At 41.8% G+C, this 288358-nt stretch overlaps 3 protein-coding genes across 7 annotated transcripts in view; 1 reads left to right on the top strand and 2 right to left on the bottom strand.

The window, feature by feature from the left end:
• POLA1 (DNA polymerase alpha 1, catalytic subunit) overlaps positions 1-21667 on the bottom strand; it is a 296255-nt gene extending 274588 nt beyond the window's left edge. The window contains exons 1-10 of one of the 2 annotated variants that reach the window (XM_082610580.1): positions 21493-21667; positions 16473-16597; positions 13959-14055; positions 12431-12511; positions 5216-5331; positions 4150-4212; positions 3180-3272; positions 2660-2747; positions 2165-2366; positions 1897-2075 (exon numbers count right to left, since the gene is read on the bottom strand). In XM_082610580.1, coding sequence (XP_082466706.1) covers positions 1897-2075; positions 2165-2366; positions 2660-2747; positions 3180-3272; positions 4150-4212; positions 5216-5331; positions 12431-12511; positions 13959-14055; positions 16473-16597; positions 21493-21535 — 1087 coding nt within the window. In that variant the 5' untranslated portion in view covers positions 21536-21667. The remainder of the gene's footprint in view (positions 1-1896; positions 2076-2164; positions 2367-2659; positions 2748-3179; positions 3273-4149; positions 4213-5215; positions 5332-12430; positions 12512-13958; positions 14056-16472; positions 16598-21492) is intronic. The other variant, XM_082610579.1, reaches the window with a different exon arrangement.
• A 37572-nt stretch (positions 21668-59239) lies between these two features.
• On the top strand, positions 59240-184569 carry PCYT1B (phosphate cytidylyltransferase 1B, choline). Of its 4 annotated transcripts, none has more exons than XM_082610588.1 (8): positions 59240-59557; positions 93762-93861; positions 106495-106611; positions 134640-134791; positions 138012-138090; positions 150332-150474; positions 153145-153333; positions 166721-166989. In XM_082610588.1, exons 1-8 carry the CDS (start codon positions 59441-59443, stop codon positions 166823-166825), a joined length of 1002 nt encoding a protein of 333 aa, XP_082466714.1. In that variant the 5' UTR covers positions 59240-59440; the 3' UTR covers positions 166826-166989. The 4 variants fall into 4 exon arrangements, with proteins under 4 accessions (XP_082466714.1, XP_082466715.1, XP_082466712.1 ...); XM_082610589.1 differs by having other exon boundaries at positions 166713-166805; XM_082610586.1 differs by lacking the exon at positions 166721-166989 and adding an exon at positions 184319-184569 and having other exon boundaries at positions 59241-59557.
• A 17681-nt stretch (positions 184570-202250) lies between these two features.
• Positions 202251-276439, bottom strand: PDK3 (pyruvate dehydrogenase kinase 3). The gene is made up of 12 exons (XM_082610585.1): positions 276072-276439; positions 253302-253443; positions 249250-249321; positions 241727-241911; positions 239919-240008; positions 225534-225611; positions 216288-216364; positions 214907-215008; positions 214389-214499; positions 212135-212248; positions 210710-210849; positions 202251-206161 (listed from the first exon to the last, which is right to left on the bottom strand). The coding sequence occupies exons 1-12, from the start codon at positions 276175-276177 to the stop codon at positions 206131-206133; spliced, it is 1248 nt and encodes a 415-aa protein (XP_082466711.1). The 5' UTR covers positions 276178-276439; the 3' UTR covers positions 202251-206130.
• Positions 276440-288358: the final 11919 nt, after the last annotated feature.

Raw genomic sequence — 288358 nt, 5'->3', positions numbered from 1 at the left:
AAGGGTGGGAGTTGCGAGGAGAGAGAGAAGACAGCTTGTCTAGTTTAGAAGGAGAAAACTAATAAGACTTGGTGAGGGAAGTGAGGAAAGGGGGGACTCAAGGCCGGCTCCCAGGTTTCTGGTTTTCATGGGACCATTAATCAAGTCAGGGAATAAAAGCCAGCCTGGAGCAGATACAGCAAAGCACAGGGAGTGGCACTAGAATGGGCAGGCCCAGCACGTCACCCAAGTCCAGTGAGCACCAGCCGTGTTGCCGTGCTGGGAGGTCACACGACACACACGTGAAAATGGTGTCCCCTGAAGCTGTACGACGGGGCTGCCCTGGGTTTAATTTGCAAAGCCTCATGAGATCACACTTGCTGGCCCACCTTGCACCAGCGAGTTACAAGGCAGGCAAAGAGGCGAGAGGGTCTAACCAGATCATCTTGCCCTAGCTCAGGTAGATGAGATACCATTTCTAAGACTGCTTACATCTTTACCTCAGCAATGAACCCATGGCAGTCTGCTACTCAAGCGGCTCCGCAGGAGTTTCAACTCTTTGATAAGCGGAGCGTATTAACGCTGCTGCCCCCGCTCTGATGGTTAATACTCAGACTCCAGGAAATCACTCTGAAAAAATTCAGTTTGTATCTACCCTTACATCCAGAAACGGATCTGAATAAAGGCAACTGTTTAAGGGTGTATACTGTATTTTTTATGAATCTGACATGCCCTATCCTGCCCAGCCCCATAGCGAAGAAGTGCTCAAAGGAGCACAGAAGGAAACGAGAGCATCCTGGCTCTTTGTGAGTCAGAATTCGTAGTATCAGCTCATTCGGAGGAGGACCTGGGAATTAGCCTGGATCCCTCCTTTCCGTTAACCCCCCACATCCATCCATCCATCCATCCGCCAACGAGTTCATGTCAAAGTACATGTTACAGGCATTCACTCCTCTCCTTCTCCACAGCCGCCACTAGTGCAAGTAACTAGCACACCTGCCATGGACGGACTGATCTCCAGGGCTTCCACACTCCCCGACTCCAGCCCTGGGCGCGCGCGCGCACACACACACAGACTTTTCTCCGCACAAACCAGAGGGTTCCTGTTAAAATGTAAACCCAACCATGGGTCCACTCAACCCCCTCACCCCTGCACCCCGCACTGAAAATCCTCCACTGCTCTTAGAGTAAGACCTCAACTCCTTAATACGGCTTTTAAGGTCCTTTATCATCCGGCCTTTGCCTTCTCTCCGACCTGACTTTCAGCCAGTCTTTTCGCTTGATTACTCTGCTACAACCATGCAGGCCTCCTCCTTTCTCTCCCCAGGCCTCTGCACTTACGGGTTCCTCAGGCTGAAATACTCTCTCCTCGGCTCTGAATGTGCCTCAAATCTCAGCCCAACGGCCATTTCCTCAGACAGGCCTTCCCTGGCCATCCCCCAACTAACTGCCTTTACACCATTCATTAACTTACCTTATTTATTGCCTATCTCTCCCACCCCACTAGAACGTTAGCTCCACCAGGACAGGGAATTTGCCCAGCTTGTTCACCCCATCTTAGTGGCCGGCACAGGACAGGTGTTCAAATTGCTGAAGGAACAAATTAAAGACTGATTCCACTTTAAGTAAAGTGCATTCCAATACGTTCAGATACATCGACGGTGAACTATAATACAAGCACACACTGCAAAACCACATATAACTGGTTTTCAGGATAAGCGCCTGTAAGGACTATTCACACCACAACTCCTCTCCATCCAGGTGGCTCACCCACTTTACAGTGAGTGAGTGTTGCTCTCTTACTATGTACGTACATGAGGGCAGAGCCTGTTCCAATTACAATCACTAAAACACTTCAGGGAAAGGCGCTATTCCATATTAAAGACATCCACGTACCGTATGTAACTGTATGATTACCTGGTTGGCTGTACGGATCTTCATAAGCATCCAGCCAATAAAACTGAAATACTTGTTCCTCATCTGCCCCTTTTACCAGTGGGAGGTGACTGGAATCCACTTGAACTTCCAGGGCTGAGAAGCTGCTGTCATCTTCCTGATCAATGTCCCAGGAAGAGACATCTGGGAGAAAACTTGCTCTGCAAAAATCACATTTTCAAAATCCTTTCAAACTCCAATGGGATAATTGTTAGCACTGCTTGTCAGAAAAGTCATAAAATGCTCTTACGAGTAGGATATGGTCCCTTTCCCAGGATCTGCCTCATGTTTCGTCCCCTCTGCTGGCTCTCTCTCTTGGTCGGAGGTCTTGGCACCCACAGGCTCCACAACCACCTCCTCCGTTTCCATGGGCTCATCAAAGTCGCCATCTTCAAAATCCATTGCCCCTGACTCCTCCTTGTCAACTGTACACAACGCCGGCTCCGGCTCTCCTGAGGGCAGCATTCACACAATCCCATCATGTGCCACTGCCAGGGGGCACAAAAGCTTCCCCTACGCTGCAACGGCAGCCTACCCCTTGCCCACATGCTATTTGCATTTCGCTTCAATCTCCAAATTGGATGTTTTCAACTTTTCCGGCTATGAATTCAAACCTTTCACGCTGAAACTGGCTATTGCAAGCCCTTCAAATTCCCCCCACTTCCTCCTTCACGGGGCCTCCATCTTTTGACAGCACTTTGCAACTGCTTTACACCCTTGCAATTCTGCTTGACAGCAGACTTACCAGCAAATCCAGCACATTTAAGAGGAGCAGGGGTTAATGAAGGCTGCTTCCTTGAGGCCGGGGAAGTGGTTTTTCCTGAAGGAGCTGCCTGTCAATGTTTTTAAATGTTTAGTCAGTTAGACCTGCATACTAAAAATATGCATCTGTCCTACCCTGACCAGAGATAATGACAGTTTCCACTTATAAAACGATTTTGTTTTATTAATGTAACATCTTCAATTATTTTACTGTTACCTAGGTTTACAAGAAAACACACTTGTTTCCAGAAGGAAAATTATTGCATTTAGCACAGCTGTAATACCTATAATAAACACATACTAGTTACTACAAAATTTACTATGAAAAAAACAGGCACATGCTATTTTTAAAATATATGAAACTATATAATATGAAACAGGAGTCCTAATTTAAAACAAAAGCAAGAACAAATTCAAAGGCATTTCGCTCAAACAGAAAAGCAACAAAATAAGTTTTAAGCAATAATATAAATCAAGATTGAAGGTATTTCCACACACTATACCTTGGGGGTGTGTACAGAGAAAGGATTCAGTGAAGCTCCACTGGATCCTTTCTTCTTCGGTATTATTACAGGTGGTGGAGTTATTTGAGGTGTCTAAAAGGAGGGGAAAGACAGACATTCACTGCCATGCTTGGTTTACCATAAGACACAAAAAGTACGTTTCTTCCCCCAGTGAAGCCCAATGAGCAAAGCACTTTTTTCCTTCCCTGCTCCCCCCACAGATCTATGTTCATGCAGTGAGGTTACTATAGCAACAATACCACAGACTCACTAGAAAACCAGAATAGATATTGAATCCACCCCTCATCAATTTTTTCTCTTTAAAACTTAACATACTTCTCCCTTACCCTTCCAGAATATTACATTTAAAAACTGTCAAGCTCAAACTACACAGTGTAGGTGTAAGTCATTTTAATCAAGGGTCACTTAGAAAGAAGCACATCTCTAAATGAGAGCTTAGTCTTGCTGTGAAACAGCCCAGTTGCAAATTCCAGTACAGATGAACCTGTCTGAGTTCTATCAGGGACAGCTCACTGACTCTTCCCTCAACCCCACTCGGAATTCAAGACGAGGATCTCACGCCTGACTGTGCAGACTGACAGGCTTCAATCCATTTTGGGAACATACACGGCAGAAACTGAGCGCAAGCAGTGTGCCTTCCCAGAACTGACTCGTGTGGATTCTTACTACTTCAAACACAGCCCCACACAGCCCAATCTACACAATCACAGAGCCTAGAGTAGCTAGAAACTACTCACCTAAAATGGTGAAAAGAAACCAATTTGAAGGGCTTTGTTTTGGTTTTGGGGTTTGTTTGTTTTCTTTTGTTTTGTTTTGTTTTTTGGTGGTGGTGTTGTCACTGAATTTTCTGTTTTTTGCATTCTAGCAATAGTCTGTTTTGTAAAATTACTGAATTGTTTCTTCAGCCCATGTCTCCTGAATATTTGACAACTCCTGGAGATTCACTTACCTCAGTGTTCAAATCCTGTAGAATATCACCTAGCAGATCATCCTTGGACAAGTCAACAGCTTTCTGCAAATTATAAAGGCAGGGAGAATGAGAAAGCCCTGCCCTTCATATTTCCACCCAGACCCCATGTCAGTGGAAGGAAGAACCCAGCCAGTCAGTCCTTGTCTCTTCTAACTCTGAGGGCTCCTCTACTATTCACAGATCTTAACCACCACGGGCCTAAACATAACTCCTACACCCCGAGCCCCCGCCCTCAATTTTCAGCTTCATTCCATAATCCTCCTGCTAATCACCAAAATAAACACACTCACTGTCAGTGCAGCTTTCTGGTTTAGTTTTCTCTTCTATCTCCAAGCCACAACCACTGAGGTGCCTCAATTCACCTAGAAATCTACATCCAGCTTAGTGACTGAGATTGGGAAAACATTACTCAAATATTTGAGTTCAAACATATTGGGACTTCCCTGGCAGTCCGGTGGTTAGGACTCAGCACTTTCACTGCCGTGGGTCCGGGTTCAATCCCTGGTCAGGGAACAAAGATCCCACAAGCCACGTGGCATGGCCAAAAAAATTAAAAAATAAAATAAAGTAAAAATAAAAGCAACATTTAAAAAAAACATACTGACCACCTATTAACTGTATAATCAAACATTAAATATAATCAAAGATCAAAGCCCAAGCTCAGGGCTTCCCTGGTGGCGCAGTGGTTGAGAGTCCGCCTGCCGATGCAGGGGACGCGGGCTCGTGCCCCAGTCTGGGAAGATTCCACATGCCGCAGAACAGCTGGGCCCGTGGGCCGTGGCCGCTGGGTCTGCGCGTCCGGAGCCTGTGCTCCGCAACGGGAGAGGCTACAACAGTGAGAGGCCCGCGTACTGCAAAAAAAAAAAAAAAAAAAAAAAAAAAAAAAAAGACCAACTCATCTAGAACCAGGGGATTAGCCTAGCAGCCTTCATAAGATCATCTGTTTAGAGCTATGGGGAATCTGACAGGAAAGGTGAACTATGAAGAAACAGGACTCTTTGCTTCACAAAGGAAGAGGCAAATATAAGAAAACCATGAGACGCACATCTGCGGTTTTCCTCCCAGCACTGGCAATGAACATTGACTTGATATTTTTCGGTTTTGTCACCATGGCCTTCTTGACATTCCTCTTGTCTTTGCTGCATGCTTTATCATTTTTTCCTGTTGGAAGAAAATTTCTTTAGAAACACGCACCAGCAAAAATCAAAATGGAAAACCAAAAGCCCAGTCACCTGCCCTCTCTATATGAGACTGTGACAAGAAAAATGTTAAAAATTCAAAATACAAAACTATGAGACTTTATGCAAGGTACACAGGAAAGAATCTTTAAAATGAGCTGAATTCAGGACAACTTGACTAAATGTTATTACAGAAACTGATGAAATGCCAGCCAAATATCACGATGAGTTAAGTGGGACTGTTTAATTGCTACTGTTAATGTAAATAAAAAGCTTTTTAAAAGGTGGGTGGGTTTTTTCTTTCCCCATAGAAATAAAAAGATCAAGCTCATCTGGTACCAGGGGATTAGGCTTTCAGTCTTCATGAGATCATTTTAGTGTGATACTGACTCTGACAGGAAAACTGAACTACGAAAAAACAAGATCACCAGTTACGATAATGTAGCATCCTAGTTTCCATTTTATGAGGAACGCATGTCCTAGCAACACTAAACAGCACGGAGACATTTGTTCCATAAAGAACAACTTGTGCCATATGTTTTCTCTTCCAGGCATGTGGAAACCACCTGCAAACTCCTCTACTACTGTCAATTTTACTCTCGCCTTCTGACTCATCCCAGAGCAGCCTCCACCTACAAAAGACCTAGAATGAATAGTTAACATAGTGTGGTAGTGGCATATGAATACACAGATCAGATGAAACAGAATATGGAGTCTAGATAAAGACCAAATTACTTATGGAAATTTAGCATAAAACAAAGGTAACATCTCATATTACTGGGGAAAAGATGGACTTTTTAATAATTAGTGTTGGCTACCCATTTGTAAAGAAGTAAATCAGTATAAACACCAAGCAGATCACAGGTCAAAATTTTAAAAATGAAATTATACAAATACTTTAATAAAAAAGGCAAATTCCTTGTAACCTGGATGTGGGGAAAGTCTTTCTATCTATGATTCAAAATCCATCTGCAAGAAAAAAAAAAAGGATCGATAGATGCAATTATATCAGAAACAGGTATAAAGACAAAACAGAAGAAAAATTTTGCAATATGTTTTGCAGAGAAAAAACCAATTTCACTGATATTAAAAAAAAAGGCCAGTGGAATTCCCTGGCAGTCCATCGGTTAGGACTCCACGTTTCCACTGCAGGGACCCAGGTTCGATCCCCTGGTCAGGGAACTTAAGATCCCACAAACCGCATGCTATGGCCAGAAAAAAAAAGGCCAAAAACCCAAAGGGAATGTGGGCAATAAATACTAACATATGGTTCACATTAAAAAAATATATAGGGCTTCTCTGGTGGTGCAGTGGTTAAGAATCTGCCTGACAATGCAGGGGACTCGGGTTTGAGCCCTGGTCTAGGAAGATCCCACATGCCGTGGAGCAACTAAGCCCGTGCACCACAACTACTGAGCCTATGCTCTGGAGCCCGCATGCCACAACTACTGAAGCCTGCGCGCCTAGAGCCCGTGCTACACAAAAAGAGAAGCCACTGCAATGAGAAGCCCACGCACTGCAATGAAGAGTAGCCCCCGCTCGCTGCAACTAGAGAACAGCCCGCGTGCAGCAACGAAGACCCAACGCAGCCAAAAAAATAAAATAAAATATATAAACAGCTATTAAGTTTTATGAAAAGATACCCAACTTCATACGTAAAAGAAATGCAGATGAAAACCACACGAAGATGTCATTTCTTGCATATCAGAGTGGCAAAAATTCGAAAGCTTGACAACACATTCTCACCACATTCTGTTGGTGAGGCCATGGTGTCCAAATGGACACTCAAATGTTGTTCATGGGAGAGTAAAATGGGACAACTCCAATGGAGAAGAATTTGGCAATATCTCATGAAACTTCATGTGCATGTACTCTCTGAGCCAGCAATCCCACCTCTAGGAATTTTCCCTGAGGAAAATACCATATGCACAGTTATTCAATGTGGTATTATCTGCAAGAGCTCATTACTGAAAATCTAAATGTTCATTCAAGAAAACCACATGAATAAACCCTGGTACATCCATACAATGGAATACTATGCAGCTATATAGAAACGAGCAAGAAAGAAAGCCCTCGATGTGCTGGTATGCAGTGATTTTCAGGCTATCTTTTTTTTTTTTTTTAACATTTCAGAATTTTCATTTTTTTCTGCATTATCAATACAGTTTTATTTCTTTTTTGTTTTCCTTTTTTAATTGAAGTATGGTTGATTTAGGATATCTTCTTAAGTGAAAAAATGCCAAGTACAAAAGTGTCTATAGAAAATATCCTTTGTGTAAGAAAGGAAATAAAAATACATACACATAATTCCATTCCTCGGCATATGCCCAAAAGAATTAAAAACAAGCGTTCAAACAAAAACTGGTACACAAAAGTTCATAGCAGCACTGGTCACAATAACCAAAAGATGGAAACAACCCAAATGCACTACAACTAATAAGTGAATAAACAAAATGTGGTCTATCCTTGCAATCTAATAGTATTCAGCCCTAAAAAGGAATGAAGTACTGATTCATGCTACAACATGAACGAACCTTGAAAACACTATGCTAAATGAAACAGGTCAGACACAAATGTTCACATAATTGCATGATTCCAACTGTATGAAATATTCAAAATAGGAAATCGAGACAGAAAGCGATTAGCAGTTGCCAGGGGCTGAGGGAAGGAAGACTGGGGAATGACTGCTTAATGGGTTTCCATCTGGGGTGAAAGGATGTTCTGCAACTAGATAATGGTCATGGCTGCAAACACCGTTAATGCACTAAATGTCACAGATGATAAATTTTCTGTTATGTACTTTTCATGTGCCTAAGACTATGAAAAGATTTGTAGCACATTTGTGAAAAACATAAGACAGGGGAATTTAATTTTTTAAAGAGATCATTTGGAGCAGTTTGAAAAGAGAATATAGGCAATGGTCAAAATGTTTAGTAAACAAAATTCAGGTCCTAATAAAGGGTATCAAAAGAGAACGTCAACAGAGGTTTGACTAGCAAGGAAGGCTTCACTAAGGGGCTTTAATCTCACCACTGTAGGTTAGCAGGAATTAGATAGGACAGCAGGAAACAGAGAAAGAACAGGAGTCAACATTTGAGATGAAATTCTTCCACAATTTTAGGGCTTCTGTTTTGTTTTTTTTTCTTTCTTTCCGTTTTGGCCACGCCACGCAACATGCGGGATCTTAGTTCCCCGAGTAGGGATCGAACCCATGCCCCCTGAAATGGAAGCATGGAGTCTTAACTGGACCGCCAGGGAAGTCCCCAATTTGATTTGTTTTATTCGTTTTCCCACTGATTTTTCTTCATTGGGATTTAGTTGATGTTTTTCTGTCTCTGTTTGAAAACAACATGCCAGGGACTGGATCTACACCAAAAAGAGTTAACCTTTTACTCCCAGGCAAAACTCTATGATTTCTTCTAAGTGTTTAAAGTGGATGCGGAATTCCATTTCCATTCTGAAGACCTTGGGACCTTACTGGGCTCCTTGGGAAGGACACTGAAACAGCAGCGACTTGTAGGTAAATGGTGACAAAGCATGGAATAGATTTCTAAGACTAGTTCTCCTTCAGAATGTCAAGTCATTCTCTCCACTGACGTATTAGTGGGAAACGATAACATAATGATTACAGATACAGAGATGGTTCATTTATTCAATAAATGCTGCACATTTTCTTTGCACTTGCTATTGTGATCAGCACTGAGATGATCAGGACGTGGGTCCTTTCCTCGAGAACCTCCCTGTCCAGTCCAATCTCCTAATTTACAGCTGACAAAACAAATGTCCAGATAGGTGATGGGACTCATTCAAGATGATATAATTAACAACAACGCCAGAAACTAACACAAACCTCCTCACTTCAGGGAGGTGAAAAATCACATGGGCTCACTTCATCCTCTTCTTCATGGACTCATAAAAAGTAGGAATAACACAATTAGCCACACTACTATCTAATGGTCGGTACCAGTGTGTAGCGTTCCTACATGACACAGGTTGGCAGAAACCAGGAAGATGATCCACATAATTTAACTAATGAATGAACAAATAACATCCCACATGAAAAAAACATATACAACCTTATTTTTTTGTAAAAGGGAACACAGGAAGGATAATTAGAAACTAATAAAAATGGTTACCTATGGAGACGGGAAGAAATAAAGTAGAAAGCAGAGGTGAGAGTAAAAGTTATCTAGTCTATTTCTTGAATATCATTTTGATTTTTAAGCCATAAAAATGCTTTACAATAGTCAAAAACTAAAATTAAAACAAAAGGGAAAAAAAGGATATTTTTAAAAGCCTAAATTCAAATAAAATCAAAAACAAATGAACCTGTGTAGTAAACTGATACTACAGCGCACAGAAAAAAATTACTTCGTACAGCTTCTAAACACAATACCGTCACCATACACCCTCAGTAGGATATATGCCAAGAACAAATAAAACTGCAAAGAGGACTTCCCTGGTGGTCCAGTGGTTAAGACTCTGTGACTCCACTGCAGGGGGCACGGGTTCAATCCCTGGTGGGGGAAGTTCCCCATACCATGCAGTGTGGCAAAAAAAAAAATTTAAAAACTGCAAAGAAATTATAAACTTTACTTAGAAGGGTTGTTGCTAGAGGTATGGGTTTAGTACTTCTAAAATTCCCAAAATTATTCTGAGTATATTTTAGAAGACAAGGTTTTCCCTGAGGGTGAAGCTAAATACAACTATAGATTGGGAAAATGAAGTACCCTGTGGTTTTACACTTGAATCGAATGTATCAGTATGAATTCACAGCATACATGTATATATAATCTCCTAGCTCTGTTCACTGAAAGGGCCTAGAAACCATTACATCCCAGTAGCAATGAGCACATCCCTCCCCCAGATCTGCTACCATTCTCTACTAAAAGGAACCATGATTCTTGGGAGAAATGGTTGATTCCAGGTCTAGGACAGGAATCACCCAAGGAGAACCTGGAACATCTTGTTGGCCCAGAAAGCAAGGAAATGCTCAAAGACTGATGAGACCATGTCCAAAGGACAGAAGAGCCAGCTCAAAGGGTCTCCCACTGCCAAATTTGTGGTAATTTCCACATCAAACAGGAAAACGATGATAATGGATACTGAACTGTAACAGCACTTTTATTTAAATCCATGAGTTTGAAATGCTAATTTAAAAAAGGAGAGTAAGGGGAATTCCCTGGCAGTCCAGTGGTTAGGACTCGGCGCTCTCACTGCCGGGCCGGGTTCAATCACTGGTTGGGAAACTAAGATCCCACAAGCTGCACAGCATGGCCAAAAAAAAAAAAAACGGGTAAGGATCATCAGTAAAGGCTGAAAGCACTGGGTAAAAGTTGGTGGGAAAAAGGGATATACACACACTGTTTCAAATTATCACTCCTATTTCCATTAATTACAAAGGTGGAAAGGTAGCTTCACAAGGAAGAGATCTGACAAACATTATCTTAAACCAAGAGATCAAACTTCTTTTCACCAGTAATGGGACAAACTGACGTTATGTGTCCCTGATATGAGTGGCAAGGACACAAGTTCAACTAAATTTTATTTTTGTCAAAATATTTAACCTGACTCTAAGCACAAAAAAACAATCAGGCAAATCCCAGGTTGTGGGACATTCAACAAAACAACCAGCCTGGTCTTTTTTTTTGGCCACACAACACGGCTTGCCAGGATCTTAGTTCCCCGACCAGGGATCGAACCCACACCCTCGGCAGTGAAAGCACGGAGTCCTAACCACTGGACCCCCAGGGAATTCCCCGGTCCCTTTAAAAATGTCCATGTCATGAAAGACACTGGGCCAGAGGGGGAGGAAGGAGGGATGGTGCTCCTCTACATTAAATGAGACTAAAGAGACATGAAAAGCCAAGTGGACACTGCATTTTTCAAAACAGTTATAAAAGACATTATTGGGCTAACTGGGGAAATCTTAATATGGACAAAATCTTAGATAATATCCTGAGAATGGTACTGTGACTAAAAAGACAAGAACCCTTGTTCTTAGGAGATCACCACTGAAGCATGTCTACAACTTACCTTCAATAAATTCACCAAAAACAAAGTCTGCATGTATGTGTCTGGGAAAGGGGAAGACGGACAAAGTAAACAAATGTCGTAAAATGTTAATAATCTACAAATTAAGATGCAGACTTTCTGAAAAGGGTAAAGAGAGCACAGATTTTAGGCTTTGTGGCCACACACGTCTCTTAAGCTGTTGCATATTCTTCTTTGAATTTTTCTTTTCTTTTTTTACACACACTTTAAAAATGTAAAAGCCATTCTTAGCTTGAGAGCTATATAGTAACAGGTATGATTTCCTTCTGGGGTAATGAAATTGATTGTGGTGATGGCTGTACTACTGTAACCATACTGAAAGCCACTGAAATGTTCACTTTAAATAGGGGAATTGTATGGTATGTTAATTATGTCTCAATAAAGCTGTTCAAAAATAAACCGGCCGTAAGTGGGCCATAAACAAACTGGCCGTAAGTGGGCCACAGAGTGCTGACCAGTGATCTACCACTTGGTGGTAATAATGAACTAAACCAAAAAAACAAATACTGAAGGGAATTTTCCCCTCTCATTTTACAGGAACTAAATCAGGCTTGTTTACTCAAAAAAATTTTTTTGCCAATGACTGTGTAGCTAAGAAAATATGACACATACATTCATATCATTTTAAATTTCAATTAAACAAAGCAAGTTGACAGAAGTTCTAAACCTTGTTATTGTACTGTACTTCTATCAAAGAGCTAAAATTCTAAGTATGTCACTTCAGTAGGAATGAAAAGACATCAATTCTTGCAGCCCTCAAAATTAGCAAGTCTAAAATGACCACCGGGCTAAAAGTTCCAAAATAAGTAAGACTAAACTCTTTGGATAACAGAGACATGACACCTCATTTCCTGGTTGTTTACGCTTTTTGCATTTAATTTTCTACATAACTACACTTCTTTCAACATTAGAACATTTTCTATACTGAAAAACAATTGTGGTAGGTCCTTCGTCCTTAAAGAAACTGTGTCAAAGTACCAAGTCATCTGAAATTTTAGACAATTCTGTGTATCTCAAAATGCAGATACCTTTCTCATGGGAATCAAGGGCATGATCTTCAAGGTCATCATCAAAAATCTCTCGGCCATCCTCCACATAGCCAATACCATCTGCAGGAACAAAATTTAATATCGGGATCAAATTTCTAAAATTGGCCAATAATATTTTAGCCATGACAAAAAGATTTTTAAAAACCCTTTTATACCCACTCAGAGGTTCTCCTGGCCCAGGCCATTTTTAAATGCAGCAGAATCCTGTTCAACCAGAAGTCAGATGAAACACAGCACCCACACAGGTTTTCTGAGTCAAAACCAAAGGATATACAGTTGACCCTTGAACAACCTGGGGGTTAATCCACACATAACTTACAGTCAGCCATCAGTATCCACAGTTCTTCCAAATCTGCGGATTCAACCAACCACGGACCATGTAGTACTGTAGTATTTACTACTGAAAAATATCCACATACAAGTGGACCCAAGCAGTTCAAACCCATATTGTTGAAGGATCAACTGTATACTATGCCTATTTAGGTGAACTAAGGTAATCATTTGGCCCATAGGATCAAAGTTTGCCACAGGGCTTCCCTGGTGGCACAGTGGTGGAGAGTCCGCCTGCCGATGCAGGGGACACGGGTTCGTGCCCCGGTCCGGGAGGATCCCACGTGCCGCGGAGCGGCTGGGCCCGTGAGCCGTGGCCGCTGAGCCTGCGCATCCGGAGCCTGTGCTACGCAACGAGAGAGGCCACAGCAGTGAGAGGCCCACGTACCGGAAAAAAAAAAAAAGTTTGCCACAATAGGATGCTTTACAGTACTTCTACTCTACCAGAAGAATAAAGAGTAAAAGAATCAAGATCACCAGAAGTCGGGCTTCCCTGGTGGTGCAGTGGTTAAGAATCCGCCTGCCAACGCAGGAGACACGAGTTCGATCCCTGGTGTGGGAAGATCCCACGTGCCGCAGAGCAACTAAGCCCGTGCGCCACAACTACTGAGCCTGGAACGCTGGCAATATAGCTGAGTTCCATTACAGAAGTAGGAACAAAAATATAGTGGCAGGCACGGTCTACACCCCCCCTCCCTCCGCTCCGCGGTCAGCACTGACACGCCCAAGAAGTCAAGTCCCACAAACAGGAACCATCGTGCTTTCCACAAGGGCTGTAAGAACATGGGGACCAGCCTCTGCCCGGGGCCCCTGCCGAAGCTACTCTTCACAAGTACAGTCTCCTGTAATCCTCACAGCCATTCTGTGAGATAGAGTTTTCCTACGCCCCATCACATGGGGATAGCCCACAGGTTCCTTCCAATTCCTACAGTCATTTCCTGGAGGATTTATACTATAGCCTGAGGTATGTGCCTGGCTTCTCCAAAATGTCCCTCAATAAACTTCCTATTGTTCTGATTCCACACCCTCAAATCATGCATTTGAGGAAAACCCAAACCAAAGGTATGACCTTAAGTTAGCGCCTTACATGTGCACAAGCAAAGCAGCAACTCCACCGAGTGAGAAGCTACGAAAAACAAATGATACAGTGCCTGGCAGGCGGTTTCTTCCCACATACCATCATCCACGATCCAGTCGTCATCCTGGCGGGCCTGGACCAGCTTCGAGTACTGTTCCTCATCAACTTCTTCATAAACACTTGTGAAGTCCTCTACCTGCCATCGTACAAGTTTGAGAAAGCTTCAAGTGGAGTGAAAGTGTTAAACAATCCTGATGAAACAATTGTCAAATTCAAAGTGGAATGGCAGCCTGAAGGAGTAGCTACAACCAAATCTGAGTTCTGACATTCAACACCACTGCAGGAGTTTCCTTAAATAGACATCGATTAACTTAGTATTCCGTTTAGGTGGGTGTTAACATAAGATATTAAATGATTCCATTAGCATAATACACTTGTCACACCAGCAATTACTCATCCACTTCATAAAAAACAAACTGAAGTATAGCCAATTCTTCATTAGCTACTTTGGGGATTAGTCACTTGTAATTTTGAGACTGGTTTCTCCTGTACTTGGCAAACCTGTAAGACATGCCACCTCCCTCTCCACTAGCTGATGGTGCCCCACAAATAGACAATAATCTTAATAACTGTTCAACCAACCAAATGTAATTCAAAAGGAAAATCTTCCCGATCCATCCCCCTCCAAAAATCAGCAAAACACACACTATATTCTACGGGTACACTAGGAATGGTTTTTGAGTGATCCCTATTTGTATTACCACTGATTCCCCACCATTTTCAGGTCTTAAAAACTGAGGGCAAGTGCAGAGAGAATGGCAAGGCCTGCAATCACACGGGCTGCCTGACCGCCAGAAGGCCAGAACACCACAAACTACTGGCCTGAACAGAGCAGACCACCTCAGCACAGTTAAAGCAACAGACAGCATAGATGCACACCACTGCAGTGAGAATCTGGCGGGCTCCCATCTCCCAGATGAGAATTTGGTGGGCTGGTTAGCAAGAACTTAAAGATACCTCATTAAAAACTCCCCCTTCTCTTGAGAGTTCTGCCTTTTCAAGTGGGGACTGGAGGAAACGACCAACTCCATCTGAAGAGCTAAGACTCTAGGAAAAAACACCTGGACACAGAGCTTTGAGAGCCTGATGGGTAGAGTTGACTGGATTTCTGCCACACCTACCGGGCTTACAGTAATTACAGGATTAAGCTTAGTTTTTACCTCCGGTTTAATCTACTGGACAGGGATCACTGGCAAACACTGATCTGGCCTTCGATCATTTGGTGACAGAAATTACCTGCCCTACCAAATTAAGTTTTTTGACAACCCAAACACAAACTAGTCTAATTAAAATGACTGTACTGACCAACTTTCCTTTTGAGGGGAGAGGGAACTGGCAAGGTTAGCTTTGTTGGCTTAAGTCTATTACGCATGCTGTGTCTCTCGTTTAAGCAACTCATTTATATACTATCAAAAGACACCGGAAAACTATTTTTAAAAACCATTTTGAGTTAAAAAGTCATTTTGACTCAATCTCTAAAAACACTGCTACTGCTCAGCTTGAACTCTTAGAGCCATGCCATTAACATCAGTGATTAACGGGAAATCAGTCACATTGTGTCAACGTCTGAAATGCCCCACAGAACTCCTTTATAGAAGGACCTACATTAAAAATGCTTTACTCTTGCTTTACCGTAATCCTTTTAGCAACCCTTTATGATCTGGTTGACTTCCTTAACTTGAATGAATGGTGCCAAATGACAAAAATCCTCTTCTACTTGCTTACTAGCCCAATACAGAATAGGCCATGGCTAAACAGGCACATTCTGAAGCCAGGCTGCCTGTGTTCCAATCACGGCTCTGCCACTGTGACCTCAGATACCTCCCATGCGAAATGCTGTTACTCACATATCTAACTGTATACGGTACTGGAAGGATTAAATAAATGAACATATTTGTAAAAGCACTTGGAACAGCGTTAGCTGAAAAACTGCATTAGTTGCTATTGTTGTTATTATTATTTTCTCATATTAATCACTTTCCAGCCCTGAGGCAGTTAAGATCCTCAGGGAGTGCCCTCAATGTGAAGCCAGACAATGTTGTGCAGATGGCAGCCACTCTGCTTTTCTACCTGCAGGGCATCGACAGTGGGTAGAGGAAAAGAGCCAAAAGGGCATCACATTCAACCCTACACGCAGGACACAGCAGAGGGAAGGTCTAAGTCCCTACCGCGCTCCCCGTGCATATGAGACTAGGAACAACAATTCTCTCCAAGGAGCAGCAGTGCTCGGCTAGACTGCTCAATGCCTTATGAGTAAAGTAAAAGCATCTCTAAGTTTCCTCAACGAAGCCATGGAACTTAGCACAGATGCAGTGTGCTTACTAATTTTAAAAGCATCTGTAAGGTGCCTCATAGGAACTTTAAGAGTTGAGTAGTCTCCCATAACCTGTAAATCTACCTCATGCCCATATGTTTGATATTAAGAAATTACTATTATAGGAAGCTTGAAATATATGCATATTTCTAATCAGTGACAAGGGTGACGTAAAATTATCTGCAGGCTATGAATTAGATGAAGCACAGGAGCAAAAGCCCATAAAAATGGTTACTTACTTCATATTTATACTTCTCACCAGCTTTAGCCCTTTTCAGTCTTTCCAGAGCTTCCTGTCGCCCTTTCTTTGATTTCTTCTCTCTCCGGGATCGGGAAGCTACAAAACTCCCTGAATCTGACACAGCTGAAAAGAAGCCAAATTTACATGAGATGTACAAAATTGTCAGCCATCTTCCCTCAAAAACAAAGCAACAGTTTTTAGCCAATAGTAATATACAAGTTTAATGTTATACAAATGGATTCTTTTTATAATGGAAATAATTCATAAGCTCAGGGCTGAATCTGCAGCTACTGTGGCTCTTCAGAAATTTCCAGCTGAAGCAACTGTTATTTTTTTCCTCCAAAAAAAGAAAAATTCCAAATTCAACTGATATCCCCTGGAGACACTAAAGGGAGATCAGCCGTTAGTCCACAACCTTTCCCAGGGAAATGGCAGGCCGTTAAAGTGGTTATAAAAGGGACAATTCATTTTGTATTCTGTTAATCAACATTTGAAAGGATTTGAGGAGCACCTGCTCTTTGCAAAGTACCAGGCGCTCTGAGAGACACAAAGATAAGAAAGACAGGGCCCACAGACACAGAATTTACAATCTGACCTGGGAGGTACCTGGCAGACCTCGGAGATACTGTGGGTTCAGTTCCAGACCAAGACCCATAAAGTGAATATCGCAATAAAGTTAGTCACACGAATTTTGTTTTTTTGGTTTCCCAGGGCATATAAGGGTTATGTTTACACTATACGGTAGTCTATTAAGTATGCAAAAGCATTACGTCTTTAAAAATACTTTACTGGTAAAAACGCTAACCATCATCTGAGCCTTCGGTGAGTTGTAGTAACATCCAAGATCCCTGATTACAGATCACCATAACAAATATAATAATGAAAAATTTGAAATGTGAGAATTACCAAAATAATGTTAACACAGGGACATGAAGTAATAAGCAAAGGCTGTTGGGAAAATGGCGCCAACAGACTTGCCCGATGCAGGGATGCCACAATCTTCAATTTGTAAAAAAAAAAAAAAAAAATGCAGTATCTGTGAAGCACAATAAAGTGAGATATGCCTGTAAGTAGCAACTAACTCTAAAACAATTTTTAGAAGTAACACATGCCCTAACAGAGGTACAGATAAAGTGTCTGGAATTCCAAAGGAAGGATAAATTGGGGGTTGGGAGAATTTAACAAAGGTGGCTCTGAGGAGATTCTTGATTCCACCAATGATTTCCAGGCCTCATGCAGTTGGTTACGACATTAGAGGATGAGGTGAAAGATTACAAAGATTAAAATGTGTTTTGTGGAAAATTACTGAAGTACCAGAGAGCCTCAGTGGTCAGTCATTCAACTTTTGAATTACTCACACTTTGGGTCATCATAAACTGACCACCTCACACACGTACTGAAAAGATTTCATCCACAGAAGGAAGACTTTCATATACCAGCTGATGAATACCCAAGCCAAGCAAGACAGTGCCGCCTGCCAGCGATGAGTTGAGGCTCAGCACGACTGCCACCTATGTCTGTGAAATTGAGTACTGTATTGTATTTGGTGCTAATTATTTTATAAAAAGTAGTAAGCACAGAAAAGGAGAAGTATTGATAACAGGCATCCTAAAAGCTCCAACCCCCCGGAACATTCATAACAACATTCAGCTGTTTGACTAAGTGTGTGAAATAGAAGATGCAATTTACAGAACATGTACCAAGTGCTGGCAATAAACTTGAAAACTGTATCTTAAAGGTGAGGCATAATTAGAGAATTTTTTTTCTAGCTTTCTGGAAATGGAATCTCTCTTTATAACATCTCAGCCTATTGTGTGACTTTCATATTTGACTTTTAAATCCATTTTCAGAAAGGCATTAAGGAATGCAGGTACTTAATGATGACAGCCACAAAATCTTGGGTGTCACTCAAATGATTTCAAAAAATCGTGAGCAGGCCTACACGAAAAGGTTTTGGAGATTATGGAACATGACCACTGAGAGTGAAAAGGTGGCCTCAGTGTATTCCCTTCAAGACTCCCTTGACTCCTTTGTCAGATTATCCTGACAAAATCCATAGGTTTTCAAAAAGACGTATTCCACAGGCAACGATGTGCCACTCTAAGGGTTTGGGGTACAATTACAAATAGGACAGAGTTGTCGGTCCTCAAGGGGCTCCCAGTCAAGGAAAGCAAAAAGACCTGAGGCTCCCACCATCATATAAAGATGGTGCCATATTAGAGGTAGGAAGCCAGTATTGAGGAAATGTAGAAAAGAGAGCCATTAATTTTGCCTGGGAAATCAGAGAAGGCTTCACAGGGGAGGTTTCCAACACAGAAAGAGTAGAATTTCACTATCAGAGTACAGGGTAACAAGGGGGCACAAGCAAAGGAAAAGGCATGAGCCAAATTACAAAGGGATGAAAATGCAAGGTGTATTCAGAAACCGAGAGGAAGTCAAGGTGGAAGGTAAGCTGGACATGAGAGCATAGAGTGAGTGGGAGAACAGGAGATTAGGAAGAAGCGGCACAACCAGGCTCTGCCACTTACTGGGTGACATGAGACAACCAGTTAACCTCTCTGAGCTACAGTGACCAGGTGTCTTGTTGTTTTTTAAGCTGCCCAGCATCAGAATCTGTGAAGTCCCCCCTCCCTTATGCCCTTGCAGCTAGGGCATGGGCATATAAAATAGACCCTCCAATTATGAACACCTGCTCAGACTTTAAATCACAAGCTAGTGTGACAAGGAAAGGGGGACGGCTAATGGAAGATTCGAGAAGTAGCAACAGCTACAGGAGGATTGAGTACCTGGAACAACAGTGCCAGCAATGTTCCAAGGTACTTGAAGGCTCTAACTTCAAGTACTTGACCATGGTTGGCAACAAGCTCCTCAATGGACCAGTTTTGTGGCATGATTTTAACCACTGTTCCTAGCTAAGCTGCCCCCCGACTGGCTCTCCGGAGTTTGTGAACACCACAATATCCTTCAGATAAATTCCTTTTCGGTTTAAATCAACTAGAGTTAGTTCCTGTAGCCTACACCTAAGGACTCTAATGCAGAGCCTCAGGGTCCTCATATGTGAAATGGGGATAATCATGTCTGCTTCATAAAGTTGTTAAGGATTAAATGAAGATGCTTGGCTTACTTTGTACTCAGCAATACAGGAGCTCACTTAATATGCGTGTGTGTGTGTGTACAGATGCAGGGTAGTCACACACATATGCCAACACCCCACACTTAGCACTAACATGGTCTAGCTTCTAGAAAACAAAAATAAAGCAAAGCCGTTTTCTCAGGGAAGCCCCAATATAGCACTGCATATAATTACATGTTTACCATCTCAACTCCATGAAGACAAAAACCATGTCCAGCTTACCTACCACTGTAACACCAGAGCCTGATAGAATGCCTATACCTCGTAGGTACATAATGAATATTTGCTGAATGAACCACTGTACCTGCTTTTTTTAATCATTAAACTCTCCCCTATCCATTTCCATATACAGTAACAGCTATAGACCTTTCAACTTTTCACAGCCACCCCATCTTCTAATACTTAAGGAGAAAAAAGGCCTAAATTTTCCTTTATGGAATATGTCTCCAATGCTTCAAGTAGGTAGGTTAGCAAAAAAAAAAAAAAAAAAAAAAGAAAGAAAAAAGAATAAGCCTGAAAAAAATCCAGTTACCAAAGTTTAAATATTTGGTTCAAAATTACCATCTGGAGTACCCCCCCCTCAAGGCAGACACACACAAGCCTGCAACAGTCTTTCAGGTAACAATCTTTCCAAGTCGGCTGCAAAGGAAAAATTCCAGTCACAAGTCCCCAGCCACTCATCAACACCATGACTTAAGAGGGATCTCAAGATTGCACGATGTCCTCCAAAGAGTGATTTCTTGGTGTTCACAGAGAACGTAGTTTTTAGGGTGAAGAAAGGGCTTAGCGACATATCACTGATGGAGGGCTGCAAAGACTGTTCACATACTCACATCCCACATCCCATCTGTAATTCAGGCTAGTTGGCTCTCCAAAACAAATTGTCTTAAAAAGCGAAAGGCTAGAAGAACAAATTGAAATCTGTGATTCACGACTAGGTGAATGCAAAGGAAGCTGGTTAGGAAGCAAGTTCTCATTAATGGTGATGTATTTGAGTGACAGGAGATGTGATGCTTGAGCTGAGACAGTGAAGCACCTAATCTGAAGTTGGAAGTTCACTGAAGTGAAGTCACACTTTAGTTGCACACTGCTCAAAACTCAGAAATCAGACAAATCCATTTGCATTTTTGTATTCTATTTTTGGAAATAGAATATTACCACTGAAAATGGAATAATATACAAGGCATCCGAAATGCTGCTGAACTGATACTTTTTTTTAGAAGCTTCACCTGAGATGACTAGATTGTGAACACTATTTCTGTGCGGTACCTGAAGAACTTTCCATAGAATTTGAAAAAAAAACTGTTAATGCATAAAGTAGAAACCTATTACCTACAAAGACAAAACGCGTTTGTATCTTCAGGTGATAGCACTTAGAGCTTTCTTTCCTGCTTAGGTACAATGTGTAACAATCTTCCCAGCAGTTTCTATCACGGGAAAGGCGCACATCCGTTCCGTCCCAGCCCTCAAGCGGACACCTGGGGCGGGAGCAATGAAATACTTTCGGCCAATACTGTGCCCCACCGGGGCCAGTCTTATGAAGGTGTGCCCAGCACGTGGGATGAGATTCACCAAAAGAAATAAAAAGAAAGGCAGCCAAGTGCGGAGACCCGCAGTGACAGAGGTGAGGCAGCCTCCCAAACGAAAAGCCCCGCAGGGGGTTGCTCGGGTTTGCCAGGACCCAACAGCCCTGCAAAGAAGACCTGTCCGAGGCCTCACAGGTTCCAGTCCTGGACGTCCGAGGTCCGCGCCCAAACAGACCCGCGGGTCAACCCGGGCGTGCGCCTACCTAAGAAAAAAATAAAACAGAGCCCCCACCACCCGAAATCATGCCACAGTCTCCGCACTCCCAACTGGGGACCCCGCGCGCGGGGTCATCTCTCACCGCTCGCCCCCAGCTCGCAGTCATCGCCGTACACGGACGCCATGGTCCCGGAGTCTTCCGATTCCGCGCCAACCAGCCCGAAACTGGCGCGGAGGCCGACACAGGCGCCACCCAGAGAGCCAATCAGCAGCTCCGGAGGCTGCGGACTTCCGCCCGGAAGGCCACTGACGTGCCGCGCCGCGCCGCGCAGCGCCGCGCAGCGCCCCGCCCCCGGCCTTCCCGCGGGCGCGCGTTTGGCGCCCCGTGATGACCCCTGAGGGAAAAGAGCGAGCGGCGGGGGAGGCCGTGGAGAGCAGAAAAAGAAAGCGGTCGGGCGCTGGAAAAGAGCCTCCTGGAGACTCGCTGCGCAGGCGCACCCATGCTGATGGGAAAAGATTTGGGCCCCTTGGAGTAGGAGCTTTCTGGTTCTGAGAGTTGATTTTCCGAGAAAAGAGGCGCGGGAGGCAGGAGGGTGGGCGTGATTGAACGGGTTTCCCAGGAGCCTGGGAAAACGACTGCCTCCTGCTGCGCACTCGGAGTCTTGCCTGATACTTTGCTTCTCTGAGTACGAATACAGTCGCTGTGTGATATATGGTATTGCAATATATGCACCAAGTTAACCAAAAGGTCAAAAATACCATCACCAATACGGGGCCTCCCGATGTGGTGCACTTGGAAAAAAGGAACAATATCACCTATATAGTCTTCTTGCAAATAATGTTTAACCTGAATCTAACCATGAAGAAACAATCAGATGTGTTCAAAACGTAGAACAATCTATAAAACATCTGGCCTGGACTCCTGCAAAATGTCAATGTTATGAAAGATAAAAAGGGCATTAGATTATTGTGTTTGGTACAATGCATGCAATGTATGCACCTCATATATTGTTTTTTTTTTCATTTATTGTTTAATAGTAAAACCAGAGACTTCTACATGTATATCTTAACTAGAGAGCACTATTTAAACCAAGAACTTAGAATGAGAATTAACCATCTATGGTTAATTCTTTCTACAATTTGTGTAGAATTTAACCATTGAGGCCAATACATCTGAACACTTTTCTCAAACCCACTAGTCACAAGGCTCTTGGGCCCCCCCACCCCCTCCCCTCCACCCCCTCCCCCACTACCCCATCCAGAACAAAGTTAGATCCATGCCCTCAAGTGATTCAACATGAATTATTGACCAATGGACAAATCTTTTGTGATAATTGAGCCCTGGCTCATAGCATAAACTTGCAATGTCATCGTGAATAAAACCTGCCCCCAAAGACAAATAGCTGTACTAACGCTTCAGAATCTTCTAAACCAGCTGCATGAACTAATACTTGGGGATGAAACCAGAATTCTTCTGGGAATTATTAAAGGTATTGGAGCAATTAAGAAAGCATTATGAGTTAGAACATTGATGGTATAGTCAGTCAACAGTGAATTTTAGATTAATCCTTTGTCTGGTGATTCATTTGTAAATATTTTCTCCCATTCTGAGGGTTGTTTTTCATCCTGTTTGTAGTTTCCTTTGTTTTGAAAAATCTTATATGTTTCATTAGGTCCCATTTGTTTATTTTTCTTTTTATTTCCATTACTCTAGGAGGTGGATCAAAAATGATCTTGCTGTGATTTATGTCAGAGTGTTCTTCCTATGTTTTCCTCTAAGAGTTTTATAGTGTCCGGTCGTACATTTAGGTCTCTAATCTATTTTGAGTTCATTTTTCTGTATGGTGTTAGGGAGTGCTATAATTTCATTCTTTTACATTTAGCTGTCCAGTTTCCCCAGCACCACTTATTGAAGAGGCTGTCTTTTCTCCATTGTATATCCTTGCCTCCTTTGTCATAGATTAGTTGACCATAGGTGCATGGGTTTATCTCTGGGCTTTCTATCCTGTTCCATTGATCTATATTTCTGTTTTTGTGCCAGTACCATACTGTCTTGATTACTGTAGCTTTGTAGTGTAGTCTGAAGTCAGAGAGTCTGATTTCTCCAGCTCCATTTTTTCTCCTCAGGACTGCTTTGGCTATTCAGGGTCTTTTTTGTCTCCATACAAATTTTAAGACTTTTTGTTCTAGTTCTGTAAAAAATGCCATTGGTAATTTGACAGGGATTGCATTTAATCTGTAGATTGTTTTGGGTAGTATAGTCACTTTCACAATATTGATTCTTCCAATCCAAGAACATGGTATATCTCTCCATGTGTTTGTAGCATCTTTAATTTCTTTCATCAGTGTCTTATAGTTTTCTGCATACAGGTCTTTTGTCTCCCTAAGTAGGTTTATCCCTAGGTATTTTATTCTTTTTGTTGCAATGATGAATGAGGGTGTTTCCTTAATTCCTCTTTCAGACTTTTCATCATTAGTGTATAGGAATGCAAGAGATTTCTGTGCATTAATTTTGTATCCTACAACTTTACCAAGTTCATTGATTACCTCTAGTAGTTTTCTGGTGGCATCTTTAGGATTCTCTGTGTATAGTATCATGTCATTTGCAAACAGTGACAGTTTTACTTCTTCTTTTCCAATTTGTATTCCTTTTATTCCTTTATTCGTTTGCAAAAATATTTTCAAATGAATCAACGGACACAGGATTAATCTCCAAAATATATAAACAGCTCATGCAGCTCAATATTAAAAAAACAAACAACCCAATCAAAAAACGGGCAGGGGCCTCCCTGGTGGCGCAAGTGGTTGAGAGTCCGCCTGCCGATGCAGGGGATACGGGTTCGTGCCCCGGTCTGGGAGGATCCCATATGCCGCGGAGCGGCTGGGCCCGTGAGCCATGGCCGCTGGGCCTGCGCGTCCGGAGCCTGTGCTCCGCAACGGGGGAGGCCACAACAGTGAGAGGCCCGCATACCGCAAAAAGAAAAAAAAAAAAACGGGCAGAAGACCTAAATAGACATTTCTCCAAAGAAGACATACAGATGGCCAAGAAGCATATGAAAGCTGCTCAACATCACTAATTATTAGAGAAATGCAAATCAAAGCTACAATGAGGTATCGCCTCACACCAGTTAGAATGGGCGTCATCAGAGAATCTACAAGCAACAAATGCTAGAGAGGGTGTGGAGAAAAGGGAACCCTCTTGCTCTGTTGGTGAGAATGTAAATTGATACAGCCACTATGGAGAACAGTATGGAGGTTCCTTCAAAAACTTAAAATAGAATTATCATATGACCCGGCAATCCCACTACTATGCATATACCCAGAGAAAACCATAATTCAAAAAGACACATGCACCCCAGTGTTCATTGCAGCACTGTTTACAATAGCCAGGTCATGGAAGCAACCTAAATGCCCATCGACAGACAAGTGGATAAAGAAGATGTGGTACATATATACAATGGAATATTACTCAACCATAAAAAGGAACAAAATTGGGTCATTTGTCGAGACCTGGTTGGATCTAGAGACTGTCATACAGAGTGAAGTAAGTCACAAAGAGAAAAACAAATATCGTATATTAACGCATATATGTGGAACCTAGAAAAATAGTACAGGTGAACCAGTTTGCAGGGCAGAAATAGAGACACAGATGTAGAGAACAAATGTATGGACACCAAGGGGGAAAAGTGGCAGGGGGTAGGGGTGGTGGTGTGATGAATTGTGAGATTGGGATTGACATGTATACACTAATATGTATAAAATGGATAACTAATAAGAACCTGCTGTATAAAAAAATAAAGTTCCCCCAAAAATAGTGAATTTTAGGAGAGGATGGCAGCATGAGGGTTTCTTAATTTACATATGGCCAGTGTTCTAGAAAGCTTAGAGTAGTGGTTCTCAACTTTAGTTGCAGATTAGAATCATCTGAGCAGTTTTTCAAAGTTCTAACGCCCCCTGGACCTATTAAATCAGAATTTCTGAGGATGGGATTCCAATGTGCAGCCAAAGTTGAAAACAAGTGGTCTAGACTAGGCGTTGCTAAACCTTTTAGAGTCATCAGCAGGATGGCTAACCTGGACATAAATATCCAGTTGAACAATTATGTGATCACACGTGCCTGGACACACCTCTTTCCGTGAGAAAAGAAAGGAAAGCTCATTTCCCACCTGTTCTAAAGAATTTCACTCTTTAAATCTTACAGCATTTAGTGCTGTAACTTCCTATAAATTGAATGATATCTAGGTTACCTAAAACTCTTATGCAAGGCCAGCACTAGCTTTATTAGAAACAGTGTGAAACCACCCCCATCATTAAGCATCGGTCACCAATAGAAACCATAGCCTGACTGTCTCCATGGTTTGGGTTTAGGAAATAGAGAATTATTTTAGTTCAAGCAGTCATCACTTGTTGCTTTATTTTATTACCTTGATGCAGAATCCCGCCTCTGTACACCGACACCGAATTAAATCTCGAAGACAGAGTTTTGGATAAAGTAAAAAAGAATACCTTTATTGCTTTGCCCTGGAAAGGGGGCCACAGTAGGCTAATGCCCTCAAAACTGTGTGTCCCAGAGGGTGTGATCAGCCTGTAGACATTCTTCTGATTGGTTGGTGGTGACTTAAGTGAGAGTCAGCATCATCAACCTTCTGGTTCCAACTGGTCTGCGGTCTAGGTGCTTGTGGGAAACATACCGTTAACTTCTCCCACCTGGTGGGGGCTTCAGTATCTGCAAAACAGCTCAAAGATATTGTTATGTGTATCCCTTGAGGGGGAACCAGGACCCTGCCCCAAGGCTGCACTATTGTTTCTTGACTGCTCATCCCTTGTCTCTGCATCACCTCCCTTCCCTGATTAGCAACTGTTTGAACCTGCCCATTGGAACTCAGGGAAGGTCATGGAGGCTGAATAAAGCCTGTTTCTTGTAATCAAGAAATGGGGGACACAGAAAGACTTTTGTGCCCAGGAACCCCACAGGGTCCTGCTTGGTTTCACCCTCTGTGTTCCTTCCACAGTAAAGACAACTTTCATTTCATTGCCCTTTGTTCTTACCTCTTATTGAATAATTTCTGCCAGTGAGACAAAAGTGCCCAGTCATTAATAGTTCAGGCACAGTCAGTAATTTATTTTATAATCATCCGCTTGAAAAGATCATCCTGGATAAACCTAGAGATTATCATACTAAGTGAAGTAAGTCAGACAGAGAAAGACAAATATTATGATACCACTTATATGAGGAATCTAAAAATTGTACAAATGAACTCATTTACAAAACAGAAACAGACTCACAGACATAGAAAACAAACTTATGGTTACCAAAGGGGAAGGGTGGGGGAGAGATTAAAAAAAAATCATCCTGGAAACACAAAATGTGTTCAAAAGTGGGGGAGGGATATGTCCCCTAGATCAGATGTAAGCAAAGTAAGTCTGCTGAAAAGTTATGTATGTGCATATAAATCTGATGCTTTCCAGAGCTGTATATGTTCTCCTTAGATCAAAAACAAAGATAGTCTTGATGGATTTATTTTCTTTTCCCTCTATTGGCATAATCAATGGTGAGGTACACTTGATGCCTTACTATGTTATATCTATACCTCTTTAATACAATGTTGCTTAAAATTCCTGTCAGTATTTACTTGCTTTTTACATGTTGTAGTCCACCTTACATTTTTTAATTAAATTTTTAATTTTGAGATAGTCATAAATTCACAGGCAGTTATGAGAAATAATACAGAAAAATTCCATATATCCCTTACCCAGTGTCTCCCACTGGTAACATCTTGCAAAACTATATCACAACCAGGATATAGGCATTGATACAGTCAAGATACAGGACATTACCAGCTCTAAGGATCCTTTATGTTGCCCTTATACAGCCATATCTGCTCCCCTCCTGCACGACCTGACCCCCACCCCATCCTTAACCACTGGTAACCAGTAGTCTATTCTCCATTTCTATAATTTTGTTGCAGGTCTTTGTATAGACTTTCATTTCTTTTGGTAAAGACTTAGGAGTGGAACTGCTGAGTCATGTGGTAAGTATATGTTTAACTTTAAAATAAACAGTTTTTCCAAAGTGGCTGTGCTATTTTACATTCCCACCAGCAGTGTATGAGAGATTTAGTTGTTCTACATCCTCAGCAATCACTATCAGTTTTTATTTTAATTTTTGTTCTAGTGATTATGTATTAGTATCTCACTGTGAGTTTTAATTTGCCCTTCCCTGATGACTAATGAGGAGTGCTTCTTGGTTATTTGCAACTGTTTCTCGTGGATGCACTTGTTCTTTGTTTCTCTTTGTTCTTTGTTTCTCTCTTTCCCCCCTTCTCTGGGTTTAATGGAGCATTTTATATGATTCCATTTTATCTCATCTCTTCGTATATCATTTATACTTCTTTTTTTAAGAACTCTTTCAGTGGTTGCCCTAAGGTTTACAACATACATTTTAAAATAATCGAAGTCCACCTCCAAATAACATCATACTGCTCCATGTGTAGTTTAGGTACCTTATAAGTGAGTATTCCCAAATCCTCCCTCCTGTCCCTTATGACACCCTGCTGGTGTCCAGGAATTGTTTGTTAGTGTAGGAAAATGCCCCACCCACACATTGGAAATTGGGTCTCAGAACACTTATTATCTGGTTTCTGATGAGAAGCCCACTGTAATTCTCATCCCTATTCTTCTATAAGTAAAGTTTCCCACCCTCCACCCCTCACCTCTGGCTTCCTTCAAGATTTTCACCTTGTCCTTTGTGTTTTGTTTGTTTGTTTGTTTGGTTAGTTTCTGGGTTTTCTTCTTTTTTAATAAATTTATTTATTTATTTATTTTTGGCTTCGTTGGGTCTTCATTGCTTGGCTCGGACTTTCTTTAGTTGTGGCGAGCGGGGGCTACTCTTCGTTGCGGTGCACGGGCGTCTCATTGTGGTGGCTTCTCTTGTTGTGGAGCATGGGCTCTAGGTGCATGGGCTTCAGTAGTTGTGGCACACAGGCTTTAGTAGTTGTGGCCCACGGGCTCTAGAGCACAGGCTAAGTAGTTGTGGTGCACAGGCTTAGTTGCTCTGCGGCATACGGGATCTTCCCAGATCAGGGCTCAAACCCGTGTCCCCTGCATTGACAGGTGGATCCTCAACCACTGCGCCACCAGGGGAGCCCTTTTTTTTTTTTTTTTTTTGCTTGTTTGGTTTTGGGTCGGGGTTTTTGGGGGCAGGGGTTGTTTGTTGCAATTTGAATATGATGTTCCTCGGTATGGGGTTTTTTAAATTTGTTTGTTTGCTTTGGTATTTATCCTGCTTGCTGTTTTCTGAGCTTTCTGGGTCTGGTTGTGTTTGTCATATTAATGATACATTATTTGGAAAGTTCTTGGCCACTATTACTTCAGATATTTCTTCTGCTCTATTTTCTCTTTCTTCCCCTACTGGTATTTTGATATTGTTCCCATACTCCTTTCTCTGACTGCAACAGTTGCAATCTATTTCCTCCAAGTCTTGTCCCCTGTTGACTATGATTATTTTTATTCTTCCTCAGGTGAAACAGAAAAGCTGGAGAGAGCTGAAATTCCCTTCCCCAAGCTAGGATAATATTGCAGTATTGCCCTTTGACAAAGTCTTTCCTCTGCAGAGTAGGCCTTTGTGATTGAGAAGATTCTGGAAGGGTTTCCAGTTGGTTACTCTTCCTCTTCCCCTGCCAAAGCCACCAAGGGATTTTTCTCAGGTCCTCAAGCTGAGAATCTGGTGAGGTTCCTGGAGAAAAAAAGCCCACAAAAGTGTGTGGTCCTCCCTCTGATTGCAGCGTACCCCTCAGGAATTTCTTTTCATGCTAGTCCATACTCAGCCTCCAGCAATTCATCAACATTGCCATGTAAGTGTTCCCACCAGATTATGGTTCCAGGTAAGCAGATCTCAGCTGTGATTCCCTGTATGTGCCTATCTCTCCAGATTTGGGGATGACAATTTGCCCTGTTTTCTCAATTCTTTTTGAGAATTTTCTTGTCTAAGCAAAGTCACTGATTTTCAGTTTATCCATATTTTTCTTGATGTAAGAATGGTAGCAACAGTGTCCACACACTTTACATGTAAGAGCAGAAATGAGAAGTCACTTGGCCATCTCTTGTATACATTCTTTGGTGAATTATTTGTTCAAATCTTTTGCCCATTTTTAAAATTTTTAGTTATTTGTCCAATTATTAAGTTACAAGAATTTTTATACATCCTAAATAAAAGTCCTTTTGAGGCAGGAGATAGATGGGCCTCAGGCTGAGCAGCTAGAGTTCATCCCCTGTGGACAAATACTCCAAAATGGCAAGAGGGAGGAGAAGCTGAGCCCTGCCCAGATAAGAGATAAAAGACCACATATTCCTCATTCTCAAAGTCAAGGAGACCTTCCCAACTACACATGCCCAGAAAGGCTCCTTGAAGGTCAAAAAGGGAGGGGGCGCCACCCCATAGTAGGTGATGTCAACCTACCCATAGGCCTCTTTGCTAGAATTCATCTTGGCTAAGAGATGCGTGCGCACACATGGGAGGATGCTGAGATAAACCAAATATGGACTCAGAACCAACCAAAGCAAGATGATTGGCCAAAGGAAGCCCAGAAGAAATGCCCCATAAAAGTGATTCAAACAACCACGAGGGCATGGCTCTCTCTCTAAGCCTGCCCATGTGTCTATCCACATGTACTCTTTTTCCTCCTAATAAGCACTTTACTTGTTTCACTACTTTCCCTCTCTGTGTGGAAATTCAGTTCTACACAGCTGATGGGCCAGGGCCTTGTCACTAGCCACTGGTCCCTTGTGCTCTAGTGGCTAGGATTCAGTGCTCTCACTGCCACGGCCTGACTTCATTCTCTGGCCAGGGAACTGAAATCCTGCTTCAAGCCACTGTAGGCCGAGGCCACCCGAGATCACTTTATAAATATGTGTTTTGCAAATATTTTCTCCCAGTATGTGACTTTTCTTTTTTTGTGTGTGACGTTTTGTTTCATTAACTGTGTCTTTTTTTAAAAAATAAATTTATTTATTTATTTTATTTTTGGCTGCGTTGGGCCTTCGTTGCTGCACGCGGGCTTTCTCTAGTTGTGGCGAGCGGGGGCTACTCTTCATTGTGGTGTGTGGGCTTCTCATTGCAGTGGCTTCTCTTGTTGCGGAGCATGGGCTCTAGGCACGTGGGCTTCAGTAGCTGTGGCACGTGGGCTCCATAGTTGTGGCTCGCAGGCTCTAAAGTGCAGGCTCCGTAGTTGTGGCACACGGGCTTAGTTGCCCTGCAGCATGTAGGATCTTCCCGGACCAGAGTTCGAACCCGTGTCCCCTGCATTGGCAGCCAGATTCTTAACCACTCTGCCACCAGGGAAGCCCAACAATTATTTTCAAAGCAGCTACTATGTACCTAGAACTATGCTAGACAAAGCAAATTATTTCACCTCAGTGCAGAATCTAGCCCTCAGCCACTAGATTCAGAAAATCATACTGTTCATACATTCAGAGGTGATCAGACTTTTGATAACAAATTACTTGTAATTAACTGTAATTAAAATAACCAGAAAATGTGAAATAATTCATTAATTTCTACAGTGATTTAGAATACCTCTAGCTGGGCCTGCTTTACTATTTGTGGGGTCAGGACAAGAATATAAATGGAAGCCCATATATCACATGTCTAAATATTTAAAAGTTTGAAATTAGGCTAGCAGACTGTTTGTTATATGGGGTGGGGGGAGCCAGAGCCAGAACCCCTCCTTTGTACCACAGCACGGGGTGCGGCCAGCCCAGATATCCAGATTCTGTTCACGTTTTCCTGCTGAAAGGTTGACTACCCCTCGTGCTCAGGGATATACCACTCTGCAGTGAGGTTACCCCCAGGAGGGTGGCCTTGAGGAAGAGGCTGCACACGCCCTGGAAACAGGCTAAGAACATTTTGTCAGAGAACTCCAGAGCATTCTAGAAGGGGTTTGGGGGTCCCAAGGCGTGTACCCTGTCCCCATGACCACATGGACTCCTCAGAGGAGGAGAGCCAAAGTAGGGCCCTCTTAAACATGGCACACAAGGCCGTGATCCAGGGCACACCCTGCGTACTGGTGAGGTCCTAGAAAGCCAACAGAAGACTGCTGGGGAATTCGTGCAACAGGAGGGTGATTTCACCAGCTCTGAAGCTGAGGCCTAGTTGATCACCCATGTCTCCCAGCGTAGAACACCTCGTGGGCCATGAGGATACTTGTCCCCCAAATTCAGGTGTGTACTGTGATAGGGCTGACACAGTTTGCTTCCCCAACAATATCCTTTTCTCTGAAGGTCAGGGGCTGCAAAAGCTCCTCACAGAGTGGGAGAATAGGGGCTGAAATCCAGCCATCCCTCTGCTCACCAAATGGGGCTGCTTCTGTCCAGAGGAGCTCCTTTTTCTGATTTACACAAGGTGCCATATAGGGTAGCTGAGACATGTTGCCCACCCATTTCCAATTCTATGGACCTGGGCAACTAGGCTTCACCCACTGACACAACGCTCAGAGCTCTGGAGCGCCCCCGGTGGTAGACAGGGAATTGTTAATAGGACCCTCCCGAGACCATTTCAGTTCAAGAGGCTCTCAAAAGTACAAGAGACCCCAGAAAGCCACCAATAAGTGTTCAGATAATAGACACTTTCATAATCCAATTAAGGGTAATCGGCTTAATTTACTGACCCAACGAGATCTGTGATAAGAATACAGAATACAGTTGTATTGGTAGCCCTCTTTCCATTCTATTTGCTTTACAGTCAGAATTAATCAAGACCTACCCTCTCAACTTTCTCATGCTTATGACAAACAATCACCTTCTCTAAGCAGGAATTAAATGAGGGAATAGATTGACAGTGATTCTTATTTTCGATGTGAGACAAGAAGCTTGGAAATATAATCAAATGCACTGTTATTCTAATAGATGACAACAAGAGGCAATTTCAAAACAAGCCTCTCTTGTGAACCACTGGGCCTTGATGACACAAGAGTGATTTTTCCATTACTGAGAAGAGCAAACCAGTGCAAATAGAAGTGGATGATGTTTTCCTGACAGCTGAACCAAGCTTCAGTTTAGATTTAGAGAAACCTCCTCTTTGAATCAATCTGTGCTCTGTCCAGTTGGGCCATCATTTCCATGGAGCCAGTGAATCACTCTGGAAGAAACAATGTGCGCAGGACTTCCTTCTTTTTTTCCTCTTTTAGTTTACTACCTGGAACCCACCCTGAGAATGTGGCTTACCTCTGATGTCCAACCCCAGCCTCTTTGAGGGGATGATCCATGGAGGATAAGAATTAAGATGAGGGAAAACCTAGGAAGGAAGAAGGAAGAGGTATCTGCAAAAATGCTTGGATCTGAAAGTGTTGCAGGGTGAGGGCTGTGGGGAACTGGGGGGAGAGGTCCAACACGAATATAACATCTATTTCCTTGGGTTCTGCAGTAGCTTCTACACACAAGTTCTATGGGGTTGCCTCCATATTGCCCTCTAAACTTCCCCCATGCTGAGGATTCTCTCCTAACAGTCCTTGTACCATCTGGAAAAATGAGTGTATTTGTCCTAGTTCTCTCAGGGAAGCAGGCCACTGTGTGCCATGGAGGAAGGGATTTGTTATAGGAAATAGACCTGGCCCATTGTGGGAGGGGCTGGGGGTGTGGAGGTCTGGGAGGTTGGAGGATGAGAGAGGCCACCCACCTGGCAGTCGGAAGCCCAGCACATCTAGCTGCCAAAGTGGAGGAGGAAGCCCACGAGAAGCTTTGGGAAGCTCTATGGGGCTGCACACACATCTGATGGTGGGCCTGGGGCTGCTGTTGATCAATAGTGTAGCAGTTGGGAAGAAGATCTGGACACAGAGTGAAGAGAGGGGGGACAGGCTGGGACCCACCGTCACACCCCCCTCTGTTTGTCACCACATCCAACCACCCTCTTCACTCTCTTTGGAAGATTTTGCCTTCCAAATCTTGTGAAAATTCCTCTCTTGGCCAACTCTAACCCAAAGCTAAGGGAATGGGATCCTTGGAAATGTGATTCCAGCTCACCAAGTCAGCACACGAGGACTTCCCTGGCGGTTCAGTGGTTAAGACTCTGCGCTTCCACTGCAGGGGGCACCGGTTTGATCCCTGGTCGGGGAACTAAGACCCTGCAAGCCACGCGGCCAAAAAAAAAAAAAAAAAAAAAAAGTCAGCACACTACATACAACCATGCTAGGAAACAAGCAGCGAATTCACTGACAGAGCTTCACCTGCAACCATACAGCATCAGATCAGAGAAAGTGTGGGATGGATGGATGGATGGACAGACGGAAAGCTTGAAAGGATCCTTCAGCTGATCAGAGCAAGTTTTACCATCCGGCAGATGGAATATGTAAGCAAGCAATTAAGAGTTTTCCTGCCAGGATGGGACATAGGAAATCTTTACATGGCTTAGGTGAATTTAGATAGCAGTTTTTCTGAACTAAGTTATGATACTCATTTTAACAGTCAGCAGCCAAAGTTCCCATAGCACTTTGCTGCAGCCAGATTGAAAAATAATCTTTTTCAGAGAAAGCCCCAAGCACATGCATATTTAAAGAGTTCTTTTAACGTGTAGCATTATCTGAGGGGAAATGACTTTAACACAAATTGTGAAGATTCCACATTGTTAAAATGCACAAATTCACTGCCGATGGTGCTTAAAATAGCTACCTGAAAGAGATAAAATGTTTATTAGAATCAAAGTCCGTTTGAGAGATTTATTTTCTCTATCTTTATTCTCATATTTAACGTAAGTGCTGAGTTGTATGTTAACACTTTAAGGTCTTGACCACTTTTTATGTTGAAAAAAAGAGAGAAAATGTTTGTCATTCCAGGAGCATAATCAGTTGAGCCAGCACACAATGACACTGTTAATTCACCAACGGAATTTGTTGCCATAGCTCCAGTGAGGGGCAGGGTAGATGAAACAATGGCCTTTTTCACCACAACCTGCCTGTCCCCGCGCAACAGGCCATCACTGCGCCCGGCCAGAGCACAGCAACTGTCAATGAACAACAGCCGAAGGGGACAACAGGAGGCTTATGGTAAATAAAGCAAGAGCGCCTGGCAACTTGGATCTCCGCTTATTCAAGCACTGGGACACAACTAGCTCCTCCGAGCTTGTCTTTAAGCTTAACTTTTGGTAAAGTGCTCCCGTAAATCCTCAGAAAGAAAATTTTCACCTTGTGCCTCAAAAGAACTCCAAAGGGAAGAGAGGACTGTAAAAAAGAGGGAAAGCACATCAGGAGCAGACATGGTGGGTCACCAGGATTGCACCATGGAAGAGGACACCAGGGACAATTGCACCCCCCAGTTCTGGCGCAAGGTAATGTACACGCTTTCTTATTGATTTGTGCCTCTTTGATTATCAAGGTAGGTTCAAAAAGTTAAGTCCTATGTATCTGTGATGGACCTGTGATAATTAATAGAATCACACTCAAAAGAGAAATATTGAGAATTCCCTGGTGGTCCAGTGGTTGGCACTCTGTGCTTTCACTGCCGAGGGCCCGGGTTCAGGCCCTGGTTGGGGAACTAGGATTCCACAGCCGTGCGGCGTGGCCAAAAGAGAAAAAAAAAAGAGAGAAATATTAACCCTTCTTAAGAGAAATATTTTCCCTTCTTAAGGTGATAAAAATGGAAAACTGTGGCTAATGATTCTTTATCCCCTGACTGAGGATGCAAGCACCCTGGACAGAGTTAGAAGACAGGAACAAATTCTCTTCCTAAAAAAAAGGTAAAACCGATACACACTACTATATATAAAATAGATAAACAACAAGGACCTACTGTATAGAACAGGGAACTATATTCAATATCTTGTAATAACCTATCAGGGAAAAGAATCTGAAAAAGAATATATATATATATATATATGCGTGTGTATAACTGAATCACTTTGCTGTACATTTGAAACCAGCACAACATTGTAAATCAACTATACTTCAATTAAAAAAATAAAGAAAAAATTTTCAGAAGGTCAAATCAGTATGAGTAAATGTAGGTAGTTCAACGCCAAGAATGATGCTGTAGGAGCCTGAGGGTGCTGGAGAAATATTTTAACAAAATGTTCATTATCCTGTAGAATTAGAAACTTTCCTAGTAGACAAGTCACAAAATCCTGATTAGAACATCCATTTCTGAATTCCTTGCAGTGTAACTATCATATAAGTGATACTACCTTCTATGGTCTTTTATTTGGGGGAGGGGTGCCTAGGGGAATGTGCACTTTAGTGGAGCCTTGTTAAACCTAAGAGTTCTAGACAGAAAAAGTTTAGGTGGTGAGACAAAATAGTAAGCAGGATTCCAGATGATGTGAAGAAGAGATTGATGTAATCTCTCTGCTTCATAGAAAAGCTGTTTTCACAGCACTCCCCAGAGATTGGTTTCTCAGGCCTTAAGACACTTGGCCCTGCTCTTTCCCATCCCAGCACTCCTTCAAAACTTTCCCGTGCCCCTGGGAGTGGCTGGGGATGGCTGGTTAAAGCATCGGATGGCTCAGAAAGGTATCTGGGTCCATATCCACCAGGCACTTGAGCTACATGACTGGTAGACCATTTCCCCCAATCGGTCCCTTCCCTGTTTGCCTCCATATTATCTCAGATTTGGAGAAATTTGTATGTTGAAGACTCATGAGTTTTACCAACTCATTTTATTGAGTTAATGAGGGACTCAGGAGGCATTTTAGTCATTCATTCATTTACTCACTCATTCATGCCTCATTCCAAAAATAGATTTGAAGTGGTATCCAAACAATTAGATTCAGTTCTTGACTGGTCCAAATATGGAAAATTGATTTAATCTTTCTACGTAGAGTTATGTAGAATTCAATCTGCAAATATCACTCTGTACTCCTATACCTTTTGTGAATTGAAAAATAGCCAAAGGCTTCTAATCTCATGGATCTCCTAATAGCGTCACTTATTATCATAATAATAGCTGACATTTTTAGTTCTTAGTAGGTGGCATGCCGTGTCCAAGTACTTTACATGCCTTATTTCATGTGATTGTAACCAATGAAAGTGTTCCAACTGCTAACCACTAGCCTATTCTGCTAATTTGAGCCTCAGTTTCTCCCAGTTAAGTGGAATGGGCTTATTTAACCTCCTTGGGCAAGCATGATGAATTCTATTATTAATTGTAACAATAATAAATGATTGCATTAACATTTTAATCATGCTTTTCAGTTCTCAATGTACTTTTCATACAGAAGCTGACCTCAATTTCTGTAAATTTAATTTTCTGACTGCCAGCCCTTTTGGGCACCATACATTGATACCCTCAAGCTGACACATGACCATTTAAGGCAATTGCTAATGGTGCTGCTTACCAGCTAATAGTTATAAACATTGTCATTAAATATTGTATCTGAACGGTGAGGTTTTGAATTTAATAATACAGTTGACCCTTGAACAGTGCAAGGGTTAGGGGGCCGACCCTCCGTGCAGTTGAAAATCTGAGTATAACTTAGTCTGCCCTCCGTATCCGAGGATGCAACCATCCAGGGATGGTGTAGTACTGTAGTATTTACTGTTGAAAATAGTAAGTGGACCTGCACAGTTCAAACCCGTTGTTCAAGGGTCGACTGTATTTTTAATCTCTCCAAGAATGGAAACTCCCTTTATTTGAAAGAGCTGGTTATTCACTTTCCACATATTTAACTTTAGTACTTGATTGGCACTTATTTTGATAATAGGAGAATGCCTGAACATTATCTCAATTCCTCTTACTCCAAATGCTATGAGGTAGATATGATTTATATTCTCATTTTCAAGTGAAAATTGAGGCTCAAAGAGGTTAAGTAAATTGTCCAATGTAGTTAAGCAGAGGGCTGAAATTCAGATTCTTGGAATCCAGTTTCACTTTTTCTTTCAACCTACACCATCAAATAAGGTAGCCACTAACCACATATGACTGTTTAAATTTAATTTTAATTAATTAAAATGAAATAAAATGTAAAGTTTAGATCCTCACTTGCACTAGCCACATTTCAAGCGCTCAGTAGTCACAGGTGGCTAGTGGCTACCTTATTTGGACACTGCAGATAAGGAATATTCCATCATTGCAGAAAGTTCTATTGGATAATGCTGCTTTAAGCCATATTGTCTCTTTTAGATATGTTGACACATTTCCTCAGAATATATTGCAGTTCTGTCACAAGTTATATGGATTTAAAATTTTACTGTGAAATCTCATTCATGTGAAGTTTCTTCATTTGCATAGCACCAAGTTAACTTTGATCTGCAAATTAATAATATAGATAAGAGTCAAGGAGACATTAAACACACTTCAGAGACCAAAGTTTTTAACCATCAAATAACTCCAGAAGCACTCACTTAGATGTAAGCAATTGATATGATAATTACACATCATTTTTATTTATTCATTAAGACCAGGATCCCCTAAATTGCCCTGGTAGGAAATAATGTGGTTAGCCTAGTTCTTTCTAGCAGCCCTTCTGCTATTCCTAAATTCTATGTAAAATCATTTTATACTATTGACTTACCTTCCTCTCTTCCTTTGGTAAGTCAGTAGCATAAAATACTTTCACGCTGAAAAGTTTTTTTAAATTATACTATGAATTTTAAAATTAATATTTATTTATTTGTCTGTGTCAGGTCTTAGTTGAGGCACATGGGATCTTTGTTGCAGCATGCGGGATCTTTTGTTGCTGCACGCAGGCTCTTCATTGCAGCTCGCAGGCTTCTCTCTAGTTGTGACGCACAGGCTGTAGAGCACGCAGGCTCCGTAGTTGCAGCTTGCAGGCTTAGTTGCTCCATGGCATGTGGGACCTTAGTTCCCTGACCAGGGATCGAACCCATGTACCCTGCATTGGAAGGCAGATTCTTAACCACTGGTCCACCAGGGAAGTCCCTCATGCTGAAATTTTTACTAGCTCAAGATCTAGTTCCAAAGCCCTTGCTTCTTCCACTATATCCCAGGACTCCCTGGCAGGAGTGCTCCTGTGGGCCCCTCACAGAGGCTGGCACATAGTAGGGGTTCCATGAAAATCTGTTGATTGGTAGACAAAGACAGTTCTTTCAGGATGCCACCCATTGGAGTAGACTCTGATTTTCTACAAAGAATTCATGGATTAAAAAGAAAACTCTCTCGTTTCTTCTTTTTCCTTTACCAGTCTTTTCTGCAAAGCCTTCATGATGAGATAAGGGCTTCCTGTTTGTAAGGAAGATGTTTTCTGGGCACTCAGGTGGGAGTGGGGAGTGCTAAAAGAGATGTATCTAAAAGAGATATTATGGAAACTTTCCTGGTGGTCCAGTGGCTAAGACTCCGTGCTCCCAGTGCAGGGGATCTGGGTTCGATCCCTGGTCAGGGAACCAGATACCACATGCTGCAACTAAGAGTTTGCATGCCACAACTAAAGATCCTGCACGTGGCAATGAAGATCCCATGTGCCGCAACTAAGACCCGGTGCAACCAAATAAATAAATAAAATAAAATAAAATAAAATAAAGAGACATTATGGCTTAAAGTAGCGTTATCCAATAGAACTTTCTGCAATGATGGAATATTCTGTATCTGCAGTGTCCAAATAAGGGGTGGGGGTGGGGAGTGCTATCCAGCCTGAGGATTTGGGAACGAAATCTGCCAGCTCCTTCAGAAGGGACAGCTGCCTTCCCACGGCACCAGTCATGGGTTAGGTCCATCAGTCCCTAAATATTATGTTGAGCACTTTTGCCAGGTACAGGTTCTAGGTAACAGGAGAGAGAAGAGAATTTCGATTTCTTTAGAGAAGAATGGCACTTGTATTCCTAAATCTTTAGCTAAGGTGGTTTCTTATAACTTGCTTTGTTTGATCATACCAAACTTCAATGCCTTTTTTAGCAGAAATAAATCTCAATTCCTCAATTTAGCAGTAAGTTTCAAAGAATATGACTTGTCAATTCCTTATGTTCTCTAAAGGAAATTTATAATGCGTAGGCCATAAGAGAAGAAAGAAAAATTAATAGAAACAATATAAGTGTATGTTGACTATTTAGTCTTTATTTGGAGGAAATTAAACAATTAGAACCCTCCAAATTTCTGAAGTTTAGATATCTGAGCATTTTTTTTCCCGCCACTTGTGGGAGCCAATCTCTGGTTCAGGAAAGGCTAGAAAGAGATCTCTTTGTCATGAAGTCTTTGCCAGCTCCTGTATAATATCTGTGGCAGAGTCAGGACCATTTGAAAACTTAACAAACGTGCCAAAAAGAAAACCACCACAACTGTCTGAGCACTTTTTAAAGGCACTTAAAGGGGAAGTAGATATTACATTTTTACTTTTTGTTCCAAAAAGCAATTAGGCCTTTTTCTTCTCATTCCTCTGTAATTCCTGCACATGACTCCTAATATTACAGGAACAGGCATTTATTTGCACAGCCTTCAGCTAACTCAACAGTCTTTGTCTCCTTTGGAAACTGTATGGTAGATTGATCCAAGGTCACATGTCCTCTGAAACCAATTAGCAGGTGTGTCATCACTGCCATAGGCTGCTCTGCTGATTGTTCTTAGTCTGAAAATTGACAGGTGGAGCACATGCTCCATTCCTGATACAACTGAATCCAAGTCTCTAGAAGATACTAATGTCTCTGCCTAAACTGTAGAGCCTCACCCACTGTGGTCCTCTAAAGCAAGCCTTGACCATCAAGCATCTGAGAACTCTCACAGGCTCACAAAAATGGCTCAATTAGCCTGCAGAAAGATGGGAATAAGAGGCTGGACTTGGGAGTGTGTGAAACCTGGGGTTCCCTTGGTCTTTCCAGTGCTGGGAACTATGGGGAGAAAAGGAATCTTACTGGTTTCTCTTATTTTTGTCCTTTATTCTAAGGGACTTGGAGCCAACTCTCAAATACCATGGAGTAAAGAGTATACAAGAACTGGCATAAAATTAATTTTGCCCCATTCTCACAATGAGCCCTCATAATGTGAAAACATACTCTTTATTTCAAACTCACCCCAGGTATTAGGACATTTGAAAAGTTCTCTTTGTCTTTCCATGAACTACAAATCCTCTCTCTCTCTCCCTCTCTTTCTTCCTCTCTCTCTGTCTCTCTCTCTCTCTCTCTCTCTCACACACACACACACACGCAGAAGGAGAAAAGGAATTTTAAAAAATTGGAAAGTATTGGAATGTATGGCCCAGGACAAAAAGGAAAAATACCTGTTTCAAATCTGTTTTCCTCATTCCTTAAGACAGAAATAAAAAGTACAGAAGCATGTAAATAATAATTCTTTTGAAAGCAAAGACCAGTATGATTAGAATTTTTAACAGCACCATCATATTTACAAAAAATTAATCTTTAAGAGTTTGCCCTACATATATATTTTTTTACTCTATATATTCTTTGAGAGTGAAGACTATCGCATTCATCTTAGATACTTGGCTCCTGACATACTGTAGATGCTTAGTAAATGTTCGTTGAATGAGTGAAAGGAGTTTAAATTGCTGTTTATTCTATATCCTCTTTGCCCAGGGAGAGTCCTGAGTTTGTCCATCTAAGGTCATCTCTAAGGTTATCTAGGAGAGTGAATGAGTTCCATCCCAGCCTTTGAGACACAGATCAGTGTTGGGTGAATCAACTTCAATTTGACTCCAAAAGCAGAAACTAACACACCATTGTAAAGCAATTATACTCCAATAAAGATGTTAAAAAAATTTGACTCCAGTCTCTAAATTCATATTATCATTAACACCAGCAACAAAGATGTGATCACTGTTTACAAGGCTCTCCACCTCAAATCCTGCCACACTCCTAGGGTTGCTATAGGTTTGTGATATCTGAAGGTTAGGTGGGACCTGCTTAGAGAGATGGCAGACTCACCCTCTACAATTCTTCCTCAGCTTCCCCAGAGATGGGCAGAGCTGGATCAGCCTCCAAGAGAGATGGGTAAGACTTGAACACAAATCTGTCCCATAAGTTCTTTTCCATGTGACTACCACACTTTTTCTTTTTATGTTTTTTTCAGCTGCGTGCAGCATGCGGTATCTTAGTTCCCCGAACAGAGGTCGAATCCGTGCCCAATGCAGTGGAAGCCCGGAGTCTTAACCACTGGACCACCAGGGAGGCTCCTCATTGCAGTAGCTTCTCTTGTTGCGGAGCACGGGGTCTAGGCGCTCAGGCTTCAGTAGTTGTGGAGCACGGGCTTAGTTGCTCCACGGCACGTAGGACCTTCCCAGACCAGGACCCCGTGTCCCCTGCGTTGGCAGGCGGATTCTTAACCACTGTGCCACCAGGGAAGTCCAATAAGAGTTTTGAAAAAAAAAATAAGAGTTTTGTAGGGCTTTCTCCATTATACAAGGTAGTGGAGAGTTATAATCACCAGGGAGTACAGAATTTTTCTTACCCTACACAATGCAGACCAGTAGGTCAATTCATTGAAAAATAAAATGGTTATAAGGGAGACTTGTTTTAAAAAATGATAAATACATACATTAAACATTATATTTAAAATAAATATTATACTTTGTCAATCCTTTAATTGGTCCACTGATTAGAGTTCTGTGTTTTCTTTTTCATTAGGCATACATATATGCAATGTCTCTGATTTCCAAATTTTGTAATTCTAAATGAAGTGAAAACTCAAGATACTTTCAAAATACTCTGAGTATAGAATCCTAGATTTGGGGGTATTTTGTCCCCTATCTTTTATAGTAGTCTTGTTTGCCCCTAATTCAACAGCAATTTTAAAAAGTCACATGACTGTATCTTTTCTTTCTAAAACAATTTAGTTTCTTTAAGAAAAACTTCGTTTCCCATAATTTTATCAATTTACATAACAGTTAATTAAATTATATTGTTACAATCACAAGTAAAATGGGCATAAACAGATTTGGGGAAAAGTTCAGCTAACTCTTGGAAAACGTATAACTCAACTGGTGGGAGCAAAAGTATCCAGGCATTCCCAAGAGTAGCTTACCTACTTAGTCTGAAGCATTCAGAGTGCTCTTAGGACTCTTAGGGGAAATGGAGAGCATTGATTAATTCTGCAGGTTGCTTAACTTGGAGCTTATTTAAGAGAATAACTACCATTACTTTTTGGGCATAAAATGTTAATATATTAGTAATCAGAGCAGGAAAGAAATCTTTTTGTCTTCCATGCCTCAGGTGTACTGCCTTATGTAATGAGCACCTACTGTGGAGTGGGCACTCTGCAGATTGAAAGACATTCTTTTACAGATATAATTCACATTTTAAAGTATATAAGTCGGGCTTCCCTGGTGGTGCAGTGGTTAAGAATCCGCCTGCCAATGCAGGGGATACAGGGTCGATCCCTGGCCTGGGAAGATCCCACATGCCGCGGAGCAGCTAAGCCCGTGCACCACAATTACTGAGCCTACGCTCTATAGCCCGCGAGCCACAACTACTGAAGCCCACGCGCCTAGAGCCCGTGCTCCGCAACAAGAGAAGCCACCACAGTGAGAAGCCCGTGCACCGCAACAAAGAGTAGACCCCACTCACCACAACTAGAGAAAGCCCGCGCACAGCAACAAAGACCCAACACAGCCAAAAATAAAATAAATAAATAAATAAAAAATAAAGTATATGTCAAGCTGTACACCTGAAACTAACACAACATTTTAAATCAACTATAATAAAATTAAAAAAATAAAGTATATACATCAATTTTTTTAGTATATTCACAGGGTTATGTAAGCATCAACACAATTTAATTTTAGAACACTTTCATCATCCCCCAAAAGAAATTCCGTACTCATTAGCAGTCACTTTCTGTTCCCTCCTAATACCCCCAGCACAAGGCAGCCATTCATCTACTTTCTGTCCTATGGATTTACCTATTCTGGAAATTTCATATAAATGAAATCATACAATATGTGGTTTTTTGTGTGTGTCTGACTTCTTTCACTTAGCATGTTTTCTTTTTTTAAAATTTATTTTATTATATTTTAATTTTGGCTGCGTTGGGTCTTTGTTGATGTGTGCGGCCTTTCTCTAGGTGCGGCGAGCAGGGGCTACTCTTTGCTGCGGTGCGTGGCTTCTCATTGTGGTGGCTTCTCTTGTTGCAGAGCATGGGCTCTAGGCGGGTGGGCTTCAGTAACTGTGGTGCATGGGCTTAGTAGTTGTGGCTCACAGGGTCTAGAGGGCAGGCTCAGTTGTTGTGGTGCCCAGGCTTAGCTGCTCCGTGGCATGTGGGATCTTCCCAGACCAGGGGTCAACCCCATGTCCCCTGCATTGGCAGGTGGATTCTTAACCACTGCACCACCAGGGAAGTCCCATTAGCATGTGTTTTCAAGGTTCAGTCATGTTGTAGCATGTATCGGTATTCCATTCTGTTTTTGTGGCCAAATAATATTCCATTGTTTGGATATACAACCATTTGTTTCTCTATTCATCAGTCAATGGACATTTGGGTTGTTTTCACTTCTTGGTTATTGTGAATAATGCTGCTATGATATTCGTGTACAAGTTTTTTTGTGGACATGTTTTCAATTCTCTTGGGTATATACCTAGGAGTGGAATTGCTAGTTCACACGGTAACTCTACTTTTAACTTTTTGAGGAACTTTCGATCTGTTTTCCAAAGAGGCTGCACCATTTTACATTCCCACCAGCAATGTGTGAGTGTTCCAATTTCTCCATATACTCACCAATACTTGTTATTTTCCATTAAAAAAATTATAGCCATTCTAGTGGGTGTGAAGTGGTATCTCATTGTGGTTTTGATTTGCATTTCCCTATTGGCTAATGATGTTGAGCATTTTTAATGTGCTCATTAGCCATATGCATATCTTCTTTGGAGAAATGTCTACTCAAAGTCTTTGCCCACTTTGAATTGTGCTATATCTCTCAAAGACCCATCTTTGCCTTAAAACAAGGTCTCTCAACTTTGGCATTATTGACATTTGGGGATGGATAATTCTTTGTTGTGTGTGGTTTTCCTGTGCATTGTAGGATGTGTAGCAGCATCCCTGGTCTCTACCCACCAGATGCCAGTAGCACCCTCCAACTTGTGACAATCAAAACAGACACTGAAATATCACCTTGGGGCGGGGGTGCACAAAATCTCTCCTAAGCAAGAACCACTACTGTAAAGGATCCTTCTGTGCATCTAAGAAACACATGGAAACATAATTCAGTTTTAGTGAAGTGGTGGAGGCAGAAGTAGTCTGAGTGGGTTGAGGATGATGTGAGAAAATGGATGGACCCTTGGGATATGAACTGATCTTCCCAAGTCTGGTTGATGAATTAATTGACAAAATGAGAGATAGATATCAAGGTTACAAATGAGGATTAGGTCACATGATGAGATAAATAATAATTCAATATAATAACACAAAATGAGTTATAAGACTGTATATGAAAGTATCAAAAGTGTGGTATATCTAGAACTGCTTATAGGATTTCTGAGACAGGGAATTTACTGGGAGCTGGTCTCTGGGGCCGAGTGTCGTCCCTTGACCCTCCTAGGCATGAAGCTCAAATGACTGTTAAGTGGCCTTTCCCTGTTAGACAGCTGTCAACTTCATTTCTCACGTTAGTCTCATCTCTTGGTGGTGATGTGGACACATCTGTCTCAGACATAGATGGTTGGATTGTAAGGAACATCACCCACTAAGCTAGCTTTTTCAGTAGGGAGGAATGCAAAGGGCTGTTTAATAGAAGCCACAGAAAGCTGAAAAGCAGGCCTTAGCAAGGTCAGAAACTAGGGCAGCTTGAGAAGCTGTCAGGAGGGGTCGTCTGTAGACATACTTATTCTGCTACTCTGCTCACAGTTCAGCTCCTGACCCACTCAGTCTCCACCTTTTTTTTTTTTTTTTTTTTTGGCCACTCAGTGTGGCATGCGGGATCTTAGACCAGGGATTGAACCTGCGCCCCCTGCAGTGGAAGTGCAGAGTCTTAACCACTGGACCACCAGGGAAGTCCCCAGTCTCCACCTCTTAGTTCTAATTCCTGAAAGAGGGAATCTGAGGATCTCAGAAACCACTAAGTAGGCCATGGCTTGGCTCTCTTAATTGGGTGTCCTAACTCAGTTCCCTGGGCTGTGGGGTGGGGCAGTTTTCATAGAACACATGGGGTGGGGTGAGGGAGAAATAAAGAAATAGGAACCACATCATAGATGCTTAAGCCATTCCACCACGTGTACAGATTTTTTCCCCACTTTTTACCTTAATCATTCTTACCCCATTCTTCTCTCCCCACACCCCAACACACAACACATCTCACAGAAACAGCCTTACCATTGTTTGCCAGTTGAATACACAGTTACACCATTTTCCTGACTCTCTCCTTCAGTGCCTGTGGTACTATGGTCTTGACCTCAAGTATTCTGACTTCAGAAGGGATGGAGGGGAGAGAGGAATTACCCATCATGTTTTCTATTTAATAATGACATGCTAGGCAGGTGTCATCTAAACCTAGCTGGGCAATTTTTTTTAATTAATTAATTTTTTAAATTTATTTTATTTTTGGCTGCGTTGGGTCTTCGTTGCTGCGCGTGGGCTTTTCCCTGGTTGCGACAAGCGGGGGCTACTCTTCATTGCAGTGCGCGGGCTTCTCAGTGTGGTGGCTTCTCTTGTTGTGGAGCACAGGCTCTAGGCGCACGGGCTTCAGTAGTTGTGGCACGTGGGCTCAGTAGTTGCGGCTTGCGGGCTCTAGAGCGCAGGCTCAGTACTTGTGGTACACGGGCTTAGTTGCTCCGTGGCATGTGGGGTCTTCCCAGGCCAGGGATCGAACCTGTGTCCCCTGCATTGGCAGGCGATTCTTAACCACTGCACCACCAGGGAAGCCCCCTTAGCTGGGCAATTTTAACAAGAGAAATATATCTGTTTGGGGAGTAGTGTCTGAAACCTCTTCATCCCAATCCTCCCCCATTGGCATAACTGTTCGGAATAAAGACTACCAAGCTGTTGGGAGATGGTACATCCTTCCCACTAGTTAATAAAGTGATGCTCTGCCTTCACAGTGTATTAATTAAAAAGGTAATCAGTGCATGATTCAAGTTTGCTGTTTGAAACTCAACAGCAATAAGCTCAGAACACTACTCAGATTTTTTTTCTCATAAAGAAATGAATAACAAATTAGGGCCACAGAGACAGAGTAATCACATTTTGAATGATTTCTCCTGAGTATGCCTTTAATAACCTGTATGCGTCGGGTAAGAAGAACAAAGAAAGGCAAAGTTAATTATCTAGGAAAAGCTTCATCTAGGAGTTTTAGTCACATTAGCTCAGGGTTTCTCAGTCTTGGTACTACTGGTATTTGGGGCCAGATAATTCTTTATTGTGGGGAGCAATCCTGTGCCTATAGTAGGATATTTAGCAGCATCCCTGGTCTCTAACCAGTAGATGCCAGTAGCACCCCTCTACCCAGGTTGTGACAACCAAAAATGTCTCTAGACGTTGTTAAATCTCCCCTGCGGGGCAAAATCACCCTGGATTGAAAACTACTGAGTTAACTACACACGTTTCTTCTCACCCCTCATTCCCTGGATCCCTCCAGGGTTTGCTGTTTTAAATTCTTGGAACCAAACGTACCAGGCCATCTACATTTTCCAGGGAGTAATATGAAAAGAAGTTGACTGGGTCAAAATTACTTGTCCAGATGACAAGAAGGGCTCCTTGCATTTCTGTATTGAAAAGTAGCAGACAAAAAGAACAAAGGAAGAAAGTCTAAAAAAGTATTTATTTAAGGCACTCAGCTAAACATATTTATTCCCTACAAAATCCTCAGGGACATCATTAGCCTTATTTTATTGGTGAGGAAACTGAGGCCAAAAGATGCTGAGTAATTTGCTGAAGAACACACAGTTTGTAATTTAGCAGTGGAGCTAGAAGTCTGACGGCAAACTTTGTGCATTTATACACATTGCCTCAGTATAGGCATTTAAAGTGCTAGACAGCTAATAAAGCAGTGACCAATTTTTATCTTTTCAAAAATACTTTTATTATGGAGAGATTCAAACACATGCAAAATTAGACAGAACAGTTCCTTCCCATTTGTGCTGTTCATGTACACTTCACCTAGCGTCAACAGTGATCAACTCATGACCAATATTGTTTTATCTAGAGCTTTTCAACATTGCCATTATGGACATTTTGGGCTGGATAATTATTTGTTACATGTGTCCAGTCCACACACAAGACAAAGCAAGACCCTAGCCAACGTCTGACTGATTTGACTGGTAAAAGTACATTGAGTTGCTTTTGGTTTCAGACAGTTTTTTTTTAATTTTTAATTTTTAAATTTTTGGCTGCGTTGGGTTTGTTGCTGCTCGCGGGCTTTCCCTGGTTGCGGTGCACAGGCTTCTCATTGCAGTGGCTTCTCTTGTTGAGGAGCATGGGCTCTAGGTGTGTGAGCTTCAGTAGTTGTAGCACACGGGCTCAGTAGTTGTGGCACAAGAGCTCTAGAGCGCAGGCTCAGTAGTTGTGGTGCACAGACTTAGTTGCTCCGTGGCATGTGAGATCTTCCTGGGCCAGGGTTCGAACCCATGTCCCTGCATTAGCAGGAGGATTCTTAACCACTGTGCCACCAGGGAAGCCCCCAGTTTATTACTTACACAGACGTGAAAGAAATGTAGCCAGCTTCCTGTAGTCCTTGTCCCACATATTGAAAAGGACAACATGGAAACAAAAGAGGCCAGATGACCTCAACTCCCATTGATGAGGAGCCCATTGTAAATGGCAACTAAGTGGTTTTCTACTCTTCAGCTCTACAGTGAGGAGGGCAGGGCAGGAAGCTCCATACTTCAGTAGAACCAAGAAGGCATTAGAAACTCTCAGGACAGCCTCTCAGAGGACGTAGGGAGGGAGTGGGAGATGGGCTCAGAGCGGCTCCTAACAGGCCGCCCATCTCTCATGTTCCAGGAAGATCACAGGGCATTCTGCCAACACTCAGATAAGCTGCAGTTCAAGTCTTTGCCGGTGTGAACTACATGGAGAGGTTCAAGGTCATCAGGGTGCCAGGGCAGAACTATTCCCTCACAGTGGAGGGCTGTTCCTGTGCATTGTCGGATGTTTAGCAGCATTCATGGCCTCCACCCACTACATGCCTGGAGGACCACCCCACACGATGCGACAACCAAAAATGTCTCCAGACATCCTAAATGTACCTTGGGGGGCAAAATTGCACCCAGTTGAGAACTACTCATCTAGAGTCCTATCCACTCCTCACACCCACACGATATATTTCACCTGCAAGTACTCTAGTGTATATTTCTAAAAGTTTTTTAAAACATGAACACAATATCATTTTCATACCTAAACAAATTAATAATAATTCTTTTATAGCATCCAGAAACTATTCAAATTTCTAGTTGTTTCATAAACCTTGTAATTTTTTTACAGTGTTTTGAATTAGGATCCTAATAATATAGTCTATATATTTCAATTGATTGCTGTCTTCTAGATAGTTTCTTTCAATTTTTTTTTTTTTTCCTGCAAAAAGCTTTATTGTTTCCATTTGGTCCAAGGCTTGGGAGAGAGCTCCAGGGTGGTTAAAAAGATGCCTAGTGGCTGCAGAGCGGGGCTTCAGGCAGAAGCCCTGACGCCACAGGGGCTCCTCAAAGGCCGCTGGGCTCCAGAGGCTCCTACTCGTGCTGGAGGGCGAGCCTTTCCACGAGGGACTCGCCCAGCCCCGCCTGGAGACCAGCCGGCCTGCGGAGGTTGGTCACAGGTGGGCGCGCATCTTCTGGATGAGTTTCACCTGCTCATCTAGGCGGCGGCTCTCCCGGAAGTCACGGGGGTGGGGGTCTGCGCGGGCAGAGCCCAGGGCGTGCAGGTCCACAAGGGTCTGGTTCAGGTTCTCCTCCGCGAGCACGACGGCTTCCACAGCGTCCTGGGTTTCACCCCACTCATCCTGAGACGCTTCTGAACGTCCTGGAGGGCGCGGCTGCCGCGCTGCTTTTGCATTTTCAAGAGGCGCTGGGCGCCCTCACGCTTCCCCTCGGGCGCTTCGCGGAAAAAGTGGCCCAGGCCCTCCAGAGCCGCGGCGCGGCGGTGGAAATAGGAGCCCAGAGAGAGGTAGGTGCGGGAGGCCGGCAGATGCCTGTTGACCAGGCGGTTGACGGCGGCCTCCACCTCGGCGGAATCATTCTGACGAATCTGGGAGCTCGTGGGGGATCGGTCATACGGAGTTGAGCTCAAAATACGGTGCTGGCGGTCCCGGTGGCCGAGGCCAGCTGAGCGGCTGGTTCCGAAGGTTGCGAGTGGAACACAGGTTGGAGGTGGTCGGAGGCGGGAGCGAGGGGCGCCCCTGGGTCTGTTCCGTCCAAACACTGTTGTAGCAGGAGACGGAGCCGCGGGAGCACCCAGCGCACTGCCTCTTTCAATTTTTTGATTGTACAAACTGGGTTTGTCCTATAGAGCGTCCCACAATCTGGATTTTGTTGATTGCATCCCTGTGCCGTTAGCGTACTCCTTTATCCCTTCTGTATTTACCGTAAATTGGTCTTGGATCAAGAGGTGTGGTCACAGCCAGGTTCTGTTTACTTGGCAAACTACTTCATAGGTGATGCATGTACCTCTATCAGGAGCATATAACATTTGGGATTGTCTTTTTGTCATGTTAGCAGTTGTTGATGCTCAATGTCTAGATCCAGTCATTCACTTGGCATTATAATATATGGCTAGTCTCATTCATTGCTTTTTTCATTACCTTCTTCATTACTCATTCTACAATGATACACTTCTCCTTCCTTATTATTTGGTCACCCAGAGGTACAGTTTGTAGAGGAAATGTAAGATACATGCTTGATTCTTTCCCTCCAGTTCCCAGTTTTCAAAATAATGCATTTGTTCCCTTGAATTTTCCAATGCAGACAACTGAGGTTTGGGGTTTGTTTGGGATTTTTTTTTTGGTAGTATTAGGAACTCATGGATTTAAACGTATTTGGTGGATTTCAATCCATTGCAGTTCTTACCCTTTGGATGCTTCCCCTTTCATCTTTGGTTGGCAGGAGTCTCTCCAAGTTGGTTCCTGAGTCCTTTCGATAATTTCTATCCTTTTAAAAAAGGATAATAAAACTTACATGTTCACGAGTATTTTTTTAATGATTTTTAAAAATTAATTAACTTATTTTTGGCTGCATTGGGTCTTCATTGTGGTGCACGCGCTTCTTAGTGTGGTGGCTTATCTTGTTTCGGAGCACGGGCTCAAGGTATGTGGGCTTCAGTAGTTGTGGCACACGGGCTCAGTAGTTGTGGCTTGTAGGCTCTAGAGCACAGGCTTAGTTGCTCCGCGGCATGTGAGATCTTCCAGAACCAGGGCTCGAACCCGTATCCTCTGCATTGGCAGGCGGATTCTTAACCACTGTGCCACCAGGAAAGTCCCTCACATGAGTATTTTTATCTTCACAGTTTCACCCTACAACAGTGTTACTTAAAGTGTGGGCATCAGGCAATACCTGTGAGCTGATGGAACGTCAAATTGACTGGCCCTACCCAGGCCTACTGAATTAGTCTCTGGGAATGGGGCCCAGCAAACTGTAGTTTAACAAGTTCTCCAGGTGATTCTTATGCACATTAAAGTTTGAGGACATATGCTGTACAAGAATTGACCTCAGGGTAGGACAGGAATAAAGACAGACTTAGAGAATGGACTTGAGGACATGGGGAGGGGGAAGGGTAAGCTGGGACGAAGTGAGAGAGTGGCATGGACATATATACACTACCAAATGTAAAATAGATAGCTAGTGGGAAGCAGCCGCATAGCACAGGGAGATCAGCTCGGTGCTTTGTGACCACCTAGAGGGGTGGGATAGGGAGGGTGGGAGGGAGATGCAAGAGGGAGGAGATTTGGGGATATATGTATACGTATAGCTGATTCACTTTGTTATACAGCAGAAACTAGCACAACATTGTAAAGCAGTTATACTCCAATAAAGATGTCAAAAAAAAATTGACTTCAGAGCCTAGCTTTGGCTCACCTTCCTCACTTAAGATCCCTAGCCCTTCAGGAATTTTTTGCCAGCGTAGACCACCCCTCTGTTCTTATGGGATATCATCAGAGGGTACAGTCATCACTGAGGGTTATTGATTGATAGTTTGATAGGTGAATGATGAATCTGGTTAATACCTCTTTGGATCCAAACATTCCAATATAATTGCTTTTCATAAGTGGCCTTATAAAGCTGCCACGATGAAAATTTCAAAAGAATTACTCCAAAAATGTTTTGAGCAATGGTGGTATTATATGTGCTAGGGACTGCCATGGTTTAATGCTAATGGTTTTGCTCCTATTAAGTTCTTATGGTTGAATGGTGTGGTGAGGTTATCCAGACTATTTTGCAGAAATAGAGGATTCTTTTTCTTTGAAAGTGCTTATTCCATGCTTGCTTAGTTGCTTACTCAAGAGAATTTCTTCTTGTAGCAAAGATGGGCTTCTGTGGAAGCACACTGACTGTATATAGTTATTCTCAAGCACCATTAGTGAGTCAGTCATTCAACATAGCCTCTCATCTGGCACATAAGTAGACTAGGTTTAAAATGATTGCTTTTAGACATAACGGTTGTCACATAGCCAGCTTCGTGGGACACATACACTAATAGGGCTTATTTCTTTCAATGTAAACAAAATAGAGATTCTTGGAAAAAAGAGAGCCTAATAGCTTTGGGGTCAAGACCCATGTCTTAGTAAAGTCTCTCACCATATCTGCTTCACCATAGTGGTTCTCAACTCTTTTTTTTGGTTTTGTAATTTTAAAAGTTCTGATACTGTTCCCAAGGCCAATTAGGCCAGAATATCTAGAGAGTGGGAATGTAGCATCAGGTGTTTGAAAGGCCCGCCACCGCCAGGTGATTCTAATGTACAACCAAGGCTGAGAAGCTTGTGGAGTGAAGCAGAGACAATGAGAAACTTTATTAAGACATGAACTTATACCCCTAAAGTGTTAGGGTCTCTTTTTTCAAGAATAAGATGTCTGATATACTTGGGGGCCTTTAGAAAGATCAGTTCTCACCAGCACTACCTGATATTATTCAGAGATTTACATTTCACTCACAGAGAAGATAACCTGCTGAGTCTACTTCTGCTTGTATGATGGAGGAAGAGCCCATCTGATGCTACTTTTTGGAGGATTTATTAGAGGATGTGAAGACAACTTGAATGAGTGTTTCAAGATGACATCCTCCATTGGTACCTACTGAATGAGTCAAATATGAGATTTATAGGGGCTTAATAAAAGGTTTTACCTAGCTAGGTTGTATTATTTATGTCAAACTAAATGAAAAGCTTTCAACAAGAAGGCTATCCACAGAGAGCAAGCCAAGCAGGGTATGGGAAATGAGCTGCAGAGGCAACATATGATGAGCAGGGGCTTTGAAGTCCAACAGACCTGAGTTTGAAACTCAGCTCTGCCATTGACTGGCTCCATGACTTTGGGCAAATTACTTAACCTCTCTAATCACGGATTCTTTTCTGAAAACCTGGCATAGTGCCTGTGATTGACACAGAGTAGGGTTTCACAAATTACTAAGTATTAAAATTACAGGGAATGTATTGTTCGAATATCTGGAGATGAGATACAAGGTCCAGCTCATGCTAAGGAAGGTGTGGTATTCAGAATAATGCCCCCACCACATATGTCCACATCCTAATTCCCAGAACCTGGGAAATATGTTACTTTACATGGCAAAAGGGATTTTACAGATGTAATTAGGTTCAAGATCTTGCAATGGGAGTGAGTATCCTGGATTACCCAGGTGGGCCCCGTGTCATCACAAGGGTCTTTTCAAGAGAAAGAGGCAGGCAGGAGAGTTAGAGAAGATATGACTCCTGAAGCAGAGGCTGGAGTGGTGCAATTGCTGTATTTGAGATGGAAGGAAGAGGGTTGTGAGCCAAGTAATGCAGGCAGCTCTAGAAGCTGGAAAAAGCCTCCTCTAGAGGCTCCAGAAGAAAGGCAGTCTTGCTGATACATTGGTTTTAGTCCACTGAGATCCCTTTCAGACTTCTGACCTCCAGAACTTTAAGATAATAAATTTGTGTTATTTTAAGCCACTGCATTTGAGGTAAATTGTTACAGCAGCAATAGGAAACTAATACAGAAGATTAAACCAAATCTCTCTTTGAGCATTCAAAGATACCAAGTACAGATTTTGCAAGATGAAGATTTCACTTTGGAGTCCAGGCCATTCAAATCAATTAGTATAAAGTCCAAGGATTGTAATAATAGTTTACTTGTAAATGAATTTATCTATCCTGGCATCGGATGGTCTTGATTCTTCACTTGCCAGTCAAGCACATTTGTAGCACGTTCAGAAGGCCCCTGGCACAATCCTCAGGACCCTGCAGTATTTGCTGCAGTACTGAGAAACTGCCTGGTGGGAAAGCAAGAAGGAAGAAAACTGGTAATGGCAGATCAATAACCAAGAAAGACAGCTCTTGGGGATTATCAGGAGAAGTGGCGATCTGGTCAACTATTCTGGAGGACAATTTGACAATAGCATCAAAAAAATGTATATAAAGCCTTAAAAAATGCAAGTCCTCTGACTCAGCAATTCTACTTGTAGGAAAATTTATCCTAGGGGAAAAAGCTGGATTAGTATGCATATCATTTACCTGCTTAAAAAATCCTTTCATGGAACACTTGGGGAGACTCAAGGCAGACAGCAGGACATCCACTTACATTGGATAATTAAAAGTGGCAGGTGTTTGTACTGGCCATAGCTTGGTCTACATGTGAATCTGGTTAGATTAACCTCGAAGTTCCCCAAGCCACCTTTGCTACATTTGATCTCTTTTACGAAAATCACTGAAACGGTGATCGTGACTAACAGTTCCAATGTTAAATTGGTGTCTGCCCTTGAATACTTATTATAAACTATCATCCAATTTTGTGACTTAAATAAATTAAAATTTTTATGTCTGTGTAATTGAGCACTTAAGTGTTGAAAATTACCTATATTCTTACCCACTGACATTCAGGTAATATATTTGTCATGCAAAAGCTGTGATTCCAAATTATGCTCAAATCCAAGTGAGGAATCTTTATTCATTTTTTTTTTCTGTTGTGTTATCTGTTTTGGCCGTATGTTTGGACCCAAATTCCATCAAGGAGGGACCAAAATTTATACAACATTCTTGAGTATGATGGCGGCTGCATTTGAAGTTTTGATTAAACTGATTAAACATGTGTGATTATTACTTGTAAACAGATGATTAGATATTAATTAGACAATAAGTGATTGTAAAGCACTTAGAAAATAAAAGTGTTTATAAATACCACCAACTAATAGCAACAGTAATTCTTTACTGACTACACAGCTGCTAATGTCAATAAGAATGATTTATTCTAGCTAAATATGCAAAAAAGCTGCTATCATATCTGTTTTGCTACAGCAAAACAAAATATATCATATTTACAAGTGATTTTACATCAGTGTTTAGATAAATACATCTCATTTTGATAAAAACAACTTATCTCTTTTAGGACCTTCTCAGACACAGGTACAACCATTGTGGCGTGGTGTCTTTGAGTGCTAAGAACTGAAGCTCCTTCCTGCTCATCTCTCTGACTTACGTCAAATATTTATTTCTTTAAAATATAAGATGTAGGGCTTCCCTGGTGGCGCAGTGGTTGAGAGTCCGCCTGCCGATGCAGGGGACACGGGTTTGTGCCCCGGTCCGGGAAGATCCCACATGCCGCGGAGCGGCTGGGCCCGTGAGCCATGGCCACTGAGCCTGCGCGTCCGGAGCCTGTGCTCCGCAACGGGAGAGGCCACGACAGTGAGAGGCCCGCGTACCGCAAAAAAAAAAAAAAAAAATAGAGAAAGCTTAAATGTAATGCGTGCTCTTAAAAAAATAAACAGATATACGATGTTATGACATTTTTATCCACGTGTGATGAGGACATGAAAGGTATTTGCCATAAGACATAGATCATATTAGAACTTTATGATGGGGCACTGAAATGGTATTAGTTGGAGATCCTCCAGATGCAGTTGCAGACCCTGAGACAAGAATTCAAGTTCAAGTTAATTTGGGAGGCGAGTCCAGGAAACACCCACAGGAGTGTGGGCAAGCGAGACAAAGAAAAGAAGGCAGCCAATACAATTTGGGGCGCTCTGTCAAGCCAGCTACCACCATGGGAAATTGAACTTAATCCCACTGGGGAACTCTGGGAGTCAGTGTAGAACAGCGTAGATTCAGTGATCCCATTTGAGGACTGAGGGCAGTGCGGTATTTGTACATTCACTCCTCTCAGTCATTGCTTGAGAGCTCTTGGGGGTGTGAGCTGTGCCTTTTCTGGCCCTTCAGCCCTGTCTCAACGGTATTGTTGGGGAGAGGGGGCAGGACTTTCGGTGGCCTGAGAAAGCCCTCAGGCAGAGATGCAGGTGCTGGCCGTTGGCAGCCAGCGGGCAGGTGCTGACGACAATGGTAAGGCCCGAGGGGATCAGGGAAAGCTCAGTTTCTGCTCTGAGATTATTTTAGTTCTTCCCTGCAGATATTTGGGAAGAGTATTTCCAATAATTTGGTGTTGAAGTGAAGACCGCTTGGGGGAAGAATGATATCATTTGTAGGTCTCTTGCAAGCTGAAGCAAAGGTCCCTATGACTCGGTTTCCTCATCTGATCAGCTGTTGAGGGTGTTACAGGTAGCACACGGTGAGTACCTAGCATAGTGCTCAGAGCGGAAGAGGTACTTGATAAACGGTAGAAAGAAAGATGGTGGTGCTTGTGAGGTGCAGCGCCGATCTAACAAGTTCTCATGAAGCCGTGCCCTACTTGTAGAGGTTACAAGACTCAAGAGCCCTGTCCCCAAAAGTTCCCTGGGGATTTTCTGAGCAGCCTGCCTCCAACACGTTCCCTCTGCTTCTGCTAACCGGAGATAGGACTCCCCCAGTTTCAGCTTTCTTGTTTCCTCCACTGAGCCCCTGCACCTTTCTATTCTCTCCCATGCTAACCTCTGCCTGCCTCATCCCCACCCCGTATCCAGCCCTTGATTCCTTTGGGGAGAAAGGGTAATGTTCATTTCCCCCCCAACTATCGGGGTAGTAGATGCTTATTTTAAAATACTTGTTATAGACCTGAAAATATAAAAAAGAAATCAAAATCCCCCATAATCCCACCGTTTAAAGATGTTACTTAACATCCTGATGTATTTCCCTCCAGTGCTCTTTTCTAGGCATGTACATATCCCATAATCAGGATTATTTTTCAGAATCGTATTCTGTGGCCTGCTTTTCTCACCTGACACAATGTTAACATGTTCCCCTAGCATTAGATTTTCTTCAAAAACATGACTCCTAATGCATGTATAATACTATATGGATGTATTTAATTTTTATTTTAACCACTTCTCCTATTGCTGTAAATTGTACGTTTTTTGTTTTTTTTTTTTTGCTTCTTGTAAATAAGTCTGCATTAGCATCTTTGTATGTAATTATTTGTGAGCTTCTGGTTGTTTCTTTGGGGATAAATTCCCAAGGGAAAGCCCTGGGTCAAAGGGTATGAACTCTAAAGGCTGTAGCATGTACTGACAAATGTCCTCCATGGAGGTTTTTTTTTTTAAAAACAATGTTAAAATTGTGTATAGATTTGTGTAACCATTACCATAATCAGGATACAGAACAATTCCATCACCCCAGTAACCCCTCTTCTCATCCCTTTATAGTCACCCCCCATATAACCCCTAGAGGGTTATTGAATACTTAATTCCATATTGTGTAATTAACTGGTCATTCTTAATCATCTTAATAGCATTACAAAGCCCCCAAGTTTAAATAACCCATTCAGGTATTATTAAGAAGCTCCTGAATCAGGTTGCAGTAGCAGCCAAGACTCTGATCCCCAGAGTGGGTGAATCTGGTAAGGACCCCTCTCAGAGTGGTGCCTGAGAGAGCTTATTTCTCCCCATGAGGACTGTGAGAGTCAGCCCCTGGGCTGTGGGGAGAGGGGGATGAGAAGCCAAGACAAGGCTGGGGTAGGATTAGTGGGAATGGAGTTACTTATAGAGCTGACCCTCAAGGCAGTTAGAGGTCTAAATTTTGAGGTTCAAGGACTTCGGCTGATTATGTGTCAGGTACGACTTGGATTTAGCACATAATGGCACTGATGGTTAAAGGTCTGATTTAGGTGACGCAATAAAGATGCTCAGGCAGAGGCAGCATCTTGTTTTGATGAGACGGGGTTGGGGAGAAGGGGGCATCTGCCCACTTCGACACAGTAAAGGCTGGAGGTGGGGGATAAGGGCACAGTCTAGGCTCTTGGGCAAGAGGGGTTTGCAAGGACCCCACTAGCCATCAGGACGCTGCTAAATAGGAACAGGTGAGCTTCCTATTCTAGAGAGGGAATTAGAGGACCAATTAGGAACCAAGCTGGTAGCTCGGTGGCCCAGAACACAGTGGGGGTTAGGAGGTGAGGTGCTTTCCAACGGATCATGTACAGCCAAAAATAAATAAAATAAGTAAATTTATTTTTTAAAAAAAGAAATGCAAATTCCGGCCCTATCCCAGACCTACTGAGCCAGGTCTTGAGGGATGAATAATTTACATTTCCAACAAGTTCTCGGGTGACCCTGATGTTGGTGTGGCTGGTCCTGGAGCATGCTTGGATGAAAACCACTGCTATAGATTAAAATGAAAGATTTAGAAGCCCCGGGACTTGTCTTAAGAGGATTTCTACCTAGTTGTTTTTTCTGTCACTACACCTGCTGCACCCCCCTGCCCCGCCAAGCCCGCATCCTTCCAATCCCAGCTCCACTGCTTATGAGTTTGAGGCCCTGAGCAATTACTGTAAATTTCAATTTTCTCACCTGTAAGTGGGGATAATGTTAAGATTGACCTCTTTGGGTTGTTATGAAGATTAAACAATATCTAGGTAAAGTACCTAGCACTGTGCCTGTGCTTGATAAATGCTAGCAGTTACCATGATTTTTTTTTTTTTTGGCCAAGCCGCGTGGCTTGTGGGATTTTAGTTCCCCAACCAGGGATGGAAACCGGACCCTCAGCAGTGAGAGCGTGGAGTCCTCACTATGGACTGCCAGGGAATTCCCAAGCCGTGATTTTTATTAATGTTATTTTAAGTGTGATATTTCACTAGAACAAATACCTTTGTGAGTTCTTTTCTTTGGGTGTGTGTCTCCAGAACACCCTCTTACAAATGGTTATTCCTGGACGATTTAGACATTAAGGCACATCATCTTTAATACCCCATCTGTGAGGTTTCTGTGATTGCCATGAGCATTTGGCTGAGAGCAGGGTGCTTAGGAAATGGGAGCACAGGAATAATAGACCAGCATAAGGAACAGTGTATGGAAGCGCAGACAACAGCAAGACCTCATTGAGGAAACTCAAGAGTAGCTGGGGAGGAGGAGGAATGGCCGAGGGAGGAAGTAATTGGGGAGGGCAGTCAGAGGTGGGAGGCAGGTTTTCGAAGACAATCTACCTCCTTCGAAGTTCCTCTCAGGGCAGCCCCGGGGGTGAGCACCTGGGCTACACCAGGCCTCAGAGGATCTGCCATGGCTCTTGTTGCAGTCAAGGGGGTGAACACTCAGGTGCCCTCAATGAATGCCGTGAGAGGCCCTCCGAGGCCAGGTGGCAATTGTGGGCACGGGGAGTTTGGGCTCAAAAGTGGTTTTGTCTTCAGGGTGGCTCCTATTTGGCAAAATTCTGACTACAGCACAGCAAACATGTCAGGGACTTGGTCTTTTTTAGTGGAGGTCTGCTATGTTCTGTCTCGAGGCGCTCTGGGCACGTCAGGACGCGGTTTTTTCTTATCTGGGTAGTGCAGCCGGGGTCCCTGGCCCAGAATGGACCTTTGCAACTGAATTAAACAGGAGAAACAAAAGCAGCAAGTTCGGGCCCCCAGGGCACGGCCCGCCAGCCAATGGGGCCCGGCCGCTCCCCGGCGGAGTGGTACTATTATGACAGTAGCCAACCAGCGCGCTCCATGCAAATGAGGTACTGTATCCCGCACCCGCAGCTCCAGTGTTCTCTGGTTGTTATAGTGATAAACTGAGGCCTTGCCTCTTGGGTTCTTGGAGAAGGAAAGTGCTGGGGGTGGAGGATAACCTCTTTACTTCCCCCTGGGAAGACGGAAAGAAGGGACGAAGAAGGGGGATGGGTGGGGAGGAGAAAAATACGTGACAAAGAAAACATTCTCTGCCTAGGAGGAGACTCTCAGAGGGTGTAGAACTGGAGGCAGCATTCACTGGCCATGCCAGTACTTACCACTGATGCTGAGTCAGAAACAGGTATCCCAAAATCCCTTTCCAATGAGCCTCCCTCAGAAACCATGGAGGAAATCGAGCACACATGCCCACAGCCTCGACTGGTAAGTAAAGACAAAGGATGCAAATGTATGCGTGGCTATGGCACAAAAGAGTTTCAGCGAGGAACTCTTTTATGCGCCCGCAGCCAGCGAGGAAAGCGATGCTTAGAGGATTTTCATGTAAATGAGAATAGAGCTACCGCCTAATCCTTCTCAGCTGTTTATACTTAGCTTCTATACCGAGCGCTGCTCTCAGCTTACAAAGCATTATTGTATTGGCTGGGTAGGAAACGGGCTGCTTGGGCTATGCTGTGTTTTTGTGCCTTGGGAGGAGGGGATGGGCTTTTTTCTTTTAGGTGTATTCTCATCTAAAGATACAGATCCTGTGGTACAATTTTAAAATGGCATTCTCTTCACAAAGCTTGAGACGAGTCCGTTGTTAAGTTCTAAATTCTAGGTAAGGAATGATTCTGCCCTCAACTAATTTTGGTGCCTAATGTCAGTTTTGGAAAGATGAAAACGACATGGAAGCCAAACTTCCCCATTCGTTTGAAAATTTCAAAATAAATAAGTAAAAGGGTCCCTCGGTGATGTGTTTAGAAATAATGTGCATCTTAAATGAATTGTAAACATTTCCGGAGCGTGCTGTGAGGGTTTCTCTTCAGGTAGTGGGAACCTGGAGCAGCTACATTTACTTGGAAAGGGGCTGCCTGCCTTTCATAATGAAAGTGTGGAAACAGGCACTCAGAGCTTCCTTGCATCTCAGTTACTGGTATCCCAAATTTCATCAGCTTCTCCACCACTGGTCATGATTCCTTAAGTAAATGTGGAAGGTGGTTCTCAAACACCTCAACGTGTATCCTCAAGGAATCAAAAACACCAAATGGGTGGTGGATTTTCTGTGTCCTGAAGTCTTCGGGAACTTGGGGAGACCTCTCTTTGGACCCCCAAATCCAAGCGACATACTAGTTAGAGCTACACTCTCTCTAGCGATTTCCCTCGAGTTAAAAGGTGCAATATTTTGATTGGCTGTGGAGTTTGACCCTGGGAAGAGGTTTTTTTAAAAAAGGATTTTGTGATGTAGCATTTTCTGTGACCTCCCAAAATGAGGGCTCACAGATTTCAAGGCCAGTCCATCATGTAACTGTTATTTCTTCAGAAGGGTTAATAAGGGTTCAGAGGGAGACTTAGGACAATTTTGTAAAACATGAAAACCAAGCAAGTTACATTAGAGCACCTAGGGCTTTTGTTCACTGTGTTTCTACTTTTAAAGATATATCTTCTTAGGGAAGTTTGATATTAACTGCTCCCCAGCGCTTAAGCCACTTGCTGAACAACAAACACGATGTAGTACCTGTTTCTGATGGGATACAAACCATCCCCATCCCCTTGGTTTGTTACCAAGGGATTCCTTTGAGCCACTAAAAACTCTTTTTTTTTTTTTTTTTTTTTTTTGCGGTACACGGGCCTCTCACTGTTGTGGCCTCTCCAGTTGTGGAGCACAGGCTCTGGACGTGCAGGCTCAGCGGCCATGGCTCACGGGCCCAGCCGCTCCATGACACGTGGGATCTTCCCGGACCGGGGCACAAACCCATGTCCCCTGCATCGGCAGGCGGACTCTCAACCACTGCGCCACCAGGGAAGCCCCATATTTTTAAAAATAAATTTATTTATTTTTGGCTGCACTAGGTCTTTGTTTCTGTGCAAGGGCTTTCTCTAGTTGCAGTGAGCGGGTGCTTCTCTTGTTGAAGAACACGGGCTCTAGGCAGGCAGGATTCATTAGTTGTGGCACGCAGGCTCAGTAGTTGTGGCTCACCGGCTCTAGAGTGCAGGCTCAGTAGTTGTGGCACACAGCCTTAGTTGCTCTGCATCATGTGGGTTCTTCCTGGACCAGGGCTCGAACCTGTGTCCCCTGCATTGGCAGGCAGATTCTTAACCACTGCGCCACCAGGGAAGTCCATCGCCCACAATATGTTTTTTAAAGTTAAACTGAATTTTCAGATTTGCATCGCACAACTTCCTGACAGGTCAAGGGCAGGGGAGAGGGTGGCATCCGGTTCCTGTTTGTGTATCATTTCAGTCTCTCGTGCCTACTTCTTTTCCTTCCCTTTTTGCCTTTTAGCTATTCTGCTCCTTGGTTGCTTCTGCCTGAGAGGGTGGGCAGAGGAAATCAAGGGAAGGAAGAAAGTTCAAGTACTTTCTACTTTCACTTGTGACAGCTCATCCTGGAGGTTAACTCCCAAGAACCATACAAAGCTGGCAGTGTTACACCTCCACCTCCCTGCCGGTTTAGAAATGAGAACTGAGGTTCAGAGAGGGTAAGCGACTTCTCCAAAGCCACATTGCTTTGAAGGGCTGTAGAGCTGGGATTTGAACACAGAGCTCTATACCTGCAAAGTGGAAGACCTTTCTCCTGCAACACACCTTTAAGTGAGATACATTCTTTTTCCATCTTTTTGGCAGTTCTGGCTTAAAGTGTGTGTGTGTGTGTGAGTGTGTGAAGGATGTACAGAATTTGAACTGTTAAAGTGATTGCTTTGATAAAAATTTCCCATGTTGTCCATCATTATTGTGGTCTATTGAAAATTGGCTCTGTTTAAATAGGGGCTGCAACCAATTTATAAACCACTACTAAGTTTTTTGAAGCACCTTTTCTCTTATCAGCAAATTTGGGTCATTGTGGGGTTATATTCTAAATTTAGATTTACACTTAATAACGAAGGCACATATTAACTACCTAGTAACATAGTTGATGAAGAGAGTGGCAAGTGAAAATATTAAATTAGGATTTCTTTTTATGTTTTTTAGTAGTTTCTGTTGATCTTTAGCTTTGCTAATATCTTCATATTTCAAATTATATAAATTCTGTTTCTCCCATTACCCAAACATATTGCCCCAAGTCAATCGTGGGTCCCTCAGAGCGTGGCTGCTCTGTTGCTTAACTAACTTTGGAAAGTTCATGGAAGACTTGAGAAATTCCCCTCCAGAGGACAGGCTCCTTCCCCCACGTGTAACCAAACTTGGATTCATAAAGTTTAGAGGAAACAGGACTCAATAACAAAACATTATCTTTAAAAAAAGTAGCATTTACCAGAGTGGTTGTGATTGTATTAGCCGAGGCACACACTGGCTCCCCAAACTCACTCTAACTTTACCTAGAGATATGGAAAAGGACATTTCTGGGTAAATAAAGGGCCATAAAGCTTTACTGAAACTCCCAGAATGTGACTTTATGTCACTGAATGTCACCCTCTGTAAATACGAATTTGATTTAAATCTCAGCAATTGTGTAAAATGCCCTTTTTTTTTTTTTTTTTTTTTTGCGGTACTCGGGCCTCTCATTGTTGTGGCCTCTCCCGCTGCGGAGCACAGGCTCTGGACGCGCAGGCTCAGCGGCCATGGCTCATGGGCCTCGCCGCTCCGCGGCATGTGGGATCTTCCCGGACCGGGGCACGAACCCATGTCCCCTGCATCGGCAGGCGGACTCTCAACCACTGCGCCACCAGGGAAGCCCCAAAATGCCCTTTTTTTAATGAACCATGCTCTTGATTTAGCATGGCACTTGAGAAGGTGTGTACAAGTGTCCCCGTCTACATACATTTGTCTATATATTATTTACAGTGAAGGCTGTTTATTGTGACCCAGGTTAGCTCTGCCCACAGTGATTGAGTACCTACTACGTGCTGAGCTCTGAGCCCTGTGGTACTTTGTGATCCAGAGATTCTAGAAGAGGCTGGCACACAAACAGATTGCTTTCATACAGGTTGAGAAGGACACAGTCTGCAGAGGGGTGTGTTCCCAGGTGCAGTGGGGGCAGAAAGGAGAGAGCGGTGAGCTCCTTGACAGCGAGTCCACGTTTGCCAGCGCGATGTAGAGTAGAAACCTGTCTTGTCCTCACCGTATCCCTGGTGTCTAATACAGAGCCTGGCATAGCCCTTTAAGGAAAGGGAGTGGGAAGCTGGCGTACCTAAATACACAGGACTTTAAAGCAATCTATACGTTAGACCCTTGTAAGTAGCAAATTGCTAAGGATATTGAGGATACAATGGAATCGTGTTCAAGGGGGAGCTTTTCTGGAAGGTATACCTGTAGGTTTTCCCCCTGTCTTTTTTTTTGTTGTTGGAAGGAAATATAAGAAAGAGTAAATAGAATTAAATAACACTGATAAAGAAGTTAGAAAAGAAATAGAAAATTACCTAGGTTTTATGATAGAGCCTTGGAAATGAAAAAGGGCTGGTTCGATATGCTACGTTAGCAGGAGTTCATTTTGGACTTTACTTCAAAGTGGAGCAGTGCCAAGAGACTGCTGTCTTGCAGAAGGTGCATTATGTTCATTGGGAGGTAGGGCACTCACCCGCTAGTGCTCAGAAAGATGGCCAGATTTCCAGAGACGTCCTTGGCTTCCTTTACTAGCCTCGCCATCTATTTAGCTACTCACATAGCATACATTTTAAAAGCAAGATACTTACTGTGCTACGTCAGTGAAAATAAACAACCATGAGCTTCCTTGGGCATCTACTGTGGTTGACTGGAATTCTGCCCAAGGTTATTATTAGACATCTTCCTGCCGGTCTTGTTCCAAATGCAACATCCATTTCTTGCAGATTGATAATAGTCGGGCATATTGAACATGGGATCAATGAATTAGTTTCTCCCATTCTTTTAAGTTTATTCTTTCACTATCGCTCCAGTCCTCCTTCCCCAATTTGCTTAATGCTGAACTCCTTATGGAGGATATTAATATAAATCAAATATAAGAAGACAAGTCTGTTCTTTTTTTTTTTTTGGGGGGGGGCTGTGTTGGGTCTTCGTTTCTGTGCGAGGGCTTTCTCTAGTTGTGGCAAGTGGGGCCACTCTTCATCGCAGTGCGCGGGCCTCTCACTATCGCGGCCTCTCTTGTTGCGGAGCACAGGCTCCAGACGCGCAGGCTCAGTAGTTGTGGCTCACGGGCTTAGTTGCTCCGTGGCATGTGGGATCCTCCCAGACCAGGACTCGAACCTGTGTCCCCTGCATTAGCAGGCAGATTCTCAACCACTGCGCCACCAGGGAATCCCCTGTTCTTTGTTTTATTTTGGCATTTGAGCATACAGAAATGGAAAGGGTGTGTCCTCATTCAGGCAGTGAGGGGGATTTAAAGTATTCAGTGAGGCAGGGCTTTAGAAAGGCACTGAAAGAAACCTCAGCCCCTGACCAATGATCCACAGTTAGCCAGCTGCTTAGAAACTTCCACACACAGCAAGGTACCAGGTGCTGTGGAGAGAAATAAAAGAAATAATGCAGAGCCCCTGCCCTTGAATATCGTTTTCATTTAACAGGGGGCAGTAGTTTGGTAGGTGGAAGCATGCCAGGATGCTGAAATCCCTTAAGAGAGCTTTTTTAAAAATAAGTTTGGCTTTAATATATTGGGCTTTCTACAGCATTTAAGCTATATTTTATCCATTGAGCAGAATTACCTCACAGCAGGGGGACTTCCCTGGTGGTCCACTGGGTAAGACTCCGCGTTCCCAATGCAGGGGGCCTCGGCTCGATCCCTGGTTGGGGAACTAGATCCCACATTCATCATGCATGCCGCAACTAGGAGTCCGCATGCTGCAACTGAAAGATCCCGCAACTAAGACCTGGCACAGCCAAAAAAAAAAAAAAATTACATCACAGCAGGGAGTACTGCATTATCCTGATCCCCAAGTTAAGATGAGTCCCTGCATTTGAAGAAAAGAGGCAGCTTGCTGATCCCAAAACATTTTTGGATATGGCAAGGATCAGTCTATTTTTGAGGGGATCTTAAGCCCTCAACTGTGAGTGGCACACTCCAGCTGCTACAGTAACGCTGTCCAGTGGAAATACAACGTAATTTAAATTTTTCTAGTAGCCACAATTTAAAACGTTTTTCTAAAAGGTGAAATTATTTTCAGTAATATATTTAATTTAATCTGATGTATCTCAAATATTATCATTACAAATGTAATCAATATAAAAATAATTAATGAAGTATTTTATATTCTTCATACCAAGTCTGAAATCTGGTGTGTCTATTACACTTAAAACACATCTCAGTTCAGACTAGCCAATTTCAAGTGCTCACTAGCCACATGTGGCTTTAGAGGGAGCTCAGACACCTGCCCAGGCCTGTGGAGGATGAGCTCTGAGAAGCCACAGTGATAAATACATTTCATGTTGCATAGTACACACGTGCATGTATTTACTCAGAACTAAAAAAAAAAATCACCTTCCTTTACTTCATATTTTACATTCACTTTCTCTGCTCTCCTATTCTGTTTTTTTAGTAATCTACGTGAGAATTAATAAGTTTGAAGTTAGGGATGGGGTAGTGGAGAAGGAGAGTCCTGGATGGATGTGGGAGACTTTAAAGGAGGTAAATGCACCAGGATTTGTAATCGAGCCTGAGGGCGGGCAGTATCAGGATGGCTCAGTTTTCTGGCTGCAGTGGGTGGGTGCCACCCCTGAGGTGGGAGCATCTGGGAATAGCAGTTTGTGAGAGTTAATGTTGGGGATACCATGGGGACTTCCATTTGAAGGTGTCTAGTTAATGTTTGGTTTTGGAACTCAGGAGAGAATTCTGAGCTAGAGATGTTGATCTGGGAGACATCAGTATGGAGGAGATGGAAGTGGAATCGAGGTAGTGAAATTGATGCGAGCGAAATTAGTCAGTTTCTGGACCGATGGAAGAAGTGGATGGAAATGGTTAACTAGCAAGAGTGCCTCAGGATAATCCTTCTACGGGGTAATTCTAGAAAATAACTGACCCTGAGCCATCCTATCAGGTTCTTGGAAGGAGTAAAATCGAAGAGCTGTAATTAAAGCTATTAGAAAGCTCCTTATATCTGTCTGTCTCTACATGAAATCTGGTTAAATTAATCTACTTTATCCCAGAATTTTTCCAGGATGTAACCCTGAGGAACACCATTTAAAGAGCCAATAGAGGAAGGATCATGAAAAGAGGACAGACATCTCAAATATCTGGGAGATCAGGGGTACCAAGGGCAGGGTAAGTTCTGGGGAGGGAATATCCGATAGAACCCAATGCAGCAGAGAGATCACATGAGATAATAAGGGAAAGTTTCCTTTGGATTTAGGAAGAAGAGGTCAATCATGATGTTTCAATGAAATGGTGAAAACAGAGACCAGATAGGTTGAAGAGCATTTAGGGGGTGGGGAAGTAGAAGCTTGAATGAGAGGAGAAGCATATAGAGTGTATAGGACCCAAAGGTGGATAAATCAGGGTTTAAGATTGAGAGAAGCTAGCTTTTCTCTCCTCTTCTTTTTTTACTTCCATACTTCCCTCCAGCCTTCTTTCCTTCCATCATCCAGGATGTCAAAGCTTCTGGTTGGCTCATTCTTTTAAGATGGTACCAACTTGCAGTTAAATATGAATGGGAAAGAGCCAGTGGGAGAATGTGAAAATGATGGGGAAAATTGATGAAGGGAATGACCCTTAGACTGGAGATGTTGGGATCCAGTGCACAAGAGGAAGAACTGGCTTCATGTTGGTAAAGAGATACCTCTCCCACTGTCTTGGTAAAGAAGCTGGTAAGGATGTTTTGGTTATAACGGGAAGGGTATAGAAAGTCGAAAGCCTCCCTTATCTGATAGCCTCTGTTTTCTCTGTGAAGGTGGAGGCAAAGTCATAGTGACTTGGTTCTGGTAGGTGCAGAAGTGTAATTATGGGACAACCTGGGAAGTCGGGTCCAACCCCAAAGTATTTCCTGTCCACAGGTCTCCAGGCTGGGGTAGGGGCAGTAGGAGAAGGTGGAAAGGCTGAGTGATTCCTCATGAGAGATGTGGTATTGATGAGCAGAAATGGATCTGTTCCTTTATGGCCTCTGGGGCTCCATACCAACCCCCAAATCAAGGCAGATCCAGATCTGTAGCCCCAGGGGGAACCGGACTGACCTACAGCGAAAGGGCTGGATGCTGGCAAGACAAGTAGGCTGCAGCTTAGTCTCTGCTCGCTGGAACCCACAGTCTCACTTCAACATCAGTTTTGCCATTGAATTAATTATCGTGTGAGCTTCAGCAAATCACTTCTCCTCTCTGGACCTCAATTATGTGGCCCACTGTGGTTCCAGTTTCAAGACTTTTCCAGTTCCAAGACCATGATTCTAGCTTCCATAGCCATGGAACGTGGTTCACCACAGTGTGCTCTGTTTGACCTGATGCTTATATAAAAAATCAGGGCTACCCCACTCCTAACCTCCCTTTGTTTTATCCATTTAGAGTAAAAACAGGTTGAATGATCTTATGGCAAGGCACACTGGCAAAATATGCATAACAATTGTTCACAAAATACTTTGGAACTTTATATTAACGTCGTACAAACCACTTTTGCTTTCTTCCGCTTTCTTCAGATGCTTCTGTGTTGAATCTCTTTTTAATGTGAACAATAGCCTCCTAACTTATCTACTTAATAATACTGAAGTTCAAAATACTGGGTTTTCCACATGGAAAGGTGCTCAACATCACTAATCATTAGAGAAATACAAATCAAAACTACAATGAGGTATCACCTCACACTAGTCAGAATGGTCATCCTCAAAAAATCTAGAAACAATAAGTGCTGGAGAGGGTATGGAGAAAAGGGAACCCTCCTGCACTGTTGGTGGGAATGTAAATTGATACAGCCACTATGGAGAACAGTATGGTGGTTCCTTTAAAAACTAACAATAGAATTACCACATGACCCAGCAATCCCACTACTGGGCATATACCCTGAGAAAACCATAATTCAAAAAGAGACATGTACCACAATGTTCATTGCAGCTCTACTTACAATAGCCAGGACATGGAAGCAACCTAAGTGTCCATCGACAGATGAATGGATAAAGAAGATGTGGCACATATATACAATGGAATATTACTCAGCCATAAAAAGAAACGAAACTGAGTTATTTGTAGTGAGGTGGATGGACCTAGAGTCTGTCATACAGAGTGAAGTAAGTCAGAAAGAGAAATACAAATACAGTATGCTAACACATATATATGGAATCTAAAAAAAGTGGTTCTGAAGAACCTAGGGGCAGGGCAGGAATAAAGACGCAGACGTAGAGAATAGACTTGAGGACACGGGAAGGGGGAAGGGTAAGCTGGGGCAAAGTGAGAGAGTGGCACGGACATATATACACTTCCAAATGTAAAACAGATAGCTAGTGGGAAGCAGCCGCATAGCACAGGGAGATCAGCTCAGTGCTTTGTGACCGCCTGGAAGGGTGGGATAGGGAGGGTGGGAGGGAGGGAGACGCAAGAGGGAAGAGATATGGGAACATATGTATATGTATAGCTGTTTCACTTTGTTGTACAGCAGAAACTAGCACAACATTGTAAAGCAGTTATACTCCAATAAAGATGTAAAAAAAAAATACTGCGTTCTCTGAGGTATAGCAGTATGGCATTGAACTCCGGGGGCCTTCTTTAACTGATGCTGCCCATGTAAGAATCATATTTGGGGTTCAAGACCAACAGTGGGTCAGGCTGTAGTCCTGCGACTCCTGCATCTTTTGCTGGCGCCCATACAAAGCTTCTCAGTGCTCCTTAGTGAAATAAATGTAGAAAGATTTATTCCATCTGGTCACTGGAGGCACGATGAAAAGGAGAAAGCAAGGAAGGTAGAACAAACTAAGTCATTGCAAAATAGGCCTATTTTTTTCCAGTAATTTCCCAGGTAACAGCCCCTGCCTTGCTAGGATCTGATTACGTGTTGCTGGCCTCAGACCATAGCATTATTGTTTTAACATTCCTACCTTCCTCTTTATCCCAGCATGAACCAGGTTGTGTGGGAGGCTGGGGAAGCTGACCCTGCTCGGGGATAAAGAGACAGTTTAGCACTCAGCAGTCTTGAAGACAGACTTGAAAACACAGTGATTAGAAAAGAAAGCAGCAAACCCTTGTAGTGTGCACCTGTGTAATAATGTACGGGGCCAGCCTGTGGATTCATTTTCATATCATCTCCTTCCTGACAAAGTTTTTGACTTGGCGATTTTTGTTTTCCACTCAGTAAAGGTGATTATTTTCTATTGTGCGTAGCATCTATGCATTTCTTAATTTTAAGAAGTCATTAATTGTAAGACACGCTTCCCTTTCAAAGGTGTTAAAGTGTCAGAAAATGGCCAACATGGATTTTAAGTCATTTATTGCAAGACACTTTCTAATCTCAGACATGTTCAAATGGGGGGGGAATGTACATTTTAGAATCAATGCAATGTGGTATTATTTGTAGTACTAAGAGTCTTCCAGCTATTTGAAGTCATGCACACTGAACCTGATGTCAGTGTAAAAGGATGCTGAGGGCTATTTAAACTGGCATTTAAGAAAAAGAACAACAACAATAATAATAGGTTAATAGGAGCATCATGAATGGTGTGTATGGCCCATTGGCAACCAAATGTCAGAAGCTTGCTCCTGGTACTCATGGGCTTCTGTGCTTCATCTCTAGTGGGCCTGAAATTGTAGGCACAGTCACATAATACTAAATTCTGTTACACCTCCAGATGGTTTAGTTATAAGGTCATTGTTCTGTAGTGACTTCGGGGCTAGAGGTCTCACTCACTTATTTTCCTCCATCGGCAAATGAGGGAATGGAACAACTATTTATCATGCACACTGTGTTAGGCGCTGTGCTGGCTGCTTTATATGGGTTGTCTTGGTTAACCAGGCTGCAGACGTGTAAAATAAGAATGACTATTCCCCACCTTATAAATAAGAAAACCAAGCATTAAGTAATTCCCCAAAGATCAAACACTGACTCATAAAGGTGGGATTTAAAATTCAGTTTGTCTGACTTCTAAAGCGTCCTGTTGCCACTACACACAGTTCTCCCACATAAATGAGCAAAGAACCACCTGCTCAAGCTCCCAGGTGATTCAGAAACAAGATGTGTTTGGATGGACTTTGAGAAGTGCTGTATTTAGCTCTGCCATGTTACATTTTCTGCTTTGGCACTACGAGTGGAAACAGATCAGATGTCTAAGCTCTTTGTAGTAAATTTAGAAATTCAAAATAAATATATTTGACCCACCACTTCTACTCATAGGAAGATTGTACATACGACCACCAAAGACTAGTATTAAGATGTTCTTAGCAGCATTATTCATAATAACCCCAAAGTGGAAACTACCCGAATGCCCAGCAGAAGTAGAATAAATAAATCGTAGTATAGTCACACAATGTTATGCTACCCAGCAATGAGAATGAAGAATCTACAACCACCTTCAAAAATAGGGATGAATTTCACAAACATAATATTGAATGAAAGAAGCCAGACATGAAAGAATATACACTACACCATTCCATTTCTATTAAATATTTTAAAAGTAGGCAAACTAATCTATGATGTTAGAAGTCAGGATAGTGGAAGGAGCACAGGATGGATGCTGGCAGTGGTTGGTTACTTGATCTGGATGCTATATGTGTTCAGCTTGTGAAAGTTCACTAAGTCGCACACTTAGGATATGTGCACGTTTCTGTATGTATGTTATTCTTTTTTTTAATTTTTAAATTTTATTTTTTATACAGCAGGTTCATATTAGTTATCTATTTTATACATATTAGTGTATATATGTAAATCCCAATCTCCCAATTCATCCCACCACCACCATGCCCACCGCCACTTTCCCTCCTTGGTGTCCATATGTTTGTTCTCTACATCTGTGTCTCTATTTCTGCCCTGCAAACTGGTTCATCTGTACCATTTTTCTAGGTTCCACATATATGCGTTAATATATGATATTTGTTTTATCTTTCTGACTTACTTCACTCTGTATGACAGTCTCTAGATCCAACCATGTCTCTACAAATGACCCAATTTCATTCCTTTGTATGGCTGAGTAATATTCCATTGTATATATGTACCACATCTTCTTTATCCATTTGTCTGTCAGTGGGCATTTAGGTTGCTTCCGTGACCTGGCTATTGTAAATAGTGCTGTAATGAACATTGGGGTGCATGTGTCTTTTTGAATTGTGGTTTTCTCTGGGTATATGCCCAGGAGTGGGATTGCTGGGTCATATGGTAATTCTCTTTTTAGTTTTTTAAGGAACCTCCATACTGGTCTCCATAGTGGCTGTATCAATGTACATGCCCAGCAACAGTGCAAGAGGGTTCCCTTTTCTCCACACCCTCTCCAGCATTTGTTGTTTGTAGATTTTCTGATGATGCCCATTCTAACTGATGTGAGGCGATACCTCATTGTAGTTTTGATTTGCATTTCTCTAGTAATTAGTGATCTTGGGCAGCTTTTCATGTGCTTCTTGGCCATCTGAATATCTTCCTTGGAGAAATGTCTATTTAGGTCTTCTGCCCATTTTTTGATTGGGTTGTTTGTTTTTTTAATATTGAGCTGCATGATCTGTTTATATATTTGGAGACTAATCCTTTGTCTGTTGATTCATTTGCAAATATTTTCTCCCATTATGAGGGTTGCCTTTTCATCTTGTTTGTAGTTTCCTTTGCTTTGCAAAAGCTTTTAAGTTTCTTTGGGTCCCATTTGTTTATTTTTGTTTTTATTTCCATTACTCTAGGAGGTGGGTCAAAAAAGATCTTGCTGTGATTTTGATCAAAGAGTGTTCTTCCTATGTTTTCCTCTAAGAGTTTTATAGTGTCCAGTCTTACATTTAGGTCTGTAATCCATTTTGAGTTTATTTTTGTGTATGGTGTTAGGGAGTGTTCTGATTTCATTCTTTTACATGTAGCTGTCTAGTTTTCCCAGCACCACTTATTGAAGAGGCTGTCTTTTCTGCATTGTATACTCTTATCTCCTTATCAAAAATAAGGTGACCGTAGGTGCGTGGGTTGGTCTCTTGGCTTTCTATCCTGTTCCGTTGATCTATATTTCTATTTTTCTGCCAGTACCATGCTGTCTTGATTACTGTAGCTTTGTAGTATAGTCTGAAGTCTGTGAGCCTGATTCCTCCAGCTCCGTTTTTCTTTCTCAAGATTGCTTTGGCTATTCAGGGTCTTTCATGTCTCCATGCAAATTTTAAGATTTTTTGTTCTAGTTCTGTAAAAAATGCCAGTAGTAATTTGATAGGGATTGCATTGAATCTGTAGATTGCTTTGGGTAGTAGAGTCATTTTCACAATATTGATTCTTCCAATCTGAGAACATGGTATATCTCTCCATCTGTTTGTGTCATATTTGAATTCTTTCATCAGTGTCTTACAGTTCTCTGAGTACAGGTCTTTTACCTCCTTAGGTAGGTTTATTCCTAGGTATTTTTTTGTTGTTGTTGTTGCAGTGGTGAAAGGGATTGTTTCCTTAATTTTTCTTTCTGATCTTTTGTTGTTAGTGTATAGGAATGCAAGAGATTTTTGTGCATTAATTTTGTATCCTGCAACTTTACCAAATTCATTGATTAGCTCTAGTAGTTTTCTGGTGGCATCTTTAGGATTCTCTATGTATAGTATCATGTCATCTGCAAACAGTGACAGTTTTACTTCTTCTTTTCCAATTTGTATTTCTTTTATTTCTTTTTCTTCTCTGATTGCTGTGGCTAGGACGTCGAAAACTATGTTCAATAATAGTGCTGAGTGTGGACATCCTTGTCTTGTTCCTGATCTTAGAGGAAATGCTTTCAGTTTTTCACCATTGAGAATGATGTTTGCTGTGGGTTTGTCGTATATTGCCTTTATTTTGTTGAAGTAGGTACCCTCATGCCCACTTTCTGGAGAGTTTTTATCATAAATGGGTGTTGAATTTTGTCAAAAGCTTTTTCTGCTTCTTACTGAGATGATCATATGGTTTTTATTGTTCAGCTTGTTAATATGGTGTATGACATTGATTGATTTATGTATATTGAAGAATCCTTGCATCCCTGGGTTAAATCCCACTTGATCTTGGTGTATGATCCTTGTAATGTGTTGTTGGATTTGGTTGCTAGTATTTTGTTGAGGATTTTTGCATCTATATTCATCAGTGATATTGGTCTGTAATTTTCTTTTTCTGTAGTATCTTTGTCTGGTTTTGGTATCAAGGTGATGGTGGCCTCATAGAATGAGTTTGGAGTGTTCCTTCCTCTGCAATTTTTTGGAAGAGTTTGAGAGGAGTGGGTGTTAACTCTTCTCTAAATGTTTGATAGAATTCACCTGTGAAGCCATCTGGTCCTGGACTTTTTGTTTGTTGGCAGATTTTTAATCACAGTTTCAATTTCATTACTTGTGATCAGTCTGTTGATATTTTCTATTTCTTCCTGGTTCAGTCTTGGAAGGTTATACCTTTCTAAGAATTTGTCCATTTCTTCCAGGTTGTCCATTTTATTGGCATAGAGTTGCTTGTAGTAGTCTCTTAGGATGCTTTGTATTTCTGCGGTGTCCGTTGTAACTTCTCCTTTTTCATTTCTAACTTTATTGATTTGCATCCTCTCCCTCTTTTTCTTGATGAGTCTGGCTAAAGGTTTATCAGTGTTGTTTATCTTCTCAAAGAACCAGCTTTTAGTTTTATTGATCTTTGCTATTGTTTTCTTTGTTTCTATTGCATTTATTTCTGCTCTGATCTTTATGATTTCTTTCCTTCTACTAACTTTGGGCTTTGTTTGTTCTTCTTTCTTTAGTTCCTTTAGGTGTAAGGTTAGATTGTTTGAGATTTTTCTTGTTTCTTGAGGTAGGCTTGTATTGCTATAAAATTCCCTCTTAGAATTGTTTTTGTTTCATCCCATAGGTTTTGGATTGCTGTGTTTTTGTTGTCATTTGTCTCTAGGTATTTTTTGAATTCCTGTTTGATTTCTTCAGTGATCTATTGGTTATTTAGTAACGTATTGTTTAGCCTCTATGTGTTTGTGTATTTTTGTTTTTTTCCCTGTAATTGATTTCTAATCTCATAGCATTGTGGTGGAAAAAGATGCTTGATATGATTTCAGTTTTATTAAATCTACCGAGGCTTGATTTGTGACCCAAGATGTGATCTATCCTGGAGAATGTTCTGTGTGCAGTTGAGAAGAAAGTGTAATCTACTGTTTTTGGTTGGAATGTCCTATAAATATCAATTAAATCTATGTAGTCTATTGTGTCATTTAAAGCTTGTGTTTCCTTATTAATTTTCTGTTTGGATGATTTGTCCATTTGTATAAGTGAGGTGTTAAAGTCCCTCACTATTATTGTGTTGCTGTCTATTTCCTCTTTTATAGCTGCTAGAAGTTGCCTTATGGATTGAGGTACTTCTATGTTGGGTGCATATATATTTATAATTGTTATATCTTCTTGGATTGATCCCTTGATCATTATGTAGTGTGCTTCCTTGTCTCTTGTAACATTCTTTATTTTAAAGTCTATTTTATCTGATATGAGAATTGCTACTCCAGCTTTCTTTTGATTTCCATTTGCATGGAATAACTTTTTCCATCCCCTCACTTTCAGTCTGTATGTGTTCCTAGGTCTGAAGTGGGTCTCTTGTAGACAGCATATATATGGGTCTTGTTTTTGTATCCATTCAGCAATCCTGTGTCTTTCGGTTGGACTATTTAATCCATTCACGTTTAAGGTAATTATCAATATGTATGTTCCTATGACCATTTTCTTAATTGTTTTGGGTTTGTTTTTGTAGGTCCTTTTCTTCTCTTGTGTTTCCCACTTAGAGAAGTTCCTTTAACATTTGTTGTAGACCTGGTTTGGTAGTACTGAATTCTCTTAGCTTTTGCTTGTGTGTAACACTTTTGATTTCTCCGTTGAATCTGAATGAGATCCTTGCTGGGTAGAGTAATCTTGGTTGTAGGTTCTTCCCTTTCATCACTTTAAATATATTGTGCCAGAGGGAGGGGGGAAGATGGCGGAAGAGTAAGACAGGTAGATCATTTCTGTTTGTTTGTTCTTTAATTCTTCTAGGTCTTTGTTAAACATTTCTTGCATCCTCTTGATCTTTGCCTCCGTTCTTTTTCTGAGGTCCTGGATCATTTTCACTATCATTATTCTGAATTCTTTTTCTGGAAGGTTGCCTATCTCCACTTCATTTAGTTGTTTTTTGGGGGTTTTATCTTGTTCCTTCATTTGGTACATAGCCCTCTGCCTTTTCATTTTGTCTATCTTTCTGTGAATCTGTATGTATGTTATTATTTAAGATTAAGTTTAAAGATCACTGTAATAGGGAGAGAGTATGCTCCACCACAGATTTCCCATTTGCAAACAATTCTGGTGATCTAATAGGTAAAACTCTAGGGAAGAGTATCAGATCCTACATACAGTTACAGCTCGTGGCTGCTCACAGAGCTTCAATGTGCTCAGTCCTTCCAGGCGTCAGTATACCCAACCCCAAAGAGAATGTAGGTAAGCCCTTGAACTAAACTTGCCTTATTTCTAGGACCAGTCCAGCCCTAGTCAGGCAATCTGTGAATTAAAATCCATGGTACCCAATCTATGTGTGTTATCTAACAGTGGCCTGGCTTCATGGTTTGTAGGCTCAGAAGGAAGTGGATGGAATTGGTTAGCTAGCAAGGGCGCCTCAGGATAATCCTGCAAATTGCAGAAAAGCTGACCCTGAGCCGTCCTACCAGGTTTTTAAAGGGAAGGAAAATGAAGAGCCGTGGTTAAAGCAATTAGAATTCTCCCTATATCTGCCTATCTCCATATGCAATCTGATTAAGTTAATCTACTTTACCCTACAGTCTTCCAGGATGTTACCTCGAAAAACAACATTTAGAGAGTCAATAGAGGAAGGGCCATGGAAAGAAGACAGAGAGGTATTTCTCAAAAAGGTGGGAGATCAGGGTCCTAGAGCAAAGCAATCACCTCGTTGGCAGGTACACTTACACAGGTTTTCCATATATGTATTTTTTTTTAATTAAAGAAGTCATCCAGTTTGCAGAACCAGTCTTCTTTGGAACATCTTTCTTTGGAAAATCTTTCTTCATTGGAAGATCTTTAGTGGCTCAGAAAAAAAGGGTTTTATTATTGAAATAGAATCTAGCAAATACCTCAAGCTGAGACATGTTAGAAATATCTGTACTTCCATCCAACTGTATAGCAAACCTCCCACACTGCATAATTTGTTCTAATGCTTGTTTTTTCCAGTCTTCAGCAATGTTTTCTATATGTCTTCCAAATATATTTGCTGACAAAGGAATGCATTTTTGTTTGACATCAAGTTTTTTCTACACATTAGAGCAGCCAGTTTTACTGTGACTTGAAGAGCAGGTGTTTCTGCAATGAGACTTTTGGTTTTTCTCTATTGAATTGTAGCAACTTGAAAAAGGCTTCTAAACATTTATCATTACATGGAACGTTATTTTGTGAAGTACAGGATTGAGTATCACATCTTGAAATGTTGCTGAAAAAAATCAAAGAGATTTGTCTGCATGTTCTGAATGCTTCATTTTTAAGTATCATGGTAATTACAATAGCTTCATACCATCATTAGCTAATATCTCAAGGTACAATATATGCTCCAGGTGAAGTTTAATGCTAATAGTACATATTTCAAATAGTCTTCTTTGCGATCATTTTCGATTCAGCTGTCTTTTTGTCAAATCTAATGAGGCCGTCATTGCTCACACCTGATAATGTGGCTGGTGCAGAACTTATACAAAGAGTAGAAGGGTCAGCTTGGCCACTTTTTTGGTGTTAGTTTGTGCTTATGGTATCTTTACTTTCCTATTTCATTGCAGGAAATGTTTTAAGCCACCTGCTGATCTTGTGAGCATTGGTTTAGTTAAAACTAGGTAATATAATCCACAAAGGCACTCATATAGGCCCAGGTGAACTGTATTTTACTGCAATAAGCCGAAAGTAAATGAAAATATCAGGGGACCCAGGCCACCCTTCTCTATTGTAACGACTTGCATTCTTCCTTTGGAACACCTTGTAGACTTTATGTTGACAGGGATGGGGCACCAGGGTAATTTTGGAAATTATAGCTGGTTGTTAGTAATCCTTCCTTTCTTGTTTTTTTTTTTTTTTTTTTTTTTTGCGGTATGCGGGCCTCTCAGTGTTGTGGCCTCTCCCGTTGCGGAGCACAGGCTCCGGACGCGCAGGCCCAGCGGCCATGGCTCACAGGCCCAGCCGCTCCGCGGCACGTGGGATCTTCCCGGACCGGGCACAAACCCGTGTTCCCTGCGTCGGCAGGCGGACTCTCAACCACTGCGCCACCAGGGAAGCCCCCTTTCTTGTTTTTTAACATGAAAAAATAAATTTAAACACAAGTGTTGCTCTCTAATGGATTGTTCTGCGCATCCCACGTTAGAAAACCCTGGTCTCCATATTTTAAATCTTGCCCTTGGATCCATCCATGAGTGAGAGAATTGCATTCTCAGACTGCGTGTTTGACCCCTTGTAGAAATGCTTTTTTGAACTGCTTTTTGGTTCTGGGGCTCTGCCTTACAGGGAGGGTGCTACAGAGACAAACATAAAAAACAGGATTGTCTTTATCAGGAGGATGTCATTGAATATGTTGGTGTCGCTATGGCATCACCCAACATGCCCCTTATAAAGGCGCCATGGGAGGAATTTCAATAAAAACTTGGCATCAGGAAATGCTGTGCTTCTCCTCAGTATCTCTTTTGGGTTTTGCCTAAAGAGAATATTAACTTTGTCTTCCTCTTTGCTTTGACTGATGGGAACTTAAAGCCATTTTTGTGCCCTGCCCCCTGAAATGTAGAGGACCATGATAGATATTCCTGTGTGCTCATTTCACCCTGGGCCTTTTTTCAAAGCCCCTGTTTCCATCCTCACCCACACGTTGCAACTATTATTTTAAATGTCCATTATTTTATTTTATTTTTTATTTTTTATGATGGCTTTTATTGTTAAATTATCTTTATCTTTCTTTGTTTCTTTTTTTTAAAAAAAATTTCTTGGCCACACTGCATGGCATGCGGAATCTTAGTTTCCCGACCAGGGATCACATCCACACCCCTGCAGTGGAAGCATGGAGTCTTAACCACTGGACCACCAGGGAAGTCCCAACTTTCATTTTTTTAAAAGTCACCTCAAGTCCTATAAGGAAGGAGATGGAGATGAATAAGAAATAAGATTATTATTGGTACTCATTGTAAACGCCTTGAGCTCAATTACCTAAGAAAAATTGATTTAGTGCATGGAATTTTTATCTCTAGGTAAAGGTGATTATTTTCTATTGTGCGTAGCATCTATGCATTTCTTAATTTTAAGAAGTCATTAATTGTAAGACACGCTTCCCTTTCAAAGGTGTTAATGTGTCAAAAATGGCCAACATGGATTTTAAGTCATTTATTGCAAGACACTTTCTAATCTCAGACATGTTCAAATGGGGGGGAGAATGTACATTTTAGAATCAATGCAATGTGGTATTATTTGTAGTACTAAGAGTCTTCCAGCTATTTGAAATCCACTGCTGTGGGGTTTGGAAGGTGGGCATGTGGGGGGAGTTACGAATTATCGATGATCAGTGTTTTAAGGGTATAATAAAATTCATAATAAAATTCTGATCCCTGATCGCTGGAAGGGCAGTCATTACTAGCCTGACCTAGATGTGGGTGTTTACACATTGTTTTAAAAAATGGAATTCTTGTGAGGAGACTCTAGATAAAGTTGGAAAATGTGTTTTTTTTTAAGATATTTAAGATAGTTTTTAGACTACTATTGTTTTGCTTTTAACTAACTTCAAAATACTTATTCTCGGGGGCTTCCCTGGTGGCGCAGTGGTTGAGAGTCCGCCTGCCGATGCAGGGGACACGGGTCCGTGCCCCGGTCCGGGAGGATCCCACATGCCGCGGAGTGGCTGGGCCCGTGAGCCATGGCCGCTGAGCCTGCACGTCCGGAGCCCGTGCTCCGCAACGGGAGAGGCCACAACAGTGAGAGGCCCGCGTACCGCAAAAAAACAAAAAAAACCCAAAAAAACTTATTCTCAACAATAGAAGAATGAGTAAAGGACAGATTATTCTCAGAGGAAACTACAAATGACTAATAAACATTTGAAAAGTGTTCACTCTTTCTTGTAATCAAAATAATTCAAATTGAAACAGCGTGATGCCATTTTAAAAAAAATTTATTTTTACTTATTTATTTGTGACTGCGTTGGGTGTTTGTTGCTGCGCGCAGGCTTTCTCTAGTTGCGGCAAGCGGGGGCTACTCTTCGTTGCAGTGTACGGGCTTCTCACTGCGGTGGCTTCTCTTGTTGTGGAGCATGGGCTCTAGGCGCACAGGCTTCAATAGTTGTGGCACACGGGCTCAGTAGTTGTGGCTCACGGGCTCTAGAGCACAGGCTCAGTAGTTGTGGCGCACGGGCTTAGTTGCTCCGTGGCATGTGGGATCTTCCCCGACCAGGGCTCAAACCCGTATCCCCTGCATTGGCAGGTGGATTCTTAACCACTGAGCCACCAGGGAAGCCCGTGATGCCATTTTTGATCTATAAAATTGACAAAGATAATACTCAATGCCAGTGATATGGCAGCAAGATAGATGCCTTCATACACTGTTATGTGAGTATAAGTGATGCAGCTTTTGGAGAAGGTAATTTGCCCATATATGTTAAAGTGTTCTTTAAATATTCATCTTTAAAATGTTCATACCCCTGATCTAAGTAATTCAACTCCTATCCTAAGGAAATAATCAGAGGTTCAAAATTATGTCTAGAAAGTTATTTCTGTTAGTAAAATATAAGCAACTTAATATTCAACAACAGAGAAATACTTAAAGAAATTATGGTTTTTCTATTGGTGGAACATTTTATAGCTATTAAAATTAGTGAGAGTTCTATGGGAAATATCTGTACCTTCTGCTCATTTTGCTATGAACCTAAAACTGCTTTCAAAAATAGTCTATTAAAAAAATGAAGTTGAATACTATTTAAATGATATGATAAAATAATCATAATGTATTGAGTGAAAAAAACTGTCCATGCAGTAAGATTCCAAAGTTGTTAAAATGTATATATAACCTATCAGAAAGCTTGAAAAAGAAGTGTAGAAAATGTTAACAATGATTGTATTTGGCAAGCAGAATTCTTACAAGTTTTGCCTTCCTCTCTTTATTTTCTCAAGTTCCTAGTAGTATATATCATGATGATAAGAAAACTTATGGAACATTGATAAGTGTATTTATTTTTTTATTATGTGAGTTTAATCTTTATCAATAATCTTCATCCATAATTATTCTCTCTCTAGTTCTTTTATCAATAATCATTCTCTCTCCAGTGACTTTAAATTCCCCCATTCAACACATATTTATTGAGGACATTTTATACACCAGGTACTGCCTTAGGAAGTAGGGATATAGTAGTGAATAGAGCAGACTTAGACCCTGTTTCTTGGAGTTTCCATAGTAGTTGGGGGAGACAGGCCATAAATATACATTGTTTCCTCATCTGCCCACCAGGACCTCTCTTCAACCTGCACTCACCCCCTTAGCTGAATTAATGAATCTAGTCTAGTGGTTTTAAATAGCGTTTATATTCTGATTGCTTCTTTTTTTTTTTTTTTTTTTTTTTTTTGCGGTACGCGGGCCTCTCACTGTTGTGGCCTCTCCCGTTGCGGAGCACAGGCTCCGGACGCGCAGGCTCAGCGGCCATGGCTCACGGGCCCAGCCACTCCGCAGCACGTGGGATTCTCCCAGACCGGGGCACAAACCCGTGTCCCCTGCATCGGCAGGTGGACTCTCAACCACTGCGCCACCAGGGAAGCCCTCTGATTGCTTCTTAACCTGTATTGCTAGCTTAGTATTCTCTCCCAGACTCCAGACTTTTACAACCAACTGCCTACCTGACATCTCCACTTGGAGATCTAATAGGCATGTCAAATCAAATGTGTGAAATTTTATTTACTTCTTCCAGTTTTACTGAGATATACTTGACATATAGCACTATAAGTTTAAGGTGTACAGCATAATGATTTGACTTACATAAGTTATGAAATGATAATCACAATAGGTTTAGTGAACATTTGTCATCTCCTATAGATAGATACAAAATTAAAGAAATAGAAAAAAATTTTTTCCTTGTGTTGAGAACTCCTAGAATTTACTCTCCTAACTTTCATATATAACATACAGCAGTGTTAATTATATTTATCATGTTGTACATTACATCCCTAATACTTATCTTATAACTGGAAGTTTGTACCTTTTGACTCCCTTCATCCAATTTCCCCCTCCACCACTGCTGGTAACAGCAAATCTGATCTCTTTTTCTATGAGTTTGTTTATTTGTTTTTGAAGGATAATTGACCTACAACACTATGTTCCTGTTACACAATGTAGTGATTTGATATCTCTGTACATTTTAGAATGATCACCACTGTCTAGTTATGATATGTCAACATAGAAAGATATTGCAGTTATTAACTATATTCCCCACACTGTACATTTTATATCCATGACTCATTTATTTTGCAACTGGAAGTTTGTACCTCTTAATCTCCCTCACCTATTTCTTTCCTCCCCTCACACCCATCTCCTTTGGCAACCACCTGTTTGTTCTGTGTATCTATAACTCTGTTTTGTTATGTTTGTTCATTTCTTTTTAAAATTCCATATATAAGTGAAATCATACAGTATTTGTCTTCCCCTGTCTGACTTATTTCACTTAGCATAAAACCTTCTAGATCCATCCATGTTGTCGCAGATGGCGAGATTTCATTCTTTTTTATGACTGAGTAATATTCCATTGTGTACGCACACGTGTGTGTATGTATACACATATATGTGTATATATGTATACACACATATATTTATATTATATATATTTACTTGTATACATACATACCACATCTTCTTTATCCATTCATCTATTGATGGTCCCTTAGGTTGCTTATGTATCTTGGCTATTGTAAATAAGGCTGCAATGAACATAGGGGTCCGTATATCTTTTCTAATTAGTTTTTGTTTTCTTTGAATATATACCCAGAAGTGGACCTGCTGGATCATATAGTAGTTCTATTTTTAATTTTTTGAGGAACCCCCATACTGTTTTCCATAGTGGCTACACCAACTTACATTCCCACCAACAGTGCACAAGCATTCCCTTTTCTCCACATTTTTGCCAACATATGTTATTTCTTTTTCTTTTTGATGATAGCCATTCTGACAAGTGTAAGGTGATGTCTCATTGTGGTTTTGATTTGCATTTCCTTGATGATTAGTGATGTCGAGCATCTTTTTATGTGCCTGTTGACCATCTGAATGTCTTCTTTGGAAAAATGTCTATTCAGATCCTCTGCCCATTTTTTAACTGGGTTGTTTGTTCTCTTGATGTTGAGTTGTATGAGTTCTTTGTGTATTTTGGATATTAACCTCTTATTTGATATATCATTTGCAAATATCTTCTCCCATTCAGTAGGTGATCTTTTCATTTTGTTGATAGTTTCCCTCACTGTGCAAAAGCTGTTTAGTGTGATGTTGTCCCATTTGTTTATTTTTGCTTTTGTTTCCCTTGCCTGAGAAGACATACCCCCCCTCCAAATACTACTAAGATCAATGTCGAAGAGTGTACTGCCTGTGTCTTCTAGTACAAGTCTTATGGTTTCAGGTCTTATATTTAAGATTTTAATCCATTTTGAATTTATTTTTCTGTATGGTATGAGAGAGTAGTCCAGTTTGATTCTTTTGCATGTAGCTGTCCAGTTTTCCCAATACCGTTTATTAAAGATGTTGTCTTTTCCCCATTGTATATTCTTGCCTCATTTGTTGTAGATTAAACAAATCTATATAAACGTGTAGGTTCAAAAATGGAATTGTTGATCTCCCCATCCTGTCCCTCCCACCCTCAAACCTATGCTTCCAGTGTCCTACGCTTCCAGTGTCCTCCGCATCGTAGGGAATGGCAACGCCATCTTTCCAGTTCTGCAGGCCAGTAACTTTGGCGTTATCCTGTCTCCTCTCATTCTTTCACATGCTACATCCAATCAATTCCAAATTTTATTTATTGAGAATCTATCCAGAATCTGACCACTTCTTACCACTTATACTGCCATCCCTCACCCTGGCCCCAGCCTCCATCTACTCTTGCCTGGTTATGATACCAAATGTCTCAGGGGTTTTCTTGCTTTTACCTTTGACGACTTGTAGTTTGTGCTCAATATAGCAGCCAGGTGGTCCTGTTAAAACTAAGTAGATCATATCACTCTCTGTTCAAAATTTGCTAATGGTTCCCATCTCCTCAGAGTGAAAGCCAGTCTTTATAGCATCCTAAAAACCCCACAGCACTGGGTGCCTTCCATTGCCTTCCTTCAGCCTCACCTCTCTGGCTGTATTTCCTACTACTTTTCTTTTTTGCTCACTTCCTCCAGGCATACTGTCCTTGTTATTCCTGGTAGAAGCCAGGCATGCTTCTGCCTCAGGGCGTTTGCACTTGCTGTTTTCTCTACCTGGAGTGTTCTTTTACCACATGGCTCAGTTGATCCTTTATATATTTACACCTATATCAACTTCCTTAACTATCCTATTTACAGTTATACCCCCTAACTCCCTTTCTCCCTTCGTTGCTTTATTTTTTTCCTATAACACTTATCTCCTTTTAACATGCTACACATTTTACAATCTTTTTTTGTTGTTTATCATCTTTAAGCATCACAAGGGCAGGATTTTTTCTTTTCTTTCTTTTTTTTTCTGTTTTGTTCCCGTATGTATCCTCAGAACCTAAAATAATGCCTGGAATACAGCAAGAACTCAAGTAGTGTTTGTTGGAAAAATAAATGATGGGTGGATACTATGAAGACAATTTATTTTTTTATTATTATTTTAAAAATTTATTTATTTTAGGCTGCGCTGGGTCTTCATTGCTGCGTGCCGGCTTTCTCAAGTTGCGGCGAGCGGGGGCTACTCTTCGTTGCAGTGCGCTGGCTTCTCATTGTGATAGCTTCTCTTGTTGCAGAGCGTGGGCTGTAGGCGCGCGGGCTTCAGTAGTTGTGGCACGTGAGCTCAGTAGTTGTGGCTCACGGGCTTAGTTGCTACACAGCGTGTGGGATCTTCCCAGACCAGGGCTCGAACCTGTGTCCCCTGCGTGGCAGGCGGATTCTTAACCACAGTGCCACCAGGGAAGCCTGAAGACAACTTAAATGGTTTTTAAAAGCTCAAATGAGTTTTAAATGTTCCACATACCTGGGAATAATGTCATTTAACAGTGAGTTTATGGATAATACTTGTTATTTTTTAAAGTACTCATTTCCTGTTAAATAGCTTTTCCCCCTTATATTCAAGACACTTGATCCTTGGTTAAATTTCTTGCATCTCTCAATTCACAGGGTAGGAAATATTTCTTTAAATTTATTTTTAAATTAGACACATTGTATGAATGTGTTCTCATGGTAAAATGTAAACAAAATAAGAGATATATACAGAGTAAACAATGAAAACATTCTTTTGTCTTTTCTCATGATGCTATCTTCTTCCCCAGAGGTAACTCCAGTTAAAAATTTGTTGTGTATTTTTCTAGGCCAGTGCTGTCCAACAGAACTTTCTGTGATGATTGGAATGTTCTATATCTGTGATAATACAGTAGCCACTAGCCACACGTGGTTATTGAGCACATATGGTCACCTTATCTTTGATAAAGGAGGCAGGAATGTACAGTGGAGAAAGGACAGTCTCTTCAATAAGTGGTGCTGGGAAAACTGGATAGGGACATGTAAAAGTATGAGATTAGATCACTCCCTAACACCATACACAAAAATAAGCTCAAAATGGATTAAAGACCTAAATGTAAGGCCAGACACTATCAAACTCTTAGAGGAAAACATAGGCAGAACACTCTATGACATAAATCACAGCAAGATCCTTTTTGACCCACCTCCTAGAGAAATGGAAATAAAGACAAAAATAAACACATGGGACCTAATGAAACTTCAAAGCTTTTGCACAGCAAAGGAAACCATAAACAAGACCAAAAGACAACCCTCAGAATGGGAGAAAATATTTGCAAATGAAGCAACTGACAAAGGATTAATCTCCAAAATTTATAAGCAGCTCATGCAGCTCAATAACAAAAAAACAAACAACCCAATCCAAAAATGGGCAGAAGACCTAAATAGACATTTCTCCACAGAAGATATACAGACTGCCAACAAACACCTGAAAGGATGCTCAACATCTTTACTCATTAGAGAAATGCAAATCAAAACTACAATGAGATATCATCTCACACCAGTCAGAATGGCCATCATCAAAAAATCTAGAAACAATAAACGCTGGAGAGGGTGTGGAAAAAAGGGAACACTCTTGCACTGCTGGTGGGAATGTGGAATTGGTACAGCCGCTATGGAGAACGGTATGGAGGTTCCTGAAAAAACTACAAATAGAACTACCATATGACCCAGCAATCCCACTACTGGGCATATACCCTGAGAAAACCATAATTCAAAAAGAGACATGTACCAAAATGTTCATAGCAGCCCTATTTACAATAGCCCGGAGATGGAAACAACCTAAGTGTCCATCATCGGATGAATGGATAAAGAAGATGTGGCACATATATACAATGGAATATTACTTAGCCATAAAAAGAAATGAAATTGAGCTATTTGTAATGAGGTGGATAGACCTAGAGTCTGTCATACAGAGTGAAGTAAGTCAGAAAGAGAAAGACAAATACTGTATGCTAACACATATATATGGAATTTAAGAAAAAAAAATGTCATGAAGAACATAGGGGTAAGACAGGAATAAAGACACAGACCTACTAGAGAATGGACTTGAGGATATGGGGAGGGGGAAGGGTAAGCTGTGACAAAGTGAAAGAGCGGCATGGACATATATACACTACCAAACGTAAGGTAGATAGCTAGTGGGAAGCAGCCGCATAGCACAGGGAGATCAGCTCGGTGCTTTGTGACCGCCTGGAGGGGTGGGATAGGGAGGGTGGGAGGGAGACGCAAAAGGGAGGGGATATGGAAACATATGTATATGTATAACTGATTAAATTTGTTATAAGGCAAAAAATTAAAAAAAAAAAGAAGAAATGTGGCTAGTGGGACTGAGAAACTGACTTGTTTTATATAAATTTAATCAATCATAACTTGAATTTAAATTGCTACATACAGTTAATGCTAGGCATTGGACAGCACAGTTCTAAACTGTTTCTACAAATTGCTACATACAGTTAATGCTAGGCATTGGACAGCACAGTTCTAAACTGTTTCTACACAATTACCTAGTTCTCTCTCTCTTTAACCATAAATGACATCATACTATATAACATGTATACATAGTAGACATATTGTTTTGTGACTTGCTTTTTGCATTGAACAAAATGTCTTCGAAATCGTTCCCTGTCTGTGCAGATGTATCTGTCTTGCTGTTTTTAATGGTGCCTATTACTTCATAATAGGTGCATACCACACTTAGCTAAATGAAAAATGGATATTTCTTGGTGCTGAGCCGTGTACTGGGTCTCCTTTTCCTCTGCTCCACTGGCATCTGTCGAGGCTTTGCACCAGCTGCCTGATCTGAGATTCTGCGTCGTCAATAACACAGTCCAAGACTCCAGTGATTCATATGTGTTGGGCCTCTGGTCAACTCAACTCTAAGATCTACTTTTTCTTTCCTCTCTATTTTCAAAAGACTAATATTCTGATGCCAAATAAAATCAGGCCTTAAAAAAATATATTCAGTGACGGGTAAATACAGACCTGACAGCATGAGACTGAGGGAAGAGTTTTGTGCCATCTTTTTGTGTTTCTGATTTTGCAGTTCTAAAGCTGGCCCGTCCTGAAGCAAAAGCCCTCCATGGGAGAAGTAGATTCTTTCCAAAGTCCTGCTCTTGTCTCTTGCATATCCTGACTAAAATGTTCTGTCGTAAAAGTCTTTCCAACTGGAAGACATTCTTGAGACAGTTATGGCTTTTTTTTTTTTCAGCACTGTATTTTTTTTTTTTTTTGCGGTACGCGGGCCTCTCACTGTTGTGGCCTCTCCCGTTGCGGAGCACAGGCTCCGGACGCGCAGGCTCAGCGGCCATGGCTCACGGGCCCAGCCGCTCCGCGGCATGTGGGATCTTCCCAGACCAGGGCACAAACCTGCGTCCCCTGCATCGGCAGGCAGACTCTCAACCATTGCGCCACCAGGGAAGCCCTGTGGCTTCATTAACCATGGGTAATTCACTTTTCAGTTGATTTCTGTGCTTCTAACATGCCTCATCACCATTTGCTAGCTAAATTTATTGAGCCTGGCATCAGACTATTATAGGTAGTGTATCAGTCAAGTCCTTGTCGAGACATAGACGGCTTTCTCTAAAGGGGAAATTTGAAGAGAGGTTAACAAAGGGACCATTTACAAAGGCATGGGCAGAGTTTAAGGAAACCTCAAGGCATAGTATGGTACCTGAGGCCTAGGGACACTTGGGGGTTGCCACCCCTAGGCATGAAGGGGCGGGGGGAGAATGTGGTTACCAGAACCTCGTGGAGCTGTGGCTTCCTATCAGGGAGGATGCCAGGGAGATGAGTATCCTGAGCTCATTCTTGTCCTATCCTCAAGCGTTTTGCATGCTTCCCATGGACCCAACCCAACTGGAAGCGGGAAGGCAAGGGAACTCATTGGTGCAGTCCATACAGAAAGCCATACAGAGAGGAGTAGAGAAGGGGAGGAAAAAGTAGATTCTGGAGAGGCAGAAGGAAGATATTAATCACACATATGTCATTTCATTTACTCCTCACAGCAGCTTCATGAGATAGATCATTTTATTATCGTCCTTTCATAGATGAGGATACTGAAGGTTAGAGAGGTTAAGAACCAGCAGTTTTCTAAAACTCAAATTTAGAAAATTAAGTGGCTGGAGCTTCCCTGGTGGCACAGTAGTTAAGAATCCGCCTGCCAATGCAGGGGACATGGGTTCCAGCCCTGGTCTGGGAAGATCCCACATGCCACGGAGCAACTAAGCCCATGTGCCACAACTACTGAGCCTGCGCACCTAGAGCCTGTGCTCTGCAACAAGACAAACCACCGCAATGAGAAGGCTGCGCACTGCAACGAAGGGTAGCTCCCACTCGCTGCAACTAGAGAAAGCCTGCACGCAGCAACGAAGACCCAACGTAGCCAAAAACAAATAAGTAAATATTTAAAAAATTATTTAAAAAAATCAAATGGCCATTAATTTATGGAAGTAGGATTTGAACTCAGGCCTGTCTGACTGGAGAGCCTCACTGTAGTTAAAAAGAGCTTAGCTTTGGGGCTTTGCTGGTGGTGCAGTGGTTAAGAATCCTCCTGTCAATGCAGGGGACATGGGTTAGAGCCTGGTCCGGGAGGATCCTACATGCCATGGAGCAACTAAGCCCGTGTGCCACAACTACTGAGCCCATATGCTGTAACTACTGAAGCCCGCATGCCTAGAGCCCATGCTCTGCAACAAGAGAAGCCACCACGATGCAAAGCCCGTGTGCCACAACTAGAGAAAGCCCATGCGCAGCAACAAAGGCCCAACTCAGCCATAAATAAATAAATAACTTAGCTAAAACAAGCAACTCTGCAGTTGGCCTGTCACCATCAGCAGTACTATGCTAAGTTCTGATTGGTTGATTAGCTTGCTGTCTGATTGATGCAGTCGTCAGTCAGGGATGCCTATTGCCTAAGTAGAGGTTCTGCCGACCATTTTTGCACTCAAGTCATGTTTGTATTGTATATTTTATATAGTGCCTAATACCTTTTGTTTTAAGTAAATTTTTGACAATGTCCAGTTGAACATATTCTGCAAATGAAATGCCCAGTATCTAATCTTCCCCCTTTAAAAGCTCAATGGGTATATGGCTTTGGTATGGTACTACCATGTCATTTACATAACCAGAACTTGCGTGACAAATAGGCAACATGTTCACATGCAATGACTGGGAGTTGTGAAATCTTAAATTAGGTAGAAAGAAGTTTTATTGCAGTCCAGCCCCAAGTCTGTGGCCTGGCAAGGGCTTTGTACATGTGAGGTCCAGGGCTCTGGGCCAGGGCTTTTTTTTGGCTGTGCCCTGTAGCATGTGGGATCTTAGTTCCCCAACTAAGGATCGAACCTGTGCCTCCTGCACTGGGAGCGTGGAGTCTTAACCACTGGACCACCAGGGAAGTCCCGGCCAGGGCTTCTTAACCCTTTAAAATCCTCACTCTCTTCTAGTAAACATAAAAATTTCATGGGCCTCTCTATCCCCAAATTTGGAATATGGCTTCCTTGGGGGGCATAATCTATCCTTTGATGGTCTCTACCAGTCAAGAGGCTTAATTTCTATGACTTGTAGGTTGAAAAGGGTAGAGTTTTTTCCCCATATATAAAATTACTAAAAATTGAATATGCCTTTTTAAACTAATACCTCCTCCCATTCTAAACAGGCCACCTTTTCCTTTGAGGATTGCTGCCCCAGAGCCAATTCTGTTTTTCCCTTTCTTATTTCCTTCCCCGATTTATCCACCCTACAAACATCTAGCATCATATGAAACACATAGCATGTGCTGGTAAACACTCGACTATGTGATCTGGTGATTTGGAGTCTTAAGTTGAGGCTTGTTTATATGTAAGTCATCTGACCTACTTCACTAAGTCTGAGTAAAAATATGGTCCCATGCTTTTGTTTTTTCAATTAATTGTTTGCCCCCCTCACTTTTCTAATTAGCAGGAAGTGCAGTATCTGCTTTTTGAGGCCCCTTTATCCTAATTGTCTAGGAATCCTAGCGTGTCCTCAGTTCAAAGGAAGCCAAAAAGGTAGCTGAGTCTGAGGGATCTACCACTGCTGTTGCTTCTTGCTGCCACTTGGTGTCACTATTGAAGACAGGTCCTTTACAGTTCAGTGGAGGCAGTACCTGCCTCGCAGAGTTGTGGTATAAATTAAATGAGCTAATACATTTGATAGCATATAGACGGATACATGGCGCTAAGTAGGCACTTAAAGATTTTTACGTTATGTTATTGGGCCTTAGTTTTATGTCTTATGTAGGGTCTAGATGAGAGGATCCCTGCAACCATTCCAGCTCTGGCAAATGGTGAGGAATAGATGAGGGCCTGGGTCCCCTGCAGGCTGGTATAGAGCCTGGAGGCCAGGTTGGACCAGTGCCTGTCCCTCTCTGGAGCCTCTGGCTCTCTTAATCCCATTGCCCTGAGGTTGGTCTGCCCTTTGTAGGTGGAGGAGACAACTTGGTAGCATAGAATTCCTTCTAAATCAAATGATTTGCTCTGGCTCAGAGGAGGAGGAGTACTGGGATGTTTAGGCTGAAAAAATACTGTCTCTGATCACAGGGCTGGTTGATGGTAGCTGGGCCTTAACCAAAGTCTTCCTGAATGCAGGGCTTGAATCTCAGCTCAGGAAGTATTCTGCCTCATTTGGAAGGCTGTGACTCATTTATTTTTACATTCTCCCCATTTTAAGCACAATGCTTTGTACATAACAAGAAATACCCCTTCTCCATGTCAACTGCTGTTAATGATACAGACTCACAAGGACACTTAGGAATACTCTCTGCTTTCCATGTCTTTGCTTCTCCCATTTTCCTCCTTCTAGGCCACAATAATTAAGAACAAAATGCACAGTGCATATAAACCTTTTTTCACCTTTGAGTAACTACTGTTGCTTTACAACTTTAATTACCAGATTTCACACCCTCTAGAATACAGCTTTCTTGGAAAATGGCAACACCTTATAACTTTAATAAAGTTTGTGACTAGCACATAAAAGATCTCCAGTTAGTAATTTATTTCAGATCATGTGAAAAAGAGTCACTGTCCACATAGATTAAAGGTTAATCAGTCATTAATATAAGCTCACCCCATCTGCCAATTCATTTACCTATTTGGGTTGTGTCCTAAAAGTTCAATCAAGAGTCAGTTTGCTTGTTTCAATGGGGAACTACACAATAGATATAATTATCATAATAGATAGTACTATATATTATGACATATAATAATGAATGCTAATAGAAGCACTAAAAATTGCTCCAAGTCATTGAGTACCGGCTACTTTACATACATGATCCCTATTTTTCCCAACAACCCTACAAGATAGGTACCGATTTTACAGATAAAACTGAGTTTCAACTAAGTTGAGGAGCTTCCTTTCAAGAACACACAAAGTCAGATACATTTCTTGCCCCAAAGGCAGCCCCTGCTAAAGAGGCAGTGACAGGCCACCCATGACCTTCCATGCCACTCCTCCTCCCTTCACCAGCTACAGCCGGTGGGCCCCAGGTGGCACCTGACTCAGTGCCAGCCAATCCTGGTTGTGGCCTGGTTTGAAAAGATGAGCTTGGCCAACCTGATCTTCCTTTAGGAATTTGAATTGGGAAACATGGAAAGAAGCAGAAAGTTGGTAGGAATGAATGAAGCTTGGGAAGGGAGGCTGAGGAAGCTGTAATGGGCCATATTCAAGCCGAAGTTTATCGGGGAGGAGAAGGCAGAGACTTTAACGCAGTAGAGGGACATAGAGTAATCAGAGCGGGAGCAGCCAGGTTGATGCAGAGCGCTCTGGGGCTAATCCGCTGCCCCTTTCCTCCTTTTATCCCCACAGTTTCTTTGCCAGGGTAGCCATAAAATAATCCTTCATCCCTTGAGCTACGTTTAGTATCAGTTCCTTTCTTTTTTAAAAAAAATTATTTATTTTTAAATTTCTTTCTTCTACCTTCTACTTATTTTATTTTATTTTTATTTTTTGGCCATGCCACACAGCATGTGGGATCTTAGTTCCCCAACCAGGGATTGAATCCGTGCCCCCTGCATTGGAAGGGTGGAGTCTTAACCCCTGGACCGCCAGGGAAGTCCCTAGTATCAGTTCCTTTCAACTAGGAGAGCCAAATTAGAAAACACAGTCTTTAAGTGCTGGAAAGAGAATTTGAACCCCCATTTTGTGGCTACAGAGCCTCTCCTCTTCTGACTGCCCCTGCACCCCTTTGCTACATCACAAACACTGCTCTAGCCCATCACGACCCACGAGGTCACCTTACAGTATGTCAAAGAGAACCAATAACAGACTCAAATTTCCAGAATCCATGTCTCAAGTCTTAGTTTGCTTTCAGAGTCCTGAATGGGAGGGCGGGGCTTAAGAAAGTCTCAGGCAACTGGGAGGTCTCCAAAGAACTCTGGGGCAGGACTCCAGCTCCCAGGGTGGAAGATGCTACAGTGGGGAGAGGGTGGGCACAGGGCAGGATGGCTTCTTGGCAGGGCAGAGGAGAATGGGGGCTACTGCAGGATAGGGACTGGTCTTATCCGTGCTTCTATCCCTAGTTCTAAGATAGTGCTTGTCATATATTTGAATGAGTGAATGAGTCAATGAGTAAATGAATGGCAGAAGTGGGCCACAGCCCCCTGTCACATATGTGGATCGTTCTTCAGTCGAGTCTTCCCAAGTTAAGGAACACCTGTGTCTATCTCTAAGAAATAATTCATGCAGCAATACGAGTATGTCTGCAACAGTATGTTCACAGTGACTCGTCACCTTCAGCTTTAAAAATATTAAAGATGATGTAGCGATGACCACGGTAAGGACATGGTTCAAAGACTACAAATAGACTCGGGATTGCATTTGCCCTGTTTACAAAAATACTGCTTGCTTTGTCTTCCTCTGTCTAGAGAGAGTGAGGTTTTCATTTTAAGAGGCTGACTCAAAAATGCAGGGCCACTTCCTGGGCAAGCTTCCAAGTGACTACATCTCCCTGACAGCGCTCCCCAGAGCCCCAGCGCAAGCTGCCTGGGGCGGGGCCTCCAGCCGTTGGTGGCTGTGGGAGCTACCAGAGGAGCAGTTATCTGCAGCCCGCCAGAAATGCTGTGCTTTTAGGCACCCCCCCGCACCCCCCACCGGGCACAGATAACGGCTTTGGCCTTTGCGCTAAAGAGACGTCAGAGTTTGTGATTGGCCAGGCCGCTGTGTGTGAAATACAGATGTCTGCCACACTCCTGACTATGGCATTCCTTCCAGCCGAGTACCCCCGGGTGTGGGTAAGTCTGAATGTTTGAAGTCTGCCCTCGTTGTTGGTGAAATGCTCAAAGCTGAGCATTGTGATTTTCCAGGGGCATGACTTAGCATATTTCTTAATCCTGCTAAGCCTCAGTTTCCTTTTCTGTGATATAGAGATGGTATTATCCTGCACCGTAGAAGGATAGAATGCCTATAGGAGGAGAGCAGTAGCTAGCCATCGTGGGACCTGGGAGAGAGAATGTGTCCAGAGCACCATATCTGGTACCTGGCGGATAGTACACACTGAAGAGCTCTTATTTCTGAAGCATCATTCAAAAAAAAAAAGGTTTCTGTGACAGCGTCCGTTTTTATTTCTAACAGTACAATATTTCTCCAAAAGACTCAGCAGGTATCTTCTACTTAATCACACGTGTGTAGCCAACGGAAATAAAACTTCAGGGGAAGTTAGTGCCAAAGGAAAGTTTGTCAGACTATCTTCCCTTTCTCTTTTTCCCTTCTAGACCCTGACTGCACCTGCCCCATTTGCAGATGAAACCAGCTGCCAGTGCCAAGCACCACATGAGAAACTGACCATTGCTCAGGCCCGCTTAGGAACACCAGGTGAGGCTATACTTCTTGTTCTCCAGACGGGCCCTGTCCTGACTTCTCAAGTGGCAGAAAGGCCATCATTATTTGAGCAGCACTGGCTTTGAATTGGAGAGACGAATTTAGAGATGACCGCAGTGCCAGAAGGGTAAACGCCGACGTTGATAAACTAGACCAAGCAAAGTAGCCAAGGGAAAGCTGCCGCGGGATACGGGAGTTGGAGCCCAAGCGCTGCCATTTAGTCATTCTACTGCCTTGGGCGAGTCATGAGAACAATCTGAATCTGTTTCCTCATGTGCAAACAAGGCCAATGGTACCTGCTTCACAAGCTTTTTGTGATAACTAGATTGCGTTAAAAATACCATAGCATTTTTTTAAAGCTGTGAAGTAGTAGACAAACCTATGCTACTGTAATTATTATCATTCTTAAAAATCTGTGTTTTTTTAAACATCTTTATTGGAGTATAATTGCTTTACAGTGTTGTGTTAGTTTCTGCTGTATAACAAAGTGAGTCAGCTCTATGCATACATATATGCCCATATCCTCTCCCTCTTGTGTCTCCCTCCCACCCTCCCTATCCCACCCCTCTAGGTGGTCGCAAAGCACCGATCTGATCTCCCTTTGCTATGCAGCTGCTTCCCACTAGCTATCTATTTTACATTTGGAAGTGTATATATGTCAGTGCTACTCTCTTACTTTGTCCCAGTTTACCCTTCCCCCTCCCCGTGTCCTCAAGTCCATTCTCTAACGTCTGTGTCTTTATTCCTGTCCTTCCCCTAGGTTCATCAGAACTATTTTTTTTTTTACATTCCATGTATGTGTGTTAGCATACAGTATTTGTTTTTCTCTTACTGACTTACTTCACTCCATACGACAGACTCTAGGTCCACCCACCTCACTACAAATAACTCAATTTCATTTCGTTTTATGGCCGAGTAATACTCCATTGTATATATTTACCACATCTTCTTTATCCATTCATCTGTTGATGGAAATTTCGGATGCTTCCATGTGCTGGCTACTGTAAATAGAGCTGCCATGAACATTGTGCTACATGACTCTTTTTGAATTATGGTTTTCTCAGGGTATATGCCCAGTAGTGGGATTGCTGGGTCATATGGTCGTTCTATTTTTAGTTTTTTTTAAAGAACCTCCATACTGTTCTCCATACTGGATGTATCAATTTACATTCCCACCAACAGTGCAAGAGAGTTCCCTTTTCTCCACACCCTCTCCAGCATTTGTTGTTTGTAGATTTTTTTGATGATGGCCATTGTGACTGGTGTGAGGTGATACCTCATTGTAGTTTTGATTTGCATTTCTCTAATGATTAGTGATGCTGAGCATCTTTTCATGTGTTTGTTGGCCATCTGTATATCTTCTTTAGAGAAATGTCTGTTTAGGTCTTCTGCCCATTTTTGGATTGGGTGGTTTGTTTTTTAGACATTGAGCTACATGAGCTGCTTATATATTTTGGAGATTAATCCTTGGTCAGTTGCTTCATTTGCAAATATTTTCTCCCATTCTGAGGGTTGTCTTTTGGTCTTGTTTATGGTTTCCTTTGCTGTGCAAAAGCTTTGAAGTTTCATTAGGTCCCATGTGTTTATTTTTGTCTTTATTTCCATTTCTCTAGGAGGTGGGTCAAAAAGGATCTTGCTGTGATTTATGTCAAAGAGTGTTCTGCCTATGTTTTCCTCTAAGAGTCTTATAGTGTCTGGCCTTACATTTAGGTCTTTAATCCATTTGAGTTTTTTTTGTTTTGTTTTGTTTTGTTTGCGGTACGCGGGCCTCTCACTGTTGTGGCCTCTCCTGTTGCGGAGCACAGGCTCTGGACGCATAGGCTCAGCGGCCATGGCTCATGGGCCCAGCTGCTCCATGGCATGTGGGATCTTCCCAGACCAGGGCATAAACCCGCGTCCCCTGCATCGGCAGGTGGACTCTCAACCACTGCGCCACCTGGGAAGCCCTGAGTTTATTTTTGTGTATGGTGTTAAGGAGTGTTCTAATTTCATTCTTTTACATTTAGCTGTCTAGTTTTCCCAGCACCACTTATTGAAGAGGCTGTCTTTTCTCCATTGTATACTCTTGTCTCCTTTATCAAAGATAAGGTGACCATGTGTGCGTGGGTTTATCTCTGTGTTTTCTATCTATTCCATTGATCTATATTTCTGATTTTGTGCCAGTACCATACTGTCTTGATTACTGTAGCTTTGTAGTATAGTCTGAAGTCCAAAGTCTGTGTTTTAAAACAGTTTCTCCAAGTGTGCCTTAAATTAAAGTGCCTGGGTTCTGCTCAAGGAATTTATTCGTTCAATCCTTTAACCTATACCAGAGATGGTGAGTGAAGAGATTTAAAGAGAATTATAAGGTACCATCTCTGTTTCCCAAGAGGTTTCACTATAATTAAAGAGACAAGACAGCTAGATAGGAGATAAACACCCACCAGTAGCATGCATGCATGTGCTTAGGGGTTAAATCCTACAGCACAGATGATAACTGACAATTTTAAGAACGGCAGATTCATCTGGCTTTGAGCAGTCAGGCAAAACCTGGTCCCAGACCTGAGCTGATCCTTTTGGGAGAAGTAAGATTTGTACTTTGTGGGCAGAAAATGGAAGGGTATTCTGGGCAAGTGGGACAGGAACAGTGAGGGCACAGAGATAGGGAATAAATGAGTGGCGTTCTGGTCGATTGGGATGGAGTGAAAAATAAGACTAGTCCAGCAGGTAAGCCTTGAGCCATTTAAGATGGCATAATTTGATGGTTTCTACTCACCATTGCAAAAAACGAAACATCCCAAATGTAATAGAGTCCATGGGACAAAGGACAGTTTGCTTAATAATAACAGCAGGTATTTATTAAGTGCTTTCTATGTACTAAGTTCTTTATCTGTATTGTCATTTCACTGTCACAGCTCTACGTGGTTGGTACTTTTAGTATTTTGCAGATGAAGAAATGAAGGCTTTAGAGAAGCTGTGAATCTGCAGAAGATCATTTAGCTAGTAAATGGCAGTGGTTCTCACATTTGAATCTGCCTCAGAATAACCGAGAGGGCTTGTTAAAACACAGGTGGCTGGGCCTTGCCCCCTGATACAGTCCAACTGGGGTGAGGCCCAAGAATTTGCATCTCTAAGAAGTTCCCAGGTGAGGCTGCTGCTGGGGGACCACGCTTTCAGAACTATTGCTAAGTGGTAAAGCTGGGATTTGATCTCAAACCTGTATGTGCTCGAGCTTGATCTGTTGGCCATGACACTCTGCTTCCCCTTTAAGAATAGCTTGGAGGGAGTGAAGAGAGGAGCAGAACAGGCAGAGTTAGTAAGCTTTGTAGAGACCTCTTGTGAGGAAGGCAAGAAGAGGCTTGATGAGGTAGTTGAGAGCAGCCAAACCAGCAAAGAATCACCTGGTAAGTTTGTAAGAAGCAGATGTTTTGCTCGCTCTCCCCCACCCCTAAACCTGGGATGGGGCCCAGGCATCTACATTTTTAACAAATAGCCCAGGTGATTCTGACGTTGGTGGTCTACAGATCATACCCTGAGAAACGGTGACCCAGCAATAAATCTAAAAGATGCAATGAAAGTCCAGGTGGTTATGAAGAGAGCACATTTGACCTCAAGTTAAAGGATGAGCTTTAGACCTGAACAGAAAAGGATCCTACTTTTCCAAGGGAAAGGAAAGGGGATTTGAACTCACTCTCCATCTGCTGGGTGCTATGCCCTGTATGTACTCTATTTAGTCTTTGCAAAAACTGAGTGAGGTGGGTATTTGCCGACAAGGCAAATGGGACTTGGAGAACTGAAAAGTATTTGTCAAATGTCCTAGCTGACTGGGTAGAGCTGGGATTCGATCTCAAGTCCCTTTCACCTCATACCGCTGCTTTGTCCACTACAACGGATTGCCCTGTGGAGCACGTGCCACAGCAGCCCATGGAGCTCAATGAGAACATGCTCAGACTTCGAACCAGAGGGTGGCAGGTGTGTGAACAAGACAGATGGAAGCTGTGATCTTCTGTAGTGGCGGGGCTGTCTGCATGCCCACTGCTGTTTCACCAGCACCTAGAGAAGCACTGTATGCTCAGTAAATACTTTGTGAGTGAATGAATGAATGAACGAATGAATGAATGCAAGTTCGGGACAACAGAAGGAGCTCATCATTTGGAGATAGAATCAGAGAGAGTTTGACCTGATGCAGCCTGCTTGGGTGGGATCGGGCACCTGTAGGCTGTCTAACCGCCACGCGGTTTAAAGCCCGAGAATCTAGCTAGAATAAGATGGTGGTGCATATTGAAATACCTGTGTGGTGGGCTCTGGGAAGCACAGGTCACCACAGGGGGGATGAGATGGAGGAAGGGTGAACTACTCTTCTCAGAAATTCTCCCCTCTTATCTCAGGTGATGACACTGGGAAGTTATCCAGGAGAATTTGGGATGTTGGTGGGCATCTGTCCGAGGGAACTTCTGTTAGAAATTCCTTTATTTAGAACTTCTAACATCAGTGTTAAAATGTGACAAGAAGTTGGTTCTTTGATTACTTACAAGGCACATATTCGTCTTAGACCACACTCTGATAATCTCTGTTTTATTACAGCAGTGGTCCTCCAACTTTAACTTGCTTAGAAGCCCCTGGAGGCCTTGCTAAAACTGAGTGCTGGCCTCCACCCCCAGAGTTTCCGATTCAGTAGGTCTGGGTGGGGCTCAAGCATTTGTATGTCTAACAAGTTCCCAGGTGATGCTGATGCTGCCTGTCCTGGGACCACACTGCAAGAACCACTGCTTAAGAGTAACTGTTGGCTATTGTAAATAGAGCTGCAATGAACATTGTGCTACATGACTCTTTTTGAATTACAGTTTTCTCAGGGTATATGCCCAGTAGTGGGATTGCTGGGTCATATGATAATTTGTAGTTTTTAAAGGAACCTCCATACTGGATGTATCAATTTACATTCCCACCAACAGTGCAAGAGGGTTCCCTTTTCTCCACACCCTCTCCAGCATTTATTGTTTGTACATTTCTTGATGATGGCCATTGTGACTGGTGTGAGGTGATACCTCATTGTAGTTTTGATTTGCATTTCTCAATGATTTGTGGCGTTGAGCATCCTTTCATGTGTTTGTTGGCAATCTGTATATCTTCTTTGGAGAATGGACTTGAGGAAAAGTGGGGGGAGTGGTGGGCTGGGACAAGGTGAGAGAGTGGCACGGACATATATACACTACCAAATGTAGAATGGATGGCTGGTGGGAAGCAGCCACATAGCACAGGGAGATCAGCTCTGTGCTTTGTGACCACCTAGAGGGGTGGGATGGGGAGGGAGGGAGGGAGATGCAAGAGGGAGGGGATATGTGTATACGTATGGCTGATTCACTTTGTTATGCAGCAGAAGCTAATGCACCATTGTAGAGCAATTATACTCCAATAAAGATGTTGAAAAAAAAAGTAACTGTTGGTAGTCGTTGGAGGGAGTGTCTTGGAGATTATCTAAATATAATTGTTGGAGCATTGTACTGTTACTAGAGAAGCTCACAGAGTTTTAAAAATATCTTCCTGTTTGACTATTATTTAAGAAAACAAGAAAAACATCACTACTTTTTTGAAATGTTTGGTAGTTTTCAAGACTAGTAAGCAATTACCTTTCTGTGGCACCGTCTTGAGCATCCCTTCAAAAAGACAAAAGAGACCTGTATTGGGGGCTCATAATGAGCTTCAAGATTATACTTGCAACTGAAGTCTTTCACTAACTCCTTCTCCAGCCCATTTTATGACTTCATACAATTGCCTACATTATGTTTCGCGGTCTTAGGTGCCCAAACAGAATCTGCTGTATAAATTCTAGAAGAGGCAGCTCATAGCTTTTAGCTCCTGGACCTCATCTGTGAGGTCAAAGGGTGATGAACCTCAAGAGAAGGAGCACAGTAGAGCAATTGGAACTGGCACCTTTTTTTTTAAAGTTAATTAATTTATTTATTTTTGGCTGTGTTGGGTCTTCGTTGCTGCGTGTGGGTTTTCTCTAGTTGCGGCGAGCGGGGGCTACTCTTCGTTGCTGTGCACAGGCTTCTCACTGCAGCGGCTTCTCTTGTTGCAGAGCACGGGCTCTAGGCGTGTGGGCTTCGGGAGTTGTGGCACATGGGCTCAGTAGTGGTGGCTCGCGGGCTCTAGAGCGCAGGGTCAGTAGTTGTGGTGCATGGGCTTAGTTGCTCCGCAGCATGTGGGGTCTTCCCGGACCAGGGCTCGAACCCGTGTCCCCTGCACTGGCAATGCGGATGCTTAACCACTGCGCCACCAGAGAAGTCCCGGAACTGTCACCTTTTTAAAAAAAATTTTTTTATTGAAGTATAGTTGATTTACAAGATTGTGTTAATTTCTTCTGTACAGCAAAGTGACTCAGTTATACATATATATTTTCATATTCTTTTCCATTATGGTTTGTCATAGGATACTGAATATAGTTCCCTGTGCTATACAGTACGACCTTGTTGTTTATCCATCCTATATATAATAGTTTGCCTCTGCTAATCCCAAACCCCCATTCCTTCCCTTCCCTACCCCTCCTCCCCCTTGGCAACCACAAGTCTGTTCCCTATATCTGTGAGTCTGTTTCTGTTTCGTAGATGTGTTGATTTGTATTGTATTTTAGATTCCATGTGCACGGTATTTGTCTTTCTCTGTCTGACTTACTTCGCTTAGTGTGATAATCTCTAGGTCCATCCATGTTGCTGCAAATGGCATTATTTCATTCTTTTTGATGGCTGAGTAATATTCCATTGGATATATGTACCACATCTTCTTTATCCATTCATCTGATGGACGTTTAGGTTGCTTCCATGTCTTGGCTCTAGTAAATGGTGCTGCTATGAACATAGGGGTGCATGTATCTTTTTATTTATTTATTTTTTTTTTGCGGTACGTGGGCCTCTCACTGTTGTGGCCTCTCCCGCTGTGGACGCGCACGCTCAGCGGCCATGGCTCACGGGCCCAGCCGCTCTGCGGCATGTGGGATCTTTCCGAACCGGGGCACAAACCCGTGTCCCCTGCATTGGCAGGTGGACTCTCAACCACTGCGCCACCAGGGAAGCCCTGCATGTATCTTTCTGAATTAGAGTTTTGTCTGGGTATATGGCCAGGAGTGGGATTGCAGGATCATATGGCAACTCTATTTTTAGTTTTTTGAGGAAACTCCATACTGTTTTCCATAGTGGCTGCACCAATTTACATTCCTACCAGCAGTGTAGGAGGGTTCCCTTTTCTCTGCACCCTCTCCAGTATTTATTTGTAGACTTTTTAATGATGGCCATTCTGAGTGTGTGAGGTGATACCTCATTGTAGTTTTGATCTGCATTTCTCTGATAATTAGTGATGTTGAGCATCTTTTCATGTACTTTTTGGCCATTTGTATGTTTTCTTTTGGAGAAATGTCTATTTAGGTCTTCTGCCCATTTTTCAGTTGGGTTGTTTGTTTTTTGTTGTTGTTGCATGGAACTGGCACCTTTGATCTTAGGTCAAGTAGTCCAGCTGTGGAGGTATGACCCTCTAAGGTTTAGTATGTATCCTGAGACAGAGAAAATCAGTAATCTGCCTGGAGATAAAGGAAAAACCCAAGTGATTGCTTCATAGGTTCCTTTTCATTAAAGCTGACACTTTTTCTTAAAGGGAAACTCAGTTCTGATTTCCTATTTTCCTTCACAAAAAGGGAATTTGTATTATTCTGTTCACACAGTGATATGTGTAGTTTTCCAAATTCATTTCTCAAGAGCCACCTGAATGAATTTTGCCTTATTTCTGTGCCACCTGTACTGTAATTTACTTAATTTAAAAAAATGTACTCTTTCTTTTTTAACTTAAATTTAATGTATTTTAAAAAGCAAACATCAGGGCTTCCCTGGTGGCGCAGTGGTTGAGAGTCCACCTGCTGATGCAGGGAACACGGGTTCATGCCCCGGTCCGGGAAGATCCCACATGCCGCAGAGTGGCTGGGCCTGTGAGCCATGGCCGCTGAGCCTGCGTGTCCAGAGCCTGTGCTCTGCAACGGGAGAGGCCAGGCCACAACTGTGAGAGGCCCATGTACCACAAAAAAAAAAAAAAAAAAAAAGCGCAAACATCAATCATCATTTATTGAAAAGAGCATCGCTGGCTATAAGTAGAAGGAAATAATGAAGTTTATATAAAACTATGTAAACTTTGTGAGATAGGTAACTATTAGATTTTTAAAGGTTAAATTTTGTGCCACCTCTTTTGCACATCAGCTGTACACAAAAACAATACCAGTTACCATAATTACTGGGAATTCAGTAACAGTCTGTCTTTCTCTCTCTCTCTTTTTAAAAAGACTCCATATGTAGTAGACTCTACTACTACAATGGCATGTAGTTTTCTAGAAGGCATCATGAGTTAGAAGAAAGAGCAGTGGAGTTTGGTTTGCACTCACACTCCATCATAGGTTGGTTGTATGATGCTGGGTAAGGTGCTTAGCTTTGCTGAGCTTCCATTTTCCCCTCTATGAGAGAGGATAGTAAGTCCACTCTCCTCTACCTACCTCACAGAGTTGATGGAAAGATTAAGTGAAATACATGTGCTCTGTAAATCATATGTTCTTTTAAGGCATTGTTAATAAGCTGCATTTTAAGAACCATAATAAAAAATGAATAATCACCCTTTTATTGTTGCCTGAATCTGAAATAATACCAAGAAACACCATAACATGCCCTACAGAAATGTGAATTCAGATGTACTGTAGTTGGTGACTGCCTCCTATCTTGCCGTATGGTATGTGTATGTTTAACTTTTTAACCAACTGCCAAACTGCTTTCCAATGTATTTGTACCATTTACATTCCCAGCAGTGTATGAGAGTTCCAGTTGCTCTATATCCTCATCAGCACTTGGTATGATCAATAGTTTTTAAATTTTTAGTCATTCTAGTGAGTATGAAGTAGTATTTCAGGGTCGCTTTAATTTGTATTTCCCTAGTGACTAATGGTATTGAGGATCTTTTCATGTGCTCATCTGCCATCCATCTATTTATTTTCTTTGGTGAAATGTCTGTTGAAATTTTTTTGCCCTTTTAAAAATGAGTTGTTTATCTTATTATTGAGTTTTGAGGGTTCTTTATATATTCCAGATACAAGTCTTATATCAGATATATATTTTGCAGATAGTTTCTCCCTAAGACTTGCCTTTTCATTTTTGTAAAAATGTCTTTTGAAGAGTAAAGGTTTTAAGTGAGGTTTAATATATAAATTTTTGTTTTATACTGTGTCCTTTTTGGTTCCTATTTAAGAAATTTTTGTCAAATTCAAAGTCACTAAGATTTTCTCCTGTTTTCTTCTAGAAGTTTTGTAGTTTTAGCTTTACGTTTAGATCTATGATCCATTTAGAGTTAATTTTTGTATATGGTGTGAGATGCTATATAACATATTACCACAGACCTAATGGCTTAAAACACTGCACGTTCATTACATCACAGTTTCCATGGATCAGGAGTCCAAGCCTGGCTTAGCTGAGTCCTCTGCTCAGGGTTCACAAGGCTGCATTCAAGGTGTCACCCAGGGCTCACTTCTCATCTGGAAGCTTGACTGGTGGATCTGGTAGATCTGCTTCCGAGCTCACTCAGGTTGTTGGCAGAATTTATTTTCCTTGTAACTCTAAGACCAAGGATCTAGCTTCTTGCTGGTTGTGAGCCAGAGACCACCCTCGGCTCCTAGAGGACACCTGCAGTTCCTTGCCACATGGCCCTCTCAAAATATGGCAGCTTGCTTCTTCAAAGCCACCAAGGAAGAAAGAATGAGTCTGCTAGCAAAATGGAGTCTTATATACTATAACATAATTATGGGAGAGACATCTATCACCTTTGTCATATTCTCCTGGTTAGAAGCAAGGCATGGGTCCCACTCGCACTTCAAAGGGAGGGGATCTCACAAAGGTGTGAACAGCAGGAGATGTGGGGGTCAGTGGGAGCTACCTTAAAGTCTCTCCACCAAGGCCATGGAATAGGTGTGCTCCATCTTTTGATCATTACCAAACCTCTAGCTTCACAGGCCAGTGGTTCCCAGCATAGACCCTCTGGAGAGTCCCCAGATGCCTAAAAGGATGTCCAGAAAAACTTCGAACAAAAGATTAAAACAAATAAACATACCAACTAACTTACAAAGCCACAGTCTATTAAAAAATATTATGGAGAATTTCAAACATTCACAAAAGTAGAACAATATAATGAACCTTCATGTGCCCATCACCCATACCTAACAACCACCATCCTGTAGCCTTCCCTCATCAACTCTCCCCTCTTGAATTATCTGAAACAAAATCCCAGGCTTCCTATTATTTCATCCATAAATACTTCTGTATATATGTCTTAAAAAATAAGAACTCTGGGTTTTTTTAAGGCATAACCACTATATCATTATCTCACCTAAAAAATTAACAGCAATTCTTTAATATCATCAAATATCCAGTGTTCCAATTTCCAGTTACCTTATGTCATCATTTATTTATAGTTTGTTTGAACCCAAATCCAAATAATGTCTATATATTACAATATGTTGAGGTGTTTTTTAAATATCTTTTAATCTCCAAGTCCCCCCCTCTATCTCTTTCCCTCTTCTTTTTTTTCTTGAGGTTTATTTGTTGAAGATATCAGGGATTTTTTTTTTTTGGTCCTGCAGAATTTCCCAGTCTAGAAATTGCTGACACACTATAATTTTTTAAAGTGAGCTTATTGCAAAATCAACTCCACAAATACTCTTCACAAATTTACTAAATGGCCTTTTTTCTCAGTAATTATATCGTCTTTCTTTACTTTTCTTTCCTCCCTGCTTCCTGAATTTATTTATCTTGATCACTTCTGAATCAATAACAAAAAGTTTTGCAAAACTGCCATCTGCTTCCCCCTGGGGTTTATATCTTAAAACAAATTTTCCTCAATTGAATTCAAACTGAATAAGAGCTTTGAAACCAAGGATCCCTCATTAGACAGTTTGTTATTTCAAAGTATTTTCTATTTACCGTGCCTTATTTAGAATACAGTATAATCCTGTGAAGGCAATTCTCTTTGTTCAAAACGGTGTATAATTGGGAATAATTGCAATTCCCTATCTGACACAAAGTCTCTCGAGTTTTTTTTATTAGAGAAATTTAATTTATTAGAAACATTGTACCATCTGAATATATTAATGTAATATTCCTTTCAATTTATGTTCTAAATTAACGAGGTTGTATTACATCAAGAAATAATCACAATTTTAAATCTAAGCCTTAAAGATCATTCAACAGAAGTGTGCATTGATTTCTTTTTTTTTAATTTATAGCATCAATATAATACGTGCATCTAGTTTAAAAAGTTAGTAGGACTCTTAGGCTCGTAAAACAAACAAACAAACAAACCAGCAATCCCTTTCCCTACCTGCCCCACCTCTGATTCTTGTTCTCTGTAGATACTCAGCACTTGACAATCAACTTTCCAAAATGTTGACATCTCTAATCCACTGTCATTGCCTTTCTTGTTTCCTCTGCCCTTGGGGGATTATCCCTTTTTAATTCTTTCTCTGTAGTCTTGTGGTGTTAGAGCGGAAGTGGAGATAAGTGTGTGTGTGTTCAGTTTGCCACGTTTAGTTTGTCATTCGCCATATTTTCATTTTCTAGTTCCTTTGTTGAGAATCCAAAATGGTGTAAAAGTAAAAGTTGACACCCAGCCCCTCTACCTCCCTATGTCTCCCTCTTATTGGAGGGGATGGGTCTTTGGCTTACTCAGCAAAAGTTTCATCCTCCAGTTCCTAGTGCAGTCTCCTGGCTCCCAGGAAGCTCTGGTGAAGTGTGTCCCTCATCCTCAAGAAATGGCACTTTCCAAGCACTGTATGCCACAGTGAGAGTGTCTGTTGTGGCCGATTTGCTCTTCACCCTTCTCCCTAGGAATGACTGTAGTGTGGGTCACTAGCCTCCAACCCTGAGCACCCCCCACGTAACTTTTGCTCCCTGACACTCCTCCCCTTGGGGCATGTACGCCCCGCCCCATGTCTTAGGATACCAAAGAGAATAGGGAGTGACCTTTGTGCAGTGTATGCTGGTAAATGTTTAACAACTGGCCCTCCAGGGGGAAATAAGCCCTGATTTGAGCATTTGCCAATTTCTATGGTGTAAATACTCCTACCAAGGCTGATTTTACGCTGCCACGGTGACTTGGAAGAGGTGCACAGCTGTGTCTTTCTTTGCCTTTGGGAATAGGACTCAGGGGTCTTAGTTCAGGACTGCCAGACTCGAGGATGAAGTCATTTGTCCTTTTCATTGAGCTCCTCAGTCACTCCTACCTTGATATTCCTGCTGGGCTGACTCTGTCAACCCTTTGGTTATGTCTGGTGTGTCTGAATCTGCCAGCTCAGCCACCTGAGACTCTACTCTGGATCAGGAAAGCTCCCCAGTGCTCTGCGGCTAAAAATGTGTGTTCTGGGTCAATCTTAATTTTGTTATGTTTTTACTCTGCTTTGATGTCCTTAGAAGAACCTCTTGGTAAAGTTAATTTCATGCACTAATGTGAAACTGATGGTATATAAACATTGTGTTTTCTCCAGGTAAACCTTATTATAGTGCTGTACTGATGGAAGGATCAGGTGACTGGGATTCCTTATTCTGCAGTTCTGTTGATGATGTTTTCTTTCTTCCACAGTTGACAGACCTGTCAGAGTATATGCAGATGGAATATTTGACCTCTTCCACTCAGGTCATGCAAGGGCACTTATGCAAGCAAAAACACTGTTTCCCAACAGCTACTTGTTGGTAGGAGGTAAGAAGTGCATTTTCTCTTTGTCTAGAAAATTCTTGTATAATGTGCTTCCTGAAAAGGACCCCTTTCAGACTTCCATCATTAACACCTCACATTGTTAATTCTCCCAGTTCAGCCTATATTGCATCAAGTACTTGTTCACTGCGTGAAATTTAAAATGGTATTTTAAAAACCATAGGGGAAATTACATCATCAGATTATAAACCATTGATTCCCAGAGAAAGACGAATAATACCACCAAGGGTAACTGCTTCATGTTCTCCATTTATGCCTTTCTTCTTGTGTTTGAGGCATGATCCAATTTCTGTTTCTGAAATTTCCTAGAGAGTTAGGAGAAAAGCAATATTATTCTTTTTTTTTACAACTTTATTGGAGTATAATTGCTTTACAATGGTGTGCTGGTTTCTGCTTTATAACAAAGTGAATCAGTTATACATATACATCTGTTCCCATATCCCTTCCGTCTTGCGTCTCCCTAGCAATATTATACTGATTTCAAATCTTAGAGACCTGAGGGGATTCAGGATGATTAATGGTAAGTAAGGTCATTGTCTGGTTCCTTGGTGTGACCCACAGTACTTAGGACAATGTTGCGCTAATGGTAGTGGCTTAGAGCAGTTCCAGTTAGTGGAATTTATGTGCTGTGTATTAAAGAAATAGAGATTTATATACCCAGGTAATCTTGGTTTACAATGAAGGAACTGACTGATTTCATAAGCTTGTGGAGAGAGAAGAGCAGTTAGACATAAAATTTTCTTCTTCCAAAAGGCCTACAGATTTCAATTTGGGTAAAAGGGAAAGTTTCTGACCTGCAAGACCTGGGTCTCATCTCTGTAGCTTCTGGAAACAGCATTTCTTTTCACTATAATCATTTTTTGTGGCATTACATGAACTAGACACCATCAACCCTTAGACCTCTACCGTGAGGGAAAAAGGTGATGGTAAGAGAATACATATCTGTTTTAAAAAATATTTTGTTGGGCTTCCCTGGTGGCGCAGTAGTTGAGAGTCTGCCTGCCAATGCAGGGGACACGGGTTTGTGCCCCGGTCCGGGAAGATCGCATATGCCGCGGAGCGGCTAGGCCCGTGAGCCATGGCCGCTGAGCCTGTGCATCCGGAGCCTGTGCTCCGCAACGGGAGAGGCCACAACAGTGAGAGGCCCGTGTACTGCAAAAAAAAAAAAAAAAAAAATTGTTATCTTCCACAAGTTTAAAACTACTTTTTGGATATTTGAGAGGAATCTTTTGCAGATTTTGCCAAGCATGGTGACCATGTGGTTATTGAGTGGAGTTCTTCCCAGAAGGAAGAGGTGATATGAGGTGGTTCATTTCCCTTTATTTTGAGTGGAAAATCATTTCTTGCATGAGCACTGCCACCCAGAGTCTGGTCCTAAGCTGCTGGGGTCCTGGGGAGACCTCTGCAGTGGTTGGGCTTTGGTCATTTTGGCAACCCAAGTTTGGAGGTGGTTAGGTGTAGGCAACACTTAACGGGAACACTGCCCTGGCCCTGGGTTAGCACATCAAAAATAAAGGCAAAGGAAGAATGTGACTTTCAGTACATTCAGGTAAATTGGAGAAAGCAGTAAATTAATATCAGCAGCTGTCCAGGTAACTAGGCAACAGTGGTTTCTCTGATTTACTGAATGATTCCTTCACTTAACAACTATTTATCGAGCTCCTACTATGTGCCAGGCATTCTTCTGTACACTGAGAATGCAGCCATGATCGAAGCAGAGTGTGTCCTCAAGAGAACTTAGAGTCTGAAGGGGAGGCAGACACTGCCCAGTAAACAATCCAGAGTAGGGGTTCTATGAAGAAATGTAAAATAGGGTAAGGGGAAGGAGTGGCTGGTGGGGCAAGGAGGGACTTTTCAGGTATGGAGGTCAGGGGAGGGCCCTCTGGAGTGTTGACACCTGTGCAGAGACTTGAGTGAAGTGAAGAGCACACGAAAGCCAGAGCACAGAAGCTTCCTTGTGTGGTGATCTTCCCACCAGCCTATATGAGAATGTTGGGACAAGTGGAGAAAACGTGGTAGCTACAACTAGATGCGTTATTTTGTTGACTTGTTATGTCTTAAGGAGGCTTTCCATAAAAGCACAGGTGATGTAGTACTCAGAGAAATGAATATGGACAGGAGTTCAGAGCCAAGAATTAAAGCAAAAGGGAAGGAGAACAACTCCCACGAGAAATCCTGAACTTCTTCGCAGCTATGGCAGAAGGAGCCACAGGGTCATTCCATAGCTCTCAGATGTTAGAGCTGATACTGCTCCCCGATGAAGAACCAGCTCCTCCTGCCCTGAGTTCTGAGATGTTTCAGAGGGTTGTTGCCTAAGCAGCATCGAGTAATGCAGTAAACGATGTCCTCCCTCTCTAGCAGATCTACAAAGAAACGTAGCTACCCCCCTCAATGGCTATTACATGGATTCTCCATGGAAGCCAAGGGCATGTTAAACTACTAAGACAACCATGGCGACCATACCTTTTGGTAGGTGACAGGGACTAGTGTATAGATGGGAAATGAAGCAGTGATACATGAAGCTGTAAAAACGTGGTATGTAGCCTTCTGGAGACAGTGACAGAGTAAGAATGAAAACCCCTCACTGTTGTGGCCTCTTCTGTCGCGGGTCACAGGCTCTGGACGCGCAGGCCCAGCGGCCATGGCTCATGGGCCCAGCCGCTCCGCGGCATGTGGGATCTTCCCGGACCAGGGCACGAACCCGTGTTCCCTGCATCGGCAGGCGGACTCTCAACCACTGCGCCACCACGGAAGCCCACTATGAAATATTTTTAACCACCCTATTAATAAAATTCAGTGTAGGGACTTCCCTGGTGGCACAGTGGTTAAGAATCCGCCTGCCGATGCAGGGGACATGGGTTCCAGCCCTGGTCCGGGAAGATCCCACATGCCGCGGAGCAACTAAGCCCGTGCACCACAACTACTGAGCCTGAGCTCTAGAGCCCATGAGCCACAACTACTGAAGCCCGCGTGCCTAGAGCCCGTGCTCCACAATAAGAGAAGCCACTGCAGTGAGAAGCCCGCGCACCGCAATGAAGAGTAGCCCCCGCTTGCCTCAACCAGAGAAAGCCTGCACACAGCAACAAAGGCCCAACACAGCCAAAAATAAAAATAAATAAAACAAATAAAATTTTTAAAAAACTCAGTGTAAGCCTATATTTCATGTGTCTCCACTAATTTAATTGTATTTGATTCCTAGTCTGTTAAACAGAATCTCCAGCCTCCTGTGTGTAGGCAGATTTCTACAGGGGCATGGTAGCTCAAATCCCATGACAAAGAACAATCTTCCTTCGATGTATATAGTAGTTACCTTCCTCTAAAATTCAGCATTTATCACAGCTGTTCCAGAAATACTTTGCAGTTATATGTAAAACGAAATTCGGGGCTAGATTCAAATAATTTAAAATAATTATGCAGAGACATTCAGAAATCTTACAGGATGTTAGAAAATTCTCATGTGGGGCTGCCCCACACATAGCAAGTTGTTTAGGGACTTCCCTGGTGGTCCAGTGGCTAAGACTCCATCCATGCTCCCAATGCAGGGGGCCTGCATTCGATCCCTGGTCAGAGAACTAGATCCCACATGCCGCAACTAAAGACCCCCGCATGCCGCAACGAAGATCCTGCATGCCGCAACTAAGACCCGGTGCAGCTAAATAAATAGATAGATAGATAGATAGATAAATAAAATAAAATAAATACTTTAAAAAAGATGTTTAACATTGTTGGCACCCTGCCCACTAAATGCCAATTGCTGCCTCCAATCATAGTGACAACTAAAGATGCCCTACAAATTTCCAAAAATGCTTCCTAGGGGATGCTGAAGCCTTTGTTGAAAACCATTGTCTTAGACTAAGAGTCTTCACTCTTTGTTCCCCACAATCCCAAAAAGAATTTTGAAAAACTATACACCTTCTTACAGATTTTTAAGCTGACATCTAAAATTTTCCATCCTAAGTTTACATAGTTGTAAAAGATGTAATTTCTGGAATACTGTAAATTTTAACATTTTCAAAAATTAATAAACTTTACTTTTAAGGGAAGTTTTACATTCACAGCAAAACTGAGCAGAAAGTACAAAGATTTCCATTTACGCACTCACGCACAACCTCCCCATTATCAACATCTGCCACCAGGGTAGTACATTTTTTACAGTCCATGAACCTACATTGACACGTTATTATCACCCAAAGTCCATACTTTAATACGTTAGAGTTCACTCTTGGTATTTTACATTCTTTGGGTTTGGACAAATGTATTGTGACATATATCCACCACTGTAGTATCGTACAGAACAGTTGCAGTGCCTTAAAAATCCTCTGTAATCTGCCTATTCATCTATCCCCCACCCAACCCCTGGCAACCACTGATCTTTTTACTGTCTCCATAGTTCTGCCTTTTCCAAAATGTCATGTAATTGGAATCATACAGTATGTTTCTTTTTCAGATTGGCTTCTTTCACTTAGTAATACGTTTAAGTTTACCCCATGGCTTGTTGGCTCATTTCTTTTTAGCACTGGGTAATATTCCATTGTCTGGATGTGCCACAGTTTGTTTATCCTTTCGCCTACTAAAGGACATCTTGGTTGCATTCATGTTTTGGCAATTATGAGTAAAGCTGCTATAAACATCTATGTACAGGTTTTTGTATGGACGTAAGTTTTCAATTCAGTTTGGTAAATATCAAGGAGTGTGATTGCTAGATCATATGTTAAGAGTATGTTTAGCTTTGTTAGAAACTGCCAAACAGTCTTCCAAAGTAGCTGTACCATTTTGCATTCCCACCAGCAATGAATGAGAATTCCTGGTGCTCCAAATCCTCACCAGCATTTGGTGTTGTCAGTGTTTTGTACTTTGGCCATTTTAATTGGGGTATAGTGGTATCTCATTGTTGTTTTATTTTGTAATTTCCTGATGACATGTGATGTAGAACATCTTTTCATATGCTTACTTAACATCTGTATATCTTCTTTGGTGAGGTGTCTATTCAGATCTTTTTTGCATTTCTTAATTAGGTTGTTCATTTTCTTATTGTTGAGTTTTAAGAGTTCTTTGTGTAGTTTGGATGATAGTCCTTTATCAGTTGTCTTTTTCAAATATTTTCTCCCACTCTGTGGTTTTTCTCATTCCATTGACATTGCCTTTTGCAGAGAAGAAATTTTTAATTTTAATGAAGGCCAGTTTATCAGTTGTGTCTTTGATGGTTTGTGTGTTTGGTGTTGTATCTAAAAAGTCACTGCCATACCTAAGGTCATCTAGGTTTTCTCATATATTATCTTCTATGAGTTTTATGCTTTTGTGTTCTACATTTTGATCTATGATCCATTTTGAGCTAATTCTTGTGAAGAGTATAAGATCTGTATTTAGACTCCTTTTTTTGCATGTGGATGTCCAGTTGTTACAGCACCATTTGTTGAAAAGACTATCTTTGTTCATTGTATTACCTTTGCTCCTTTGTCAAAGATCAATTTACTGTATTTATGTGGGTCTATCTCTGGGCTATTTCATTCCATTGATCTGTTTATCCATTTTTTCACCAATACCACACCTTCTTGATTACTGTAGCTTCACAGTAAGTATTGAAATTGAGTAGTGCCAGTCTTCCAACTTTGTTCTTTTCCTCCAATATTGATTTGGCTATTCTGGGTCTTTTCCCTCTCCAAATAAACTTTACTATCAGTTTATCATTTGCCACAAAATAACTTGTTGGTATTTTGGTTGGGATTGCATTGAATCTATAGATCAAGTTGGGAAGAAATGACATCTTGACACTATTGAGCGTTCCTATCCATGAACATGAAATACATTTCCATTTATTTTGTTCTTTGATATTTTTCATCAGGGTTTTGTAGTTTTTCTCACATAGATCTTGTACACATTTTATTAGATTTATACCTAAGTATTTTATTTGTTGGGGCATGCTAATGTAAACAGTAATATGTTTTTCATTTCAAAGTCCACTACTTGTTCATTGCTGGTATATAGGAAATTGATTGACTTTTGCATATTAATTAACCTTGTATTCTGCAATCTTGCTATAATTGCTTATTCTAGGAGGTTTTTTTGGTCAGTTCTTTAAATTTTTCTACATAGATGATTATGTCATCTGTGAAGAAAAACAGTTTTATTTCTTCCTCCCCAATCTGTAAACATTTTTTATGTATCTATTTATGTTTGGCTGCGTTGTGTCTTCATTGCTGTGCATGGGCTTTCTCTAGTTGTGGCGAGTGGGGGCTACTCTTGGTTGCAGTGCACAGGCTTCTCATTGCGGTGGTTTCTCTTGTTGCGGAACACAGGCTCTAGGTGCACAGGCTTCAGTAGTTGTGGCATGTGGGCTCAGTAGTTGTGGCTCGTGGGCTTTCGAGTGCAGGCTCAATAGTTGTGGTGCCCAGGCTTAGTTGCTCTGCGGCATGTGGGATCTTCCCAGACCAGGGCTTGAACCCATGTCCCATGCATTGGCAGGCGGAATCTTAACCACTGTGCCACCAGGGAAGTCCTAATCTGTATACATTTTATTTCCTTTTCTTGTCTTACTGCACTAGCTAGGACTTCCAGTACAATGTTGAAAAGCTATGGTGAGAGGTTACATCCTTGCCTTATTCCTGATCTTAGTGGGAAAACTTCAATTTTCTCACCACTGAGTATGATGTTAGCTGTAGGGTTTTTTTTTTTTTGTGTGTGTGTGTGTGTGTGTGCAGTACGCAGGCCTCTCACTTTTGTGGCATCTCCCATTGCAGAGCACAGGCTCTGGACACGCAGGCTCAGCGGCCATGGCTCATGGGCCCAGCCGCTCCATGGCATGTGGGATCTTCCCGGACCGGGGCATGAACCCATGTCCCCTGCATTGGCAGGTGGACTCTCAACCACTGTGCCACCAGGGAAGCCCAGCTGTAGGGTTTTTGTAGATAGTCTTTATCAAGTTGAGGAAGTTCCCCTCTATTTCTAGTTTGCTAAGAGTTTTTATCATGAATGGGTATTGGATTTTATCAAATGCTTTTTCTACATCTATTAATATGATCATATGATTTTTCTTCTTTTGTCTGTTGATGTGATGGATTACATTAATTGATTTTATTCTATTTTTTTGTTTTTTAAAATTGAAGTATAGTTGATGTATAGTATTATACGTTACAGGTGTACAATATAGTGATTCACAATTTTTAAAGGTTATACTCCATTTATACTTATAAAATATTGGCTATATTCCCTGTGTTGTAAATATATCCTCATAGCTTATTTATTTTATACATAATAGTTTGTATATCTTAATCCCGTACCCCTTACTTGCCCCTCCCTCCTTCCTTCTCTCCATTAGTAACCACTAGTTTGTTTTCTATATCTGTGAGTCTGTTTACCTGGGATAAATCCCACTTGGTTATGGTGTATAATTCTTTTTATACATTGTTGGATTTGAGTTGTTAATATTTTGTTAAAGAGTTCTGCATCTATGTTAATGAGAGATAGTGATCTCTAGTTTTCCTTTCTTATAAGGTGTTTGGTTGTGGTATTAGGGTAATGCTAGCCTCATAGAATGAGTTAGGAAACATTCCCTCTGCTTCTATCTTGTGGAAGAGATTGTAGAGAATTGGTATAGTTTCTTCCTTAAATGTTTGGTAGAATTCACCAGTGAACCTATTCAGGCCTGGTGGTTTCTCTTTTGGAAGGTTATTACATACTGATTGGATTTCTTTAATACATAGAGGCCTATTCAGATTGTCTCTTTCTTCTAGTGTGAATTTTGGCAGCTTCTGTCTTTCAAGGAATTGGTCACTTTCACCTTTGTTATCACATTTGTGGGCATAGAGTTGCTCAAAATACTCCTTCCTTTTAATGTCCGTGAGATCTGTAGTAATGTCCTCTTTTTAATTTCTGATATTAGTCATTTGTATCCTTCTCTTTTTTTTTTGTTAGCTTGGCTAGAGCCTTACCAATTTTATTGATCTTTTCAAAGAACCAGCTCTTGTTTTTGTTGACTTTCTCTATTCATTCCTGTTTTCAGCTTCATTGATTTCTGCTCTAATTTTTATTATTTATTTTCTTTTGCTTACTTTGGGTTGAATTTGCTCTTTTTTCTAGTTTCCTAAGATGGAAGCTTAGATGATTGATTTTAGATTTTTCTTCTTTTCTAATATATATATTCAATGCTTTAAATCTCCTAAACACTTTTCATTGCATCCCACAAATTTTGGTAAGTTGTGTTTTCATTTTAATTTAGTTCAAAATAGTAAAAAATATTTCTTGATTTATTCTTTGACCCATGTGTTATTTAGAAGTGTGCTGTATAATCTCCAATTATTTGGGGATTTTCCAGCTATTTTTCTGTTGCTGATAACTAGTTTAACTCCGCTGAGACCAGACATTGTGTGATTTCTATTCTTTTAAATTTGTTATGGTGTGTTTAATGGCCCAGAATGTGATCTATCTTGGTGAATGCTCCATGTGAACTTCAGAAGGATGTGTATTCTGCTGTGGTTGGATGAAGTCTGTAGATGTCTATTATATACAATTGATTGCTAGTGCTGTTGTGTGCACACCCACACACACCCACACACACATACAATTAAATATATTGTTGCTGTTATTATTTTGAATATACTGTTATCTGTTAGATCAATTAAGAATAAGAAAAATAAAAGTTTTGTTTTATCTTCAGTTATTCTCTAATGTTCTTCCTTTTTAAAACGTATATCTGAATATCTGACCTATGTAATTTTCCTTCTTTCTGAAGAACTTTTAAAAACATTTCTTGCAAGGTGGGTCTACTAGAAAAAATTCCCTCAATTTTTGTTTGTCTGAGAAAGTCTTTATTTCTCCTTCCCTTTTTTTTTTTTAAATATGTGGTCTTATTTATTTATTTATTTTATTTTTGGCTGTGTTGGGTCTTCGTTTCTGTGCGAGGGCTTTCTCTAGTTGCGGCAGGTGGGGGCCACTCTTCATCACGGTGCGCGGGCCTCTCACTATCGCGGCCTCTCTTGTTGCGGAGCAAGGCTCCAGACGCGCAGGCTCAGTAGTTGTGGCTCACGGGCCTAGTTGCTCCGCGGCATGTGGGATCTTCCCAGACCAGGGCTCGAACCTGTGTCCCCTGCATTGGCAGGCAGATTCTCAACCACTGCGCCACCAGGGAAGCCCTCTCCTTCCCTTTTAAAGGATGATTTTGTAGGCTATAGAATTGTAGGTTGGTGGGGTTTTTCTCTCAACACTATAAATATTACACTTCACTCCGTTTTTATTTATTTATTTATTTATTTATTTGGTTTCACCAGGTCTTAGTTGTGGCTTGCTGGCTCCTTAGTTGCAGCAGGCTGGCTCCTTAGTTGCAGCAGGCTGGCTCCTTAGTTGCACCTCATGGGCTTCTTAGTTGTGGCACATGAACTCTTAGTTGCGCCATGTGAACTCTTAGTTGTGGCATGCATGTGGGATCTAACTCTCTGACCAGGGATCAAACCTGGGCCCCCTGCATTTCAAGCATGGAGTCTTATCTACTGTGCTCTCACTCACAGGAGTCCCTGACTCACTTTTTAAAAATTTTTAATTTTATCCTGGACTATAGTTTTTTGTTTTTTCTTTTTTTTCGTTTTTGTGATGTGGAGCATCTTTTCATGTGCCTGTTAGCCATCTGTATGCCTTCGTGGGAAAACTATTCAGGTTCTCTGCCCTTTTTTATTGTACTTTTTCTTGTTTTTTTAATTTTATTTTTTTAAACAGCATGTTATTAGTCATCAGTTTTATACACATCAGTGTATACACGTCAATCCCAATCGCCCAATTCATCACACCACCACCACCACCTCCCCACGGCTTTCTCCCCTTGTTGTCCATACGTTTGTTTTCTACATCTTTATCTCAATTTCTGCCCTGTAAACTGGTTCATCTGTACAGTTCTCCTAGGTTCCACATGTATGCGTTAATATACGATGTTTGTTTTTCTCTTTGTGACTTACTTCACTCTGTATGACAGTCTCTAGATCCATCCACATTTCAACAATTGACCCAATTTCATTCGTTTCTATGGCTGAGTAATATTCCATTGTATATATGTACCACATCTTCTTTATCCATTCATCTGTCGATGGGCATTAGGTTGCTTCCATGACCTGGCTATTGTAAATAGTGCTGCAATGAACATTGGGATGCATGTGTCTTTTTGAATTATGGTTTTCTCTGGGTACATGCCCAGTAGTGGGATTGCTGTATCATATGGTAATTGTATTTTTAGTTTTTTAAGGAACCTCCATACTGTTCTCCATAGTGGCTGTATCAATGTACATTCCCACCAACAGTGCAGGAGAGTTCCCTTTTCTCCACACCCTCTCCAGCATTTGTTGTTTGTAGATTTTCTGATGATGCCCATTCTAACTAGTGTGAGGTGATACCTCATTGTAGTTTTGATTTGCATTTCTCTAATAATTAGTGATGTTGAGTAGCTTTTCATGTGCTTCTTGGCCATCTGTACGTCTTCTTTGGAGAAATGTCTATTTAGGTCTTCTGCCCATTTTTCAGTTGGGTTGTTGGTTTTTTTAATATTGAGCTGCATGAGCTGTTTATATATTTTGGAGATTAATCCTTTGTCCATTCATTCATTTGCAAATATTTTCTCCCATTCTGAGCATTGTCTTTTCATCTTATTTATGGTTTCCTTTGCTGTGCAGAAGCTTGTAAGTTTCATTAGGTCCCATTTGTTTCTTTTTGTTTTTTTTTTCCATTACTCTAGGAAGTGGATCAAAAAAGATCTTGCTGTGATTTATGTCAAAGAGCGTTCTTCCTATGTTTTCCTCTAAGAGTTTTATAGTGTCCAGTCTTACATTTAGGTCTCTAATCCATTTGGAGTTCATTTTTCTGTATGGTGTGAGGGAGTGTTCTAATTTCATTCTTTTACATGCAGCTTTCCAGTTTTCCCAGCACCACTTATTGAAGAGATTGTCTTTTCTCCATTGTATATCCTTGCCTCCTTGGTTATAGACTAGTTGACCATAGGTGTGTGGGTTTATCTCTGGGCTTTCTATCTTGTTCCATTGATCTATGTTTCTGTTTTTGTGCCAGTACCATATTGTCTTGATTACTGTAGCTTTGTAGTATAGTCCAAAGTCAGGGAGTCTGATTCCTCCAGCCCCGTTTTTTCCCCTCAAGACTGCTTTTGCTATTTGGGGTCTTTTGTGTCTCCGTACAAATTTTAAGATTTTTTGTTCTAGTTCTGTAAAAAATGCCATTGGTAATTTCATACGGATTGCATTGAATCTGTAGATTGCTTTGGGTAGTACAGTCATTTTCACAATATTGATTCTTCCAATCCAAGAACATGGTATATCTCTCCATCTGTTGGTATCATCTTTAATTTCTTTCATCAATGTCTTATAGTTTTCTGCATACAGGTCTTTTGTCTCCCTAGGTAGGTTTATTCCTAGGTATTTTATTCTTTTAGTTGCAATGGTAAATGGGAGTGTTTCCTTAATTTCTCTTTCAGATTTTTCATCATTAGTGTATAGGAATGCAAGAGATTTCTGTGCATTAATTTTGTATCCTGCTACTTTACCAACTTCATTGATTACCTCTAGTAGTTTTCTGGTGGCATCTTTAGGATTCTCTATGTATAGTATCATGTCATCTGCAAACAGTGACAGTTTTACTTCCTCTTTTCCAATTTGTATTCCTTTTATTTCTTTTTCTTCTCTGATTGCCATGGCTAGGACTTCCAAAACTATGTTGAATAATAGTGGTGAGAGTGGACATCCTTGTCTTGTTCCTGATCTTAGAAAAATGCTTTCAGTTTTTCACCATTGAGAATGATGTTTGCTGTGGGTTTGTCGTATATGGCCTTTATTATGTTGAGGTATGTTCCCTGTATGCCCACTTTCTGGAGAGCTTTTATCATAAATGGGTGTTGAATTTTGTCAAAAGCTTTTTCTGCATCTATTGAGATGATCATATGGTTTTTCTCCTTCAATTTGTTAATATGGTGTATCACATTGATTGATTTGCATATGTTGAAGAATCCTTGCATCCCTGGATAAATCCCACTTGATCATGGTGTATGATCCTTTTAATGTGTTGTTGGATTCTGTTTGCTAGTATTCTGGTGAGGATTTTTTTTTTTTTTTTTTTTGTGGTACACGGGCCTCTCACTGTTGTGGCCTCTCCCGTTGTGGAGCACAGGCTCCGGACGCGCAGGCTCAGCTGCCATGGTTCACGGACCCAGCCGCTCTGCAGCATGTGGGATCTTCCCGGACCGAGGCATGAACCCGTGTCCCCTGCATTGGCAGGCGGACTCTCAACCACTGCGCCACCAGGGAAGCCCTGTTTGTGTTTTTTACGTTTTTTTTCCCTGTAATTCATTTCTAATCTCATGGCGTTGTGGTCAGAAAAGATGCTTGATATGGTTTCAGTTTTCTTAAATTTACTGAGGCTTGATTTGTGACCCAAGATGTGATCTATCCTGGAGAATGTTCTGTGCACACTTGAGAAGAAAGTGTAATGTGCTGTTTTTGGATGGAATGTCCTATAAATATCAGTTAAATCTATCTGGTCTATTGTGTCATTTAAAGCTTCTGTTTCCTTATTTATTTTCATTTTGGATGATCTGCCCATTGGTGTAAGTGAGGTGTTAAAATCCCCCACTATTATTGTGTTACTGTCGATTTCCTCTTTTATAGCTGTTAGCAGTTGCCTTATGTATTGAGGTCCTCCTATGTCGGGTGCATATATATTTATAATTATTATATCTTCTTCTTGGATTGATCTCTTGCTCATTATGTAGTGTCTTTCTTTATCTCTTGTAATAGTCTTTATTTTAAAGTCTATTTTATCTGATATGAGTATTGATACTCCAGCTTTCTTTTGATTTCCATTTGCTTGGAATACCTTTTTCCATCCACTCACTTTCAGTCTGTATGTGTCCCTAGGTCTGAAGTGGGTCTCTTGTAGACAGCATATATATGGGTCTTGTTTTTGTATCCGTTCAGCAAGCCTGTGTCTTTTGGTTGGAGCATTTAATCCATTCACGTTTAAGGTAATTATCAATATGTATGTTCCTATGACCATTTTCTTAATTGTTTTGGGTTGGTTTTTTTTTTTTTTTTTTTTGCGGTATGCGGGCCTCTCACCGCTGTGGCCTCTCTCGTCGCGGAGCACAGGCTCTGGATGTGCAGGCTCAGCGGCCATGGCTCACGGGCCCAGCCGCTCCGTGGCACGTGTGATCCTCCCGGACCGGGGCACGAACCCATGTCCCCTGCATCGGCAGGCGGACTCTCAACCACTGCACCACCAGGGAAGCCCTTGGGTTGGTTTTTGTAGGGCCTTTTCTTCTCTTGTGTTTCCCACTTAGAGAAGTTCCTTTAGCATTTGTTGTAGAGCTGGTTTGGTGGTGCTGAATTCTCTTAGCTTTTGCTTGTCTCTAAAGCTTTTGATTTCTCCATCGAATCTGAATGAGATCCTTGCTGGGTAGAGTAATCTTGGCTGTAGGTTCTTCCCTTTCATCACTTTAAGTATATTATGCCACTCCCTTCTGGCTTGTTGCGTTTCTGCTGAGAAATCAGCTGTTAATCTTATGGGAGTTCCCTTGTCTGTTATTTGTCATTTTTCCCTTGCTGCTTTCAATAATTTTTCTTTGTCTTTAATTTTTGCCAGTTTGATTACCATGTGTCTTGGTGTGTTTCTCCTTGGGTTTATCCTGTATGGGACTCGCTGCGCTTTCTGGACTTGGGTGGCTATTTCCTTTCCCATGTTAGGAAGTTTTCGACAATAATCTCTTCAGATATTTTCTCTGGTCCTTTCTCTCTCTCTTCTCCTTCTGGTACCCCTATAATGCGAATGTTGTTGCGTTTAATGTCGTCCCAGAGGTCTCTTAGGCTGTCTTCATTTCTTTTCATTCTTTTTTCTTTATTCTGTTCTGCAGCAGTGAATTCCACCATTTTGTCTTCCAGGTCGCTTATCTGTTCTTCTGCCTCAGTTATTCTGCTATTGTTTCCTTGTAGTGCATTTTTCATTTTGGTTATTGTATTGTTCATCTCTGTTTGTTCTTTAATTCTTCTAGGTCTTTGTTAAACATTTCTTGCATCTTCTCGATCTTTGCCTCCATTCTTTTTCCGAGGTCCTGGATCATCTTCACTATCATTATTCTGAATTCTTTTTCTGGAAGGTTGCCTATCTCCACTTCATTTAGTTGTTTTTCTGGGGTTTTATCTTGTTCCTTCATGTGGTACATAGCCCTCTGCCTTTTCATCTTGTGTGTCTTTCTGTGAATGTGGTTTTTGTTCCACAGGCTGCAGGATTATAATTATTCTTCCTTCTGCTGTCTGCTCTCTGGTGGATCTATATTGGAGTATAGTTGATTAACAGTGTTGTGTTAGTTTCAAGTGTACAACAAAATGATTCAGTTATACATATACATGTATCTATTCTTTTTCAAATATTTTTCCCATTTAGGTTGTTACAGAATATTGAGCAGAGTTCCATGTGCTGTATAGCAGGTCCTTGTTGGTTTTTTAATTTTAAATATAGCAGTGTGTACATATCAATACGAAAGTCCCAATCTATCCCTCCCTGCAACCGTTTCCCCCAATAACCATAAGTTCCTTCTCTAAGTCTGTGAGTCTGTTTCTGTTTTGTAAATAAGTTCATTTGTATCATTTTTTTAAGATTCCACATATAGGCAGTATCATATGATATTTGTCTTTCTTTGTCTGACTTATTTCACTTAGTATGATAATCCCCAAGTCCATCCATGTTGCTGCAAATGGCATTATTTCACTGTTTTTGATGGCTGAGTAATATTCCATTATATACATGTACCACATTTTCTTTATCCATTCATCTGTCAGTGGACATTTAGATTGCTTCTGCAATGAACATTGGGGTACATGTATTCTTTCAAGCCGTGTTTTTCTCTAGATATATGCCCAGGAGTGGGATTGCTGGACCATATGGTAACTCTGTTTTTAGTTTCTTAAGGAACCTCCATACTGTTCTCCATAGTGACTCTACCAATTTACATTCCCACCAACAGTGTAGGAGGGTTCCCTTTTCTCTATATCCTCTCCAGCATTTGTTATTTGTAGACTTTTTAGTGATGGCCATTCTCACTGGTGTGAGGTGCTATGTCATTGTAGTTTTAATGTGCATTTCTCTAATAATTAGTGACGTTGAGCATCTTTTCATGTGCCTCTTGGCTATCTGTATGTCTTATTTGGAGAGATGTCTTTTTACATCTTCTGCCCATTTTTTGATTGAGTTGTTTGTTTTTTTTTGATATTGACCCACATAAACTGTAAATTTTGGAGACCAATCCCTTGTTGGTCACATTGTTTGCAAATATTTTCTCCCATTCTGTGGGTTGTCTCTTCATTTTGTGTATGGTTTCCTTTGCTGTGCAAAAGCTTTTTAGTATAATTAGGTTCCATTTTAAAAATAATTAATTAATTAATTTATGTTTGGGTGCGTTGGGTCTTTATTGCTGCATGAGGGCTTTCTCTAGTTACGGCAAGCAGGGGCTACTCTTCGTTGTGGTGCATGGACTTCTCATTGCAGTGGCTTCTCTTGTTGCAGAGCATGGGCTCTAGAGTGCAGGCTCAGTAGTTGTGGCACACGGGCTTAGTTGCTCTGCAGCATGTGGGATCTTCCTGGACCAGGGATGGAACATGTGTCCCTTGCATTGGCAGGCGGATTCTTAACCACTGCGTCACCAGGGAAGTCCAAGGCCCCATTTGTTTATTTTTGTTTTTATTTCCATTACTCTAAGAGATGGTTTGAAAAAGATATTGCTGCGATTTATGTCAAAGAGTGATCTGCCTATGTTTTCCTCTCAGAGTTTTATAGTATCCAGCCATACATTTAGGTCTTTAATCCATGAGTTTATTTCTGTGTATGGTGTAGGGAGTGTCCTAATTTCATTCTTTTACATGTAGCTGTCCAGTTTTCCCCAGGCCATTTATTGAAGAGACTGTCTTTCCTTCATTGTATAGTCTTGCCTTCTTTGTTGTAGATTAATTGACCATAGGTGCGTGGCTTTATTTCTGGACTTTCTATCCTGTTCCATCGATGTATATTTCTGTTTTTGTGCTAGTACCATACTGTTTTGGTGACTGTAGCTTTGTAGTATAGTCTGAAGTCAGGCAGCCTGATTCCTCCAGCTCCATTTTTCTTTCTCAAGATGCTTTGGCTATTCAGGGTCTTTTGTGTCTCTGTACAAATTTTAAGAATTTTTTGTTCTAGTTCTGTGAAAAATGCCATTGGTAATTTTTTTAAAGGCTACTGGATGACTTTATTTTTTTTTAAAATGTATTAATTTGGCTGTGCTGGGTCTTAGTTTCAGCATGTGGCATCTTCTTTGTGGCATGTTGGATCTTTTTAAGTTGCGGCATGCAGGATCTTTTAGTTGCAGCATATGGGATCTTAGTTGCAGCATGCGGGATCTAATTCCCTGACCAGGGATCAAATCCAGGCTCCCTGCATTGAGAGCATGCAGTCTTAACCACTGGACCACCAGGGAAGTCCTGCCATTGGTAATTTGATAGGGATTGCGTTAAATCTGTAGATTGCCTTGGGTAGTATAGTCACTTTGACAATATTGATTCTTCTAATCCAAGAACATCTGATCTTTTGTTGTCAGTGTGTAGAAATGCAACAGATTTCTGTGTATTAATTTTGTATCCTGCAACTTTATTGAATTCATTGATGAGCTCTAGTAGTTCTCTGGTAGTATCTTTAGGATCTTCTACGTATAGTATCATGTCATCTGCAAACAGTGACATTTTACTTCTTCTTTTCCAATTTGCATTCCTTGTATTTCTTTTTCTTCTCTGATTGCCGTGGCTAGGACTTTCAAAACTATGTTGAATAAAACTGGTGAGAGTGTACATCCTTGTCTTGTTTCTGATCTTAAAGGAAATGCTTTCAGTTTTTCACTGTTGAGTATGATGTTAATTGTAGGTTTGTCATATATGGCCTTTATTATGTTGAGGTATGTTCCCTGTATGCCCACTTTCTGGAGAGTTTTTATCATAAATTGGTGTTGAATTTTGTCAGAAGCTCTTTCTGCATCTATTGAGATGATTATATGGTTTTTATTCTTCAATTTGTTGATGTGGTGTGTCACATTGATTGATTTGAGCATATTGAAGGATCCTTGCATCCCTGGGATAAATCCCACTTGATCATGGTGTATGATCATTTTAATGTATTGCTGGATTTGGATTGCAGTATTTTGTTGACGATTTTTGCATCTGTGTTCATCAGTGATATTGGCCTATAATTTTTTTTTTGTGGTATCTTTGTCTGGTTTTGGTATCAGGATGATGGTGGCCTCATAGAATGAGTTTGGGAGTATTCCTTCCTCTGCTATTTTTTGGAATAGTTTTAAAAGGATAGGTGTTAACTTGTCTCTAAATGTATGATAGAATTCACCTGTGAAGCCATCTGGTCCTGGACTTTTGTTTGTTGGGAGTTTTTTAATCATAGTTTAAATTTAGTACTTGTGATTGGTTTATATTTTCTGTTTCTTCCTGGTTCAGTCTTGGGAGATTGTACCTTTCTAAGAATTTGTCCATTTCTTCCAGTTTGTCCATTTTATTAATGTATAGTAGCTTGTAGTAGTCTCTTGTGATCCTTTGTATTTCTGTGGTGTCCATTGTAACTTCTCCTTTTTCACTTCTAATTTTATTGATTTGAGCCCTCTCCTTTTTTCTTGATGAGTCTGGCTAAAGGTTTATAAATTTTGTTTATCTTTTCAAAGAGCCATCTTTTAATTTCATCAACCTTTTTTATTGTTTTCTTCATTTCTATTTCATTTATTTCTGCTCTGATATTTATGGTTTCATTGTTTCTGGTAACTTTGTGTTTTGTTTGTTCTTTCTCTAGTTGCTTTAGGTGTAAGGTTAGGTTGTTTATTTGTGATTTTTCTTGTTTCCTGTGATAAGATTGTATTGCTATAAAGTTCCCTCTTAGGACTGCTTTTGCTGCATCCCATAGGTTTTGGATCGTCGTGTTTCATTGTTATTTGTTTCTAGGTATTTTTTTATTTCCTCTTTGATTTCTTCAGTGATCTCTTGGTTATTTAGTAGCGTATTGTTTAGCCTCCATGTGTTTGTATTTTTTACAGTTTTTTTTCTTGTAGTTGATTTCTAATCTCATTGCATTGTAGTCAGAAAAGATGCTTGATATGATTTCAATATTCTTAATTTTGCCAAGTTCGCCTTGTGGCCCAACATGTGATTAATCCTGGAGAATGTTCCATGTGCACTTGAGAAGAACATGTATTCTGTTGCTTTTGGATAGAATGCTCTATAAATAGCAATTAAGTCTATCTGGTCTGATTTGTCATTTAAGGCCTGTGTTTCCTTATTGATTTTCTCCCTGGATGATCTGTCCATTGATAAAAGTGGGGTGCTAAAGTCCCCCACTATTATTGTGTTACTGTCGATTTCTTCTTTTATGGCTGTTAGTATTTGCCTTATATATTGAGGTGCTCCTATGTTGGGTGCATATATATTTACGATTGTTAAATCTTCTTCTTGGATTAATCCCTTGATGATTATGGTAGTGTCTTTCTTTGTCTCTTGTAACAGTCTTTAAAGTCTATTTTGTCTGAGATGAGTATTGCTACTCCAGCTTCCTTCTGATTTCCATTTGTATGGAATACCTTTTTCCATCCTCTCAGTTTCAGTCTGTATGTGTCCCTAGATCTGAAGTGGGTCTCTTGTATACAGTATGTATACAGGTCTTGTTTTTTGTATCCATTTAGCCATCTGTGTCTTTTGGTTAGAGCATTTAAGCTGTTTATGTTTAAGATAATTATTGTTATATATGTTCTTATTACCATTTTGTTAACTGTTTTGGATTTGTTTTTGTAGGTCTTTTTTCTTCCCTTCCTGTTTTGTTCCCTCCTCTTGTGATTTGATGACTAACTTTAGTGTTGTGTTTAGATTCCTTTTTCTTCTTTGTATGTAAATTGTAGATTTTCAGTTTGCAGTTACCATGAGGTTTGGATATAGTAGCAGTCTATACATAAGCAAGATTGTTGTTGTTTTTTAAATTTTTATTTATTTATTTATTTACTTTTGGCTGCATTGGGTCTTTGTTGCTGCGTGCGGGCTTTCTCTAGTTGTGGCAAGCAGGGGCTACTCTTCGTTGCGGTGTGCGGACTTCTCATTGCAGTGGCTTCTCTTGTTGCAGAGCATTGGTTCTAGGCATTCAGGCTTCAGTAGCTGTGGCACGCGGGCTCTAGAGTGCAGGCTCAGTAGTTGTGGTGCACGGGCTTAGTTGCTCCATGGCATGTGGGATCTTCCTGGACCAGGGCTTGAACCCATGTCCCCTGCATTGGCAGACGGATTCTTAACCACTGCGCCACCAGGGAAGCCCAACAAGATCGTTTTAATTTGCTGGTCTTTTAATGTCAAATGCATTTCCAATATCCTGCATTTGTGCTCTCCTCTTCTCACAGTTGCTGGTTTTGATATTATATTTGTTCATAAATGATTTCCTACCTTTACTGTATGTTTGCCTTTACTAGTGAGCTTTTCCATTTGTAATTTTCTTGTTTTTAGTTGTGGCCTTTTCTTCTTAGAGAAATTCCTTTAGCATTTGTTGCAAAGCTGGTCTGGTGATGTTGAATTCTGTTAGGTTTTGCTTGTCTGTAAAGCTTTTGATTTCTCCATCGAATCTGAATGAGAGCCTTGCTGGGTAGAGTATTCTCGGTTGTAAGTTCTTCCCTTTCATCACTTTAAATATATTGTGCTGCTCCCTTCTGGCCTGCAGAGTTTCTGCTGAGAAATCAGCTGATAACCTTATGGGAGTTCCCTTGTATGTTATTTGTTGCTTTTCCCCACTTCACTCACTGCTTGTTTGCCTTGTTTCTGTGGGGGTGTCCAATGTAATTTTTATCCTCGCTCCTCTATAGGTAAGGTGTATTTTTGTTTTTTGGGTTTTTTTTGGGCCACGTGGCACATGGGATCCTAGTTCCCTGGCCAGGGATCAAACCCATGCCCCCGGCAGTGGTAGCGCAGACACCTAACCAGTGGACAGCCAGGGAATTCCTGTTTTTGTTTTGTTTTTTTTAAACCTCTGGCTTCTTTTGAATGATTGAGAAGAAATTATAGATGGATATTTTTGTGGATGAATATATTACTGCTAGAATGAGACAGGGTTTAAGATTGATTTTATTCCTCTTTTTCTTTGTTACAGATGTAAGTGCTAAAATATTTTTTTTTTTTTTTTTTTTTTTTTTTTTTTTTTGCGGTATGCGGGCCTCTCACTGTTGTGGCCTCCCCCGTTGCGGAGCACAGGCTCCGGACGCGCAGGCCCAGCGGCCATGGCTCACGGGCCCAGCCGCTCCGCGGCATATGGGATCCTCCCAGACCGGGGCACGAACCCGTATCCCCTGCATCGGCAGGCGGACTCTCAACCACTGCGCCACCAGGGAGGCCCTAAAATATTTTGTTCACAGAAATATTTAGATGGAAATGGAAGAAGTTTGTTATCGTGATACCACTCAATCTTTGAACTCATAAGTTATTTGCCAGATATCACAAAAATAATTTATTATTATCATCAAAATAATTTTAATGGTCTATCAAGTGATAATTTGTTAAGATCCTCTTTCAAATTTGTTGTTAGGCAGTGGATTAGGAATGATGTGACCTGGAAAAAGATTTGCTTCCAAGCTATTAGAATAATTTGCTTTTTCCCTTTCTAGGCAGTATAACACAAAGGCTTTATCAAGACTTATCAAATGACTCTGTGGTACGCGGGTCTCTCACTGTTGTGGCCTCTCCCGTTGCGGAGCACAGGCTCCGTACGTGCAGGCTCAGCGGCCATGGCTCACAGGCCCAGCCACTCCGTGGCTCGTGGGATCTTCCCGGACCGGGGCACGAGCCTGCGTCCCCTGCATCGGCAGGCGGACTCTCAACCACCGCGCCACCAGGGAAGCCCTCAAATGACTCTTAATTATAACCCTTACACTGTTACTTAAAAGCAACCTATTCAACCAGATATACTCAGAAAGGGTTGAGGAAATAGAAATATTGGTAATTTCATTACACCATTGCCAATCCAATAATTTTTTTTGTTGTTGTTTTTGTTTTTTTTTGGGGGGGGTATGCGGGCCTCTCACTGCTGTGGCCTCTCTCATTGCAGAGCACAGGCTCCGAACGCACAGGCTCAGTGGCCATGGCTCACGGGCCCAGCCGCTCCGCGGCACGCAGGATCTTCCCGGACCGGGGCACGAACCCACGTCCCCTGCATCGGCAGGCGGACTCTCAACCACTGTGCCACCGGGGAAGCCCTCCAATAATTTTTGATAAAATGATTTATCATTTGCTTAAAAACTTAAAACACACACACACATACACATACACACACCTTGGGGCTGCAGTTTTAGCAAATTTAGCAAATTTGCAGAAAATACCATGTAACTTAATTGGCAAAACCAGTCCTCATTGTCAAACCTACTAAAACCCTAGAAACTAAGACAAAGTGTTTTCAGTTCAAATGTATTATTTCAAGAAGCTTTATAAAAACCATTGAGAAATGAATTATAGAATCCATTGTATAAAAAAGAATCAGTCAAAAAAAAAGAATCAGTCAAGATTAAAATGATGTAGATCTAATATAACAAGTTACAAAGAAGATAAAAAGTTACAAAAATAAATCAATATCCTTAATTTATAGTAATACAATATAATTTATACAAAAAATTATATGATATTTATAAGAAAAGGAGTATCTATAAATGGAATAAATATGATGTGAGTTGATACAATAGATATTTAACTTCCTTTTTAAATAATATATATGAAGTCTGAGAAAAAAGCTTGTAAATATTTTATCCATGTGTTTATTCCAGTGTACTTTGAAACAGTTGACAATTGCAGAAAAATATTCCAGTTGTATTTCTAAGAAGCAGCAGTACCAGCCTATACAGCTTTGAGTTACTGAAGTGATTTTGAAGTGAGTAGTGGAAAAAATGCTTATGCCTTAACTACAAGGGAAAAGGCATTTTTAGGATTCAATATAAGCATTGAGAAGAGCTGGAAAAATGCTTACCCTTACATGAAAAAGCAGTTTTTATCATTCAGTATTTCTTTCCAATGCTCCTTTTGCTTTGAATTCGTGGGCCTTATCCCTCAAGGTCCCTGCATCCTTTGATAATAGTTGGGAGAAGGTAGAGGCAAAGTTGTTTGGTAAAAATTTGCATTATTCCTCACTCTACCATATTTAGTTTCTGGCTTTCAACTTCACCTATAACAGAAAGAAAGACAGGAAGCTTTTATAGGTTCATAGTGCTTTGAATAGTTATTAAACGAGGTTTCCATTTGGTTTGACCTCAGGATTTAATTCCCTGCCCCTAGCAATGCAGATAGTAAGGTTTGGATGATGCCTTTCTTTTGTGAAGTAGAGTAAGGTTGGTTTTGGACACAGAGGCTTTCTCCGACCCACTAATTTTAGGAAAGGGTACCCTTGGAAGCTGAGGATCTGGAAATCAATTCCTTTAAAACTACCAGTGCTTAGATACCTCTTGAAAAGCCCTTACGTATCCCCAAGGGTATGTGTACCCTAGCTTGAAGAGTCTTTCTTGAGTTTGACAAAACAGCTTAATGGCAGAAAATTCTATAGGGAGGAAATTTAGAGAGTCCTTTAAAATCGGTATTCTGTGTTGTTGGTTGAAAGGCTAGCTCTTAATATTATGTATATAGTTAGCAAATAAAATGGTTACAGTGAGTTGAAAGAACCTGCTATATTAATTGTGGGCCCCCTTGCATCTGCAGGTAGGTTTGTTGTAGGAATTTCCTTGGGTGGAGCAAGGGCTTTGCTCATGAAACCACTCTGGCCAGGGCAAATGCACAGACAGGTACAGTTGAAATACTTAGTATTTGGCAGAAATAATGGATTCAAAGACCAGAAACTGTGATAACTGGAGGTACTACAGTCTACTTCCCAACCTTAGGCAGTAACGGCTACCACAAACTGCCATGATTTTTGCACTATGATTATAATACCTGCATTTTTTATTTTTAAGCATGTAGTCAGTAATAATTTGAAAATTTTTTATGCAAACTTCTCCTGTGGGCATTATTTCAGTGAATTGAAACTATCCAGTTGTAATGCCCTTTTTTTCTGCATTTTAATTTAAAAGCTCATGTCATTTAAAAACAAGACAAGAAATTAAAATTTATTGAATAGATTAGAGATTTTTTTCCTGGAAAAATTTTTTAAGGGTATGAGTCACCACATACTCACTTCTGCCTCACAGGAGGGAAATAAAAAGATAACAACCATAGAAATACTACTCCCACTATAGTAGACATAAATAGTACTCTGTAAATGTGGGCTTATGCTCTATTGTGTCTTAATTGAAATTAAATATTCCTCTAAGACTCCATTTTGCCTGACTGGTGGGAGAGTCAGTCTCGGTCCTTGTTGGGGTCTCTTCGCCTCCCCAGAGTCAAACAAGATTCTAAAATGTTTACAGAAACAGGAGAGGGGCTTGCAGTCTCCAGCCCAGCACCGTTTTTGCACTGCCCTTGTCAACTGAGCCCACAGAATTGCTAGGAAGGAGCAAATCCACTGTTTCTGTGGAAGGTGAGGCCCCGGCGGTCTGTGCCCAGGTGAACCCCAGTGTCCTCACCCCTCCTGAGGCCCCCCCGACCTTTGACCTCTTCCTCCTGTGAAGGAATCTTCTGTGTGTCTTCTTCCTTATGGAATTCCCCCAAGTTGGGAAAACAGCAGCCAGAAAGACAGGCTGTCTACCAGCAGCTTGAACTTCACAGCTTCTGCGGGCGAGTTTGTACCGAGAAGCCAGGCATGCGCATGAAGTGGGGACAGGGAAAAGACAGAGCCCAAAACACAAATGAATAAATATCTCCACAAATGGTCTTAGGTCTCGAGTACTATTAATAAGTGGCAAACGTTTCTGAGCATGACTCTCTGCTCACACAGATGATCAAATTTAGTTCTCCAAACTTCGCCATGTGCTAAAGACAGACAACTGAGGCTTAAAGAGTTTGAGTGACTTTCCTGGTAATAAGTAGCAGAGCTGGGATTCGAACCAAGTCTGCTGGGCTCAAAATTCATCCCCTATGTTATATTTTCTGTCCCGTGGGGTATTAGTAATAATTCCTTTTGAGCACAGTGAGCTGCCAGTATAGGTTAGCTACAGCGGGAGCTCCCAGACAGCTCAGTGAATTCATCCACGGAACACCATTGCTCAGAGTTCTCCATCGGTTGTCAGGGTGCATTTGCCAAGACTGGGGAACAACAGTGCTGCTTTGGGCACAATTACTGTTTAGCTGAACTGGTCAGCATGTTCAGCTGCTTCTTGAGGTCACTCCTGGGAGATGAAGATAGGACCGCATGTCGGCATACACAGGTTGGTTGTTTTCTTTGTGCTCTGTCAAGAGGCCATTATCTCCGTCATCTCGAAGTTACACCAAATTGCTCGGGTGCAGGTTCAAAAGGAGGGGGGAGGATATGGTTCGGCCTAGTTTTCTGTTGTTTAAAATAGAAAATTGATGGATCTGAAATCCATTTTTGCTTAATACAATTCTTGAGGTACTATTTTAATAAAATCCTTTAGTCTTTTAAAAATGTAAAGTCTTTTAAGAACACTTCAAAAGCCATAGATCAGTTTTTAAATTGTATAGGTTGGCCCATAAATAATTCTTATTTATGGAGTTAAAACCAATGCATTCAGTGAATAAATACATAACATAGTCATTATGGCCCTACTCACCACCACCCACCCACCAAGCTGGGCATGATGGGTGATTCAAACACAGGCTGGGCTCTTTACTCAAGATGTTCATAATATGCTTTAGGGGCTTTCACATGTTGTATGCCTCAGAATCATCCCTGAAGCTTGTCAAAAATAGAGCTGCCTGGACCCCACTCCAGACCTACTGTCGTAGTCCGTTCGGGCTGCTAGAACAAGATACTACAGACTGGGTAGCTCAAAGCAACAGAAGTCTGTTTCTCATCATTTTGGAGGCTGAGAAGTCTAAGATCAAAGTGCTAACATGGTCTTCTGGTGAGGGCTAGCTTACTGATTCATAGCTGGCACCTTTTCACTGTTTTCTTACATGGTGAGAGGGGTTAGGGAGCTCTCTGGGGCCTCCTTTATAAGGCACTAATCCCATTTATGAGGGTTCCACCCTTATGACCTAAGTATCTCCCAAAGGCCCACCTCCTAATATCATCATCTTTGGGAGTTAAGATTTCAACATATGAATTTTTGGGGGACACATTTAGACCATAGCACTCACTGAATCAAAACCTTGAGTGGAGCCTGGGCATCTTTAACAAGCTCCTTAGGTGATTCTAATGCTTACCAAGGTTTTTGAGCCTGCCATGTGGTTGATGGTGTTTTGGTAATGTAACACACTACAATGTTTTCTGTGTTGTATTGTATTCTACATATGTCTATATATCATTACAGGAAGTATGTATAGGAGATATATAGACATACACGTGTATTGAGAGACACAGTAGTCTTTTATTTGCATGTATGTTGAAATGTACCTGCAGGTAAATATATACCTATTATCTTAAATCCTAGTAAACCTTTATTGAGCATCTGTGTGTATCAAGCATTGTTAATTCATTCAACAAGTACTTGTTAAGAGCCTATTATGGGCCATCAGAAAATAAAACAGACAAAAGTCCCTGTCCTCAGGGAGCTATATTTTAATAGAGAAACACCAACAATAAACAAATAAGACAATTATATGATGATGAGTACCATAGCGAGAAGTTAGGAGGGGTGGGGCCTGCCAGGGGTGGGGGCGGATCCCAATTTAGAATAAGGTGGTTGGGGAAACCTTGAGGGAGGAGAGGGGGTGAGCGCTATGGATATTTGGAGCACAACTGGTCCAGGTTTGCGGAACAGGAAGTGCAAAGCCCTGATCTCAGTAGGAGTATTCCTGGTGGTTTCAGGAAACAGCAAGGAGGCCAGGGGCTGGGACACAATAGGAGATGCAGTCAGAGAGGCAAGGAATGGACTGAGGGAGATGTGGATCTTGTAGGGGCCTGTAGGCTTCTGGAGGAGTTCGGCTTTTACTCTGAGGGAGATGGGAAGGGTTCGGATCCTGGGGATGATGTAATCTGACAGGTTTTAATGGGATCATTCTGGCCAATGAGAACAGGCTGCTGGGGGTTGGAGGGAGGCTGGAATCCAGTGACCAGTTAGGGGGCCACTGTAGTAATCCAGGGTAGTGATGGTGAATGGGCTGGGAAGGGAGCAGTGAAGGTGGTGAGAAGAACGTGGCTTCTGGTGCGCTGTGAAGGAGCCAGCAGTTTTGCTGATGGTTTGGATGCAGAGGGTGCGAGGGCTGCAGTAGGAGGGTTTCCGAGGCTGCTGGGTGTAACCGTTGGTTGTACTTACTCTGTGGCCAGGTTTGTTTCTGGATGTGGGTCATGATTTGGTTCCATCAAAATGACTGTGTTTTTGTTTTTATTTTTTTATAAATTTATTTTATTTATTATTTTTGGCTGTGTTGGGTCTTTGTTGCCGTGCGCGGGCTTTCTCTAGTTGTGGCGAGCGGGTGCTACTCTTCATTGTGGTGCACGGGCTTCTCGTTGAGGTGGCTTGTTGTGGAGCATAGGCTCTAGGTGCGTGGGCTTCAGTAGATGCAGCACGTGGGCTCAGTAGTTGTGGCTCGCGGGCTCTAGAGTGTAGGCTCAGTAGTCGTGGCACACAGGCTTAGTTGCTCCATGGCATGTGGGATCTTCCCAGACCAGGGCTCAAACCTGTGTCCCCTGCATTGGCAGGCAGATTCTTAACCACTGTGCCACCAGGGAAGCCCTGTATTTTTGTTTTTACAACATATCTTGGGGCTTCCCTGGTGGCGCAGTGGTTGAGAGTCCGCCTGCCAATGCAGGGGACGCGGGTTCGTGCCCCAGTCCGGGAAGATCCCACATGCCACAGAGCGGCTAGGCCCGTGAGCCATGGCCATGGGGCCTGGGCGTCCGGAGCCTGTGCTCTGCAGCGGGAGAGGCCACAACAGTGAGAGGCCCGCGTACCGCAAAAAAAAAAAAAAAAAAAAACCAACATATCTTGTACAATTAACATTTGTAAGGTTATTGTATGTACATAATACCTTAAAGGGAAAAAAACCTCATCTTCAGGAGTGGTCAGGGTAGTCTGACTGACTGCAGTAAGACCCTGACGGGGATATTGGTAAACAGGGACTGTAGCCACAATGACGTCTCTTCCTGACATGTAGAAAAGCTGCTTTTGCTAACAAAAATATATTCTGAATATGATAATGAATAATATTTATTGCTCACTTTATTTCAAAGCACTTCTATATAAATCCTCAAAAATCCTTTCTAAGGCTGATAGTGGAGGATAGTTCCATCTCCATTTGAGGATTCAGGAACTCGAGACCTAGAAAAGATGGCATGTGGGAAGGATGAACTCTGCTAGATCAGATCTTTATTTCGTGACCTTCTCCTCTTGATCGTGTGGCCCATTGTGTAGTGACTGGACCTCAATCCAGGGAACAGAAGTGTGTGTGTGTGTGTGTGTGTGTGTGCGCGCACATGCATGCACGTGAATCACACTTGGGTTACTAAGTACAATGATGTGTTAAAGGAATTGGAACTGATTGTTCAAACGTTCGATAACTCAGGCCTCTTGGTCCTTCTCCTTGCTCTGCCTTCTCTGTCTGTTCATTTGGTCATTTTATTTCTGGATAGTAATGTTCACTGAAGGGTGGGATAGGGAAATAAAAAGATGTGAAAGTCACATTAGGTAGCGTGGAGAATAATTTTAATAAAAGCCACAGTGGAGAATGCAGTTGTAATTAACACTAAAATGAAATTCTCAATTGCCGGTAGATTTCAGCTTGCTTCACTTTCCTGATCCTTTGTTCCCATAAAAAAAAAAAAAACAAAAAACCCTGAGTTTGATTATGTCACGCACCTAGCAAGGCTGAGTTCTTTGTCTTGCTGAAGGAGCCATGTCTGCATTGGGATGGCTGTGAGCAGGGCCTGGGCCAGCTAACAGCATTTAATGCATTTGCCTGTTTCAGTTTGCAGTGATGACCTCACCCACAAATTCAAAGGTTTCACCGTGATGAACGAAGCAGAGAGATACGAAGCGCTGAGACACTGTCGCTATGTGGATGAAGTCATCAGAGATGCTCCGTGGACACTCACGCCAGAGTTTCTGGAAAAACACAAGGTACTTATTTTTCCACGTTCTCTAAGTAGCAGAATTAGGGAGTCATCTGTTTCTACAGCTTATACCCAGAAAGTCCAAAGACTCTTCTAATTTTGGAAAGAGGTAACTTCAGGCCCTGTCATGTGATGTCACTTGATGCAGCACCTGTCCTGTGCCCACGCCTGGGGACCAATAGCATCCCACTTCCTCAGTGTGGTCTCTGGAGCTAGACCACTCAGGTCCATGTGTGGCTTAACTTCTTAACTGTGGGACCTTGAGCAAGATATTGCCCTCAATTACCTAAACCAGAAAATGGGTGCTGTTTTGAGGATCTGATGAGATCATCTAGTAAAACCCTTGAAACACTGGCTGGCTCAAAGCAAGAGCTCCAAAAATGTCATCATCATTCTCACCATCATTATTATTGATGCTTATAGTTCCACAGGCATCATTTTTCATGGAACAAATGACCACGTATCTTATCCAGAGGGACAGGGGTCAGGCTTTAAGGAAAGAACTGTATATCTCTGATTTTGTGACCCTGAGACTCCTACTGATAGAAGATTTTTATTAGTTGAAAACATGAGAAATCCTTTTGATCTGCATCAAATTATGTGCTTTGTATCTCCCTACCAGCCCCACATTAGGAGCTCTTCTTTCCTTTTATAAGCAGTACAAAAAAATAAGATTAAGCTGTTCTAAGAGTTTTCTATTTTTAAATTCACGATGCAGGAGAGAATAGAGAACACTGATAAATGTGCATGGGTAATAGCAGAGGAGACAATTTCCCAGCAAGAATAAAAAGAAAAAGGAAAAACTACAATATGATTTACTTCCAGCAATCACTAACACATTTTTACTAAGCATCTATTGTATCTTCAACTTGTGTGCAGCATTATGGGGATGCTGATGATGGCTGCCATTTATCGAGTACTTTCCATGTACCCAGCCCTGTGCTAAGTGCTTTGCTCTTACATGAATCACATTCAATCTCATGGCTACCCTGAGACGTTGTTGTTGTCATACACTGGAGACGAGGAACAACTAAGTTTGAGTACAAAGAATAGAATTGATGATAATAACATTTATTGAGTACTTGCTGTGTACCAGTTATTATTTTTAGCACTTTTACATAATTATATTATTTAATCCAGTGATTCTCAAGTGGGGGCAAGTTTGCCCCCAAGGGACATTTAACAGGGCCTGGAAACATTTTGGCCATCATAACTAAAGGGGTGCTACTGGCATCTAGTGGGTAAAGGACAGGGGTGCTACTAAGCATCCTACAGTGCACAGGACAGACTCTCCCCCTCCAACAAAGAATTTTTTTATATGTAAATTTATGTACTTATTTATTTATTGGCTGCGTTGGGCCTTCGTTGCTGTGCACGGGCTTTCTCTAGTTGCAGTGATGGGGGCTACTCTTTGTTGCGGCGTGCGGGCTTCTCATTGCAGTGGCTTCTCTTGTTGCAGAGCATGGGCTCTAGGCGTGTGAGCTTCAGTAGTTGTGGCGTGCAAGCTCAGTAGTTGTGGCTCTCGGGCTCTAGAGCGCAGGCTCAGTAGTTGTGGCACACGGGCTTAGTTGCTCCGTGGCATGTGGGATCTTCCCGGACCAGGGCTCGAACCCATGTCCCCTGCATTGGCAGGTGGATTCTTTTTTTTTTTTTTTTTTTTTTGTGGTACGCGGGCCTCTCACTGTTGTGGCCTCTCCCGTTGCGGAGCACAGGCTCTGGACGCGCAGGCTCAGCGGCCATGGCTCACTGGCCCAGCCGCTCTGCGGCATGTGGGATCTTCCCAGACCGGGGCACGAACCCGTGTCCCCTGCATCGGCAGGCGGACTCTCAACCACTGCGCCACCAGGGAAGCCCCGGCAGGTGGATTCTTAATCACTGCACCACCAGGGAAGTCCCTCTAACAAAGAATTATCTAGTTCAAAATGTCACTAGTACCAAGGTTGAGAAATCCTGATTTAATCCTTACCACTAAATTATGAGTTATATAGCTAGTAAGTGGTGGGGCAGGAATCTATACCCAGCAAAATTAAACTGCTACTCTACCTCTCAAGGTGGAGTGAAACCTTGTTAAAGGGCTTTGAAAGTTAAGCAAGAAGTTTTTACTTGATGGAGGAGGAAACAAGGAACTAGTGAAGATCAGCAGGCCCAAGGATGACAAGAAGAAAATTCTGTTTAAGGAGGTCCCCCTACCATGTGACAGAGGGATGGCTTGGAGAGGAAAGAGCCTGCAGTGAGGAAGGTCAGGTACAAGTTGGTATTAATAATCCAGGTGATGGGGCCCTGGATTTGGCATAAGCAATGGAGAGGAAGTGATGGGTGTATGCACTCATGTACACACACACACACACACACACACACCCCCCAATGGAACTTGTGACCTATGTGCTATGGAGAGTGAAGGAAGTAGGAAAAAAAGGCTGATTCCAAGGTGTTTGGAGCCTAAGTAAACTTAAAAAATGGAGGTGCCCTTGGAAGGGGCACCAGTTTTCAGGATGAATTAAAATTCCAGACAGGTTTTTAAAGTGACAACAAGGGTGGCAAAAGAGAAAAGGGTGACTTTGGGCAAATTTGACAAGCTTTATCATTTCAGCAGCCGTATGACCCAACTGAAATAGTAATACTTGCCCTACCTGCCTCACAAGGTGGTTGTATGAATCAAATGCGAAGAGAGACGTGAATTCATTTCTACAATATAAAATATGACTTCAGTGGGGGAATTCCCTGGTAGTCCAGTGGTTAGGACTCTGTGCTTGCACTGCAGGGGGCACGGGTTCGATCCTTGGTTGGGGAACTAGGATCCTGCATGCCGCGTGGCACGGACAAAAACATAAATAAAATAAAAGATGACTTAAATGTGAGGATGGGCCTATTGCCGTCAGTGGGACAGGAAATGAGGATTTGGGCTCCTCATAGCAGAGGTGATTAAAATCTGAAGAACGAGTGAATTGTCTGAAGGAGAGATTTTAGAGGCAGAAGAACAGAAGGCCAAAAACACCTACTGTCAGAGGTAAGAGAAGAAAGAGGGACCAGCAAAAGAGAGAAACCAATCTAGTTCCCATCAGCTCGTGGAAACACAGACAGCTGGAAATACCTTTCAGTCAAGGATTCAAGTCTACCTTATAAACTGCTTAATTACAACTGCTTTGTTCTACAAAAATATGTATTTTCAAATTGCAGACATGCAGCCCCATCCCAGTGGTGATGTCACTCTCCTCTCTCTCCAACAGATTGACTTTGTGGCCCACGATGACATTCCGTACTCCTCTGCTGGCTCTGATGATGTTTACAAGCATATAAAGGAAGCAGGTGAGGGTCGTCCTGTGCTCACCTGTCCCCTGTGGCATAGTAATCAGGGTTAATAAGAGACGTCTGTCCTGGGCCTGCAGCATACACGTACAAGGCACTGGAGTTTCATGTCTCCCAAGTAGCCTCTGCAAGCCTCTGTTGACATGTGCTAAGGCTCAGCTGTGACACAGACACCAGTTAGGTATTTATATAGAAATTAACCGGAGCACCAAAGTACTCGACTTCCGGTTTAAGGCTCGATTTTAGAGTTCATCACAGGACCTAAAATCACAGGACCCTGTTTATTGTTTTTATTGGAGTATTATTGATTTACAGTGTTGTGTTAGTTTCTGGTGTACAGCAAAGTGATTCAGTTATATATATATATATATATACACACACACACACACATATACACACATATATATATTCCTTTTAATATTCTTTTCCATTAGAGATTATTACAAGATATTGAATATTGTTCCCTGTGCTATACAGTAGGACCTTGTTGTTTATCTGTTTTATATATAGTAGTGTGTATCTGCTAATCCCAAACTCCCAGTTTATCCCCCTCCCCGGACCCTGTTGTTTAAAGGGCAATCATTTTCCTCAGTAACAATGAAATTACTTTATGTTCCCAAGAAAGTTCCTTCCAGAAGAACACAGATAACTGGCTATAATTAATGATCTGGACTCCTTGTCTCCCAAGTCCAGTCCTGCCATATGTCATCCTGTCACATGAAAATAATATCCTCAGGTTCCACATGCAGAGGCCAAAAAAAAAAAGAAAGAATGGATAAATATTTGTGGTAGTCAAGTAAAAATTAGTGGTAACTGTCATTCCTCGGCCACCTGTTTCCTCCTGAAACAGTTAACTGATGTCATGGAAGGCAGCCATGGTGCCTGAGCTTTGGAAGTTGTCCCATTTGTCACTAGGCATTTCTCTTCAGGTCAGAGAGTCTGGTTGGCCCCAGGGACTTACTGGGGGACTGGAAAGAGGGAGGTTTCCTTCCATTGCGGGCTCCCCGGGACCAATTCCTTCATCAAGTACTCTTCGTACTCCTACACTGCTCTGGCTGCATGGAAATCACTACTGGGGCATCATAGAAGATCTGTGGTTTCTAGCCTCAGCGGGATGCTCGGTGCTCCTTGGTAACATGTACCTCCTCTTTTTCCCCTGCCTGCCCTGATTTACCCATAACTCCTTGCGCCCTTGCATCCTTGCTTCCTCTACTGCATCCAGAGGAAGAGGGGTATGTTTTCTGTCCCAGGCTAACCTCTTATCTGAACTTACCTTCTCCCTTCCCTGGAGCATGTTTTCCTTTATCCTTCCTCCCATTGTGATCCAAGGTTCTCACTCTCCGGTAGTTTCTTATCAGCTTACATGGAAGTTTGCAAAAACAAATAAACCCACACCTTTCCTTCTGCCCTACCTCCTGCCTCTACCTTCACTGACATCCTTGCTTGGTCCTCCTCTTAGTGGCACCTGTCATTCCTCAGTCACCTGCACTCTGACTTCTGTCCCATCTTTGCTCAGTTCTCAGATGCCCTTTGGATCACCCAATCCAGCGGCCTTAGCTCAGTCCCCACTCTGGGCATAACGACACTGCTGACCGTGTTCTTTGCTTAGACGCTCTTGTCTTTGCTTCCATTGCTGGGACACTTCTGGGACTTCTACTAATTTCCCATTGGTCTCTCTGACCACTCCTGGGGTTTTGTTTTTTTGTGTGTTTCTTTTTCTTAATATCTTTTGGCCACACCATGGGGCATGTGAGATCTTAGTTCCCTGACCAGGGATCGAACCCGTGCCCACTGCATTGGCAGTGCAGAGTCTTAACCACTGGGTTAACCACTCCTGGGTTTTGTTACTGGGTTTCTCTCCCTGTCTCACCAGCCTCAGCTCTGTGCTCTGCCTTCCACATGCTCTACACTCCAGGTACATGGAATCTGTCCTGGTTTCCAGACACACCCCCGCTTTATACCTTTGCTCCAGCTGTTCTCTGGGCTTGGAATGCCCTTCCTCTGAGCATCTTGGTCAGGGCCCAGCTGAGGAGCGAACCCGGACATGCACCCTCTCCCTGGGGCATGATTCAGCACACCCCCCGCCCTCTTCAGAGGCAGACACTCTTTGCACATGGACCTCCTTTTCAGCTCCCTTCTCCTGATTGTGTGTGTGGGTGGGTGTGGGTGTGTGTCCCTAGCTAGAGTGAAGTGCCAGAGGCCACGGCCATAACTCATCCATCTTTGCATCCCCAGCACAGTCCCTGGTACATTTGTGGTGCTCCTTAAGTGCTGGCTGAACAAGCGAGTGCTTTTATTGAGTATGATGGGGAGGCAGCTTAAGGTGGAAGCATTTTGTGTGCAGGGGCTCTTCCCAACACACGGGGAATGGAGCCATTTACCCAGATAATTCGGGCACACACTTCTGTCTTGTGGAATGGTTCATATTATTTAGATGTAAGGGTGATATTTTGGCCTGAATGATATGGACCTTTCATCCAATTTGTTGGCTTTTCACTGGTATCTTGACCTCTGAGTTCCTCACACACCTCTTTATTGAAGGAGATGCTAATGACAAGTGCTGAATTACTCCAAACCATCTTAGCCTCACAGTCCAACAAAATCTCAGTGAAAGATGGAAGGGCTCACTCTGTGACTTATTTCAAAAATGACTGTGATCTGAAAGATCTTAGAAATTATATCTATGAATTTGCATCTTTCTTGCTCTACTTTATAACAGGCAAAAACTCACACATTATAGGTGCTCTTTGGGGCAAATGTATAATGGAAAAATAGTCTCGGCTATACCCAATACTCATCATTTTCCTGAGCTGAGGTTTTCTGTCAATGTCACAGGGTTTCAAATAATCACCAGGAATCAAAATAGTCATTGCTGCGATTTTAAAGTACCCAGCCTCCCCAGATTATATCCATTTGGATTACTTAAAAAGACAGCTGGGGCAAAGGTAATAACTTCTACCCTCTTACAGGATCAGATATGGTTTTTCTGACTCTGTAAGTGGAGCTGTCCAAGGTTGAGGAGGCAGTATGGTAACCTGAATTCCTTAGCTTCTCCATCCATCTTCCTTCATCAGACCACCTTCCATAAACTTCCCATAAGCCTGTTGCTGCCTGAGAATCTTGGAGCGAGGAAGAGTTTGCAGAAGGGATGGGCTGGAATTGGTATTTTAGCTAAAGGTAGGTGCAGAAGTAGATTTTTAACGGCTTAATTTATTTTCTGCTGTTTTATTTTCTACCATACATCTCATCTATAGGTACTGTAGGCGCATCCATGCATACTTTCCTACATACGTTAAGCCATTATCTGGCATATGGTACAGATACTGTAGTTTAGTGAGTTACCATATGCTTTACTTAGGGATTTCAAGAAGTCGAATACACGCCACTTTATATTTGAGCTGCCCCCACTGCTGGCACTTGCATCAGAGCCATCTTTCCTCTTCCTGGAGGCCACTGGAACTCCACCCATGTTGGTCCCACCATCCTTCACCCTCAGCCTGCTGCCGCTACAGCCTTTTCCTGGTGTTCAGGGACCTTCAGACTCTGAAGGTAGAACGGGCTCCTAAGGGTCACTCACCCAGTCTTCTACCGCCTCTTTGGCATCACTGCCAGATCCAGGTAGACCTGATGCTTGCAAGGCTCCCATGGGGGGGAGCTTCCTCTCTCCCAAGGTAGCCCATTCCATCTTCGGATTTTTTTTTTTTGTTTGTTTGTTTGTTTGTTTGTTTTTTGCGGTATGTGGGCCTCTCACTGTTGTGGCCTCTCCCGTTGCGGAGCACAGGCTCCGGACGCGCAGGCTCAGCGGCCATGGCTCACGGGCCTAGCTGCTCCACGGCATGTGGGATCTTCCCAGACCGGGGCACGAACCCGTGTCCCCTGCATCGGCAGGCGGACTCTCAACCACTGCGCCACCAGGGAAGCTCCTTCGGATGGTTTTGACTCTCATTGCTTAACACACGAACCGCTGAGTGCATCCACAAGCCTGAAATTGTTGGTGGGAAAATGGGATACGAAGATGAATAAGACAGCCCTCACCCTTGACAGAGAGCAGAGCCAGATATAAATCATTACACCAAAATCTTAGAAGCCTGCTATATACAGCAGGCAGGGGAGGTGTGTCCAAAGGTGGGAGTATATGAGGAAGTGCAGCGTGTTTCGAGAAAATCAACAATGTTCATGTGGTAAAGGGGGCGTGGAGGTGGCAGCAGAGAGAAAAACTGGCAGGACGAGTGGTTTAGGCTTCATTCTGTGCGTTACAGGGAGCCAGATGCCACTCGGAGGCAGGGGAGTGCCAGGAACAGCTCCCTTGCGGGGGAAGGACTACTGGGTAGGGGGCAAGAGGAACTTCTGTAACCAAACTTAGGAGCTCCCATTTCCACAGGTGACAGAAAAAAAAAACACAACCCATTCTTGATGCTTGAAGTAATCCAGACTCTTGAAGGTTTGCAGTTAGACCATGTGGACTCAACTTGTGGCCTTTTTCTCCTGGCATGATCTGAGTACTGGCTTGGATGGGGTACGGATCTGGCTCTGCTGACCTGTTATTGTGGGGTATCAAGACCTGCCCAGCCGTCATCCCTGGCTACCAGATCCCCATGGCCGCCGCGTGCATCTGTTCCCCAGCCACATCCCTCTTTGGCCCGTCTCTGCCACAGCCTCGGCCTCACTACCCCCCACCCCACATCACAGGTGTGCCACCGAGCAGTCGTGCTGATCTCAAGTCCCAGCTACCGTCGGTGTTCCTTGAGAGGGTCCCCAGGAATGTCAGATATGTCCCCCACAATACTGGAGAGCGGTGGGAGGGAGCCACATTAGGCCCTGTCTGACCCGCTCGCCTTGAGGAATGCTCCACTGAGGCCTCCCCATGTTGGCACAGGGCCTCTGTGGGACCATTTCCTCCCAAAGTTCCTCGAGGTAAACAGGGTGCCGGCGCCTCTGCTCTGGGCTTTCTAAGGGGGTTTCTTACTTGCCTCTGCCCCCTGGGGGTTGAACCTGAGTCGGGGCAACACAGAGGACCTGCTTATATTCTCTTGCTTCTGATCCCTCTCTGGGCTTTTCCCTCAACCTCAGGAGGCGCTTTCTTCTTCCCAGAGGGCAGGAAACTGCCCCTGTGTTAATTTCACATCTTTCCCCACTCCAGGGCTTACAGTTCAACATTCAGTACCCTGACTCCACTCAGCCTCTGGTTCTTGATCATCAAAAGGACACTCCTGGGACTTAGAAAACCCTTTCTGCAGTCCTCAAAGCCTGGCTCTTTCAAGGGAAAGCCTTACCTTTCATAACTATTCTTTTGGAAATGAGCCTTCAGAAGAGCTTGTTTGAGAAGTCAAAAGCTGAACACGGTCTCCTGTATTCTCAGCTACATCTGCTTTCCCCTGAGGTGGTGGAGGTCTCAGCATCAGTGGAAAGAGGGATTCAGGACACACATCATCCCCAGAAATGAAAATGACGTTGGATAATATATCAGAAATGTATTCTGCTATGTAGAATGTACTCAGTCTCCTTAATGGAGTTTTTTGTTGGTTCACATCCTTTTGGGGCCAGCGGCGGGAACTCCATGCTACCCTGAGCTGGTCAGGTCTGTACTGTTCTCTTAGAAAGGGCTCCCTTGGTGGTCAGGAACATTGGGTAAGAACGGGAGGCCTGACATTCTCAGATACCAGTCTTGTTTGTAAAGAGTTCCAAGAAAGGAAACCCCATACACTTTAGACTTGGAAGGCTGCTAGGCAACATGGCAAGGTGGGGTTTGGTGGGTTGGAGAGGAGGGAGGAGGGGGAGAAACTGCCTGATGTGTCAGTAACACAGTGATGGGTTATGGCATGGGGCGAGTATTACCTTTTTTTTTTTTTTTTTTTTTTTGCGGTACGCGGTCCTCTCACTGTTGTGGCCTCTCCCATTGTGGAGCACAGGCTCCGGACGCACAGGCTTAGCCTGAGCAGCATGTGGGATCTTCCCAGACCGGGGCACGAACCCGTGTCCCCTGCATCAGCAGGCAGACTCTCAACCACTGCGCCACCAGGGAAGCCCCCACCTTTTTAAGTCTTTGTAAGATCTGAGCTGTGAGCAAGCTGTGAGCAAGCTGCTCATTTCCTAAAGTTGTCATGAAGGGCCTGGTATACACAAGTGCTTGTCAAGTGTCAGTGTGCCTACAGATCCCTGCAGGATCTTGTTCAGATGCAGATTTGGGTTCAGTAGATCTGGTGGGACCTAAGATCCCCATTTCTAATGAGCTCCCAGGTTGTTAGCTACTGCAGGTTCATAAAGATCACTTAGAGTAGCATGAATCCAGACCAGGGATTCTGGTTCACCCAGAATTACCCCAGGGGTTACTCCGAGGTTTAACTGAGTCAGCGTGTCCTGGGGTGACAGTTCTTCAACTGCCTTGTAGAGCGGCAACAAGCATTTACTGGTGGTTTTATTTCTGGGTGAATAGCCTCTAGTGAGCTAAGAGAAAGTTACTTTCCTGATTTTAGGAATCAGGAAAACCTCAAGTTCTAGTTGTCAGGTGTAGAAACAGGTCCAATATTTTTCTAACTCTAAGCAATTGATCATCCGATTGTTGCATAACAAATTATTGCTGCAGTTAGTGACTTAAAAGAGCCACTTTAGGGACTTCCCTGGCGGTCCAGTGGTTAAGACTCCATGCTTCCAATGCAGGGGGCACGGGTTCAATCCCTGGTCAGGGAACTAAGATCCTGCCTGCTGCATGGCATGGCCAAAAAAGAGAGCCACTTAATTTTGCTCATGATTTTGTGGAACAGGATTCCAGTAAGGGCTTGACTGGGTGGTTCTTGCTCAGGGTCTCTGAAACAGTTGTAGTCAGACACTGGCCCAATTGGGCTGGAGGTCCCTGATGGCGCACTTAAGTGGCTGGCGGTGGGTGCTGGCTGTTGACAGGGAGCTCCGTTGGGGTTGACACTGGTTGTAGCCTTGGAAGCCACCCAGCATCACTTATGCCACATTCTATTTGTTATAAGCACGTCACGAAGGCCAGCTCAGATTCCAAGGGACAGGAATCGTGCCCATCTTTAATCCACCACAATTCCCACCTCCAAACTGAATAGTCAGGTGGCATTTTACTTGCTCTGGGAGCACAGGCATAAGACTTACATGTGACTTTTCATATGCACAAGGACCCTTTCTTGTGGTCCATTGATCTACTCTGCTGATTCCTCACCAAGGGAGAGCCACGGTAGAAATGTGTTTGGGGCCCAGGTAGAGAAGGCCAGAGCGTTCGTCGTGGGAGAAAGGTGCTTAGAAATGGTGTCAGCATCCACATTTGGCTTTTATCCTCTAATCGAGGTTCATTCTGAAAGTCACAAATCAATTTATATGAAGCCAGAGATATCGAGGGCATGAATTAAACTTTACAGCCCTCTGCTCTGCTTGTCAGAACTATATGTCAAAATTTTCCAGCAAAGCTGGATGAAAAGATGGAGCTTAAATGAAGTAGACTGTAAGGTCTACATTACTCATCATCATTCTAATATTGCCTACTACTGTTGAAAGTTTCCTTCATTAACATGTGCTTTGCTGCTTCTTAAAATAGTTCCATAACCAAATGCCGCAGTTCTGAAAAGCATGATGAAAAAGGTTCTTTGATCATGCTCATTACTGAATATTTTTAGCAGAGCAATCATTAGGATTTGGAGGAAGCTGGGTGCCTCAATATGTCAGCAGAGGGCTTGGCTTCTTTCAGAGACCTACCTCCCAACCAGCCAAAGCAAATCTCTCCCCAGCCTCAACTTTCAGTTACTCAGCCACAGACACTTCATCACCCTGTGGCTTCAAAGAAACGGTGAGCTCATGTCACCGGTGTCTGAGTGACTTGCTAAAATCAGTTAGTGGCTAGAGAATCTCCTTAACATTTCAGCCGGCAGTGGTTGTGAGTGAAATGCCTCCCTTCCTCAAAAGGAAGCTCCCTGGTGCCCTCACCAAGGTGAGGAGGCTGTCTCAGTCCCCCTGGCTTGGGACCTCTCAGGGATCTTTGCCCACTAGAGCCCCGTGCACAGTTGGGTGCTATTTATATCCATGCCTTTATATGTCGGCACCCTCTGCCTTCTAATTAGTTTTCTATTCGAGTCCGCTTTCTTAGAAGGTGCTAAAAGTAGTTTCTGGCCTCGGGGCCAACCCCAACTCTGCCCTCTGAGCCACACTGTGCAGATGGTAATGAAGGGAAGCTCTAAAGGGACGCCCTGGTTGGGGCTAGAAGGCTGACAAATTCACCACTGTCCATAGCATCAGAGAGAACTGGATTTGGAAAGGCACTTAGACATCAGTGTTCATCTAGTCACTCATTCAACGAATATTCCTGGTGCCTGCTTGTCACCCAGTGCTGAGGATACAGACGAGAATAAGGCAGGAGCGCTTCCTTCCCTCAGGCAGCTGATAGTCAGGTGGGAAAGGCAGTTATGGAACAAGTTGTCTGGGAATATTTGAAGGAAGAGAGCAGTGGACCATGGGCGAGAATTATAAGCAGGAAAACCCAGTCTGGGGGTTGAGAGATTTCCTTGAGGAAGTGATGCTAAAGGTGAACCCCCGTGGATGGCCGAGAGTTAACCAGGTGGAGAGTATGTGGCAGGGTGGGGGGAGGGGGAAGCCCTTGGAGGATGCTCAAGTCCAGGGCCGCTGGGCCAAGGCAGGGCCAGCCTGTTGCTCAGCTCCACAGAAAACAATGAGAAGAGCGCCTGCTGCATCTGCGTAGCACAGGGGCCTTGGCTTAGGGAGTGAAGGGGGAACGCGGGTCTGAGATGAGACTGGAGAGAAGCACAGGGAAGAGAGAAGGCAAACTGCCTCAGAGTCAAGTTAAGGATTTGAATCCAAATACAAAGGACAGTAGAAAGCCAATGAAGGCTGTTGAGCAGGCATCTGACTTACATTTTGAAAGACTGCTCTGCGGCTCTTGCTACGTGGAGAGTGGATTGAGGGGACAGAAAAGCGACATCCCTGGAGACTGGTTTTGAGGCTCTTGCTGTAATCTTTGAACAAGGTGGGGCTAGATTGGTTTAGATGGAGGATGGAGAAAAGCAGGTGAACCAGGGAGACATTTAGGAAGTAGATTGGTGAGTAGAAGGCAATTGATTGGATGTAAGGAGTGAGGGAGAGGGAAGCGGCACAGATGAGGCCAAGGTCATCTTGTGCAGCCACCACCTCATTTCTCAGCTTCAGAGGCTGAGGTTAAGTAACTTGCCTTCTGAGGCTTGAGTGACTTGCCCAAGTGTACAAACGGAGGACCCAGCACCCTTGTCCCTAGGCTCTGTCCATCATGCTGTCTCATGCCTGATATCTCTGAGTGACCATTATCATATTAGATAGAAAGATCTCAACTGCCAACACGTCATTTCAGTTGACAGCAGAAGTGCAAGCATAAACCAGATTCTTTTCAAAATTTTAATTTTATATTGGAGTATAGTTGATTAACAATGTTGTTAGTTTCAGGTGTACAGCAGAGTGATTCAGTTATACATATACATGTATCTATTCTTTTTCAAGTTCGTTTCCCTTTTAGGTTGTTATAGAATATTGAGTAGAGTTCCCTGTGCTGTACAGTAGGTCCTTGCTGATTATTTTAAATATAGCAGTGTGTATATGTCAATCCCAGTCTCCCAATCTATCCCTCCCCCTGGTAACCATAAGTTCATTCTCTAAGTCTGTGAGTCTATTTCTGTTTTGTAAATAAGTTCATTTGTATCATTTTTTTAGATTCCGCATATAAGTGATATATTTGTCTTTGTCTTACTTCACTTAGTATGATAATCACCAGGTCCATCCATGTTGCTGCAAATGGCATTATTTCATTCTTTTTGATGGCTGAGTAATATTCCATTGTATATATGTACCACATCTCCTTTATCCATTCATCTGTTGATGGACATTTGGGTTGCTTCCATGTCTTAGTTCTTGTAAACAGTGCTGCAGTGAACACTGGGGTGCATGTATCCTTTTGAACCATGGTTTTCTCCAGATATATGCCCAGGAGTGGGATTGCTGGATCATATGGGAACTGTATTTTTAGTTTTTTAAGGAACCTCCATACTGTTCACTATTGGTATAGTGGCTATACCAATTTATATTGCCACCAACAGTGTAGGAGGTTCCCTTTTCTCCACACCCTCTCTAGAATTTACTGTTTGTAGACTTTTTGTTGTTGTTGTTAAAGAGGAGTGTGTTTTATTTATTTATTTACTTTTGGCCATACTGCACGGCTTGCAGGAACTCAGTTCCCTGACCAGGGATTAAACCTGGGCCATGGCAGTGAAAGCTCAGAATCCTAACCACTTGGCCACCAGGGAACTCCCTGTTGGTAGACTTTTTGATGATGGCCATTCTGACTCGTGTGATGTGATATCTCATTGTAGTTCTGATTTGCATTTCTCTAATAATTAGTGATGTTGAGCAGCTTTTCATTTGCCTCTTGGCCATCTGTATATCTTCTTTGGAGAGATGTCTATTTAGGTCTTCTGCCCATTTTCTGATTGAGTTGTTTGTTTTTTTGATATTGAGCCACATGAGCTGTTTGTAAATTTTGGAGACTAATCTCTTGTCAGTCACATCATTAGCAAATATCTTCTCCTGTGGGTTGTCTTTTCATTTTGTTTATGGTTTCCTTTGCTATGCTAAAGCTTTTGAGTTTCATTAGGTCCCATTTATTTGTGTTTTATTTCCATTACTCTAGGAGATTGAAAAAGATCTTGCTGCGATTTACGTCAAAGAGTGTTCTTCCTATGTTTTCCTCTAAGAGTTTTATAGTGTCCAGTCTTACATTTAGGTCTTTAATCCATTTGAGTTTATTTTTGTGTATGGTGTTAAAGGATGTTCTAATTTCATTTTTCTACATGTAGTTGTCCAATTTCCTCAGCACCATTTATTGAAGAGACTGTCTTTCCTCCATTGTATAGTCTTGCCTCCTTTGTCCTAGATTAATTGCTCATAGGTGCATGGGTTTATTTCTGGGCTTTCTATCCTGTTCCGTTGATCTATGTTTCTGTTTTTGTGCCAATACCATACTATTTTGATGACTGTAGCTGTGTAGTACAGTCTGGAGTCAGGGAGCCTGATTCCTGCAGCTCCATTTTTCTTTCTCAATATTGCTTTGGCTATGCAAGGCCTTTTGTGTCTCCATACAAATTAAAATTTTTTTTGGTTCTAGTTCTGTGAAAAATGCCATTGGTAATTTGATAGGCATTGCATTGAATCTGTAGATTGCCTGGGGTAGTGTAGTCATTTTAACAATTTGATTCTTCCAAACCAAGAACATGGTGTATCTTTGCATCTATTTGTGTCATCTTTGATTTCACCAGATTCTTGTCTTTCATAACATTTGTGACTTCTTTATGGCCCTGTATTGGTACACCCAAATATATCTTTGAGGACTTTAATGAAGTTCTATGGAAATTGGCATCCCCTGTGCTTGTTTGTTTTTACTCAGTCCCACAGAGTCTAGATGAAAGGGCCTTTGAGTGGTGAAACCACCATTCAGAGTAGATTGTTCTTAGAGGGATAAAATCATCTAGCATCCCCAGGGCGTGTCTTTCAATCAGAAACAACGAAAATAGTCCACCCTTTGTCTTATCCTTCACTGTAATGTGATGCAGAACTCCCAGGGGAAGAAGGGGAGTTGCTGTGATCTAATTCGTTGACTCGGTTGTTATTCTCCATTCACTTATTCATTTAATTTGCATTTATTGAGCACTTTCCATGTGCTAGACACCAGGGCACTGAGCTGGGTGCTGGGAATGCAAAGATGATCAAGGCACAACCTGTGCTTTCAGAATGTTCCGTTTCTACAAGGAGACGGATATCTAAAATACTTTTGTTAATGGAAATCAAGTTTATATTCTAAGTGCTGTGGTTTCTGCCTGGTGATGTCAGGAAAGACTTCGCAGAGGCATAGCCCTGAACCCGGACCCTGTAGGATGAGGAGCAACTCTGCAGATGCTGTGGGCAGGGAAGGGGGATCTGGGGCAGAAAAGAAGGGCTTGGAATGAGCAAATGTCAGGAGACGGGTGAGCGCCTGGTGCATCCAGGGAATAGGTCTAGGATGAAGAACACACAGTGTTTATGGCAGGGAGGGAGTGGCCGGAACTGAGCCTGGCAGAGTCAGCTGGGGCCAGATGTGAAAGCCTCACTGACACACCTAAGAGCTGCCACTTTGTCCTGGAAAGGAGGGCCATTCAACAAAAGGGGTCACCCGGGGCCACCTTAGTTGTTTTTCTTTATTCTGTCTTTCCTATTCGAACAGGAATGTTTGTTCCAACGCAGAGAACGGAAGGCATCTCAACATCAGACATCATCACCAGGATTGTCCGTGACTATGATGTTTATGCCCGACGCAATCTCCAGAGAGGGTACACAGCCAAGGAACTGAATGTCAGCTTTATAAATGTAAGTGTGCCACCCCGTACCCTCTGAGGACCAGCACGTCACACTACTGCTAACACTGTCTATTAATCACTTACTCTGCGCCACGTGGTATTCTTGACGTTCGACATTTGTCTCATCCAATCCATATAAGAGCCCAGTGATGTATTATTATCCCCGTTTTATAGATGGAGAAACCAGTGTCCAAAGGGGTAACATAAGTTGACCAAGGCACACAGGTAGTGAGTGAGCTTCACATTTTCTAAAGGAGCGGCCTCGCCTCCCTCTCCTCACCCCAACCTCCCCCTTTAGAGTTCTCAGACTTGGGTGAAGGATTTCCGGGAGATCTGCCCTCCCAAAAGGCAAGAGTTGTCTTCTGCTCAAAGGGAAGGAAGGAGGGCAGAGGCAGTGAAAAGCTAAACCCAGAGAAAATGCTTCCTTGTTTTAACATTTTACAACTTTCGTTTTATTAAGGCCTTACAGATGCTCATTAGAAACCTTAACAGCCGCTTTTTCTTTTTATTGTCCAGAGAAATTACAGCTGCTTAAATAAAGCCCCAAGTCTCTGGCTTCCTTTCATATTTCTGCTGTATTGTTCCCACAGAGCTGCTGTTAGTTTAATAATAGAGCAACTGTTAAAACGATGTTTAAAACAAGCAAAACAAGCTGTTAAAAAGCAAAGAGGGCAGCCCAGTTGCTGGAGGTGATGCTCGTGAGTCTGGATGACTGTATTGGCCTGGACTCCGAGGCGTTCATGGAGTTGAGTAAAATAACTCTCCGTACATACAGACTTTCCACCCCCCAAAACAGATACTGTCCAAGAGTGATTTTTCTACAAAACTAGATGCTTATATGTATGTATGTGCAGCCACAGTTATCCAGCAGCTTACACAAATCGATCATCCGTGCCTCTGAATGAGGAAGGGTTCAGGAATCAGAAGTCAGTGATTATTAGTTGTCCTCACGAGGCAGGGAGTGTTGGGGGGAGTCCAGGCTCTGTGGCTTCGTATAAACTGGGCAACAAAATGGAAAATGTTGGGTTCAAGTGGCACCAGAACAAGTGGCTGAAAAGAATTCCGTCAAAGTGGTTATTTGGTATCTTATAGAGCATAAAGCCCTGGTTATTTCAATAAATTAAACTGTCCGTTCTTTTAAATTGAATTCAGTAACCCGTCCAAGCATGTGGAGCCATTTCCAAAAGTTATTGCTCACGCTCTTTCAACGGCCTGTGGATAAGCCACTTAGCTCAAGGAACCGTGTAGTCAGTGTGGATGAGCCCGTTGCTTTTCTGTGACAACAAACCTGGCTGCGGCTCAGAGAGAAAATCAAATGTGTTGGATGGGCACGTAGATGAATCACAGAACCTCAGAGGTGGCAGGATCCCGTCGCCCAGTCCAAGTCCCTGAATTTAGAAGTGAGGAAAGCTGAGCTCAGAGAGGGATGTGGCTAAAGTCCTTCAAGCAAAGCAGAGGTGGAGGCAGCAGCGGCCTCCCAGCCTTTTGGCTCGTGGTCCAGTGCTCATTCTAGTATTCCGTGCTGCTCCCGAGAGCTGCATGTAGATAGTAAGCACGTAGTATGTATAGCTGGCTGGCAGCACAGGTAGCTCACACCCCGACCTGAGGCTGCAGTGAGGTTTGTAAAGTCTGGGTCAGTCTGACCCAGGTTTGTAATATTGTACCTGGTTCAAAAACTCCTGAAATACGAAATAGACTTCAGTTCCATAGAGTGAAGAAAAGTGATAAACACTATTACCTCTCCAGGAGAAAATGTATGATGATTGCGTGGAGGAAAAGAGCCTTTGTTTCATCTTATTTTCATGGTTTTAATTCCATTCTCACCAGGTAACATGATAAAATGCCTCTGTGGTGTAATAGTAATCAAAGAGCCAACACACACTGAAGCTTCTACTAAATGCCAGGCTTTGTGCCAAGCATTTTACGTGCATTATCTTATCTAATTGTTACAGCACCCCTATAGGGTAGGGACGATAATTATCCCTATTTTACAGATGAGAAAACTGAGGTTTAGAGATGACACGTGACTTGCCCAACCTATGTGCCTTCCAGGCACATAGGTATAGCAATGCTGCATAAAGACTACGAACAAAATCCCAGTCCAGAGAAGCTATCAGAACAAAATCTTTCTTCGTTACCAAGGAAACTGATGCAGTTCCATTAGCTTAGTGGCAAATATCATGACAGTGACAATTTTAGTATAACACGTGGGTTCTAAGGCCCAGCCAATATTTCAACCAATATTGGTTTTAACAATGTCCCAGTAAAATAGGGAACTCAGGTAGCTTCTGAGTGGCCATTCTATGTACAATACATATTTTTGTCTAAGTCTCAGGAGAATTGATGGGCTGTATTCACCTAGTATCTCTCCATAATAAAGAGCAAATGTATACTTTTGGTTCTTCTCTTATATAACTGAATTCAACTCCAATATTTACAAGAAAGAGAACATTAAAACCACTTGTACTTCACTGTACACATTCAAGTAGACTAATGAGGAGTGACTTTTCTTACAAGAGAGGGCCTTCCTGTCCATCCAGCCCATTGGGAAATAGCATCCTGACTCTTCAGGTTAAGAACACACATGAGTTGAAATAAAAGATGACCATTCTGTGAATGATTGATCTCTCCCATGCCCTCTTGGATAAATCCATTTCTTTCTCCTTTAATTTTGGACCAGGAGAAGAAGTACCGCTTCCAAAACCAGGTAGACAAGATGAAGGAAAAGGTCAAAAACGTGGAGGAAAAATCAAAGGAATTTGTTAACAGAGTGGAAGAAAAGAGTCATGATCTAATTCAAAAGTGGGAAGAGAAATCGAGGGAATTCATTGGCAACTTCCTAGAACTGTTTGGGCCTGATGGAGCATGGGTATGTAATTATTTCACTTGGCCCTGCAGTAATGGGTGTTTTCAGCTTATCCTCCTTTCCAAGGAACTACTCAAGGGTTCCCTTATCTCAGTCCAATATGTGACCTCCACTTTGGGCATCAGCCCGAATGACTTTAAGTCTATGTCACTTCCTTATTTAGTTTCTGCTTTTCCTCTCAATATGGCACCCAGTAGTGCCCAAAGCCAGCTCTGGTCTCTATTTCTATTTCTTATCCAGAGTTTGAAGCCATTTGGTAGTCATTGAATGTCTGTTACCACAGAGGTTGGTTCCGTAGCTCATCCCAGTCTCCCAGTTGGATGATGCACAGCTTGGGGGTAAGGGTGAAGTGGGTCAGTGGCATCATGGAACTGATGCCTCTTGGATCAACCAGAGGAGGAGGATGCAAAAGAAATGTAGCTGCCTTGATTGCCTTTGGTTGTCAGGAACTCCTCTTTCATTGGTTGGAAGAGAGAAAGAAGAAGTAGGACAGTCTCTGTACTTATCATGCCCTGATTTGCCCCCCTTTTTTTCCCCATGGTATGTATGTGCTGGGATAGGCATAAAGGTCTTGAGGGACTGAGGCCATGATCTGAATCTTAAAACTAAGACAGAAAATGTAGACAGGGTCTCTTGCCTAAATTCTATATAGAATTCTGAGTGAAAATTATGGAAAGGGAAAAGAAAATTCTGGAAACCACCTTCTACTCTATTGGTATTTCTATTGTGCATGCACTTCCAGAGTAAATAACCAGTATTATCAGCAGAGTTAATGAGGGTTCTACGAAAAAGATAGTTTTTAAAAATTGAAGTATAGTTGATTTACAATGCCATGTTAATTACTGCTGTACAGCAAAGTGATTCAGTTGTACACACATATATACATATATTTTTAATATTCTCTTCCATTATGGTTTCTCATAGGATACTGAATATAGTTCTCTGTGCTATACAATAGAACCTTGCTGTTTATCCATTCTATATATAAAAGCCTACATCTGCTAACCCCAACCTCCCACTCCATCCCTCCCCCAACCCCTTCCCCCTTGGTAAACACTAGTCTGTTCTCTGTGTCTGTAATTCTGTTTCTGTTTCACAGATAGGTTCATTTGTGTCATATTTTAGATTCCACATATAAGTGATGTCATATAGTATTTGTCTTTCTGACTTCACTTAGTATGATAATGTCTAGTTGCATCCATGTTGCTGCAAATGGCATTATTTTGTTCTTTTTGTGGCTGTGTAGTATTCCACTGTATACGTATACCACATCTTCTTTATCCATTCATCTGTCAATGGTCATTTAAGTTGTTTCTATGGCTTGGCTGTATTATGAATAGTGCTACTATGAACATTGGGGTGCATGTATATTTTTGAATTAGAGGAGTTTTGTCTGGATATATATGCCCAGGAGTGGGATTGCTGGGTCATATGGTAATTCTTAGTTTTCTGAGGACCCTCCATACTGTTTTCCACAGTGACTGCACCAACTTACATTCCCACCAACAGTGTAGGAGGGTTCCCTTTTCTCCACATCCTCTCCAGCATTTGTTATTTGTAGACTTTTTAATGATGGCCATTCTGACCAGTGTGAGGTGCTACCTCATTGTAGTTTTGATTTGCATTTGTCTGATAATTAGCGATGTTGAGCATCTTTTCATGTGCCTCTTGGTCATCTGTCTTTTTTGGAGAATGTCTACTTAGGTCTTCTGCCCATTTATGGATTGGATTGTTTGTTATTGAGTTGTATGAGCTGTTTGTATATTTTGGAAATTAAGCCCTTGTTGGTCACATTGTTTGCAAATATTTTCTCCCATTCTGTAGGTTGTCTTTTCATTTTGTTTATGGTTTCGTTTGCTGTGCAAAAGCTTACAAGTTTAATTAGGTCTCATTTGTTTATTTTTGTTTTGATTTCTATTGCCTTGGCAGACTGACCTAAGAAAACATTGGTACAATTTATGTCAGAGAATGTTTTGCCTATGTTCTCTTCTAGGAGTTTTATGGTGTCATGTCTTATATTTAAGTCTTTAAGCCATTTTGAGTTTATTTTTGTGTATGGTGAGAGGGTGTGTTCTAATTTCATTGATTTACATGTGCTGTCCAACTTCCCAACACCACTGGCTGAAGAGACTGTCTTTTCTCCATTGTATATTCTTGCCTCCTTTGTCGAAGATCAATTGACTGTACGTGTGTGGGTTTATTTCTGGACTCTCTATTGTGTTCCATTGATCCATATGTCTTTTTTTGTGCCAGTACCACTCTGATTACTGTAGCTTTGTAGTATTGTCTGAAGTCTGGGACGCTGATGCCTCCTGCTTGGTTCTTTTTCTTCAGGATTGCTTTGGGCATTCTAGGTCTTTTATGGTTCCACATAAATTTTAGGATAATTTGTTTTAGTTCTGTGAAAACTGTCATGGATAAGTTGATGGGGATCACATTAAATCTGTAGATTGCTTTGGGTAGTATGGCCGTTTTAACGATATTAATTTTTCCAATCCAAGGGCATGGGATATCTGGAAAGCGATAGTCTTAAAGCTAACTTTCCTTTTAGAACAAAAAGGAACGATTCCATTTGATTTTCCTGATTTTAAGTAACCTAGTTTTCCTATTATAACAGGAGAAGTCTCTAACAAAATTCACTTTAGCTTTATTTTATTGATGGGTTGTCACTGCTGACTCTCTGCTCATTTGAGCTGGTTCATTATAGGATTATCTAAAAGTAAAACATTCAAATAGAAAAAAGAACAATGTTTGAGAAGTTAGAAGAGATGCTTTGCTTAAAGCCTAGCAGTCTTTAAGTGATTATAGAGGCAGCTGTCATAGGCCAACCATGTCTTGTTGGCTCAGTCTGAGAGGGGTGGAGGGTTTGCAAGGGGCTACTTGAGCCCTGATGACTTCTAGAAAGAGCTTGTAAGAGTGGAGGAGCTAAGGGTTGGGTTCCTTTTCATTTCCCCTGGGTTTCAGCTCAGTTCACTTTAATTCATGGGACATTGATTAATGTCCTCGTATGTGTATGGTACTAGGGAAGGACATGAAGATAAAGCGCAGACCCTGTTCTCTGGGATTCTGTGGTCTCTGTAACAAGTCTGAAATTTCTCATTAATAGTTAACATTTTTCACAACTAATTTTCAGGCTCTGAGGAAACAACTAGTGGTTTTTAAAAAATGAAACCATGTAGGTATTCATTTGCTTGCAGGGATTCAGAAATGTACCTCAAGCGGGAGGATGTTTCCTCCACCGGCAGTGAGCAAAGGCGGGAAAGGATATCATTTACATAGCAACTTGACAGACTCTAGTCGATTCGGGCTCCCAGTGAAGGTGGAATAGTAGCTGGAATTGTACTAGGGGAATTTGGTGACAGTGAGCTGAGGTGATTTTTAAGAAATGAAACCCAGCTAAGATACTGGAGGTTTTTCTTTTTAAAACTTGCTATTAGTGTCAAAACTGTTATTAACATTAACTTACCATATCAGCCAGACTTAGACGTTACTTTTTTTTCTGTTGACATTAAAAGTACAGGAATAGCTACAAGGATGTTAAACACCAAGTTAAGTAATTTGCTTTCCATGAATATGCTATTATTATAATAATTCTTTATTTGTGGATTTGGGACTGGAACTCATTTCTTAAAATAGAGAATCTGTGTTAACCTGCCAATATAGTACTGATACAAATAACCCAAACTTGGAAAGGTACAAAATACAAGGATTTAAGGTAAAAAATTTGGTACAACAGGTTTAGCATGTAGTTTATAGTGGGTACTCCATAAATGTTTCTAGATTGAACGAATACATGTGTGATGAAGACCTATTCACAGAACTTTCCAGCACCTGTGAAGGATATGGTGAGGCCTAAATCCTCCATGTCTATATTGATCTACATATCTATGCTCTCTATAGATATCTGTATTGCTAGATCAACATATACCCTTAGCCTTCTGTTGCTTATGGTGCTGGACAGGGCTTGGTTACAACTTAGCGTTTGGTGGCTCGACTTCAGTAGGCAGACTTGGTTTGCTTGGCCCTTAACAATGTTTAAACCTTTCTCATAGGGAGGGCACAAACTCTCCAGTTGCCTGTCTATAACAGTCCCCACTCTTCCTTGCTGCCACCTTCTCTCTAACCTTACGCCTTTATGCTGCCCACCTGGCCTCAGGGAATATTTGTGTTTGCACCTTGTGGTATAGAGTCTTCAAGTCTCCCCCAAGTGACCTCATGTTTGGAATCAAAAACAAGGATATAAAACCCAAAACCTGGGCCTCCCTGGTGGCGCAGTGGTTGAGAGTCCACCTGCCGATGCAGGGGATGCGGGTTCGTGCCCCGGTCTGGGAGGATCCCATATGCCGCGGAGCGGCTGGGCCCGTGAGCCATGGCCGCTGGGCCTGCGCATCCGGAGCCTGTGCTCCGCAATGGGAGAGGCCACAACAGTGAGAGGCCCGCATACCGCAAAAAGAAAAAAAAAAAAAAAAAAAAAAAACCCAAAACCTTACAGTCCATCTCTAAGTGGAGGGTGGTGGTGATGTTACTGTCTAGAAGTTGTATAGTAGGTTCAACTCCTTTTTACATAGTCCTTTTATGTCTACTCTACCCATTTTAACCACATAAGAGGGTAGTATTATAGCAGTGTTATAAAGAAACAAAGGTCTAGAAAAATTATGAACCTTTCCAATGGTCTCATAGGAGTTTGGAGGTACCAGGATGGAGCCTGGGGCCAAGCCTCTTTCTCCAGGCCAGCACAGGATCCTTCAAGATAGAAAAGTCCATGGGATGCAGTCACTTTGCTTCACTCTCCTTTGGCTAGCGTGTGGCACTGTGGAGAAACTAGCGTCTATCAAAACCCTTCCTTTAAGGCTTTTGTGAGAAAGCCAGTTGCCAAAAGGGCACATTAGGTCAGGTCATCTAGATGCAGGACAGGGACTGCTGGCTTCCTTCCTAAGCAAGAAGAAATCATGGTGTTCATGGCTGTACTCATTATTAGAGTAACACATTACCCCAAAACTTGGTGACTTAAAAGCAAACATTAGCTCACAGTTTCTGAAGGTCAGGAAGCAGCTTAGCTGGATGGTTATGACTTGGGGTCTTGTTTTGAAGTTGGCAGTCAGGATGTCAGCTGGAGCTGCAGTCATTTGGGGCTGGGGGATCCTCTTCCACACTCTGATGTCACTGTCGACTGGATACCTCAGTTCTTCACTATGTGGGTCTTTCCACAAGGCTGCCCAAGTGTCCTCACGACATAGCAGCTGGCTTTCTCCAGAGGGAGTGAGAGTCTAAGAAAGAAAAAGCTATAGCCTTTTATGATCTAACATCGGAAGTGACAAAGCATCACTTTTACCATCTTCTATTGGTTACACAGACTAATCCTTGTATATTTTGGAAGGACATTACACAAGGATGTGAATACCAGCAGGTGAGGCCATCTTGGCAGCTGGCTACCACCATTGCTTTTGAGAATTTGAAGCAAGCAATCTACTTTTCAACTGCTGTAATAGATTCTCAGTCCCCTTTTACTCAGTCTGATGGGTGGATTGTCAGAAACCAATATGTTAATTTTCAACCTTATCATCTACCACTCTATTTAGTTAACTGTTTGCTTGATTCTTGTAACTAGTTTTGACCCATACTCAGAAGAGAGTCTGTAACCCAACCAGAGCTGCAAAGGGAAGTCTTCCCAACAGACTTGGTATTACCTCTCTTTGGAGGATGTGTCTCTGACAGACAGACTGTCTCAAGGGAAGGGTTGTAAAGGAGCTAAATTTTGAAGCTTTGTTGCTATGTAGGAGGCAACCCTGTTCATGTCCAAGATATTGAGGGTCAAGAAGTCAGGATCAGGGGATGCCGACTTCCTAGTGAAACTTCATGTTTGCTCTGGGAATTCAAGCATTTCAAACAAAGATAGCATTCTGTTTAAACATTAGTACCCCAGCCACATATGGTGTCCTTTAAAATTTTACGTATCATTTTGAATGATCTGCCATTATATTCCTCCATTGACTCTGAAAATAGAATCATTTCCTGTTTGAAGTGAAAATGGCTCTATTCTGTTTTACCATGTGAACATAGACCCTTTCCCTGGAGTAACAGGAGAGAATGACCTTAAGTCAGGTGCAAGTTTTCCGTTCTTCCTGGACCACAAACTCCCTCAGCCTCAATCCAATCAGCCTGGTAGATCTGTAATTTGCCATCTGATATGAGATTACTTAAAGAAAAAAAAAACAACACCTTGATGGTGTGTTCATTTTTCTTTCTTAGAAAAACCAGATTTACATGATACGAGGTCCAATGCTAATTTTTTCAAACAGCACTAAAAACACAATTCACCATTTTAACCATTTTCAAATGTACAGTTCAGTGGTATGAAATACATTCACACTGCTTTCCAACAACCACCACCATCCATTTCCAGAACTTTGTACCCATTAAATAGTAAATTCACATTTCCCCACTCCCCCTAACCAGTCCTTGGGGACCACCCCTTTACTTTCTAGCTCTATCAATTTGACTATTCTAGGTACCTCATAAGTAGAATCATACAGTATTTGTTCTTTGTTGTACGGCTTCTTTCACTTACTAATTTCATTCCTTTTTAAAGCTGAATAATCTCCCATTGTGTAAGACTTTATTTTTATGTAAAAGAGGCTTATTTACTTATGTTAAAGCATCGGGGCTTCCTTGGTGGTGCAGTGGTTAAGAATCTGCCTGCCAAGGCAGGGGACAAGGGTTCAAGCCCTGGTCCAGGAAGATCCCACGTGCAGCGGAACAAATAAGCCCGTGGGCCACAACTACTGAGCCTACACTCTAGAACCTGTGAGCCACAGCTACTAAGCCCACGTGCCACAACTACTGAAGCCTGCACGCCTAGGGCTGGTGCTCTGCAACAAGAGAAGCCACCACAATGAGAAGCCCGTGCACCACAATGAAGAGTAGCCCCTGCGCAGCAAAGACCCAACGCAGCCAAAAATAAATAAAAAAGCATCGGCCTGAGGGGCAGGTATATAAGTTAACATACTTTTTCAGGGCCTGCTGGTTACTCTCCAGGGGTGGAGGCTGGTGGGTGCCATCCTTGTGTTCTCCCTCTGCCTCATTTCAGCTTGCTTGCTCATAACTTCCAGAAAGGAGCTTGTATCCTCCTTTGGCAGCCTGATTTTTCTCGCTGCCACCCACAAGATACCACTAGATCACCTGGATCTGGTTGCCAGTGGGGCTTATGCTCAAGAATCCCACAGGACTGTAACCAATGGAGAAGACTTCTCATCCAGGTACCATGCACAGGACACAGCAAGAGGCAACAGACCCAGGAGCCCAGTCTTTCTATGAAAGTGGCCTATTTGCTTGTCCTGGAGCTATGGCCTAAGGGACAGACTTTTTTTTTTTTTTTGTGGTACGTGGGCCTCTCACTGTCGTGGCCTCTCCCATTGCGGAGCACAGGCTCAGCGGCCATGGCTCACGGGCCCAGCCGCTCTGCGGCATGTGGGATCTTCCCGGACTGGGGCACGAACCCGTGTCCCCTGCATCGGCAGGCGGACTCTCAACCACTGCGCCACCAGGGAAGCCCCCTAAGGGACAGACTTTTATGGTTTGGCACACACATCTAGGGACCTACTGAAGTGTACTCCAAAGACAGAGGCCAGTAGATGCCATCTCTGCTCCCCTTCTGCCTCACACCGGGTCACCAATAGCTACCAGAAAGGGACAATAACTGAACTGAAAAATACACTAGAGGGATTCAACAGCAGACTAGATGAAGCTGAAGATCAGTGAATGTGAAGTCAGGGCTGTGAAACTCACCCCAATCAGAGCAGCAAAAAGAAAAAAGAATGAAAAAAAAGTGAAAATTGCTTAAGGAGCTTATGGGACAATATCAAGCCAACCAAAATTCATATTATAGGGGTCCCAGAAGGAGAAGCAAGAGAGAAAGGGGCAGAAAACTTACTTGAAGACATAGTGGCTAAAAACTTCCCTGAAAACAGAGACCCAGATCCAGGAAGCAAACGGAGTTCCAAATAAGATGAACTGAAAGACACATTATAATTAAATTGTCAGAAATTAAAGACAAGGAGAGAATCTTAAAAGCAGCAAGAGGAAAACCTGTCATGTATAAGGGAACCCCCATAAAACTATCAGCACATTTTCAGCAGAAACTTTACAGGCCAGAAGGAAATGGCATGATATAGTCAAAGTGCTGAAAGAAAAAACTCACAACGAAGAATACTCTACTGGGTGAAAGTTGTCACTCAGAATTGAAGGAGACAAGAAAAGGCTAAAGGAGCTCATCACCACGAAACCAGCCTTAGGAGAAATGTTAGAGGGACGTCTTTAAGCTGAAAAGAAAGGGTGCTAATTATTAATAGGAAAACATATGAAAGTTTAAATCTCACTGGTAAATATAAATATGTAGCAAAATTAAGAATCTAATGTTATAAAGGTGATGGATTAATCACTTATGAAGCTAGTATGAAGGTAAAGACCTTCATACTAGCTTTATAAGTGAGTAAAAATAACTATAACTACAATAATTAAGGGATACAAGAGATTAAAAGATGTAAAAGGTGACATCGAAAGTGTCAGACATCTGGCAGGGGTTAGGAGGGAGAGTAAAACTGTAGAGATTTAGAATGTGCCCAAACTTAAGTTTTTATCAACTTGAAACAGACTGTTATATACACTTTTTATGTGTAAGCCTCATGGTAACTACAAAGTAAAAACCTATTGTAGATACCAAAAGATAAAGGAATCTAAGCACACACTAAAGAAAGTCATCAAATCACAAAGGAAGAGAGCAGAAAGCAACACAGGAACTAGAAAACAGCCAGAAAACAATTAACAAAATGGCAATATTTACATACCTATCAATAATTACTTTAAATGAAAATGATTTAAATTTTCCAATTAAAAGTCAGAGTGTCTGAATGGATAAAAAACACATCTACATGCTGCCTACAAGACACTCACTTCAGATGTAAGGACACAGACTTAAGGGAAGGGTTGGAAAAAAATATTCCATGCAAATGGAAACCAAAAGAAAGCTGGGGTAACTAAGACAAAATAGACTTTAAAACAAAGTTGGTAATAAGAGACAAAAGCATTACATAGTGATCAAGGGGTCAATCAAACAATAGGATATAACATGTAAATATTTATGCACCCAACATAGGAGCACCAAAATGTATTAACAGACCTAAAAAAGGAAAGACAACAATACAGTAATAGTAGGGGGATTTAAAACACTACTTTCATCAATGGATAGATCATCCAGTCGGTACAGAAATTCAGCTGTAAATGACATATCAGATGGAGTTGATACATACAGCAGTCCATCCAAAAGCAATGGAATATATCAATACATTCTTTCAAGTGCACATGAAATATTATCCAGGAGAGATCATATGTTAGGCCACAAAAGAAGTCTTAACACATTTAAAAAGACTAAAATCATATCAAGCACTTTTCTAACTACAATGGTATGAAACCAGAAATGGATTACGAGAAGAAAACTGGAAAATTCACAAATATGTGGAAATTAAACAGCATGCTACTGAACAACCAATGAGTCAAAGAAGATATCAAAAGAGAAGTCAAAAAATACCTTGAGACAAATAAAAATGGAACTACAATATACCCAAACTTATGGGATGCAGCAAAAGCAGTTCTAAGAGGGAAGTTTGTATCAATAAATGCCAACATCAAGAAACAACAAAAAAAATCCTCAAACAATGTAACTCTACATGCCATGAACTAGGAAAAGAATAATACAGGAAGCCCAAAGGAAGGAAATAAAGACCAGAACAGAAATAAATGAAATACAGATTTAAAAGACAGTAGTTAAGATCAACAAAACTAAGAGCTGGTTCTTTGAAAACAAAATTGACAAACCTTAAGCTACACTCATCAAGAAAAGAAAGAGGACTCAAAACAACAAAATTACAACTCACAAAGGAGACATTACAACTGACACCACAGAAATACAAAGGATAAGAGACTACTATGAACAATTATACACCAACAAATTTGACAACCTAGAAGAAATGGATAAATTCCTAGAAACATACAGCCTACTGAGACTGAATTGTGAAGAAATGGAAAATCCAAACAGACCAATTACTAGTAAGGAGATAGAACTAGTCAATCAAAAACCTCCTTGGGATTAATATATACACACTACTATATATAAAATAGATAACCAACAAGGACCTACTGTATAGCACAGGAAACTACACTCAATATTTTATAATCACCTATAAGGGAAAAGAATCTGAAAAAGAATGTATATGTATGTATATATATCTGAATCACTGTGCTGTACACCTGAAACTAACACAACATTGTAAATGAACTATACTTCAATTAAAATAATTATATATATATATATATATATATATATATATAAATATATAAAGTTTCACATACTACTTCCTATGGTCTGAGCATTTTTGCCCCTCCCCCCCAATTTCATATGTTGAGATCTTAATGCCCAATGAGATGGTATTAGCAGATGGGGCCTTTGAGAGGTGAGTAGGTCATGAGGGCAGAGCCCTCATAAATGAAATTAATACCCATATAAAATAGACCCCAGAGAACTCCCTTGCCTCCTGTCACCACGTAGGGACACAAGAAGGCTATGAACAGGAAGAGGCTCCTCACTCGATCATACTGGCACCTTGATCTTGGACTTTTCAACCTCCAGAACTGTGAGAAATAAATTTCTGTTATAAGCTAAAGAAAACAAAAAACAAAAACCCACCCAACAGAAGTCCACAACCAGATGGCATTACTGGTGAATTCTCTCAAACATTTAAAGAATACTGATCATGTTCAAAGTCTCCCAGAAAGAAAAAAAGAAAAAAAAAGGAAGGAACACTACCAGGGCAATATCCCTGATGAATACAGATACAAAAATCCTCAACAAAATATTAGCAAACCACATTCAACAATACATTAAAGGGATCATACAGCATGATAAGTGGGATTTATTCTAGAGCTGCAAGGATGGTTCAACATCCACAAATCAATGTGTTATACCACTTTAACAAAATGAAGACTAAAAACTATGTGCTTACTCAATAGATACAGAAAAAGCATTTGACAAAATTCAACATCCATGTATGATTAAAAACTCTCAACAAAAGGTATAGAGGGGAATGTACCTCAACAACATAATAAAAGCCATATATGACAAGCCACAGTTAACATTATACTCAACGATGAAAAGCTGAAAACTTTTCCTCTAATATCAGGAACAAGTCAAGTATGCCCCTCTCACTTCTATTTAACATAGTATTGGATGTCCTAGCCATAGCAATTAGGCAAAAAAAGAAACAAAAAGGCATCCAAATTGGAAAGGGCAAACTGTCACTATTTGCTGATGACATATTATATATAAGAAACCCTAAAGAAAGACTCCACAAAAAAACTGTGAGAAATAATAAATTCAGTTCAGTTGTAGGATACAAAGTCAAAATACAAGAATTGTTGCATTTCTACACACTAATAAAAACTGTCAGAAAGAACTTAAGACAACAATCCCATTTACAATTGCATCAAAAAGAATAAAATACATATGAATAAATTTTACCAAGCAGGTGAAAGATCTGTACACTGAAAACTCTAAGATGTTGATGAAAGAAATTGAAGACACAAATAAATGGAAAGACATTCTGTGCTCATGGATTGGAAGAACATTGTTAAAATGTTCATACAACCCAAAGCCATCTACAGATTCGGTGCAATCCCTATCAAAATTCCAATGGCATTTTTCACAGAAATAGAACAAACAATCTTAAAATTCATATGGAAGTACCTAAGATCCCAAATAGCTAAAGCAATCCTGAGAAAAAAGACCAAAGCTGGAGACATCATGTGCCCTAATGTCACACTATATTACAAAGTGATACTAATCAAAACAGTGTGGGGTTGGCATAAAAACAGACACATAGGGCTTCCCTGGTGGCGCAGTGGTTGAGAGTCCGCCTGCCAATGCAGGGGACACAGGTTTGTGCCCTGGTCCGGGAAGATCCCACATGCCGCGGAGCTGCTAGGCCCGTGAGCCATGGCTGCTGAGCCTGCGCGTCCGGAGCCTGTGCTCTGCAATGGGAGAGGCCACAACAGTGAGAGGCCCACGTACAGAAAAAACAAAAAACAAAAAAACAGACACATATATCAATGGAACAGAATAGGGAGCCCAGAAATAAACCTATGCATATATGGTCAATTTATGACAAAGGAGGCAAGAATATACAATGGGGAAAAGACAGTCTCTGCAATAATGATGCTAGGAAAACTGGACAGCAACATGCAAAGAGAACAAAACTGGACCACTCTTACACTATACACAAAAAGCTAACTCAAAATGGATTAAAGAATTTAGTGTAATACCTGAACCCATAAAACTCCTACAAGAAAACATAGGTGGTAGGCTCCTTGACATTGGGCTTCACAATGATATGTTGGATTTGACACCAAAAGCAAAGCCATCAAAAGCAAAAATAAACAAATGGGACTACACCAAAGTACAAAGCTTCTGTAGAGCAAAGGAAACCAACAAAATGAAAAAGAAACCTACCAAATGGGAGAAAATATTTGCAAATCATATCTCATAAGGGGTTAATATCTAAAAAATATATAAAGCTTAAACAACTCAACAAAAAAACCTATGATCCAGCAAAATGAGATCACAGATACAGAGAACAGATTGGTGGTTGCCAAAGGCAGAGGGTGGGGGGGTGCAAAATGGGTGAAGGGGGTCAAAAGTACAAAATTTCAGTTATAAAATAAGTCCTGGGGAACACACGGCACACCTCAGGCTGTTGCAATGTCACGCTGGCCTCTGCCGCCACAGGCTCACCCTGCATTCCGTACCCCTCCCGCCCCCCAGCCTCAGTGAGCCAGAGCCCCCTAATCAGCCGATACTTTAACCCCCTCCTGTCTGGGCAAAGAAGAGATGCCAGAGTGTGACCGATACTCAGAGGTGGGGCCAAATCCAAAGCTGAACCCCAAGAGCTGTGCGAACAAAGAAGAGAAAGGGAAATTTCTCCCAGGAGCCTCAGGAGCAGCAGATTAAGTCTCCACAATCAACTTGATATACCCTGCATCTGTAGAATACCTGAATAGACAACAAATCATCCCAAAATTGAGGCGGTGGACTTTGGGAGCAACTGTAGACTTGGGGCTTGCTGTATGTGACTGACGAATTTCTGATTTATATGTTGATCTTAGTTTACGTTTAGGACTTGTTATCACTGATGGATTTGTTTATTGGTTTGGTTGCACTTTTCTTTTTTTTATGACTTTTATTTTAAAAATATTTTTTTATTTTAATAACTTTTATTTTATTTTATTTTACTCTATTTTTTTTCTTTCTTTCTTTTTTTTCTCCCTTTTCTTCTGAGTCGTGTAGCTGACAGGGTCTTGGTGCTCCGGCCAGGTGTCAGGCCTCAGCCTCGGAAGTGGGAGAGCCGAGTTCAGGACATTGGACCACCAGAGACCTCCTGGCTCCACGTAATATCAATCGGTGAGAGTTGTCCCAGAGATCTCCATCTCAACGCTAAGACTCAACTCCACTCAACGACCAGCAAGTTCCAGTGCTGGACACCCCATGCCAAACAACTAGCAAGACAGGAACACAACCCCACCCATTAGCAGAGAGGCTGCCTAAAATCATAATAAGGTCACAGACACCCCAAAACACACCACCGGATGTGATCCTGCCCTCCAGAAAGACAAGATCCAGCCTCATCCACCAGAACACAGGCAACAGTCCCCTCCACCAGGAAGCCTACACAACCCACTGAACCAACCTTACCCACTGGGGGCAGACACCAAAAACAACAGGAATTATGAACCTGCAACTTGCAAAAAGGAGACCCCAAACACAGTAAGTTAAGCAAAATGAGAACACAGAGAAACAGCAGATGAAGGAGCAAGGTAAAAAACCCACAGACCAAACAAATGAAAAGGAAATACACAGTCTACCTGAATAAGAATTCAGAGTAATGATAGTAAAGATGATGCAAAATCTTGGAAATAGAATGGAGAAAATACAAGAAACAGTTAACAAGGACCTAGAAGAACTAAAGAGCAAACAAACAGAGATGAACAACACAATAAATGAAAAGAAAAATTCTCTGGAAGGAATCAATAGCAGAATAACTGAGGCAGAAGAACAGATAAGTGACCGGGAAGATAAAAGAGTGGAAATAACTACCACAGAGCAGAATAAAGAAAAAAGAATGAAAAGAATTGAGGGCACTCTCAGAGACTTCTGGGACAACATTAAACACACCAACATTCGAATTATAGGGGTCCCAGAAAAAGAAGAGGAAAAGGAACTGAGAAAGTATTTGAAGGATTATAGTTGAAAACTTCCCTAATATGGGAAAGGAAATAGTCAATCAAGGCCAGGAAGCACAGAGAGTGCCATACAGGATAAATCCAAGGAGAAACACACCAAGACATATATTAATCGAACTGTCAAAAATTAAATACAAAGAAAAAAATATTAAAAGCAGTGAGGGAAAAATAACAAATAACATACAAGGGAATCCCCATAAGGTTAACAGCTGATCTTTCAGCAGAAACTCTGCAAGCCAGAATGGAGTGGCAGGACATATTTAAAGGGATGAAAGGGAAAAACCTACAACCAAGATTACTCTACCCAGCAAGGATCTCATTCAGATTTGACAGAGAAATTAAAATCTCTACAGATAAGCAGAAGCTAAGAGAATTCAGCACCACCAAACCACCTTTGCAACAAATGCTAAAGGAACTTCTCTAGGCAGGAAACACTAGGGAAGGAAAAGACCTACAATAACAGACCCAAAACAATTAAGAAAATGGTAACAGGAACATACATATCGATAATTACCTTGAATGTAAATGCATTAAATGGTCCAACCAAAGATATAGACTGGCTGAATGGATACAAAAACATGACCTGTATATATGCTGTCTACAAAAGAACCACTTCAGACCTACGGACACATACAGACTGAAAGTGACGGGATGGAAAAAGATATTCCATGCAAATGGAAACCAAAAGAAAGCTGGAGTAGCAATTCTCATATGAGACAAAATAGACTTTAAAATAAAGACTATTAGAAGAGACAAAGAAGGACACTACATAATGACCAAGGGATCGCTCCAAGAAGAAGATATAACAATTGTAAATATTTACGCACCCAACATAGGAGCACCTCAATACATAAGGCAAATACTAACAGCCATAAAAGGGGAAATCGACATTAACACATTCATAGTAGGGGACTTTAACACCCCACTTTCACCAATGGACAGATCATCCAAAATGAAAATAAATAAGGAAACACAAGCTTTAACTGATACATTAAACAAGATGGACTTAATTGATATTTATAGGACATTCCATCCAAAAACAACAGAATACACATTTTTCTCAAGTGCTCATAGAACATTCTCCAGGATAGATCATATCTTGGATCACAAATCAAGCCTTGGTAAATTTAAGAAAATTGAAATTGTATCAAATATCCTTTCCGACCACAATGCTATGAGACTAGACATCAATTACAGGAAAAGATCTGTAAAAAATACAAACACATGGAGGCTAAACAATACACTACTTAATAACGAAGTGATCACTGAAGAAATCAAAGAGGAAATAAAAAAATACCTAGAAACAAATGACAATGGAGACACGACGACCCAAAACCTATGGGATGCAGCAAAAGCAGTTCTAAGGGGGGAAATTTATAGCAATACAATCCCACCTTAAGAAACAGGAAACATCTCGAGTAAACAACCTGACCCTGCACTTAAAGCAATTAGAGAAAGAAGAACAAAAAACCCCCAAAGTTAGCAGAAGGAAAGAAATCATAAAGATCAAATCAGAAATAAGTGAAAAAGAAATGAAGGAAACGACAGCAAAGATCAATAAAACTAAAAGCTGGTTCTTTGAGAAGATAAACAAAATTGATAAACCATTAGCCAGACTCATCAAGAAAAAAAGGGAGAAGACTCAAATCAATAGAATTAGAAATGAAAAAGGAGAAGTAACAACTGACACTGCAGAAATACAAAAGATCATGAGAGATTACTACAAGCAACTCTATGCCAATAAAATGGACAACCTGGAAGAAATGGACAAATTCTTAGGAATGCACAACCTGCCAAGACTGAATCAGGAAGAAATAGAAAATATGAACAGACCAATCACAAGCACTGAAATTGAAACTGTGATAAAAAATCTTCCAACAAACAAAAGCCCAGGACCAGATGGCTTCACAGGCGAATTCTATCAAACATTTAGAGAAGACCTAACACCCATCCTTCTCAAACTCTTCCAAAATATAGCAGAGGGAGGAACACTCCCAAACTCATTCTACGAGGCCACCATCATGCTGATACCAAAACCAGACAAGGATGTCACAAAGAAAGAAAACTACAGGCCAATATCACTGATGAACATAGATGCAAAAATCCTCAACGAAATACTAGCAAACAGAATCCAACAGCACATTAAAAGGATCATACACCATGATCAAGTGGGGTTTATTCCAGGAATGCAAGGATTCTTCTGTATACGCAAATCAATCAACGTGATACACCATATTAACAAATTGAAGGATAAAAACCATATGATCATCTCAATAGATGCAGAAAAAGCTTTCGACAAAATTCAACACCCATTTATGATAAAAACCCTCAAGAAAGCAGGCATAGAGGGAACTTTCCTCAACATAATAAAGGTCATATATGACAAACCCACAGCCAACATCATCCTCAATGGTGAAAAACTGAAACCATTTCCACTAAGATCAGGAACAAGACAAGGCTGCCCACTCTCACCACTCTTATTCAACTTAGTTTTGGAAGTTTTAGCCACAGAAATCAGAGAAGAAAAGAAAATAAAAGGAATCCAAATTGGAAAAGAAGGAGTAAAGCTGTCACTGTTTGCAGATGACATGATACTATACATAGAGAATCCTAAAGATGCTACCAGAAAACTACTAGAGCTAATCAATGAATTCCGTAAAGTAGCAGGATACCAAAGTAATGCACAGAAATCTCTGGCATTCCTGTACACTAATGATGAAAAATCTGAAAGTGAAATCAAGAAAACACTCCCATTTACCATTGCAACAAAAAGAATAAAATATCTAGGAATAAACCTACCTAAGGAGACAAAAGACCTGTATGCAGAAAATTATAAGACACTGATGAAATAAATTAAAGATGATACAAATAGATGGAGAGACATACCATGTTCCTGGATTGGAAGAATCAATATTGTGAAAAAGACTCTACTACCCAAAGCAATCTACAGATTCAATGCAATCCCTATCAAACTACCACTGGCATTTTTCACAGAACTAGAACAAAAAATTTCACAATTTGTTTGGAAAAACAAAACACCCCGAATAGCCAAAGCAATCTTGAGAACGAAAAACAGAGCTGGAGGAATCAAGCTCCCTGACTTCAGACTATACTACAAAGCTACGGTAATCAAGACAGTGTGGTACTGGCACAAAAACAGAAAGATAGATCAATGGAACAGGATAGAAAGCCCAGAGGTAAACCCACGCTCATATGGTCACCTTATCTTTGATAAAGGAGGCAGGAATGTACAGTGGAGAAAGGACAGCCTCTTCAATAAGTGGTGCTGGGAAAACTGGACAGGGACATGTAAAAGTATGAGATTAGATCACTCCCTAACACCATACACAAAAATAAGCTCAAAATGGATTAAAGACCTAAATGTAAGGCCAGAAACTATCAAACTCTTAGAGGAAAACATAGGCAGAACACTCTATGACATAAATCACAGCAAGATCCTTTTGGACCCACCTCCTAGAGATATGGAAATAAAAACAAAGATAAACAAATGGGACCTAATGAAACTTCAAAGCTTTTGCACAGCAAAGGAAACCATAAACAAGACCAAAAGACAACCCTCAGAATGGGAGAAAATAGTTGCAAATGAAGCAACTGACAAAGGATTAATCTCCAAAATTTATAAACAGCTCATGCAGCTCAATAGCAAAAAAACAAACAACCCAATCCAAAAATGGGCAGAAGCCTTAAATAGGCATTTCTCCAAAGAAGATATACAGACTGCCAACAAACACATGAAAGAATGCTCAACATCATTAATCATTAGAGAAATGCAAATCAAAACTACAATGAGATATCATCTCACACCAGTCAGAATGGCCATCATCAAAAAATCTAGAAACAGTAAATGCTGGAGAGGGTGTGGAGAAAAGGGAACACTCTTGCACTGCTGGTGGGAATGTGAATTGGTACAGCCACTATGGAGAACAGTAAGGAGGTTCCTTAAAAAACTACAAATAGAACTACCATATGATCCAGCAATCCCACTACTAGGCATATACCCTGAGAAAACCATAATTCAAAAAGAGACATGGACCAAAATGTTCATTGCAGCTCTATTCACAATAGCCCAGAGCTGGAAACAACCTAAGTGTCCATCATCGGATGAATGGATAAAGAAGATGTGGCACATATATACAATGGAATATTACTCAGCCATAAAAAGAAATGAAACTGAGCTATTTGTAATGAGGTGGATAGACCTAGAGTCTGTCATACAGAGTGAAGTAAGTCAGAAAGAGAAAGACAAATACCGTATGCTAACACATATATATGGAATTTTAAAAAAATGTCATGAAGAACCTAGGGGTAAAACAGGAATAAAGACACAGACCTACTTGAGAATGGACTTGAGGATAAGGGGAGGGGTAAGGGTAAGCTGTGACAAAGCAAAAGAGAGGCATGGACATATATACACTACCAAACGTAAGGTGGATAGATAGTGGGAAGCAGCTGCAGAGCACAGGGAGATCAGCTTGGTGCTTTGTGACCGCCTGGAGGGGTGGGATGGGGAGGGTGGGAGGGAGGGAGATGCATGAGGGAAGGGATGTGGGAACAGATGTATATGTATGACTGATTCACTTTGTTATAAAGCAGAAACTAATAAAAAATAAAATAAAATAAAAGGGAAAACATTGTAGGAGGGGAAATAGAAAATTATTTTCATGTGGACAGGACTATAAATGGGATTATTTTCTTGGGAGAAAACTTTACAAATGGAAATCTCTTAATACAGCAAAAGATTGAATTTAAATTCAGTCTTTTCTCTTTGAAAATGCCATGCCACGGTCTTCATTATTTGCTATATTTCTAAAGTGCTTTTCTTCCCAGGAAGCTCATTACAAACTGTCTCCTGACCTGATTCAATTCAGCTCCTTTGGAGGGGAACCACCCTTCAAAATGTACCAGAAACAGATCAGAGAGCTTGCAAATCAAGACCCATAGTTGTTTTGCCTGGATACTGCATTTTATAAAGTGTGACACCACTGTTTATCATTAAGGGTTCAAATAATTTCATTCCCTTAGGCAGAATATTCAGTTATGAGCTTGAGTCAAACTGTAGGAGACAAGTTGGAGATTCCTTAGAAAGTGGGCTTCTAATGGAAATGCTGACAATCCATTAACAGCAGGAGGGCTAGTGGCTGCCACTAAAAATATACTCAAAGATTACAGTAATAAAAACATATTAAAAAATGCCTGCTAGGGGCTTCCCTGGTGGTACAGTGGTTGAGAATCTGCCTGCCTATGCCAGGGACACGAGTTCGAGCCCTGGTCCGGGAAGATCCCACATGCCGAGGAGCAACTAAGCCCATGCGCCACAACTACTGAGCCTGCACTCTAGAGCCCGTGAGCCACAACTACTGAGCCCGTGTGCCACAACTACTGAAGCCCACACGCCTAGAGCCCGTGCTTCACAACATGAGAAGCCACCGCAATGAGAAGCCCGCGCACCGCAATGAAGAGCAGCCCCTGCTCGCCACAACTAGAGAAAGCCTGCACACAGCAACGAAGACCAACGCAGCCAAAAATAAATTTAAAAAAAATTAAAAAATAGAAATGCCTGTTAGAAGTTCAAGGATTTTTTTTCACATTGCCATTAATAATAGGCCGCCCTATCCTTTTGGCATTTGATTTTGTCTCATAAATGGGCTTGATCTAAATTAATGCTGTTGTACTACAGCATTTTTTTTCTGTTTGATTTTGAGGGGTTTGGATGTCTTTTGGCATAATTATCAATGCCTTTAATGGAAGATGAATAATCGGTGTATTAGTAGAATTATGGAGTTTTAAATCTGGAAAGGATCTCAGTGATCAGCAAGTCATCTCTCTTGTATCTGCTAGAGGAGATTTGAGCTCCTAAAAAGTAATGGGCTACAACTTAAAAAGGGAAAATGACTGCGGGGAAATTGATGTTGTGCCTGAGGCCTTAATATTTTCTTACCTGTGACATTATTGCAATGCCCTTTGGCCTAATCTCCTTGCCTCAATTATCTTTCTTTCTTCCTACCGTATCTTTTTTTGATGGTAAAAACGGTATGTTCATTGTAGAACTATTAGAAAGTAAAGAAAATAATAAAAGAGACTAAAAATCACCTCTAGCCTCATCACCCAGAGTAGTCACTGCTAATATTTGGCGGGTACTGCCCCCATCTTTTTTCTATCTACATGTATATATTTCCTTTTACAAAATTGGGTTCATGCAGAACATACTATTCTAAAATCATTTTTACTTTGCAATAGCTCATGAACATTTTCTCACATTACTGAATATTCTTTAAGGACTTGATTTTCATCAGCTGCTTAGTGTATAATCTCAGAGTTGTGCAAGATTTCTCTAACCTGTTTAGGGAGTTTGACGTTTTGTCTGTTGACACTGCAATGAATGTCCATGTACACAAATTTACATCTCTGATTATCTCCTCAGGAAAAAAAGTTTTTGTGCCTATTGCCCAATTACCCCTCTGAACGGCACTACTATTTTACCCTTCCACCAGCAGTAACAGGAGTGTAGTCTTTTTCCTGACCCTCACCAACACTGGCCATTACAAATTAAAAAAAAAAATCTTGGGGGAGTGACATCATCAAGATGGCAACATAGGTCATTCCTGACTTTGTTCTCCCTCACAAGAAGAACTAACAACTATTCACAGAGAAGACACCACTGAGAGAATCCTAGAACACTTGGGTGAGGCTGAAGCACCCCCTGCACCACAGAGACCAAGACAGGTGGCATTAGAAGTGTAAGAGGAGCTGCTACGTGCTCACCACACTGCTCCTCCCCCAGGCCAGCACGGCACCGTGGAGAAATCTCCCCCGATCCTCTGGTTCCTCCAGTGGCGAAAGAGGCCCAGATGGACATCCAGCTCTCTCAGCACTGTGGGTTCTTTCTTGAGACACCATCTCTGGTCTTACCCCATGGTGATTGCAGAGGAATCTGAAGGACTTGACCACTGAGAATCTCATCATGCCACAACCAGCATTCTGATCTTGGCGGACCAAGTTCCTATGTGCAGTGCCCAAGTAGTAGCCCCAGCCAGGAACTTTGTCCATCTGCAGAGTCTAGTCATTGGTGCCATCTGACCTGGGAACTCAGTGGAGTCCAAGTCTGTCTGATTTGGGTCCTCAAACAAAGATTTTTGGCCCTGGAGCCCAGTCTGTCCCCACGCATCCAGGGGAGCTGAGTTTTAACCCCCACTGACTGCTGAGTGAAGCTCCCAGCCCCACCCAACCAGAAAGCCTTGCCAGAACACCTGGGAAGCTGCATAGCCCAGCAGTACTTAAGCACAGAGTCTGGCAGGCAGAGCTGACGGACGGCAGAGCAAAGCCAGTGGCTGTGTTCAGCTAGGGAACTTAGGGTGCAGGTCAGCTTGAATCAAGACCACCAACAAAGAGCCTTTCTGGCCTTGGAATTAGTTCTCCCACCGTGCCCAGGAAGGGAACCTAATTCACAGCCCCACTCATTGCTGAATACAGCTTGCAGCCCACCTGACCACGGAATCTAAACTAGAGCACATGGGAAGCTGCCTAGCCCATCCAACAACCCTGCATACAGTGGCACTTGAACAGAGAGCAAAACTGATGGCCCTGTCTGGCCAGGGAATTCAGTACACACTCTTGCCTGACTCAGGTCCCCAAACAACAAGCCGTACAGGCCCTGGGGCCTATTTTGCTGCCCTACCAGGGAAGAGAAGGTAATTCATAGCCCCATCTACCGCTGAGTATAGTACCCAGTCATGACCATCTAGTAATCCTGACCAGAAAACCCAGCAAGCTGTGGAGCCCAACCTACAGCCTCACTTGTGCAGGGAACCAAATCAGCAGTCCTATCCAACTGTTCTCAGGCAGCAGCAAGCCCTCCCTGCCCCGTCACCTCAGAACTTGGGCAGTGGCCTCACCCCAAAATAAACCCTGATAGCAAACCATTCCTGCCCAAGGATGTTACCAGCAAACACATCCAGAAACCCAAACTGAGCTGACTGTCTCTGCCAGAGCACACATGTAAAGTCTGGAAGAGAAGACCACTTACTCAAATGTGCATATACCAATGTAAGAAATCAAAGATCATGAAAAATCTGGTTAATATGACAGCAAAGGAAACTAATAAAGCTCCAATTACTGACCCTAAATAAATGGACATCTCTGAACTTTCGGACAAAGAATTCAAAATAATCCTCCTAAAGAAGTTTAGTGAACTACAAGCACACACAGACAACAAAATTAGGAAAACCATACGTGAACAAAATGAGAAACTCAACAAAGAAATAGGAACCATAAAAAAAAAACCCAAACGGAAACCCTAGAGCTGAAAAATATGATCACTGAAGAACTCAACAATGAGCTTCAAAAGCAGACTCTACTAGGCACAAGGAACCTAGAAGTCAAGAAACTATCCAGTCAGGAGCAAAAAGAAAAAACAATGAAGAAGAGTGAATAAAACCTATGGGAATTACAGGACACAATCAAAAGAAACAGTTTGTGCATTATGGGAATTCCAGAAGGAGAAGATAAAGAGAAAGAGACAAAGTGTATTATTTAAATCAATAATGGCTGAAAACTTCCCACAACTTGGGAGAGAAAGGGACATCCAGATCCATGAGGCAAAAAGGACACCAAATAGGTTAAACCTGAGTAGGGCTACACTGAGATTATAATTAAATTGTCAAAAGACAAAGACAAGGAATTTTGAAAGCAGCAATAGAAAAGAGAAATTACAAACACTGGAACCCTCATAAGACTTCTGGTAGATTTCTCAACAGAAACGTTTCATGTCAGGAGAGAATGGAAATGGTATATTCAAATTTTTGAAAAAAAAACATCAACCAAGAATTCTATGCCTGGCAAAGCTATCCTTCAGAAATGAAGGAGAGATAAAGGTATTCCTGAAGAAACAAAACCTGAGGGAGTTTATCACCACGAGATCTGCCTTACAAGAAAGGCTAAAGGGAGTTCTTTGAGTAAAAGGACACTAAATAACATCATAAAACATAAGAAGGTAGCATAAAACTCACTGGTAATGGTAAGTATATAGTCAAAGTTAGATTCTGTAATGTAACAGTGGTACATAATTCACTTATAACTGTATGTTAAAAGTTAGAAAACAGGACTTCCCTGGTGGTGCAGTGGTTGAGAATCCACCTGCCAATGCAGAGGACACGGGTTTGATCCCTGGTGTGGGAAGATCCCACATGCCTGTGCACCACAACTACGGAGTCTGTGCTCTAGAGCCTGTGAGCCACAACTACTGAGGCCGTGTGCCACAACTACTGAAGCCCGCATACCTAGAGCCTGTGCTCTGCAACAAGAGAAGCCACCGCAATGAGAAGCATGCACACAACAAAGAGTAGCCCCCACTCGCCACAACTAGAGAAAGCCTGCACACAGCAACAAAGACCCAATGAAGCCATAAATAAGTAAATAAATAAATAAGTAAATAATACTTTAAAAAGTTAGAAAACATAGTAAAAATAACCATGACTACAATAATTTGATATTGGTTACACAATATTTAATATATATCAACTGTCCAGCAACAATAACCTAAAATGTGAGGGAGAGGACAAGCAAAAGTAGAGTTTAGGAAGTCTATTGAACTTAAGTCATTATCAGTTTAAAATAGGGTGTTATTATTTTAATATAGTCTGTGTAAGCCTCATGGTAATGATAAGGCAAAAACCTGTAGTATTTACACAAAAGAACATGATAAAGTTGTCAAAGCATACTGATACCAAAAGACATCAAAACACACACAAAAAACACATCAAGATATGAAACAAGGACCAGAGGAACTACAAAACAGCCAGAAAACAATTAACAAAATGGCAATAATAAGTCCTTCCCTATCAATAATTACTTTTAACATAAATGGACTAGATTCTGCAGTCAAAAGATACAGAATGGCTAAATGGTTAAAAAAAAACAAGATCCAACAATATGTTGCCCACAAGAGGTTCACTTTAACCTTAAAGACACACACAGACTGAAAATAAAGGGGTGGAACTCAATATTTAAAAAAACAACCCAATCCAAAATGGGCAGAAGACCTAAATAGACATTTCTCCAAAGAAGACATACAGATGGGCAAGAAGCACATGAAAAGCTGCTCATCATCACTAATTATTAGAGAAATGCGAATCAAAACTACAGTGAGGTATCACCTCACACCAGTTAGAATGGGCATCATCAGAAAATCTACAAGCAACAAATGCTGGAGAGGGTGTGGAGAAAAGGGAACCCTCTTGCACTGTTGGTGGGAATGTAAATTGATACAGCCACTATGGAGAACAGTATGGACGTTCCTTAAAAAACTGAAACTAGAATTACCATATGACCCAGCAATCCCACTACTGGGCATATACCCAGAGAAAACCACAATTCAAAAAGACACATGCACCCCAATGTTCATTGCAGCACTATTTACAATAGCCAGGTCATGGAAGCAATCTAAATGCCCACTGACAGACGAATGGATAAAGAAGATGTGGTACATATATACCATGGAATATTACTCAGCTATAAAAAGGAACGAAATTGGGTCATTTGTAGAGACGTGGATGGATCTGGAGACTGTCATACAGAGTGAAGTCAGTCAGAAAGAGAAAAACAAATATCGTATATTAACGCATATATGTGGAACCTAGAAAAATTGTACAGATGAACCGGTTTGCAGGGCAGAAATAGAGACACAGATGGAGAGAACAAATGTAGGGACACCAAGGGGGGAAAGTGGCAGGGGTGGTGGTGGTGGTGGTGGTGGTATGAACTGGGAGATTGGGATTGACATGTATACGCTAATATGTAAAAAATAGATAATAAGAACCTGCTATATAAAAAAATTTAATTTAATTTAAAAATTTAAAAATAAAATTTAAAAAAACGAAAAAAAAAGAAAAGAAAGGGGTGGAAAAAGATAATCCAAGCAAATGGTATATTTTAAGAAGTCAGGGGTAGGTGTACTTACATGAGACAAAATAGACTTTATAGTAAAAATAGTACAAAGAGACAACGTCAACATATAATGATAAAGGGGTCAATCCATCAAGAAGATATAATAATTGTAGATATTTATGCATCCAACATTGGAGCACCCAAATATATAAAGCAGACCTAAATTGAGAAACAGCAATACAATAATAGTTGGGGACTAATACCCCACTCTCAACAATGGATAGATCATCCACACAGGGAATCAGTAAGAAAACAGTGGATATGAACAATGCTATAGATAACTGAACCTAAGAGACATATACAGGATATTCGATCCAATAACAGCCAAATATACACTCCTAAGTGCATACGGAACAGTTTTTAGAATAGACCATATGTTAGGCCACAAAACAAGTCTAAGCAAATTTAAGAATATTGAAATCATACCAAGTATCTTCTCTGACCACAATGGTATGAAACTAGAAATCAGTAACAGGAAGAAAACTAGAAAATTCACAAACACATGGAAATTAAATAATATTCTCCTGACCCATCAAAGAAGAAAGGGGAAATAATGTATCTTGAGACAGATGAAAAATGGAAATACTACATACCAAAACTTATGGCATGCGCCAAAAGCAATTCTAAGAGGGAAGTTCATAGCAATAAATGCCTACATTAAGAAATAAGAAAAATCTCAAATAACGTAACTCTATACCTTAAGGAACCAGAAAGAGCAGAACAAACTGAGCCCAAAGTTAGCAGAAGGAAGGAAGTAAAGATTAGAGCAGAAACAAATGAGATAGAGAATAGGAAGACAACAGAAAAGATTAACAACACTTTAACAATACTAAGAGCTAGTCCTTGGAAAAGATAAACAAGGTTGTCAGAACTTTAGCTAGACTCACCAAGAAACAAAGAGAGAGGACTCAAATCAACAAAATTATAAATGAAAAGGGAGACATTACCACTGATACCACAGAAATACAAAGGATTATAAGAGGCTACTATGGACAATTTATACACCAACAAACTGGACAACCTAGAATAAGTGGACACATTTTTAGAAACATACAACCTAACAAGACTGAGTCAGGGAGAAAGAAAATCTGAACAGACCAATTAGTATTAAGGAGATTGAATCATTAATCAAAAATTTCCCAATGAAGAAAAGCCCAGGACCAGATGGCTTCACTGGTGAATTTTAGCAAGCATTTAAAGAAGAATTAACGCCAATCCTTCTCAAACTCTTCCCAAAATATTGAGGAGGTGGGAAACTCCGAAACTCGTTTTACAAGGTCAGCATTACCCTCATACCAAAGCCAGAAAAGGACACTCTCAGAAAAGAAAGCCATAGGCCAATATCCTTTAAGAATATAGGTGCAAAAATTCTCAGTAAAATACTAGCAAACTGAATTCAGCAGCACATTAAAAAGATCTTTCACCATGACCAAGTGGGATTTATCCCTGAGATGCAAGGATAGTTCAGACACAAATCCATCAATGTGATGCATCAATTAATAGAATGAAAGGAAAAAAATCAGATGATCATCCCTATAGATGCAGAAAAAGCATTTGACAAAATTTAACTATTTATGACAGTTGTTAAAAACTACGAACTAGGTATAGAAGGAACATACCACAACATAATAAAGGCCATATATGACCGTCCCACAGCTAACATCATACTCAATTGTGAAAGGTTAAAAACCTGTCCTCTAAAATCAGGAACAAGGCAAGGCTGCCCACTCTCACCACTCCTATTCAACATAGTACTCAAAGTCCTAGGCAGAGCAATCAGGCAAGAAAAAGATATAAAAGGCATTAGGATTGGAAAGGAAGAAGTAAAATAGTCTCTATTTGCATATGACATGATTTTATACATAGAAAATTCTAGAGACTCCATCAGTAAACTGCTAGATCTAATCAATTCAGTAAAGTTGCAGAATACAAAATTAACATACAAAAATCAGTAGCATTTCTGTACACTGATAATGAATTATATGGAAAAGAGACTTAAATTATCCTATTTACAGTAGCATCAAAAAGAATAGAATACTGGGGCTTCCCTGGTGGCGCAGTGGTTGAGAGTCCACCTGCCGATGCAGGGGATGCGGGTTTGTGCCCCGGTCCGGGAAGATCCCACATGCCGTGGAGCGGCTGGGCCCGTGAGCCATGGCCCCTGAGCCTGTGCATCCAGAGCCTGTGCTCCACAACAGGAGAGGCCACAAAAGTGAGAGGCCTGCGTACCACAAAAAAAAAAAAGAATAGAATACTTAATTTAACCAAGGAGGTGAAAGATCTCTGCACTGAAAGCTACAAGACACTGAAGAAAGAAATCCAAGAAGACACCAATAACTGGAAAGATATCCCAGGCTCATGGATTGAGAGAATTGTTAAAACGTCCATACTACCCGAAGCCATCTATAGATTCAATGCAATTCCTATCAAGATTCTAATGGCATTTTTTTCAGAAATAGAAAAAAAGTCCTAAAATTTATATGGAACCACAAAAGACCCCGCCTGGACAGCCAAAACAATCTTGAGAAAGAAGAACAAAGTGGGAGGCATCACACTTCTTGCTTTCAAGCTATACTATAAAGCTGTAGTAATCAAAACAGTATGACAGTGGCATAATAACAGACACATAGACCAACAAAACAGAATTGAGAGCCCAGGAGTAAACCCATGCAAGGGAGCCAAAACTACTCACTAGAGAAAAGACAGTATCTTCAATAAATGGTGCTAGAAAATTGGACATTTACATGTAAAAGAATGAAAGTAGACCCCTGTCTTACACCACCCACGAAAATTAACTTGAAATAGATTAAAGATTTCAATGTGAGATCACAATCCATAAAATTCCCAGTAGAAAACATCAGAGCAAAACTCCTTGACACGAGTCTTGGCAATGATTTTTCGAATATGACACCTAAGGCACAAGCAACAAAATAAATGAGACTACATCAAACTGGAAAATTTTGCATGGCAAGAGAAACCACCTACAAAATTAAGACAGCCTATGGAAAGGGAAAAAATATTTACAAACCATTTATCTGATAAGGAATTAACATCCAAAATATATAAAGATCTCATAAAGTTGAATAGCAAAAAACCAAGTAATCCAATTTAAAAATGGGCAAAGGACCTGAATAGACATTTTTTCCAAAGAATATATACCAATGGTTAACAAGTACATGAAAAGATGTTCAACATCACTAAATCAATAGGGAAATGCAGATCGAAACCACAATGAGATATCATCTCACACCTGTTAAGAGTGTGAGCAATAAAAAGACAAGAGAACAAATGCTGGCAAGTATGTAAAGGGAATGCTTGTGCACTGTTGGTGGGATTGTCAACTGGTACAACCAATATGGAAACATTGTGAAGGTTCCTCAAAAAATTCAAAATATGATCCAGAATTTCCACTTGTGGGAATACAGTTGACCCTTGAACAGGTTTGAACTGCATGGGTCCACTTTATACTTGGATTTTTTTCAGTATTAAATACTAAGGTACTACATGATCTACAGTTGGTTGAATCCACAGATGTAGAACCGTGAATGCAGAGGGCCAACTCCAATGTTTTACACTGATTTTGACGGCACAGAGGGTCAGCATCCATAACCCCCCCATTGTTCAAGGGTCAACTATTATATCTGAAGGAAATGAAAACACTGTGTTGAAGAGATAACTGCACCCCTGTGTTCATAGCAGCATTATTTGTAATAGTGAAGATATGGAAACAACTTAAGTGTCTGTCGATGGATGAATGGATAAAGTTGTGGCCTATACACACACACACACACACACACACACACTGGATTATCACTCATCCATGTAAAAGGAGGAAATCCCGCCATTTGTGATAACACAGATGGACCTTGAGGGCATTTTGCCAAGTGAAATAAGTCAGAGAAAGACAAATACTGTATGATTTCACTGACAGATTGTGTTTACTAGAGGTAGGGAGTATGGCAAGGGGAAATTGCATGAAGTGGGTCAAAAGGTACAAATTTCCAGTTATAAGATAAGTAAGTACTAGGCATGTAATGTACAACATGATCACCATAGTTAACATTGCTGTATGGTATATATGCAGGTTATGAGAGTACATCCTAAGAGTTTTCATCACAAGGAAAAAAAATTTGTATCCATATGAGATGATGGATGTTAACTAACCTTATTGTAGTAATCATTTCACGACTTAAGTGAAATCATTATGCTGTACACCTTAAACATATATAGTTTAAGAGAAGAACCAGAAAGAGAAGTTCAATTGTTCATACAATTGAATTGTATGTCAATTCTATCTCAAAACTGGAAAAACTTTTAAAAGGTTGGGAAGATGAAAAATATCTTTAGCAATCTGATATATTAAAAAAGGTATCTCACATCAATCATTTTGCGTTAGTTTATTAGTGATGCCAAACATTTTTTAGAGTTCATTTATAAGTCTTTTGTGAGTTACCTGTATGTGCCAAATGCTCGTTATCTTCTTTTTGGTTTCTAAGTTCTGTTTATATACTAAAATGCTTTATTTGTATTTAAATGTTGCAAAAATTTCCCCCTTTTTTTCATTTGCATTGTACCTTATTTCATAGTGGTTTTTTTTTTTTAGGTACAGAAGTTTTAAATTTTCTATGTAGCCAAACATCAATCTTTTTTTTAATGGTTTCTTTTTTTGCTTTTATGCTCATACCCAAAGGTATTTCTACATCACCAATCTTACCATAGCCCTCTCTTGATTAAAATCTTCCAGGGGCTCCTCGGGAGAAATCCATCCTCCTCCTGGGGCTCCAGCCTCAACTACCGTCACCCTATAGGCACTTGGGGTCCAGTCAGGCCAAGCAGTTATGCTTAGCCCTGTCTACTTAGCACCTTCTGTTTGGAAAGCCAGTCCTCATCGAGCCCCACGGGCTCACCAGCCATCTCCACCCCATCTTCCCGCATGTCACTGAAGCCCCAGCTTCGATATGACCACCAACTTTATCCTTTTCTTCCCCCCACACCCCTCCTCACCCAGGTAACTCCACTCCAGCCCCCAGGGTCTCCTTGCTTGTCCTGGGACGTGCAATGCGTGCTCCCTTCTCGGAGTTCTGTCTGGAACGTGCTTCCCCCCGATTGCCATTCACGTGGTCCCCTCCTCACCTCTTTCAGGTCTCTGTCCAGACAGCATCTTCTCAGTGAGGCCTTCCCTGAGCGCCCTACTGACCTTTGCAGCCCACCTGTCTCCCTGGCCCACACCCCAGTCTGCTAACCTCTCTCGTTGTAGTTTCCTCTCAGACCATAGTTCCGTCTGACACACCTCATGTTTTGTTTGCTTATTGTGTGATTCCTCCCTCACATCCACGAGGGTAGGGATTTTTGTTTGATTTCCTGCTGCACTTCGAAGTGCCGAGGACATTGCCATTTGCCTGGCACATCGTAGATAGCAGTTCGATTTGGAGATGGAGGAAAAGGCGGTAAGAAGGGATGAGTCCCAAGAACCAGCCCGGAGGATAATCTGATGTGGCAGCGTCTTCCTGCCCCAGAATCTCACTCAGCGCCCCCCCAGAGATAGTCTGGGGAACATGGGCTGTCATGCGAGCCTGCGTTCGTGCGTGCAGGTATCTAGAGCAGCAGCTCTCCTTCCTGCCTTGTTCCCCTACCGCCTCAGAAGGCTCCTTTAACAGGCGCTTTCTCTCCCTTCTCTCTCTAGAAGCAGATGTTCCAGGAGAGGAGTAGCCGGATGCTGCAGGCCTTGTCCCCGAAGCAGAGCCCTGTGAGCAGCCCCACCAGGAGCCGGTCCCCTTCACGCTCCCCGTCGCCCACCTTCTCGTGGCTCCCGAACAAAACCTCACCCCCCTCCTCACCCAAAGCCGCCTCAGCCTCCATCAGCAGCATGAGTGAGGGGGATGAGGATGAGAAGTAAAGGCTGCCGGCAGCCAACAAGAGCCACGCCACACAGGCCGGGGCGGGGGGGGGCGGGCTCGGGGATGCCTGAGTGGTGTGGGAAGGGTAACAGTCGCAGGAGCTGCAGCTCAGCCAGGAGACCCTGAGCTCTGCTAAGGGAAGGCCTTGAGACCAGCTCTCCCTCAGTCTCCACTCAGCCTAAGACTTGGACTCTGCATGGAGGTTTCCCGCCGGACAACCTATACAAACCTTCTTAGCATCACCTAGAACCACTCTACTTTAACCTCGCTAAGGAAAGATGCAGAGCATCCCTGGGAGACTTGCACTGAGTGGGGTGCCTTCTGCTTTGGTCCTTGCACTGGCCCCCACCAAGTATGCCACCTGTGGAAGCGGCTGTTCCCTCAATCTACTACTTCCAGCTCCTAAGGGCCCCGCACGTTGCCTCCTACCACCCAAGCTCTGCCAGAATAAAGTTGTTTCCAGTAGAGGTGGCAGAGTGCTTCTGAAATAGTCAAGCTACAGACAAATGCCAACCTTCTCAGTTTAGCCACGAGACCTGATGTTGCAACACATCAATTCTTTCCAGTTCCAGGAACGTGGCGTCTAGACCAAGCCTTGCTTTAGGCTACGTATATCAAAGGTCACCTAGTGTGAACCTCAACTTCTTACTCCAAGGACAGTTTTGTCAAGAAGGCCACTTAAGGCGTAATGTCTCCTGGTTATACTCTTTCATCATTGGTTTGACTTCATTGTTTTCCAGAAACTACCTTAATCTGTGGGAAATGCAACAAAACAGATCATATATATACATACATATATATGTATATGTGTATGTACATGTATATGTATATAAAGGAGCCACTTTGCTTTGGCTCCAAGTTTAGCAGATGGTAGATGTTTCCTGAAGCTTCTCCTTCAAGGATGCTATTATGGAATGGCTTTTCCCATTTCTGACCAGTTAACAGTTTCATAGACCTCAAGTAACGGTTTGATATACCAAACCACATAGTATACCAATAGGGGGTGCTACCTGCACGTATCTGTTCTGTGTGCTCCCAGTACGCCATCCAAGGTGTGTACCATGTGCAATATAAATCTATGGTGGTGGCATTTTACATTATCCCCCTCTCCTGCTCTCACCCTAATACCCTGCTGAAACCCTTGGTCTTAAGAACTACCTGGTTCCCTTGTGACTTGGGCACTTTGTCAAAAGCTCATCCTGCATTCCTGTAGAAATGTCCCAGCCACGAAATCAGCATGTTGTGCTCACAGCCTCCCATCATCATTTTGGGTAGAGGAAGGCTCTGAATAGTTTCACCGAGCAAGGTGGAAACCTCAGCCTGACCTCAGCATCTGGACGTTCCAGGTAGTCCTGTAATTACCCACCTCCCCAGCCCTAGGTTTCAAATGGGATGAAGACGGTAAGCATGCCTGCTGAGTTGCCTGAAGTTACTGTCCCCTAAGCACAGGTAGAAATGAGCAGGTAGAGGCAACATGTAGAACCACACTCGGGTAGAAGAGGCATTGCCTGGCTGTCCCAGTAAAGCCAGAGGCCCAACACAGCAACTTGCGGACAGAGCCCGGCATCTTCTGTGACAGAAAGTCTCCCTTTCAGAGACCTTGGCAAACAGCCTTCTGGGTGACAAGTGGGGCAACCAGTGAAGGAAGGTGGCATGTCTTTCCCCCTCGTGTTGGGGTTGAACTACCTCCCTACCCACCTGGAGATAAGTGGTGTTTGTTGGGAAGCAAAACCGTGAGGCTAAGCTGGCTGGGAACCCCCTTGTTCTGGGCACTTTCTCCAGAACTGTGTCGGGCACTCACGGGGCAGAGAGCTGGTGGGAACATGGCGCGTGCGAAGAAAACCTGTTGCCGTCAAGGCTCACGGCACTGCTCTGCTGAGTGGCAAAGGCCCCGTTCTTCCACTGTGCCCGTTTGGCCTCTCTCCCATCATGTACCCAGGGCACACTGGGCATGTATGCCCAGCATCTCCTGAGTGGTGACAGGGTGAGGAGGCCCGCTGGGCAGGGCAAGGCAGTCAGAACAAGGGAAGAGAAAAGGAGAAAGAGGTACCTGGAGAAAGGCAAGAAGGCTAAAGAAAATCTGAGTGCTCAAACCATTTCAGGGCCTCCCTTTGTAGGGGAAACTCTCTTGGGAATGCCTTTTATGGGCTTTTGCCACGGCCCAGAGCAGCTGAATCCACTTTTACCTGATTCCTGCTCTGGAGCAAATAGCTTGGAATTGATGTATCGGGCAGATTCTAAGTTTGCAGGCCTCACACACCACACTGACAGGTGCCGCTTACATGACTCATCAGACTCAGTGCCATCCTAGCTGCCAATTATGGGAAATGACCAATGCCTGGGCTACCTCAGGGATGGGCCGTAACAACCCACAAGTGGGTTCTAAGCCTCACCCTCTGTCCCGCTCCTGACCTGTAACCATACCTCCCCACCCTAAGGCTACGAGATCCCTGAGAAGGAATGAGGAGATTCTGCAACCCAGCTTTTGACGCTTCCTGGCCACCCGTCTGTCTGGGAGGAGATGGGGCGGCTCTTTGTTTGGGCCGGCCAGTCAACAGTAATGGCCAAGAGTGCGTTAAGGCTGGAATGAGAGACGTACGAAGTGTGACACAAGCTTGGAGAGGTAAGCAGGAATGACGAAAAGCAAGGAGAGGTTCTTCTGCCCTAGACAGGGAAGGAAGCTTCAGACTGAGGGCTGGAAAAGAGCAATTTAGGTCATGGAAGGAGGCAGGTTCCATGAAGATGGGCGGGGGGGGGCGTACTTCCTTTCTGCTCCCTTACAGCTGTCACTCACTCCCTAACAGGTAAAGGAGGCAGGCCTTCTTTCACAGACACCCAAGGTTAGTGGGTACCTGTGCAGGATGTGGGTTCCCGTCCCCCCACCCCGCCCAGCTTCCCCATTTCAGCCCTTCTCCATTAGCTGCCACATCTTCCTCCTGGGGACCCTGAAATCAAATGTTCACCAGCTAAAAACATGGGGCAACTGTAATGTCATAGTCACATTGAATGGCCCGTCTCTGGCAAGCCAACTCTCGTGGGCCAGGACTTTACAAAGGCAAAGGAAACCAGCCTCAAGAGGAGTGATCCCAAGACCTAAGTCTGCCTTCTGACCTGCTCTGCGGGGAAGAGACACAGCTGCGGGGTGGCCAGCTTGCTCCATGCCTTAGGCTGCAGTTACTGAGAGTCCATCCTTGGAGGGAGGGACGGGAAGAGCGTGGATTTGTTCTCTCCATCTTCGGGACTTAGCACCCAGGCATACCCCAGGGAAAGATTGCGAGATGGCGACCTACACTCAGCTGAACCAGATGAGCCCGAAGGGAGCAGAGATGTTCCTGTTCCTCAGGCGTCCGTTCAGCACTAGTCTTGGCCATCAGATTTTTCTTTTTTAAAAAAACAGAATGAGCTCATGAGGCGTTTGCAACTTCTACTTTCTCTCTAGACTTGAGTTTTTTGTTGTGTCCCTGCAATGTGTCCCAGGACAAAGCCATAAGAAGATCATACATACTTAAGACTATGCTGTACACCTGAGACAAGACGACGACGACTCGTCTGGGTTAAAGCCCGACCTTATGCCCAAGCATCTGCTCTGGTGCTGAATAACGCGAACTTCCGGAATCAGCCCCATCCCTCCCCAACCCCCTCCTACCCCTGCACATGCCCCTCCCCGCTCCAGACCCACTCCTGCTCGCCAACGGGACACGGCATTACCAACGTGTTTATAAATAAAGGGATGCAGAATTGCACTTTTCCTACTGTGTTTCTTAAAAGCGTGGTGCTGTGCGTTCCTACTTACGAGCTCCGGCGCAATACGGAAGAGTGTAGGTGTGGCCGCTGTCTTGCCTCCGCCCGGCCGGGCCCCAGCCCTTCAGAATGATGGGTCTGAGTGCCGTGCAGCGCGGGGCCAAGCCTGGAGTTGCCAGCCGGCTCACGCCTGACATGGAAACAACCTAAAGGTCCATCAGCAGAGGAGTGGATGAAGAAGATGTGGTACATATATACAAAGGAATACTACTCGGCCATAAAATATGTGAAATAATGTCATTTGCAGCAACATGGATGCAACTAGTGATTATCATACGAAGTCAGTCAGAAAGCCAAATACCATATGATATCACTGATATGTGGAATGTAAACTATGACACTAATGAACCTATCTATTAAACAAACAGACTCATGGACATAGAGAACAGACTTGTGGTTGCCAAGGGGGCGGGGGGGGTTGAGGGAGGGATGCATTGGGAGTTTGGGGTTAGTAGATGGATTCAACAACAAGGTCCTACCGTATAGCATAGGGAACTATAGCCAATCTCCTGGGAGAAACCATAATGGAAAAAGTACAAAAAACAATGTATATATGTGTATAACCGAGTCACGTTGCTGCACAGCAGAAATTAGCAGAACGTTGTAAATCACCTATACTTCAATTAAAAAACAAAAAGGCTGCTTAGGAGCACTCACCTGGAGGGGAGGTCACGTAGGGAGCCCGGCCAGGACCCTGAGTTGTATGCTCCACTGCCAACTTGCTTTCTGGCCTCGGCCAAACCACTTCACTTCTCAGACCTCAGCGTCTGCTTTCGTAAACTGAAAGGGTGAAGGAAATTGTTCCGAGGTCTCCTCTGACTGTACAAGTCCCCGAGGTTATGAGGCAGCCTGCGCTGTCCCTAAGCTCCTCCAGCTATGATGCTGTCGCTGAGCCACCACGAGGAAGTGCTTACCCTTCACTGGGAAGCTGGAGACGTGGCCTGGGACCTCCACAACCGACAGCATCAGGGCCGCGTTCACGCCCGCAACCTCCGCAGACTCCAAAGGCTCTCGGGTCCCACCCACCCTTCTTAACTAGCTGCCTGGCGGCATACTTTTCACCTGGGCTTAAACACTGGGGCGTGGCCATTTCACCACCTCTCCATCTTTGGGGAAAAGCTCCTTTGGTCAGCTGGAAGCAGAGAGATGGGGGTGGAGGCGCTCAATCAGGATTCCACATGTCAACAATTAAGGCAGATTGATGCTCTTGCCCTCCATGAGCATTGTGCTCATGCCCTCCACTAGCTGAATTTAGGAGCTTCTATTAACTCCATCTGGAGGGGTTTAGCTCTTTGAAACGACAACAGTTCTAACATTAGCCTAGATTCTAGAAGAAATAGAACCAGGCCTGCAGGCAGCAAGGGAATTCATTTAAAAGTAGAATTCCTATCGTTCATAGACCACAGGACTTGGCTTTTGCCATACAGATCAAACACATCCTCGACAGGCTGTATTTAGAGTCACAGTTACAGGTTTCTTCCACACCTTCCACGATACCTCAGAAATGTCCTCAAGGGAAAATCAGTTCTAAGGCATAACAAAACTCATGTTTAAGAACTCTGGTATTTGCCCCAAAGAGGATGAGCCTTTGTTAACAAACCCCTAGGATTAAAAGGTATGCTATCAAAAATGTTTACACACACACACAGTCCTCTTGTACTGAAGTCCTCACAGCTTATTGGAGTTGAATGTTTAAGCAACTTCTCCGGGTATTCAGCAGAGGCTATTAGATAAAAAGACTCCTACAGAGATGCTTTTCAGACAAAGAGGGATAGTTCATTAGCACCAAGTGTATACCCAGTGATCAAACTCTTCACGAAACCATCAAGTAAAATCCTGAAAATAAAGAACCAGTAAAATCTGAAATATCATTAAGAGCATAAACATCCACAGGTGCAAATTGATCTTTACATTAGGCCCTGTACTGCCATTACATTAGGCCCTGTACTGCCATAACTTATATTCTAGGAAAAAAAACCCACCACATTAGTTGAATGTCAGCTGCAGTTGACCACATGTGGGAAACTTGAGGAGAAATGTTCAGAGTAGGGTTGACTTGTCTCCTATAAGCAATTTTTATTCTGCTTACCTTTGTTAGCTTTCCTGGGGGGCAGGGAAAGGAATTAATCTGCAAGGTTATTGTACTCTATTCATAAAAGCTGAGTTCTGATGGAGGGATTAGACATAACTAAGATATTTGATACATAATCTTCCATTTTAAAAGAATTAATGAATCCATACCTGAAAGAGCTGGGATACTCTACCTCTTCCACAGGGACCTTTTCAACTTCTTATACTTGCAAATGAACTTGTCGCTCTAAAATTTCCAAGTTCAAAGAAAACCTGTCATCATCTGCCACGCACATGGCAGGACATGACTCATTACATAGCTTGAGTCGATAACCAGACTTCCTTGTCTGATAATCACGTTCCACTGGACAGATGTTGGCAAGATGCCATTTACTGGTCTGACCATACAAACTGACATTGACACAACTGAGTCATTGATTCTTTTTCCATTTTTTCCCATATCTGGTACCCAGGGATTAACAATAAAGTAGTTGAAGAGGTGTGTGTGTTAGTTTCCTATTGCTGTAACAAATTCAGTGGCTTAAAACAACACAGGTATGCTATTTTACAGTTCTGGAGGTCAGAAGTCCAAAATGGGTCTTACTGGACTAAAATTAAGGTGTTGGCAGGGCTGCATTCCTGTCTGGAGGCTCTAGGGGAGAATCCATTTTCTTGCATTTTCTAGCCTGCATTCCTTAGCTCGTGGCCCCCTTCCATCTTCAAAGCTGCCAATGGCCAGTCCAATCTTTCTCACATCACATCACTGTGACACTCCTTCTGCCTCTCTCTTCTATGTATGAGGGCCCTTAAGATTACATTGGGCCCACTAGGATAATCCAGGACACGCTCCCTATTTTAAGGTCATCAGCAACTTTAATTCCTTCTTGCCATGTAATAAAACACATTCCCAGGTTCTAAGGATTGGGACATGAACATCTTTGGGGGGCCATAATTCTATGACTGAAGACAATGGTCATAAACCCTTGAACCTTTTTCCAGATCCTAACAGAGTTGAGGAGAAGTAATCCTCATGCAGATAGAGAGATTCGTGTTCCTCTTTTCAACATTCCTACATCTACTCGTGATGGACTCCTGAAATGTTTCTCTTGAGTCTTGACATCCACAAGAGAAGCATGGAATAGGTATAATGGGAGATGTTGGACCCAAATGAACAGGCTAATTGATCCATGAGGAAAGGAAGAGTTGGGTCCTCAACTCATGAACATGGAGCCGTGGCTGGTAGAGAAGGAAGTTTAAGAGATTCCTTCTCTGTTCTCTGTACATATCCTCCAATTCATATTTGGCTATACCAAGAAGACAAGAAGTGAAAGGGTAGCTAACCAAAGTCTTTGATCGCTGGACACATTCTTGCTGAAATAAGCCAAGGAATACAGTTTCTGCCTATCAGGCAGAATCTGTTTCCTACCTATGCTCCCCCTGGTTTGTTTTTGGTTTTCTGGTCATTGGAGGTTGACCACAGCCAGTTTAAGCTGGGACTCACTTCCAGCCATCCAGTATCAAGGTATGCCATGCTCCTTTCTAAAGTAACTTATTTTTCCATGGTTGCCTTTGATCTGCATTTTAACTTAAGGTCTCACATACATTCCTGTCCGAAGCATTCAGTAAACGTTTACGTGAGCTCGTAGGTGCTGGAGATATAAAGACAAAAGAGGACACCATCCCTCCCCCCACCGCAATTTCAGTTCAGTAACGACTCTCAATTCTGACCTCTCCTGACTGGCCCAGCCTCTGGCTTTACTGAGTTCTTGATGAACAGTCCATGTTTCGGACTGTGCCAAATAGAATTTGACAATGATTTGACTAACTTACTAATTTCACTTTTTTTTTTTTTTTTTTTTTTTTTTACTAATCTCTTTGGGGTGGAGTGCTCTAAATTTCCCAGAGTGCTAAGAAAGATTGCTAACTCCTACTCAGAATGGGGGAAAATAGAAAAAAAAAATAGATTTGTAAAAGTAGATTTTCTATTTATGAGAAACCACTTGTTGAGAATGCTGAACGGGGGAGGCTGGTGATGTCACCCCTCAGCTGGCCCATGAACAGGAAGACTCTGGGCGAGTTACCTAAGTCACAAGGCGTCAGCACACTCTCTCCTTAAAGGCCTTACCAAGCAGGTGTGGGCCCTGGCCTGGAATGAACTCTATTTGAACAGAGCTGTTCTATGGATGAGATGGTCATTCGATGTCTCACCTTAGATTCTTCCATTGCAGGGTGGCTGACGGACTTCTCCCAGAATAATGGGGCAGAATTTGCTTTCATAAACTATTATTTTGTTACCAGTCGAAGCCCTAGAAAAAGAGCAGTTTTCATGTAAGAAGCTCGTTCCAATGATTGTGCCAAGGTGACAATAATTATCTCTAACTTTAGAAATAATGACACTATTATATTAAGCTGTTACTAAGGAACTGTTGAACGCTTCTGCATCCATCACTGTTGTTGAAATCATTAACATGTTTATTTTGTTTGAGCACTAGCAAATTCTGTTTGGACAAGAATGCCAGAAAACAGTAAGAGTAGCATTAGCTTAGAGTTTCTTGCACAGAAGGAAACAGCAAAGCTGCTCAGTTGTCCGAAATCCAAATCGACAAGGCCTTTTCTCTAAGTATTTCCCAATTACCTGTTAAATAGAACATCAACTGGACCCTAGGCCTGCTCTATGTCAGGGAGACAGGATTTGCTGCTGCCAGCATTTTAGCCACTCTCAGAGGCTGGTGTGTGGTTTGGACTTGATCAGTGGTTTTTCAATCCTGTCACGTTAGAATTTAGGGAACTCTTTAAAAAAGACTTCTCAGACACCATCTGATGGAATGGATCTGAAATGGGCCCCAGGACTTGGAGATTCCAATGTGGCCAGGTTGAGACCCTCTGGGCTATAGTCAATACTTCAATTCAGAGAACAAAGTGAGCCTCTGAAAGAACTGGATTCAAAGAGGGTGACAATCAATGCCTTTTGCAGCAAAGATGAGAAGTGACGTGCCAAGCAGCTAGGACAGGAAAAGGTCGAGGTATCATCTTGTTATTTTCTTATCCAAAGAGAGACTCTTACGTTGATGAAAGTGTCATCAGTAGGCAGAGGACGAAGGATTCATTTTAAGAACAACATTTAGAAATGACAAGGGTACTCTCAAGCACCCAACCCAATGACTGGTGAAAATGGGTACTCGATGTTCATTTTAAAAAATGCAACAGTGTGTAATGGCTGTACATAGCTGCACTGTCCAATACTAGTGGTCGCCACTAGCCACAGGTGGCTATTTGAATTTAAATGAATACCAATTAAAAATTCAGTTCCTCAGTTGAACTAGCCACATTTTAAGTGTACAGGTGGCTAGTGGTGGCCATATTGGACAGCAAAACTAGAGAACATGCCCATCATCAGAGTTCTAGTGGTGGACAGTGATCTGTAGCAATCCTTCCCAGAGGCAGCCCCTCCTATGTGATGCTTTATAATTTATTCATGTGATCAAAGAGTACATCTCTGTTACTATGAAGTGAACATCTGAAAACATCAGCAGATAATCATTTGTAAACATACATTGTTAAGCCATCGGAAAGAATTCTGAAATGAGGACAAGGAAGTAAAAACGGACACTACAGTGCACTGCTCTTCAGCAGCTTCATGGAACCACAGACTCTTGAGTGAGGGTCTCTTTGTGAGTCTAAACCATACTTACTTGCTGAATTTCAAACAGGGCAGGAGTGGCTGCTACAGGAATGCTCTTCCCCAGATGTGCATGATGCGTCGGCACAGTGACTGCTGGATGGACGATTTAAGAATTCTAACTAAAACCACTGTCGCTTTCAAGAGACAGTGGTATGGTATTCTTTGGGCAAGATACAGCACAACATGAAAGCAGTTGATTAGTAATTGCTTCACATTTTAGGTTTTAAAGAGAGCCCTGTAACATCAGACCTGGAAAGAACCTTGAAATCATGCAGTCCAACTCCGTAATTTAATAGATGAAGATACTAAAGCACAGTTAACAGGGAGCTGGTAGGGGAACCAAGGCAAACATGCTGATTTCCTGACATTAACACTCCCCAAGAATCACCCAAACCCAAGTTTCTTGCCTCAAACTTTCTAGAAGTTTTGTTGTTTAGTGATGAGAACACAGGACAGGCAGTTGTGCGGCTCGCAAATTTGAAAAAAGACACCCATTCATCATTGAAGACTTAGTAAAAGAATGACACATTGGCAAATAACACGAAGACCCCATCTCTTATTTAGTCAGGAAGTACCTAAGTGCAGCCAAGTGTCTTTGGAGGCACTGGGTTCTGGTGTCAGTGCTGCACCAGCTCCTCAGAAGAGACCATGGAACCAACAGCGCTCTTTAATTGAAAATGTCCAGTGTTTTATCTTCTGCACATGGCAGCAGTTTCCAACTTACATTTTTTAAAGAAGCCCCCTGGGGCATTTGTTAAAATCAAGATTCCTAGGCCTCCACCCCAGAGAATCTGAATCAGAAGAGCTGAGGCAGAGCCCAGGAATCTGCATTTAACCAGCATCTCAGGTAATTCTGGGGTAGGTGGTCCATGGCCAGTCAATCCCAATTTGTCCAGGACAGTCCCAGTTTACATCTGTTGACATGGTTTACAGCATAATTATTAACAGTGCTCTTTCTCACCGTCAAAAGTGTCCTGGCTTGGCCAATAATATTATATAGTCCCCTTTCTCCAATCCCTGGATCATATTATGAAAACTACCGCTATAACGATTCACTGTTAAGCAGTTTATTTTGCCAGTAGGATGTTCCCCCAAAAGGTGAGCTGTATGTTCCCTGCCACAGAGAATCCAAAGAACCTGTTTTTCCTTTGAGTGGTCATAAACATTTTAAAAAGTACTCTTGCCCATTCCCAGCAACTTGCAAAGGTGCTTGGTGCTGTTCACATACTGAATTTCAAAAACCGAGCGAGCAGAAGGCGGAGCTTACAGGTGGGATGGATGAGACTACAGACAAGAGCTCAGGAAAAGACCACACTGACGCACAGTGAAACACAACTACCACTTTATTGTTCGATGACTGTAGTACACAATTGTCCATGTGCTCCAGGACTCGTCTGGCTCTGACACACACCAAGGATGACTCCACGACTGATGGGGAACATGATCTGAGTCACACACTCCCCCGGTTATGTTTTTCCAACAATCACAAAAACAAAACACTTTTCTCCACAGAATGTGGAGCGACAAATTACCTCAAACCAAAGTAATTCTTCACTTGTAACAGTGCGTACCAGCCAGGCCACAGAACAGCACAGAACACGAGGGGCCGGGCTTCCCTCTACGAACCAGAAGGCAGCTCGTGAACACCGGACGCACGCGTACATTTCACTGTAACTAAGCTGACAGCTGCCCAAAGCCAACCAGGTCAGATTTGGACTTAGGGGTACAAACACTGTAATGAACTTTCATTTCATATATACGTTACTCTTCTTCTCTTGTTAAATCAGCTACTGTTCCCAGTTTAGACATTGCTTTTATGAGTTAAGGAGTTATGATGGAAAAAAATCAGCCAAGTGACTTTACATTTCAATGCAGCATTAAATATGTTCACAACGGTATATTTTACTTCACGTTGACTTTTCTTATTTGGTTCAAGCATTTCTTAACTATTCACAACTTGTGTTCTAAATCTGGGAAGTATTGAAGTTACAAGCACTCATGTACTTTCGTGAGGATGTGAACTTAGACCAACAGGTGGCATGATGAGTATGTAAACCTGAAACAGCAATTACAATCTCAGACGACTTTAACACCAAGGAACTCTGCAGAGATCAGGGTTAGCCAGGATGCTAAAGTGATAGAGTTGACTCTCCTAAAACATGCGTCATGTCGTCCAGGATGGACTCGAGCACAGCCTGGGTTTTTAATCAGAGTGGAGCATTCGGTTCCTGCACAGCACAGCGAGAGGACAGAATAGTAACACGGAACATAAGAGAAACAATGGAAGAGTTAACAGAGCTCAATTCCTCCGACACTGAATACAGCCAACTTGCATTTTTTAAAATACGTAATACTTTATACTTTCTAGGTAAACCTTGCCTTGGCTGTCTCCTCAGAGCCACGATACATTTCGTTTGGTCTAGTCTAAGAACGAATTTTAAGCATATGCACAACTTATTGGTCAAATTCACATGCCAGCTCTAACAGGAATTTTAAAAGTAAAAAGCAAGCTATCACAGGACTTTACGTGATGCTTTCCCCTGGAAGAGTTACACAGGCAGCTAGAGAAAAAGGGAGCACATACAGGATCTTGGCAAGCCCCTTCTATTTTAGGTTTTATGCTGGTTATAACAGCCAGGCAAAACCTGCGTCCTGACGGCGATCGGCAAGCCAGGCTGCGAAGCCTGCGATCTTGCCTGGTCCCTCTCCAATGGCAGGTGGTTTTCAGTGTCTTCAGATCCCTACACTAACAGGCTGTAGCTGTAATTATTCTAAAACATTTGTTCTGATTAAACATGGGGAATAGTAACCTCAGCAGTGTTTTAGATAAAGGCACAGGCCAATTCTTAATGTAAATATAGTGCCTTTTAAAATACTGATTGAGGTTTCCCATGGATATAAAAGTTCAAATGACAAAAGAAGATGGAATTTATAAGAAAGGGGTGCCATGATGTATTATAAACAGCAATATAACATTTTATACTCATCCTGCCTGTTTTCGCCAACTCCTCATCACTCCTCTTGTATATCAAGCATGGCCAAACAGCAAATGCCTTTGACTTCCAATGAGATTTCACTTTTGCCATTGCCTTTTTAATGCCTGGCATATATGAAGAGCCAAAACAGTTAGAACTGAATGTTAAGGTTCTTTTCATTTTCTCTCAAAAAGAATCTCAAGGTAAGAATATTTTAAAACATTAAGTAGTTCTGTTATCAGTAAGCATTCCATTCTAAATGTGTCATTTTCAACGAATTTGGAAGGCAGAGATGAACTGAAGAGCCATTAAGCCAGTCATAAGTGCCAGGATTAGACATTTCTTCACTTCGCTAACTGCAGGGCGAACATATTGCTTAGAGTACATATGATCTTTGACATTTGTGCTGTTTTGGCCCATTTGCAAAAGTCAGCAGGCCATTCTGAGGTTGGCAAAAGTTAGAATTATTTAATAGAATGTGCTTTAAAGTGAAATTTATTATCCCAAAAGGATTCAAATCCAATGGAAAACAGAATCTTCACTGAAAAGCCAAGAAGCAAAATTATCAACAAAATCAAATTCCAGGATTTTTCTATGAAAATCTCAGAGAAGCGCGATAAAGAGGTCTTTGTATACCTACTAAACCAAGGACTTTTAGGTGTCCTTTTATTACGAAAAAGCCTAGAAGCACATAGAATCTGAGTGCTGATAAGAGCGAAGTTCAAGTTTCTTGGGTAATCTTGTGTTCCTGAGATGACAATACTTTCGAAACTCTAGCTCTAGAAATTTAGACAAGAACTATCAAATCTGAGCACACCAGGATAGACTTTCAGAGATTTTCATGGGGATTCTTATCAAAGGCTATCCCTGAGACATGCAAGGGTAGTGAAAATGTAATTCTCTGAGTACAAAAAAATATAACTTATAAAATCAATTTGATCTCTTCACTTCTCCCTTTAAAGAAATTACTAAAGTAAAAAGGTTTATCATTATAGTCTAAACTCTTCTGTTCTACTTTTTTTTTTTTTTTTAATTCATTTTATTTAGGGAGAGGCCAGGCACGGGCGGGATGCTTTCACATACATTCTCTCTCCCAATACTTCTCTTAAAAGATCACTGCTTTAAAGGTTCAGAAATAAAAATATACTTCTTACAACTATAACAAACTTAGTGGGATCCCAAAATAGTTGCATTTTAAAGAACGCAACTGCAATTCTTCAGTTTTGGAAACTATGTAACATGAAAAAGTTAAGCAAACTTAATGGAATCCTCAAATGATGAGAACCTTTAAAGAAGGCAATAACAATTTTGTACTTTTGGAAAATGTGATATGGAAAACAAATCCAAAATACCTCTCTATGTAAATTAAAGCTCAAGCCATGGTAATTCAAAATTAAAATGATTTACATAATCTACTATACTTTGTTTTTTTTTTAGTAATTAACCTTCCTGAGTCTGATTTTGTTCTCCTTGGTGTTTGCTTAACTAAAGTGCTTAATAAAATTTCTACAGAATATATTACCCTCTTCATAGATGAATATTATTTTGAACTACAATCTGACAAAAATCTAACTACATTTAATTATGCTTGATTAATCCAAATGTCACTGAGAGATTTATAGAACAGAGAAATATTTTTCAGGTTAAATTCATCCTCTTTTCCACTCTGCAAGCTTCCTGGATCCACTATTACCACAAATCTACTACTCATTTCTCTAACATTAAAAAAAATTCCACCAAAAATATTGCCAATAGTCCAAACTGGACCGTGGGACTCCAGGCATCAAGCTCTATTGCTTATCCTTTTCAAGAGATGTGCGGACTCCATCAAAGACTGAAGTCACCACTTCAAACTGGGAAGTGAGCCACCCCTGCAGAGTCGGCAGTGGTGGAGGGAAAAGGACACAGAGACGGGAAGTCAAATACTATCATGGACTTATTAAACACTGCGAGGATATGAATGCGAGATAAGGGGTGGGCTTTCTTTTAATGCAGGCACTAAACTGCATCAGACATTTGTTTGGAGGCTTTCAGTAGTGATGCCCTAAGGTGCTTTCATTTATATGCAAATAAGTCAATTTAAAGGATGACAAATCGGCTCTGCTTATGGGAATAATTCAACTCATCCCCTCTCCTGCTCCAGCGCTCGGCTCTACCCTCCCTGGGCCCAGCCAGGCAGGTGTCAGAAAACCGAAAGTGTCCTCCCCGGCTTCGCTGCTGGCTTCGCTGCTGCCCCCGAGGGAGCAGTACCACCCCCGAGAGCCACCTGTGTCCCAACATGAGTAGCTGCCCGCGTCCGGCTCCACTGACCCCATCACTGGGATCCTGGGCAATTCAAATCCAGGTTTGAAAGAAAAGGCAGCAGCAATGGTTTCTCAAGGATTCTGTGACCTCGATATTGCTGTCATTTTATTTTCTTCATTTTGGGGGTTGAACACAGCTAATGCCAACCTACGGACTTGAGAGGGAAGCCGCCTCGGCTAAGCCTTTCCTCCACGTCTCAAACGAGTTCGCAAGCGTTCATGTCTTCCTGACAAACAGCTCTTTTGACTCCAGCATCATCAGCCAGAAGCTGGAATTGGGAAGATTTGGTTTCAATCATGATTTCTGAAGTCCTACAAAGACACATCTGGAAGCTGCTCTGATTGCATTTTCGTTACGAGGAAACAGCAGCGCACACCATTCAGTGCAATGTGACGATCAAAGCTGGCTCCTCTCACCTTACCATGTTTCCCTGCAAAGGGCTCAGCCGGCTCCTGGACCCAAAGTCACAGCGCCCCGCGGAGCCAGGCCCAGAAGACGGCCTCTCCAGACGCAGATGAACAGATACAAAGGAGACAAGAACTCAGGGCTCACCAACGCTTCCTCGTCCAAGGAAGCCACCCATCCGTGACAATGAAAACAACAGTTACAGGGTTCGGTGCCTCCACCACCACTCGTCCTTTGCAACCCCCTTCCCGCCTTTATTTTTCTCCCAACTGTACTAGAAACTTCCCTTGTCGAGTGTCTCGTCTGACCCCCCAGCCCGAACGTGAGCCCCGCGAGGCCAGGACTCCCGTCTGCTGTCACCACTGCCACGCGCCCAGCACTGGGCACTTCTAGCGTGCTGCAGACGCTCGCTATTATTTAAAGGGAGGAATGAACATGGCTTTCCTTTCCACAACTCCTCTGTCTGCCACCTTCACTTCTTCCGACCCTCACACGTGGACACGTGTTCCATTGTGCACTTCACACCAGGACGGAACCAGGGCCAAGACCCTGACCTGAGGGGAAGGCACTGCACAGGGCGGAGTTAGATGCACTGAGCAAGGCTGTCACCCCTGCTCCTTGATCACTGTGCTCGGCTCTGAAGGTGAGCAAAGTGCACCCGGTGGAATACGCTGCCCACTGAGGAAAGGAGGCTTCAATCCTACAAATAAGCGAAATAAAACCCCCAATCTGTGATCCCCCTATAAATGCACTTTTGAAATGTCAGTTTGTGTAACAGTAGGTCCCAGACCTACAAACCACCTCAAGGTATATTCATGAATATCAGCAATCATCCTGACGAGGAGTTAACTCCTTTCTATTTCTTAATGAACCACATTTTAAGATGGGTTGATGAAAAGACAGGTAAGAAAACCTGTGTCACAGTAAAGCTCTCACAGGGTCACCACCCTCCGTTGGGCAGCTCAACCAGCAACCTGTTAGTAAAAAATAGTTTAAACTTCTCTTGATAATTCTGCTTATGTGCTACTTTGAAATATTCCATCATATTTAATTAACTAATAAATCACTGTCAATGGCTGGTAACTTTTTAAGTTCATGAAAATGTCACATGCCCCCTTGTTTTCAAACCAGAAGGTACTGATCTCTCTCATCAATGGACCAGGAACCCAAGTTAAAAGTTATCTTTCCACAAAGAACAATAAACAAAAATCCTGTATTAATTAAGTTATTAATGGTGCTTTCCTGCTAACGATACTGGTTCCATCTGTTGACTAACATATAGCTTATGATTCGGAAGGACATTATCTTCAAAGTCAATGTTTAGGCAGCTGGACCGCTGGGAAGATGGCAGAGTAAATTCACGTTTATGTAAGTGCTCCTGCCCTTCAACACATACATCCAAAAGCTGAAAAAGCAGCTGTCTATGGGGAAACTAATAAAAGCCACCACCCCATACCGAGGACTCCAGGAGAGTGTCTGACAACCAAGTTGAGGACTAATCAGAGGAGGGTTCTCAAAGTTGTCAAGCAGGCCACAGTTGCTGGGCAGTTGCTGAGAGTATTCCAAAGGACTCTACCTATCATTTAACTTGGAGAAACAAAGCCTGGTGGCGGTCAGGACAAGCTGAGGGCACACTGCGTGGGCATGTTTCCCGAAGCAAAAACTAGGAGGGGAGGTTGACATCTCAGGTGCGCCGTTTGTGTGCAGAGGAGAGAAACAGTAACTCAGGAGCCAAACACACAAACACTGACTACATATAATCCAGCAGAGCAGAGGAACGAACCCACCACACTCCTGCTGGGGGCGACATCTAATGGACATGGGGAAACTCGAGGGCAATCGTCTCCTCCATTGGGACCCAGCCCCCCCAGGGCGAAGGACTGAACAGTGTCCACGGAAGGCACTCCAAAGAGGCTTTGCTTCACTCCTCCTTCCCCCATGTCCAGATAGCAGAATGGAAAACAAAGACAGCCTGTGCCATTACATTCCATCAATATCCAGCCTTACAGTTCAGGGGTGCAGGTGATCAAATGCTTCTCACTTGAAAAAGGATGAGTCAAGGAAGATTTATCCACACTCTTCTTGGCAGATAGAAATGGTCCCATGCAAAGACCAACAAATAAGCAGAAAAAAGCCATCACGATACTTCTGCAACAAGAAAAAAAGCAAAATAACACAAAAGGAATGAAAGAAGCAAGAGATAGATAAACACTCTGGAAACAGAATCATTTCAGAAACCACGAAAACAGAGTTCAGCTTCCCAAGAAACGAAATAAGGAGTCAAAGAGGAAAACGCAATGAGAGAAAAAGCTGGCAGAGCTAAGGAAAGACACAGAGGGAAAAAAAAGAAAAGTGTAGCAGAAGTGAAAGCCACATGGAAAGCACTGGGGCCCAGAATCAACACCACAGAAAACAGAATCAGTGAATTGGAAGGTTAAGACCTGAAGAAAAAATCACACAGCAGGAAGAAAGACAAGGAGACCAAAAGCAATCAAAGGAAAGATAGGGCTTCCCTGGTGGCGCAGTGGTTGAGAGTCCGCCTGCTGATGCAGGGAACGCGGGTTCGTGCCCCAGTCCGGGAAGATCCCACATGCCGCGGAGCGGCTGGGCCCGTGAGCCATGGTCGCTGAGCCTGCACGTCCGGAGCCTGTGCTCTGCAAGAGGAGAGGCCACAACAGTGAGGGGCCTGCGTACTGGAAAAAAAAAAAAAAAAAAAGGAAAGATAAATGTGAAGGACAGAGAACAGAGAGCCAATAAACTGGTAAGAAATGCAGAAAGGCCCGAACGTCAACGTCTGATGCTCACTGAGTACCAGAAAAAGCCAACAGATAACTGTTGGCCCCAAGATACACTCAAATGAAGTTACTGCATTTCAAGGATAAACAAGAAATCACAAGTACTCAGGATAAACAAGAAGCTCATCTACAAAAGGGGAAGAAAAATCTGTCTGGACTCAGCCCTCTCAGAACCACCACACACTAGAAGACAACAGAGTGATGTCTCCAAAGAACTGAGGGGAAAAAGACGTGATCCAAGAATCTGAGAGACAGTCAAGTTACTGTTCATCAAAGACGGCAACAGAAAGGCATCTGTAACTATGTGAGAAAATCCAACTGAAACTGTAATCCAGTCCACCGGGAGATAAAAGCGTCGACTCTCGAATGTGGAGTCATTGTATGAGAAGGCTGGCAGTGAGCACTGAGTTCGTTCAAACATAGAATTAAGTCTAAATAACTCCAGTAATTACCTACAGTTATACACTTTAAAGTCGGCTGCCTTTCTAGGTTAACAGCCGCCAAATCCATTCGATTATCTCCACTAACTATGCCAAAATGAAAACACACAAAAGAAAACCTTTCCTGAATGAAATTCTCTGATACTACAGAAAAGTTTTGGTTTATATCTTACCCCTGAGGGTTAACATACCCAAGAAATTCCTCAAACAAGAGATAATGCTAATTACCTGGTGCATCGCTGAGAGCATGGACCTAGGAACAAGAAGACCCAACTACTCACTTTGGTTCTCCCATGCCACCGTGGCAAACCACTGAACTGCCTTGGAACTCATATGAAAAAGAGAGATAATATCTGCATGGTCCACCACGTGGCACTGGAAGGATCAAATAGGATGCTGTATGCGAAAGTTCTTTGGAATCTATAAGCAAGGGTACAAAACCATGTCACCCGATTGGATGGCAAGAACCCACTATATTAAGGAGTCAGAATCAGTCATTCAGAGACAAAGAAAGGATCAGATGGCTCCCATGGATCCAGCACTACTTCCTTCCTCTTGTTTCTCTCCATTTTCAAGTCACCTCTTAGCACTATAAAAAGGAAATTCAGTACTTCCACAGCTCACAGCCCCTGACCGGAATTATTTTTAATTTGGAAACAAAGACAGTTTAAGAACTTAGAAAGATGTTGCCCACCATCCGAGGTAAATGTCTGTCAAGCTCCATTCACTAATTCAGCTAATATTCATTAAGCACCTACTATGTGCCAGGTCCTACTTCAAATAGTAGACACTGTCCCCAAATACTTAAAATAAAGTTGAGTAAATGAGAGGGAAATGCAGGGCAATTTGGGAGGACTCAACAAATTTAGCTGAAAGACGGTTAATGTCTATGTACATTACAACATGTAGAAATGTGACCAGATACATAGAGACAAAGCACAGCAACCAGCCAGAGGGATGCACCTAAGTTCAGAGAATGATGTACAGCCATCAGGAAGGATAAATTGATACTTGGGGCAGCTAAACTGTGTGAATGCAAGATGTTCTGAAATTCTTCTTATGGTCGCTTCGGAAGCAAAGTTAATTTCTTAATGCAGAAAACAAAGACAGGTGAGGCAAGATTGTCCTGGTGTCAGATGGATATGAGTAAGCCAAAAAGTATATCAGTAGAGGACTACCAGTCAAGTCATTAAAACATTGAAAGAAATCTTTACTTTTGAAAAAGACCCGAAAAGGGAGGAGTATCATAGGCTTTTTTCACATCACCTTTTCCATCTGCAACCTTTACATGGAGCTTGGGGTGAGGGCATATCAGTCGATGGGAATTCCTCAAGCACAAAGAACAAGGCAGGAGGGAACACTCCCGAATGTGCTGCCTCCTTCCCTTACAGTGTATCACACGTGAAAGTGTAAAGGGCTACGGCTGGAAATGGAGGCCAAGTAAGATACTGATAGATGATCTGAAACTTATGAGAAAGCTGGAGTCTTTAAAAATAAAGGGCTGTTATTTTTACATCTTTATACCACAAGGAAACAAGCATACGGAACAGCCCCATTCCCAAGACACTGACTCAGTCTTCAGGAAACAGACCTCCATATGGACCACCTCATCACCCGTATCTTGGAAGTACGTCGGTCTTTCTCTTACCTGACTAATTATGAGTCCCCTGATGAGAGCCTTCTAAGGATGGGAGAGATGAAGTCTTTCTAAAGATGAAGGAACTAATCATGAGCTCAGGTAACACAATAAGATGAAAGAATATCAGATTTGGTGGAACTAAGAGAAACAGAGGTGCCATCAAGCCAAGCGCAGCTGGTCAGAGCACAACTCCACCCACGGGAAAACTGTGACTAAAGAAGGAGGAATACTTTACAAGTGACAGTTCTGAACTCAGAGAATTCAATACTTAAACACTGGATGGAAACAGTTATACGGATGTTAAAAGAGAGCAGAAGTCAAAGTAGATCATAAATATATGAAAAATTATAGTGAAGAGAAACACATCCTGTGGAGCTTTATACCTTGTGAATTTTAATCTGGACTCTCAGCTTCCGTTTCTAAGAGTAAATACAACACGGCTCCTCTTTCCTCACCCCAAGTCCTCTGCCAAGTCCACCTTTCAGCAAAAAATAAACTATGCTGAAAATCAGATAGACAATTCTAAAACCGGCTAAACTTCATGAAAATATAAATTATGAAGACCTGGGGCATTTTTCAAAATAAACTAGAAAGAACTTTTCCCTTCGGTCTATTTTACGACTAGTAAAGTGCATCACATAGGGACTTAGAAAACTACAAAGGAATATAACATGACAAAAGGACAGTATTCAGAGGTAAAACTGTTACATAAGCATAAAAATTCCACTTCCCACTCTTTACGAACTTGATAATGACCAGAAGGTAGACTTTCACTTAAGATCTTTGAAACCAAGCAGTTAAGTGAAAAATTCCAAGACAACTTTTGGAATGCTTTAATTGACAGAATGGAAGTATACAAATGAATTTCAAAATAAAATCTATGCATCCAAGAGGAAGATCTAACACGAAAGTACCCATACCTCACGAGAATCCGGTCAGATGGAAGAAGGCCAAAGTCTAAATCAGAGAGTGAGGAGGGATGCATAAGAGAAAGGAAGGGCCCAGGGACCGAATTATCAAGACATGCTAAGCTGACGTCCTCAACTTCCAGAGTCCCCAGGCCTTAGCTGGTGGTTTGGGACAAACATGGTATGTGGTCACAAAGAGCAACAGTAGAGATCAGCTGTATCTGCAATGGGGAGGGAGCTGAGAAATCTGGGGAGACTGCAGACACTCTACGATAACGAGGACAGAGGTATGAGGACGCAAGTGCTAACGAGGTTCTGTGTCCCCTTATGACAGGCGCCAACCAAACCACGGCAACGTACTACGAAAAATGACTCGAGTTACTACTTTAGTGGAAGATCTGAAGTAGCTACAGGTAACTTCTGTGGAAAAGGTCCATCTCATACAGAGAGAAAATACACATTCAGACACTGGATTAACTATAGTGCCACACGCAGAGTTGGTGGAGGAAAGGAGTTCTTTCTGGGTGACTTGCAGAAGACCATCTTTTCTTCATGGAGAGGACCGAAGCATTCAGTTCTTTACAAAGTTCTGTTAGTCTTGAACTTGTCCCTACAAAGAAAATAATGGGAATGACCACAGTGAGTTTATGAGGACAACCTTCTCTATTTTACCCGAGACTTACTCAGAGCATTTAGTTACAGTGATGATTCAAAAACCCGTGCTTTATCTTAGAATTATTCTCTACAGTTACTACAGAAAATGAATTACCATTTAATGACTTATATATACTTTTAAAAAGTTCTTTCCTCTCAGTTAAAAACCTGATTAGAAATGAGGAATCACTGCTAATGGGTATGGGGTTTCTTTGGGGGACGGTGAATATGTTCTGAAATTAGACAGTGCGTGAGGATCACACAACTCTGTGAATATACCAAAAGCCACTGAATTGTACACTTTAAAAGGCTGCATTATATCTCAATAAAGCTGTAATTAAAAATCTGCTTAGGAAATAACTTTTCTTAGAACTTCTCTTTCCCCTAGTGAATTTACCATACCTACTAAATACTTTCCCAAGGTGGCCACCAATTATGCTATTTGTATAATTGAAATATCAGGCTAACCATTTTAAAATCTTAAAAACTGCTTTCTGCTAAAATTTGTCTAAGATATTAGAAATGAAGACTCATACTTAGTCAGCAGTATACAACCTCCTAAACTATTTAAAGTTTTAAGTAGACTTTTTTTTTAAAAAAAAAATTTATTTATTTATTTATTTATTTATTTATTTATTTATTTTTGGCTGCATTGGGTCTTTGTTGCTGCGTGCGGGCTTTCTCTAGTTGCGGCGAGCGGGGGCTACTCTTCACTGCAGTGCGCAGGCTTCTCACTGCGGTGGTTTCTCTTGTTGTAGAGCATGGGCTCTAGGTGCGTGGGCTTCAGTAGCTGTGGCTTGAGGGCTCTGGAGTGCAGGCTCAGTAGTTGTGGCGCATGGGCTTAGTTGTTCTGCGGCATGTGGGATCTTCCCAGACCAGGGCTTGAACCCATGTCCCCTGCATTAGCAGGCGGATTCTTAACCACTGTGCCACCGGGGAAGTCCTAAACAGCCTTTAAAACAATATTCAACAAAGGCCATCTTTTAACAATCCAAATGGACCTTAAATGTTTATAAAGACTGCTTCTGTGCTACTCAAATAAGTCCCCCTACCGGAGCCATAGCTGGAATTAACTGCTCACACTGATGCCCAACATGCTACTTGACTTACATACCGACTGAAAATGGAATCAAGGGAAACTGATCCACGGGTTTCAAGCTAATTTAGCTTAATCTCCACCGGGGATGGTGTGCGTATGTGTCTACACACACTTGTGTGTACACTCACACTCATGTGCACAAACCAAACTCCTCTAGACTTCATCATTTGAGGTGAGTGACCAGTCCGGCAGTATTGCACAGAGGTCCATCACAATACTTCCGTAGAAAAGAATAAACATCAACATAGATACCCTTTATATCATTCATCAGAAAAGACCAGTGCTACTATAAAGGAACAAAATCACAGAGCTATATAAACTCTATTTGCATTCAAATACCTTTCTGTTGCACTATGTTAGGAATCAAGGTTTTCAGAGTAAGAGGAAATATATACAATTAAAATATAATAGTGAGGGACTTCCCTGGTGATGCAGTGGTTAAGAATCCGCCTGCCAACGCAGGGGACACAGGTTCGAGCCCTGGTCCGGGAAGATCCCACGTGCCGCAGAGCAACTAAGCTCATGCGCCACAACTACTGAGCCCACGTGCCACAACTACTGAAGCCTGAGTGCCTAGAGCCCATGCTCCACAACAAGAGAAGCCACTGCAATGAGAGGCCCACGCACCGTAACAAAGAGTAGCCCCCGCTCGCCGCAACTAGAGAAAGCCCGCGTGCAGCAACGAAGACCCAACACAGCCAAAAATAAATAAATAAATAATTAAAAAATTTAAAAAATATTAGCGAGAAACACTGCAATGTTAAAATCGAATAAAACTATCAATATGAACTTATGATCTTAAAAAAGATATGTATTTTATAGGTCTGCCCAGAAAAGGGGACTAGAAAAGGTATAATGTATACCTCCAACACCCAGATTAGGGTCTCTAATACCCATTAAAAGGAAACAGGGGTCCTTGAGGAAAACGGCTGATTCTAGGCAAAGTGTAAGATGAGCCTAGGACATCATCTTGGGCCAGAAAGCAAGGAAGCTTTCAAAGATGAATACGGTTTTATCAATGGAACACAAAGGATCGGGATCAAAATAGCTTCCAATGGCCAAAGGTGTGCCAGTTTTAGCATCAAAAAGATGGCCACTACATGCAATGACATGGGTGAACCTCACAGAAAGCCACACCAAAAAGAGCACATACTATATATTCCTTTTGTTTTAAGTTCAAGCAGTGAGAGAGTCAGATACAGTGATAGGTGATAGAGTTGGAATAATTGTTACATGATAAGGAGGGAAAAAGGAGGAGAGTGACTAGAAAGCAGCCTTTTCAGGTGCTGGAAATATAGGTTTAAAAATTCATTAAGTTATAAACTTAAGATCTGTACACTTTTTATATATATGTTAAATATTGATTGAAACATATCAAAGCAATAAAAATCTACACTATCCATAATAATACTTAAAAAAGAGAAAGCCAGAAACTCATTGGTCAAATTTAAGGTGGTTTTTAACTCAACTTCTTACCTTGAAAATTGGTAATTAAAGGGAAAGACTGAAATGCTTACCCGGCGGCTGCTGTACTTCAAAAGGTACCTAAATGACCTTAGTTGTTGAGGAAGAACTTTACAGGAGAATGTCAGCTAATAATTGTCAAAGGAGTGATACTAACAGAAAAAACCTCATCATTTTATAAACATTAATAAAGTTACTGATTAAGGCCAAAGTTATCAACTGGTGCTAAAAACCATTAGGTGATGGTTGCATGGTGCCGAAATAACATGACAAAATAACACTACGCAGATTACTTTCTGGTTGAAAAGGGAAAATTAACTACACTATGGAGGGATCAGACAGCCATCATCTGAATTACAGTCAGTCTTAACATTACTAATGGTGGATCAACCAGACATCATGGGTCTCAGAGTGTAATTCTGCAATAGTATTTATGAAATATTCTAGCAAAAAAAATGCTCCACTGAGCCTTTAGATGAAGTTCCAGTTTATGGGAGATACAGGGAAAGGGGGACAAATTAAATAAAACTTCAAAGACAAAATCAAAGAAATCAAGGTGGGACATTTTTGCAGGACAACTGGTATGGTCCAACAACAAAAGATTGTTCTAGATTAAAAACAGCTTGAGACCTACTCAGATGTGTTATGTGGTCTTGGAACTGATTTGTTGTTTGGACAAATCAGGGGAATTTTCATGATGAAAATGTATTGACACGGAAAGGTGGAGATGGTTAATTAAATGAAATAAAACTAGGTTGTACAATAGTATGAAAAGTATGATCTCATTTGGGGAAAAATACATATACATATATACAAATAGCAAAATATCTGGAAGAACACAGATAAAGCACTAAGAATGGTAATCTCTAGGTTATGGGAATACAGCAGTTTCTCTTTTTTTGCTTTTTTATATTTCCTAATTTTTTACAGTGTTCATATACTGCTTCTCTATTACTAAAAGGTTACTTGAAATCAAACAAATAATCAGAACCCTTACTCTTGCTAGCAGAGTTGGAGCTTAAAGGTAGTCAGAAGAAAAAGAAAATTGGAAACCAAAGACTGGATTATTGTCCTTATTACTACAAAGTAGTGAAACTTGTTATTCTATGATTGATAATTTTCTTCTTTTTCATTTTTTTATTGTGGTAAATTGTACATAAAATTTACCACCTGGTTAAGATGATAAAAAAATGTTTTATTAAGTGTACAGTCCAGTGGCACTAAGTACATTCACAGTGTTGTACCACCATTACCAGCGTCCATCTCCAGAACGTTTTCATCTTTCTCCACTGAAACTCTGTCCTCATTAAACACTGAATTCCCTTGCCCCCTACTCCCCAGCCCTGGCGACCACCATCCTACTTTCTGTCTCTAGGTGCCTCACGTAAGTGGAATCATACAGTATTTGTCCTTTTGGATCTGGCTTATTTTACTTAGCATAATGACTTCAAGGTTTATCTATATTGTAGCATGTCAGAACTTTATTCCTTTTAAAGGCTGAATAATAATACTCTGTTGGATAAACCACATTTCGTTTACCTTGACTGATAATTTTAACTTCTTTATTTTTCCAGTTTCAACCCACCTACAGACTTTCTCTGAACATTCTTCTGTGAATTCTATGGATGATGACAAATTACAAATTAATTACTTTTTAATAAGATTCATGGCAGGATAAACCCTGCTTACTGCTTTTGATACCTCCACACGGCAAGGACTCCTAGAACATCAAGGCCTCTATTGGAATTGCTACTCTGGCTACCCAATTCTTGCTATCCTTCCTGTCTGGGGTGAAAAAGCTACTTCATTCTTTCTTCAGGGATCACTTTGCTTTTCCAGTGATAAAACCACAAAGATGTGGCTGAAAATATCAATTGTCTGGCTGGTACACACTGGAGGAAAATCAGATACTTTATAATAGAAAGAAAAATGGTAAATTACTGTTTTGCCTTGTATTTGGAAGCATCCCTGGGTTCACTGCTGGGATTGCTCCAATCGTCAGCTTCAGGTGTGGTCTTGTAATGGCGCCATGCGGACTTATTAAAAACTGGAAGTCTCTCAAATGATTCACTTGAAAGAGCCTAAGGAAAAACAAAAATAGACACCAAAGGTCCACAGTGTCATCTTGCTCGCATGAAATACTAACCCAAATTTTATTATTTAAAACATTAGAAACTTTATTAATATATATTTTTAGAGTTATATTAAAATTACATTTTAGTAATTTACTTAGACTGATCAGGATGAAATTAAAGCTTTTTAAAGGAATAAAAACATTCACTCATGAAAAAGCAGTACTGAAGTACACATGACCAAAACAAAAACTATTTTAGTTCAGTTAATACTGATGTGAGATATTCAACTGTCTTGACTATATGGTCTCAGACCAAACACTACTGTTCACTGGGCATCTGTTCTCCCAGAGGGCCCTGAAGAAATAGTTTCATACACAGTAGATTTATAAATATAAGCTCATAAAGTGATATCAAATAGCATGTCATTTATATGCATTAGCATCTAAGATAAACACTCAAAATAACTGGTTATCTTATCATATAACATACAACACACTAAGCAGCTGTTAAAAGGATGAGCCAGTTCTGTATGAACTGATATGGAAAGATCTCCAAGATATGTTGGAAAGTAAAAAAATAAGCAAAGTGCTAAAATAATCATTTGTGTGAAAAAAAATCAGATTTCCCCCCCATATTTTTATCAATGCAGAATCAACTTCCATGAGGATCCACATGAAACTGGCATCCATGGTCAGCCCTGGGAAAGAGAACCAGGTGGCTCTGGGCCACTGACGGGAGAGACTTAGTTTTCCCTTTTGTAGCTTTAAAATTTTGTACTATGTGCCCATATTACATATTCAAAAAATACTCCAAATATTCTAGAGTTTAGATGTAAATAAAAGTCTGACTCCACCAATGAATGAGAAAACTTGTTTTACAGAGAACTTTGTTATTCGATCAGACTTTTAGGTAACCATATTATGAGCACTGAATTCTTGCAAGTTTGGGAAAGCCGGCAAGTTTCTAAAACAAAAGACTAAAAGAACTCAGTTTATGAAAACCTGTCTCCTTTTAGATTAGTCCTTTCAATGGGTATACAATTTTTTAAAAAATCACAACTTAGAATTATGGTTTTAAAAATCAATATTTAAATTTTTACCTCTCCATGTTTCCTATTTTGCTATATCTGAGCATAAAATCAAGGGTAGGACATAACTTGGTTTTCACGTAAAACTGGAGTAAATCTGAGCTGAATATAGGAGATGATATAGTGCTATTCTCCATTAGTTATTAGAACTTATAGCTTTAAAAAGTAAAGATGCCTTCATATAACAGAAATAAAATGCAGTACCTTCAAGTAAATGACAGCATCAGTACCCACGCCTTCCATAGAATAGAGTTTTAGATCTCCTTGAAAATATCTAGCATACAGACGAGAAATTGGCAAGCCATAACCAAACCCAGCCTATCGAGAAAAGAAAATTAATACGGTGAGACAGGCACAAAACGCTAACACATTGAGTCTGAGGACCATCTGCAAGATTAAAATAAATTCTTGATTCATATTTAAAGCAAATAAATTATTGATCCAAACTTTACAACGATGTATATGCTCATCTATGGCAAACAATCTGTTTTCACCCTGCAAAAATACTTCTCACATGTTTGGAAAAGAACAGAAATACTCTGATTTTTGACTAATGCTTTTTGAACGCTTTAAAGCAAATTGTTAGCATTGTTAAATCCCAAATCAAGTGGAATTTGAACCAGAAACCAAAGTAAACCACATCATTCCAAAGTTCCACTATGATTTCTTTGCTCAACTGAGTAGCACGGGAGTTGAAATCTAATCGTACCAAGGCTAACACATGAAAAGAAAGCAATCTCCTAAGAGCTACTTCCTAATGCTCTGGGAACGCTGCAATATTTTGACACGTGGTAGTCCATATATTCTTAGAGACAAGAAAACAATTCCAGTACCCTCCTATACCTCTATGTCATAGAACCCTGACTGTCAGTAACAGGTTGTTGGGGGAAGAAAAAAAAAAAGGTCTCCGATATTGATAGGAACAATTGAGACTACTTTCCAACATTCTGGGGTGGAGGGGAAGGGGCTGTTCCTCAAGCTTCGACCCCTCTGATTAAGTCCACTGACAGGGTGTCAAAGGATCAACAGTGTCTGGGAGGACATTTCTGAAAAAGAAATGCGTGTGTCACGGCACAGAGCTGTAACATAGTAAGGTGTTTGATGAAGGAGTTAACGTTTCCTAGTAGTACATACCCACATGCCCGCTTAAAAGCTGAGGAGAGTTAACTAACTGGGAGAGATGCCAGTGGAAGCATTTCTTCAAATGGAGAGCCACCAGGCACACTGGAAAGAATACAGACATGGCCAGTGCCAGCTTGACGATAATGAGCTCAATGACCTTGGGCAAACCAGTAACCTCATTTCCTCATCTATAAAATGGGAGGTGGGATGCACATTTTTTAGAGCTCTCTTACTTCAATTGCTCAGTGTCATTTTAAAAAAAGATGACATCACAGCTGCCCTCAAGATGCTATTTTGAGACCTGTAACAGACGATCCATATTCCTTTTAAAAAAATTGTGGAAGGTTCTAGATTTGCTTGTAGTGTCTTTTTTTCTTTTGACATTTATTTAAGTAGGTACCAGAAACTAGTCAAGGCAATGGCCTTCAAACTGATCTTTCAAGAATTTTCTTGAATCCTATGTAAACGACTTCCTCTCCATTTTCCATATGCAGTGTTAACAAACCCTGTCTAGAATAAATGATGTTAAGTGTTGGATTTTATCCATACATATAAAATATAATCTTACGTGCTTGTCAGTCAGGTACAACTTGAAAATGAAAATTTACACCCTGAACCATTTTGCAGACTGACAGATATGTTGCTGTGCTTAATGACAAAGGGTTCACTTGTTGTTTGTCAATTAGAAACACTCAGCGGGGGGGAAGAAAGTGTGGCCCTACCAGGATCTAAATGCTGCCATGGTAACCAGAGGCTTTCCTCACTTCCTGAAGGTTATTTCCACAGTGAGACAGAAAGGGCTCTGAAAATGCATACGCCACCTATATGTTTCCTGCTTATGTTATTTCATAGAAAACATTTAATGTGTTCACAATTTAACACTTTAATTATATAAACAAATTTGGCGGGGGAAGTTCAAAGGTCCTGGGTGGTTTGGGTCTCTATGGTATGCAGCGCCGAAGTACCCAGGGCCAGCTGCAGCCAGACACGCTGTGCTGTTCCCTGCTCACCTGCTATTAAACTTCCACCCCCTCCAAGGGGAGTGCCAGGTGGTAAATGGTGCTCCGGAAGCAGTCTTAACCACAGGGAAATATTTTTTCTCTGTATTGGGGAGGTAGGTACTCAGCTCTGAATGTTTCTTAGACACAAATTAGAGAAGAAATCTGAGTCCAAAAGAGTCATAAAGAAAGCAGCAGTGGCATAACATTCTCCCTCCTTCAAACCATATGGGAAACATTCAAATGCAACAAGGCTAATGCGACAACCCAGAGAAAGAGCCAGCCTGTCCCTTCTCGAGTGAATGGTCTTTCCTCTAGCAGCAGTTTCAGAGGCTTACCAGCGGCGCGGCTCTCGTAGGCTCCAGGCTAGGTCTCGGAGCAGTTGAATACATGTAGTTAAAAAGACGATCTATTTTTCGTAGTGGGACCCCACCACCTAGGTCACTTATCTGTAATGTACCAAATGTTAAAAGGAAGAAAAACAAGAAGAAGTCATCAATCTATACTTAGCAGGAGGCAAGGAGTTCATTAAATAAATTACATACTAGATTACTCTAAACCGTGCAAGGGCTTGAACCCCCAACGAAATATGGTCCCTTTGTGAACAGTGTAAAACAAAGGAGGCGGGCAAGTGGGGTTAGGATCCGATACGGTTGGGTTTGAGATCTTGTTCAGCTCCCTAAAAAATGGGGTTCCAATGAAGTTTAAACGAGGTAGCTTAAGCCAAGGATCAAATGCAGTACTTACAAATAGGACACTCAGTTGTCAGTTCTCTTCCCTTCCCTTTGATTCCTCAATGTTTACACACTATTAAATTAACTGATAATTCAAGTATACGTACAAATAAAGCAGTTACCTTAATGGATAAGTCTTCTTTACCCAGAGTAACAAGGGTTTTAACAGCTGGGTAACCCTCTTTTCTATCTTCATATAGTTCAACTGTCGCTCTCATTGAGTTCTGAAATCATAGAGCCTTTTTTTTTGAGCATGCCACCAACTCACAAACTACAACTTTAAAAAAAGAAACTAGCAAAAGATTACCGATACACAACAATTCTTTTGTGGGGCAAATACCAGTTGGATTTATATGGCACTTTTTTCCCCTCTAAAGAACTTAACTAAACGTGTGTTCAGAACAAGGAAAAATTTCTTGATGCTCTACTTTGCTTTTATCTCGTTTTAGTCTCATCCACCATACTAAATGCTTATTTTCCTTTCCTTCCTGTTTTCTTTTTCACTTTAGGGTATTTAAATTATTCAGCTGTTGGCCAAGAGGGACGTTTTTATCACGTGTAATGAGGCCGCAGAGGCTCACTGACGTGTGCCTTAAGTCCCACTACCAGTCTGCATTAACAGAGCACCCTTCCGCTAAAGAAGGCGGAAGACCTGAGAGGATTCATGCTTCCCACAAAAATTAATCATTTGGCTGGAAAAAAAAAGTAGAAGAAATGCCAGGTGAAAAGAAATTCTGAAAAAGCCACAGCTGTTGAAGAGCAAGCTCACAACTGAATGCCCATCTCAACCTTAAGTGTCACATCAGTAACATAATTTTGGGAAGCAAGTCAGCGTAACTGAGTTTTCAGGTGTTTGGTTTAGGGTTTTACACACTGGAAGAAATGAAATTTTAGCTCAAATGCCTTGTGCCTGTAATACTGCTACTTACATGCCATTAGCTACTGGTTAATAAAAGCAACAGCTTAAGGTATAGACAGTCTTTTTTCTTTTGGTCCAGCCCTTCCACATCTTTGCCCCCTGCCTCTGTCAGATCTTCTGAATTTTCTAAATTGACTCAAATGTGTAAAAGTGTTAACGTATCTTTCAGGACTGGAACAACTGCTAATGCACCGACATGGTGAATGTTCAGAAACATAAAGATGCATAAACATGTTTTTATTTTGATCTGGCTACCACCAATAAAGCCTTTGCCAGATCTGGAAACTAAAAAGCATCTCTAAGCTCATATCTGAAGGAAAAACAGTATGGATTTTACATAAAGCCACTAAAGTACAATTAAGCTTCAAAATCAATATGTACTAATATTCATGAAGACTATACTGTACACAGCAAATTTTCACCTCAGAGTGTACAAATTATAAAACCCACAGGGTATCAGAAATAGAATTTTTAAAATGGTTATGCAAAACCTTTTTCTTATGCTAATCTGATGAATCCATTATGCCCTGAATCAGAGTAATTTAAAATGAAGACTTCTTTCCATGTTTTTAAATTCCACTTACCTTGAACAACTCAAACAGCATGTGAAACAGATGTGAGGGCACATAAACTACCTGAATAGGTTTGTCTGGAGCTTTGGCTGAAAACAGAGACAAAACCGTCAATGAGTAAGGATCAAAACTAGAAGAAAGTCAAGAATGTTGTTTGCATCCTTTCTTCCAAGTACATAAAAAAAGAACTCTACAAAAGGCCAACGTAGGCTTACAACTCTAAAGGCAGGGCTGAGCAAAAGCATGTGCTTTGAAGTCCAACAAACTTGGGGTGAAATCCAGTCCCTTCACTTACCAGCTATGTGACCTTAGGCAAATTTCTCTCTTTGGAACTTACTTCAGCAAAACTGGAATATCATCACCTATGTCCTAATGTTCAGAGCATTACATAAGGTCATCCAAATATCACTTGGTGTTTCTCAAAATGGGGGACACCCTCCACCACCACCACTGACCCCAGTGGTCAGCCAGGGGAGTGTGAAGCCACAGAGGTAGAGGGGTACATCCTCTTGGAGACTTGGACTAAACAGGAATGTTAAGTTCTGTTAAATGATGACAAACAAGGCATACTACTCGCAGCTAGCAGACCAACTCCCGAGACCTACAGTCCTTTCTCCTTGTGTCAGGGATCTTCTGAGGAAAATCCGAGAAACCCTGAATCCCAGAGTAGGATACAGAGTAGATAACAGAAAATTTAGGCTTTCCTCCTCCTCGTGACCTGAAATCATTAAGAGACCAAAACTACGTAAGCTTTCTCAAGTAGAACACCCATGTTATGATTTCAACCTAACTACTTCCTCTAATAAAGTGAGTAATTAACAGTAATAGAAAGGAGAGCAATCATTTGTTTGCTTCTTAGCAGCTTACAAAGAGCTTGCACATACATTACCCAAATGAACTCTCATGACAATACTGTGTGGCTCACAGGGTGGGTGGCTGGGGACACAGGCTTTGCCGAGGTTATGCGACTTGCCTGCCATAATGGACGAGGCCTGGAACTGGACACCTGAACTAAGAGTTTTTGATTCTAAATCTTGAACCTTTTGATGATCAGTTATTTTTTAAACTATGAAGTACTATATACAGCAATATCCCCTTGTCCGTGGTTTCGCTTTCTGCAGTGTCTGTTACCCATGGTCAAACGAGGTTGAAAAATATTAAATGGAAATTTCTAGAAACAAACAATTCATAAGTTCTGAGTAGTGTGATGAAATCTCATGCCTTCCTGATCCGTCCTGCTCAGGACGTCAATCATCCCTTTGTCCAATAGATTCTGCCCATTAGACACTTAGTAGCCACCTTGGTTATCAGATCACTGTCACAGTATTGTAGTGCTCATATTCAAGTGACACTTATTTTATTTAATAGTGGCCCCAAAGTGCAAGAAGAGTGATGCTAGCAATCAAAACTACAATGAGGTATCACACCGGTCAGAATGGCCATCATCAAAAAATCTACAAACAACAAATGCTGGAGAGGGTGTGGAGAAAAGGGAACCCTCTTGCACTGTTGGTGGGAATGTAAGTTGATACAGCCACTATGGAGAACAGTATGGAGGTTCCTTAAAAAACTACAAATAGAACTACCATATGACCCAGCAATCCCACTACTGGGCATATACCCTGAGAAAACCATAATTTGAGAGATACATGCACCCCAGTGTTCACTGCAGCACTATTTACAATAACCAAGACATGGAAGCAACCTAATGTCCATCGACAGAGGAATGGATAAAGAAGAAGTGGTGTGTGTATACACACACACAAACACACACACACACACACACACAAAATGGGATATTACTCAGCCATAAAAAAGAATGAAATAATGCCATTTGCAGCTACATGGATGGACCTAGAGATTATCAAACTAAGTGAAGTCAGACAGAACAAAAACAAATACCATATGATATCACTTATATGTGGAATCTAAAATACGATACAAATCAACATATCTACGAAACAAAAACAGACTCACAGATATAGAGAACAGACTTGTGGTTGCCAAGGGGGAGGAGGGGTAGGGAGGGAAGGAATGGGAGTTTGAGAGTAGCAGATGCAAACTATTACATATAGGATGGATAAACAACAAGGTCCTACTGTATAGCACAGGGAACTATATTCAATATCTTGTGATAAACCATAATGAAAAAGAATGCCTATATACGTATAACTGAATCACTTTCTGTACAGCAGAAATTAACACATTAAAAATCAACTATATTCAATAAAAAATATTAAAACTAAAAAAACTTTCTGACTTTTATTATCAGTTCCCATGGATTCTCAGCATGTGAAATTCTTTTTTATCTAATATTACATGTTGCTTCATATATATACATGTACAATATTTGCTGTACACTTGAAACTAACACATTATATGTCAACCATATTTCAATAAAAATTAAAAAAATAAAGTGGGTTCCCTGTAGAAAAAATTAAAAAGGTGAACATTGATTGTGTTGGTAACATAACCAGGTAAATATTGCTCACTGCAGATCAGCCACAGGAATAGACCAGGATGACATTTCTTTCCCTATGAGTCCAATGTGTCATGAGTCATGTGTCACTTGAAGGAGAATACCACCAGCCTTAAGGTGAAATGGATTCACTTTATCCACCTCCAACTGCTCAAAATCATGTTACATTTTTAGGTTGCCGAATATTTGGACCATGTCTTTCTGATACTCCTCTTCTTGGGTAACTGGAATAGAGACATATGCTTTCCTCGTCACATCACTGAGATCTTCCAGCCTCTTTTCTATTGCATGGGATCCATTCCATTCTTTAAGATGTTTCAAATTAGAATCGACTGCTTTCCAAACATGCTGCACAGCCATCATCCTCAAATTGTTTTTGACTGAAGTTCTAGAATATTTTTTGCTATTTCTTATACCTACATTATACACACCATTAGGTCAGTCACGTAAACTACCTCAGAAAGCTATGCATGGGAAATACATTTCTCAGTCCTTATACCTCTGATTCACTTGATTGGAGGCTTCACCAGGTACAGAATTTGGATTTGAAATCATTTTCTTTCAGCATTTAGAAAGGCAGGGGGAGGGACTTCCCTGGTGTCGCAGTGGTTAAGAATCTGGCTGCCAATGCAGGGGACATGGGTTCGAGCCCTGGTCCGGGAGGATCCCACATGCCACAGAGCAACTGAGCCCGTGCCCTAGAGCCCGCGAGCCACAACTACTGAAGCCCACGTGCCTGGAGCCCGTGCTCCGCAACAGGAGAAGCCACTGCAGTGAGAAGCCCGTGCACCACAACAAAGACCCAACACAGCCAAAAAAAAAACAAAAGGCAGGGGGAGAGGGGTCTTCTGACCATGACAGCGCAGCTGAGAAGTTCAACGTCAGTCAGGTTTTCATTCATGCTGCTGGTTTTTCGCCCGAGGTCTGATACATCTTGGTTGTAAAATTCTTGTTGAAGTATGAGGAACTGGATTATTTGTTTGAGAGAGCTGGTGTTGACTTCCCCCTACGGCTCTCTCCTAAGTGGGAAGGCTGACTTGGAGCTCTGTGTACCTGGTCAAGACTTTTCCACTGGCTTTAGGATGAGCGGACAGCAAGCTGGCCTCTGAGCAGAGGGTCCCCCGAATGCCTGAATGAAGAGGGCTTTACTTTGGGATGATGACACTCACATGAACAGCCCTAGTTTTTCCCAGGTTCTTGAAGAAACTACTTTGATTTTGATTTTTGCCCAGGGGAAAATGCTCGTGGATGTTGGCAGGCAGAGCACAGCCAGAGTCAAGCTGCTCCCCATCCCCCATCCTTACTCCACCTGAGACCAGCTTTCAATCAACCCCCACCTTTGACCTTCCCTATCCAGTCCCTGACACTTCCCAGTGCTACTCCCAGAGTCCCTCCAGGGTCATCTGATGCCATTTCTGCTGCAGCCTCCTCTTTCGTGGCTTCTCCTGCTCTGTCCCATTAAGCAGCCAGTGTACTTCTACCTCGTTACCCTTTGGCAGGAGGTGGGATCAATGGCCCGCTGACGAGTCCCCATGGTTTCTTTGCTGTTTTTCTTTGTATTCCTTTACTGTCTTTTTAACGGAGCCCTAGGAGCACACTGAATGCTTAGTCTATCTTGTACCAAAGGGCATGATTAGTTATAAATAACCTTCTGAAATCAACCTTTTCGCTCCAGATCTCAGGGAACTTAAAATACCTTTGATAGCTTTGTTTGTTTTTTTTTCAGTTCAACCAGCATTCTCTAGGAGCCATCTGACGGCTTGCTCAATTACTTGTACTTTTCTTTGAGAACATTATAGTTTAGATGTCTTTCCTTCCTTTTATTATTTTTTTATTATTTATTTATTTTAAAAATAAATTTATTTATTTATTTGGCTGCGTTGGGTCTTCGTTGCTGCGCACAGGCTTTTCTCTAGTTGTGGTGAGTGTTGCTGCAGTGCACAGGCTTCTCATTTGTGGTGGCTTCTCTTGTTGCGGAGCATGGGCTGTAAGCACGTGGGCTTCAGTAGTTGTGGCATGCGAGCTCAGTAGTTGTGGCATGTGAGCTCAGTAGTTGTGGCTCACGGGCTCTAGAGCACAGGCTCAGTAGTTGTGGTGCACGGGCTTATTTGCTCCACAGCATGCGGGATCCTCCCGGACCAGGGCTTGAACCCATGTCCCCTACACTGGCAGGCATATTCTTAATCACTGTGCCACTTGGGAAGTCGCTTTCTTTCCTTTTAAAACCATGTCAAATGTCTTTGTCCATGACTCTTCCCTAATCCTGGGTCGAGGAGCTTTTACATAGTAGACCCTTAATAGATGTTAGCTGGCTTTCTAAAATAAGACATAAATGGAATATGAATTTTCCATCTAAGGGTACATTTTAAAAAGTCAATGGAAAAACGGTCCAGGTTTTTCATGCTCAAGACTCAAGAAATAATAAAGTCCCTATTTGCACAGTCATTGCTCCAAATGCCATTAGTTGAAACGACATTTAATAAATGCCAAAAGAACTCTACATAGGATATAAAGAGTTTTATCTTCAGACAGTTCTCCTACAAGCATGAAAAAAACTGGTGGCTAAGCAAAAAAAATTCATTTAAGAGAAATATAAGAGAAGCTTGATGGCCACGGTTGGTTGAACCCATGGATGCGGAAGCCTAAGATATGGAGCGCTGACTATACTATGCCATTTTATATAAGGGACTTCAGCATCCATAGATTTAGGAATTCCCGGGGGTTCCTGGAACCAATCACCTGCAGACACCAAGGGAGGGCTGTATATTAATAGGAATTTAACACATTTGGGCCTCCAGCGTTCCATTTCTAAAATGAGCACTGTACATATTTCACTGGGTTAACATAAGGGTTAAATGAGATAATAGTGATAAACCAGTTTACATAGAGCCTGCCACATAGTAACCAGCCAATAAATGTTGGCTATTACCACTACTAAAAAATTAATTTCAACAGTGTTAACAGAGTTACTACTAATGGCTTTTTTATTCTTGTGTAGAACCACCTGACTAAAAATATCCACAAAAGTATCCAATTTGAGAAAACTAGAGGTCAAAGACTCCAGGATAGATGCATACCTTTTCTACGAACCCTCTTATAACAAAATTTACATAGTGCGAACTGAAATCTTTACTTTTCCAACCAAACCTGAAGCTATAAATCAACCTCTTGACAGGAAAGACTAATCTAGAAATGGTGAAAAAATGCAAGTGTGGCAACCATACGTCTTTATCTTTCCCGAGTCAACCCTGACTTCCAGTAACCACCCTTTATTCAATTTCCAGCACATGCCTGGTGTTCTGCTTGAGGCCTTAGAAACATTATCCTTTTATCACCTCACAAGGAGAGCTGACAGATGAGGAAGCTGCGTGTCAGCAGCAGCAAGGTGACTTGTCTCCTAAGTGTCAGAATCCAGATTTCCACCACCTGGCTGGCTACAAAGTTCACCTCTTTCCTGTAAGCCATGTTGCTTTACCATACAGATGCTGAAAATGTAAGGTAAAAATGTTTATTTGCTTAATGCTTTGGCAACTGATTTCTCAGGAGAATGAGAATGCTGAGAACAAGCACGGTAGAATGGCTACCCATCTTTGGAGCAACCCACATGGGTTGCCGCGGGTAGCTAATCAGAAATATTTGAAACCTGACATAAGGTAAATAAAATTCTGTTGTTTTTAATCTTCCTGTGAAATGTGTTACCAAAAGAATAAAAAAGAAGTTTACTACAGCTAGCTCCCAATATTCAGAATGCTAGTGATGACTGTAAATACTGATGGTGTTCACACAGTATGTTCTGCATAATCCTATTTACTACTTTCTCAGGGGTCTGCGTTGGGAAAGAAAAAAATCAAAACTTCAGAAAAAGAGATCATAGGGCAAACTCACAGAACTTAAATTCTCAGGTAGCAACAAACTGTTCTTTGGGATTCATGGCAGCATCAGTCCTCTGAAGTACAGAGCACAAGGAAATGGAAGCATCCTGAAAGGGGATGCTATGCTAGTTCACACGGGCTCTGAAAATGAATCCACAGAATCTGGATCTGACTCCTCGCTGGAAAACAGTCACACACACTCTCTCTCCGTGACAAAGCCCATGTCTGCTTAAGGCGTTCAGGACCAACCTCTGACCTCCGTCTCTAACACGGAGCTTGTTAGAGCTCAACTGCAGTGCTTAACCGCACTCACAAAGAGCTTTGGCATTCAAGAAATAATAGAAATCATAAATACATCCCCCAAAGCAACAGGAAACTAGAGGCTACCTATAACCACCATTTCTCTTAGTGATGGGGAAAAAGGGCTTCAAAAACCACGCATGAGACAGTGCCAAGAATGGTTGGAAAGCTTCTCCCCTGGTGAGGTGCACCGCCCGGTGTGACAGCCTCGCTGGGAAGGAATGTGCTGACCTGGCTGGCACCCGGGAATCAGCAAGACCAGGCTCGCTGCTCTGGCCTTCAGAGTGAGTGAGGCTACCATTCATGCAAAGGAGCAATTAATTACCACCGGTGAGTTTAAGTTCCATGTTTGACAGATAGAAATCGGGACAGTGAGGTCAGCCTCCACCTAGCCAGTAGGAAGAAATAGAATATTAAGATGCTTCTACTCAGGAATGCTCAAGCAAAATCCACTTGGCGCTAGAGGTATATTTCTTCAAAATAGGGGTGCAACTCTTCTCAGAGAACCCAACAGACTTTGAAAGTGGCATTGATTCCACACCTCCTAGTAGAACGTAGGGGCAGCTGTCCTACGACGGCAGCCTGAAGTCTTCACATTTTGAACTCATTATAAGAGAAATCGATTTTTGGAATATTTTTGAGAGGGAATGTGGTTTATCTTTAATGCCATACCCTAAGACCCCATACCCTAAGACTCAGTTGTTCCACACTTCTAAGTATCTAGCCTACAGAAATACTTCCACACGTTCATAGGTTTTCCCACGCTCCAAATACACACACACACACACACACACACACACACACACACACACACACACACACACACACACACACACACACACACACACACACACACCTTCATGCCTCATTATATGGAATACGGGAAAATCAGAAATCCACCCAATGGGAAACGATTAAATAAATTATGATAATCTACACTATGGATAATCTCTAAATGACACTAACACATGCAAAGATCTTTAAGGTGAAGTGAAATACACAAGTTAAAGAACATGCATGGTTTTAGCCTCATTTATGTAAAAAACAAAACTCTGTATGGGAGCGGAGTAGTGGGGACTTTCACTGTTTACTCTATGTTTGTATTTTTAGAGATAAGTATGTCTCTTTCATAACTTACAAATAAAAAAATAAAAGTAACATGTAAATATAGTTTCACACAACTAATACAAAAATTAGCTAAAACCCCCCTATCCAGAGAGCTGTTGTTTGTATTCTGGTGGTATAAATCCTTCAACTTATTATCCAATGAACTTGCACTATTACAAACTTTTATAGCCTGTGGTTAAAAACTCAACTTTTCTCAAACATTAAATATTCTTTAAAGCATTGTTTTGAATGGCTGCATAGTATTCTATCTTATGGGTATACCAGAATTTATTTAAATAATTCCCTATTGTGGAAAACTTGGGTTGTTTTCTAATTTTTCTCTGTAAGAAAACTACTCTGATCATCATTCTTATACATGTATCTGTGCACATCTCTATTTCCTTTTTTATTTTTAACATCCTTATTGGACTATAATTGCTTTACAATGGTGTGTTAGTTTCTGCTTTACAACAAAGTGAATAAGCTATACGTATACATATATCCCCATATCTCCTCTCTCTTGCGTCTCCCTCCCACCCTCCCTATCCCACCCCTCTAGGTGGTCACAAAGCACCGAGCTGATCTCCCTGTGCTATGCGGCTGCTTCCCACCAGCTATCTATTTTACATTTGGTAGTGTATATATGTCCATGCCACTCTCTCACTTTGTCCCAGCTTACCCTTCCCCCTCCCTGTGTCCTCAAGTACATTCTCTAGATCTGCGTCTTTATTCCTTTTTTTTTGTAAAGTATTGGTTCTTGATAGATTTTTTAAAATTTCTAATGACTTTCGCATATTTTTTATGTATTTGTTTTTATTTTTTGGCACTCCAAGGGGCATGCGGGATCTTAGTTCCCCGACCAGGGATCGAACCCGTGCCCCCTGCAATGGAAGCACAGAGTCTTAACCACTGGACCACCAGGAAGTCCCTCTATTTTCTCTTAATAAATTTTCTGAAGTTTTTTTACTGGACCAAAGAATATAACCATTATTACTTTAACTTACTGGGCCAAAGAGGAAGAGCATTGTTAGCCTGTTTTTTTAAAGAAAGGCTATACCAATTTAAACGTATATCAGAAATGTGTAAATTTGGGGGACAGAGTATTTTTCTGGGGAGCAATTCAAAGCATTAAAATGTTTTAATCACTGCCACTTTGAAAGACAAAAATGGCATTCCTCTATGTTTTTCTTTGTACTTCTTTGATTAGTAAACACTTTTCCACATGTTTATTGACTGTTTGCACTGGTTATTTTGAGAACTGCTTATTTACATCTCTGTGCATCTTCCACCTTGATTACTTCTGTTCCAAGAGCTTGGAGTTCTAATAGATAACACATTCCTGTACAAAAACTCACTGACCAGAGATATAAAAAAGGTTTTAAAACCACAGAAAGATGAAAAAGCAGCACAATTTTAGGATCTCACTGAAATATAGCTCACGTATAATCAGTTTTTTAGTCAGCTTCTTTGTATTTAAGGTTGAAATTATTTTTCTTTTACCATTGAATTCTTCAACTTCCAGCTCTGGAGCTACCAGATAATACTGTTCACAAAGCATCTTGGCAGTTTCATATGCATCTGCAAAGAGAGAAAAAAGTTTAGCTGCTGCGCTAACAGCATGGGCTCAGACAGACAGACTCAATAGAATAAAGAAACAAGGACAATCTGTAACCTGACAGATGTAGAATTAATCAACTACTGCCTTAAGAAATAGCCTTTTTTGGCTACAATAGAATTACAATAACTGAACCAAAATTTCCCTTTTAGTTTTAATGACCACAACAATATCAAAATACTGCACTAATGATGACATAGCCAGCTCTATACTAGACATGGCTTTAACTTTTAAACATTCCTAAGAGGCATTTTTCATGAAAAATCTATAAACTCAAGACTATACTTCCGGACAGCACGCAACCTGACTAAACTGTACCAAAAAGATATTTTCTGTAATTTCAAAAATAATAATGGCAACCATCTTAAGACTTGCCAATTATTTGTAAATTAAACATCAACAAGCATTTGCTAAATGAACGGGTTTCCATGAGCCACACAATTTAAGTTATTGGAGACACTACTCTTGCTTTGAAATGTCCTCTACATCAAATATACTTCAATAAAATTAAAACATTTTAAAAATGTCCTTTAAGTTAGTTAAAGGTAACAGGTTGGGGCTGTTATTTTCTCAAAGTCTGAGGAGCAACAGTTTGCTTTTGAAAGGAAAAAAAAAGGACAAAGGGTAAGAAGATCAGAGCCATTACAGAGATGAATAGAAGACAGAATTCAGGAAGGTACATTCCAAAAGATGGGAAACAAATTCAGAAAGCTACAGTGCATTATTTTACACTGCATGTGTGCTTTTCTCTTGAACTGTAAGCAATTTGAGGTCAGGGTTTCTGTCTTACACTTGTTTCATAACTCACATAGAACTTATTTCATGCCTGTTAGCTAGTCAATAAATATTCCTTGGTTTGATAAATTTTAAACCTTTTGATAATCTACTTTTTTAAAAAAAAAACAGCTTTATTGAGATACAATTCTCACACCATACAAATCATCCATTTAAAGTACACATACAATTCAATGATTTTTAGTGTATTCGCAGAGTTATGCATCCATCACCACAATTAATTTTACATTTTTCATCACCCCCAAAAGAAACTCCATAACCATGAACAGTCATTACCCCCGCATCCAGCCCTACGCAACCACGGATCTACTCTGTCTCTATAGGTTTGCTATCCTGGACATTTCATATAAATGGAACCATACAATATGTGGCCTTTTGCGACGGTTTCTTTCACTTAGCATAATGTTTTCAAGGGTCATCCATATTGTAGCATGCATCAGTGCTTCATTCCTTTTTATTACTGAATTAATATTGTATTATGCAAATATGTCACATTTTGTCTATTCATTTATCCATCAACAGACATTTGGATTGTTTCCACTTTTTGGATATTACAAATGAACGTTCACATGTTCATTCATATTGCTATAAACATTCATGTCCAAGTTTTTTTAGTGAAGATGTGTTTTCACTTCTCTTGGATATAGACCTAGGAGAGAAAAATTGCTTGATCATATAGCAGCTGTATGTTTAAACGTTTGAAGAACAGCCAGACTGTCTTCCAAAGTGAGGAGATTTTTTAAGTTCCACCTTTACAATTTCTAAAGATCAGATATTCAAATTACTTTAAAATGCTTCATGATTGCATTTTCAATGTCCTCAAGTGTATATCAGCTCTTTGGAGACAGGCTCGTACTTCTTTTATATTCCCCATGTCAGTACTGTGCATAGAGTAGATACTTAAGATTCAAGCAGTAAGAGGAAAGAGGGAAGGAAGGAAGAAAGGGGGAAAAATAAGCCTGACAGAATTTAAATACATTAAAAATTGACAATGTCAATCTAAAATAATACAAAAGATAAGATTAGGGTATGTTCAGACTATAAGGTTTGGTTCATTTCCCTCCTATTGCTACTAAATTTAAATTTTACATAATATTTGACCTCAGAGGAAAAATTCTCACTTTATTAAACTTTTAGAATTAAACCACTATAGGGACTTCCCTGGTGGTGCAGTGGTTAAGAATCCGCCTGCCAAGGCAGGGGACGTGGGTTCAAACCCTGGTCCGGGAAGATGCCGCGGAGCAACTAAGCCCATGCGCCACAACTACTGAGCCTGTGCTCTAGAGCTCGCGAGCCACAACTACTGAGCCCACGTGCCACAGCTACTGAAGCCTGCGCGCCTAGAGCCCGTGCTCCACAACAAGAGAAGCCACTGCAATGAGAAGCCCGCGCATCACAACGAACAGTAGACCCCCTTGCTGCAATTAGAGAAAGCCCACGCGCAGCAACAAAGACCCAACACAGCCATAAATAAATAAATAAATAAAGTCATATTAAAAAAAGAGAATTAAACCACTATAAAGAACCACAGACAGAGACATCAGAATCTCTCTGACAAGATGAAATAATGAAGGATAGCCAAAGGAAACGTTAGCAAGAGGAGAAAAAAATTTCAAAAGAGTTGATCGGTGTGAAAATAGACATCAAAGTGGACTGTATTTAAATCCTAACAAAGAAAATTACAATTTAGAATTATATTAAGTTCGCAAGTTTTTTTCGTAGGGTATAATAAAACTCATCAAACATCTGTACAGTTCTTTTGGAAAAAGAAATCAAGATTCACTCTCTGTGCTGTGGCTATACCACCAAACAATGCTACATCTCCACCTAGCGACACAACGGCACAAAGCTGACCAAGAACTCCCAACACTTAAACCAATAAATACTGAAATCTAAAAATGATGTTTCGTTACCCACATAAAATGCCAATACATCTCCACAAAACAACTCCTCCAAGGATAGAACACCTTTAAAGATGTTTCAACTGCTCTTCCATTCACCAAAAAAACAGGAAACGAGCCCAACTCCACTAAATGTGCTAGTTCCTCATGGCATTAGCTTGCTCAATAGCGTGAGATTATAACAGCATTATTAAGAAAAAGTATGACACAAATGTAACATGTGGAAGATAGGAGAGTCCAGATAGATGCAGCCAACTTGAAACTCAAAGACTCAGTATGGCTCCTGAAACCACATGAATAAGAATTTTTCAAGCATTACCACAAATTACAGTGTATCAATGCTGTAATTAACAACCGCATTATGATCCTTGAAAAACTCAAGACATGACAATGAGACTCACATATACCAGCCAGCCGAAAGTCTTTTGGGGGCAGTACTGGTAAAAGCTATATTCATATGCATCTTTATAAATTCCTGTGGCACATCATAATGCCTTGGGCACAATACACACCCACTGGGCTTCTGTTAAATGGAACAATCCTGCACATGCAAAAATTCTCTAGGTTCAATCAATTATACTGATTCGAGATGTTCTTTTTGGTCAGACTGGGAACTAGTGGGCTAGAGTGGTTCCCAAACCTGTGTGTGTGTGTGTAGAATTCATTAGCAAGGTAAAAAAAGAAGTATAGGTTAAATGAACCCCTGGAGGTGCTGATGCAGTAGCTCTGTGTTGAGGCCTGGGAATCCATAGTTTTAAAAAATTCTGAAGAGAAGGTAGATTTGGAGACCACTGGCCTAGAAAGTCAAGGCTGGGTCATGCTAATTCTATCACTGTCACTCCCATGCCATGAATGATCATGGGGGTACTGAGGAGTATGACAGCACATATATACTCAAATAGGATACTTCTGTTTAAGTAAAATACCATAAGAATGGAAAAGTTTTTAAAAAATCACCAACATAACAGCCAAACTTCAACTATTGGCTTAAAAATTCACTTCCTTTATATCTAGAGTAAAATGCAAGTGCTACTAATAATAAGCTTTCTAATAAAACTTTTCTATTGTTTAAATAGAAACAAAAATCTTAAAATATGATAATTTATCAAATTACTTTTATCTGTAATATATTTGAGTCACTATTTACCACCCAATCTTTAAAAGGAAATATCAGGAAATGATTATTACTGCCACTGAACATAAGTGATTTTCACTGTTTTAAGAACCTGTTTTCAAGGGAAATAAGGTATTGATGATAAAGTAACAAACAGAACTGTAGGGGTAGGGACTTCCCTGGTGGTCCAGTGGCTAACACTCCATGCTCCCAAGGCAGGGGGCCCGGGTTCGATCCCTGGTCAGGGAACTAGACCCCACATGCCACAACTAACACTTTGCATGCTGCAACTAAAGATTCCACATGCCGCAATGAAGATCCCACGTGCTGCAACTAAGACCTGGCATGGCCAAATAAATAAATAGATAAATAATTTTTTAAAAAAAGAAAAAAAACTGTAGGTGTAGCACATTTCTACATCCCCAGGATAGAATACCCAAACTATAAACACATAAGACTAAAAAAGACTGAGCCATAAAGAGTAAGGTGAAGGTTCACATGGCAACCAGCCCAACAGATCCATTGTAGCCACAAATCAGTTTTAAGAAGCACACAGGAAAATTTAATAGTGTATGGACGCTATTTTATTAGATGTTTTTATTAGAAGATTTTCCTATTCAAAATTCACCAGAGGACCCTGCTATCAAATACTGGACTGGCCAAAAAGTTCATTCGGGTTTTTCCGTATGATCTCGAACGAACTTTTTGGCCAATCCAATATTAGCCTCTATCACAAATACATGCCATTGTTTGTTTACAGATATCTTATAAGAGACTGGACAAAGATGAATTTGAGTGAGAAAACAAACATGAAAAACAAACATGAACAGGATACCAAAAACCATAAAGCTCGAGTTTAAGAAACAATGCCTGGGGCTTCCCTGGTGGCACAGTGGTTGAGAGTCCACCTGCCGACGCAGGGGACACGGGTTCGTGCCCCGGTCCGGGAAGATCCCACATGCCGCAGAGCGGCTGGGCCCGTGAGCCATGGCCGCTGAGCCTGCACTCCACAATGGGAGAGGCCACAACAGTGAGAGGCCCACGTACCGCAAAAAAAAAAAAAAAAAAAAAAAAAAAAAAATGTCTGAACGAGGTAAACGTAAACAAACGACCACAAAGCATCAGAGTCACAGGTATGCTGCTTTTTTTTTTTTTACTCCATTTTATTTATTTTTTAAAATTAATTTTTATGGGAGTATGGTTGCTTTACAATGTATGCAGCTTTTAAGAAACACTTTTAAGGGCTTCCCTGGTGGCGCAGTAGTTAAGAATCCACCTGCCAATGCAGGGGACACGGGTTCAAGCCCTAAGGTCATGCGCCACAAGTACTGAGTCTGCACTCTAGAGCCTGCAAGCCACAACTACTGAGCCCGCGTGCTGCAACTACTGAAGCCCACATGCCTAAAGCCCATGCTCCACAACAAGAGAAGCCCGCGCACCACAACAAAGAGTAGCCTCCGGCTCGCTGCAACAAAAACCCAACACAACCAAAAAAAAAGAAAGAACCGCTTTTAAGTCACAAAGCAATTCTAATAAGGTATGTCTATCATCACTTACCCAAAACCCATCCCGAGTGGGAAGCATCAGGGTTTTTTTTTAAGTGCTAGACCCTCTCCCACTGCCCAAAGCACAGCCAACTGGAGAAGTGGGGGGCAGAACATCTAATGTAAGGGCGACCAATCCACAGGCTGACTAGAGTCCTAAAACCTGCGGTTGTGGGCAAAAAGACGGGCTGAGCCGGTGAAATTCATCTTGTGCAAATTCAGGATGGAGACACTCAGGCAGGGCAGAAGGCAAAAGGCAACACTTAGAGTTATGATGATCTAGAAGGCCTGGAGTGCCTGTCATTGCCCTAAACAAGCTGCCCTAAAAAGGCTGCCAGTCTACAGACAAGAGAGTGGGGCTGAGGGGCTGTGACTTGACAAACCCACTTACTAAGATACACAGAAAAAAACCCTTGCTTTCTGTTTCCCAGTTCCAATTTCTATAGCTCCGACTACAAAGTGGTTCCTGCCCTAGGATTACCATGGGACCAACTAGGTTCTTTTAAGACATCTGTCTCTTGAGTTGGTGGGAGTGGGTCTCTGTTACTTGCAGTCTGAAGAGCCCGAAGTGACAGCACAAGATGTTATTTCTGAACCAGAGTGATGACACGCTCTCCTGATACCGTTTGTATGCTGTTACGCTAAGCCGAGCAATAAGAGCATTTAGGAACAACACAGGCAAGCTAACGTCGCTGTGAGAGCTGACTTTTGTGCCAAGTATTTAAGTTTGTACCTTTAAAACGATCTTATCACAGGATTTTCCATTTTGTTTCCTGGTTTCTTACACAGAAAGGAGGGAAAAGGGTCACAATGGAAGGCACCTCCCAGAGGATAATAGCAGCTGCTCTACGACACTGATTCTAGCATTCACTGCAACGAGGCTGTAATCTGCAGACGTGTAAAGGTAGGTATTAACGTGCTAAATAAGCAGCAAGGAGGCGTGCTTCAGTGTTCTGCACATTCAATTACAATGATGCAAGATGCAGCCCACTTCTACACACTCATACGACTGTCTAGTCAAAAATAAAAAGTGTCCCTACTCTTCCACATAAGTCTCCTAGAGTCTGTCTCAAGAGATCTAAGTATGGAATCATTGTTAGTTCATTAAGGCTTCCTAAGGCTATGAAACACGCACGTGTGCGTGCATAGGCACGCATGGGTGTGTGTGCGCGCGCGCGCGCACACACACACACATACACACACACCAGTCATTTGGTCTGGACATCTGACTATGCTTAAACCATGCAGGACCTTCACAGCTGAGAAATCAATAGCAGAGCTATCATTAAAACTCAGAACCCCTACACCTTGTAAATCAGGTTTCCTAAAACAAAAGGGAAAAAAAAAGAGACAGAAGGAGAACAGTATGGAGGTTCCTTAAAAAATTAAAAATAGACCTACCATACGACTCAGCAATCCCACTACTGGGCATATACCCTGGGAAAACCATAATTCAAAAAGATACATGTACCCAATGTTCACTGCAGCCCTATTTACAATAGCCGGGACAGGGAAGCAACCTAAATGTCCATTGGAAGATGAATGGATAAAGAAGATGTGGCACATATATACAACAGAATATTACTCAGCCATAAAAAGGAACGAAATTGGGTCATTTGTAGAGATGTGGATGGACCTAGAGTCTGTCATACAGAGTGAAGTAAGTCAGAAAGAGAAAAATAAATATTGTACAATGTATTAACCCATGTATGTGGAATCTAGAAAAATGGTACAGATGAACCTATATGCAGGGCAGGAACAGAGATGCAAATGAAGAGAATAAACGTGTGGACATGGTGGGGGGGAAGGGGGGGATGAACTGGAAGATTAGGATCGACATATATACATTAGCATGTGTAAAACCGATAGCTACAGGGAACCTGCTGTATAGCACAGGGAGCTCAGCTTCGTGCTCTCTGGTGACCTAGATGGGTGGGATGGGAGGTTGGGGGGAGGGAGTTCCAAGAGGGAGGGGATATATGTATACATATAGCTGATTCACCTCGTTGTACAGCAGAAACTAACACAACATTGTAAAGAAGATTAGCTGAAAAATCTCAGAAGGTATGAGAAGGTGAAAAACCAGTGAAAAAATACCAACTACTTTCAAAAGAGGAAGGGAATGGTAAGACGTCACTGAGAGTTGAAGGAAGCTGACACACATCCCTTCCTCTCCTTGACAGCATTCGGGGGTATTGGGAAGAAGAGCTGGGGAGGCGTGGGCCCTGTGGGACTCTCTGACTATTGTCCCTGGGGCATTTGGGGTAGAGACTCCAGTGCCTTTTTGCTAGAAGACATGGAAGAACTTCCAGGGCTTCTGATAGCTTGTGCTGTCTGCCTTGTTTATTTTTTCTCAGTCTTATTTTGAGCCAGAAAGAGCTTCTGCTTGGGTATGCAGACACTTAGAGAATTAAAAGTGGGGTCCACAGGGCATGAAACAGAAAGCTATTAAAATATGCTTTGTCCACGGGGAGGAAAGAGACCTTCAGGCTTCCTGCTAGGGTGCCTAGCCAATTTTGCCATGGTAGGAAAGGTAACTGATTTAAGACTAATATCTCATTGAGGAATAAAGATTATATACACCTAGCTGGGAAAAGTATTTGAATATAGAGGTTATGAGTATAGCAGATCCGACACTGAATTCATCCAGGAATGTGGTGTGTGATGGGCATTAGCGCTGGAGATGGGGTAATACACAAGTACTATGGATTTCATATGAAGAGACACATGATTCACAGTTGCTATCTGTAAAGTTGGTATGAATTCAATATGAAACAATGTTCTTGCTGGGTTGTGAAGACAGGTGATTTTTAGTCTCTTCCCTCTTTTCCCACATTTTCTCAATTTTCTTCAATGAGCACTTTTTATTATTTTGGTAATATGGTATTAGTCCCCTTGACTGACCAAAACAGAAACAGAAGTTGGATGACTGACAAAAAAGTTGGATAGTGGGAAACCATAAAATGACTACAATTGTAAACATTAACTTAAAATACACATTTGAATACACAATTTATTCCTCTACCAATCTTTTCATATAAGGCCAATGTCTCTCCTTTGAAGAGGCGTCAGCTTGGGGTTCCAGATCATACTTCTTAGATAAACAATATCACACACATCTATTAATTCCAATTCCTATTTCTTTAGAGTGCAATAAACTTAAAGATACTTGTCAAGCAATCCGAGTGCAGATTCCTTCTGGGATTTTTACTCAGTGCTGCCCTGTCACCTAAAAGTTATCTTGTTCACAGTCATTTCCTTACATTTGTAAGAATCTCTGATTTATCAAGGCTTTCCAAAGCATTCAACTTGATTTTTAGGGAAATAAGTCTCTTTTTTGTACTCACATTTCTTCAGTTTACATAACGTATAAATAAATTATGTATATTTATACATATTCATGTGGTATAACTTACACCAACAGTGTGAGGACAAGTAAGTGACCCTTAGTAAGCATATGTCTCACCAAGTGGAAGGAGCATCAGGGCATTCTAGAAAGTATGTACAGGCCAAGCGTCCTCAGTGTGCTGTGGGTATGATTTATGATTTATGAAGGGAATGAAGGTGGCAGAAGAGCTGATGACGTGGAAGTTGCTTTGCGGGTTCATGCAGCTTCAGAATCTGAAACCAGCCTCCACTGTTGTCGTAAGGAAAGAGGCTATTAAGAAATGAAAAACACGGTTTGAAAGAAGCGGTGGGGAACAGGGAGCAGCGCAGTCCTTGCCCCTCGGCCCATGAGCGTGAGGGTAGAAGTGTGCTGGGGGAGGTGACATTCCCCGTGGCAGAGGGGCATGGGGGGGTGATCATCATGGGATACAGCTTTGCCAGGAGCCCAGGCTTTAAGTTGTGCCAGATGAGTGGTAGGAATGGTTACATGAGAGGATGGAGTAAAATGTGTTCATGGTAACTGGTGGACTCATTGGGTATCAAGTCAAAAGGGGCAGGAGAAAGAGTGAAGATAAAGCTGTGAGTGAGCGCGGGAAGAGGGAGAGGGTGGGAGGCGACCTGGCCCAGGGTCAAAACCTCGACTAAAAAGGCCAAAGAAAGCAGGAGGCACAAACTTCTAGTTTCTTTCTTTCAAATACTGATCCAACTGTTTTGCACACAATCTTCCGCTAGTGTTTGGTATGAAACTTCTGTCCCTGAGAGGAGTGATGCAAGCTTGGATGAGAGTAATTCCAGCCCTTGAGGAATTTACACCCCCATTAGAGAGACCACCAGAAGTATGGAACGATGCCAAGACCAGGCAGGATGTAAGAAGTCCAGTAAGAGCCACACAGACAGTAAGTGCTCAAAACGACGGCTTCTGCTCTCCTCCAGCATCCAGCCTCATCCTCTGATTCACCTGGGTGCTGCTTCAGCCCTCTGCCCTAACAACAGCCAAGAACTCTCCGTTACTTCTCTACTTACACTGACTCATGGTTAAAATCTCTCTAAAAAATTAGTGAGACTTTTTGTGAAGAAACAATGAGATGATAAAAAGGAGTATGTTTTTTTAACACCTTTATTGGAGTATAATTACTTTACAATGGTGTGTTAGTTTCTGCTGTATAACAAAGTGAATCAGCTATATGTATACATATATCCCCATATCTCCTCTCTCTTGCATCTCCCTCCCACCCTCCCTACCCCACCCATCTAGGTGGTCACAAAGCACAGAGCTGATCTCCCTGTGCCATGCGGCTGCTTCCCACTAGCTATCTATTTTACGTTTGGTAATGTATATATGTCCATGCCACTCTCTCACTTCGTCCCAGCTTAACCTTCCCCCTCCCCGTGTCCTCAAGTCCATTCTCTCTCTATGTCTGCGACTTTATTCCTGTCCTGCCCCTAGGTTCTTCAGAACCATTTTTTTAAAGGGAGTATGTTTTTACGACTTTATTATGAAGAATTGCAAACGTTGACGGAAGTGCAGAGCACAGTGCAGAGAATCCTAGTGCACTCATCACCAGCCTCAACACTTCTCAACACAGCCTGATCTTTTTCACTGCCCTACGTCTTGATAATTTTGAAGCAAATCCCACAAGGCATTTCATATCATGTGTGATATTTCAAAATACCTCTCTCGAAGCTAGGACACCTTAGAAAAATAGCCACAATACCAATATCACACCTAAAAAATTAATATTTCTTGAAATATTTCATCAAATATTCAACTGTCTTATAAATGCCCTAAACTTTTTTTTTTTTTTTTTTTTTTTTTTTTTTTTTGCGGTACGCGGGCCTCTCACTGTTGTGGCCTCTCCCGTTGCGGAGCACAGGCTCTGGACGCACAGGCCCAGCAGCCATGGCCCACGGGCCCAGCCGCTCCGCGGCATGTGGGATCCTCCCCTACCGGGGCACGAACCCGCGTCCCCTGCATCGGCAGGCGGACTCTCAACCACTGCGCCACCAGGGAAGCCCTGCCCTAAATGTTTTAAAATATTCTATAATTTATGCCAGAAACAAAAGCAAAGGCACCAACTTATTATAGAATCAATGGTATAAATGAGAAGGCAAATGACTCACATGATGCCCAAGGATGCACATGAACTTGTCTACCTACAGCCCTTCCTGGGTGCTAGTGCTGCTTCAGGAGCTCTACATATATTATCTCACTTAACCCTAGGATATAGCTGAATTGCCAAGAGCACCATTTTACTGATGAAGGAACTGAGGCCCAAAGAGGTTCTGTAACATGTCCAAGGTCACCTAGCTAACCTAAATGTCTATCAGCTCATGAATAGATAAAACAAAATGCAGTCTATCCATACAATGGAATATTATTTGGCCAGAAAAAGAAACAAAGTACGGATTTATGCTACAACATGGATGACACTTGAAAACATTGTGCTAAGTGAAAGAAACCATTCACAAAAGACCACATACTGTACGATTTCATTTATATGAAAGGTCCAGAATAGGAGCATCTATAGAGACAGCAAGCACTGGGTTGGCCAAAACGTTTGTTTAGTTTTTTCCGTAAGATGGCTCTAGTAGTAGCACTTAATGGTCTTTAACTTCATTCGAAACAATTTTGTTAGATTGTATGCGACAGCTGTCTTACCAGCGTGCGTTTAAAAAAAGACATCAAAATTGGTGAAATTTCGTGTAGCCGTTTTAATATTGGAAGATGGAAGAAAAAAAGCAACATTTTCGGCCTATTATGTTCTATTATTTCCAGAAAGGTAAAAATGCAACCGAAACGCAAAAAAAGATTTGTGCAGTGTATGAAGAAGGTGCTGTAACTGATCGAACATGTCAAAAATGGTTTCCGAAGTTTCGTGCTGGAGATTTCTTGCTGGAAGATGCTCCACGGTTGTGTAGACCAGTTGAAGTTGATAGCGATCAAATCAAGACGTTAATTGAGAACAATCAATGTTATACCACGTGGGAGATAACTGACATACTCAAAATATCCAACATGAGCACTGAAAATCATTTGCACCAGCTTGGTTATATGAATTGCTTTGATGTTTGGGTTTCACATAAGTTAAGTGAAAAAAACCTCCTTGACAGTATTTTGGCATGCGATTCTCTACTTAAACGTAATGAAAATGTTCCGTTTTTAAAACAAATTGTGACAGGCGATGAAAAGTGGATACTGTACAATAACCTGGAACGGAAGAGATCGTGGGACGAGCAAAACGAACCACCACCAACCACACCAAAGGCCCATCTTCATCCAAAGAAGGTGATGTTGTGTATATGGTGGGATTGGAAGAGAGTCCTGTATTATCAGCTCTTTCTGGAAAACCAAACGATTAATTCCAACAAGTACTGCTCCCAAGTAGACCAAATGAAAGCAGCACTCGACAAAAAGCGTCCAGAATTAGTCAACAGAAAACGCATAATCTTCCATCAGGATAACGCAAGACCACGTTTCTTTGATGACCAGGCAAAAACTGTTACAGCTTGGCTGCGAAGTTCTGATTCATCCGCCGTATTCACCAGACATTGCACCTTTGGATTTCAATTTATTTCAGTCTTTACAAAATTCTCTTAATGGAAAAAATTTCAATTCCCTGGAAGACTCTAAAAGGCACCTGAAACAGTTCTTTGCTCAAAAAGATAAAAAGCTTTGGTAAGATGGAATTATGAAGTTGCCTGAAAAATGGCAACAGGTAGTGGAACAAAAGGGTGAATACGTGGTTCAAAAAAGTTCTTGGTGAAAATGAAAAACGCGTCTTTTATTTTTACTTAAAAACGGAAGGCACTTTTTGGCCAACCCAATAGATTAGTGGTTGCCTAGGGCTGGGGAGGGGGTAGTGGGGAGTGACCGCTAATGGCTATGGGGTTTCTTTTGGGGTGATGAAAAAGTTCTAAAATTGGATTATGGTGATGGTTGTACAACTCTGTAAATAAACTAGAAACCCCTGAATTGTACACTTTAAATGGGTGAATTGTATGGCATGTGAATTGTACCACAATAAAGCTTTTTTTTAAAGTAAATTACCGAAAAGTTGAACATTTCTCAAGCCAAGGAATATTTATTGACCATCTACACAGGCATATACTAAGTTCTATGCGAGTCACAAAACAAGTATAAGACAAATACCCTGACTTCAAATTGCTTGCAGTTCAAGAGAAAAGGCACACATGCAATATATTATAATGCACTTTTGCTTTATGAATGTGTGCCTTTTTTTCTAAGGGCAGTCAACTATCTGAACCAGGTTTTCTGAATCATAAAAGCCACTGGGCTAGGGCCAGATGAACATACAAGTGGTGATAAGACCAATCCTGCTTCCCTTCCCTGCTGGGGGCCTACAGAGGGTTATCTTGTGAGAGAGAAACCTACTTACAGGGTTCTTAGGGTGCTGAAGCTGAGCCTATTCACTTATAACTGAAGTAATGTGAGTACATGTTTTCTAACTAAACAGAGGCCAGGGCAGCCTGACAAGCCTAGCCTGAGCTAAGGCCACCGGGGGGATGCCCAGGGTAACCAAACAGCACAGGTTTTCCTTAGCTTTAGCGGCTGAAGATCTGGTCTGTTCCCTGACTGGGGAGGCTGCCCACATGGGGCCCCGTCCCTTGGCCCTCCAAGCTCCTAGAGCAAAGGTCACTCTGCTTGAGGCAGGCTTGAGAGCTCTGCCAAGGAGACAAGGCCCTCGCCTGCCTCCTACTCATTTAGCTACACAATCCAGAAAAAGTAAGAGCAACAGAGATCCCAATGAAGATCGGGGAGAGCTATGGTCCTGAAACTTGTAAGGTGTGTGTTTAGATGAGGAGAGGAGGGCCACAGGAGGAGACACAATCTAGGAAAGGGAACAGTCTGGGGATCTGAGGCTGCAGAGAATAACCCTAACACCGAAGAAAACTGAAGACGTCCAGGAACCTGGTGGATCACTTACAACCAGGAAGGCTTCCTGGAGCTAGCATTTATCTTAAATGAAAAATGAGGAGACTGCTGTTCAAATTCCAAGTGCCCAGGCACTAGGAACATATGGCTCTAGGGTTCTGTTCTACCCTGAGGCTGCTGGAACAGAGTCCAGCTCCACATCCAGTGAATCCATGAAGCCCAAATGCCATGTAGATTCTAAAACCTGAAGTGCATGTCAGAAAGATGTATACATTTTACAAACACGTGAATTCAGCTGAATTTTATAACAGGGGTTTGCATTCTCTGAAATTTTCAGACAGTGGTGGCAACTGAAACGTAGACTCTTAAGCTACCAAATATTTACTGTTTAGCTAGAACTGTAAGAAGAGCCTTAGTCAATGAAGTAGAAACTCCGATTTTGAACATTACTAATTATGCATCGCTTCCTGAGCCGCCTAGAAAGAACAAGGCATATTTGGATCAAATGGCTTGGGCCCAGAGTGGTCTGATGAACCAGCAAACAGTTCAGCGCCATAACCCTACAGCCAAGCTGCCTCAACGAAACCACAATCCTACTGGAACCACAACCGCTAACGTTACATTGGCCTCCTTACCTTTCACAACATCAGCCACGTTGCAAGTGGGATCAATACTTCCTATGTGTTTGGGATGCGCAGGATTGGTGTCACCGCCAAACAGAAGTGCTAAACAAACACAAGAGAAAAGGGAGAGGATTAAAAACACAGCAGGCTAGGATGGTCAGGCAGAGAAATATGGGGCTTGTAAGTTTTGAAAAGGTTTTCTTATTGTGAAAACCGTTTTAGCATCCACAGTGACTTAGAGCAACAGAATCCACTCAGTTGGTGGGTGATCAGCTATCAGACAACTGAGGAGGAAGGATGTGCTGTGAAATCTGCCAGGTGCAGTTAGCAGGTCCTAAAGCAGTGACATGGGCCGGGTTTCCAACCTGCTCTCCCCAGCACAAAGTGACTTGGATGAAAAAAACTTCCTTTCATCCGCAGCCAAGTTTACCCACCTTCTCAGCACTACCCTACACATTTATTCCAACATTCACTAAATATTTAGAAAATGCAGTCTGCACCATTAGACCAGGCTTGCACAGGGTCTTCACCATGAGCACTTCAAATGCCTCCATTGTGGAGCTTATTTTTCACCGTACTACACACGAACGCTATTTGTGCAAGCGTTTTTAAAAGTACATTTAACTACTTTCATAATATACAAGGTTTGCAAAATTTTACTTCTGAAAAAAACCAAAAGGACCCCCGAAGAAAAAAGTAATCTGAAGTCAAATGTTTATATGTGTAGCTATTTTTTAAATCAAACAAAAATTGGGAATAACTTAGACTCCACAAAAGTAGAATGTTTAAAGAGATTTTAATTATGAAAAAGGACAAATATGGGCATTAGGCCAATACATAAAGTGCCAACTAATTAAGTGGAAGAAAACCAAGAGGTGTGCAAAACTTAATCAATGATGGAAAAACATGTACGTATATATGTAAACACACATATGTAGGTCAGAAAGAAACTGTAGTTACCTAAGTAGTTTAAATAGTATTTGGGTTCTCTTTTTTCCCCTATAAATTTCCTGTAAACTGTCAAACATTTACATTTTAAACAGACACACATTTAGAACAAACCCACATTTAATAGCTGCATAACATTTTTTATCCAAATAAAACACATTAGTAAAATAAAGATGCTCTGTCCATTTTCTGACTCAACAAAGAGGGTGAATTAGACTCTAGACACCTGAATGCTTTTTCATAAGAATTATGAAATCGGACAAAGAAACACACTGAAAATCAGCTTAAAAGTTTTTGTGCAGAGAATTTTAGTTGTTTTTTTTTTTTCTTACCTGCTTATCAGCCTAGAGAGGAGACTAAAACTCTCAATACAAGATTAGGGTTTGACAATCCCGCTTAATCTGATTTCACTCATCACTGTTAAATAAAAGATCTATTGCTCATATTGCCAACTTGTCAGTTCAATATTCTTAGTATCAATGTTTTTAAAACTGAAAAGGAAAACATGTGACATCCTGAATGAAGACTAGAACAGACCCTAGAGACACTGAAAGTATTCAGAGATGAACACCAGGCTGCCATTAAAGCCAGTCCCTCACCCCCACCAGGAATGTCAGCAGAGGCTTAAAAGGCAGGCAGTGGTCCTGTCTCAAATATGAGCACCCAAAAAGCCTTTCAAGGATTTCTTTTAACAGAGAGTTCTAATGATCAGCTTTTCCATAGATAGGACTCACTTAGGAAAAACTGAACTAGAAGTGAAATTTCTAGACAAAAATGCAGATCAGTAAATTAAAAATGAAGCAACAGGAAAACATTTTGGAGAAATCACTCTGGTTATCTTTTCAAAACTGGACCAAGAAAACCCAACTTACTGTGCTGGTTAATAAGCATGCGGAAAGAGATGCGGTTGGTATAAAACCGGTCCAGAAAATACTGGATGTTACTGCTAATGAACGGATCAAACCCAAACTTCTCCTTGTACTCGATCACTCCTTGGGCCATTGTAGGAACTACATCATTGTGTCTATTTCTGACTTTAATTAGAACTTGTAGAAAGCTGTGTGGGAAGGAAACAAAAAAATGGTCAAAATGGTCAAAATCTCATGAGCTAATGTATAAACTTCCCAGGTCTATCTCAGTACTATTTACCTATTGGTATTTTTATAAGGCAGAGACATTATTATCATCACAGGCTACAAGGAAGTACTCACGAGGAACTAAAGTATTACTCAGTTTTTGCTTGAAATTTTCTATAGAAAGTCTTCCTTCAGAGATAGAAAAGGTAGAAGGTTCTAGTAAAGAAAAAAATGCTCAAATACCTTTTTAGGAATCCACTGACTTTCCGGATAAGTGATTACTATTAAAACAGATTCTATAAATGTTTGCTGAATACATAATTGCAGAATATATTAATATTTCTTCTGACAACATGAAGACAATCCGAAAAATCTCCAAGGATTTATTATGGAGTCTTAAAGAAATAGCTTCCATGAAGAAATAATGTCAAACTTTTTAAGAATAAAATTTTGAAACGAATTTCTCACAGCAGTAAAATACGGTGATGAAATGTAGACAGAACAATGGTGATTAAGACAAACCTATTCAAGAATTCCAGTATAAAACACATGGAGGGGGCCTCCCTGGTGGCGCAGTGGTTGAGAGTCCGCCTGCCGATGCAGGGGATACGGGTTCGTGCCCCGGTCTGGGAGGATCCCATATGCCGCGGAGCGGCTGGGCCCGTGAGCCATGGCCGCTGGGCCTGCGCATCCGGAGCCTGTGCTCCACAACGGGAGAGGCCACAACAGTGAGAGGCCCGCATACCGCAAAAAAAAAAAAAAAAAAAAAAAAAAAAAAAAAAAAAAAAAACACATGGAGGCTAAACAATACACTACTTAATAACGAAGTGATCACTGAAGAAATCAAAGAGGAAATTAAAAAATACCTAGAAACAAATGACAATGGAGACACGACGACCCAAAGCCTATGGGATGCAGCAAAAGCAGTTCTAACAGGGAAGTTTATAGCAATACAATCCCACCTTAAGAAACAGGAAACACCTCGAATAAACAACCTAACCTTGCACCTAAAGCAATTAGAGAAAGAAGAACAAAAAACCCCCAAAGTTAGCAGAAGGAAAGAAATCATAAAGATCAGATCAGAAATAAATGAAAAAGAAATGAAGGAAACAAGAGCAAAGATCAATAAAACTAAAAGCTGGTTCTTTGAGAAGATAAACAAAATTGATAAACCATTAGCCAGACTCATCAAGAAAAAAAGGGAGAAGACTCAAATCAATAGAATTAGAAATGAAAAAGGAGAAGTAACAACTGACACTGCAGAAATACAAAAGATCATGAGAGATTACTACAGGCAACTCTATGCCAATAAAATGGACAACCTGGAAGAAATGGACAAATTCGTAGAAATGCACAACCTGCCAAGACTGAATCAGGAAGAAATAGAAAATATGAACAGACCAATCACAAGCACTGAAATTGAAACTGTGATAAAAAATCTTCCAACAAACAAAAGCCCAGGACCAGATGGCTTCACAGGCGAATTCTATCAAACATTTAGAGAAGACCTAACACCCATCCTTCTCAAACTCTTCCAAAATATAGCAGAGGGAGGAACACTCCCAAACTCATTCTAAGAGGCCACCATCACCTTGATACCAAAACCAGACAAGGATGTCACAAAGAAAGAAAACTACAGGCCAATATCACTGATGCACATAGATGCAAAAATCCTCAACAAAATACTAGCAAACAGAATCCAACAGCACATTAAAAGGATCATACACCATGATCAAGTGGGATTTATTCCAGGAATGCAAGGATTCTTCAATACATGCAAATCAATCAACGTGATACACCATATTAACAAATTGAAGGAGAAAAACCATATGATCATCTCAATAGATGCAGAGAAAGCTTTCGACAAAGTTCAACACCCATTTATGATAAAAACCCTGCAGAAAGTAGGCATAGAGGCAACTTTCCTCAACATAATAAAGGCCATATATGACAACCCACAGCCAACATCCTCCTCAATGGTGAAAAACTGAAACCATTTCCACTAAGATCAGGAACAAGACAAGGCTGCCCACTCTCACCACTCTTATTCAACCTAGTTTTGGAAGTTTTAGCCACAGCAATCAGAGAAGAAAAGGAAATAAAAGGAATCCAAATCGGAAAAGAAGAAGTAAAGCTGTCACTGTTTGCAGATGACATGATACTATACATAGAGAATCCTAAAGATGCTACCAGAAAACTACTAGAGCTAATCAATGAATTCCGTAAAGTTGCAGGATACAAAATTCATGCACAGAAATCTCTGGCATTCCTATACACTAATGATGAAAAATCTGAAAGTGAAATCAAGAAAACACTCCCATTTACCACTGCAACAAAAAGAATAAAATATCTAGGAATAAACCTACCTAAGGAGACAAAAGACCTGTGTGCAGAAAATTATAAGACACTAATGAAAGAAATTAAAGATGATACAACTAGATGGAGATACATACCATGTTCTTAGATTGGAAGAATCAACATTGTGAAAATGACTCTACTGCCCAAAGCAATCTACAGATTCAATGCAATCCCTATCAAACTACCACTGGCATTTTTCACAGAACTAGAACAAAAAATTTCAAAATTTGTTTGGAAAAACAAAACACCCCGAATAGCCAAAGCAATCTTGAGAACGAAAAACAGAGCTGGAGGAATCAAGCTCCCTGACTTCAGACTATACTACAAAGCTACAGTAATCAAGACAGTGTGGTACTGGCACAAAAACAGAAAGATAGATCAATGGAACAGGATAGAAAGCCCAGAGGTAAACCCACGCTCATATGGTCACCTTATCTTTGATAAAGGAGGCAGGAATGTACAGTGGAGAAAGGACAGCCTCTTCAATAAGTGGTGCTGGGAAAACTGGACAGGGACATGTAAAAGTATGAGATTAGATCACTCCCTAACACCATACACAAAAATAAGCTCAAAATGGATTAAAGACCTAAATGTAAGGCCAGAAACTATCAAACTCTTAGAGGAAAACATAGGCAGAACACTCTATGACACAAATCACAGCAAGATCCTTTTGGACCCACCTCCTAGAGATATGGAAATAAAAACAAAGATAAACAAATGGGACCTAATGAAACTTCAAAGCTTTTGCCCAGCAAAGGAAACCATAAACAAGACCAAAAGACAACCCTCAGAATGGGAGAAAATAGTTGCAAATGAAGCAACTGACAAAGGATTAATCTCCAAAATTTATAAACAGCTCATGCAGCTCAATAGCAAAAAAACAAACAACCCAATCCAAAAATGGGCAGAAGCCTTAAATAGGCATTTCTCCAAAGAAGATATACAGACTGCCAACAAACACATGAAAGAATGCTCAACATCATTAATCATTAGAGAAATGCAAATCAAAACTACAATGAGATATCATCTCACACCAGTCAGAATGGCCATCATCAAAAAATCTAGAAACAATAAATGCTGGAGAGGGTGTGGAGAAAAGGGAACCCTCTTGCACTGTTGGTGGGAATGTGAATTGGTACAGCCACTATGGAGAACAGTATGGAGGTTCCTTAGAAAACTACAAATAGAACTACCATATGACCCAGCAATCCCACTACTGGGCATATACCCTGAGAAAACCATAATTCAGAAAGAGTCGTGTACCAAAATGTTCATAGCAGCTCTATTTACAATAGCCAGGAGATGGAAACAACCTAAGTGTCCATCATCCGATCAATGGATAAAGAAGATGTGGCACATATATACAATGGAATATTACTCAGCCATAAAAAGAAACGAAGTTGAGCTATTTGTAATGAGGTGGCTAGACCTAGAGTCTGTCATACACGGTGCAGTAAGTCAGAAAGAGAAAGACAAATACCGTATGCTAACACATATATATGGTATTTAAGAAAAAAAATGTCATGAAGAACCTGGGGGTAAGACAGGAATAAAGACACAGACCTACTTGAGAATGGACTTGAGGATATGGGGAGGGGGAAGGGTAAGCTGTGACAAAGCGAGAGAGAGGCATGGACATATATACACTACCAAACATAAGGTAGATAGCTAGTGGGAAGCAGCTGCATAGCACAGGGAGATTAGCTCAGTGCTTTGTTACCGCCTGGAGGGGTGGGATAGGGAGGGTGGGGTGGGGGGAGACGCAAGAGGGAAGAGATATGGGGACATATGTATATGTATAACTGATTCACTTTGTTATAAAGCAGAAACTGACACACCATTGTAAAGCAATTATACTCCAATAAAGATGCAAAAAAAAAAAAAAAAAAGGATTCCAGTATATTACTGTAAAGGTGCAGAGGGAAAAATATATTGAGAATGGTAACTAAGAACAGGAAGACAAGTCAATGGAACCAAATAAGAAGCCTGGAACCAGGATCCAGGGTGAATGAGTATGTGTGTGTAAAAATTCAGCATATCAATAAAGTGACAATGTAAGTCAGTAGGGAAACAAATTAGGTGGGACAGCTGGCTAACAATTTAAGTCACACCTCAATTTTAAACTTTAAGCCCCAAATTGGGTTAAAAGACTTAAATGTAAAAGGGTGAAACTGTAGAAAAGGAAAAAGAACATCAGCTGAATAAGTATATAACCTTGGAGTAAAGGGAGGCTGTTCTAATACCAAAGGCAGAAACCATGATGAAACAAATAATAGGACTATGCAGGATTTCAGCAATTTTATAGGGACACACATTATAAAGTCAAAAAAAAAGTGAAAGCTGGGAAAAATATATTCACAAGAGCTACTATTCTTAGTGAAGGAAAAGATGACCACCCTAACAGAAAACGAGGCAAGGGGCCTGGTATCAATAGAAAATGTACCAGAGGAAACGCAAACACCAACAACTTCACCTTCAAAATAATAAAAGAAAAGCAAATTAAAACAATGCAACACTATTCTCCGCTTACAGACTGGCAAAGAATAACCACTGTCTGCCAGAGCGTGGGAGCATAACTGATGCATTTCTAGGGGCAATTGAGCAGCCTATATCAAAAGCCCAAAGAAAGTCATTCCACTCCCAGGAATTGATTCTAGGAAAATAACTGGACAAGGCCAACAGCTGTATTGAAGAGCTGTTCTTTAGAGCACTGCTTAAAGTAGCAAGAAAACCACGAACTATTCTAGAACCCAGTGACAGGAGGTCAAATCACGAGAGTTATCTGCAGATGGACCACTATGAAACTACGAATAATGCTGTAGATCCATAATGCTGACACTGTTATTTTTGTAAAACACACACACACACACACACACACACACATTCTACACATATAGAAATATATATGCCTAGTTAAAAGTGTAAATGGAAGGAAAATGTTAACAGTGGTTGTCCCCCGGTAATGGAAGTTTGGAGTGACCTTATTTACCCAAATAGTCTTATTTTTCTCAATGATGAAATATTTCTGTAACAAACACATATGTGCAAAGACAGCAAAGATGAATAAATCAACTCAGAAATTAGAAGGTCATAATATTCACAAGAAATTTTCTAATGGACCATTTATCCTTTACATAATGGTCTTCCCATCGTATTCATAAATTAAATATTACTAAACTGAAACAATTCATTACGGTAGAAAAGTGCCTCAGCTTACCTGAGGGGAGGAGACTTGCTTCAATGGTTCAATTCTCAGACTACTTCCCCAATCTTCTGGGGCTCTTCTAAACTTTATCATTACGACAAACATCCTTGTCCTCTAAGCTACTTTCACTTTACTTAAATGGTTTCCCTGCCCATGACTGCTATGTAACCTCTCACTGATTAAGAAGAGGCTGCTACGCTGAGCAGAACTCCCCACTCCTTCCTTCACTGAAAACATCAGGCTTCTACAATCCCAAGTCTCTTAACTAGCTTCACGGCAACCTGGACAAGTTACTAAACGTCACTGAGCGAGAGCTATTATCATTACAATCTCGTACACATCGGATCCAGCACTTGGCAGTTTCCAAAGCAGGCTCGCGTCCATAAATCGCATCTGACTGATAACCTGTTCCAGAAACTGAGACAGGACTCCAGGAAACACACAGCAGAAATTTAATATCATGAACTTCCACAAATCTATATCCCCAAATTTGAAGCTATAGAGGTCGGTCCTAATTTGGAGGATATCAGCCAAACTGTCACTAGCTCGTGACTTTTGAGAAACCAAACTTCTGAGTTCGATTTATTTAACTTTGATAACTTAAATGACAGCAAGGGCTTACAACAAGGAAAACATTACAGCTGGGGGCTCTAATCCAATGCCTCCCCTTCCACATTTCATAGACCCATTAGCAAAACACCCAGCAAAGTATAAAACAGGTCAGGACTCTTTTCCCTTTGTATCTTAATCTGTAACTACATTTCAGCTAGCTACTCATGACTCAGACCAGCAGTCCCGGCAGTGCGGCGCGTTGCAAAGAGCAATGTACCAAGGAAGAGGAAACACGATTTAGAGATCCAGCTCTGCTCCTAACTAATGTGACAATCTTGGGGAAGTCACCTCACATCTTGGACCTCAGTTTTCTTATTTGTGAATTGAGAGAGCTGGGTTAAATGCCTCCAGCTAAGGTCTCTTATGTAACACGGTGCTCCTTAGTTCTTTTTATGGAACAGCTACATGTAAGGCATTTGGTGTCACAATGATGTGGGTCAGGTTTCTACTTAGAAAGAAATTCCTCAGCACAACAGGCCTGCCATATGCATTCGCTGACCGGTACATGAAAGAGGAGGAAAGTAATATGAAGGGGACACAATTTCTCTTGGTGAAAAAGCCACACTCAGGGCTAGGGTCAGCGTTTCCCGGTTAAATGAAAAGGAAAAACCAGAAATATTTTCCATGAGCAGGAGAATTTAGCAGGCTTCGTGCCTAACAGCAGCAACAGAATTCAGAATAGCTGTTATGTTAATAGCATACTCCTTTATGCTGCTCCGAAATAAAAGCATTACTGATTCTCTGAGCTCAAATGTAATATCGCATTGAAAATTTAAAAACAAACTGTAAAGGACTAAGTACATAAACTCATGTATACACAGAGGCCAGTGCATTCTCAAAACTACCACTAGGTGGAACATTTACTGCAATATTTACAGTGAGTGCCCAGCACCAGTTCACCAGAAGACAAGTATTAAGAATCAGATCATGAAGCGTAACTGGAAGGGTCATTATTCCCTTGGTACTATGTTAAATTCTTAACTCAAATTTTAAAAAACTGCAACGTTGAGCTGTTACCCATTAAGAAACCTAATGCTTTCGTCCAAGTTGTACTTCTTGGTTCTTAATGACATGAGTTCCATTTACCAAAACACTCTTTAACCTAGATATCTTGACTTTCAGGTAAGTTTGGTACCATACTTACTTATCCAAGACGTGTGGATCTTCAGGGCTCTTATTTTCATATTCTAGAAGTTCAAGAAAACTCTGCATATACCTGAAAAAAAGAGATACTGTGTTAGTTGCCTACCCTACATCCATCCTCCTTTCCCTTTTCCTTAGGAGTACATTAAATTGCCACCCAGGTATCCATCCAATCCCCTCCACTTGCCATGTAGCCCAAGTGCTTCCGGGGAAGCTGATACCGTGCAAAGCTCCTGGGTGGCCCGGTTTTTCTCTGGGTAATCCTATTTCTCTTGTCACTAATTCCTAATTAGTCCGATAGTTCTGGCCTAAGCCTGTCACTGAGTCGCATTTCCCTGAACACAGGGATTGGCTCAGGAATGGACATCACTGCCTCGATTCAGGCCAGTAAAATAAGAGAGCAGACTTGCTGGCGGTCTTTGGGAGAGAAATTAACTTGCTCTGCTTTTGGGCAATGTGGTCCATGGATGTAAAGCCTGGAACTGCTGCAGCTATTCTGTCACCAGGAGAAAATCCAGCCAGAAAATGAAGCGGACCCCATGGAAAGTAGGGCCTTGATAATCTCGTGAATCTCTGAATCAAACCAACACCAAAACCTCATCCTATGGCTGGATCTTATAGTTACAATTTATTGCTTAAGCCAGGTTTAGTTGGATTTTCTGCTACTTGCTAACACACGTCCTAACTGATACACCAAGTCTATAGTTTGATCACCAAAAAAAGGGCACAGAAAATTTAAGAAGCACATGTGTGACCCTGAAGTGCATGCTAAGAACTTAGAACTAGGGGAGTTTCCTGGCGGTCCAGTGGTTAGGACGCGGTGCTTTCACTGCCATGGGCCTGGGTTCAATCCCTGGCTGGGGAACTAAGATCTTGCAAGCTGCATGGCACAGCAGGAAAAGGGGGAAAAAAAAGAACCTAGAGCTAGAAATAAAGAAGGTTCCTTCTCAGAGTTAACCTAGTTTCATCAACATGTAATGAAGGAGAAAGAATTCCTCTTAGGCCCTCAGAAACAGCTTCTGGATTAAGAATACTGACATATCTCAGTCAGGGCCAGTGTAAGAAATAATATGTCCAACAAAGATCTGGAGGACAGAGGAAAAATGGGACTTAGAGAGGCACATTACAGCAGCAGCTACAGCCAGACTGGACCTGCCGGATCTGGTGGGGATTCAGAGATTCCAATTACTTAGAGGTGTATGAGCTCTGCTTTGGGTCTTAACATGTCCTGAAAAAATTATCGCTTATTCTAATTATTTCTAATAATTAATGACTACTAATCCTACTATCCCACTGTGGACAGAGGATAAGGGCATGCCAGTAACTAAAAATGACTGTTAAGCTTATAAATACATAAACAGGAAGGACGTTTTATTAATCAGCCTCACCTGAACTTTGTGACAACGCATGATACTAAAGTATGTTCATTACTGGGTATATATTTTTAAAAGTTTCTGGGCATATAAGGCTATGAATTAGACGTTGTTATAATCACTAAGTTAAACCACCCTGAGAGGCCACAGTCAGCCATCCACAGTGATGCCCTCTGCCCTGCCACATGTCAGCAGAATTTCAGGCAGGCATCCTATCCTTCCAAAAGGGGATAGTTCATTTAAAGGGCAAAGTCATAAATGGAAAGGAGTCAAAGATTATGCTGAGCTTCCTAGCCTGAAAGTCAAGAAAGCAAGGAGAACACTGACCGAGGTGGGCTTCACGGCCTGTTGTACTTAAGATTTGCTTTCAAGAGGAAAAGGAAATGGCAAGTAAACACAATGCATGATCCTGAACTGGATTCATAAATCAGGGGTGGGGGTGGGGATTGCTTAAAAAGAAAAGCACTGTTAGGACAACTGATGAAAGACAGTAGGGTCCACATATTAGATAATATTACTGTATCAATGTTAAATTTCCCAAATTGGATAATCAAACTGTGGTTTTCTACGAGTTGTTCTAAGGAGATATACACTAAAGTATTTAGGGGTAAAGGGGCATGATGTGTACCATTAATCCAAATGGTTCAGAAAAAAAGTGTACTTTATGTGTGTATGTGTGTACCATACATATATATATATTGAGAGAAGGAGAGAGAATATGAATGAGAATGATAGAACAAATGTTGCCAAATGTTAACAATTACTGAATCTGGGTGCAAGGATATGGGAATTCTTGCTACTAGTCTTGCGAACGCTTCTGTTAAATACGCAATTATTGGGCTTTCCTGGTGGCACAGTGGTTGAGAGTCCGCCTGCCGATGCAGGGGACACCGGTTCGTGCCCCGGTCCGGGAGGATCCCACATGCCACGGAGCGGCTGGGCCCGTGAGCCATGGCCGCTGAGCCTGCGCGTCCGGAGCCTGTGCTCCTCAACGGGAGAGGCCACAACAGTGAGAGGCCCACGTACCGCCAAAAAAAAAAAAAAAAAAACCGCAATTATTTGAAAATTGAATGTTTAAAAAAGAAAGGGAAGAAGTAACATACACGTTTGCAATGGCTATGGAAGAGAAATAGTAAGGAGACCAAAAAAAAAAAAAAAAAAAAAAAAAGGAGCTGACTCAGTAATGTGAGTCAACAATTTGCCAGCAATTCACTCTGAATCCCCTGAAGTGATTTTTACATAAGTGATAGTAAATGTTTGACTGTCACCGCCACCATGACTGGGGACTTGAAAGTCAGCTAGCTTACCTAGAATTGCCAGCACAGTAGCTAGCCCCCAGGAGTGCTTATATACTTTCTGCTGGAAAATCTCTAATCATGGTCTTGGAGCAATAAAGAAGTCTCATGCAAACAAGTATTGCTGTTCCTGAAACAAGCTATGAGTTTATGGTAGAATCCAAGTGACCTTAAGATGGGAGCCATGGTCGCCACCTCTTTGACCTTTCTGGGGTCCCGGGTCCCCTGCGCCTGCCTCGGTGAGGGGCTGCTGCTTGTCTGGGACAAGAACGGACCACCCAATAGAGTGTTTCTCAGACGATTCATTCTCAACCCTAAGAATTTTTTATAATCAGTATTACTGAGGAATGACTGTTGAATGGCCATCTTCTTTCAGTAGCCCGGCCTCCGTTAATACTCTAGATGCCAACTAATTCATGGTTCCGCTCTCCCCATATCTGTCCACATCATTCCTGTCCCCTAAAGTGCTCTCCCTGTCCCTGTCAGTTCCACACCCCCACCGCACCAAGGGGCAGCACAGACCACAGTCGGCACCTCCCTCCCCCAGGCCCCCATGGCACCTCCTCAGTGCTGGCTTGAGAGCACTTTGTGCAACTGGCCTCCTGAACCCCTCCAGCTTTCTCCATGGGGACTTCTTCTTTGCTTGTAGAATACAGAGGAGACAAGCAAGCGCTTCTCAAATCTATGCAAATCCCTTTCTAAAAATACACCACCTGCTCTTCCCTCCTACCACTCACCCATCCCACTCTGCCTACTGAGTGGGCAGTTCAGTCACAAATTCAACTTCCTCAATTAGACAGCACGTGCTTTAAGCATCAGAGCTACACTTGACTGAATGCTAACATACTCTGTGAAGATACTTCAGACTTTCATGGGGGAGATGAGGCACAGCAGGTTGCTCATATTTTTCACATGGGAGGTTCCCCTTTAAATGACTTAATTTGTCCTAAAATAAGTACTGTCTTCTAAAAACTTCTTTAAAAGGAAAACAGAAAAAACACGGCGGAGACTGGATCAAAGCAGCAACATCCCCCCATCCAAAGAATTGCAGATCTGCTCACATGGGACACTGCATTGCTATTCTTTTATATTTTTTTTCCTGTACTTTCCCATTTTCTTCAATGAAAAATCACATTTATAACCAGAAAAAAATTTGAAAAGTCGAGAAAGTGTCTAGTACGGTTGAAAAGTATTTTCCTTAGGACAATTATACACTGTCAGTTAAAATTTTAAAAAACCCAACTTTTAATTACCTGGGAAACCCAGCTATCCTGAAAGACTCATTCCCACAGAAGCAGTACGTGTACTTGTAGGGAGAATGGTCCCAATGCCAAATGTTCAGAGCATTCTGGGTAGACCCATCTGAAGCCACACTATTTACTTACCAACTCTGAACCAATCCCACCGAAGGGCGGTTAAGCAAGTTATCTGGCAGAAGATTAACTTCTCTCATCGTGTTAGCCAGGCGCACAGGAAGCTCCTTTCGTAGGAACATATATGAAGTTTTCTCACACGCATTATCTCTCCCTATTAAGAGATGAAAAATGTTCCATGATTTTATAATCTAACAGATGGAATAATAAAATGTTCTCATGGTAGCCCAGTGACTGGTCGGGAAGAGAAAATTAAGTAATATTGCAGTCTCTAGTTAAATCTTTATCCTCTGAAATAGCAAGGTTAAGAAAATAATTTAATTAGAATAGAAAAAGAACATTTATTCCAAGAGGCAACCTTGAAAGCAGTGTTTTTCCCTCAGCACAAATACATCCCTAGTGTTACCAGTGGCGGTATAAAAGTAACCTGGGACAGAATCCGAATTTGTTTTCAAATGAACGCTGTGGGAAAACTGCCAAGTACAAAAGTAGGAGAACATGTAAATCCACTCCTGTTCACAGGGGTTTCCAGAAGGCAACAGACCCATTCATTCCACAACTATTCACCTACTGCGGGCCGACTGCTTCCTAAGATTTTCTTCGAATGTGTTTCTTCAGTGACCAGGAAGCAGCCACAGACCCCAGCTCTGACCGAGACACAGGACTCGGGAGGTGCCCGAGAAGCCAGCTCACAGGTGCCCTCAGAAATGGAGTGATGGACTACAGCATGTCCAAGAGGACGGAGATACAGTGTTGACTAGAAGACAGAGCTCAGGGAGGGAGTCTTCTGTTGATTGCCTTGCGCTGGCTGTGCACACAATGTACACAACTAGGGCACAGTGAGAGAAAAGGTACCAGGCCACCTGAAAGAGGAACCCGAGCCCTTTCCCCGCTGCCACGTGACCAGAGCAGTTCCATGACTGGTCTTGCCCCCAAACTCCAACCTTGCTGTATGTAAACCCAGTGATAGTTGGGGGATAGAAAAGACATGAGCTCTGGGGACAAAAATGTGCTTCAGCCTCAACTTCTCCATTTACCCTTGGTAAGCTTCTTAACTTCTGAGGCTCAGCTGCCTTCATCTGTAAAATGGGGGTGAAACGTCAGTTTTGGTAAAGAGTACATGTGACAACATGTATGGAGCCTGACACAGATCAAGTGTTCGGCGAACATTAGTTCTTCTTCTGTCCTCTGTGATACTGATGGGTCTGTCCCAACTCTCTCACATTCGGATAGGGCTGCCTGATGCCCCATATTCCCTGGAGGCCGCTGGGAACTAGGCAACCTCGGGGCCAAGCCCAGAGAGAGGGAAGCAGGGCTTATCGAGCGATCTTCTCCTCCAAACTCTCCTCTTTCTTCCAAATGTGATGAAGGCAGCAATAGAGATTCAGAAGTAAATCCATTCTAACACTTCCAGCCAAATTCTTTCCTGTCCTCACGGAATAAGACTGGAAATAAAAGAACCCACTGTTTTGGGGGTTTTTTGGCCAAACCGTGCTGCATGTGGGATCATAGTTTCCTGACCAGGGATTGAACACGCGCCCCCCCTGCACTGGAAGCGCGGAGTCTTAACCACTGGGCCACCAGGGAAGTCCCATAGAATCCACTTTTGAGAGTCATCTGCAGAACCTGCAGAACCTCTTCCCTCCACTGCCCCCTGCCCCCCTTGTCCATTTCCAAAAAAGTCAGAATAAAAGATTAAATTCTTAACCCATCCCTCATTTACCTCATTCTAAGTGAGTAGTATATTGAAGGCCTCCAGTAAATATTTAATCAATAACTCTGCCTTTGCCTTTTCTCCTAAGGGAAATACTCCAAAAAAGGAAGAGGAGTGTAACATCTCAGCAATCACCTTCCAACACTTACTCCATACACATTCATTTGGCCTTAGATGATTAACACTTAAGATGATTCGGGCTGCTTTGCTTTAGATTTTATATACATATATATATATATATAATTCCTAAAATGTTCTGTATATAATTTTTATGGATGAATCATTTTAAGTGCACTAAAACTGCTGATATTTCAAAACTCAGAATGAACCTCATTATAAAATGAAGGACCTATTATCTAAGTTAAAATGTGCATGTACGGTTGCACATACCAGGAGAAATACCTTGTATCCTGGTTAAATAGAAAGGACATTTTTTTTAAAAAAGCACAAAAAAAATGATGGCGGAGAAGGAAGTTAGGGAATGGGGAAGAAGCGAGAACCCTGTGGTGTTGAACTGGAACTGGAAATAGCAGTATGACCTTAGGATTCTGAAAAATTATCTGAGTTTTTAGGGGTACTGAAAGTTGACATGCTTAAACTTCCACATCCAGAGCACATGAGGAGCAGCACATCAGCAGCATGGTGGGGGGGCGTGGGGCTGGGGGTGGGAGTAGGGTGAAGAGGGAGGGTCGGGGAAGTGACAGTGGTCTGGCAGGTGCCAGGTGGTGAGAGGCAGTCAGGTGCACGTCTCTTCTGGAAATCCACAGGGCTAGACGGCTTTCAGAATTGAAAGGTTTTCAGTTTTAAAAAGAGTACGTGCATCCATTGCGTGAAACAGTCTACTCTACAGACACAGTGCAGCTACGGCGCAATCTGTGAACGTCGACACTGAGCAGGGGAAGACCACGGCCCCCAAATCACTGCAGGCCAGGTTTTGCCACGGGCTTAGTTTGGGCAGCAAAGGTATAAAAAAAGAACTTCAATTTTTTGAGCTTTTTGGACTTCGGAATTCAGATAAAAAGACTGCAGTCTGGCAGAACAGTAATGCCGAGATCAGATGCCAGAGTTAGACTTGGCTTTGAATCCTGTCCTGAGCATCCCCTGGCTTTGTGAACACCGGCAAATGTCATTACACGTCAAAGCCTCGGTGTAGCCACCTATAAAATAAGAACGGGACCGATTTCACAGAGGTTGCAGCAAGGGTTAAAAAGCAGTTAACATTTAACATGAACAGGTTCTTAAAACTGAGAAGAGGGGGCGCATTAAATCGCAATCACTCATGATGCCGGCTTGTATAAAGCAGAGCAGCCCAAGGCCATGGGGTGCCAGATCAAACAGTCCGATGCTCACTAAGCCCTGAGAGCGTGACTGCATTCTGGTTCAGCGCGGTCGCCTGTGCTCATTTGATGATTCTACATAATTAAAAAAGGATTAAAGTATGTTCCATGTCCCTACCATCCAATTTTATTTATTTTAAAATAAAGGCCTTGGTGCTTCCATTGGTCAACTCTGCACTAACTGGAAGACTCAACTAACTACTAGGCGTGGCCTGAAATAACCAAAATTTCAGGCAGCATTTATTCTAGGCTTCTTGGGTTATCAGCCTTTCATAAACTAGTGTTGAAAGAAACTTTGTCTCTATACCCCCGCCCCCCCACCCCCGCCCCCAGTGGCACTGATTAGACTGCCTCACCTGTGGGAGTGTCTCAATGATTTACTGGAAGAATAGAGAATACTTTCAGAAGTTTGCATCTTTAAAAAAAAAGAGTGCCTGCAAAATCTCAGGTTTTGCCTCCTACATTGTAATTTAGCTTTAGAGACGAATTCTTTGTACTCAGATACCTTAATTATACATCAGCTTAAACAGGGGGATAAGTCTTTTTTAGTTAATTAGTAAGCCTAAAAATAAATATGAAATGCCTGATTTTTTTTAACCTTCCTGTGGTTTTCCTCATATAAGTTGAAAGTATTTTATCTTATGTATTAATGTTAAATATTCAGTTTAAATCAAAGGGTTCCAACAATCCTGTTTTTAGTTAACTTACCAAAAAGAAACTTTTGGTTTTAACTGAATGTCCTCTCAAAAGGGTTCTGTTTTACTAAGGCTTCTGGCATATTGAGTATTTTCCAGTTATTCTTCCCAGTCATTTGACTTCATTTTTTCCCCGCTTACTTGGCTTCTCTACATTCCTTAGTTTTGATTTTCTATTTTTATTCTGCATTTCTCCATATACTTCATCTTATTCAAATTTACCGATTAAAATTTTCCCTAGTATCAGTTCAGAAAAAGATGAAGAAGCAGTGTGTGAGAGGCATGGAAAATTCTGATTTCGTGAACGCAAATAAGTCATTGGCTTAAATACACTTGGGTTATTTCTTCACTTTTTCTTCCTCTTTTGATGACCCTTTAATTCTCTTCTGTTTTCTGTTTGTTTTTCGTACTTCGCCCTTTCATTGAGAAGTCGGAGACAATTAATACATTTGCAAAAGGTATGACTGGCTTTGTCTAGAAAGGTTCTAAATGGCTTTCCAGTTCACCAAGACACAGGATAAATAGACACAGAAACACAAATGACTTTTTTTTTTAATTGGGGTATAGTTGTTTTACAATGTTTTGTTAGTTTCAGTAGATTCACAGCGAAGTCAATCAGCCATATGTATACATATATCCCCTCTTTTTTGGATTTCCTTCCCATTTAGGTCACCACAGAGCACTAAGTAGACACAAATGAGTTTTGGGTTTTCTTTTTTCCCATAAATGATTTCTGATTTAATACGGGGAGCCCTCTCAGTGATGGTCACTGATAAGAAAGGAGCATTTGACCAGCCTTCTGAGAGCAAGAGTTCCGACTTTATTCTTTATACCTGGTTTCCACAGTGGCATGTATTTCTGGTGAATCTCTAATCCTCTTTTCGACTAATTTACAGGAAGCAGAAAAAACAATTATTTCTTCGGTTAATGAAATGACCTGATAATGTATCTTATAATTAAAGCAGAGAGCTGAGCACACGCCTCCCAAAAACGTAGTCTCCTGTCTGGATTACTTGAAGGCTATCTTTATCCACATCTTTCAGCTTTAAGGCTTGGTGGGGGATGTTTTAGGAGTGTAAGCAAGGGAATCAGGGAGTGGAAAAGGAGGGCAAAAAATGGAAAAATTACCAGCAAGGCACTAAAACCCAACAGAATGATCAACTCATTCTCATAATGTTCCTTTTTCTAATCACTGTCAAGTAAATGTTTGAGTTTACAATGTATTTTTACCACTAACCACGTTAAAATGGGTAAAATATAACTGAGAAAATAATATTTCAGGGGCAGGTCTTTGATTTTGCTTCAGTTGTATTTATAAGATTTCAATCTTTTGACAACATTGAATTTTAGCATAAGTAATTTATTCTCAAACTTACCAGGGCTATAAACAATAATTAACTGAATAGTCTTTCAGAAGACACAACCTTAAGTGTGAATGGAGAGCTACCAAATGATTGTGAATACCCTTCAAAAGAATCCCCCCTCTTTCTTTAGCTTCATTTGTACTTTGAAAATGTTTGTTTTACTCCATGTCCAGAAATACTATTTCACTGCCTGGGAAGTTTAACAGTTTTCCTTTGTTTGGGAAAACTTATTTCTGAATTTAAAGAGATCAAAATAGGTAGTGGGTTTGGAGTCTACCAAACTTGAGGCTGCATCCACTCTAGGCCGGGCCATTTGGGTTAGTATTACTAACAGCAAGCCAGAAACTTCAGAGCCAAAGAGCCAAAGATCAGGTATTTCACACACACCTCATTCCCTATCAAACTCAATGCCCCAACAACATGCAGCTATTACACTATTTCTTTCAGCCCAATGTCTATTTATTATGTTCACAGATGCTGTGGGTCAGGAATTGAGATAAGACTCAGGAGGGAAGGCTGGTCTGGGAAAACTTAAACGTTGGAAGAGTGACTGGACGGTGGGGGCTGGAACTATCTGAAGGCTTCCAGCTCACGTATCTGACCCTTGGGCCGATTACTTACTGACTGAGATTGCCTACTGAAGCATCGTCAGGTGGCCTCTCCATGGGCTTCCTCACAGCATGGCGGCCTTGGGCTGGTTGGATTCCTGTATGGCTTCAGTAAACAAGGCAGAGGCTGCATGGCCTTTTATGACCCAGCCACAGAAGTCACACAGCTAGTCCCCTTCTGCCATACTCAACTGTTCTAAGCAACCGTAGCCTGCCCAGACTCCAGGGGGAAGGGATTAGACCCCCTGCGTTGGTGGAGGGCTGGCAAGGGCACATCATAGAAAAGCCTTGTCAGGGCCATCTTTGGAAAACGCCATCTGCCCCAAGATGTTCATAAGGAGGTGTACAAGATGATTTATTTCTCACATTATACTTTAAAGCACTCTTCTACTACCTGAATTTGTTTTCTCTGGAGTCACTTTGGGGCCATTTATTTATGTTAGTTTCTCTTGCTGTAGGCTTCCCTCAGATGGCAGGTGATCCTTGCTTGTTCAGTGAGGCAGCCTAAGGACTAAGTGAGTACCCAAAACACCTGATTACACAGGGCTGTGGGGTGGGGTCCTAACACCACACCAGCTTCCCTTATTCTCCTTAAACAGTTTTTTCAGTGTCTTTGGAGAAGAACCCCCTCCTTGCCCTTCACTTGGCCTAGGGGTAACTGCCTGCCTATTAATGTTCTGATGATCAGGATGGAGGGCAAGTCTGTTTGCAGACTTCGGGTTCACTCTCCAATTTTCACCCAGCCAGTCCTACCTGTCACTCCTGCCCTCTATCCCTGGTGCTGCATTACTGAGGTAGAAGCCCCTCCTGGGGCCACAGTGCCTCCTGAGTATGTTCTAGACCCCAACTATCCAATATAGGAGCCATGAGCCATTAGAGGAAATGTGAATATTCAATTATATTATAATATCAATGATAAATTCACTGTGATAACTGTATCATGGCTATTAGGAAAGTACTCTCATGTTTAGGATATGTATGTAAGTATGTAGAGGTAGTCATTACATCTGCAACTTACTCTCAAGATGGTTCAGCCAAAAAGGTGTATACAGAGAGGGAGGGAAGGAGATACAGATAGGGATGGATGGAAGGGGGAAGAAGCAAATAGAGCAAAGTAACTGGTGAATCTAGGTGCTAAACATGGGTGTTTACTGTTCTTATCATTTTTCCTGAGGTCTGAAAATTTTCCAAATAAAAGGTTTGGGAGAGACACTGTAAACAATCTAAGTATCCAACAATAAGGGAATAGTCAAATAAATTACAATATTGCATATTTACATAGGGAAATATGCAGTAATTTAAAAGCTTTTAAAACTCAACAACAACAAAAAAACCAAACAACCCTATCCAAAAATGAGCAGAAGACCGAAATAGATATTTCTCCAAAGGCATACAGATGGCCAATAGGCACATGAAAAGATGCTTAACATCACTAATTATTAAAGAAATGCAAATCAAAACTACAATGAGGTATCACCTCACACCAGTAAGAATGGCCATCATTAAAAAGTCTACAAATGACAAATGCTGGAGAGGAGGTGGAGAAAAGGGAACCCTTGTACACTGTTGATGGGAATGTAAGTTGGTGCAGCCACTATGGAAAACAGTATGGAGGTTCCTCTGAAAGCTAAAAACAGAATTACCATATGATCCAGCAATCCCACTCCTTGGCATATATCTGGACGAAACTATAATTCAAAAAGATACATGTACCCCTATGTTCATAGCAGCACTATTCACAACAGCCAAGACGTGGAATCAACCTAAATATCCATAGACAGATGAATGGGTAAAGAAGATGTGGTATATATATACAATGGAATACTACTCAGCCATAAAAAGAACGAAATAGGGCCTCCCTGGTGGCGCAGTGGTTGAGAGTCCGCCTGCCGATGCAGGGGATACGGGTTCGTGCCCCGGTCTGGGAGGATCCCATATGCCGCGGAGCGGCTGGGCCCGTGAGCCATGGCCGCTGGGCCTGCGCATCCGGAGCCTGTGCTCCGCAACGGGAGAGGCCACAACAGTGAGAGGCCCGCATATCGCAAAAAGAAAAAAAAAAAAAAAAAAAAAAAAAAAAAAAAAAAAAAAAAAAAAAAAGAACGAAATAATGCCATGTGCAGCAACATGGATGGACCTAGAGATTATCATACTGAATGAAGTCAGACAGACAAATACCATATGGTATCACTTATATGTGGAATCTAAAATATGACAAATGGGGACTTCCCTGGTGGCACAGTGGTTAAGAATCCGCCTACCAATGCAGGGGACACGGGTTTGAGCCCTGGTCCGGGAAGATCCCACATGCTGTGGAGCAACTAAGCCCCTGAATCACAACTACTGAGCCTGTGCTCTAGAGCCCGTGAGCCACAGCTATTGAGCCCGCGTGCCACAACTACTGAAGCCCACGTGCCTAGAGTCCATGCTCCACAACACGAGAAGCCACCACAATGAGAAGCCCGTGCACCACTACAAAGAGTAGCCCCCGCTCGCCGCAACTAGAGAAAGCCCACGCACAGCAACAAAGACCCAACACAGCCAAAAATAAATAAATAAGTAAATAATTTTTTTTAAATATGACGAATGAACCTATCTACAAAATGGAAACAGACTCAAGGACATAGAGAACAGACTGGTGGTTACCAAGGGGAAGGGGGTTGGGGGAAGGCTGGAGTGGGGGGTTGAGGTAAGCACATGTGAGCTTTTATACATGGAATGCATAAACAACAAGGGCCTACCGTACAGCACAGAGAACTATATTCAATATCCTATGATAGGGACTTCCCTGGTGGCCCAGTGGTAAAGCATCTGCCTTCCAATGCAGGGGACATGGGTTCAATCCCTGGTCAGAGACCTAAGATCCCACATGCCGCGGGGAAACTAAGCCCGTGCGCAACTACTGAGCTTGTGCACCTCAACAGAGAGCCTGCATGCCGCAAACTACGGAGCCCACGTGCTCTGGAGCCTGCGTGCCACAACTAGAGAGAGAAAACCCGCATGCCACACCTAGAGAGAAGCCCGCGTACCGCAACAAAGACCTAAAGCAGCCAAAAAAATAATAAAAGAAAATAAATAAAAGTAAATATTAAAAAAAATCCTATGATAAACTGTAATGGAAAAGAATATTTTAAAAAAGAATGTATATATGTGTAACTGAATCACTTTGTTGTACAACAGAAATTAACACATTGTAAATCAACTATACTTCAATTTTTTTAAAATGAGTTTTTAAAGAAAAAAGCAGTCTTCTGAAAAAGGTCTTCCTATAACTAGAGCCGTTCTATTATTTTAAAGAAAAACATCCTACTAGAGCCATTCTATTCTAAAAACAAAGAAACAAACAAAAATCTCATACAGAACGTGCTACTGTATGCAGATCTTCCTAATGGGGGCTGAAGCCCATGCTACTCTTCATGTAATGGTTTTTGATGCTCTTGTAAGAAAAGAGGGTACAGGGTGATCATGACAGGGTTCTTAATTAAGGTAAGTGAGGGTTACTGGATCCTTCCCTGAAGGAGATCTGTGTCTGTGCTGAGGGAACATGAGCGACAGCCACTAGTACCTTGATCCTCTCTCTTGAGAGATCCTATTTGTTGACTCTTTTGAAATATATGTATCCATGAACAGATTAGTGAGAAACCTGCCCCTGTGTGTGCCAGATAAGGCCAAACCAAGTTGTGAGTAGATTTCACCATGGGCCCACAATTTGTGCCCTTGGCTTGGGCAACCCCTCTGTCATCACCCCCAGTCACTGAGGTCTATGTCCCATGGATCCCAAGATTCCTCAAAAAACTGAACAGTCCATCAGCACAATACCTGGCACATTGTAGGTGTTTAATATTTCCTGATTAGAACTGAAAATTAAAATACCTAGTAAGTTTCACTATAAATTTACAATAGCAAATAAAATTCAGGGGTTCAAGATAATATTTGCTGGCCAATGGTAAATTCCTCTAATAGATCACTTCATTCTGTATATCTGGTTAGGGGTATTCCAATCTTTATAGTTAGGGGAAGAAGAGCCAAAAGGTAGACAGGAAGGTGATGATATAAAGTGACAGTAATTGTCAATATTGTGTGTCAGGCCAGAGTGTGGAGAGAAAAGGCAAGGATGTGTTGAGAACTGACATCACAAATAGAGCTTTGACCAGCTAAAGCATATGAGTAGCACTCATAGCCAAAGCCACCACACACATCCACATCACCTTAATTCCAGAAAGGAGTTTAGGATCTAGTCTTAACGGTGGATTACAGAATGTCTTGTTGTCATGGAAGCAGGAACAGTTAAGTAAACGCCACACTGTACTCATCGTTGAGGTTAATTGAAGCAAAACCTTAAGTTAACCATTACAGTGAATGAAGAAGATCCAAAGCCAGTCACGCTCAAAAGCACAAATGAGCTGAAAGTGCTATGTTTCTTGGAAAATGATCAGTTTATATAGCTGGGACCTTCAGCCAACAAACTTTAAGATAATTAACATTCAAGGTTAAGAGCTCCCTATGCAGTTTTCATTCTTAGCAGGAAGCTGACTTTGTCCAGGTTAATGCTGTGTCACTAACTTCCCATAACAAAAGCATAGCCAACATCTACTGAGCACCTACCATGTGCCATGCGCTGTGCTGCATGTTCTCAAGTTCATGGGTGCAACAGGCCTATGATTCGATGCTATCATTTCCATTTTGTAGATCAGGACATTGAAGTGTAGTGGGATTAAGTGATTTGCCCAAGCTCGCACTGGTGGTAGGCACCAGAAACCAAGCCTTGAGTACAAGTCCACATAGACCCGTTATCGTATTTCCAGAGAGAGACAATAGGCTAACAAGACAATAAACTAACAAGTGTGGGTCCTCAGAATAAAAATTGTTTCTAGTGTAAGTAAATGAAGGAGGTAGCAATCTGATAGCTCCGAAATGATAAGATTAGACGAACATTAGACTGTGCAATTTCCAGATTGTCTAAAAGAACAAATTTAGACAAGACCCCAAGCATTACTAATAGAGACTCTGTTTGCTAGAAAGAATTGCACTGTGGCAAATGGTATATTATGTGGTAAGAAATGGTATGTTAAGTTGAAAGAAAAAAAGTATACGTTTAAAAGCTCAACCGACCTGCATTTTAACTGTGGTTTTGCTCCTAACTTTGCTTAGGCAAGATACTTAAATCATCTAAGCTTCAGCGTCTTCATCCAAAAAATGGAAACATCTATATCACCTGGATGCTGTGAGAATTACAGCTACATCTAACTACTATTGTGTCTGGTGGAGAGCGGTACACAAATTTAAGTTCCCTTCACCTCCTAGAAAGAATAATTTCTGGCTCACTTTGGAAGAGGCAGCCAAGATGTTAGGTCAACAACTAGCTGATGCTTTGGGCACTCTCTTCATTACTCGGGACTTCTACTTTCTCATGTGTAAAACTGGGGAGGTTGGACAGATGATCACTAAGCTCAGGCTCCCACTGAATCAATCTATGAGGATAAGATTTTGGTTTGTACACTTTACAGTTATTTATCCTACACCAACCTTGCCTAATGTACATTCTGGGACAACTCTGGAGAGAGCATTGCTAGGAGTGAGTAGCCAACGAAAGGAGCTAGAAATCAAGAAAAAGAGCACATACATTATAGTTGTTTTCTACCGAAAAACTAAGAAAGAAACAAAGAAAGCCTCCAAGGATGCTCTGGATAAAGGACAATTGGGTTGACACTTCACACATACCCAGAAACCACCTCTATTACACGAATCTCCAAGGGAGAGGTAGAGAAAGCATGCCAAAAACTCATGGGGTGCATACATTTTTGATAGACTATATATATTGACATATTTGTCTCAACTTCTCATTTATCTATAAGGCCCTCAAAGGCAGAAACTAAGCCTCGACAATTCCCCAGTGCTTCTGTTTCCACCCCATTCCGAATCCAGAAAGTTCAACAAATGCTGATGGACTCCTGGGAATTCCCTGGCGGTCCAGTGGTTAGGACTCAGTGCTTTCACTGCTGAGGGCCCGGGTTCAATCCCAGGTTGGGGAATGAAGATCCCTCAAGCTGCACAGCGCAGCCAAAAAAAAAAAAGTGCTGATGGACGCCTAAACTCCCTAAGTGTTAACCTTCAGCATCTCACAGACTTTATCCCCTAAAGTGGTTCACAGCTCTTGGGCAAAATTTTTACCACATCTAACACAGTTCTTAACTCTGGAAGCACGTTATAGTCAGCTGGGTAAGTCGTCAAAAATACCAGCACCTAGACCCTACCTTCAGAAATTGATGTAATTGGCTTCTACAGGGTGAGGGTGGGGTAACAGGTGGCACTAACTTTAGAAGCTCCCCAGATGATCCTCACAAGCACCCAGGACTGAGATCCAATGACTAGCATCTAATCACAGGAAATTCAACAAGGGAATAAACCAAAGAACTCCTCAGGCTCAGACAGTGGCTATTAAGCATCCCCAACTTTTTCACTGACCCATCTATTTTTAGTCTCTATTTTCATGTTTGAGTTTTGTTTCAGCCTCCTAGGAAACTGACCACACTTGAGCACATTACATGACCAATATAGGAATGTTAATATAGCAATGACACTTTGCTTTCTATTTCATCTCAGAAGAGGAGAAATTAACCAAATTTATACAAAGTGCACAGTCAAGTATTAAGGAATATCTGCTACCAAGCTTAAGGAAACACTGTACTCTTCTAGAACAGATCCAAGGAAAGGTTCAGGTAAACCCTTAGTATGCTCCGGTCAATGAAGATGTAATAATTTGTCGGGAAAAGATATGTATGTTACACGTTTGAAAGGGCCCTACTGTCTTCCGGCCAACAACACATGGGAATACTTAACTTCATGCTTTGAGAAAATGTTAAGAGATACATAGCAATTTATTCCCAACAGTGAAACTATTATATACTGACTTCCATGCCCTAGTAAGAAAGAAAGAAACACTCGTACAACTCAAATGGTTGAGTGGAATCAGAGGTCAAGTCTAAGACTGAAAATAAAATCACAACTGCTTGGGTGATGCTTAGGGAAATAATCTACCGAGTTAGAATCCCAAATATTCAATCACAGGGAATGTAAATATCGACCTGTGTAATATATAATACATAGTTTGCTGTAATTTTTGTGCCATTCATTATAGCAGAAAGAATAATCTCAGTCAAGATGAGACAATGACTAGGAAACGAGTTCTCGAGGGATATGAAGGGCAATCAAACCCAGCTCTGCCACAAATATGGCGAAACGGGCTACCTGAAGATGCTTCCAGGCTAGTTTCAATGAACGCCAGGTACCCCATCCACAGTTCTCTTAGCACATTTTCTATAAGTTTAGCTAATTTACCAAGAAGAATAAGTGGGCAAGAACAGCGAGAATTTCTAAAAATCTAAAGTACTAAATAAGGAGCTGCCACCACCAAATTTTAACAAAAATGACAAGGCAAAAGTTATCATATGATATTTAGTTGAAATCAGAAAAGCTGTCCTTTTGGAGAGAATCCACAACTATAAACTATTCTGTGAACTTTGTGATAAAACAGCAACAAGACAGAAAGATGTGAGGTCTTAATAGTTGTTGCTATGCAAATGGACAGCAGAACAGAGTAAAAGTGAGTTGACTGCAAACGTCCCAACAGAGATGGCAACAAATTCCAGAGGGATTTAGTGGTAATTTACATACTGCTCTAGGTGATAAATCTGACCATGATAAAAGCATTGTAAATGACTGGGTATATTAAAACTCAGACTGTGCACTAAATAAAAAGGAAACCAATAATCAGTGTCAACATATGTAAATATATGGGCAAAAGATGTAACGCTATCACCAAAAAATGGATGGAAGAATTAGAGGTGATATTCTTTCCGAACACCTTTAGTTGTATACTTTGATAATTACTTTACCAAAGAAGGGAGCACAAGAGGAAACAATAGATATACAGCACAATAGCTTACTATGCCAAGTAGACACAGGGAGTGCATGCAAATGATTAAAACTCCCGAGTCCAGTTACTAAATGGTCAAGGGCACTTCACACACAACAAAATGCACAAAATAAACCCACAAGGGGAAAAAATAAAACTTTTAGCTTCTATGTTACCTATTATACAATTGAAGTCATAAAACCTCATTTTGGCAGGGCTGTGGAGAAACCGGTAAACTTAAACTTTGGTGACAGCCCTAGAGATTAAAACTATAAAATCCCTCCAAGCCTTTCACATGGTAATTCCACACAGGGGCACATACCCTATAGGTAAGCCACCGATCACCTGGAAAAGTCTTAGCTACCCCAAAAGTCACACTCCAGATAGCCAAGTTTTACTGTTACTAGCATGCGGGACAAACAGAGCGTTATCATTTAAATGCCAATTAACAGCAATCACTGCACACTTCTTTAACAAGGAGCCAAACTGTCTTAGACTAGAGGTCCAAACTTTCTGTAAGGGGCCAGATGGTAAACATTTTGGCGTTGTGGGCCAAATCGTCTCTGTGGCAACTACTCAACCCTGCTGTTGCAGAGGTACAGAAGCCACATATGCTATGTAATCAATGGGCATGGCTGTGGTCCAATAAAACTTTATTTACAAAAATAGGTGCTGCCAAAAGCCAGAGCATATGCAACACAAAGACTGAACGCTAATAGAAACTATCAACTTTGGGTGATAATGATGGATCAGTGTTGGTTCATCAGCTGTAACAAACGCCCCACACTGGTGTACGGGAGTTCCCTGTACTTTCTGCCCGTATTTGCTGTGAACCTAAAACTACTCTTAAAAATACAGTCTGTTAATTGTAACACAAAAACAGGTGGCTGGCCCTCGGGCTATAGTTCGATAACCTTAGACTATGGCATTCAAAAAAAAAAAAAGGATTTGCCCAACTCTGGAATCAGATAATCATGGAAGTAAAATAATAGAATGCACGTAAAATGAAAAGGAAAAGTGGTGATATTTTCTGATTCCATCCAGTAATAAGACCATGGTTTCCCAAATCTTTTCAACAATCTGATCAACTTCCCGAAGTTTAATGGGACGAAACCACTCAGTCATCAATAGGTCAGGACGTGTGGCCATGTCTCCCCTTCAGAAGCATACAAAACTGCCAAGAGAACGAACAAAGCTGGAACTACACCTTAAACGCTCAGAGCCTGATAAACCAGGTTATGTTGAAATCCAGTCATATCAGATCTTTAGGGCCCAAAAGGCCAATTTTTCTTTAAATTTAAACATTGATCAAGGCGCATTAAGCCACGTTAGATATCTTTACCCTAAATGAAATTGTACTCTTCCCCTTTAATTCTGAATCATTAGCTTCTGTCTCTAAACAGATTAGTCCAATTCTTGGCAACTCCTCACAGTAGAAGAACATCACCTCTTACAGAAAAGGTGTGTCATGTACATATATGTAAAGGTACAAAATGTACACACTCAAAAACAAAATGCCATTGCTTCTCTCTTTTCCTAACACAATTTTAAAAAAACAAAACCCCAAAAATCTCATTTCCTCCAGAAACAAAACCACTCTTCTCCCCAGTAGTAATCAGGCTTTAAGGAGCGTGACTTACAAACTCAAGGCTTTCCAAAGCAGTCATTTGCAACCAAAGTCAACTTCGCAGTGGATACTGGAATCTTAAAATACTTTCTAAGGAAAACAGAGGGCAGCTGGGCCTTCAAACCTCAAGAAGAGTAAAAACAGGGAAACTGGTTGCTGCCTTCTAATAGCTAAAGGCTCCAAGGTTCAGAGAACCAGGGTAATTATGATAGAAATCTTTTCTGTGAAAAGAAGACAGAGTTGTCAGACAACCTATTGTCAGACAACCTATCTTCTGGTGGTTTTATTTCAGAGATGCTATATTTAAATGTGGGGACATTACAGAAGTTTAGACCTATGTAACAACTGACTAAATTAAAGTGACATCATGTTTAACAACCTTTAGATGGAGTCAATAATCACCACTTATGAAGCGCCCACTCTGGGCAGAAAGCAAACAGCCGAGGAAGCTGTGAGAAGGGTACAAAGAACAGGTGAGTGCCTACCCTCTGGAAAGAGACAGTTTAGAACAAAATCAAAGAACAGGAGCCAGAAGCAAATATGTTTAATACAAGTGCAGCTGTGCAAAAGACGAGTGCAAAGGAACTGGGAAATAAAACAGAAAGTCAGTCTGTAGGGAGCGGATCAGAGTGATTAATGAAGGAACCTGAAGTGGACAGGGTAAAGCTGAAAGATGAAAAGCATGTCCAGATGAAAATGTGAATCATTTCCTATGAACTCATTCAAGATTCAGAAGGTTCTATCTTTAAGTTATGTCATACAGTCCAAGTTCTCCTTTTCTTACATCGCTAAGAGAACTTTAAATTCTTAACAACCACTTAACAGAAAGACCTCAAGCTTTTGCAAACATCACAAAGAACCACGGTAAAGTTAACTGCCATTCAAAGACAGTTAATTGGTCCAAAACTCCTGAGAGCAACAGGTTTACAGGAAAAAAAAGAGTAAACGTTATACTGAGAAATAAAATCAATAAATGTTTATTCTGAACATTAAAATGTGATATTTCTATTACTCCTTATAAGGAGTTAATATATACTGTCTGAAGCCTCACTGTTCAATAGAAACCTGTGAGCCACACATGTAATTTTAAAATTCCTAGCAGCCATATGAACATAAAAAGAAACAGGTGAAATTTTTGATGTTTTATTTAATGCAACATACCCAAAAAAATTACCATTTCAACGTGGAATCAATACAGAAACATACTGAGATATTTTAGTATTTTTTATATTAAGTCTTTGAAATCCAGTGTGTGTCATACTAACATCTCAATTCAAAAGCTAAATTTCTATCAGAAATAATTGGCCTATAATTAGATTTCATCAAATTTAAAGTTAAGGTAGATTCACATATCCAAACTGTTCTAACACACTTAAAAGTTTTCAATTAACTGAATCAAGTGTCACTTTTAAGTTTAAATGTAAATTAAATCAATTCAGTTTCTCAGTCACAACAGCCACATTTCAAGGGCTCAATAGGTTCAACTGGCTAGTGGTGACATATTGGACAAAGAAAGTCTAAATAAATCAGTAGAAAGATAATCCCTGGAACCAAAAATTCAAACCTAATTACTAAAAGAAATATAACAAAACAAAGCAAGATATATAATATGGTAGAAAAATTACAGGTATTAAAAACATAAAGTGAAAGAAAATTATAGATGTTTATCGTTACAGATGACAGATCTGTCATAGCAGTAATATAAACTGGTTAAACTTAACCACATAAAAGAAAAAGTTTGACTCACAAAGCAAAACCCAGCTTTATACTACATTTCAAGAAATTCAGAAATGCTCTAGCAGAAAATGAAAACAAGAGGCAGATAGGGCTCCGGATCTCAATGTCACATAAGGATGAATCCAGGCCAAAAAGCACTGAACTAGTCAAAGGGCAGCACTCTGCACCCTAAAGCGTGCATCTTGAAATGACAATTAAGGATATCTAAGCAGCAAATGTAACATTAACAGGCACAAAGCAAAAACCATAGACAATATCTGGAGAAACAGAATCGGATTATTAGGAGACCTGAACTTCTTTTGACCCATGACAGATCCAGTAGATTAAAAAAGGCAAAGGTATAGAAAACTCAAATAATATAATTAATATGGTAGATTTGATATATGAAGCTCTGTAACCTGAGAAGAGAACATAACCTTCTTTTTGCTGCCCAAGGAACAGTGACAGGAAATGAACACAGATTGGACTACAAAGCAAACATCAATAAATTAATGATTCCGATAACATTCTCTGATCACAATGCAGCAAAACTAAAAATCAACAAAATTAAAATACAGGGTGCACTTCTACTGGAAATTTAAAAACTCAAGTCTTGGGACTTCCCTGGTGGCACAGTGGTTGGGAGTCCGCCTGTCAATGCAGGGGACATGGGTTCGAGCCCTGGTCCGGGAAGATCCCACATGCCACGGAGCAACTAAGCCCATGCGCCACAACTACTGAGCCTGCACTCCAGAGCCCGCGAGCCACAACTACTGAGCCTGCGTGCCACAACTACTGAGCCCACGTGCCACACTACTTAAGCCCGTGCGCCTAGAGCCCGTGCTCCGCAACAAGAGAAGCCACCGCAGTAAGAAGCCCACGCGCCACAACGAAGAGAAGCCCCCCGCTTGCCTCAACTAGAGAAAGCCCGCACGCAGCAACGAAGGCCCAACGCAGCCAATAAATAAATAAATTTATAAAAAAATAAAATAAAATAAAACTCAAGTCTTAGTTCACGTAAGAATAAAAACCTGAAGATGCAGAAGAGCTGGGAAGAAAAAGCATCAAACACTATACACATCAGCTGCTAAAGCAGTGTTCAGAGGAATGCCTGTAGCCTTAAATACTGAAATAAACAACAAAGAAGAAATGAATTTTGCCGTTCAAAAAGAAAAAAAAATAACACTGAGCACATGAGGGGGAATTAATAAAATCAAAGTAGACATTAATGAACTAGAAAACAAAAGTCATAAAGCTAATAAGTGAATCCAATCATATAAACCAACAACTAATCTAAACACAAAAGAGGGGGAGAATATAGAAGGAATAAAGGGGGAACGGCCACAGAGAAAATTAAGACTAATTACTATCTCAGCTATGCAAACTGGCTTTAAAACCTTGATGACTAGGATAATTTTCTAGAGAAATACATCAAAATGGATTCTAGAAGAGATAGAAAATCTATCCAGATCAATACCACAGACTAGAGAAACCTGTCAAAAAGCAACAGTTTAAAAGGTTTCATGGGTGGATTCTACCAGATCTTTGAAGAACACATAGTTCAAAAGATAAACTGGTCTTAGTGCAAAAAAAAATGTATTTCTTCTGAAACAAGCATGACATTGATAAGAAAATCTAACAGACTGCACATACACACAACATCCACAAACAGCATGTGGAGATCAATATAATGAACCCAGGAATTCATCAAACTATTCTCTCTAGTACTGTATATGCTTAAAATTTTCCATAATAAAAAGCTAAAGTTAAATTTTTTTTTACTCTGTAAAAATACTGAATCACTATGCTGTACACCTGAAACTAATATAATCTTATAAATCAACTATACTTCAATTTAAAAAATTTCTTTACTCAAGGAGAAAAAAATTTTATCTAGATACACTTTTTCACTTATCAAAAGTTTGACAACAATGTGGTAGAAGTGTAGGAAAATAGGTACTCTCAGAAACTTCTAGTGAGAGGATAGACAGACAACCTCGATGGAAGGCAATTTGACAATATTTATCAAAATTTCAAATGCACATAGCCTTTGGTGTAGAAATGCCATGTTTAGGTATCTGTCCTATATATATACTCACACACACATGAAATGATGAATACAGTAATTCAGTGTAGCACAGGCCGTCATAGCAAAGATTGGAAACAACCTACTAGCCATCAACAGAGAGTTGGCTAATGAGTATAGTACACTCATATAAACAAATTCTCAGAAGCCATAAAAAAGTAAAAGGAAGTTCTGCAGTTATGATATGGAAAGCTGTCTAAGGAATTAAGTTTAAAAAGCAAGGTACAGACAAAAGTATTACAAGTTGCCATTTATTTTAAAATGGGGAGGCTAGTGGACAAAAGTAGGAAGCTGACTTTTCTATGTCCTTTCGTACCTTTTGAATTTGGATCCATGTAACTATAATCTCAGACCATAAAGAATCTCTTTTTTTTTTAAATCCTACCTTTCACAGCGCACTATTGCCCTATAAACTCATGATCCATTTACAACGCTTGTTACTCTTGTTAAACTTGCTAACTGTGTGCAAGGCCACGTTTCAAGTAAAGATTGAGCTCAAGAAAACTCTTCTTATTTTAAAGGGCATAGAGAAACATGGCCCACAGATGAAAGGGGGACAACTCTAGATCCAGAAGATCATCTAATTAGTGGTTCTCAACCCTGGTTATGCTTAAGAACAACCAAAAATACCAATGCCCACCCCCCCCCAGAACATTTATAGTAAAGTCTGGAGGATGGGGCACAGGCATGAAGACCATGCAGGCATCTAAATGCTTTACAGCAGTAGTCCTCAACAGAGGGTGATGCATTTTGCTCCCCTGGGGGACATGGTGGTGTCTGGAAACATGTTTGGGTGTCACAACTTATGGGTGGAGGGAGTGCGGGGGGGCGCCGGGGTGTGCTACTGGCATCTAGTAGGGGGAGGCCGGGGGTGCTGCTTTCGTAAACCTCCCACAACGCACAGGACAGCACCCCTCCTCCACCAAACAATGACCTGCCCCAGAAAGTCAAGAGTGCTGAGACTGAGCAGGCCTCATTTCAAATAAAGTCACTGCTTCTGAAGTAACACGCAGTTTTAGCCTTCCCTCTTAAACAAGGAAGATCATCTCATTTACTAGTGTGGATACATTCGCAAAAGAAAGCTGTTTCAGTGCCCACAGAAACCACAATATGCTGATGCGGTTCTAACAAATACTGTAAACGTGAAATTCCGTGGATATCCTTTCTCTGGTCCCTGTCCAGGTATTCTAGTCCAAAACTTCGGTCCCGTTTGCAAAGTAGCCAGGGAGAACGTCACAAAGTGGCAGTCTGTGGGTCAACATAGTTCACGCAACTGTTCTGTTTGAGCCCTAGGTCTTGAAAGTATACTGAATCGGCGCCGGGCAGCTTGCCCTTCTGGAGCCGGCATATACGGGGTGGATGGGGCTGCCACGGCCCCCCACCCCAAGCTGGCTTCGTGTAGTCATCTGCTGCTCCCACTCAGGGCCTGTAAGCACCGGGGGTGGCCCTCCCCTGCAGTGTTCTCCAATCACTCAGGGGCATAAAGCCTCTTTACTCTTCTTCCTTCTCACCTTAAAAATATCCCCACACCCTTTCTAAATTCTCAAACTCCCGCACCACTTGCCAAAATCGGACTTCTATCCAGAGCTGGAAGAACCAAGAGAAAGGTAGAAGTCGAAATGGCCTTTGTGTGACAACCCTCTTCTAGTTGTTGGCATTAAAGATAGACTGCCTGCCACCTGGTTCGTCTCTGGGCATTACAAATGAGCCTTGAGTTTCTAGCACATTCCACTGCAATTATATATAGCTCTTCTGTGAGCTTCCTTATAAGGAAAAGACTTCAATTATTAGGCTTCTTCCATTATCCTAGACTAGAGTATCCCCTCCACTCTTCCCAAAATAGGTCAGAAGGCTTTTATGGGAAATACCTATCCAAAGATTTGGTAGTTTTCTTTTAAAAAGCTCATCCCTTTTCCTTTGAAATTAAGATCACACAGTTTGGGAACTGTGCTTTAGAGATGACCTTATACAATCCACGTGTTTTATCGACGGGGACAATGAACCCCAGTGAGGTTCAGTCACTCAGCCAAGGCCAGGCTCCTGAGTCAGTGGCACAGCAAGAATTAGAACCTTTCTTTCCAGATAATGGTCCCATGGGCTTTCCACGATAACACTATGCCCCACTGTGGTTTTCCTACTCAAATAACATCTCTGCCCAGACACCTATTAACATGGTAGATACTAGCTGCTATAGAAATAAATAAACCAAAATTTCGCCAAGCTATGAGAGCTATCACTTCAACTTTGAGGGTGGAAGGAACTGGGAGCCTCTGGATTCTTTCTGTTCCATTTATTGTGAATTAACCTGTCTCAGTTTACCCCAATGAAAAGTCGATACCTTCAGAATCTCTCTAAACCATAAATTAGGGATAGAATGTTGCTATTTATAGCAACAGCGACATTTTCTTTCTAAACTCTGAAGTCAGGGGGCTGCCTCAAACCTCTAAAATTCTCACAAGTGGCCACAGATGGTAAAGTACAACTGCTGAAAAGCTTCTGGGACTGAAGTTTAAGATGCAAAGATCAACATGCCACTGAACCCTGACTTTCCTCATCCTTTGCTGGCAAACTGGTTTCTTAAAATTTAATTTGGTCTCAACTTTAACCTAGTCCTCTCTTCCTATCCTAACTTAAGTATGGACAACATCACATGGTGCTTACTGGGTCTTCCGTGAATGTGCTACCTACTCTGCACTTAGGTTTTTATGCCCACCTGACACCATCTCTTGACATTTACTTCAAAGTCATTAAACGACCAGCCGCCCCATTATTTCCCCTCAAGAGCGTGGAACACCTTTGCTGCTCCATTTTCTTTTCCTTCCAGGATGCTGCGTTCCCTCCTGATAGCTGGGTGCGCACTTTTGTTTTAATACTTTCAGGTGTTTCACAACCAGCTGCCTCGCATTCACCCAACTGAGAGGATTCCCTCCGCGCTTGAAACGGCACCACTCTGGGGAAACACGATCCAGTTAACAGAAGGTCGTGGAATCTCCTCCCATCTCAGCTAGGCCTCAGGCAGGGTGGGGGCCGGGTCTTCTGCGCTCCCACCTCAATTAGTGGAAGCCGCCCGACAGGGGAGAAGGTGGGACACAGAAGGAGAGGCGCGGCGAAAGGTGCTGGCACGAAACCCTGCTCTGTGACGCTAGGGAGCCCACACGTCCGCTCCTCCCAGCATCTAAGGCTTTTGCAGTCCAGGCCTCTAACTGCTTTAACACAACACGAACGAGAGAGCAGTTCGAGTCCTGCCGCTCCGGCCACACAGGAGCACCTTAAGAGCAGAAAAGGAACAAAATACCATTGCATAATTTATTCGACCTCAAAGTGTTTCTAAACAGCCCTTACCCAATCCAAAAAGAAAAAAAGAATCTAAATATAAAAACGTTCAAAAGCCACCCACACTCCGCTCCGAAGTTTTAAGGGCGGTGAGGTGTGTGTCAAGTAGATTTGAAGCTAACGACGGCAGCTCTGGAGAGTCCCGCCCGGGATGAAGCTCCTCGGACGCGGTTTCTGTGTCTCCGGGTGAGCCCCCGGCGGGTGTGCGGGTACCAGGCCATGCCCCTCTGCGCCCCGAAATCCGAGCCCCCGAGCATCCCGGAGCCCCGCCCGCGGTTCCAATGGACTTTGCCCAGAGGCGGCGGAGACCCGCGGCGGCGGGCCCGGAAGGCAGCGGCCCCACACCCCGGGGCCGTGGGGACCGTGGCGACCCCGCGGCCCCGCACTTACCGAAGTCCAGGAACTGCTTGATGGAGAGCGGCGATGGCGAGAAGCGCGAATAGCGCTCAATCTGCTTGGGCACCGGCTGCTTCAGCAGCCACCGGAACAGCCGCATCCTCGTCGGGGCAACGCAGAGACCAGTCAAGACGCTCAAGCGGCCGCAAAGGCCGGTGCAGCCGAGCCGCGCGGATTAGGCAAGTTCGCCAAGCGCACAACCCTGGCCTCCGTCTCGGCCTCGGCGACGCGGGTGCAGCCGCCGCAGCAGCACCAGCAGCACCACCAGCAGCTCCCGTGCCCCGGCCGCCCGCTCGCGGCTTCCCCAGGCCCCGCCCCCGGGGGCGGAGCCAGCCGCCGTACGTACGCGGCGCGCGGGGGGCACGAGGGGCGCGCGGCCGCACGCGCTGGCTGCTGATTGGCCGCTGCCGCCCTCGCTTTCTTTTGCCGGAGTGCCGCCGGGGCCGCCCCCTCCTTCGCTCCCGGGACCCAGACAGGCCCGGCAAGTGCAGCTACCCCCGGTCCCGTCCCGGGCTAGGTCCTCCGCAGCCGAAAGGTGGCGGAGGTACAAGGGGACTGGGAGGAGATCCGGAGCCCTCGCCCGGAATCCGATCCTAAGCGCTGCTCAAGGCCCCTCTCCACCGAAGGCACCTCTTCCGGGAGGCCTTCCCTGGATCAGCTGACTGTTGCACTTCAGGGTATTTGTTGCGTCTTGACACTTTTTCATCTTCTGTTTACCACTTAACTATACTGGCTGCTTCATGCCCTCCACCACTGCCACCACCGTTGGGCAAAAATAAACTCACTGGTTCGGATTCCTGCCTGCCCCTCACCATTGGACGGGATTCATTGTAATGTCACTCTGTTTCATGTCCGCCCCTCTCCACCCCCGCCTGGGCCAACTCCTTTGGGCAAGATTAATTGTTAAGTCACTGACTGTTTCATGCCACCACCGCCATCACCACCATTGAACGGGGTCAATTATAAGGTCAATGACACTTCATTTAGTCCCTCCCCCTCTCCCCCCCTCCCCGTGAACTCCCCCTAACACCACTGGGCAGGATTAATTGTAAGGTCACTGTGTCTTTGTTTCATGTCAACCCCCCCAACCGCTACCATTGGAAAGGATCAAATTTAAGGTCTCAGGCACTGTCTTTCATACCCCCTCACCTCCACCACCACCATAGGACAGCCCCCTGACTCTTTTTCATGCCTCACCACCACCATCACCACTACTTCTGGACAGGAGTCTGTGCTTACACTATGTATTACACTTACACTATGTTAGGCATTGTTTGTATGAGTGAACTTGAACTCAGGGCTCAGTATATGCAATCATTATTTCCTAATGTGAAGTACAGCTTGCTTTAACTATTTCCACCAAACCTTGCTTTATTTTTGGCAACGTATAAACATCAACTAAATGAAAGGTAGAATGTTCTCTGAGGAAAGATAAAAATGTAACTGGAAACCACTCCTTTGGTCTGATTGGACTGGTTTTCTCAGTGAGCAAGATTATCGGTGTGTAGCTATTTAGCTTTTGTGCCTTCATTGGGTTTCTATGCACCCAATTCTTTGCTTAATGCTTGCACCTCTACTCTGAACTTAAAGAGAAAAGTAATACGTACACTCAAAGACATCCACTGGTCCTCCCTCACTTCTAGATTTTCAAGTACGTCTTGGTCATCTTGATGGTGGTATGGTATGTAGACTACCATGTCTTTTCAAAACAAAAAGCTGAAAAAACATACTAACAACCTCTTTAACCAGGAGCTTTGCCAGAAGAGCTAAGCAATCGTGTTGGTGTGCATGGGCAGACGAAAAGACCTGTGGCCTGTGATTCCTCCAGTGACTTTCTCGGGTGCTACCAGGAGGCATGTTGTACCTGGTGGCAGTTGTGGGAGTCGATGAGCAGGAAGAAGCTGAATATCGATGGAGAGGGGTTTTTCCCAACCTAAGCCGCAAATCGCTGCTGATCTTCACCTGAGCTTGGAAAGACTTGTTTCACTCCTTCCTTTTTTACTGAACAAAATGCTACTTTAAATCTATGTATTCTGATTTACTGAATTGTCATGTGCCTAGTTTTATTAATGTTTCTCCAAAAGGTGGCAAAGTCTTAGAAGTTGGGAACAATATGATAGAGCCTCGTGTAATAGAAATTGTGCTGGTGCAGGGCTCAAATGACCCAGTCCTAAGCTTGGTTCTTTTATTAACTAGCTGTGTGACCTTAGACCAGTCACTTAGCCTTTCTGTGTCTGTGACTTCTTATGTCAGACGGGGCTACCTGATTTCTCTCCCTGGCATTTGTGACAATCAAATGAAATAAATATTTAGTATAAACACAAGATATGGTTGTACCTCTTTTATCCAACTATTTATTTATTTAAGCTAAAAGTTTCATGTTAACTGGCAAAATCCAGAAGCTAAACCAGTGGGTTGATTTCAGTGCTGGTTGTAGTTATAAAAGAAGGATCTTGAGAGAAATAAATAGATCTTGATGAACTCTTTTCAATTATTTGTACACACCAAGGTCTTGCCCAAGCTCTGCTCCAAGTAGCTCTCAAAGTGAGATCCCTGGTCCAGCAGCAGGAGTGTCACCTGGGAACTTGTTAGAAATGCAAACTCTTGGACCCCACCCCAGACCTACTGAATCAGAAACGCTGGGGGTGGGGCCTGGCACTCTGTTTTAATAAGGTTATGGGGGTTTCAAAGATATGGCCACAAATTCTTTAATATTCCTCCCCTCAAGAGATGGCGCTTAATTCTTCTCCCCTTGAGTATGGACAAGAAGTAGTACTCACTTCTACCAAATAAAGGATGGCCAAAAGTGATGAGATCTCACTTGAAGATTAGGTTATAAAACAACTTCTGTCCTACCTGACCAATACTCCTCAAAACTATCAAGGTCAGTAAAAACAAGGAAAATGGGCTTCCCTGGTGGTGCAGTGGTTAAGAATCCGCCTGCCAGTGCAGGAGACACGGGTTGAAGCCCTGGTCCTGGAAGATCCCACCTGCCGCGGAGCAACTAAGCCCATGCGCCACAACTGCCGAGCCTGCACTCTAGAGCCCACGAGCCACATCTACTGAGCCCACGTGCCGCATCTAGTGAAGCCTGTGCGCTCCAGAGCCCACGCTCCACAACGAGAGGCCACCGCAATGAGAAGCCCGCGCACCACAACGAAGAGTAGCCCCGGCTCGCTGCAACCAGAGAAAGCCTGCATGTAGCGATGAAGCCCCAACAGACAAAAATAATAAATAAAAAAAAATAAAATAAATTTATAAAAAACAAACAAACAAAAAAAACAGGGAAAATAAGAAAAACTGTCACAGCCAAGAGAAGCCTAAGTAGACATGACAACTAAATATCACGTGCTATCCTGGATGGGATTCTGGAACAGATAAAAGGACATTAAGGTAAAAACTAAGGAATTCGGCATAAAGGAAGGACTCTGGACCAAATCTGTTTAATAATAATGTATTAACGTATGTTTATGAGTTGTAATAAATGTACCATACTAATGCAAAATGTTACCAGTAGGGGAAACTGGATATGGGACATATGGGAACTTTGTGTGCTGTCCTCGCAATTTTGCTGTAAATCTAAAAGTGTTCTTAAAAAAATCAAGTCAATTATACAATACACTATTGACGACTATAGTCATCACATTATATGTTACATCAGAACTTATTTATCTTATAACTGGGAGTTTTGAAAGTCGCTGAGAGCAAATATTAAAAATTCTCATCACAAGGAAAAATATTTGTAACTATGTGAGTCTATGGATGTGAACTAAATTTACTGTGGTAATCATTTCACAATATATACATATATCAATCATTTTAGTGTACACCTTAAATTTATACAATGTTATTTATGTCGATTATATCTCAATGAAACTGCAAAACAAGCAGTACCTTTTGGTTCCAAAATGTAAAATCAAATATATTCAAATAATATAAAGAAAATATTTAAGATAGCAATGAAAATATTTTATAACCATGGAATAACTACTGAACATTTAAAGGACATGAATTAGGGCCTCCCTGGTGGCGCAGTGGTTGAGAGTCCGCCTGCCGATGCAGGGGATACGGGTTCGTGCCCCGGTCTGGGAGGATCCCATATGCCGCGGAGCGGCTGGGCCCGTGAGCCATGGCCGCTGGGCCTGCGCATCCGGAGCCTGTGCTCCGCAACGGGAGAGGCCACAACAGTGAGAGGCCCGCATACAGCAAAAAAAAAAAAAAAAGAAAAAAAAAAAAAGAAAGGACATGAATTACTACCACCACTACTAATACTAATGTCAACATTTAAAAAAAGACTGTGGCTTCCATGTTAGGGTTTTGTCTCCCCTCCTTCCTCTGTCTCTGTGTCTGTGTCTCTCTCTTCCTCTCTCAAAAGCCACCTGCCAGGCTTCAAGGCAGTCCTGTGGAGAAGCCCACAAGAGTGAGCTTGGAAGCAAATCCCTTTGGAAGCAGATCCTTTCCCTGCTCGGCACCTTGACTGTAACCTCGGGAGAGACCCCAAGCCACAACCACTCAGCTAAGCAGCTCCTGGACGCTTAGCTGAGGAATGCTCACAGTTTGTTGTAATAAATGCTTGTTGTTTCCAGCTGCTAACTTTTTGGGTAATTTGTTATGCACTAATAGTTAACTAATCTACAAGCCCTCCAGGTGATTCTGACGCATGCTCAAGTGTGAGAACCAATGGATAGACCTAGAGATTATCATACTAAGAGAAACACAAATATCATATGATATCACTCATATGTGGAATCTAATTTTTTTAAAGATACAAACGAACTTATTTACAAAACAGAAATAGACTTACAGATATCGAAAACAAACTTATGGTTACCAAAGGGAAAACGTGGGGGGCGGGAGGGATGAATCAGGAGCTTGGGATGAGCATACTAACCTTAACTATATGTAAGATAGATAACCAACAAGGACCAACTGTATAGCACAGGGAACTCCAACTCTACTCAATATTCTGTGATAACCTACATGAGAAAAGAATCTTAAAAAGAATGAATATATGTATAACTGAATCACTTTACTGTACACCTGAAACTAATGCAACACTGTAAATCGACTATTCTCCAATAAAAATTTTTTTTAAGTGTGAGAACCAGTTTCCTGTACTATGCACCCTATTCCTTCTTGTTAATGCCTCAGACCTCAGCACGGTCAACACTTAGACATCAAAGGAGACCTTCCCCCATCATAAACGCTATTCATTCCCCTTGCTGTATGGTTTCCTGACTCTGTTCCTCCCACTGTAACACTCAAAACACTTCGTTATCGTTTGATTAATGCCCATCTTCGGCACTAGACATCAGCCCTGTGACCACTGGGCCCAGGTCTGGCTTATTCACTGCTTCATCCTCAGCGTGTAGCGTATGTACCAGTCACTATTTAGGTTCACAACAAATATTTTTTAAAATAAATGAAAACTGACAATAATAACATCAAAACCAGGGCTTCCCTGGTGGCGCAGTGGTTGAGAGTCGGCCTGCCGATGCAGGGGACACGGGTTCGTGCCCCGGTCCGGGAAGATCCCACATGCCGCGGAGCGGCTGGGCCCGTGAGCCATGGCCGCTGAGCCTGCGACTCCGGAGCCTGTGCTCCGCAGCGGGAGGGGCCACAACAGTGAGAGGCCCGCATACCACAAAAATAAATAAATAAAATAAAATAAAATAAAAAAGGGCTGAGAACTATATAAAAAATAAAAAATAATGTACACTTCATTAAATAATATTTTGATAAATCCAAAATCCAAAGTGGACTGGAACAGATGAGGAAAAAAATAACCCCTAATTATCTCATCATCAATCACTGGTCGCTGGATCTTGTTATAAAACACCTCCACCATCACTTGACTTTATGAAATCCTGGTCTCCCTGCCTTTTCCTCCTGTCTCTCTCTCTTCACTCTCAACTAACATTTTTTGAGCACCTACTATGTGCTCTGTGAAATTACCTATGTTGTCTCTTCACAGTAAATCTGATGAATGAATATTATCCTCATTTTACAGGTGAGTGAACTAAGACACAGAAAGCTTAAACTAATTTAAGATTACCCAGCTTGTAAATGACAGTCCAGATTTGAATCCAGGTCTCCTGACTCTCAATTCTATGTTCTTTCATAATACCAGCATGAATTGTTTTTAATAGACTTTTTTTAAAAAGCATTTTCAGGTTCATAGAAAAATTGAGCCTCCCCCACCATCAACTCCCACCAGATGGTACCTTTGCTACAATCAGTGAACTTACATTGACACATCATTATCAACCAGAGTCCATAGTTTACATTACTGTTCACTCCTGGTATTGTACATTCTATGGGTTTGGACAAAAGTATTGCCCTAAAAATCCCCAGTTCTCTGCCTATGCATCCCTCCCCATCTGAACCCCTGGCAACCACTAATCTTTTCACTGTCTCCATAGTTTTGCCTTTTCCAGAATGTCATATAATTGGAATCATACAGTATACAGCCTTTTCAGATTGTCTTCTTTCACTTGACAATGCGCATTTAAGACTCCTCCATGTCTCTTTGTGGCTTGATAGCGCATTTCTTCTTAGGTCTGAATAATATTCCATTGTCTGGGTGTAGCCTAGTTTACTTATCCATTCACCTCTCGAAGGAAATTTCGGTTGCATCCAAGATTCACTAGCCCACCTTTTGATTTTAAAAGTGGAAAGTAAGAATGTGAAGATGAGTGAACTAGAGGACAGACAACTACTTAACTTTTACTAAATTTATATCTTGAATCAAATATGTGTGTGATTTGAAGCGGTAGTTCTATCCTCCCAAGGGCCAAGATTCTTGATTTTTTTGACAAACTGTTCTGGGTGGCGCAAATCCTCCTGAAGTCCATTTATCCTGGTCCTTTCATTTCTAATTAAGGAGGCTTTTCAGTCTTGATGGTCTTTCTCTTGCCCCAAAAGAGGTCAGAAAAGATTTTAAGTACAGGGATAGTGTGGCAGGATAACTTATTGAGAAATTAAATCTGGATTTTGTTTTTGCTGCTCTTGGAGGGACAAAAGAAAGGGGTGGCTGATCTGCCCCAATCTAAAAGACAACGGAGACTTTGGATCTTGGCTTTGGGCTGCTGTGCCTTGGGAAATTCGTTAGCTGTTCTGTATAGCAAAGTGCTTTGGTTTCTAGGGCTGAAAACAGGTTGGAAGATAAAGGAGACATTCTGGTAGTCTCTGTAATCGCACCTCGGATTAAACCTCATTGGCTACGATACTGCCACTGTGCAAAGCTGGTACAGTAAGTCCCCTACATACGAACCTTCAAGTTGCGAACTTTCAAAGGTGTGAAACGTGCGTTCCAACAACATCAGGTGTGAGTGAAACTGCAACTTGCCCTTCATCTTCTATTACTGACGGTCCTTCAGCTCCACCATCTCCCACCTCCTCTCCCTCCTCCAGTCAGTAACCCTTCTTGCCTGTTCACTCGATGCCAGCCCCTGGATGCCAGCTGTTGTACTGTACTACTGTACTTTTCAAGGTACTGTGCTGTAAGATTAAAACTGTTTTATTTTTTGTGTTTGTTTCTTGTGTATTATTTGTGTGAAAAGTATTATAAACCTACTACAGCACAGTACTATATAGCTGATTGTGTTAGTTGGGTACCCAGGCTAACTTTGTTGGACTTATGAACAAATTGGACTTACGAATGTGCTCTCAGAACAGAACCTGTTCATACGTAGGGAACTTACTGTAGTCTCTGTAAATTCATTCCCTCTCCTGTTGGTAACTACCCCCAGCTTTTGTTTAGTTCCCCATGCAGTACAATTGTGTTTTGGCCAGGGGTGGGAGTGGGGTGGGGAACAGCTCACTTTGGTTGTAGTAATGAAATATACGGCTCAATCTAAAAACCAGTGAGCTTAGGGACTTTCCTGGCGGTCCAGTGGTAAAGAATCCGCCTTCCAACGCAGGGGACTCGGGTTCGATCCCTGGTCAGGGAACTAAGACCCCACATGCCGCGGGGCAATTAAGTCCGTGCGCCAGAACTATTGAGCTCATGCACCTCAACAAGAGAGCCCGCGTGCTGCAGACTACACAGCCCACGCCCTCTGGAGCCCGAGCACCACAATGAAGAGCCCGCGCAGCAACCAAAGATCCCGCATGCCTCAGCGAAGACCCCGTGTGCCGCAACTAAGACCGGCTGCAGCCAAAAAACTAAAATAAATAAATTTTAAAAATTATTTTAAAAAATAAAATAAAAACTAATAAGCTTAATTCTGACCACTGGCCATGGCTCATGGTTATTGGCACATGGCCCAATTTAGGCCAATGAAAAGGAGGAGACATTTCCTGGGAGCTTCTGTAAAAGAAACTTGCTTGCCATTCAGAGGAAGCTTCCGGAAGAATCTCTTTCTCTTCTCTTTCACTCTTTCTACCTCCTCCCTATCTCTAAGCACACCCACAAAAGCATCAATTGACAACCAACTTGTGAGCAGGGTGAAGCTGACTGTGTAGAAAGCAGAGCAGAAGTGGGAAGAGGCTGGGTCCTCGGTGATGTTGTCAAGTAACTAAATCAAACCAATCCTGAAACTTCCAATTTCACAGGCTAGTACAATCTCCTTTATGGTTTAGGCCAGCTTGGGTAGATTTGTGTTGCTTAGAGTCAGAAGCATCCTAACTTTCACACGAAGCATTTTCCAGATACCCTGCATACACACTTAGGAACAAGCCCCACATTGATGGCTGCTGGTGGGTGTCTTGCCAGCTCTGCACGTAGGAATTCAAACCCAGATTTAATTCAATTTTTAAAAAATAAAGAAAGGTAACGTTTCATGTGCCCAAGTGTTATGGAACGAAATCACGTCTTATAATATCCAGAAGAAACAATAATGGAGGATGATTACGTAAATCATAGCACATGCACCCAGTGGACCATTACACTGTCATTAAAAATTCACTGTATGAAGTTTATATGAGAACATGGAAATGCAAACATTATAAGTAGGTAAAAGCAAGATACAAAACTATTTACTAAAGTTGAGCTCAGCTATAAAGAGATCATAAAAGCTTCATAGAAAAGAAGTCTGGAAGGAAACAGAGCAAAATGCCAACAACACAAGAACCCTGAAGAGTGTTTTGAGTGATACCATTTAGGAAATTCTTGGAGTCCCTGGGTGGGAAGTGATCCAGAAACATGAACCAAGGATAGGTAACATGAATGGCCTTATTCGGTTCTCCTTCAGTCCAAAAGACGAAGGTTAATTATACAGAGACTTGTCAGAATCCACTGTTTTGTTTTTATCCAAAGCATGATCTTATTAGTTCTGATTAATATTTATTTAGTACCCATAATTAACTGAGCACAAATCATTATATGCAGTGGACTCTGACATCTAAGGTGCCACCTCTTATCTGGAAAACTTGGTGTTTCTTACATGAGCAAGTCTAGTACAGCCTTCACCCATCTAAGCTGTTTGCCAAGAAGCAGCTGCCACCCCTACCCCTGACCATCACCACCCCCAACAGCGAACTTGACAGCGAACCTGAGTCAGTTCTCAAGTTGCTAAGATTTCCATCAGAGAGGGTTGCTGTGTAGCTACCAGGAGGGCCTCTTCCCCAGGAACTCTGGAGTCTTATTATCAGGCCCAATTCTTTTCACCTTCCCCCTCTCCACATATCCCAGGTTTCTGGAGGTTTGAAGCTTTGAGGACAAGAAAGACAGCCATTCCTTGCAAGGAGACTGGGGATTCCTGCTCTTGGACAATCTGTCCCGTGTACCATCTGATGCCTCAGATAAGTATAAATCAGTGATATTAAAGGAACAGGACTGAGGCCGACCACCTATCACAATTTGAAATGCACAATAGAAGAGAATCGAAAAGGCCAGATTTCAAAATCTAAAGAGATTCAATCTCATTAGAAGTACTTAAAGCCCACGTGGGTCTATTGAGCACTTGAAATGTGTTGGTCTGAATTCAGACATGTTGTAAGTGTAAAATTCACACCAGATTTTGAAGACTTGGGATGCAAAAAAAAAAAAATAAGGAAGAGAAAGAGAGAGAGGGGGGAAGAGAGGAAGAGAGGAAGAAAGGAAGGAAGAAAGAAAAGAGAGAAAGAGAAAAAGAAAGAAAGAGAGAAAGAAAAGAGAGAGAAAAAAAGAAAGAGAAAGGGAGAGAGAGAATGGAGGGAGGGAAGGAGGGAGGAAGGAAGGAATGGAGGGAGGGAGGAAGGAAGAAAGAAAAGGAAAGGAAAAAAGAATATACAAAACTATCTCATTACTAATTTTTACATTGATTACATGCTGAGACAAAACATTTTAGATATACTGGTTAAATCATATACATTACTAAAATTAATTTCATCTGTTTCATTTACCCTTTTAAAAATGTGGCTTCTAGAAAATGTCAAATTACACCTGTGGCTCGCATTTGGGGCTCCCATTAGATTTCCAGTGGACAGTGTTGTGCTCAATATATTGCAGGGTGTCCCTTATACTCCTACGTGTATATGGACAAGGTAACTAACATTTGCTGCTGGGCTTCTTTGTGCCAGAGCTGTGTTAGGTACAGTTAGCTCTTTCAATCCTCATATCAATCCTGCAAGGCACTCATGAGTATACCCCACTTACAGATGAGAAAACTGAGGCTCAAAGAATTTAAGTAACTTGCCCAAGGTCATCCACTGAAGCATGACAGAGCCCCTAAATTCAACACTAGATAATTGTTCAGGGTGTTATCCAGTTGCCAAGGCTTTTCTCCCTGCCATGACTCGATGACCTATACAAGCAGAAGTGATGCCAAAAAAAAGGGAAGGAGACGTGTTCTCTAAAACTGAAATTGCTTCACACAGACAAGCCTCATTAAAAAAATAAACTACACCTCTCTAGTCCTTGAGGCCAAGTTCCAAACACATGACTGGTGACAAGTGATATAGCACTGCCTTTCTTTTCCTCTGACCCTCACTTGGAGAGAGGTTTTCACTGGGTACTGTTGAAGATCTAGACTTGCCCCATTCAAAAAAGAGTCCCATAACTTTTTGTCATTTTATGTTATGTGTGTTACCATAGGGGCATTTAGGTTGTTTCTAGACTGTTTCTTTCTTTCCTTCCTTCCTTCTTTTTACGTATTTATTTATTTACTACAAATAGTAAACAGTGCTGCTGTGAATGTAATTTTTGGACAGGCATATAGACCCCATGAGAATGTTTAATACTACAAGATAATGCAAATCAATTAAGGCAGTTTACATTCCTGTGGTACTGTCATTAATACAACACTGTAAATCAACTGTACTTCAGTAAAATAAATTTTTTTAAAAACTTGGTATTGTCAGACAGCTTCGTCGAATGCTCTGGTTTGGGGTTTGGGTGTTGGGTTCATGGGTGTTCATATTAATTTGTGTATTTATTTAAAAAGAGAGGCACACACAGACCTGTGTATGTTGAGCCCAGGATTATTATTAACTCAGTTCTATGCAATTACGGACCCCCCTCAAAAATAGTAGAGTCACAGCACACCTATCAGGCTCTGTAAATGCACGCTATCAGCTTTCATAAACACCTCAGCAGAGCTAGGAGCACAAAGATCCAGCCTCAGTCTAGATACTGTTCTGTTCTTTCTCCAGAGACCCCTTCTCTTCATGTTGCCTCCACTTGACCAGCATCATCCTACGGGGCCTGAAAAGTTCCCCTTGCTTCCCAGAGTTTCCCTCCCCAACAAAACATAACTTTTCAGTGACCCATTTCCTTAAGACTCTGCCCTTTCCTAGCAGTGACTCCAAGTGGAAACTTTAGGCACCATAGCCAAGGAGTTGGGTCTATAATTTGGGTTGTGTGGGCCTTTGGGCATTCCTCATGACACCAGGCAGGCCATCATCTGTCCCCAGTGAGGTGTAGGATCACCCTTAGATACTGGTAATCCCTACCTGGTCATCCTGCAAGATGAGGCAGTGTTGCTATTTACTGACAGGGTGGTTTTAGGCAAGTTATTTAACCTCTCTGAGCTTTGGTTTCCTCACCTGGAAAATGGGAGTGATAAAGCCTCCTTTAAAGGTTTGTTGTGAGAACTGGCCTCAGGACACTTTCTGTTATGGGGGCTGCTGCTGGTTCTATACATTGAAGCATGACAGCATAGCCTACTAGCACCTGACCTCAAAGTTCCAGGCCTAGAACTGCCACTTACTAGCTCCGTGGGTTTCGGAAAATTGCTTCATCCTGCCATGCCCACTTCCTGATATGTACAGTGAGACAGCTGGACTTCAGCTGATCTCTAAAAAGGAGATCATGAGTCTATGAGAAGAACTCTGACTACAACAGTCAATTATTTATTGAT

The sequence above is a fragment of the Mesoplodon mirus genome (genome assembly GCF_964341445.2).
Source record: "Mesoplodon mirus genome assembly, chromosome: X".
Taxonomy (NCBI): Eukaryota; Metazoa; Chordata; class Mammalia; order Artiodactyla; family Ziphiidae; genus Mesoplodon; species Mesoplodon mirus.
The sequence above is the reverse complement of the archived record's forward strand: the minus strand, read 5'-3'. Positions and strand labels throughout refer to the sequence as shown.

Bases quoted from the DNA above. Each gene is read 5' to 3' on its own strand.
- PDK3 (XM_082610585.1), bottom strand. From the start codon at position 276,177: ATGCGGCTGTTCCGGTGGCTGCTGAAGCAGCCGGTGCCCAAGCAGATT. The intron at 214,500-214,906 runs GTAACTGCTTTA...GGTACATTACAG, and splicing joins AAGAAGACTTATCCATTAAG to ATAAGTGACCTAGGTGGTGG. The intron at 210,850-212,134 runs GTACTGCATTTT...GTTTTTCCTTAG, and splicing joins ATGCTGTCATTTACTTGAAG to GCTCTTTCAAGTGAATCATT.
- PCYT1B (XM_082610586.1), top strand. From the start codon at position 59,441: ATGCCAGTACTTACCACTGATGCTGAGTCAGAAACAGGTATCCCAAAA. The intron at 59,558-93,761 runs GTAAGTAAAGAC...TTTCCCTTCTAG, and splicing joins CATGCCCACAGCCTCGACTG to ACCCTGACTGCACCTGCCCC. The intron at 134,792-138,011 runs GTACTTATTTTT...TCTCTCCAACAG, and splicing joins AGTTTCTGGAAAAACACAAG to ATTGACTTTGTGGCCCACGA.